The sequence below is a fragment of the Magnolia sinica genome, chromosome 19 (genome assembly GCF_029962835.1).
Source record: "Magnolia sinica isolate HGM2019 chromosome 19, MsV1, whole genome shotgun sequence".
NCBI classification, from domain to species: Eukaryota; Viridiplantae; Streptophyta; class Magnoliopsida; order Magnoliales; family Magnoliaceae; genus Magnolia; species Magnolia sinica.
The window spans coordinates 5,530-293,887 of NC_080591.1; the positions used below are offsets into that span (position 1 = coordinate 5,530).

The 288,358-nt window shown below is 39.7% G+C and overlaps 12 protein-coding genes, 3 long non-coding RNA genes and 1 pseudogene across 34 annotated transcripts in view; 11 read left to right on the plus strand and 5 right to left on the minus strand.

The window, feature by feature from the left end:
• The first annotated feature begins 44,260 nt into the window (after positions 1-44,260).
• On the plus strand, positions 44,261-97,000 carry LOC131235089 (ubiquitin-like modifier-activating enzyme 5). Of its 11 annotated transcripts, XM_058232198.1 has the most exons (16): positions 44,261-44,292; positions 45,307-46,835; positions 47,786-47,849; positions 59,787-59,849; positions 59,931-60,044; positions 61,457-61,585; positions 61,810-61,878; positions 63,192-63,344; positions 63,593-63,629; positions 68,576-68,658; positions 87,725-87,799; positions 88,947-89,021; positions 89,700-89,786; positions 90,293-90,408; positions 91,991-92,040; positions 96,431-97,000. In XM_058232198.1, the coding sequence occupies exons 4-16, from the start codon at positions 59,814-59,816 to the stop codon at positions 96,571-96,573; spliced, it is 1,167 nt and encodes a 388-aa protein (XP_058088181.1). In that variant the 5' UTR covers positions 44,261-44,292; positions 45,307-46,835; positions 47,786-47,849; positions 59,787-59,813; the 3' UTR covers positions 96,574-97,000. The 11 variants fall into 11 exon arrangements, with proteins under 11 accessions (XP_058088181.1, XP_058088183.1, XP_058088178.1 ...); XM_058232202.1 differs by lacking the exon at positions 44,261-44,292 and having other exon boundaries at positions 44,382-46,835; positions 59,787-59,843; XM_058232201.1 differs by lacking the exon at positions 44,261-44,292 and having other exon boundaries at positions 44,382-46,835; positions 59,797-59,849.
• Positions 49,685-58,608, plus strand: LOC131235091 (uncharacterized). Its single transcript, XR_009165930.1, has 2 exons — positions 49,685-56,554; positions 58,446-58,608. It is a non-coding gene; the product is annotated as an uncharacterized LOC131235091 (long non-coding RNA).
• A 6,028-nt stretch (positions 97,001-103,028) lies between the features above and the next one.
• Positions 103,029-133,031, minus strand: LOC131234462 (polypyrimidine tract-binding protein homolog 3-like). Of its 2 annotated transcripts, XM_058231361.1 has the most exons (15): positions 132,820-133,024; positions 131,594-131,664; positions 131,427-131,498; positions 131,239-131,315; positions 126,779-126,866; positions 107,715-107,847; positions 107,360-107,424; positions 107,196-107,245; positions 107,069-107,110; positions 106,899-106,950; positions 106,574-106,631; positions 106,477-106,490; positions 106,192-106,299; positions 105,531-105,674; positions 103,029-103,561 (listed from the first exon to the last, which is right to left on the minus strand). In XM_058231361.1, exons 3-15 carry the CDS (start codon positions 131,445-131,447, stop codon positions 103,172-103,174), a joined length of 1,242 nt encoding a protein of 413 aa, XP_058087344.1. In that variant the 5' UTR covers positions 131,448-131,498; positions 131,594-131,664; positions 132,820-133,024; the 3' UTR covers positions 103,029-103,171. The 2 variants fall into 2 exon arrangements, with proteins under 2 accessions (XP_058087344.1, XP_058087345.1); XM_058231362.1 differs by lacking the exon at positions 105,531-105,674 and having other exon boundaries at positions 132,820-133,031.
• A 368-nt stretch (positions 133,032-133,399) lies between these two features.
• LOC131234461 (DNA-3-methyladenine glycosylase 1-like) lies at positions 133,400-145,902 on the plus strand. Of its 2 annotated transcripts, none has more exons than XM_058231359.1 (2): positions 133,400-134,572; positions 145,482-145,902. In XM_058231359.1, exons 1-2 carry the CDS (start codon positions 133,518-133,520, stop codon positions 145,717-145,719), a joined length of 1,293 nt encoding a protein of 430 aa, XP_058087342.1. In that variant the 5' UTR covers positions 133,400-133,517; the 3' UTR covers positions 145,720-145,902. The 2 variants fall into 2 exon arrangements, with proteins under 2 accessions (XP_058087342.1, XP_058087343.1); XM_058231360.1 differs by lacking the exon at positions 145,482-145,902 and adding an exon at positions 134,904-134,934 and having other exon boundaries at positions 133,406-134,572.
• An 8,263-nt stretch (positions 145,903-154,165) lies between these two features.
• On the plus strand, positions 154,166-163,493 carry LOC131235240 (uncharacterized). The gene is made up of 2 exons (XR_009166017.1): positions 154,166-154,492; positions 162,895-163,493. It is a non-coding gene; the product is annotated as an uncharacterized LOC131235240 (long non-coding RNA).
• LOC131235239 (protein RADIALIS-like 4) lies at positions 154,578-155,878 on the minus strand. The gene is made up of 2 exons (XM_058232380.1): positions 155,491-155,878; positions 154,578-154,808 (listed from the first exon to the last, which is right to left on the minus strand). The coding sequence occupies exons 1-2, from the start codon at positions 155,763-155,765 to the stop codon at positions 154,781-154,783; spliced, it is 303 nt and encodes a 100-aa protein (XP_058088363.1). The 5' UTR covers positions 155,766-155,878; the 3' UTR covers positions 154,578-154,780.
• A 24,348-nt stretch (positions 163,494-187,841) lies between the features above and the next one.
• On the plus strand, positions 187,842-203,990 carry LOC131234321 (U-box domain-containing protein 6-like). 5 transcript variants are annotated; one of them, XM_058231110.1, is made up of 9 exons: positions 187,843-188,466; positions 188,939-189,082; positions 189,188-189,335; positions 193,052-193,126; positions 195,184-195,369; positions 197,688-197,795; positions 200,082-201,322; positions 202,389-203,204; positions 203,454-203,990. In XM_058231110.1, the coding sequence occupies exons 4-9, from the start codon at positions 193,073-193,075 to the stop codon at positions 203,455-203,457; spliced, it is 2,409 nt and encodes an 802-aa protein (XP_058087093.1). In that variant the 5' UTR covers positions 187,843-188,466; positions 188,939-189,082; positions 189,188-189,335; positions 193,052-193,072; the 3' UTR covers positions 203,458-203,990. The 5 variants fall into 5 exon arrangements, with proteins under 5 accessions (XP_058087097.1, XP_058087093.1, XP_058087095.1 ...); XM_058231112.1 differs by having other exon boundaries at positions 189,010-189,082; XM_058231114.1 differs by lacking the exons at positions 188,939-189,082; positions 189,188-189,335 and having other exon boundaries at positions 187,842-188,466.
• Positions 203,991-210,235: 6,245 nt separating this feature from the next.
• On the plus strand, positions 210,236-221,914 carry LOC131235566 (pentatricopeptide repeat-containing protein At1g71060, mitochondrial). The gene is made up of 2 exons (XM_058232771.1): positions 210,236-211,349; positions 220,484-221,914. The coding sequence occupies exons 1-2, from the start codon at positions 210,285-210,287 to the stop codon at positions 221,531-221,533; spliced, it is 2,115 nt and encodes a 704-aa protein (XP_058088754.1). The 5' UTR covers positions 210,236-210,284; the 3' UTR covers positions 221,534-221,914.
• Positions 221,915-223,223: 1,309 nt separating this feature from the next.
• Positions 223,224-225,296, minus strand: LOC131235567 (universal stress protein PHOS32). Of its 2 annotated transcripts, XM_058232774.1 has the most exons (6): positions 224,941-225,296; positions 224,741-224,820; positions 223,963-224,081; positions 223,616-223,692; positions 223,454-223,517; positions 223,224-223,409 (listed from the first exon to the last, which is right to left on the minus strand). In XM_058232774.1, the coding sequence occupies exons 1-5, from the start codon at positions 225,173-225,175 to the stop codon at positions 223,492-223,494; spliced, it is 537 nt and encodes a 178-aa protein (XP_058088757.1). In that variant the 5' UTR covers positions 225,176-225,296; the 3' UTR covers positions 223,224-223,409; positions 223,454-223,491. The 2 variants fall into 2 exon arrangements, with proteins under 2 accessions (XP_058088757.1, XP_058088756.1); XM_058232773.1 differs by having other exon boundaries at positions 223,224-223,517.
• On the plus strand, positions 224,485-225,313 carry LOC131235568 (uncharacterized). Its single transcript, XR_009166217.1, has 2 exons — positions 224,485-224,872; positions 224,909-225,313. It is a non-coding gene; the product is annotated as an uncharacterized LOC131235568 (long non-coding RNA).
• A 5,606-nt stretch (positions 225,314-230,919) lies between these two features.
• On the plus strand, positions 230,920-233,302 carry LOC131235278 (putative pectinesterase 11; annotated as a pseudogene).
• Positions 233,303-238,004: 4,702 nt separating this feature from the next.
• Positions 238,005-240,766, plus strand: LOC131235359 (laccase-11-like). The gene is made up of 6 exons (XM_058232519.1): positions 238,005-238,335; positions 238,439-238,590; positions 238,787-239,031; positions 239,123-239,251; positions 239,337-240,260; positions 240,395-240,766. Exons 1-6 carry the CDS (start codon positions 238,237-238,239, stop codon positions 240,523-240,525), a joined length of 1,680 nt encoding a protein of 559 aa, XP_058088502.1. The 5' UTR covers positions 238,005-238,236; the 3' UTR covers positions 240,526-240,766.
• Positions 240,767-243,318: 2,552 nt separating this feature from the next.
• LOC131235717 (putative glucose-6-phosphate 1-epimerase) lies at positions 243,319-248,093 on the plus strand. 3 transcript variants are annotated; one of them, XM_058233035.1, is made up of 10 exons: positions 243,319-243,469; positions 243,785-243,898; positions 244,727-244,840; positions 245,138-245,189; positions 246,165-246,302; positions 246,760-246,924; positions 247,023-247,174; positions 247,369-247,476; positions 247,594-247,675; positions 247,741-248,093. In XM_058233035.1, exons 1-10 carry the CDS (start codon positions 243,414-243,416, stop codon positions 247,804-247,806), a joined length of 1,047 nt encoding a protein of 348 aa, XP_058089018.1. In that variant the 5' UTR covers positions 243,319-243,413; the 3' UTR covers positions 247,807-248,093. The 3 variants fall into 3 exon arrangements, with proteins under 3 accessions (XP_058089018.1, XP_058089019.1, XP_058089020.1); XM_058233036.1 differs by having other exon boundaries at positions 246,760-246,858; positions 247,077-247,174; XM_058233037.1 differs by lacking the exon at positions 246,165-246,302 and having other exon boundaries at positions 246,760-246,858; positions 247,077-247,174.
• Positions 248,094-248,554: 461 nt separating this feature from the next.
• On the minus strand, positions 248,555-250,721 carry LOC131235715 (pentatricopeptide repeat-containing protein At5g66520). Its single transcript, XM_058233033.1, has one exon. It carries the CDS (start codon positions 250,447-250,449, stop codon positions 248,581-248,583), a length of 1,869 nt encoding a protein of 622 aa, XP_058089016.1. The 5' UTR covers positions 250,450-250,721; the 3' UTR covers positions 248,555-248,580.
• A 473-nt stretch (positions 250,722-251,194) lies between these two features.
• LOC131235716 (aureusidin synthase-like) lies at positions 251,195-258,609 on the minus strand. The gene is made up of 2 exons (XM_058233034.1): positions 258,452-258,609; positions 251,195-253,113 (listed from the first exon to the last, which is right to left on the minus strand). The coding sequence occupies exons 1-2, from the start codon at positions 258,550-258,552 to the stop codon at positions 251,412-251,414; spliced, it is 1,803 nt and encodes a 600-aa protein (XP_058089017.1). The 5' UTR covers positions 258,553-258,609; the 3' UTR covers positions 251,195-251,411.
• Positions 258,610-285,130: 26,521 nt separating this feature from the next.
• The window catches only part of LOC131235619 (uncharacterized), a 3,488-nt gene continuing 260 nt past the window's right edge, over positions 285,131-288,358 (plus strand). Inside the window, exon 1 of the mRNA XM_058232878.1 lies at positions 285,131-285,514. Within this exon, the coding sequence (XP_058088861.1) occupies positions 285,131-285,514 (384 nt within the window). The remainder of the gene's footprint in view (positions 285,515-288,358) is intronic.

Below are 288,358 nucleotides of genomic sequence, written 5' to 3' on the forward strand. Positions count from 1 at the left end.
ATATATATCATCCATACCATCCATCCGATTTCCCTTCTCATTTCAGGCGTTGAGCTCAAAAATGAAGCTAATCCAAATCCCGGGTGGGCAATACCACAAATGCTAAAGGGTTGGGTTACCCACGTCATTTCTTACTTTGCATGGATGTTAATTTGGAGTAAGTTTTTACTCATGGGACCCATATTGATGTATTTCTTAGATCCACACCATCCATCCATCTGCTGGCTCATTTTACCCATGGAGCCCAAAAATCTACCTGATCCAACCATCAGGTGGACCACACCACAAACGATGGTGGTAGCAGGAGCACCCCCTCACGTCAACCATGCGGATGTGGGGTGGGGGCGTCCCAACCATAGACCCCCCACCTTGATGTATTTGTTTAATCCATGAAGTCCACCACCTTCCCCATGTCGTTTTAGGCTATTGAGTCAAAAAATGAGACAAATCTGAGTTCCTAGTAGAACGCACCGAGGGAAACAAAGTCCCACTGTTGGAACTTTCTAAAGCCTACTGTTGTGTGTATAAGTGGTGGACCTACTCATCATTGGACTCCTTTGGTCCATAGAGAGCTGGCCGATATGATGGACGGAATGGATTATCCACTAGTGGACCCCATATAGTAAAATAAAATAAAAATAAAGGAGGAAAGAGAAAAATAAGAAAAAAGTATGTCACTGGACGTTTTTGTCAGTGACAATGAGGGTGGAAGCCTCATGGGCTGCACCCATACGTGGTATAATAGACGGAATGTATTATACACTAGTGGACCCCACATAGTAAAATAAAATAGAAATAAAGGAAGAAAGAGAAATAAGAAAAAAGCATGTCACTAGGGGTGGAAGCCTCATTGGGCTGCCCCCATATGTGGACCCCACCATGGTGGATTTGTTTAATCCACACTATCCGCCATCTTCTCCATATAATTTTAGGCCATGTGCTAAATTTTGAGGCAAATCTGAGTCTCAAGTGGGTTGTACTAAGGGTATTGATGTCCATCTGTTGAAACACTCTAGGGCCCACTTTGGGGTTCCTGATCATCCAAATCAGTCCTAGTCAGAGTCTATTTGACCTCATTCGAGGTGGCCAAGACGGTAAACGGATTAGATCATCCACTTAGGACCCACATTAATAGTTTATGCATATCATACTAATAACATGAAAAATACATGAATGCCATGCACGTGGGAGTTAACCAATTCCTGGCCAATTTTAGGTCTCACAAGTGGGACCCTGTTCTGATGTTTATATTAAATCTACACCATCCACCGTCTTTTCAAGATCATTTTAGGCATTGGGCCAAAAGATGAGACAGATTCGGGTCTCAAGTGGGCCTCAAGTGGGCCGTAATGAGGGAAACAAACCATTGTTGTTGAAATCTTCCAAGGCCCACTATAGAATCCATGTTCGTCCAAATCAACCCAAATCAGAGCCCATTAGACCCGCTCGAGATGGACTACGCGGTAAATGGAGTAGAAGATCCACGTAGGGCCTGCACTAATGGTGCATAGATAAAAAAAAGAGAAACAAAGGAAAATGGAAGGTATCACTGGGCGTTATTGCCCAGTGACGTGAGGGAGGAAGCCTCCTTCGGCTGCCCCCACACATGGGACCCTACATGATGCATGTATCATATCCACTCCGTTCATCCATCATATCATATCATGTTAGGCCATGGGCCCAAAATTCAGGTTGATCCAGATCTCAGGTGGGCCGTACCATAGGGTAATGTGGGGCTAGAAACCTTTTAAACTTTGGGATTTCTTAGTTTTGGGATCCCTTGGACTTGGGAAACCCTGGAATCAAGATCCCTTAGGTCTTTGGTTATATTTGGCATCTTTAATTCAAATCCTTAAATTAGTTGACATGTGAATGTTGCAACTATGTTTTTATTAAAATCCATTTAGGCATACACTTTCCCCGAACTGATGAAGTCCCAAGACTCAGATGGGCCATGAGCATATGATCACATCATAGTGACTAACCAATGCTCTGTAACCATCAATTTACATTAGTAATGATTAGACGGTGCAGATCATTCTACTAAAGTAATTATAGTGATGTCATTGATAATCTTATTATTTTGGGACCTCATTAGTGGGCCATGTGCCCAAATGGATTGGTAGCCTAGTGACACACATGTTGTACATGTGGGTGCCACCCGGATCACTCCTAGTAGACCCTGCCTTGTTATATATATTCTATTCATGCCTTGCAGGTTACATGAGAAGCTGATGTTAGTCTAACATGGGCCATACCACATAGACTTCTATATTTTTAGTAGGGCATGTCATTCAGTTCACACTATCTGTATATGATGTGCTGATGTTAGTCTAACATGTGCCCAAATGGATTGGTAGCCTAGTGACACACATGTTGTACATGTGGGTGCCATCCGGATCACTCCCAGTAGACCCTGCCTTGTTATATATATTCTATTCATGCCTTGCAGGTTACATGAGAAGCTGATGTTAGTCTAACATGGGCCATACCACATAGACTTCTATATTTTTAGTGGGGCATGTCGTTTAGTTCCCACTATCTGTATATGATGTGCCGATTAAGGCCGATTATTGTCTGATATGTCTAATAACATGCTAGTGTACTTGGCCCGGTAGGACACACTAAGAACATGCTTATTATAATGACATCATGTCTAGACATATGCCCATACGCATCATTTGTATGCATGTTGTGGGTGGTGATTGATCATAGCATGTCATTAGGCTGAGATACTTAAGGGACTCCATATGAGATAAGGTTACCCCTCATGATCGCTCTATACGCACAGATTTGATGCATGACTTGGACAGTATGACTCATGCATTTTGCATCTTATATGTCATGATCACTTTACGCCCTAGCGACATCAGAGCTATGGCCTCCACAGGCATATTGTGGATGGCCAGATTGGACACCGAAAATATCTGTCCTAGCATTAGGGCGCTATAGATGTCCTTGGGTGAAAGTCCCTAAACCCTTGTGGTACCAGTAGGATGCTTCAACGTCGAGGCCGAGTGGATAATATAAGCGCCCGAATGTCAAATACCAGTAGGCCGTGTCTCCCACTGTGTCGTGGTCGGTTGAAAAGGGGTATGACCTTATCCGCCAGAGGGTAGAGGGCTATAAGCTAGGTTGAGTTTGACCAGCTCGTAAATGGGTCCGCTATTGACTAGCCGGGTGGGCATTGGCATACCACTGGCAAGGTAGATAATGAAGTCTCTTCCACTCAGTCATGCACTGATGGGACGGTAGCCAATGTTGGAGTGTACTAGCCAGCGACGAATCGTACTGATACGTGGACTAATTGAGGATTGGCATGCTTGCATTGCGTCTCTAGCATATGACATTCAGCCATGTAGGCTTTGCATTTCATAGCCTTGGTATGGCTAACATCATTTATTGACTTGCCAGTTTAGCCTTCCATCATTTCCGCTTATTCTGACATTTGTATACTTGGCACATGCATTGTGCACACGCGCACACACTCTCTAAGCTTCGTAATAAGTTTATGCACGTTCCTTACATGCAGGTTATGCTAGACCGCAGCAGCATTGAGGCAAGAGCATGTGCCCAATCTTTTGGAATTTTGTTATATGATGTATTTCCCTTTCAGCATTGTACTCAAATATTATATTAGTGGATATGTGATGATGTTTTGGTGACCTGGGTATACTTATGATTATGCTCCTTTACCAAAAATTCAAAAAAAACAAAAAAAAAAACCCTGAAAATCCTCCTTGTAGGATCCCAGGATCGAACCTGGCGCATGAGAGCTGGGAGCCGAGAATAGGGTACTAGGAGGCTGTCGGCACCGGATTCGGTGGTCGAAAATTTTATGAGCCCAATTCTCAAGTTTGGGGCGTGACACATCATATGATTAAAGCTGTTTTACAAGATCTAAACTCATCATATGATTAAAGCTGCTTTTCATGATCCATGTTAATGGATATGTTAAGTTGATCCATGTCCTAAATTATGTAAGACCCTCTTCAGCTATACAAATGATCCAAACCTTTGACGTGCTTGGGCCATTTCAACGGATTTGAACTTCGTATATGATTCGGCCCATTCAGCGAACCAAATGTGTCATATGATTCGTGTTGATGGTAGTGATGTAAACTCATCATATGATTGAAACCTCTTTCCGTGACCCATCCCAATGGATATGTTAAGTTGATCCATCTATTCATAATATTTGAGGTTGGTTATCAGTGATCCACATCGTTAATTTTGGAGGACCATCTTCTGTTCTATAAACAATTCAAACAATCAGGTTTCTTTTCACAACAATCCAAATTCATATGATTTGGCACATTTCTAGTGAACCAAACCTTGACATGGGACATTTCGATGGATTAAAAACATTGACATGGTTGGGCCATTCATGAATTCAAATTATTCATTTGATTCGTCTCATTTGACAATCCAAACTCATCATACAATTATAGCTGTTTTTCATAAACCAAACTCATCATATAATTGAAGCCACTTTTCATGAGCTAAATTCATCATATGGTTGAAGCTACTTTTCGTGATCCATGTCAATGGATATATATATTAAGTTCATCCATGCCATAAATTTTGTAGGACCCTCTTCACTTTACAAATGATCCAAACTGTTCATATGATTTGGCCCATTTCTAGTGATCCAAACCTTCGACATGTTGGGGACATTTCAGCGAATTTGAACTTCGTATATGATTATGTCCATTCAGAGATCCAAATGCATCATATGATTCGCGTTGTTGTTGGTGATCTAAATTCATCAAATGATTTAAGCCTCTTTACATGACCAATCCCAATGGATATGTTAAGTTGATTCATCTATTCATAATATTTTAGGTTTGGTCTAAGTGATACACATCATTAATTTTGTAGGACCCTCTTTAGTTTTATACCCAATTCAAACAATCAGGTTTCTTTTAACGACAATCCAAATTCATACAATTTGGCATATTTCTAGTGATCTAAACCTTTAACATGTGCCATTTTGATGGATAAAATCCATTGACATGCTTGGGCCATTCGATGGATCCAAATTGTTCGTATGATTCTGCTCATTCGGCGATCCAAACTCATCATACGATTGAAGCTTCTTTTCATGATCCAAACTCATGATATGATTGAAGTTGCTTTTCATGATCCATGGCAATGGATATGCTAAGTTGATCCATGCCCTAAATTTTGTAGTACCCTCTTCAGCTTTACAAATGATCCAAACTGTTAATATGATTTGGCCCATTTCTAGTGATCCAAACCTTTGACATGCTTGGGCCATTTCAATGGATCAAAACCTTTAACGTGCTTGGGCCATTTCAGCGGATTTGAACTTCTTATATGATTCGGCCCATTCAGAGATTCAAATGCATCATATGATCCATGCTACTTTTAGTGATCTAAACTAATCATATGATTGAAGCCTCTATCCCAGACCCATCCCAATGGATATGTTAAATTGATCCATCTATTCGTAATATTTAGTGGTTGGTTATAAGTGATCCACATCGTTAATTTTGTAGGACCCTCTTCTATTCTATACGTAATTCAAACAATCAGGTTTCTTTTCACAACGATCCAAATTCATATGATTTGGCCCATTTTTAGTGATCTAAACCATTGACATGATTAGGCCATTCAGTGGATCCAAATTGTTCATATAATTCGGCTCATTCAGCAATCCAAACTCATCTTACGATTAAAGTTATTTTTCATGATCCAAACTCGTTATACGATTGAAGTTGTTTTCATGATCCGTGTCAATGGATATGTTAAGTTGATCCATGCCCTAAATTTTGTAAGTTCCTCATCAACTGTACAAATGATCCAAACTGTTCATATGATTTGGCCCATTTCTAATGATCCAAACCTTTAACACGCTTGGGCCATTTCAGCGAATTTGAACTTCGTATATGATTCGGCCCCATTCAACGATCTAAATGCATCATATGATTCGTGCTGATGGTAGTGATCTAAACTCATCATATGATTAAAGCCTCTTTCCATGACCCATCCAAATGGATATGTTAAGTTGATCCTTCTATTCATAATATTTGAGGTTGGTTATCAGTGATCCACATCGTTAATTTTGTAGGACCGTCTTCAATTCTATACACAATTCTAACAATCAGGTTTATTTTTACAACAATCCAAATTCATATGATTTGGCCCATTTATAGAGATCCAAACCTTTGACATGGACCATTTCGATGGATAAAAATCATTGACATGCTTTTGCCATTCAGTGGATCCAAATTATTCATATGATTCGGCTCATTCAGCAATCCATAGTCATCATACGATTGAAGCTGCTTTTCATAATCCAAACTCATCATATGATTAAAGCTACTTTTCATTATCCATGGCAATGGATATGCTAAGTTAATTCATGCCCTAAACTTTGTAGGACCCTCTTCAACTTTACAAGTGATCCAAACTATTGTGAAGATTTGGCCCATTTCTAGTGATCCAAACATTTGACATGCTTGGGCCATTTCAATGGATCAAAACCTTCAACATGCTTGGGCAATTTCAGCAAATTCGAACTTGTCATATGATTCGGCCCACTCACTGATACAAATGTATCATATGATTTGTGATGTTGTTAGTGATCTTAACTCATCATATGATTGCAGCCTCTTTCCATGACTCATACCAATGGATATGTTAAGTTGATCAATCTATTCATAATACACAGTCAAACAATCAGGTTTTTATTTACAACGATCAAAATTCATATTATTTGGCCCATTTCTAGTGATCCAAACCTTTGAAATGTGCCAATTCGATGGATAAAAAACATTGACATGCTTGGGCCATTCAGTGGATCCAAATTGTTCATATGATTCAAATCATTCAGCGATTCAAAACTCATCATACGATTGAAGCTACTTTTCATTATCCAAACTCTTCATATGATTGAAGTTGCTTTTCATCATCCAAACTTATCATATGATTGAAGCTACTTTTCATAATCCATGGCAATGGATATGCTAAGTTGATCCATGCCCTAAATTTTATAGGACCATCTTCAGTTTTACAAATGATCCAAACTGTTCATATGATTTGGATTTTCTAGTGATCCAAACCTTTAACATGCTTCGGCCATTTCAATGGATCAAAACCTTTGATTTCAGCTAATTTGAACTTCTGATATGATTCGGCCCATTCTGCGATCCAAATGCATCATATGATTCATGCTGCTGTTAGTGATCTAAACTGATCATATGATTGAATCCTCTTTCCATTACACATCCAAATTGATATGATAAGTTGATCCATATATTCGTGATGTTTGAGGTTGGTTCTCAGTGATCCACATTGTTAATTTTATAGGACCCTCTTTTAGTTCTTTAGACAATTCAAACAATCAGGTTTCTTTTTACAACGATCCAAATTTATATTATTTGGCCTATTTCTAGTGATCCAAACCTTTGACATGGACCATTTCGATGGATAAAAAACATTAACATGCTTGGAACATTCAGTGGATCCAAATTGTTCATATGATTCGGCTCATTTGGTGATCTAAACTCATCATATGATTAAAGCTGCTTTTGAATGATCCAAACTCATCATATGATTGAAGTTGTTTTTCATGATCCATGTCAATGGATATGTTAAGTTGATCCATTCCCTAAATTTTGTAAGATCCTCTTTCAGCTGTACAAATAATCCAAATTGTTCATGTGATTTGGCCCATTTCTAGTGATCCAAACCTTTGACATGCTGGGGCCATTTCAACGGATTTTAACTTCATATATGATTCGGCCCATTCAGTGATCGAAATGCATCATATCATTTATGTTGATGGTAGTGATATAAACTCATCATATGATTGAAGCCTCTTTCCATGACCCATCCCAATGGATATGTTAAGTTGATCCTTGCTCTTGCTCGGGTGGTAGACTCTCGGGAGTTTCAACACCCGGTCAAGGGTTCGAGTGTCCATAGGTGGTGAAAGCCCACTACGGCGTGAGTGTGTGGGGGTGTGTGTGCGTGTGTAAAAAAAAAAAAAAGTGTTAAGTTGATCCATCTATTCATAATATTTGAGGTTGGTTATCAGTGATCCACATTGTTAATTTTGTAGGACTATCTATAGTTCTATACACAATTCAAACAATCGGGTTTATTTTTGCGACGATTCAAATTCATATGATTTGGCCCATTTCTAGTGATCCAAACCTTTGACATGGGCCATTTCGATGTATAAAAATCATTGACATGCTCGAGCCATTCAATGGATCCAAATTATTCATACGATTCGGCTCATTTGGCGATCCATACTCATCATATGATTGAAGCTGCTTTTCAATATCCATGGCAATGGATAAGCTAAGTTAATTCATGCCCTAATTTTAGTAGGACCCTCTTCAGCTTTCCAAGTGATCCAAACTGTTGAGAAGATTTGGCCCATTGCTGGTGATCCAAACACTTGACATGCTTGGGCCATTTCAATGGATCAAAACCTTTGATGTGCTTGGGCCATTTCAGCAGATTCGAACTTGTTATATGATTCGGCCCACTCAGCGATCCAAATGCATGATATGATTCGTGCTGTTGTTAGTGATCTTAACTCATCATATGATTGCAGCCTCTTTCCATGACCCATACCAATGTATATGTTAAGTTGATCCATCCATTCATAATACACAATCAAACAATCAGGTTTCTTTTTACAACGATCCAGACTCATATGATTTGGCCCATTTCTAGTGATCCTAACCTTTGAAATGTGCCATTTCGATGGATAAAAAACATTGACATGCTTAGGCCATTCAGTGGATCCAAATTGTTCATATGTTTCGGATCATTCAGCGATTCAAACTCATCATACGATTGAAGCTGCTTTTCATTATCCAAACTCATCATATGATTAAAGTTGCTTTTCATCATCCAAACTTATCATATGATTGAAGCTCTGCTTTTCATGATCCATGGCAATGGATATGCTAAGTTGATCCATGCCCTAAATTTTGTAGGACCATCTTCAGTTTTACAAATGATCCAAACTGTTCATATGATTTGGCCCATTTCTAGTGATCCAAACCTTTGACATGCTTGGGCCATTTCAATGGATCAAAACCTTTGATTTCAACTGATTTTCTTATATGATTCAGCCCATTTTGGGATCCAAATGCATTATATGATTTGTCCTTAACTTTGAAGAGAGCTTAAAAACAATCTTACTTTTGAAACTATGGAACTCCAATGATATTTTGGTTACTCCGCATTGTAATGATTTTTTTTAGCCAATTAACCTGAAGGATGTCTAGTTTCAAAAGTAAAGTGGTTTTTAAGCTTTCTTGAAAGTTAAGCTCTATGTAAAGGTAACATTTGAAAACACTCTAGAAGTAAGGGTACTTTTCTAAACCTGTTTGGAAGTTGTTCTCTCTGAGAAGTCCTTAAGCGAAGGGCACTCCTTTCATTTCTTTCGTTCCTATCTTTATCCCATCAAGCATTAAGGAGCAGGTAATTCACGATAGAATTGGAGTATGTGAAGACAACACTAACGAATGCTCCATTTGTGCACGATAACAAATCATCAAGCTAAGGGCATTTTGCCATTTGAAGATGTCTTGATCTTCAAAATATTTGTATGTTTGCTTAAACAGCTACGTGTTAGATTATTTGGTTGAATCAAATAGACTATTAAAAAAACCAAGATCCAAAAAATAAATTTTATTTTTTTAATAGTCATTTAACTCAACTCTACAAGTTGAGGCGTGACGTGAGTCACTTGGCTTGAAATCGAATTTTCTTCCCTTGGACAACGTCCCAAGTGCAACAAGTTTTCAAAGCAATCGACCTCCAGGATATAACAACTATGACCCGGTCCCAGCGGTGCACTCACTATACCCGGGCTCGAACCACTTGTAGTTTAACCCGAAAGTGCTGAGTTGCCTCAGTGACGAACTCAGCAACCAAAACTCGTAAACCAGAAGACATAGAGAGTTTTCATAATAGAAGAAAAGATTTTTTGTAGTTTTGAAACTAGAACGGAAGTCCTTATACAGACTCTGAAGTGGTGCATCAAGCACCCGCACACGTGCCCGTGGCCCGGCCCGTCTCGTCCCATCGCGCACACGGACTCGGCGCGCGCGCATGTCATTAATGGCCTAGATTAGAGCTATTGGCCCCCCGAATGGGGCTTAAGTCCTAAGGCAAAAAGCCTATCTTATATACAAGAAGATTTTCTTTGGTAAATCCGATGTAGGACAAAACACACAACTCAAAAGCACCGGAAATTTCAAATGCGGAGGGAAACCAAAATATTTGAAATTCCAATTTTAATATAAATTTTGAAACAAAATACAACAATGCACCACATGTTTCAAAATAAAAAGTCTTTCGGGTTAAAGCATAATAGTTGTGCAATGATGTCGATGTCACCATAGACTTGAACTGACATTAGATTAAGCAAGACAGATTTACAGGAATCAGGTGACACTATAGTCTTGAACCTGAATCCTTTTAGTGTAAATTATAAGTACATGCCACTCACACAAATATTCCTCTGCAAGTGGTTCTGCAGTTCAGCGCTTTTTGGCCATAGCAATTACCTGGATCTCATGAGTGCTTCAGAGAATTCGCCTAGATTCTCATAGGAAACGGCCTCCACCTCCACACCCACATCAGTGAATTCCATCAAGTGTATGCAGCAACTTTATACACCACCAAATATATAGCTACGGATCCATTAAGAGTTCTAAAAACTCATCCTTCTGCTTTGTTGCTCGCACTACTACACTATAAAAGAGGCTCATTTATCTCAGTGCAATCGTCTTCCTCGTATCTTATTGTTTACCCATTGAACCTATCTCATGGGATTTCCACCTGTATAAGTTGGGTGGTCGACACTGGCAGCTCATATATTAGGCTTAGCCCCACTCCCTTTGATATATCATTGACTAATCTTTTAGATAGTCCTTTGGTCAGAAGATCTGCCAGATTCTTTTCTAACCTCACAAAGTCAATAGATATGACTCCATCACGCAACATGTGTTTCAATATGTTGTGTCTGAGTCTAATATGCCTGCTCTTTCCATTATATATTTTACTCTTTGCTTTTGCTATAGCTGTTTGACAATCACAATGAATAAACACGGCCGATACAGGCTTTGGCTACAATGGTACATCAGCTAAGAGATTTCTAAGCCACTCGACTTCTGATCCAACCTTTTCTAAGGCAATAAACTCAGATTCCATAGTTGACCGAGCGATACACGTCTGCTTGGTAGACTTCCAAGAGATTGCTCCTCCACCCAAAATGAAGACATATCTGCTAGTAGATTTTGTCTCATCTGAATCAGTAATCCAGTTAGCGTCACTGTATCCTTCTAATACAAGAGGATAACCATTATAATGTAAACCATAGGCCATACTGCCTTTTAAGTATCTCAAAATCCTAAACAAGGCATTCCAATGCTCTTTTCCAGGGTTATGTGTATATCTACTTAGTCTTCCTAATGCAAAAGTTGTCTAGCCTAATGCAGTTTGTTAGATACATGAGGCAACCAATTATTGTGGAATATTCCAATTGAGACATACTACTACTACTTGTATTCTTTATGAGAGTTACACTATAATCATAAGGTGTACTGACAGGTAAACAGTCAAAATGGTCAAACTTTCTCAATAGCTTTTCAATGTAATGAGATTGTGATAATACAAAACCACCATCTTTCCTGGTTACTTTAATACCCAAGATTACACTAGCCTCTCCTAAGTCTTTCATGTCAAATTTAGATGACAAAAATTTCTTAATTGCATTAACTAATTTAATATTAGTTTCAAAAATAAGCATGTCGTCAACATAAAGGCAAATAATAACATAATCATTTTCAGAAAATTAACTATATACACACCTATCTACATCAACCATTTGATTTCAAAACACCATCAAATTTTTCATGCCATTTTTTAGGAGCCTGGTTTAGACCATATAGTGATTTAATTAGTTTACATACTTGATATGTTATAAACCTCAGGTTGCTCCATATATATTTCTTTTTCTAAATCTCCATTTAGGAAAGCCGTCTTAACATCCATCTGGTGTACCACCAGTTTATATATGGAAGCTATCACTATTACCCTTACAGTTGTAATCCTAGTTACAAGGGAATAGGTATCAAAATAATCTATTCCTTCTTTTTGTTTGAAGCCTTTTGATACCAACTTAGGATTAAACTTATCAATAATCCCATCTGGTTTTAGTTTATTTTTAAACACCCATTTACAGCCTATTGGTTATAATTATTATAATTATTATAATTATTATTATTATTTATTTATTTTACTAATTCATATTTAAGTTAAATTTTATCCTACAAAATTTCCTTCTATTTCAAGCTTCATAAAAATTATAAAAATTCTAGAAGTACTAGTCATCCAATACCAATGATATTTTCTATTTGCTTCTGAAATACCTCTACTGCATGTAACGTTTTTCATTCTTAAAGTAACTAAATTATTTTCTAAATTTTTATAGTGAGTTATCAGTAAGTTTACTCTCATATTATAAAATTTCATCTCATTTTAAGTTGTAGAAAAATTATTAAAATTCTAGAAGTGACAGTTGTCTGAAACTAACGATTTTTATGTGATTGCGAAATGTCTCTATTTCTTGTAACGTATCTTATGCTTTAGTACTTGAATTATTTTTAAAATTTTTATGATGATTTATCATTAAGTTTAAATCCATTACATAAAATTTCATCTCAGTTGGAGCTGTAGATAAATTACTAAAATTTTAGAAGTAACAACTGTCTAAAACTAACAATTTTTGGATAATTGTTAAATCATCCTTAATTTAATTATATTATAATTATTTATTTATTTTTATATGAAACTAGACTTATCAAGCTTCAATTTGGCTTTTGAATCACCCCAATCAGAGTTATATTGAAAGAGATATGACTTTTTGAAGTTAGTCTAAAAAGACAGAAAATCGCAGAAAATTTCAGCGATGGCCCGCCAATCTGGCGGTGGCTCCGCCACCCCCTGGGGTAGTCGGTGGTGGCCCCGCCACCCACTATGGTGTCTGGCAGTGGCTCTGCCACTCTTTGTTGGAAAATGGCATATCTCGCAAACTAGAATGAGTTATTCGACGTGCCATATATGATTTTGGGGTAGGAGGAGCCACTTTATCCCAAAAAAACTAGATTGTTTTGTGAGATTTCATCAGGTTAATGGTCTAAAATCCAATTTTTTTACATTTTTACTATTTATAGTAAATTTTAGTTTAATTATAGCCCTTCATCCCTTGAGCTTTAAGAGTTGTGTCTAATATGAAAAGTACTTATAAAAATTAGAAGAATAAAGTGGTAGAAGGTGAGATTTTTGAAGGAGATGGGTTGAAAGGAGAGATCCTAAAGGTTAATGGGTTTGGGAGGGAATGAGATTTGAAAAACTAGCTTGGAGAGGGTGCTTCTTATGGAAAAAAAAAAAAAAGTATATTTGGAAGAGAGGGTTTGTGGGTTTTGAGAAAGAGGGGCTTAGGAAAATTCGTTTTCGAGGGTTTGCAGTTAGAATGGGGTGAGTGTAGAGAGAGAATATGGTTAGAATGAGCTTAGAAGGGAGCCCCTAGGGCTCTTAATGGTTATGAGGTCAAGAGAGGGGGTCCCCATGTGTGGGAAGGCCCACCCGAGTTCAGAGTCGGCGGTGGCCTGCCGGCCTGGTGGTGGCCCCACCACTCCCTGTGGTATGGTCGGCGGTGGCCCGCCGATCTGGTGCCGGCCCCGCTACTTCCTTGAGTATTTCTTGGTTTATGGAGCAGGGGGTGATTCCTATGTCGCAATGGTTCGGCCCGCTGATGATCGTGAGCACAAGACGTGTCCTAAACGCGTCAGGAGGGTTGATTGAGTTGTAGGCTTTTATTAGGGCGAGGTGAAGGGTCAATACACAGACGAAGAAATTAAGGAATGACTGGATGACCTATAATTTAAGTGTAAATACAAGTTGGAGAATTTGAAGGGGCAAGGGAAAACACAAAAGTACGGTGGTGGAGTTAGTAGAAAATGACTTAAGGGTGCATAATTTAACTGAGAATATGGTCCATGATGGAGTGGAGTGGGATAATAAGAACAGTGTAGCTGACCCCAATCAGTTGAGATAAAACTTTTATGATGAGGATGGAGATGGGGATGTATGTATGTACATTGTCATCATCATAAGCATTATCACAACTTTTATGAGATTTACAGTTTTGTTCCATCATTATAGTCCATCATAAACTGTATCCTCAGTTAAGACATATATGTGCTTAAATCTTTTGTTATAACCTCCACCCGTGTCCCATTAGGCCTTTTATTTGCCCTTTTATAATCTTCAACTTGAACCAACTAATACCTTCAAAGCTTAAATCTTTTGTTACTACCTCCACCTATGTCCCTTTAGGCGCTTTATTTGCCCTTCTGCCCTTTATTTTCTTTACACTTGGTAAACCATCCGTGTCGACTGTAACTCATATTATTACTCATTGGATTTACTCGTGACTTTATCCTCAACACATCCATCTCCAAAATTTTAACCCATGTATCATGTCTGTTCTTATATGTAGTAATTAAACATAGTTTTAAAAAACTTTTAACTTTTTTTTTTTTTACTTTTTTTCCTTTATTTACCATTTTTTAAATTTTTAATTTTTTTTAAAAAATAATCAACTTGAGAGATCGCATAAGCATTCATGCGATGGCATAAGCAATCAACCTAGGATGATAGCTTTTGTGGTTTTATGTGATTAACAACCATGCTCATCATATGAATATGTTATTTTTTTACTATCCAACATTTTTTCCCTTGTGTTATGACCGGTCTTATACCCATCATATAGACTTGCTTCTTCAAATTTATTAGTATAAGTCATTTTTACAAAATTTCATAGGTGCACATCTCTACTTCAGCCTGATGATATATGTATGTAAATTATGATCATCATCTAAACGTTATACTAACTAATTTAAGATTTACAATCCTTTTCCGTTTTTCCACTCTATTGCAGACTGTATCTTCAATTAAACTATTGATGCTTAAATCTTTTTACCCCATTGTCATTTACCTTATATTTTAAAGACTTCAACTTAAGCCAACTAACTCTTTCAGAGCATATAGTTCCTAATCTTTGTAGCCCTTGGCCAAAGTATCCAATACGACTTTTCATTGTCTTTATTACATTTTTATATTATTTTAGACTTTCCTAAAATACATTTATTACTAATTTTACCTTTCCTTATCCTCCCACACATGCTTGTTAACATAATCATTTCACTGTATTCATTCTATTAATTTGTTATTCCTTAATTGTCCAACATTTTTCCCCATGCCTCATGGCCAGTCTTATTTCCATCATTCATAATTTCTCCTTTATTTTCTTTACTTGAAGGCAATTCACAAAATTATAAAGGCACACATCTCCACGTTAAGCACCTAGCTCTAATTCTATAAGCAGCATACTTCTCAAATGCTTATTCTTCAGGGGTATCCAGTGAGTGGCTTGGAACATTCAATATGGATGACCGAATAAAACTTCCAACATGATTTTATTTTTTTTAGCATGGGGAGTGGAGGGAGGGCTGACCGGAGGGCTGACCGTCCAATTTGTTCTCTGTGGTGTGGCCCACTTGAGTTTCCATTCGAATTAATATTTACCTCAGTGAGTCCTAAAATGCTCGTATCGTCTAAGCATATATAGATCCGTCAACACCGACAAGTTCTAGGTTTGTTTGAGTTGTAGGCTTTTATTACGGCGAGGTGAAGGGTCAATACACGGACGGAGGAATTAAGAAATGACTAGATGACCGATAATTTAAGGGTAAATACAAGTTGGAGAATTTAAAGGGGCAAGGGAAAGCACAAAAGCATGGTGGTGGAGGTAGTAGAAAATGACTTAAGGGTCCACAATTAAACTGAGAATATGGTCCAGGATGGAGTTGAGTGGGATAACCGGAACCGTGTAGCTGATCCCAATCAGTTGAGACAATACTTTGATGATGAGGATGAGGATATACATGGGGACGTATGTATGTACATTGTCATCATCATAAGCATTATCCCAACTTTTATGAGCTTTACAGTTCTATTCCGTCATTCTAGTCCATCATAAACTGTATACTTAGTTAAGACATATATGTGCTTAAATCTTTTGTTACAACCTTCACCCATATCCCATTAGGCCTTTTATTTGCCCTTCTATAACCTTCAACTTGAACCAACTAACACCTTCAAAGCTTAAATCTTTTGTTACTACCTTCACCCATGTCCCTTTAGGTGTTTTATTTTCCCTTCTACCCTTTATTTTCTTTACACTTGGTAAACCATCCGTGTCGACTTTTCCTCATATTATTACTCATTGGCATTACTACTAACTTTTGTTGAATGCATTTGTTTTTAGTTTTGTCATTCATTCTTTTCTTGCACATTAGTATAAGGAAATTTCACAAAACTCTAGAGGTATACATCTCTACTACATTCACCTACCTCTAAATTTAGACAAAATAACTTCTTGATCGATTCAATTTGGTGGACTCGATTAAACCTACGAGACAGTTTTTGGTTATGCTACCCCTCTCAATTGGTCTCTATGGTTTAGTCCATTTGATTTTCCATTTGGATTAATTGTTAATTCTATGGGTCTTAAAAAAAATATTACTATGTGAGCAAGGAAGTAGCAAGAAATGACTTGAGCGCATATAGTTTAACTGCAAACATGGTCCTTGGCAGAGTGGAGTGGCATAATAGGATTCAGGTAGTTGACCTAATTAGGTAGGTCAAAATGCTTTGATGATGATAATGAGGATGAGGATAAAGATGGTGTATATATGTATCTCATCATCGTTATCTAAGCACTTTCACAACTAATCTAAGTTTTACAATTCTGTTTTGTTGCTCCAATCCATCCGGGTTTTATCATCAACTAAACTATTAGGGCTCAAATCTTCTATTAATACATCCACCTTTTTTTAGCATTCAACTTAAACCAATCAACTCCTTCTAACCCGTTTATTTCCTTATGTTTATTGCACGTACCCAAATCATCTCAATCTTAATAGCTTTGGTGTTACTCATAACTTTTTTTAAAGCATTATTTCCTAATTTTGTCATTCCTTATCTTTCCACACATCCATTTCCAAAATTTTAACCCATATATCATGACTGTTCTTATATGTAGTAATTAAAAAATTAAATTTTTGTTTTCTAATAAACAAAATTTACATGATATCAATACATTAGCGATATTATTAAACTATCATTAATACACTTATGATACAAGCATTACCTAGAATTTACATAGTCAAAAATATTGCCGATACATTGGCGATATTGATGCATTGCCAATACAAGCGACACCTAGAATTTACATAGTTGAAAATATTGACGATTACATTAGCGATATTGATACATTGGCAATACTTAGCGATACATTGCTAATACCTAGAATTTCTAATACTACCAACGTTGTCGGTATCGCTACCAGTGTTATCCGTATTGCTAAGCTAGAGATAAAGATAATATCAGAGATAATTCGAACACTGGTTTAGATTAGGGGCAGGTCCTAGCCTCACCTAAGATGGTGAGGCCCTTAGCATGAGGGCACTTTAATATATGTATTCTATATCCATTTTTCTATATCATTTTAGGGCCTAAGACCAAAAATGACGATCCAAATCTTAGGTGAACCATAGTATAGGAAACAATAGTAATTGAATGCCTTACTACTAAACACTTTCTCCTAAGGACCATTGCAATGTTTCTCTAATGTTTATTTGCCATCCAACTTGCTGATCTGATAAGGTCGCACAAACCTGGATGCAGGTAAAATACAAATATTAGCTTGATCCGAAACTTTCATGTCCATTAACGATCAATGATCACCACTGTTTCCTATGGTATGTTCCACTAGAGAGTTGGATCTGCTTCATTCTTGGGTTCGTGCTCTAAAATGATTTGGCAAAACAGATGGATGACCTGGATATAGAATACATATATGGCTCCATGCTAAGTGCACACTGTCTTGGGTGATGCCTAATCCGCTCCTCATCACACAAGCCATTCACCAAGGGATTATCAAGTGGACTGTGGTAGGCTAGCAGTAGGCCCCAACATATTTCCTTTTTGAAATCTTCACTGTTCACCAGGTGCGTCACCCGAGTTAAAAAATCAGCTCCTTCTATGATTCAGGTGGACCATAAAATTGAAATCAGTGGACACAAGGTGATGCCGGCACTTAAAACTTTTTCCCTTAGTGTGGCCTATCTAGATCAGGGATGGGCCTTATTTTTTCACCTCAAGCCTAAAATCTTGGGTGCCACCTAATGGTTTTCATGGATTTCACATGCTCACGTATGGCCCTACATTTTGGGCCTCAGGCCTAACTTTTGGTGTGCAATCTAATGGTTGATAACGATTTCACATGCTCTCTCTCAACTGTTTCCATTGGTATGCCCACTTAAATCACAAGTCAGCCTGATTTTATTTTTATTTTTATTTTTTTTACACTGGACCAAATATAGGATATATTCCACATCTAATGGTTGGAGTGGATTTTACATATACATCATGGTGGGCTTCATAAAAATTAAAGGACGGGCTTCCTTTTCGTTCCTGTTTGGTGCCGACTGTAGAGAGCCTGTCCGTGCCCACAAAGTCTCGCCTAGAACGGAGCCCCGTGTTAACGTGGCAAAGTTGTCTAGGCCCACCATGATGTGAGTGTCTCTCCACCCTTGTCAGGTAGTAGGTACAATGCATGCATGATACATGCATAAGAATGGGAGTGACAAAAAAAAAAAAAAACTAAACAAACCTGTAGGTGCTTCACATGCATGACAGACATTTATGTGCATAAAGGTAATGCATGTGTCTAGCATTCATGTGCATGTTGAGTAATTGAACACCTGTGTATCATAAAGGTAAAGCTTAAGCACAGCAGCCAGTTCTGGAAAATATGCCATTAATAATAACCATGCACAAAGAAACAGATTGTTGAGACATGAAAGAGTACATATGCACTTAGCATAGGGAAACTGATAGGATAGATGCAGCCTAAGGAATAAAAATATATAAATAAGTAATCTTAATGAAAAGAGGACCTTAAAGATGCCTGTTGCCCAATCTCTCCTAGGTAAGCAAGACTCTCTTCATCAATGATCAGTTCCTCAACCTGGGTGCGGATTGCCAATATCTGGCCACAACCCACAGAAATGATAAAAAGAAGAGAATTTATAGTACAATGAAATTGCCAGAATTGAATTTTTACAGAAACAGAGAAGTAATTGAGCATGAACCTGTATCATGTCAGCTGGACCGTAAGTTTCTGTCTGTATAATCACAAGACGGTCTAGCAGGCCAACAGGTATGCCATGTGGACTGCTCATATCAGTTCCCCTACATCATATGCATTGAAGAAAGAAATAACATAAGCTTGCAGGAAGATATTGCAGATTAATGCTAAAAAAGGCATGTAAAGATTTCTAGGAAGAATAAAATTCAGATAAGAGAACAAAAGGTAGGATCTTCCAAGAAGCAGTGTTATATGTAAAAGCAGCTGATATATGTGAAAGCAATGTTCAAGAATGAACTAGCTAGTGGACCAAAAATGCAAATAAATTGACTTGCTTTGAAGTTTGAACAAGCTCTGAGTCCCTAGTCTCAAACACTTGATTATTCAAAATATGCCCACTTTCCTAATGATGCACTCATCCATCTCATTTCACATAACATTTACTTTTTCCTTGACATTCTACTTTTTTCCTCCCATCAATTTATTTATAAATGACATTGTTTACTTTTCTCCTTTTAAATTCCTTCACATTTTGGACACCTATTAATTTCATTCCCTTTCTTCCATCTCTTAATATAAACATTCATGACTAATACCTATGTTACACAGTCAATCTCCCTCCAGGCATCACCTTGCAATTATATATTGATCATTTTGTCTTCCTAAGTAGAAAGAAAACTATTTAGCTCATATATGGTCCACTTTTAAAAGTTATTAAATGTTCATCTCTCTTTTTAAAGTATATGTCTTCTAGAGCTACATAGTATGCATAGCGAAATCAAGGATAGCTTCCAAAACCATATCCTCCATGCACCCTCTCATATCCTCTACTTTCTTTTCCTACATGACCATTTAAGTCTCCTCCGATAAATATCCTCTTTCCGTTGTGAATTTCTTGCATTAGTCCATCTATAGCCTTTTAGAATTGTCTCTTAATGATATCCTCTTATAACCCTACCCGCAATGTATATGCACTAACAGTAATGATTATCTCCTCTCCGAAGACAAGTTTTATTAATAAAATCACATCACTAACTCTATTAGCATCCACAAATTTATCCTTTAAATCTCTATCTACCACTAACCCTATCCCATTTCTATTATTGTCCTTCACCACATACCAAAGCTTGTATCCATTAATTTCTCCAATTTTGGCCCCTTTTCACTTGGTCTCATGAGCACAAGCTATGTTAACTCTCATTCGTTTCATCATATCTACTAACTACATAATCTTACCTATCAATGTTCTGGCATTCCATGTGGCAAGACAAATCCTATTCTCCTAGACTAGCTTTTTTGCCCACATCGGTTAAGAATGACATGGAAGAACCTTTGCTTACTTCTCACAACAACTAGGCATTGTTATGGCAAATTACTTCTAGGGGACACCCTAGCCAACCCTTGCCCATTTCTCACTGCAATTGGGCATCAACGCAGCACATAGCTTACACGGAACATCCTAGCACAAGTTAGAATGTCATATTGTTCATATTCATGTTAGAAGTTTTGGCAAAAGTTCGATGCCAGCTGCTGATCTGATGCAATCACCCCACATCCCACACATTCACACTCTACACGTGTGTACAAGAAAACGACCACCTTCCCTTTTTAGCTCATCACTACTTTCCTTTTCTTTCGAATCTCTAGATTAGGAAATTTTCTCTTTCTTTCATATCTTTATATTAGGCATGTAATTATTTTAGATTTTTCTTATCTAAGTATCTTCTTATTTAAGCACTTTCTTAATTACCATGCTTTGTTATTTAGGTGTTTTCCTATTTTCTCAGATTTTAAGATTTCATAGCCTTTATTACAGATTGTAAGGTTTGATTATAAATAGGGCATATAGCCTATGGAATAAGACAAGTTGATTGATATTCTCTTTATTGAAATTCTCTTATTTTCTCTACAGTAGTTGGAGTGAACTCTAGAATGGTTGATAAAGGCATGGGAATTGATGTATTTGTGTGCATCTTCCATGCCTCCAAGTAAGGATATTGTTTATCTGAGCATGTTCATTGTGTAGCCCATGGGGTGAATGTTGTTCCTGAAATCCAAACCCTTGCATTGAATACATGGGATGCTTTGAAGCCTTCTACGAAGATTGGACCTAGCCAAACAATTCATGCCCATGAGGAGTTTGAAGCTCTGTTGACGGGTAGAAAGCTTACAACCATAGTGTTTTTCTTGGATGAGATGTTTAAAGAAATTACATACAACATGGCAACAACTGTTGCTGATGCTATCAAGGTACTTCTAAATATTTTTCCCCTTTTTTCTTTAGAGGTTTTCTAACATTCACTGTAAATGTGTTCCGGTTCTATTTTGGGTTGCTTCACAAATACTATTTTATGCCATGTTTGGTTAAATCCTTTCGGCTTTAATCACTTTGCAGTTTTGAATAATATATAGTGGAGCATAGTCACTGACAATCATATTATTCTACAGATGTGTGGATGTTTTAACGATGTATGCATTCAAGTAATTCCTTTCATGTGAAATTTATTGTTTGTCATTGCATTCTTATATTTTAATGGATGTTGCAATTTTTTTTTTTGTAAAAAATGTTGCATCTATTTCTTAACAATGGAAACTACAACTTCTTCAGGAACTTTCAGGGATCATCAAGCTTTCAGCACCATCTAGTTTCAGTAATTTTATCACTCTCTTGAGTCTATTTGTTTGCCAAAAAGAATCTTTTGTAGACCCAATGTTTCTACAATTATCTTATGTGCAGGTGAGTGTAAGGTAGTGACCAGTTGATTGAAGCAATATCTTGCATTCCCTTTGATTTCGGTGGTAAGTTCATCTTCTCTGTTTCAAATTCAGTACTTGGTGGTAATTTGTGTTTTTCCCATGCCAGTTGCAACATAATTATATTTTGAGGAATTATCCTCTTGGGAGGGATGGTGCTGTGCAGTTGTTAGCATTGCAAATTTTGGCTGAGATTGGATTTGTTGGGAGTCCAAAAATATGCATATCAGTAATTTTATGTTTTTTGAGCATAGGTTTATCTTTTAACCATGGGTAAATTTTAGGTCAGGGTGTGGGCTATTTACTAGTTAGATCTTAGACTCAATCCATTCCGTGAACCTGTAATAATCCTAAATAGGCCTGGATTTGGTGGTGGCCACTGCTCAAGCATGGTCCATTTGCCACCCTCCTTAGAGGGGTGGCAGTGGGTCGGGTTTGACCATGTTCGGTGTCAGCCCATGCCCAACCCATTTACTAAATGGCCCAAGAATTGGAGCCCAATCCTAACTCATGACCCATGACCATGCGGCCCGACCAAACTTAAAATTCACGAAGCACAATCCCAACCTGACCTGACCCACTGAACTATAAATAGGTCGCGCTCAAATGACGTGACCAGCCACGCCAAAGACCTTTGTATATCCATTGATTCTTTCACTTTGTAGAGAAGACAAACGATCCTTTCTATTTCATTTTATTATATATATGAAATTCAAAAGACTCTTTTGATTGCTTGCTTGATTGATGCAGAGAAAGTTGGCTAGAATGTGCTTTATTTACAAATGATTCCTATTCACATGTCAATATTTCATTGGATAGATAGCTGGAATGCATCACTGGAAACATGGTAGGAAAGGGGCTGGAGTTTTCTGGCTCAAGCAAGCTCAGGATAAAGTTCGGCTCAATAGAATCGCTAAACAGCTGTTCAAGTTTGTCAAAAAGTCAGTTTCTAATGATAGTTTCAAAGTCTGTTTTATCTGGAATTGGGTTGGTCTATAAATTAAACAGAATATGGCAGCTTAGGAAGGTTTATATGCAATGATGCTCCAATATATGAAACGATTCTCCTTTTTTATATATATATAATCAACATGAGAAATTCATTAAGTAGAAAATGGCAACATGCATTACTTATACAGGATTTTTCTATTTTCGTGGACCCTTCTCCATATTTCTTCTTATACATGCTGGAGGATCATTGGTCTTCTGCTGTTGTTTGGGTCATTTAAAATTGTTTTTATGAGTGTTCTACTCATGACTTAGTAATGGTCTACCTTTGTGACAAAAATATCCTTGCCTTGAGTAAAAATACAATGTTACCATACACACTAGTTGTATGATAGAAAAGGGGCCCTCCACCACCCCCATGAGGATGGTCTACTTTCCAGGACTACTACCACTACCATATGATGCTCACCTAGCCAAAAGTCAACATATAACCAATGTTTTAAATATTGCTAACGCATAATTTATCGCACCCTTGGGATACGGATACATATCGGTTATTGCATGGGATATATCGGTTGTATCGCATAATGTATCGTTGTTGTTGGGAAACATGGGAACGTTGGGAAATTGGTTGAATTTTTCATGGGAACTTCAAGGATTGTTGAAAAAGACATTAATACACACTTAGAAATCAAAACATTTTTTGAAAAAAAAAGTGCACATAATAGGGGTTTCCTTTGTATGGGGTCCTAATACATGCATTGTCCAATCGAACTGATGCAAGTATATTTAAAGTCTATTCATATGATTTATAAATGTAAGAAGACGCGTATGGAAACACAATTAATACATTCAAAAGCAAAAGAAGAATCACTAGATCAAATTACATTCATGTTTGATTTTTTGTTTGGATACAAAGAGTGCAAGCAACTGATTTGCGAGAAATTGAGAAATTTTGATTTTTCTCAATTTTCCGCTACTTGCCCCCATCTCGCCCAAATCTCGAAATCGAAGCTCCAAATCCACGATTTTTCATAGAAAACATGAAGAGTCATAGATTTGTAACCATTTGACACCGATTTAACGTGATTTATAGCAAAAAGAAAAATAGACCAAAAATCGAAAATGCTCATTGGATCGAATAGGTGGGATATATCTGCACTACTTGTGCATTTCGTATCGCACAAATGAGATACAAGATATATCGTGGGATATATCAGCCAGTATCGTCGATATTTAAAACACTGCATATAACAAGAGTTTGTAATAATCTTGAAAATCGACACCATTAGACTATTAAACCCAGCAAGCAGTTTTTTCTTTTCGTTTTTTTTTCTAATGCTTTTGGTGTTGTCCCAACCTGAATAATGACCATCTACCTCAGACAACAAATTGTTTTTATCTTCAACTTTGCAATAAATGTCCTCTAATCAGTCAATCGAGACTGATGATTTTTGTAGTGTTATTAAACTTCTGCTCTAGAGCAGGAGACAATAGACTCCGGAGTTTATATAGCCTTTGATGCCTCAGAGCATCAGGTGTCTCTTCAAACTTGCTTGTGCCTTCCAAATTGCTGAATGTTTATGCAGTTTGTGTTAATCGTTTGGATGGGAGTAAATGGAGGTAAAAGATCTATGTGCCACTCTTTGTTTGTAAGAATTTGTTGTGTTGAGTAGTCATTTTAGGCAACAGTGGTTAATAATCCTTATCATGAATATGTTATTATTTTCTTTAAAAAATTAGGGAAAAAAAGAAAGAAACTAGTTATACTGATTATCAATGGATTGTTCTAAAGTCAGTTGAAAGTTGGGCCAATAGGGCAAATGTAAAAAATTCTACTTGATTCATGCGAAGAACACTAGCAACTGCTAGGGATCAATCTAGGAAAACATTGAATCTCGGAATCAATCTAGGAAAACACTAGAATCTCACAACACTTCACCTACCTTATAACAGCTTCCCAATAGAATATAATTGAATTTTTGTTGCCTTTTCTCTCTTTATATGAAAACCAAACAGGGGAAAAAAAAAACAGAGAATTCAGAGAAAGATAATCCTCTCATTTTTTCTCTTTAGAAATTAAATTTTTGCTGAAACAGGTGTGTGATCGGGTGATTGTGATGTGGTTTTCCTCGTCTTTGAATGATATGTTGTGCAGTTAGCTATCAGCTGAGTTTTTGTTGCTTTTTCATTGGGAGAGTTTGGAGAGCGAGAAGAGGACCCCATCATCATCTAGCATTGGGCTTTTTGGATTGACCTAAGGTGGCAACCATCAGAAGCCATCTTCCTAGCAGATTGGTGGTTCATTCTATATCAGATTGAATGCTTCTTCTTGAAAGGTATGTAGAGAGTTCTCTTGCATAAAATTTCAAATTTTGGTTTCTCTATATTTTCAGTGATGATTTTGAACTCTTTTCTACTATATAATCTATTAATATGCTTTCTGAATTCCTTGATTTAGTACTATATGTGTATTGTAATAAGACCTTAGTTCACTAGCTAAAGTCATGCCTTCCTTGTCTCCATATTCTTCCTTTAATTTAAAGGACATTTTGTCAAAATGTCCTTTACAAGGGCAATGAGGAGACGAGCATTGTGCCGTACTCCAATGCCCAAGTTTCTTAACCTTGGGTTTGATTTGGGCTCAAATGCTCTCTCTGTTGACAGATCCTGTCAACATTATCATATCAGACTCATCATTGGGCTCTTTAAAAAAAAAAAAAAAAATCATGGGTGGGCTGACATTAACCAGTTATTTGATTTCTCATTTACAGTGATGAATCATGCCTTTGTTTCTAGCAGATTCCCCAGTTCTCTGCTTGGCATTTGTGACATGTGCAACATTCGAAGTACTGCATTATATGGCCTTCCATTGCAGGTTCTAGTTCGTGGTTCGACAGAGGCTACAGACCATTTGAAAGAGTACTGCTAAAAAAAGTTTGCCCCCATGTATATGCTTCCCAGATCGAAGAGACAATCAACGTCAAATCAGATGTGTATGCCTATAAGGTATCAACAAGGATGTCCTTAAGTTTTTTGTGGACAAGCAATGGTTGAATATGCCAACTCGAATTCTTATAATGCAGCTTTCTTTTGATCTTCTAGATAAGATGCTCTCAAACTCTTAAGTTCTACTGGACAAATCTCACTTCTTTTGGTGCTGGCTGTTTGTTTCAGTTTTTTTTTTTTTTTTTTTTTTTTAAATCTTGGATTCTTTTTTGTCTGTTCATTTTATCTAAGAACTATTGTTTCTCTTTGCTTCGGGTTCTCATGTTGTCGAGTTTCCATGGTTATTTCCTTTCTCTTCTTTAAGGGCCCTGCTGCTAGAACAACAAGCTCTGGGATGCCCCCTACAGTTTCTAGTGCTGATAGGCGGCCAGGTGGCTTTTCAGCTTTCTTGTTTTCTTCTTCCTGGTTCTTATCTTTTTGAAAAATCTTGTGTTTCTTTCTTTCCCTTCGTTTCCTATGTGATTCTTCTTCTTTTTCCCCGTTTGTGGTGATGCATTAATGTAAATTTTCATATGTTGTCGTAAAATAAAATAAAATAAAATTGTTGGGTCCTTTCTCTATCTAATTCCTAAATATTATATATTTTTATTGTAAAGTAATACAATTTTTGTTTAATATTCATTTTTAATCGTGTTGTGCAACATTCTTTAGATTTTAAATATTAAAAAACACAGGTTCCAATCAAAAATATAAATTAAAAAAAATATATTTCCAGCAAACAAATTCTCTAAGAAACTGATTCTGCCAGCAGTTGGTAATGTAATTCTGTGCAAACCAGAAGCTATGTCTGGGTACTTGGAATCCATTCCCTTGCATGGTCTAATTTATAAAACATATTTAAACAATATGACCATTGAGTGGGAATTCCCTAACCTCTTGCCACAAATTCGGGAATTTGCTGGAATTGGGTTCTAAATAGAATTTGTTTCTTACATTTTCCAGGTTCCAAACACAAGAATTCACCCTACTTAAGGATTCCATTTCCAGCAGGGTACTTTTCCAGGTCGCTAGATGACCAAGAATCACAACTCTCATTGGAGTTTGTTTGTAATTTCATCACTTTCAGGCAACTGAGTTTGGGAGTTGCAGATGCGTCTGTCTTTTCCGCACAAAATTGGTCTCCGGATCTTTTTGAGCCTGGCTTTAGACATTTTTTCAGTTTGAATTTGGGCTGAAAAGCATCCATGCTTGAGAAGATTAGGAGATTCAAACATACCATTATGTTGTACAGTTTTTCGTACCCAAGAAGATCTACAACAGAAAAAATAAAACAAGTTTGAAGGCGAAATGGGTCTTTGCTCTTGCTCCGGTGGTAGACTCTCAAGAGTCTCAACACCTGGTCAGGGGTTGAGTACCCATAGGTGGTGAAATCCCACTACGGCGTGAGTGTGTGGGGATGTGTGTGCGTGTGTAAAAAATAAAAATAAAAATAAAAATAAAATAAAAAAATAAAAATTTGTTAATTGGGCTTGATTTCTAGACAAGGGATGATTTATATATATATATATATATATATATATATATATATATATATATATATATATATATATAAAATCAAACACAGGACGTTAATCCAGATTCCAGCCAGCATCGGCCAGATCTAACACAAGGAAAAAAATGTGTGCAGGAGGAGCCCACGCTCCCAAACCATTTCCCTTGGTGTGGCCGACATAAATCATAGATAGGCCTAATTTTTGGGCCCGAGCATAAATTTTCATGAGGTAGCTAATGGTTGGAGTGCATTTCACATAATCATCAGGGTGGGCCCTATAAAAAATCAAGGGTGGACGTCCCTCTCCCAACCTTTTCCTTTGGTGTCACCCACATGAATCACAAGTCAGCTTGAGTTTTGGGCCTTGGGCCTAACAATTAATGACACAACTGATGGATGAAGTGGATTGTTCATACTTTATGGTGGGGCCTGTAAAAAATTATGGGTGGGTGTCCCCTCCCAATTATTTCCCTACGTGTTGCCCACCAGAATCACAAATATGCCTGGTTTTTAAGCCTGGAGCTAAATTTCCATCACGCGCCTGATAGCCGAAGTGAATTTTGAAAACTAATTACCATGGGCCCACGGCCCACCTATGCCAACTCCCTGTTTGCTCGCATGTAACTCTCTTATGGTATATACATCCACATCACAGACAACAGTTGAGTTTTTAACGCCCACCTATTGAACCTTACTAACTTTTCAAGCCCACTAAGATGTAATTTAATATTGATGATTCTAGCAAGAAATGAGGTTTTCTAGTATGTAACTTACCCATTTACACACACCAAACATCCGAAAAGTAAGGCAGATCCAAAACTCATGTGGGCGCCCACAATCGAAACGTTACTGGGCTCACCATGATGTACTTCACGCCATCTGAACCGTTCGTAAGGTGATTCCTAGTTTCCCACCATGTTGAAGGGAAGGCACCAATATCAACCTGATCCAAAACTTTTGCTACAATCCCCATGATTTCCTGATCTGCCTCATTTTTGGGATTACATCCTTAACATGAGATGGAGAAACTGTGATGAGTGCAAGTCACATAATCATCACGGAAGGCCACTGCTTTTGTTGTTATAACTCTCCATAGTAAGTCAATCTAATTGTCCAAGTGGCAGGCAGCATCATCCTTGCATCAATCCCAATATATATACACACACACGCACACACACACACACTATTCTAACCATAATGTCAGTCAACTTGTGGGTCACCAATAACTGAACCATCCTGATATGGATGCCAAACACGTATGCTTAGTGTCCGGGCTTTACATATGGAATTTGCACAATCTTCTCTCAACAAATGTGATTAAACACTCTCAAGTGACATTTTAACATCTATAGTATCATTTAGTATGATTGGACTAAGCAATCTTATCTTTTGATTTACTTCCAAAAAAAATAATCTTTAATTGAAATCTTCAAAAAGTTCCTAATAGATCTCTAATAAATACAAGTAGATACCCAACAGGCCTGACCTGATTCTAATGGGTCTAGTTCCCATCTTTTGGACCACTAAGAAATCAGGCCGGGTTCTGGTCTCACCATTTGAACCCAATTAAAAACTGAGTCTACTTAAGTTTGGGTTAGGTCCATGTCATGGACACAGTTAAAGTCTGGTAAGGTCGGGTTTAGGTTGGGTCTACTTCGTTTTATTAGTATAATTTATTAAATAATTATTTTAGCAGCAGACAGGGTCCTTAAGCCAGCATGTGTATGCTGTCTAATCCATCCATTGGGTCGTTGAACCATGTGCTCTTATTTTCCCTAAACCCAACTCAAAACTAGATCCAAAGACCTGATGAGTACCTAATGGATACCCAAACTCAGTTAGTCTTGGTATGGGTCTTCAAAAACTATACCCAAAAGACCAACAATGGGTACCGGAAGACGATGGTACCCAATGCACCTGACCCAAATTAAGGTTCAATAAATTAGATCCTCTAAAAAATCAGGCTGGGTTCAGCCTAGACAATGGATTTATCCGTACTTTTTCTTCATTTGTTTCCGGCTTTGGGTTGGTCAAGCCAGGTCATCTGGCCGAACCCATTAACCTATGTGGGTGGGTAGTGTTCAAGCCAAGTCCAACCCATTTTCTTAAATGGCCATGTGTCTAGCCTGAACCCGACCTGCCACTCAATTAGCTTGGTACAAACCCAACTCAAAAGTAGGTTGGGTTAGTTGACCCACTGGCCACACCGACCTAGGGTAATTCTAACCGAGGATCGTCAGTGGGTCTATGTTACAAGCCCAAGCCCAACCTGTTCAAGTTGGAGCTCAAAACCCACAGGTCAATTCGACCTCTTCATTGCCTAATGCAAGGTAATTCCCACTAAGGTAATTCGACTTCTTCATGGACCTGATTCTAATGGGCCGAACAGATACCCGACACACTCACACCTTAGTGGGATTTCACCACCTATGGATACTCTAACCCTTGACCAGGTGTTGAAACTCCCGAGAGTCCACACCAGAGCAAGGGTAAGGGGCATGTTTGTTAACACTGAATTTTTGCACTTAATGTGGAATTGGAAAAATGTTCCGTGTTTAGTGGTGTTGGTTACTGCGTCGTTAACGCGGAATAAGGAAAGCACTAAGTGGTTTTTCACTGAATTCTTTCAGTGAATTTTTTATTAAACAAAAATTTTTGCTTTCAAAATTAATTCACCAAACAAAAATTTTTGCTTTCAAAATTTTCCCTTTTCAAGTTACCACGGCTATTTTTTCTCTTTAAATTGTTACTTTTAATGAAACTTCTTTATGCCCTACCATGATTTATGTGTTTCATCCATTCCATTCATCCATTTTTAAAGATCATTTTAGGGCTTGATACCAAAAATGAGAGGAATATAAATCTTAGGTGGACCATACCATAGGAAAACAATAGTGATTGGATATCCACCATTAAAATTCTCCTAAGGCTTAATGTATTGTTTATTTGACATCAAATCTGTTGATTAAGTCATATAGACCCAGATGAATGGAAAAAACAAAAATCAGCTTGATCCAAAACTTTTATGGCCCCCGAAAAGTTTTTAATGGTCGACGTTCATTCGACACTGTTTTCCTGTAATGTGGTCCACTTGAGATCAGGATATACCTCATTTTTAGTCTCATGCCATAAAATGATCTAGAAACATAGATGGACGGCATGGATAAAACACATACATCATGGCAGGGACCACATAGCACCAACCATCAGCCATTAGCTGGTCGGAGGGGAGTAGCCAAACTGTTTCCGCGAACGCGAATTGGATACTGACAGGTTGAGTAGCGAGTCTCTCAACAAGTTATGTAAGCCCCATAATGATGTATGTTTTGTATCTATGCCGTTCATCCATTTGGAAATATAATTTTAGATAAAAATCTAAAGAATGAGTCAAATCCAAAGCTCCAGTGGACCTCACCAAAGAAAACAGTGAGGAGAGTGACGCTCATCATTAAAAACCTAATAGGCCACAAAAGTTTTCGATCAAGCTGATGTTTGTTTTTTCCCTTCTTTCATGTATGTGTTAACTTGTGAATAGGTTAGATTTCAAATAAAAATCACGGTGAGCCTTAGGAAGGTTTCAACGGTAGGCATCAATCTTCCCACTATTCTTTGTGGTGGGGTCAACTATATATTTGGATCTACCTCATTCTTTAACTCATGCTCTAAATTTAAATCTCCAAATAGGTGGGTGGTGTAGATAAAGTACATACATCAATAGTGAGCCTATGGAACTTGATGACGTAACTTCAATAGCGAATCTCGCTATTCAAGTAGCTAATCCGGAATTCGGATTGCGTACCGAGTCACGCAGTATGCTTTTATCGTACTGTGTAAACTCAGTTGCTTATGCCATGAATGTATGTGGGTTATGCACGCTGTCTATCTATTTTTCTAGTTCATTTCAGTGGTTGAGTAGAAAATTGAAGAATGCCCAAAGCTCAACTGTGCCACACCACAGTAAACGGTGGGAATAATGACTTCCACTGTTGAAATCTTGGTAGAGCCCACGGTAGTATTTATTTGTCATCCAAGTTGTTCATGAGATCACATAAACATGGATGAAGGGAAAAAACAAATAAAAGATTGATTCAAAACTTCTGTGGCCCCTAAGAAATATTCGACGGTAGAATTTCAATTCACACTGTTTCCCGTGGTGAGGTTCACTTGAGAGTTGGATATACTTCTTTTTTGGGCTAGAGCCCTCAAATTATCTTTTAAAATGGATGGACGGAGTGGATAACATATGTAAATCATGGTGGACCCCACAAAGTTTACTCAATACGTAATCCACATCCGCTAATCGGCGTCAAGTAGGATGCGAATTGATTGGTGTACCTCACACCAGTTATATAGTTATTGTATTGACGTCAGCAAGTTCTATAAGTCTCATTATGAGGTATGTGTTATATCTAAACCATCCATCCATTTGGCAAGCTCATATTAAAGTTTGGGACAAAAAGAAAAAAAAAAAGAAAAAAAACTGTAAAAAGTAGCAGGGGATTGAAAGTCTACCATTGAAACCTTTTTGGGGTCACAAAAGTTTTGGATCAATATGATTTTTTTTTTTCCTCTTCATATAAGTATTTGTGACCTTATGAACATATTGGATGGAAAATAAACTTAAATAGGTCATGAAAGTTTTGTATATGTTTTCACTTCATCTAATTGGGAACGACCTTATAATCGGTCTAGATAGCATGTAAATATAAGATGGGCCTTATTTGAAGGTTTTGTTGCCACTGGTGTTCAATCCTATACAACATATAGTGACAATCTTCCCGCTAAGAGGAATTGAGGGCATTATGATGATATTTTAGTTTTTTATTAAGTATTTTAATTTATTTGAATTAAATATAATGATTTTATTTTCATTTAATAAAAAATAATTTCTTTATAATGTAAAACATTTCCAACGAGAGATAGGGGCAAATGTGTCAAATTAACATATTTTAGAAGTTTGTTTGAAATTCATTACTTAATTTTTAGACTTCAGCCATAATTATCAAACAAGTTTTTTAACTTCAGATTTCATATTCAGGTTTTAGATTTTAGATTCAAGCTTCAGATTTCATATTCAGGTTTTAGATTTTAGATTCAAGCTTCAAGTTTCAGATCCGGTCTTTAGACTTCAAATTTAACAAACGGGGCCTAAAGGACTGTTTAGTGGTGTTTGTTAATGCGTCATTAATGCCGAAGACAGAAAGCGCTAAGTAATTTTTCACTTAATTCTTTTTATAATAGGAGTCTAGCTTAATGATGATGAATGCACTTAGTGAATTTTTCACTAAACAAAAATTTTTGCTTTTTGCTTCCAAAATTATCCATTTTCAGGTTACTAGGGCAATTTTTTACCTTTAAATTGTTTTCGCAACACAAAATCAACTTTTAACTTGTGAAACTTCTTTATGCTCCACCATGATGTATATGTTTCATCCATTCCATTCATCCATTTCTAAAGATCATTTTAGGGCTTGATACCAAAAATGAGAGGAATATAAATCTCAGGTGGACCATACCACAGGAAATTAATAGTGATTGGATATCCACCATTAAAATTCTCTTAAGGCCCAATGTACTATTTATTTGACATCCAATATGTTGATTAGGTCATATAGACCTAGATGAATGGAAAAAACAAAGATCAGCTTGATCCAAAACTTTTATGGCCCCCAAAAAGTTTTTAATGGTCGACGTTCATTCAAAATGTGGTCCACTTGAGATTGCAATATACCTCATTTTTGGTCTCATACCATAAAATGATCTAGAAACATAGATGGACGGCCTGGATGAAAAACATACATCATGGTAGGGCCCACATAGCACTGACCATTAGCCATTGGCTGGTGGCAGGGAGTAGCCAATCTGTTTCCGCGAAAGCCGATTGGATATGACAGGTTGAGTGGCGAGACTCGCGAAGTTACGTCACCAAGTTATGTGGGCCTATCATGATGTATGTTTTATATCCACACCGTCCATCCATTTGGAAATATAATTTTACAGAAAGATCCAACGATTGAGTCAAATCCAAAGCTCCAGTGGACCTCACTAAAGAAAACAGCGGGGAGAATGATGCCCCCCATTAAAAACTTAAATAGGCCACAAAAGTTTTTGATCAAGGTGATATTTGTTTTTTCCCTTCTTTCATGTGTGTGTTAACTTGTGAACAAGTTGGATCTCAAACAAAAATCACGGTAAGCCTTGGGAAGATTTCAACGGTAGGCATCAATCTCGTCACTATTGTTTGTGGTGGGGTCAACTACATATTTGGATTTGCCTCATTCTTTAACTCATATTCTAAAATTAAATCTCCAAATAGATAGATCATGTAGAAAAAACACATACATCATAGTGGGCCCAAGACGTCACTTCAGTAGCGAATATTGCTATTCATCCTTGTTGTAGCTAATTGCGTAAGTAAGACGCGGATTGGTTGGTTCGTCTCAAGCCTTAATACAAGCTCGCAAAATGGATGGATGGTTTGGACATATCTCATGATGGGACCCACAGAACTTGTTGACGTCAATACAACAGCTATATAGCTAGTGTGAGGTTCACCAGCCAATCCGCATCCGGTTGAGTAGCGAGACTCGCTAACAAAGTGACATCACCAAGTTATGTGGGCCCCATCATGATGTATGTTTTGTATTCACGCCGTCCATCCATTTGGAAATATAATTTTAGATAAAGATCTAAAGAATGAGTCAAATCCAAAGCTCCAGTGAACCTCACCACAGAAAAGAGTGGCGAGAGTGACACCCACCGTTAAAAACTTAAATAGGTCTAAAAGTTTTTAATCAAGGTGATATTTGTTTTTCCCTTCTTTCATGTCTCTATTAACTTGTGAACAGGTTGTATTTCAAAAAAAAATCACGGTGAGCCTTAAGAAGGTTTCAACCATAGGCATCAATCTCCCCACTGTTTGTTGTGGTGGGGTCAACTGCGTATTTGGATTTGGCTCATCATTTAACTCATGCCCTAAAATTAAATCTTCAGATGGATGGTGTAGATAAAGGACATACATCATAGTGGGCCCACATACATCATAGGGGGCCACAAAACTTGGTGATGTGCCCCTGGTGGTCAGTGCTATGTGGGCCCCACCATGATGTATGTGTTTCATTCATGCCGTCCATCTATGTTTGTAGGTCATTTTATGGCATGAGACCAAAAATGAGGTACATCCCAATCTCAAGTGGACCACATTACAGGAAAACAGTGTTGAATGAACGTCAACCATTAAAAACTTTTTGGGGGCCATAAAAGTTTTGGATCAAGCTGATCTTTGTTTTTTCCATTCATCTGGGTCTACATGACCTAATCAACAGATTGGATGTCAAATAAACAGTACATTGGGCCTTAGGAGAATTTTAATGGTGGATATCCAATCACTATTGTTTTCTTGTGGTGTGGTCCACCTGAGATTTATATTTCTCTCATTTTTGGTATCAAGACCTAAAATGATCTTTAAAAATGGATGAATGGAACGGATGAAACAGATACATCATGGTGGGCTCCCCATGTTAAAATTCAGGATGTGTATAACGTAAATCTCCATTAAGCTAGACTCCCATCATGGACATAAAATCATGGAGCGCTTTCCTTCCCATGCATTAACAAACACCACTAAACATGGAATATTTTCCAAATTCCGCATTAAGTACAAAAAATTAGCATTAACAAACAGGTCCTAAGGATCCACATGCATATGCTGGTTACTTGGTATCAAGTGCCTATGTGGTGTGTGGTGTGGGTGTAAAAAAAAATGTACTAAAGAACTACATCAACAAAAAAACAAATGCCCGCATCATTGTGTTTTAACTCAGCAACTCCAACTAACACATTTGGTTTAGATTTAGTTGAGACTAATGAATTGCATGTGACTTGGGTGTGTCATCAATCCTTTGTCCCCATCCATCATCAATCAAAAGTAAAAAATCACATTTAGTAATAAAAATGGACCTATGTTACCATTATTCCCTTGGATGAAAGTGCTGCCATGTTTATGTTTCAGCTGACTATTGACATACTCTTCGGTTTGGTCATATATCCATCTAAACAAGCTTAGAACATCTACATAATGATAAAGCCATGCCGAAAGCCCAACTCTTATCGTTAATGATTAGTACTTAATTTTTTTAAAGAAAGGAAGAGGAAATGAAATATGTCCTGACCTATTCAAATATATCTATGGGACCTAGACCCGTTAAAATTGCGCCAGGTCCAACAGGTACCCGGACCCATGGGTCCATGTACCCATTGGCATCTCTAATGCGGGATGACCCAAAAATCTCTTTGATTGAATATATCAATCATGTGTGAAGATTTTATTTGTCATCCATCTACCATACAAGTTGAGAAACATTAAATAAATCATTTGAATTCTTTGAAGACAGCCCAAATTCAAAGCCTAAACTCTCAAACATGATTAAAAACTAGGCAATTGGGATTTTTGATCAGCCACATCACCTCATCTCAACCATCTCTACAAAACAGAACCTCAATACCATATTCATGTGTAACAAGTTTAAGTGCAATTCTACATTGTTCCCAGTGGGGTGGCCTATCTTAGTGTTTTTTTGGGTGATCTTTTGAATTTATTGACCCAAGGGCCTACTCATATTGTTCTGTGCTTGCTTAGAGTGAATAACGGTAACAACAACCTGCTTCATCCAAGCAATATTACTTGCTCTCGATCTTTTAAAGATAACATAATTCAACTCCTAAAAAGTTTAATGCCCAATTGTAACACATTATCATGAGTCAGTAAGTTACAAAATGCTCTAGACTTGTGCTTTTCACATAACCATGCAAATCATATGGTTAAAAAGTAACAAGCAGACATTGGAAACCAATTCAAGAGTCCAAAACATACAATTGTGGAAAACGCAAAAATAAAATAAATTAGAAATCAATCAGTTAAGACTTGTGGGGCCCACAGTCGAACTGCTTTGTCGACCAGAGCCATTTGATTGGATTTGTGGGCCCAAGTGTATGTGTCCTGCAGTCCAATTGGATCCTTGATATTGTCTAAAACATTTAGCAAGAGAGCAAGGTCTTGATCTTCCATTAGCTCAATCTGGCCCAATTGGAACCTTGGCTGCATAATAAGCTAAAATTGATCAAAGGCTTTATTTGGGCATTGCATCTTTCTTTGTTGATATATATATATATATATATATATATATATATATATATATATATATATATATATATATATATATATATATATATATATATGTGTGTGTGTGTGTGTGTGTGTGTGTGTGTGTGTGTGGGTGGGAAAAGGTATTATGGGGTCGAGCTCATGGGAACTTCCCATGAGGTTGAGCTCTGTGGGCCCCACCGTGATGTTTGTTGAACATCTACCCCAACAGTCAGATGCACCATTCCATGGTAGGCCTAGGTCTCAAAAATCAAGTCAATCCGTGACTTGTGTGGGTCACACCACATACAGAAGTTGAGAGGGGCTACCCTCCATTAAAACATTCATAATCATTTGTTGGGCCCACCGAGATGTGGTTCACAAATCCAGCCCATCCATTATGTGTGTCCCACTTGGATGAGGGTTCAGACCAAGTTTCAGACGCATCCAAATTTCAGGTGGGCCCCGCCAAGTGCTTTTATATGTTTTAGGCATGTCTTCACATGATTTTAGATGGTATGGCCCACCTGAGTTCCTTATATGGCTGATTTTTGGGATATCCCATAATTTAAAGGGGACCCATCAAATGCACGGTGTTGATGGTCGACACGTATCACGGTGGGGCCCACACAACTCGACCTCATGGGAAGTTCCCATGAGCTCGACCGCATAGTACCTTTTCACTATATATATAGGGAAAAGGTTCTATGCAGTCGAGCTCATGGGAACTTACTATGAGATCAAGCTGTGTGGGCCCCACCGTGATGCATGTCAAACATCAACACCATCTGTCAGATGCACCATTCCATGGTGGGCCTCGGGCTTAAAAATCAAGTCAATCCATAACTTTTTTGAGCCACACCACATACAAAAGTTAAGAGGGTTATCCTCCCATTAAAACATTCATAATCATTTGTTGGGCCCATCGAGCTGTGTGGGCCCCACAGTGATGCATGTCGGACATCGACACTATGCATTTGATGGGTCCCCTTTAAATTATGGGATATCCCAAAAATAGCCGTATGCGGAACTCAGGTGGGCCATATCATCTAAAACATATAAAAGCACTTAGTGGGGCCCTCCTAAATTTTGGATGCATCTGAAACTTCGTCTAACCCCTCATCCAAGTGGGACACACATAATTGATGGGCTGGATTTGTGAACCACATCTCAATGGGCCCAACAAATGATTATGAATGTTTTAATGGGAGGGTAACCCTTGTCAATTTTTTTATGTGGTGTGGCCCACACAAGTCATGGATTCACTTGATTTTTAAGCCTGAGGCCCACCATGGAATGGTGAATCTGACTGATGGTGTAGATGTTCGACACGCATCACGGTGGGGCCCACACAGCTCGACATCATGGGAAGTTCCCATGAGGTCAACCGCATAAAACCATTTCCCATCTATGTGTGTGTGTGTGTGTGCGTGCTCGTACGGGTTGGAAGTACTCTCTTCCATTACCCATCAACTTGATGGAAATTACGTGGCTCTATTAGTGCAAGCAAAAGTATTGTGACCACGGCATTTCATATGTCAAACATTGTTGATGCTTCATACTCCATGCTAACAAAAGTTTCACCTCCATAAAAACTGCAATTGCATACATTAGTTAGTAAACAACAATTATAGAACAACATTTTTTCATGCTAACCATTGAAGTTCATTAGTTCAACTAGCCCAGTAAAGTTAGCAAAACTAAATTAAAGCATCCAATTCCCACACCAACGGTGGACGTACCTATGAAACTATTCAGAAAAATCCTACTCATTGCATCTCATTCAACACCGGACTTAACTAATCTTTTCTTCAGCTGTCCAATTCCCACACCAACGGTGGACATACATACATATGTATGTATATGTATATGTGTGTGTATATGTTTGTATATATATGCATGCGCGCACACACACACATATACATATACATACAAACACACATATATATAGATATTCATACATATGTACATATACATACACATACACATACAAATACATATAATATATACATGTATACATATACATATATACATTCATATATATATATATATATATATATATATAAACATGTATGTTAGTTCATCTTATAGGAGTCGTGGCCCCTAAGAAGATGCGTAGTCTTCGTGATTTAATACCATTTGTAAGTACACATTTTTCAGATAATCCTTTATCAAATCTTCCTATTCCCGAAGAATCTAGAATGCGTAATATTCCCATCATTTCCGATTGGACCAAATACTGGCCACCGATAGAGATGAAAGAAGATGGGTAAGAAATAGGAGCAGACACTTTTTCGATATAGGAATCAGTATCTAATGAATTCAAGGGTTCCAACATAAGAGGAGTTCACGTTCTCATCATCCTTGGTAAAATCAAGTCCACCACGGAGACATTCATAAACCGCCCTACCGCAGTTCTTGGCGGATAAAGAACCAAGTATCGGTGATATAGTTATTGGCTAATGTCGCTAGTCAAACTTGAGTGGATTCATTAAGGTGTGTGGGATCCCAAATTATGGAGCCCATTGTGATTGATTTTTCTCATATCTACATCATTCATCCATGTTGAAAGCTCATTTTAGAACATTATACAAAAAATAATAAGATTTGAATCTCATGTGGATCATAGTATAGGAAACAGTAGTAATTGACCATTAAAAACTTCTTGTGGGCACAAAAGTTTTTGGATCAATATAATATTTGTTTGGTATCTTCATCCAAGTCATTGTTACCTTATTAACGGAAGCAGATTACGTACTAAGTAAACTCTTTAAGGCTCACCATGATTTATGTATTGTATCCAATCCGTCCATCCATTTTACAATATAAAATTAAGTCTTGATCTCAAAAAAGAAGAATATCCAAAGATCAAATGAACCACACCACAAGAAACAATGTGAATTAAACTTCTACCACTAAACAATTAGATTATTAACTGCATCATTAAAATTGATTAATTTATTAGGCACATGGCCCAATAATGATATCCTAAAATAATTATATTATCAACTGCATCACTAAAATTTATTCAATTAAATGATTTGGGTAGTCCAGATATTATCCATGTAAATTAACTTAACGATTAAAAATCGTTTATTAGTTATTTGGTGGTGATCATATGCTTGTGGTCCATCCAAGGCTTAGAATTTATTTGTTTCGGCTAAAATCGGCATTTTAATGAGCTTATTACAATACAAGATTTAAGTGCATAGTTACTTTGAGATTAAGGGAATTCTGAATCCATGATGCAAAACACAATTATAGGATTCCGATTCCACAGTATTTGAAATCCAACGATATCTAATCCGAGTATTCGGAATCAATGGCATCAAATAAAGTGTTCTTTTCTTTTCTTTTCTTTTTTTTTTCATTTTTCCATTTCCCTTGCTCCCTTTCTCCTTCCATTCTCTTAGATGAAGTTCATATATCTCTTTCTTACCAATAACCCTGAATCCTATCACACACAATCTCTCTCTCACCCAACAAATTTTTATCCAAGTAATGTCCTTACCATGACCTCAAAATTACTACACGATGCGCCCCTCGAAACCAAAAGCTAAACATTACTTTCTCTCAGAGAATCCCACACTATCCTTCATCAAAGCCTCGAACCTCCATTCCCTTTAACAATCCATTCCCACTAGAGTACAATCATCTTATACACGCCCTAGCTTACGACATATTAACCGAACCCTTACTCTCCAAAATCCATTTCACCCACTTGACCACCATCGTCACCGACGGCCACAATCTCTCGTGACCACCATCATCAACACTGTAAACGAATCGTACCTAAAACTTCTCAAGCCATCGTGGACCCAACTGATTTGGGTCTGTTCGAAATTGGTTGATGGTTCCGCCGTTGGTATTGAAAATCTTTTAGTATCTTTATTGAGGTAGATTAGTGGTGGTGATTTCAGTGACGGGAATCTATGGTTGGCAATGGTGTTGATTCAGGTTTTCACTGAAAAATGTAATTGGGTGTTATCCGAACCATCAACTCTTACAAGTGCTCTATTCAAGTATCTACGGTTGTTGTTTGATCATTACAGGTTATCGGGGCCAGAATTAAATAAGCTTAAGCACTTGAAATTTAATTTTTGCATTTGTGTTATGAGAGAATGTTTTTGTTCGTGTTTGAAAATAGGAAGAGATCTTATTCGCTTGTTGTAAGATCTAGTGCATATTCCCAAGTTTTGAGATTAGAAGGACTTGTCTCTCTCTCACCCAACAAATTTTTGTCTCAGCAATGTCCTTACCATGACCTCAAAATTACTACACGATGCGCCCCTCAAAGCCGAAAGCCAAATATTACTTTCTCTCAGAGAATCCCACTCTCCTTCACCAAAGCCTCAAACACTCATTTCCTCTAACAATTCCTTCCCCATCATAGTACAACCGTCTTATTCACGCCCTAGCTTACGGCATATTAACCGAACCCTAACTCATCAAAATCCATTTCACCCACTTGGCCGCCATCGTCACCGATGGTTAAAATATCTTTATGACCACCCTCATCAACATTGTAAACAAATCGTACCTGAAACTTCTTAGGCTATCGCAAACCCAATTGATTTGGCTTTGTTCGAAATTGATTGATGTTTCTGCTATTAGTATTGAAAATCTTTTAGGTTGCGTTTAGATACTTGTAAGTTTTTTAAGTTGTAAGTTACATGTAACCTACTTACATGTGAAAGAAAATTACAGGTAATCCTGTTTGGGTGTAAGCTGTAACTAACTTAATTTTTGTGTTTGGATAACCTGTAAGTTAGTTACAGGTAATATGTTTTATATTCACACCAACCTAAGTTTTGAGTATAAAATTATTTAAAAATCAAATTGTTACATAAATTTTTTTATATAAAAGTATGTAATTTTATTGAGCACATTTAGATAATTAGTTAGACTGATTCTTAAGCTAAATTAATCATTAAGTGAGAAACATTATTTTTATTATAGAATATAAGTCTAAAGAAAAGTTTTCATACGCCATACCAATCAAAATATTGTAAAATTTATTATAAAAGTTATATGTTCACATGGTATGGCCTACCCAAGCTTTTTATTAGGCATTATTTTTTATGTATTCTATTCATCCTAGAGATTTGCACTTATTTAATATGTTTAATGAAATGTGCATACTATGGCCCAAACACACACTTATGGTTAAGATCATATCCCTACTATTGAATGTGGTGCGGTCCATCTAGTTTATAAATTTAATTATTTTTTAGCATTATAATTAACATTAACACGCATGATAAAGTCAAATAAACTGAGTTAATTCTACATATATAACATGCTGAGTCTTATATACTTAGGTTTTTTATGCTATACCTAGAGGATTTGAGCTTCCTCGCAAGTGGGTATATGTGTGTGTGTATATATGTATATGTATGTGTATGTATATGTGTGTGTATATATATGGACATGAATATGTGTATATGTATGTATATACATATGTATATGTATGTGTGTGTGTGTGTGTACATGTATATATGTATTTATAAATATATGTATAGGTATATATATATATATTTATATGCATAGGTGTATATGTATTTATATGTATATGTGTGTATATATATATATATGTATATTTATATATGTATACATGTATATATTATATGTATATGTGTATGTATACATGTATGTATATTTGTGTATATGTGTATGTATATATATGTATATACATATACATATATACACACACATAAACATATGCATATACATATACATGTAATATATACATATATACATTCACATATATATATATATATATATATAATTGCGTATGTTAGTTTATTTTATAAGAGTTATGGCTCGTAAGAAGACACATAGTATTATTAATTTAATATTCTCTGCGAGTGTACTTTTTTTAGATAATCATTTATCAAATCTTCCTATTTCCAAAGAATTTGAAACGCGTAGTATTCTTACAAAGCAACAACTAGTAGTGATATAGTTATTGGATAACGTTGCTAGTCAAACTTAAATGGATCCATCGAGGTGTGTGAAATCCCAAATTATGGAGCCCATTGTAATGTACTTTTCTTACATCCCCATTGTTCATCCGTGTTGAAAGCTTATTTTAGAACATGATGCAAAAAATAAGAATATTTGAATCTCATGTATATCATAGTATAAGAAATAGTAATAATTGACCATTAAAAACTTCTTGTGGGCACAAATGTTTTTGGATTGAGATGATATTTGTTTGGTATCTTCATCCAATCTTTGTTACCTTATCAACGGAAGTAGATTACGTACTAAGTAAACTCTTTAAGGCTCATCATGATTTATGTACTATATCCAATCTGTCTATCCATTTTACCATATAATTTAAAGTCTTGATCCCAAAAAAGAAGAATATCCAAAGATCAAATGAACCACACCACAAGAAACAATGTGAATTGAACTTTTATTGTTGAAAAATTCTCGGGTGTAACAAAAGTTTTGAATCAAGCTTATATTTGATTTTCCCCTTCAGCCATGTTTGTATGATCTTATGAACAGGCTGGATGACAAATAAACATCACTGTGGGGCCTAGCAAAGTTCAATGGTGGAAATCATTGTTCCTATTATTTCTTTTGGTATAATCCACTTGAGCTCTGTATTTGCTTCAATTTTGGTCTCAACCCATTAAATGAGTTAGGAAAAATGGATGGATGGCGTGGATAAATCATGTACATTCACCGTGGGGTCAATTGAGTTTACTCGGTACGATGAGAGATCCAATTTCCTTGTCAACCGGTCGGATGGGAAATCGGATTGCGTATTGAGTTACTCAGTAAGCTCTTATCATATTGAGTAAACTCAGGTAGACTCACCTTGAATGTATGTGGTCTATTCACGGCGTTCATCCATTTTTCCATCTAATTTAAGGGTTTAAGCCCAAAATTGAAGCATTTACAACGGAGAAGTGGATCGTACCACACGAAACAGTTGGAATAATGATTTCCACTGATGAAACCTTTCTAGTCCCTGTAATAATTTTTATTTGTCATCCTATTTGTTTATAAGACTATACATACACGGATGAATGGAAAACAAAAAATATAAGCTTGATCCAAAACTTCCGTGGCCCCGAGAAATTTTCATCTGTAGAAGTTCAAGCTAACTGTTTCCTTTGGTGTGGTCCATTTGAAAATTGTATATGCTTCATTTTTGGGCTTAAGCCCTAATATCATCTGGGAAAATGGATGGACGGAGCGGATAAAATACATGAATCACGGTGGACCTCACAGAGTTTACTCAGTAGGCTAAGCCTAGTGAGTTACTTGCAAACCGCTACCGTTGGATGGAAAATAAATATCTCAGTAGACCCGTGATGTTTTTATCGGTAGGAATTTAGTTAAGATTGTTTCCTGTGGTGTGGCCCACTTGAGATTGGATCAGCTTCATTTTTTGGATTATATCCTAAAATGAGCTTTCAATACGGATGGACGGTGCGGATGTAAGGAAAGTACATCACTGTTGGCCCCGCAGTTAGGCGTCCGAAACCGCCCCTGCCAAACAGCCCCGTTCCGCACTTGCGCAAAGTAAAAAATGAAGGAGAGGAAAAAATAAAAAAGAAAAACGAATAAGGGTTAGGGCTCACCTTGCCATAGCAGAGAGAGAGGGAAGGAGCCGCTGAGAGAGAGAGAGAGAGACACGTTGGGTCAGAGCAGGTAGGTGCACTTTCAATGCAGCTGCGTTTCCACCACCCTCTTTCAAATTCGAAATGGATAGCCGTTGCCTGTAACAAAGTAACCTGTGACTTGAAAAACACCCAATTCCTCTGTTACATTTCTTGCAATCTCACCTGATAGAAAGTTACAGGTTGAGACTTTGTTACGTGTAACATTTCTCCCCCAAACACAAACTGTAAGAAAGTCACCTGTAACTTTCTTACATTTTACACAAGTTACAGGCATCCAAACGGCCCCTTAGAGTTACATGGGGCCATGGCTTGGACCGTTTGATTTCATCTACATCATGAATCCGGCATGATATAATTTCTGTGTTTATTAATTATTACTTGTAGTAATAATACTCTGGAGAAACTACGAATTCAAAATTGGTGCCATGAATTTCACGTGCCCATTGAATGGGATTACCCAATCAATGGACCGCCTCTCTTTGGTGGGCTGAAACCAAAAAAGCAAACCGATCAATTATACCTACTATCCTGTCGGCAGTCCACAAGTAAACTGAACCAATAATTAGGATAACTAGACTGGTGCACTATTTGGTCAGGGGTCGCTTGAATGGTCCAGATGGATGGGTGCAAGGACTGAATTTCTGTAGAGATGATTTACACACCGTTTCTTATTAGTTAAATTGTCACTCTATTCTGAGTCCTTTTATACTCTGGCAAATTGTGATGGTTCATGCATGCAGTCAGCAATTACACATGCCCATTAGTAAGAGGTTAGGATTTCTGAACCAATCTGATTTTTGGGTTATGACTATCTACATTTGGGTCCCACGATTTCTCTAGTTTTAGCTCCTTTTAACTTGGTCTACTGAGTGCAAGCTATATTATTATTAACTCTCCTTTGTTACATCGTAGCTACTAACTCCATACTCTTCCTTCTTAATGTTTCCATATTCCATGTGGTAAGACAAATCATATTCTCTTGGACTAGCTTTTTACCCATGTGCATCCAGAATGACATGAAACTGATGCCTACTTCTCACAGGTGTTATTGCGGTTTGTTGCTTCCGAGAGACGCCCTATCCAGCCCTTGCTCATTTCTAATTGCACCTGGGTTTTGATGCAATGCCTCGCTTATAGGGAATGCCATAGCATGAGTTTGGAATGTCATATTGTTCAAATTCATGATGAAAGTTATGGCATGAACTTGACGCTGACTGTGAACTTGATGCAACCCCTTTATCTGGGCTGGGGACCGGCAATGATAGCACAAAACTCCTTTATGTGCAATGTAATAGACAATTACATAGGTTGGTTACAATCAAGGGCTATCAAATAATCTATTACACCGGTTGATTACAATCAACGAGTTTAATAACATCTAATATAATAAAAAATTTCTAGGAACCAACTTCATTCCATGGATTATAGCTAATAATTTCTAACATCTATTAACTAATAATATCTTTTTGAGTAATTCAGTCTTGTATTAAATATTATAAAGTATTAAAAAAATATTAAAATGTAAGTTTCTACAACTATGCCTACATAAAACCAAGACAACAATATAAATAAAAAAGAATAAGCAAACACATTTTATAAGTAGTAAATCGTTTATTACACCATGAATATTGCGATAGGAGAAATTATAGGTTCTTGCTGCATGCATCTTGATGGATCCAATCCCATGTAAATTGGGTCCATGATTTGGTTAACAATGCTATTGAACGATGCAACCTACTATGGACGAGGAAAGCCCAAAGTATTTTTCTGATGATCCTAGACATCCATCCCTTGGCCTTTTCTCCAAACCATGGTTGTAGCCTTTTCTGATAGTGGCTATTTGCAATTTATTGATAAAAGGGTTGCGACATTTTAGGCTATCATACCTTTGAGACATCCTTATGCACAGGGGAGCTCATTGGGTTAATGGTTTGGATCATCCAACAATGAGACCCACTTGCATGGACTGATGAATCAGGAAACGGTTCATTAGATTAATGGTTTGGATCGCCCAAGCCTATTCAAGGGGTGGGTGAAGACCGTCTCTCCATGATCAATTGCTTGGGATTAAAATCAAGAAGGTGATTGGTGATGGACCCTTACATCTACATGATACTTCAGCTGTTGTGGCAGATTTCAATATTGTTAGTTATCTGGGAAATTTCTATTCTAGTAATCCTGTGATGTCATTGCCCTTCACATGGTGTGGCTATGGGGGCATTCATGCCATAATTCCAAGGCCACCTGTAACGACTCTGATTTTTTTGACCCACTTGAGAGACCATGACTAAGAAAATTAGTAATTTGTTTTTTTTTTTTTTTTTCCTTTATTAATAGAACCAGGCAAATAGCCAAGTTAGTAGGAGCACTCTCGGTAGAGGGATAGGTTAGTGGATTAATTCTCCACACCACAAGTGTTATATTTTTTTTTTTTGGCAAAATCCTCAAAACCTTGGTGGAATCTTATAGATCCAGGGCTCTTCCTCTATTTAAAGGGAAGATCTGCGGGAAATTCTTGCAGAAAGCAGCCGTAGGAGGGAGAGAAGCTCTGCGAATGAGAAGCCTCTGCCGGTAAGTTTCTATCAGATTCCTTGTTTTACTTCTGGAATTTAAACTAACAACCCCATATCTGAATAATGAATGGAACAGACCAATCCTATGATCATTGTTCCGATCTGTCGGCAAGTTTGGATGATAGAGATTGGTTTTGAATGAGTTTCTGTAACAAGGATGATCCACTGTGAGAAATCCAATTGTCTCAGTCTAAGGAAAGCCGAATCTACGGATCACAAGGTCAAACCATGTTAGACCCTCAAATCTTAGATTGATTTGGTAATAGATTTCTCACAATGATCTACGAATCATATGGTTAATATTAGTTTTGTCGAAAACAGTTTTAAACTACTAGTTTTAGATTCCAGATATCTTGGTTTTGATCGATCATTTGGTTTTTCGAATTCGACTATGAGAAAAATCATTGGATGGATTGGACCTAACTCTATGATGAATGAGAATCATTAAAACCAAGGAACAAGAAGAAAAACCCTAAATTTTTTGAAAAACCAGATTGTGTAACAGAACCTGTCCGACTTCGATCAATCGATTGATGAGGTCGATTTTTGTCCAGAGACCAAAAACCATAATTTGTGATCCGTTTCGATTGATCAACATTGAGGTTCGATTGATTGTCAAGAACCTCGATCGATTGAACATATTGACCGAAGTTAACCGTTTTTGTCCAGTGAGCAACTTGATTTAATCCGACCTAGTTCGATCGATCGAGAATGACCAAAGGTGTCCAGAGACTTTGAGAATTAAATTTGAATTTTACTGATCCATGATCGGTCGATTGAGGACCCTCGAGATATCTCGATCGATCGACTGCATTGATCGACAATCCATGTTGTTTTCCAAAATTTAAATTTAAGAATTAATGTTGGGTCATCTTGCTTGAATCAAAGGTGGACCACACTTGTTGGAATAATATGATTGAATTATGGTATGCTAAATTATCTTCATAGGGATTTGAAGTATAGTTTTTGAACACGTCTGGTTATTTGAAGGATTCGACCCTACCACAAATAGGTGAGTGAATCCAAACGTGTCTCATATCTGTATGATTAAGAGAGATGAATTGATGGTTGTGATTGATATGGTTGCTATGTTATATTGCTTATGCTAGATGATTCTTGCCATATGATTTATGATTTGAACGTGCGAACATGCAAATCCTTGATATTCCGGAATTCGTTATTTCCTCTCAAAGAGAGATGTATCTATTGATCTACACATATTGATGCATAGAAATTGAGCATGCATTGCATGCATCCATTTTGACTGCATCCACACCTTGTGCTTGGGTTCCTGAGGGATCTCTCTGAATGGTTACGCCTGATAAATTCGTTACTAGATGCCCAAAATAGTGCAAGCTTACTCACGAAGTAGATGTATGATTAACCATGCCTACCTAGGTAGATGTCTGACAGGTACAGATTGCCCATGCCTGCCTATGGTGGATGTTTGAAGGGTACAATTTTTGGGTAGACGGATATCCAACCTAAGCAAGTGGGTGATTATCCCACTTGACATGCAAAAATGAAACCATTTTACCAAAGAAAATGCTTTTTTATGAGTATTATGTCTTGGCATGCACTGATCTAATAAGTTTGAAGGTCTTGAAGGCCTTTATCTCCTTTGATTATGGATTTCATGAATAAAGGATGCCATCCATAGCCTTAAGGTGACAAATGGGATTTGGAAATTTAGGGTAGCAAAGAGGTTGGATTTTATTTGATGAAATGGGGTGCTCAAAATCTTTGTAAAGCAGTCTTCCCATTCTAGGATGAAGAGATAAGGAGAAATAGGTCTCCTTGTCTAAGGCCATTAGGAACAAAAAAGAACCACATGGACTTGAATTAGTAAGGACCGAGGTTTGGTAGAAGAAATACATTCCTTTAATTTATTTCTAAAAAATATTGTTTTCTCCTTTCAAATTTCACTGCCTAGTTTTTGAACTCCTATTAATTTCACTACCTTTCTTCTATCTCTTAATGTAAACATCTGTAACCATTAACTTATGTTGCGTAGTCAAATTCTCTCTTGGTATAACTTTGCAATCCTTAAATATTCTGTCTTCCCAAGTGGAATGAAATCTATTTTGGCTGGTATACGATTCACTTTTGAAAATTATTAAATGTTCGTTTCTCTTTTTAAAGTATGCGTTTGCTAGAGCTAGATTGTATGCCATAGCAAAATCAAGGATAACATTACCCATCTCTTTTTTTCTTTCAAAATCGTATTCTCCATGTATCTTCTCATATCCTCTATTCCTTCCCCCCACCCAAATGACCATTTAAGTCTTATCCTCCCCTCTCTTCGAACTTCTTTATCCATGCATATGCTTAAAATTCTCCTAAGTCTATCCTCTAGCCCTACCTGCAGACTGCAGTGTATATGCACTAAAAACATTGATTCTCTCCTCCTAACATAAGTTTTAGTAATAAAATCTATCACTTACCGTCTTGGCATCTACGAACTTATCATTTAAATCTTTATCACTACCCCATTTTTATTACTGTTCTTTCTATATACCAAGTTTTATATCCGTTAATTTCTCTAGTTTTGGCCCCTTACACATTGTCTCTTGAGTGCAAGCTATGTTAATTTCTTCATTTCATTGTAGCTACCAACTCTTCCTTGTTAATGTTCCTATATTGCATGTGGCAAGACAAATCCAATTCTCCTAGATTAGCTTCTTTAACTGCATGCGTCTGGAATGCCGTGGGAGCTGTTGCCTACTTCTCGTAGTAGATGTTGTTGTGGTGTGTCACTTCCAGCAAACGCCTAGCCAACCCTTGCCCATTTCTCACTACACCCAAGTTCTGATGCGGCACTTTGTTTACAAGGAACACCCCGACATGAGTGGCAACTCTCCTTTATCCGGGCTGGGGTCTGGCAACAAGAGCACAAAATTCTCACAAGTGTAATGTAATAGACTATTACGTAGGTTGATTATAATCAAGCATTATCTAATAGCTATTACATAAAATTTCTAGGAGCCAACTTCATTCTATGGATTATAGTTAATAATTTCTAACATCTATTAACTAATAATATCTTTGTGACATGTTATTCTGTAATAGTAATGGTGGCCGTTACCACTGTTTTAACTATCGATGATACCGGCCAATATATCCCACGATATATCTTGTATCCCACTTGTGCGATACGAAACACACATGTATTGCCGATATATCTTACATGTTCGATCCAGTGAGCATTTTGAATTTTGGATCTTTAAAAAAAAAAAAAAAACATTATGTTCGATGTCAAATGGTTATAAATCCATTGGTTCTTCATGTTTTGCATGAAAAATCATGGAGTCAGAGCTTTGATTTCGATATCCATTGGTTCTTCATGTTCTCTATTTTTTTTTTTTTTTTTGAAAATTTCCTTCAACCAGTTATCAAATAAGACTAATTTCGAAGTATTTGATGAAATGATCAGCACATACACTCTAATTTCAACATTTGAGTGTAGGTGGTCTGATTTGCGAAAAATTCAAATTTTTTTTTTTCCAATTTCTCCCAAATTGCTTGCAATGTTGCACTACAAACATGAAATCAAACATGTATGAGGGTTGATCTATTGGTTTGTTAAGTCCTCGTCAATTTTCAGAAAATAAAAATAATTTTTAAAGTAAAAATTAATAGAATATTATTAAAATATTATTTTTTCTTCGAAATTCCCTTCAACTAGCTGTCAATTGAGACTAATTTCGAAGTATTTACGAGCGTTTGATGAAATGATCACACATACACTCTAAATGTCGTGTATTCAATATGAATATAGTTGCATTAGTGAAGTTAGATAGCGCATTGAAACCTATTACGTGCACTTCTTTTTTGTGATATTATTATTTAGAAGTGTGTATTAAGGTCTTTTTTAACAATCCCTGAAGTTTCATTGAAAAATTCAACTATTTTCCTAATGTTTCCCAAAAAGTTCGATAAATTACCTAATACAAACGATATATCCCGTGCGATAACCTATATGTATCTGTATCCCAAGGATACGATACATAACGCGATACCGATATTTCAAACACTGGCCGTAATGGCCACCACTGTTACTGTTACAATATGGATTGTAAAAGGCATTATGGTTCATTTTTTTTGTAACAGCGATTACGACCATTATGATCCTATAATGCGTAATGATTGCCACCGTTACCATTACGTAACAGCTGTTATGATGCACCTTTCTTTTGAGTAATTTAGTGCAGTATTACTTATTAGAAAGAAATCTATAAAAATATTAGGATGTAACTTTCTATAACTATGCCTACATAAAACTAAGGCAAAAAAAAAAAAAAAAAGAAAAAAAAGAAAGAAAGAAAGGAAAAGAATTTGGGTAAAAAAGTAGTAAAGTTGTAAATAGTTTGTTAAACCATGAATAGTCTTATGAGAAATTATAGGTTCATGATACATGTATCTTGGTTCATTGAATCCATGTCAATGGATCAATTCACCAAAGTAATTTTCTAATTAATAGATCCTATACGTCTAATCTTTGGCCCTTTTCTCTAGACCATGATTGTAGCTTTTCTATAAGTGGCTATTTGCAAGCCATTGATTAAAGGGATGGAATATTTTAGGCTATCATACCTTTGAGGTATTCCTATCCATTAGGGGGGAAGAATAGGACCACTTAAAATTTTGCTAATTAAAACACAATTACCTAACTTAAACTAATTTACTAATTGAACTAAGGCAATTTAATGCTAAGGCTTCCAAGCCAATAGTAGGTCCAATCACATAAACTACACAAGATATATCAATTAGGAACCTAGTTTATAAATGATAGTGTACATGTGTGTGGAATGTGTCAACTATTCCAATCCTAGCATTCGTCTAATCATGCATACATATAATTCAACTAAACAACCACATAAGTATAATTAGAAATGTGCTCCATTGACAATTCGAAACACAAGCATTTATAGTGGTTTGGTTTCCCTATTCCACTCCCGGCGGACGCACTCTCCTTGAGTGTACTGGTATTCACTATTGAAGGTTTTAGATTAGGTTCACCTTTAACCTTTACAACCCTACACAAGGACCTAACGTATACTCCCATTGGAGGCTTCCGCAAGAGACTTTAGTTGGTCTTTTATCGGCTAACTAACAACCTCTCTCCTAGTCCAAAAACCTACGTTTGCTCCCATCGGAGGCTCTCGCGGAGATTAACACGTACACACCCGTGTCCGGTGAATTCGACCCTACATAAGAACCTAGATTCTACACAAGAACCTATTGAGTTTGGGTAACAAACTCTTACCCTCAATCCCACACAAGGAAAGAGAGTATGGACTCATGCATGACACTTATCGAATCGAGCTCCATTGATGCGTCGTTCTTCAAAGCTCTCCCATGCTTGAATCCGCTCCTCAATTGCTCCCTTGATTGATGATGCCGATGCTTGCCTATGCTTCAGCTCAAAGATCAAACATCTTGCATGCGATGTTCCATTGAGGTAACTGAGGTGATGGGAGGTTGGTAGAATCTCTTACAACTAATAGGATAGTTGAAATCCTACGGGATTCGCCTAGTTTCTAGGAAGATGACTTGGAACTCATGGGATTAGAGGTCTAGTATGCGTGGTTTGAGTGAGAAAACATCTAGCCTTCTATTGCACTAAAAACTTCTTGAAATGCTCAAATACCGAATACCCTATATATAGGAACTAAGTTCCAACGGTAAAAAAAGGGGCAAAAACGGCTCTTGTTGATCGATCGACCGAGCTATCGATCGATCGAACATAATTCGAAATTGGCCAGATATGTTGCCCGACAGTTTTGACCCTGTTTGATCGCTCAAGGTTGATTGATCGATCGATCAACCGATCGATCGAAAATCACTCGATCGAAAATTGCTTGATGGCTTTTAATTTGGCCATATATGTCATCGGGCAATTTTGGCCTTGTTTGATCGCTCGAGCCCGATCAATCGAGGGTCGCTCGATCGATCGATTGATGATCGCTGGATGGCTGCTGTTTGGGCAGTTTGTTTCACATCAGCCCACACCTCTTTTTCCCTTACTTATCCTGTTCTAATTTTGGCTTCTAAGGGTATGGATGATCAAACAAGGTTTACCTATAAAGGTTGGAATCATCTAGAGGCTAAATGTTGTTTTGGGTCAAGGGTAAGGGTCACCAAGGCACTTCATATACCTGTTCTTTGCTTCTTGTTGCTCATGTCCTTTTGTGTCTTCAGTCTTCAGCTTCCAAGGGCTCAACTGACTCCCTGCCACATGGACTCACGTGATTGACAGACAAGGTGCACAAATAAGTGTACTAACAATATTTGTCTCATGCCTTAGTCTTTGCTCAATTACTCTCTGTCATAGTATGGCTCATAAGTTTAAGCCCATGATAGTAGCGTGTAGCTCCAGTCCAAACACTAAATATACATGATACAATTTTATATACGAATTGATATTCGTAAATTATATATGAAATAAGGAAATTTTTTGTCATTAAATAAGGCTTTATTTGAAAGGGAAGTCCAAAGGCGCATTACAATGCAAGTGCATTACAAAGGAGCACCAGCCAATGAGAAGCTACTACTTCAAGGCTGCTTGGGGTGAAAAGGCTTGAGATCTCCACTGCAAACAAGATGTTTTACTCGAAAGACAATGGCGGGGATTGTGGCAGCTTATGCCATTGAATCAAGGATTTTTCCTTTCCTCCCTTTATAACCCAAAGGATAGCTGCAAAATATAGCCTCCATAATACTCTTCCCTTTTGCCTAAAGGGACCAAGACTCCATGCTTCAAAAAGGAGATGAATAAAGCTTATGCCTCTTTAAATTGATGAACACACCAATTCCTAATGGCCCTGGTGAAAGAACAATGGATGAGCAGATGATCCAAGCTTTTTGCTTCATTCAATCACATGTAACATGCATTTACTATGATGAAATTTCTCTGCAGAAAGCAAAGCTAAGCAATATGCAGGCACATATCATCGGAAATGGATAGTTTTTGGTTCATGGATTAAATTGAGAATTGCTGCTTGCTAGCAATCCCATAACCAAATGAGCCTGTCCTCCCTGGAAGTAGCAATCCTCAGGATTAAAACGTCCCCGTGGGAATAGACGTCAAAGAGAAGAATCACTTTTGCCTTCAAACAAATGGGAATCAAGGTGAGAGCCATGGCCGAGTACGAACGATTGGGAGTCGAGTTCTAGAAGTATCATGTTTGGAACGTGGGAGAGCTTGACTTGGGGATGGGAAAGCCTAAGAGATGAATAGAAGCTGATTTTGGATTAATCAACACATAGCATTTGTTGGCAGGATGGATAACGTCTTATTATTATGAGCGGTGCTTGCCAATTCGAGATACTCATGGGTTGGCGGGCTTATGCACAATTTCCTTTGATTTTCCCATAGGACGGTGTCTCAAAACAAAGGGGAAATTGCGTTAGGGCATCTGATCATTAATGAATTGGGCCCTTTCATATTATTATTTCTAATTGAAAATTACACTCATAAAAAACTTACGTTGCTTTGCAGCTACCAAACGGGCCCTGAGTCTTTTCAATGTTTTCCATGATGAATGTTGCTAGTATGCTCCTTTGCATGTGCTCCATTGTCTTGAAATTGTAGCTAAAAAATTCATTCCATATTGAACGTGACTAAAATGGTTAAATGGGTTTATTTGGAGAAAAGCATGTCAGTCACTAAAGATTATACTTAAAATACATAAGAATGAAAAAATGCTTAAAAAACATAAAAATGAAAAAGGGCATTAACATTAAATCAAAGAGAAATTGACCACTAATGTATATTACCGACAAAAAACCATTTCTCATGACATTGGTGAGATAAAGAAAAGCCGAACATGGATCTAAAGTCCCCTAATGAAATTCATTGCTAGATAGAGGGTGGTAGGGATGAAGAAAGAGAGATTTGATTTGGGCTTGTTAGATTTTTAACATGTTTTAGGTTAGTTATAGAACTGTTTTGGATATGTTTGTGGGTAGTTATCAATCGGTTCATCTGTGTGTAGTGTGATTTAGTGAGAGTGGTGTGGGAGTTATGTGTGCATGAGCATGATATTTTATAATGGTAATGGCTAGTACTGTTACAAATTTTTTTTTTTTTTGGGTTGGGAAAAACCTTGTATCAGCCTTGTAACGGCTTGTTTTTCATGTAACAGCTGTTACAACCATTATGCCTCCGTAACGTGTAACGGTGGCCACCATTACCATTACGTCATTGCTTTTGTGTACCTCCTGTTACCATTACGTCATTGCTTTTGCGTGTCTCGCATGTGTGTGTGTGTGTGTGTGAGAGAGAGAGAGAGAGAGAGAGAGAGAGAGAGAGAGAGAGAGGAGTTTCTATTTGTGCTTTCCAAAAAACATTGTTTCTACAAAATAGTTCGATTGAAGAAAAAACCTTTCCCTTGGTTGGTTTTCAACAAGATTATCTTAAAAACTTTTCCTCCATTTCTAAATTTTGTTTGAAAAAAAGAGAGTTGTTCGTGAAAATTTACTTGAAAATTGAAGGCCACATGCGTGCGTTAAAGATGGATTATGGCACTTGTCGCATGTGACACTTTGGGACATGTGAGGCATTGGCACACGTTGGTTGCTTGAAGATGGATGGCGGCACATTCGAGTGCTTAAAGATGGATGGCGACACATTTGGCACATGTGGGGTGCTTGAAGACGAGGGTGACTCAGTGGGGCTTCTGGTAAACTGGCATGTGGGGCTCATGATTATGAAGTCGTGCGGTGGTACTTTTTGTGCACATGGCACATTGGCATATGTATGGTGCTTTAAGATGGATGGTGGCACATGGGCATATATATGGTGCTTTTAAGATGGATGGTGGCACATGGGGCACATTCGCACATGTGGGCCACTTGAAGTTGGATATTTGTGTGGGGCACTTGAAGGTGGTTAGGAGGCACATGTTGCAAATGTTGCTCATGTGAAACACTTAAGGATGGTCAAAGGCCACGTGGCACGTATGGGTTAATAGCATGTGGAAATTGGCACATGTGGGGTGCTAGAAGATGAGGGTGGAATATGTTGACACGGCACATTGGGATGTGTAGCACATTGACACGTGATGCATTAAAAGATGGACAGTGGCACATGTTTCACATTTGGCATATTGGCGTTGGTACGATTCTTCAAGATGGTTACACATGTTGTACATGTGGCATATTTTTTTGGGGCACTTGAAGATGGATGGTTGCACATGTAGGCAATGTTTTAAATAGTGAATTGCACGTAGCATAGCGCTCATCCCTCTGAAGTGTGAGGCGTAAGCTATGCTACATGCTACTAGATTTTTATTCAAGGTTGCACTTGGTTTCACCAAGTTCATGATATTTTGAACCAAATTATAGTGATTAATAATGAAATTTAACAAAACCGCATGACATTTGGTGCAACCAAATTCAACTTAAAGTGATAGGAAAGGACAATAACTAAGTATAAAGGTAAAGAAGAGCAATGAAACTGATTAAATATTGTTACTTATATTATTTTACTAAAAGCGTTGAAAAGATTATCTTTTTTTTTTTTTTTTTTTTAAATATTGAAAATAGAAAAATGTAACAAATTAATGAAAATTTAATTGTTTTTAATGTTGTAGTGAAAAATAACTTGTATTGAAGCTACATAGTGTGTAAGGTATAGTTTGTAGCATGTAGTGCAGGTTACATGTGACTTAAGCTATTTTAATGAGCTACGTAGCGTAGAGCGTTAAGGAGACAGTGTCCCGTATCGGTATCGGTTGGCGTAACGGTGCCCTCCGAAACCGATACGGATACGGGGGCGTAACGGCGATACGGAGGCGTAACGGCCCGTAACGGCGCAAATTTTTTTTTTTGCCAAAAAAATATGAAAAAATATTGATTAAATCCGGAATATTCTAAGCATTCCAAATATGCATTCATTTATAAATTGGAACATGTTTATGGTGGTGTAACGGTCCACTATTTGGTGAGAAGTTGTATCGGACTGTCTGATTAATTTTTTAACCAGGTAACTTGAATTTGACTACAAAATTCATATATTTAATTTTTTTTAAATATGTAATTTATATACTTAACAACTTGATATTATTTCTCCCTATAGTTCTTTAAAAAAAAATGAAATTAAATTTAGGTAGATGGCGTTACCAATTTGGGGCTGACTTGGAGGACCAATCTATTCTCCAAATCAGCCTCAAATTCATGTTATTTATTGTCATTATCCCACTTATAAATTGGTGGACATTTATTGGATAGTGAATCATAAAAAAATAAAATAAAATCAAAAGGTCCTATTTTAAAAAATAAAAACTCACAAATTAATAATTAAAACTATTTAAGTAATTTGATTTTGGCATTGTGAGTTAGCAATTGCAGTCCATAATTTAATTGTCAAATTTTAAGTTAATATATGTCTCGTGTACAATTATTTAAGGCTTGAATTAGGAGGGACGCAGATGTAAAGTGCAACACGTGTCAAAGTTTTTTGGGCCCCACCCGTGATGAATGTGTTATATCCATAACGTTCATTCATTTTGCCAAATAATTTTAGGGCATGAGCCCAAAAATGAGGCACATCCAAAGCTCAGGTGGATTGCACCATAAAAAACAACAATAATTAAATGTTCACCGTTAAAAATTTATTGAGGGCTAGAAAAGTTTTAGATCAAGCTGACATGTGTGTTTTCCCTTCATCCACGTCAATGTGACCCACTTAATAAGTTAGATTGAAAATAAACGTTACAGTGGACTTCAAGAAAATTTTAATAGTGAGCATTCTATAACCATTTTTTCCTATGGTGTGGTCCACCTAAGATTTGAATATTACTAATTTTTTGAATCCTAACATAAAATGACGTGGCAAAATGGATGGACGATATGGATAGAAAATATACATCATAGTGGGCCCCACTTGGGTCTGATCACATTGGATGGAAAATAAACGCTACCGTGCGCGTACGAATTATTTAACGTGAAAATCATTATCTTTGTTGCTATTTTTGGTGTGGTCCAGATGATATCCGGATATAAGTCATCTTTTGGGCGGTGCTTTAAAATGATCTTTGAAAATAGACGAACGGTGTAGATGTAATAAATACATCACTGTGGAGCCCATATAACTTTGATCTCCTTTTAACCGTTCGTACAACTCGGAGCTCGAGGAGTGTCAGCGCGCGTCTTTGCGTGACACGTACCTACATCAGTATTAAAAAAAAAAAAAGGGCAGAGAGGGAAACGAAAAGAAAAAAAGAGGGAAGGAAGAGAAAAGAAAAAAAGAGGGAAAGGGGGAGGAAGAGATTGAGAGAGAGAGAGCGAGAGAGTGAGAGAGAGAGAGGAAGAAGAAGAAGAAGAAGAGGAAGAAGCAGCTGCAGCCGTAGCAGGGCGCAGCCGCAGCCGCAGCCGGGCGCAGCCGCAGCTGCTCGAGAAGAAGAAGAAGAAGAAGAAGAAAGAGAAGAAGAAGAAGAAAAGAAAGGAAAAAAAGGTGAGTTTTTTTTTTTTGTTTTTTGTTTTTTTTTTTTTTTAGGGCCCACCATTATGATTAGTATCGCGTAACGGGTCCCACCGTTACCGTTACGTATCGGCCGTTACGGCCGATACGTAACCGATTTGGGATACCCTAGTTAAGGTTAAGCTACACTACATAGCGTAATCTACACGCTACATAGCGTAGCTATTTAAAGCATTGCATGTAGGATGCTTAGAAGATGGATGGTGCTACTGCTACATGTGACTATCATATAGAGCACTTTTTATTCCCTCAATTGCTTGGAAATGATGCTTCTTAAGCACGGGCATAAATGAAAAAGGTATTTTTCAGTAAATGAGAGGAAAATGAAAATGGCATTTCTAGAAAATTTACATAAACAGACAACGGAAAGGGTGTTTTCCTCAATTAGGATTCGTGGAAAGGAATGGAAACATAGTTTCCCTACTCACTTTCGGTTGTCTGTCAAACCGTTCTTTGTGGAATTTTTGGTAGCCTTCTTTTCCCACTTTCCATCTTTGTTGGAAAATAAACAAATTTATTTTCCTACACCACCTCTAAGAAAGACATTTTCCATTGGTGGATGGAAAATGCGTTTCCAACAGTTAAATCCAAATTTATCATCATCCATCTTCAATCACTTCACATGCGTCAATTGCCAAATGAGTCATTGTCCATCTTTCTTTATGATCCACACATGCCACTGTGCCACATGTGCGACCATCTATCTTCTCTTGCACCCCACTTGCTAATATGCCACATGTTCCACCATTCATCTTCTTGGCACCACACATGTGCGAAGCACCCCACATGCACCATGCTACATGTGCCATCATTCATCTTCAATTCTCCAAATATGCAACATGTGCCATCATCCATCTTCAATTGCTCCAAATATGCCACATGGTGCCAATGTGCACAAATCATGCTTCTAGTTCAAGTGCCCATGTGTCAAATGTGACAAGGCGTTCCTCGTGCCACGTGCCATCATATGTAGCTTCAAGCACCTCACATGTGTCACATGTGCCAAATTCAGCTTCAAGCACCCACATATGCAGTGTATGCCGCATGTTCATTGTCCATCTTCAAGCATCCCACATGTGGATGGGTCATATCCCTAAAAGGTTAGAAGATAGGACAATGTAATCTTTTGGTCAGCGGCCTGAAAAACTGGACAGGTAATTCAAAAAATGAGGAAAGGCCCACATTTAATGCCCAAAGCTGGAAAAGAAAGGATGGTCAGATGATAGTTTGAGTTGTCCAATCACTTTGACTTCCAGACATATCCTCATGACAGCCTACCAGATCAATGGTCCCAATCACCACACACATTTGGCACTTATATAGTGAGGGTGATGCTCCATAAAACTTATGTGAAGTGCATTTTAGTGGCGTTCTTTTTTACTTTCACTATCCAATTCAGGTTGCTATTTTCAGTGTCCTAATAGCATTTTATCTGTTCTACATTGTTCATAATCTGTTTTGTAGATACGTGTAGAACGTGTTGCAAGTCTCATGATATCTACATCGATGCAGCATTCCAAGGTCAAGGTATATATGCTCTGTAACATGGTTTCCTTTTGAAATTGTTTGATGAAGAGGTCACTGACACATGTTTGAAATGGGAAGCAGGATATGAGTGCTGAGGTGGTAGACAGCAACCCCTACAGTAGGCTTATGGCACTTCAGATGATGGGTATTGTGGAGAAGTATGAAAGGATACGGGAATTCTCGGTTGCCATAGTTGTGTGTATTTATCTTTCCCATTTCTTTATTCCTGGCATCTTTTTAGCATGCAAAATATATTAGCTCCTTGAGACATGTGCCATACAGGGGCGAGTGCAGATGCTCATTGGAAATGAATTGCAGTAACTAAAGAAAAGATGAAATGGCTATCATATGGGCTAGTCCCACTCCTTTTCATAATGAGCTACTGGTCCCCTAGCTACGACCATAATTGTTTCAGTTCCAATTGGAAACACATGTAATTCCAAGGGTTTGGTTCAATTTTACATAAATTGCCAACCTAACTTTCCACTTCTGAATTGTGCTATTTGGATTATGGGTCGTCTCCAACCCTGATTGCTATTTTTACCACAAAAGTCTAGGATGATGGTGTTGGGCAGTTAGAGGCAACATGACCGGAGCGTTGCTAAGGTAAGGATTTTGAGACGGACATGTGGGAAGACAAGGAGGGAAAGAATCAATAATGAGGCCATATGAAGCAGTCAAGGTGAAGTTCCAATGGGCATATTAAGATGGTTTGGTTATGTGTAATGGCGATCAAAGATGGCTTCGATAAAGAGGCGAGCATTGATTAGGGTTGAAAGGCTTGAAAGGAGGTTGAGAGAGGAAAACCTAAAAGGGCTTAGATTAAGGTGGTGAGAAGGGACCAGGGTAGGCCTTAGATAGGATTGATGAGAGAAACAGGGAGTGTGATGCTATTCCGAAATAACTAAGACAAGGCTTGTGTTGATAATATGATGATCCTTATTTTGTTGATCTGAAATTATAGTTTGGTGCTCATATAGTTGATTAGATGATCCTTATTTCGTTGATCTGAACTATAGCTCATATAGTTGATTAAGTTGTAATACAAATTTATTCTTAGTCTATGCATGTGTGTGCGTGTGTCAATTTATTCAGAAGGAAGAATGGATGTGTGTCAATTCATTCAGAAGGAAGAATGGATACTAATGGATGTCGAGCTGTCATCCCAAACAACAGGGGAAAAGCCATAGGACCACAAATCATTACCACAGCAAGATGAATCCAGATTGATGCAGTTCTTGGCAGGATTCAGATGATGATAAAGCAGGAGATTTATTTGAACCTTCAGAGATCCTGCAATTTCATGGACTCACTTCTAGTTCTGGGAATCTGCAGCTTTTGTTTTGTGACTAAGTACATAGGACCACAAATCATTACATTTTCATTTGAAATTTATTTCTAGAGGACTCTTTACCAATGTAAGTATCTTGGCCAGTTGGATATGTTGCTTTTGAGCAATCTAGCAGCCTTTGTTGTTGCAAAAGGTTTGCATCTTCTGTATTGAATGCTATGACCTAACTTTATCTGATATTTTCCAGTTTTAGAGAATTGAACTGTAATGCTGCAGCTTCTTCTTTTTTTTTTTACCAACACTTGTGTTGGCGCAGGGCATAGGTGGCGTAGGTAGTGTTGCTGCCGAGATGCTCACAAGGTGCGGTATAGGACGTCTTTTGTTGTATGATTATGACACAGTGGAGCTAGCTAACATGAATCGGCTCTTCTTTCGTCCAGAGCAGGCATGCATTCTTCCACATCTTGTCAATTTTCTCCATCTGGATGCATTGTGCTTGAGGGCACAGTAGTTTAACTACAACTTGCATAAGTAGTGAACCCTTGGAACAATCTGCGATTTATAATAATGGAAGATATATGAACACATCTAACACTGAAAATGATTTTGATGGAGAATCTACTTATATGACCCTTAACATCTATGCACCTTATCTCTTTTCCATCTCAGGTTGGCATGACCAAGACAGACGCTGCTGTTCAGACCCTTTCAGAAATTAATCCTGATGTTGTGCTTGAGGTAAGAATTCAACTAGGAATCTATTTCTGTGGAAATTATTTGTTTAAGGTCCTTGCCTTTTTCTTGACTTGATTGTTTCAGATCTTTGCGTATTGCTTGATGGTCATGTGTTGTTTATGCAGTCACAGGTCCCATGATCATGCTAGGATGTGTGCTTATGTTATTAATTGTGTTCCTATATAATGTGCATTCGTGTTTAGTTTCATGTGGATGCAGTGTAGCAATACCAAAGAATGTAGTGAAGTAGTACCCATGGAAGGATCTTGGGAAGCAATCTTTAAGTGCTTACATTTAACAAAATGCACATTTAGGTTATTGATTATTGTGCTTACTGAAACACTAAAGATTTAAACTGAAGATACAATGGTAGTTCAACACCATTTAGCTATCAAATTGGCATTTAACAAATAAAATGTTTAGAGGCCCAAATTCAATGAGCAATATCAGATTGTTAAGATCGCGGAATCAAGTGTGGATTTGGGCTACATTCAACAATGGGGCTTCACTTTGTTATTTTGTATGCTCTTTGTTTTTTAGGGTAATTGGTATTGTCTGGGTTGCCAACTTGCCATGCATTTATGCCATAAGGTGGATGAGAACCAGACATTAAGAATTGTGTACTATTTGAATTCTAGCTCATGTTTTAATGGTAGCTACGTTTTAGATAACAAATGCTACAAATGTCATGCATTTGCTGGCTAAATGGGACTCGACATATATATATATTATTATTATTATTATTTGTAAATTATTTGTTTATAAAAGGAAAGGGTGAACTAGTGAACACATGGTAGCGACGTAGCATTAGCTGGCAGCTAGAGCCAGGACAGATTTTGGCATGAGTGTGGGAATGCTGAGCGAGTGGCACAATTCGTGATATCTACCATATGCATATACTGTTTTCCCCAGAAAACTGAAGCAAAACCTGTTCAATCTTAGTTCTTTGCCAGGAATGAGCTATCTATACCAAGTTTCAAATTTTTTTTTTTTTGGGTTGCACTTCATATCTTTGTACAGACTGGATAAACCAGAAAACTTAGTTTGGTAGCATTATTTCTGATGAATCTTTTGCTTATTCCAGAGTAAATTCTTTTGGTGAGCTTATATGGGCAACAACTTTGATCTGTGCAAATTGCTTCATTGTAACAATTTTAAATATATAATGTTGATATATATTGATTCCTGCATCACTTAATACTATTTGTTGAATTTTACTTGCCTATTGTATTCTAGTTTGTTTTGATTCATATAATGTATCTTTTGTTGTTTTTTAGATAAACAAGTGATATGGTGATTGTTTTATTTGTGTTTAGAGCTATACTCTCAACATCACAACTGTCAAAGGTTTCGAGACTTTCATGGAGAGCCTAACATGTCGAAATTTTCGCTCAAGTAAGAAAGGCAGTGGAGTTGATCTTGTTTTGAGCTGTGTAGATAATTATGAAGCTCGTATGGTTGTAAACCAGGTAATTGCAATTGCTATAAACAGGATAGGAGTTCTCTTTACATTTTGTAGGCTTTTACTTTGTTAGACGTCAGGACTGACAATTGCTTGGTGCCTATCCGGTGATTGGACTGGTGTTGTTCTGGATTTTTAAATTAGTTTTCTTTTTCATATCTGGTGCAGAATTAGTATTTATGATAAGAATGCCTTACCGTTTAGTATAGTTTAAGTGTTTTGCATTTGGTATCTGATGCAGTTGTGGTTATTCAGGCTTGCAACGAGCTGAGCCAAACATGGATGGAGTCTGGTAAGAGAAATTGTTCTTTACCATTAGATTGAGCTCTCAACAATTGCTGCATTATATCTTCTGTTCATTTCTAGATGTGCAATATTTATACTGTTAAATCACATTATGATTCTGTGATTAGCTCTGATAAAAGCTGTACACGAGTTAATTTCATGGCTCCTGGAGAAACCTACTTGGAACTTATCATATGGAACATTTAAACTATAGTCACATGTCATGAAATTGCAAATGATTGAACATATCCCATCATTCTTACATGAGTATGCGATGGCTGTAATAAGTTGGTGCTTCAAGGAAAGATATCATTTTTTCCCCTGAATGGTAGCAAATATTCAATTTCCCTATTTAATTTCTTGTTTGTCACACATGGACATGTGTTAATCAAGTAATTAAGAGTTTCTCTAGCTAGGCACAACCCGTTTGTTAAAGATTCATATGAGTTAGTAAGAAAATTGTGTGGTCCTTTTATTTTTAGTGGAACCTGTCGGAATTTGAGGTTGCAATGGTGGTTGAGCTTTTTGGATCCTAGTGAGTGTCATTTCTTTTCTCCCACATGAAGAAGATGAGGGTTCAGGAGTTCCTCTCCCAAGAGCTTCCTCAAGGAGACATGCCCCCCTCCAATGCCCCTCTGAGCAAAATTCCCATTCCCCACCTCTAGCTGTGGCCTTTTGTTGGTGACTATGACTAACGAGTTCCTCACAGTGCCCAACTTCAAGAAAAGAAATTGGTTGCTTCCAGAAGTATGCCTCATGAATGGGAAAGATGAAAAATTGGTTGATCATCTTTCCCTCTGATGTGAAACAGCAATTCTTATTTGGTCCCTTTTTGGTTTATTTGGAATAGATTGTGTCCTCCCTGGTTTGATTAAAAATCTTATAGGGGGATGGTTTGCTGGTCCTTCAAGCCTAGGGGTAAGAATCTTTGGAGAATGCTCTCACTCACTATTAGGTGAAGCATACGAAAACAAAGAAACAATAGGACTTTTGAATGCTGGCTCTCAGACTTTGTGCAAGTTATCGGGAGAGTCAAGTAGTCTTAGGTCAATTTGGGTCTTTGAGGTTTAGGAGTAAAAGGGGTTTCTAGTCAATGCTAGAATAAAGAAGTTGAATTTCTTAACAACTTCCCATATGGGAATCTACAGGAAGTTCATTAGGGCGCCCTGATTTCTGCTCATCAGCTGTTGGTTGGGTGGTGCTCCTCTTATTCCGATGGAAAGGATGGATCCAGGGAAAATAGAAAAAAAGGGGAAGAATGAGTTCATATCCTAGGATGGGGGAAGGTATGGGCCATATTCAAGTTGGGCACGGAAGCAGGGATTCGCAGTGGAGGGCTGAATAATTAGTGTAGTTAGAAGTGGTTTTAATTAGTGTAGTTAGAAGTGGTTTAGGTTGAAACCAGCTGAAAAATGTATGAGCGCACTCTAAGTTAGATCTCTGTCGTGATTGAAGAAGCATTATTGATGATTTTTGAAGCTTGCCCCCAATAATCATGAATTAGTGCCCTCTTTCGGGCTTGTGGAAAATTAATATCTATGAGAGTTCCAGAGGTTTTCTGGGGCTGTGTGAGCGACTGGATCTGAAGTGTCATTAGGCTCTCCTTCAGGGAAGTGGGTTCTATTTTTCTGGAAACTCTAATTGGTTAGAGATGTAAGCGATCAAATTGGGATTAGGATTTATTATCATGAAAAAAGGAGAGGGATTGGGACTTTGTTATTAAGGTTGGAGGTTCAAAGATGGTAGAGGGCAATTTATTTAATGCAATTGCTTGGTCTTTGGGCTCTCAACCACTATTCGTTCTGCCTTCTTTGAGATCTCATGGACCACCGAATTGTAAAAAAGTGAACTTGAGGACACCATGCTCATCTCAAAGGATTCCTCCAATCCTGGAGATACTGGGATTTCCCATAGAACTACTGTCATAATATTAAGCTTCCATTTTCTGGAAGGGGAAAAACCAAACTGCCACTAGAAATCTCGGGTTCTGGAAATCGTCGATCATGATTGTCTAATCACAGTGAAACTTTCAATGTAGATATTCCTTTGAATTCTTGAGCTCCCCATCCCCAATTTATCATGGACAACTTGATTTTTTCCTGAGTTTTACTTAATTGTTTGGATTTAAATAGTCTGAGGTTTCTTTCTTTTAAAATGTTCACATAGGGCTGTCAATGGGCCGGGCTTGGGTTTGCTTTAGTCTGGATTTTGAGCTGTTCGGGCTGGGCAATATTTTGATCGTGTAGCCCGAGCTTGGCCCATTGACAGCCCTATGTGCACATGATGGGCAATGAAAACATTCTCCAAAGGATTTTTCCTCATCTTGAGCAGCCCATCTTTCAACCCCTTCATAAGTTTGTTGATTGAGTTGGGTATGATCCACTCTATTTGGAATAAAACTGAACAAGAGGGCCAAATTGAAGAAACTTCCTCACGGTGAAAAAAGAGATGATTGACCGTTTCTTCTTCTGTTCTACATATGAAGCACATATTTGGAATAATCCAATTCTCTCTCTCTCTCTAGAGATTGTCTATTGTGAGGATCTTGTTAGAGCTTGCTTAAAAAAAAGCCACTACCCAAGGTAGGGCTTGCCAACCCCTCACTTCTGCCCGCCCATGGGGGCCTCGGCAAAGCAATTGGGTGCAACTCCTTGACAGACTTTTTGGAGGATTGACTAGGACAAGGAGCCTATATATGTTCATCTTCTTTGAGGTGGGGCAAAGAAATCTCGTTAGTAGGTAAAGAAGCTCACCACAATCAAGGAAATAGATGGACTACTCTAATTTGTCTTCAAGTGCTCACAGGAATCTATGACAAGGGTGTTCCTCTTTGCAAGAGGAGTAAAGCTTTAGGAATTTGACCAAGAGTGAATTTTCTCCCACCACTATCTTCCCAGAAGCTAACCCTCCTGCCATGGCCCATCTTATGGCTAACATCATTTCGAAGGTATTCCTCATGTCTCTAGACGCAATACCAAAATGTGAAATAACCTTCTAGGTACATATTCGGTTACCCTTCACCACTGTTCTAGGGGTTGGGAACCAGCCTCCAACCTCTTTCAAATTTCCCATATTTGGAAGCCATGACCTTTCCACATACTCCTCTTTCTCATCTCTGAATCTCCACCACCATTTAGCCATTAACTCTCAATTCTTCTGCCTTATTTTGCCAATGCAAAGGGGCCCTTGCTGATGGAGTGCTTTTAGTTCCTCCTTTTGCATTTACATTGAATGTGTTGGATAGGAGGGCTACATGTTCAACACAGCGGCGTGACGCGAGATCCACTCATGATACGTCTATGTGCAAAGGGGTGGCACATGCATTCTCTACTCAACACAAGCTGACACCATAGGATGTACATGACACTTTGCATGTGGTCAAGACTCTGGTGTTTTGTCTGTGCGCATCTTCCCCTATTGAATCCATTAGGGCAGCGCTGTTTGCATGATGGCTGGTCTCCAAGTGTTGACTCTTGACACCAGTGTGCAGGGACGATGCATCGTCCTGGTCTTGACACACGAGCACCTACCCTAAGTTGCATGATACTTGGCCAACTTGCTTTTGGTGAAATTGACTTGAAGATTCGAGAATTTCAAAGCAACAAAGAATCGCTTTTACAATTTCCACCTGAGAACTTGAGGATTCTTAGAAAATAGTATCGAGGATTCTTAGAAAATAGTATCATCCATAAATTGGATGAGATATTGGTATGCTTGGTGGTCCAGTGGAGAAGCTTCTAAGAGTACACTCATTTGAGGCTCCCATCAAGAGTTTGGATAAGCCTTAAGCGACTACTGACAATAGTAATGGGGACAAAGATCCCCATTGCCAAATATCTCTTGAACCATGCCTTTAAGAGAGTCATTTATCAAAATGGAAAAGTGCCCAACCTCTATCCTCCCTCTCCATTGATCAGAAAAGCCCATTCTTGGAATAAGTTATGATAGGAAGGACCTTTCCACACTATCACATGCTTTATCCATGTCTGCTTTGTAGCAAGATCTGGATCATCAGTTCTTTTCCTTGAGTTGATATGTTCCTTTGTTAGAAGGATGCACCCCTGATTTGACACCTGCAACAAAAAAAGCCTTGGAATGGGGAGCTGATAAAGCTCATAACCTCCATGATTTGTAATGCCTAAACCCTATCGTCATGTCTAGCATTTTCATACACTTGCATGTGCTCAAACTTTATACTATTTTACTTGAGTCTGCAAAATAAAGCATCATTTTTGTTGGTAGATGAAGGCGAAATTCGTCAATTCCCAAAGTGGATAGGCAGGGACAAGAGCCTCAACAGTTCAAAGGTCTACAAAGTGAAGATTACTGGGGGAAAAAATAGACTGATTGTTTGAATGGTGGCTTAGAGAAACAATTGTGAGAGTGTGACTGATCCCTGTGCGAATTGCAAGCTTATGTTGCTTACATTTCTGCGTGCATGTGAACCTCTTATACTTGTGTTGCTACAAGCACTGTGTACCAGAGTTGGCATTATTCATTCTCTGCCAACATTACATGTCAAGCTTGGTCATGTACGAAGGCAGAGAACCCCTTTCCAGTAGAGAGGCTCTTGGAGGAAAATAAAGCTCTCTTGCAGTGTATGTTTTTTGACAAAGAAATGTGGGTTGAATGGAAACTACATGTAATTAGACAACAGGGTACATAATCCCAATGACAGGCAGTAGGTAACTTGAAGACTGGAGCCTTAAGTTCTTAATTAGGATATGCATTAACTGGTATGCTTTAAATGTTTGATATATAATTCTATTATCAGATTAGTTTTTGCACTGTAAATGGGATGCAATTTGTTCTTCTGTCTACCTTTATGATTAAAGGTATGTTAACTGTTGACAGTTGCATTGCATGGTGATGACTGATTCATGAAGCTGCCATTTTAAATATTGACGGAAAGATATGGATAATTTTCTTATTTTTGTTCTATAATTTGGGCAGGTGTATCTGAAGATGCTGTTTCAGGCCATATACAGTTGCTGATTCCTGGGGAAACTGCTTGTTTTGCTTGTGCTCCTCCTTTGGTAGGCTCATATTCACTTATCTGAATGATTCAGATGGTGCGAGTAAAGCTTTCTTTCTTTCGTTTGCAGATGGTTTTGGTCTGAGAATCCTTTAGGAAGCTCCACGTATACATCCTCTTGAAGGTCTTCAATAGAATTACATTCTTGACATCGATCTGAGGGCCACCCTTTGACCGCAACAATTGTAATAGATAGTGGTCGTAATTGTAGTCATCACCTCCTTGGCATATTTTGTAGCTATTAGTATATTTTGTAGCTACAAGCCGTGCTTTTATAATAGTAACCTTTTAGTAGGAATTTCATTTGACTGAGATTTGTTTTGAAAGGTAATTTGGTTGAGAATTGTGAAATGAAATAAAAAACTGCACCTTTCATTTAAAAAAAAGAAAGAAAAAAAAGTGTAAACCAGATTAGTCTTATGTGTTCATGAAGGTCACCCCATATGTTGTTATCGCTCTCATTCTGTGTTTCATGCGAATTTCTTCTTCACAAATGGTAATTTCATATTCAAATGGAGTGTTATAAAGCATCTCATTTGCTCTTCATTTCTTTGATGCTTACAACCTTGGCTTTGCCTTGTCCTTTGTCTCGTGATGTTGATTTCCTTGAGATGGATGACTTTGTGAGACGAGGGTCGATTGAAGATCTGAACCCCCATTAGATGTGGATTGGAGAGGATACGATTGGTGCCTCCTCAAATGTGTGAAACTGTCACTGGTAAATACGCACAATAACCATTGTCTGATTAACCCAAGAAATTTGATGGGTCTAAGAAGTGAAAGGAGAAGTTATACCACCTCTGTGGTTTATTACCTATTCCAATGTTCCTATCCTCCTTTATGTTGTGGGCTGTATTTCTTAACATCCATAGAGGATTTCCGTAACTGGTAGTTGGATATCCATAATGGATTGTACCAATCAAAGAAGTCAAGAATATAAAACAGATCTCCCATGATTCTTGGTGCTTCTTTTGGCTATTACTTTGTTATCTTTACTAATTTGTAAGACTTTAGGCCTATTAGTTTGCTTGGTAGCCCATATGATTCTAACAATTTTTTTTTGCTTCAAGGCTAGAGAGGTTCTTCCTAACATCATATATGAAAATCACGGGGGCTTTGTTTGAAGGAATGCAAATTTTGGATAGTGCACTAATGGCCCATGAATGCATCGACTCTAGGCACCGAGAATGGAAGAAAGGAGTTGTTTGTTAGCTCGATTTGGAAAAAGCTTATGACCATGTCAATTGGGATTTTTTGGACTACATATTAGGCAAAATGGTTTCTGGAAGGAAGGAGGAAGAAAAGTTGTGGAGATGGATATGGCAATTTACAAAGGAGGAAGGAAGGTTGTGGAGAGTTCTGCTTGCCAATAAATATTGCGTGCAAGGGGGTTGGTAGACTAGAGGCTCCTTGAGCTACTAGATGTCAGCTTGTTGGAGGGAAATCTCTTTGGGTTTGGCAAAGTTTAATGCGGGAGTTGCTTTCTCTTTGGGTGATAGGAACCGGATTTTGTTTTGGGAAGATTGGTGGCGTGGTGACTTTCTGCTTCAAAAATCTTTCCTAAGCTCTTCATGTTGACTCTGGAAAAAGGAATTACAATAGCTCGCTTGTCAGAGGGGAACCATGATTTGTTCTCCGCCTTGTCAAAGGGACCTTTGGGAGGAAGAAATGACTGATGATGCTATGCTCTTGTGTCACTTACATCTCTACCATCCTCTCGATGAGTTAGATTCAATGATGTGGAGTCATGGTAGCTAGGGGAAGTTCTTGGTGAAATCTCTCTATGATATGATTCGCAATTCAAGTCCTCATGGGGAAGTTTCTTCAACACCATTTTGTTGGTTTCATGGAATGCCTCCCAAGGTTGCGGCATTGGGCCGGTTAGTGGGTAGAAAAAGGGTGTCAACCATTGATAATCTTATGAAAAGGTCTATGATGCTCACCAATGTTACTCTATGTATGTATGATGTTGAGTCAATAGATCATCTCTTTATTCATTGCAAGTTTTCTAGGGAGGTTCGGTCTACCTTCTTAGGCCTGTTCGATACGGCATGGGTGATGCAAGTTTCCATTGAAGGTTTCCTTTGGGCTTGGCAGGATGATGTTGTTGGCAAAGAGGGATAGATTTTGTGGTGTCTTGTTCTTATACCGTTGCTTTGGGCCATTTGTGGGAAAGAAACAATTGGTGCTTGTGTAACCATCAAGGTTCGTTTTGTGAGGATGTTAGGAGAATTAAGATAGATGTGGTGGGGTGGGCGCTTGACTTAATTCTTGTGGACGCTTGTAATTTTTTTGGCCTTGTTGGCTTGTAATTCTTTGCGCCTCCTTTTTGGGGCAGTTCCTTAATAAAAAAAATTATACCTTTCCAAAAAAAAAAAAAATTTCTGTTAAAATTCTTACTTAACATTCCCAAGGAAAAGTGAAACTTTCATGTTGAGATATGGATGCATCAACATTTGTTTGTTTTTATCTTTATCTAATTTCGTTTTTGAGGAGCATGTTGAGAGTCTTGAGAACATTGTTCTCAATATTAGGTTTCAATTTGTTTACGTTGAAAAGTGACATGAGATTTTGATGCAGACATCACACCACCACTCCGTACATATCAGAGACGTAGGCGTTGACAGGATACATCAACACTTTTACTTTGGCTAGACGACTAATGGTGATCACCAGTGGTCATCGGCGAGCATTAGAAAAGCATGGATGACATGGATCATATTTGGAGATCATCTCACTGTTAATGATGGTCTACATGGTTGTCCATCTATTGGATTGTCTTGTGTCCCATCATGGGGCCATCCGATGGTTGGATTATGTTGGACCCTTTTGTTAGTTAGTTCTTTTATGTTATTTGATGATTTGGACATTTTAGTTTATGACTGGATAGTGGACATCTATTTGCTACATAAGATATTTTTGGGTGGGTAGATTAGACTTCTTACATTTTAGGAAATAATGAATATTTTTGCTTTTGTTATTAAGGGGTAAAATTGTCATTTCAACAAAATTTTGCTATAAAATAAAGCAAGAAGGGTGTGGACGTCCAACCCTATTGTGACTTTGGAGAAAAATCTGAGGAGGCCTTGTGAGAGTTCCTTTTTTCTTCATTCATCGTTGTGAAGGCTAGATCTTTGGATAGAAGCCTAGACGGTGTGAAGCCATTCTATCCTTCATCCCTAAGATCTTTCCTCATCCACTTCATGCTTAGTGGATCGTAGGTGGTATATCCATTTGAATCTTCAAATCTAAAGGTAAGATTTTATTTTTCATTGTTTTCACTTGGATCTTATTTCACTTGATACTAAGGGCCACCTCAACCATCTTCCATTATTATCAGACCCAACTCATGCGTGGATCTTAAACTTTCACCTATTGAACCTAGATTATTCCTATGCTAGTTGGAAGATCTTTATCTTCCTTGGGCCCTATTTTCCGAGCACTTTGTTTGGTTAAAGGGCTGATGACTGTGATTTGGCCTTGAATCATACCCATCATCTGTCGGGCTTCACGTTGTTTGCATGTGCATCACACTTTGGCTTGGTGATTTTTATACATTCCTTTTATTTTAAATTAAACCTTAGTCCTGTAGCTAGTTTTGCATCATTCTACGTCAAATTTTGGTATCAGAGCCACGTTTAGCATAGGAGTCATTTCACGCATAACACATGTTCGATTATATGCATCTAGGATAGTTTGTGTCACGTTTCATGCATAAACATAAAATTCAGCGTATGCATCATATCCAATCAAGTCTTGCATTATAAAATCTGAAGTTGCAGCACTTTATCAGAATTTACTGCATACGATTTGCAATTTTTGCACAAATCCGAATTTTATTGCAATCTGAAAATTTTGTGCAACTTTGAATTCCTGCGCAAATCTGAATTTCATTGCAATCTGAAAATTTTGTGCAAATTTGAATTCCTGTGCAAATCTGATTGTTTGTACATATCTGGAATTTCCCGCACAATCAAAAATTTGGGTGCGAACTGGAAATTTCTGCACGCTGCTGAGTATTTTTGTGTACAACAGAAAATTATGCAATTTGATGAATTTTCTGCGTATTGCAGAAGATTCTGCACATTGTTGAACTTTCTGCGTGTAGCTGAATTTCTACAGCTTGCAGAATTTTCTTCTGCCTACTTGTTGATTTTGCACCATTTATACCAGTCGTGTGATTGTGATTTTCAGATCTGTGTCCTTAATTGTTGTCTAGAAGTCGCAGGTGCATTCTAGTTCCCTAATCTTATATGCCCTTTAGATCTGGCCGTAGCATTGGACTAAACGTGATCATGAGTCTAGAGCAATTGAATGAAACCCTTAAATTGGTTATGGGGAGCCTTGACAAGATCGAAGCCCACAACAAGGCCACAATAGAGCAGATTATTGCATTGGCGGGTTGAGTCACCGCGCTAGAAGTGCCCCATTTGTTTGACCCCAACACTGGGGACCCCACCCATTCATAGGCGGGTGATCAAGTCAATGCACACATTGGTCATAATGTGGTTCGGCAATGTAACATCAGCGCACGTGGGAGGAATGTGGTTCATCAAGTTCCACTCCCACCCGTGGATTGATGTGACCATCATTAACCAGATGTGCAGATCATGAAGAGCGTGAAAATGGAGGCCTATAGCTTTGATGGTCGCCTTGACCCAAAAGCCTTCATCGACTAGATGGTGGGCATGGACCACTATTTTGAGTGGTATGATATGTCCGACGACCGGCGGGTGAGATCTGCAAAGATGAAGCTAGAGGTGCAAGCCAAAATGTTGTGGACAATCATGGAGAGGCGGATGGAAAGGGTAGGACAAGCTCCTGTGACTCATTGGGGAGAGATGAAGGAGATCTTGAAGGAGAAGTATGTACCGTATACATACCGTCATAGGCTGATGGACCAATGGGTTTCCCTACATCAAGGGACCATGTTTGTGGCTGATTACATCGCTAAATTTGAGGAGTTTATGATGCGGTGTGAAATTGAGGAGAACTCATTAAGCGTACTGTCTCGTTTTCGAATGGGTCTCTGGTTGGAAATAAGATAAGGTTTCTATCTCCGTCAGATTACTACCCTAGAGGAAGCGTATCAGGCAGCCCAGGAGATTGGGTTGTATTCCCGACCACAGTATGGAGGGAGGTTTGATTCCCGTACTTCTTCTGCTAGGACTAATACCCAGGCCAACAAGTCCAATTTTGGGAGCCAAACCAAAACCCAGGGGTCTCAGCCTAACCCTAGATATGTGAAAGGAAAGGGTATAGTTGGTACTAGCTCTAGAGGTAACAACTCCGTACAATGTTATATTTGTCAAGGATTCGGGCATTTTGCAAGTCAATGCCCAAAGGGTAAGACCCTTCTCCTTGATGAGTGTGAAGAGGCCGGGGATTAGGTTGATTAGGAAGAAGTGGTGTACCGGCCTGAGGTGGTCCCTAGTGATGAGGATTGTGATGAGGGAGAGGACACACTGTTGGTTGTCGTTTGTTGCGCCATAGCATGTCCTAAAGTAAATGATGATTGACGTCGAACTAGGATTTTTTTCACCTATGCAAAATGTGGGAATAAGGTTTGTAAAGTGATAGTAGACAGTGGTAGTTGTTCGAATGTTGTCTCCACTGGAGTCGTAGAGCGATTGGGGTTGAAGCTCAAATCCCACCCTCAACCTTTTAAGGTGTCTTGGGTTGATGCGACCTTGGTGGTAGTCACCCAGCGGTGTCTTGTGCCTATTCAATTTGACTTGTACACTGACTCATTGTGGTGTGATGTCATGCCTATGGATATTGGACACATCATTTTGGGTTGACCTTGGCTTTTTAACCATGATGTAATGATCCGAGGTCGCTTAAATGTATGTACCTTTGTGCACCAAGGTAAGAAGGTTGTATTGGTCCCCTTGCCCCCTAAAGGCCCAAGTGAGAAGAAGAGTGATGGATGATCGAATGGGTCAAAGGAGGGCACGAGTTCACAGTCTAAGTCTCTTCACGTTATCATCGCCAGAGAATGAGCGGGAGACTACGACTGATTCTGAGGTGTATGCCCTAGAGAGGCTATAAGATGCTAGTCCATTTTTAGATGAATTTGGGGATGTTTTCCCTGAGGATTTATCGGACGCACTCCCACCTATCCGAGACATTCAGCATGCCATTGATCTTGTACCAGGGGCCACTCTACCGAACCTTCCCCACTATCGGATGCACCCAGTAGAACACATGGAATTCAAGAAGCAGGTGGATGAACTTCTACGAAAGGGTTTCATCTAGTAGAGTATGAGTTCGTGTGCAGTGCCTCCGCTTCTCACACCAAAGAAAGATGGCACTTGGCGCCTATGCATGGATAGTCGTGTCATCAACAGGATTACCGTTAGGTGTCGGTTTCCCATACCGCGACTTGACATTATGCTTTTTATGATGGCTGACGCTAAAATATTCTCCAAGATTGACCTCAAGAGCGAGTATCATCAAATCCGCATTCGCCCGGGTGATGAGTGGAAGACAACCTTCAAGACGAAGGACGCGCTGTATGAGTGGCCAGTCATTCCTTTTAGCTTGACTAATGCCCTGAGTACATTTATGTGGGTGATGACCCAGGTGTTAAGACCTTTCATCGGAAAATCCCTAGTAGTATATTTCGACGATATTCTCATCTATAGTTCTACTAAGGAAATGCATCTCAACCACTTGAGGCAAATCTGTGGGATTTTAAGGGCTGGGAAGTTGTATGCAAACCTTAAGAAGTGCACGTTCATGTTCGATAGGGTTATCTTCTTAGGGTTTGTTGTGTCTAGAGATGGTATGTTTGCCGATTTTGAGAAAATCAGGGCGATAGTGGAATGGCCGAACCGCGGAATATTCGCAAAGTCCGTAGCTTTTATGGCTTAGCGACTTTTTATAGATGGAACTCATGTGAAGTGGGGCCCATGAGGGGGTTCGGTTGAGGTCCCCATGGGATGTGGGGCCTAGGCTATGAGATAAAGAGATTGATTCGCCATGCTCTATCACTTCGAGCTTTTAGAGCAAGTAGTTAATTGTCCTGCATCAAAGTGGTATCAGAGTGGGAGGTCTCGTGTTCGAAACTCCTTAGTGAGGGTGATTAATGCAGGGGCATTTTGACACCGGGCTCGAGTGGGGTGGCCTATGGGATGCAGACGCACACTTGGGGTGAGCCTCTCATGTGAGGCAGGCCCCACTCGTGTGAAGTAGGTGGCTCGTGTGAAGCGGAACCCATGTGAAGAGGGGCCCATGAGGGGGGTTCGGCCGAGTTCCCAACTCATGGGATGTAGGGCCTGGGCCTTAAGATAAAGGGATTGATTTGCCATACTCTAACAGATTAAGCTTTTAGAGCAAGTGGTTAATTGTCCTGCATCACTAATGCATCCATTTTAGATGTTAGGCATAGCTGCTGGATTCGGTGGCTCCTTGTTCAGTGCTATGCATGGTTCCTTGGTGGCGTTGTTGATCTTGTAGCAGTTGAAAATATCGGGAATTTCGCATAAATCCATGATTCCATTTCGAATCATAATTCAAATGAATCGTGATTCAATCTTTTATCATAGGCCACATAGGGGAAGAAGCAATACACTTAGGAATTGATCTCGAAGTAACTCTCGTCAACTAGCATTATTATGATGTAAACCATCAGGAGTAATTCATCGAATCGGTCAAATATAAAATAATAACATCCCCCTCATATGATCCCACTATGCATATCTACATACATATAGATACATGGGCTTTCTATTTCAGATATTCGTTGATCTATTTTAAATAGTTGCTTGTCTCATTGTCATGGGAGTTATTTCTCTCTTCCTTGGTGTTAGTCTTATTTTTCTTCTAAATGTAGTTTCCCCCCCAAAAGGATTGTTGTGCTTATCATAAATTTTGTTTATGATGCGGACATCAGAGTGTACCAGCGTTGCCATAGGAGAGCCCCAGGCCCTGGCCTAACCCAACCCACACTTTATTTGGGTGATCACTACTTGGGCCTGGCCCGTGGGCCACTTTGAAGACCCCATGTGCATAGGATGAGCATCATGAAGGCCCCAAATTGGGAGGATGCACATGGGCTGCATTATTTGGAGTGCCAGGGTAGTTTTTGAGAGTTTTGGTTGAGATCCGACCGTTGGACCGCGTCCGATCCCATGGTGGCCCATCATGTGATCAAGTCCTTTTTCAGTTTTTACTGTTCATTTATGTTTTGTTATTTTTCTGCACATTTTGGTTGGTTTGGATTTCTTAGTGGGCCCTTGCTTTGCTAGATTTTAAAAAGGGGCATGTTGGTCATTTTACTTTTAAATGTAAAAACTCTATTTAAGGAGGGAAAACGTCCAACCCTAGGGGTAATAAAGAGTACACGTTTGTTTTCTAAAGAGAAGCCTTTCTTTCTTCCATGCGACTTGAAAGAACCCTCCATGAGACTTGGAGCAAGGCGGTGAGATTTCATCTTTTTGTGGGAGTGCGATTCGCTCACGTGTTTATCTTCTGCAAGGTATGGTCTTTCTTTCTTCTTCTACTCCTTGAAAAACACTTCTTCGATCCTATCTAGCCTAAATTCTTTAATCCATTGCGCCCAAAACCTCGACACCCTATGTCCCCGCCTCCCACATAAAACCTACCCTAGACCCTCTCACAATATCCTCCCACAACCCTCAATTCCCAAATTATAGATTTATCCCACCCCATATCCCACGTGATCTTCATCTCCTCTAAACATAGTTTATGTGGTGAATGAGTATGGCAAATTCTATGTGTGTATGAGTCTGCCCATGAGTATTTTGTTGATATTCTGTGCTAAGGGGTTGTTCTAACAACCTTGACATCCTGCGATTTAATCTTTATATGAACGTGTGCATGTGGGGATGATTTCTAATGAAATGACATGCATTTTTGCTTGCCGAAATTACTGTTTGGTGAACTGTTCTGCTAAAATTATTGTTTAGCAGGCTTGGCCCATAACCTGTATGCTTTGAGTTGTCCTTTGAATAATCTCTTGTGAAACATGACATCCACAGATGTATCCTACATCATTTTTGGTATTAAAGAGAAGGTTTAACAAAGAGTATTTGTGAGTCCCATATAAAGTTAGGGTCTTTTGTGTGCATGCATATAGGTTGAGATTGCATCTCATATGGTGTTTAGGCCACACCATTAGGATAGTAAATCTGAACTAGAGTCTAGGGTTACATTGGGTACACCCCTTGCCGCATCGAATCAGTTTTCGTGTCAGTCCTAGAATTAGTTTCTTCCTTTTGAGTGAGTCCTTACATTAAAATTGTCTGAGGTGTGTCGCGGTATGGCAACCGCAAGTAATAGTCGTGATCCTGACCCGTTATCTGAACAGATCCTAGCACAACTACAAGCCATCACGTCTAGGCTAGATCATTTTGAAATAGCCGTTGAGGAGCAGCACATAGCGACGAAATCCAATAAGCGGCGCCTTGCTGACCTTGAGGATCCTGGTGACGAGAATGAGTCTCAGGCTGAGGTATTGGAGCGTGGTGCTAGGAGGGATCCCACAACCCCAGTAGAGCCAGCTAGGGCTCCCATAACACGTCCAACCCCTCAGAGAGAGCCTGTTAGGGATTATGCGAGGGGGCATGGCCCAGTAGTTAGCCTTGCAGGGGTGCATCCTTAACCACCCCGGTTCGAGTACCATTACCGACAATATGTTGAAGACCGTGTCATGAGAGGTGTGAAAGTCGATGCCCCGAGCTTTGATGGTCAGTTGGACCCCAAAGTCTTTGTCGACTGGTTGGCAGACATGGACCACTTTTTCGAGTGGCATGATATGCCCGACGACCGTCGAGTGCGGTTCGCCAAGATGAAGCTTGTTAGTCAGGTTAAGTCTTTTTGGCTGAACTATGAGCACCGACTTGAGAGGTCTAGGCAACCTCCCATCACACTATGGGCCGAGATGAAAGAGGCCCTGAGGGAGAATTATCTTCCCCTGTCATACCAACAGAAGCTCATGGATCAGTGGCAGCCCCTTCGCCAGGGGAACATGTCAGCCACAGATTATATTGCTAAATTTGATGAGCATATGTTGCGGTGTGACATCTAGGAGAACCCCATTGCAACACTCTCTAGATTTAGGATGGGGCTCCGACCTGATCTTCAGCACGAGCTGCTCACTCGCGATGTTGGCACCTTGGATCATGCCTAGTAGTTGGTGCCTGAGTTAGAGGGGTATGTAGCACTCCAGCGTTCTCGACGTAGCACTCCAGCGTTCTCGACGTATGGACTATCAAGATCCCAATACTCGGGCATCATCTCAGGGCATGAGACCTAATTATGGGACTTAGTCCAAACCATCCTCCTCTAGTCGACCCAATCCTAGAGATTTCAAGGGTAAGGCCATTGAGGGATCTAGCTCAAGAGGAGGTGAGCCTACAGAATGCTACCAGTGCGGCAAAACGGGTCATTTCGCACATGAGTGTCCCCAAAAGGTGCGAGGAAAAGCCCTCCTGATTGAAGATCAAGGGGAAGATCATAATGACCAGGGCGACTATGAAGAAGAAGAGTATCGCCCTGATGTGGGTGCTAGTGATGAAGACGATGAGGAGACTATCCCACTTGCTATAGTCAGACGTATCCTAACTCAGGCTAAGGACCAGGATGACTGGTGTCGTTCTACTATTTTTCATCCTTACGCCAAAAGTGCGGAAAAGAATTGCAAAGTCATTGTTGACAGTGGAAGTTGTGCAAATGTGGTCTCCGCTAGCACCTTGGATCATTTGGGCCTGAAGCCCACTCCCCACTCTCAACCCTCTAAAGTCTCTTGGGTTGACGACTCTTCCATGCCAGTGTCCCAGTGTTGTCTGGTGCCTTTGGAGTTTGGATCCTATAAAGACACTGTGTTGTGATGTTTTGCCCATGGATGTGGGACACATCATCTTGAGTCGGCCTTGGCTCTTTGATAAGGATGTCACGATATATGGTCGTTCAAATGCGTGTACATTCTTACCCGAAGGCAGAAAGATTATTCTGAAGCCTCTGCCTCCCAAGAACACACAGGTTAAAATGGGAGATGTCAAGAAGGGTGATGGAAAAGAAGTGAGGAAATCCCAAACTAAGTCTCTTCACATTATTAATGCGAAAGAATTTGAGAAAGAGGCTACAGAGAGTTTGGAGGTGTATGCCCTAGTGACAAGAGAGGTGACACTAGAGGTTAGGGCAGAGATCCCGTCTAGGGTGAGTCCAGTTTTAGAGGAGTTTAGTGATGTATTTCTTGAGGACTTACCAGATGAACTTCCACCCATAAGGGACATCCAGCATGTCATTGACTTAGTCCCTGGGTCTACTCTCTTAAACCTTTCTCACTACCGAATGAACCCGACCGAGCATGCTAAGTTGAAGAGGCAAGTCGATGAGTTGTTAAGAAAATGGTTCATTCGAGAGAGTTTGAGTCCATGTGCTGTGCTTGCACTCCTTACACCCAAGAAGGATGGCATGTGGCGCATGTGCGTGGATAGCCGAGCAATTAATAAGATCACAGTCAAGTATCGGTTTCTTATACCGAGGCTTGATGATATGCTCGACATGATGGCCGGTGTCACGATTTTCTCGAAGATTGACCTCCAGAGCAAGGTATCCCAAATCGGTTACATTTCGGCCGTAATGGTCGATACATAACGGTAACGACATCAACCGTTACGCGATTCGGCCCCAAAATGGGGCACCTCTGTTTTTTGGGTTCGTAACGGCCGTTACGGGACCGTAACGGCCATTACGGCCCATAACGGCCGTTACGGTACTGTAACAAACGTTACGATCCATAACCCTAAAGAAAAATGAAAAAAATAGTAAAAAAAAAGAAAGAAAAAAAACATACCTTTTTTTCTTTTCCTTTTCTTCTTCTTCTTCTTCTTCTTCTCGCCCTGCTGCGGCTGCGGCCCGAGCCTCCTCCTCCGCCGTAGCTGTGGCCCGGGCCTCCTCTCTCTCTCTCTCTCTCTCTCTCTCTCTTCTTTCCCTCCTTTTCTTTTCGATTTCCCTCCCGTTTTTTTCTTTTGAAATCGGAAGTGGTTTGACTGGTGTAGTATAGCTGCTTTAGGTACGTGTCATGTTAAGACGAGCGCTGACACTCGAGCTCCGAGTTGTACGAACGGTTCAAAGGAGATCAAAGTTACATGGGCTCCACAGCGATGTATTTATTATATCTACACCGTTCATCTATTTTTAAATTTCATTTAAGAGCATTAGCCAAAAAATGAATCGTATCCAAAGATCGTCTGGACCACACCAAAAATAGCAGCAAGATGATGATCTTCACCGTTAAAAAATTCGTAGGCCCACCATAACGTTTATTTTCCATCCAATCTGTTCAAAAGGTCAAAAAGACCTGAATGAAGAGGAAAAACAAATTTCATATTGATCCAAAAGTTTTGTGATCCCAAAAAGGGTTTCAATGGTAGACGTTCAATCCCCCACTGCTTTTTGCAGTGTGGTCCACTTGATAATTAGATCTGTATTATTTTTCGTGTCAAGCCTTAAGACGAGCTCGTCAAATGAATGGACGGTTTAGATATAACACATACCTCATGATCAGACCCACAGGACTTGCTTGCGTCAAATGAATGGATTGGTACGCGTTACGCAGCACGTTACACAATTTAATAAAATGTACACGTGCCACATGGGCCCCATCATGCTGTATGTATTTTATGCATGCCGTCCCTCCATTTTGCCACATCATTTTAGGTTATGATTCAAAAAATTAGTAAGATCCAAATCTCAGGTGGACCACAGCATAGGAAACAGTGGTTATAGAATTCTCACCATTAAAAATTTCTTAGGGTCCACTGTAACGTTTATTTTCCATCTAACCTGTTAATGGGGTCACACTAACGTGGATGAAGGGAAAACACATATGTCAGCTTGATTTAAAACTTTTGTAGCCCTGATAAATTTTTAATGATAGTCGTTTAATTATTATTGTTTCTTATGGTGCGGTCCACCTGAGCTTTGGATCTGCTCATGCTCTAAAATTATTTGGCAAAATGGATGGACGTTGTGGATATAACACATTCATCACGAGTAGGGTCCAAAAACTTTGACACTCGTGTGCTACACTTCACAATCTGAGTCCTAGCTAATTCGGGCCCTTAAAAAATTGTACATGAGACATGTATTAACTTAAAATTTACCATTTAAATTATGGACAGTAATTGCTAACTCAAAATGCCAAAATCAAATTGTTTGAATAGTTTTAATTGTTAATTTGTGGACGCTTATTTTTTAAAATAGGGCCTTTTGATTTTTTTTTCATGATTCACTATCCAATAAATGTCCACCAATTCACAAGTGGGATAATGCCAATAAATTGCATGAATTTGAGGTTGATTTGAGGCATGGATTGGTCCTCCAAGTCAGCCCCAAATTGGCAACGCGATCTACATGAATTTAATTTCATTTTTTAAAAGAACTATTGGGAGAAATGATATGAAATTGTTAAGTATATAAATTAGATATTTAAAAAATTAAATATATGAATTTTGTAGTCAAATTCAGGTTATCTGGTCCATAAATTCATCAGACAGTCCGATACAACTTCTCACCAAAGAGTGGACTGTTACACCACCATAAACATGTTCCAATTTATAAATGAATGCATATTTGGAATGCTTAGAATATTCCAGATTTAATCCATATTATTTCATATTTTTTTGGCAAAAAAAATTTGCGCCGTTACGCCCTCGTATTGCTGTTACGCCCTCGTATCTGTATCAGTTTTGGAGGGCACCGTTACGCCAACCGATACCGATACAGGACACCTTGCTCAAGAGTGGGTATCACCAAATTCGCATTTGCCTAGGTGATGAATGGAAGACAGCCTTCAAGAAGAAGGATGAGTTGTACGAATGGTTGGTCATGCCCTTTGGGTTGACTAATGCCCCAAGTACTTTTATGCGAGTGATGACCCAGGTGTTGAGGCCCTTCATGGGTAAGTTTCTGGTGGTTTATTTTGACGATATTCTCATTTATAGTACCACTAAGGAACAACATCTCCACCGTTTGAGGCAGGTCTGTGAGATCCTTAGGACGGAGCAATTATATGCGAACCTGAAGAAGTGCGCTTTTATGTCAGATCGAGTTATCTTCTTAGGGTTCATAGTGTCGTCCGAGGGTATGCGTGCGGATCCTGAAAAAGTCCAGGCTATAGTGAGTTGGCCAGAACCACGGAACATTCATGAGGTGCGTAGCTTCCACGACTTAGCTACCTTTTATCATCGGTTCATTAAAGGCTTTAGTTCCATTATGGCTCCCATTACCGATTTCATAAAAAAAGGGAGTTCCAGTGGACCAGTGCAGCCTCTAAGGCCTTTAAAGACATAAAAGGTAAGATGGTTGAGGCCCCTGTCATGCGACTTCCAGATTTTTCTAAAGTCTTTGAAGTGGCATGTGACACCTCAGGTGTGGGAATAGGGGGAGTACTGAGTAAGGAGGGACACCCAGTTGCCTATTTTAGTGAGAAACTGAATGAGGCAAAACAGAAATACTCCAACTATGATAAGGAATTTTATGCGGTGGTCTAGTCATTGAGGCATTGACGCCACTATTTACTCTCGCATGAGTTCGTCTTGTTCTCTGACCACGAGGCCTTGCGATATTTAGGCTCTCAGAAGAAGTTGAACCCTAGGCATGCCAAATGGGTTGAATTTCTTCAAGAGTACTTGTTTGTTCTCAAGCACAAGGTTGGAGTCGAGAACAAACCCGCGGATGCCCTTAGTCGTAGGGTTGTGATTCTCCATTCTCTGAGAGTAGAGGTTATGGGTTTTGAGCGGTTAAAAGACGAATATCCTGAGTGTCCGTACTTTGGAGAGATATATGTGTCACTTCTAGGGGATCCCACGAGGACAGACAGTGAGTTTGTCATTCATGATTATTACCTGTTTCGTGGAGATTGGCTCTGCATTCCTCGCACGTCCCTACGGGATTTCCTGATATGGGAGCTACATGTAGGTGGTATAGCTAGTCATTTTGGAAGGGATAAAATGATAACCCTTGTTGAGGACCGATTTTGCTGGCCAAGTCTCAAGCGAGATGTGGCTAGAATTGTAGGGCAATGTTGTACATGTCAGTTGGCAAAGCAAAAGAAACAGAACACAGGATTGTATACTCCTTTGCCTGTGCCATATGCCCCTTGGGACGATCTTAGTATGGATTTCGTGTTGGGGCTTCCTAAGACTATCAAGAAGCACAATTCCATATTTGTCGTGGTGGGCCGTTTTTCCAAAATGGCCCACTTCATTGCGTGCTACAAGACGTCGGACGCCTCACACATTGCTTGGATCTTCTTTGATGAGGTTGTTCGATTGCATGGTTTGCCAAAAACCATAGTGTCTGACTGGGATGTCAAGTTTGTGAGCTATTTTTGGAAGACACTGTGGCATATTATGGGAACTTGTCTGTAGTTTTCTTTCGCATACCATTCTCAGACTGATGGTCAAACTGAGGTGGTGAATAGGAGCCTAGGCGACTTGTTGAGATGTCTGGTTGGTGATCATATTAGGACTTGGGACGCAGTCTTGCCAACCGTAGAGTCGCATATAATAGTTCAGTAAAAAGGTCTACGGGTAAGTCCATTTGAGATTGTTCTTGGTTATAAGTCTAGGAGACCTATAGATTTGATTCCCATGTCTGTGTCACGTCATCCTTCTGAGTCTGCTGAGTCCTTTGCACATTACATGCTTGATTTACATAGGGAGATTAGACAAAGGATTAATTCAAGTAATATAAATTATAAACTTCAAGCAGACATGCACCGTCGATTCAGGGAATTTCAAGTGGGTGATGAGGTCATGGTCCATATTAGGCCAGAGTGGATACCACCCGGTGTCGCTAAGAAATTACATGCCCACAGCACAGGACTATATAAAATTTTAAACCCTATGGGTCCCAATGCGTATGTTCTCGAGCTTCTACCTACATTGAAAATCAGCTCTACATTCAAAGTGGTAGATTTCGTGCCATTTAGAGGCCCACCTCATGATCCACACCTTGAGCCTGATTAGTCCCCTGACCCATGGCCTATACCTGAGTCTTCCTCTCAGCTTGCACCCCCCATGCCATCTGTACACATGAGAGAGCAGATTGAGGATATTCTGGATGAGCAGATAGTGTCTACCCGCCACGATGAGTTCCAGAAGTTTCTCGTCAAGTGGAAGGATCGACCTACATCAGACTGCATGTGGATTACAGAAGTAGAGCTACATCGGCTTGACCTCGATCTACTAGAGCGTTACAGGAGTTTTGCCTCACTAGCGGCGAGACTTTCTCAGCCGGGGAGAGTTGATGCGGACATCAGAGTGTACCAGCGTCGCCATAGGAGAGCCCCAGGCCCTGGCCTAACCCAGCCCACACTATATTTGGGTGATCACTTCCTGGACCTGGCCCGTGGGCCACTTTGAAGACCCCATGTGCATAGGATGAGCATCATGAAGGCCCCAAACTGGGAGGATGCACATGAGCTGCATTATTTGGAGTGCCAGGATAGTTTTTGAGAGTTTTGGTTGAGATCCGACCGTTGGACCGCGTCCGATCACACACCATGTGATCGAGTCTTTTTTCAGTTTTTAGTGTCCATTTATGTTTTGTTATTTCTCTGCACATTTTGGTTGGTTTGGATTTCTTAGTGGGCCCCTACTTTGCTAGATTTTAAAAAGGGGCATATTGGTCATTTTACTTTTAAATGTAAAAACTCTATTTAAGGGGGGGAAACGTCCAACCCTAGGGGTAATAAAGAGTACACATTTGTTTTCTAAAGAGAACCCTTTCTTTCTTCCATGTGACTTGGAAGAACCCTCCATGAGACTTGGAGCAAGGTGGTGAGATTCCATCTTTTTGTGGGCATGCGACTTGCTCACGTGTTTATCTTCTGCAAGGTATGATCTTTCTTTCTCCTTCTACTCCTTTAAAAACACCTCTTTGATCCTATCTAGCCTAAATCCTTCAATCCATTGCGCCCAAAACCTCGACACCCTATGTCCCTGCCTCCCCACATAAAACCTACCATAGACCCTCTCCCAATTTCCTCCCACAACCCTCAATTCCCAAATTACAGATTTATCCTAACCCATATCCCACGTGATCTTCATCTCCTCTAAACATAGTTTATGTGGTGAATGAGTATGGCAAATTCTCTGTGTGTATGAATCTGCCCATGAGTATTTTGTTGATATTCTGTGCTAAGGGGTTGTTCTAACAACCTTGACATCCTGCAATTTAATCTTTATATGAACGCGTGCATGTGGGGATGATTTCTAATGAAATGACATACATTTTTGCTTGCTGAAATTACTGTTTGGTGAACTGTTCTGCTGAAATTATTGTTTAGTGGGCTTGGCCCATAAACTGTATGCTTTGAGTTGTCCTTTGAATAATCTCTTGTGAAACATGACATCTGCACATGTATCCTACATCAGTTTAACTACAACATAAATGTAACCAAGCATAAAACCTTTGAAATTCTTTCTAATTGGTTTCTCCAAAGTTGGGAAGCCGAAGCACATTACGATGGTTTCTAGGAAATTTTGAGAACTTTTTCTCTGCTTCTAGCAGAGAGCTTTTTGAATAATGAAATCACATTTACATTTAATCTGTCCTTCTGATAGTTCTAATTTTCGGTATCAAGAGCTGTATCAGCCTAGTTGAAAAAGATACGATATGGGTGTTGCATATAGGTATCGGATTGTATCTGTTGAATTTTTTAAGCCAAATAATTAAGAAAGAAATATCTGAAGAAGTAAAAAAGTGAGATATTCAAGAATCTGAGCTTTGCTAAGCACACGTGTACAAGTCAGCTAATTCACACACCACCACTATATATGCTAGTGTGGCAGACAGGTGAAATATCCAAGCCATCCATCAGGTGGCCATCTTCGTGTGAATGTTGCTTCCCAAAGACAATGGTGGTCCATTCAGTAGGTAAGCCATGATATAAGAAATAAGTTGACAGGTTAGACAACCTTGGCTGATTTTTTCATGACCGTACATTCACTCAGTTAATTGTGGTCCACCTGACCAGTGGATTGACTTGATTCTTAGGATGGGCAATCTACATGGTGGTACCATTTTGATGGATGGCTTGGATATTGCAACCATTCGCATGCTGGCATGTTAGGTGGCACATGTATTAACTGACTTGTTATGCATGTGGGCTTAGCAAAGCTCCAAGAATCGATCTTTTATTATGTATTTTGAACATGTATATACTAGTGTATCATAACATTCTTTTATAAGAATGTTGTCTATCAGCTTGATTTATTGAAGTCAGACAAATAGGCCCTAATTGAACACAAATCAATCATGATTTGGTTTAGGGCTAATCACATTACAACAAAAAGAAGATGAAAACATAAAAATGTCATGATTTACAATTTTTTACTGATGCCCAAAATGGTCCATTTCACTTTGATTTGTCATATCCCACTTGAATCTTTTGCTTTGATCTCCAAAATAGGCCTAGATCTGGTCTAAACTTTCTAAGATTCCTACATGGTTGAAATGGAAAAATGAGAGAAAATTGGAAAAGGTTTTCAAATTTAGGCCTTTATAGTTGTATTGGCCTGTATCACCATATCGGTGCATATCTGCCATGTATTGGCCGACACAGACCATAATTTTTGGGGTTCATTCATGTATCGCATATTGTATCCAGTCGATACAAATACAATTCAGCCATATTGGCTGATACGATACCGATATTCAAATACATGGTGCTTTCTAAGCACTGCCATACACTTGAGTTCATGTATTGTTTTCTTCTTGCACATTCTTGACTGATGTGTCTCTCAATTTGTTTGTAAAGTATGGATGTTTTGAAAATTTTAAATCATTGCCATGAAACCAATAAATCCTATGATGTGCATTCAAAACCACTGTGAGATTCTTCTGTGAAGTTTCAAGCAACTGTGAAACTAGTACCTGTACCAATATTTTTTAAAAAGTTTTTTTAGGAGCAATTTTTTATAGCACAGTTTGATGAAGGTCCAAGGAAACTTCTGGGTTCTCAAATTTCACTTCTTATATAATTAGGACTCTAGAAGTGAATATGTGAACTTTTGAATTTTGTTTAGGTGGTGGCATCTGGAGTAGATGAACGTACCCTCAAGCGTGAAGGTGTTTGTGCTGCATCATTACCAACTACCATGGTGAGGATCTTTTAAAAAAATCTTTTTATATATTTTATTTTTTGAATGCTTAAGTCTCTAAAACATTTGTTTTGATTAGCAATGCATTTCATTCAAGCAAGCAAAGAAATGATAGTCCATTAAGACAATGGATAAGTGCCTCTAACATGCACAGGAGCATGAGCAACACCTGCTTTTGCCTGGGGACAAGATTAAAAGAGACTGCATACCCATGCAACACCCCTTTAATTTCATTTAATAAATGTTGTGGGTATCATAATTATTTTTTGGCTCCCATTCTTATTTGCTCAAAGAGCTAACGATATATGCCTAGTTCTCTTCTATTACAATCCTGCACTGGAAATGTTTATGCGTGAAATATTTGATGTGTCTATTGCTCTGCACCTGGTGAAAACAATATGCCTAATGTCCATGAATCACGTGGAACATTTTCATGCTACTAATATTGGTGTCATAATAACTTGGTTTTGTAAGGTGTCTTTATAAGACTTTGCCTTTTTATTTATTTATTTATTTTTTTAAATTTAAATTTTGCTTCCAAAATGAGTCGCCTAGAAAGATTTATTTTCTTATTTTTAAGAACAAAAGATCCTTCCAACTACGTTTTCAATTGGCAAAATCATTGTTTCGTGGATGGGAAAATTGATATTTTTTACAGTCCGATTGGCATCCTTGCTCCCATTGATGGTAAGCATTTTTGTGCTTCTAGTTTCTGTTATTTGATTCAAACATTGGACTTTAGTGTTTTTAAAGCCTAGAGAGTAGCAATCATTGCACCTTGTCAACTGTCTTTGGATTGGAAATCTCTAGGTTGGGGAAACTAGGATTTTGGGATTCAATAATTTATGTGATGAAGATACAATGTGTTTGTTTTCAACGGGGAATCTCTATGAATAAGGAAGACATTTTTGCTTCCTAAATTTCAATACAGCCACCTTGATTTTAAGTGTCTACAGTATGACAGTAACCTTACCTGGTAAATGGGTGGTTGATTTAAGCATTTATAACATTCTCTCTTTTGTGGGCTAATATATCAGCAAGCAGACTTTCAACACATTGAGTTACTCTGTTCACCATGTATTCTGGTTGCTGCTGTTTTTTGTAACTAATGGTTCGGTTAATTGGTGGCATTAATTTGTTTTTGTAGGGGGTTGTTGCTGGTCTTCTAGTCCAAAACACACTCAAATTCTTACTAAAGTTTGGACAAGTATCCCCATACTTGGTAAAAAATTTCTCTTTCCTTTTCCTGTTTGTTCATTATCAGCATAGATTATGATCATCGCCATCGTCATTGTCATCATCATTGTCACCGTCATCTTTAGCAAAGTATTTTAAGGAACTTCCTAGAGACCCTCAATGGTTGCTTGCATGAGTAGGATTATGAGTCCTACCATTGCCACAAATGCCATCATGCACGTGCATGAGAGATCTAACCCACATAGGTGCATCCTCACCAGTCCCTGACTGTAGCCTGAAATTCAGGCCAGTCAGGTCATCAGATGGGCCACACATGGATGTTGAATGTGGACCATTAGTCAATTCTTTAGTATTGCATGCACATGTGTCTTGCTCCAGCCTAATGACCAGATGGCTAATTTCAGACCATTTGTTATATTTGGTCGGCACACCTGAGGAATAGCCCAGATGTTGCACGTGTTACATGGAAGCACATGGGAAGAATAGGATTTGAAATCGTACTCTCATCAAGTAGCTGTTTTGCATTTCCCAACTGGATGGCAATTAACAGGTCTTCAAGTTATCCACTACCAGTAAAAACCATAACTGAGAAATTATTTTCCCCATAATTTTTATGATTACTCACACGGGGATACGATTGACTTTATGCTGATACCCGCAACTGATTTTGAATGGATCTTTGACAGTATTCTCTATTTTACAGGGATATAATGCCCTTAAGGACTACTTTCCAACCATGGAAATGAAGCCAAACCCTCAATGTTCAAACTCGGTTTGCTTGGAACGGCAGGTGATGTATTTTCAACTTGAGATGTATATTCGGCTGTATAGCAGTTTATAGCTTGAAATTTACCTGTTTTCAAGCAGAGGAATTTTATGAATTCCAGCCCGTTATGCACAGGATACTCAAATTTTTAGTTTACACACTCGGCCTCATCGTTCAGTGATTGAAACCATTGGCTGATGTGACCTGCTATGGATGGACCATGCTAAAAAAAATCTCAGTTTGGAACATCCTAGCCACCTCTCTCAGGAAAATTTTCAGTTGAATGTGGACTGTGGCTGTATTTCTCCTCTTAACCAGTCTATTTCTATGCCAGAGATTGAAATGTCAGAATTGTCCTATAGACAGTGGGGTCCAATATACCAATTGTCCGGGTCAATGAGCAGTGGTCCAACTTGAAAATTGATAATATGAATAAATCGTGCATATCCTCTAGTCCAGGATCATATAATGCCTCTTTCAAGTATTTTGTATCTCCCGACTGATGGCAGAAGTTGGTATCTGTTGTGCAGAAGGAGTACATTAGCATGAAGCCAGCTAGAGATGCCGCTGCTAAAGCAAAGATGGAGGCTGAAGCATCATCCAGAAAAGAAGGCCCACTTCATACCGATAATGAATGGAACATAAGGTATTTTTCTTGGATGGGGATCAAAGATGGTATCTGTTTTCATCTTGGTGGATGATATGCCTAGCCTTTGAAGTTTAGCTTTATTTTTAGTGAGTTCCTTGATCATGTATGTAGGCTAAATGTTTCGTTTGCCCATGTTGGTACAGAGGCTAATAGTATTTCCAATGTGTTGGGATGTTGCCAGTCAATGCTATTTGTATTGGGGACATGTTTCCTATTTGATCTTTGATCATTCAATTTCATTCTCTCAAAGAAAAAACATGGGTGCATCATTTGATCATACTCCACTTCAGATCCTTTGGGAATTCGGTACTCTCTCATGCACTGGAATATTATAACTTTTTTGTTATAGTTGCATTTCAAATGGAAAGCATGTCGTACCTTTTCAAAATAGTTTCACCCTTGATAACTGTATCATAAGCATGGCAATTCCAAATTGAACATTTCCAAGATTCTGTTGTGAATTTTCAATAAAAATAACTTTTTGTGGATAATTAGAAAATTACATTGTAATTAAAGAAACGATTATAAAACCACAAGGAGCTGCACTGTTTTTTAGAGTAGAGGAAAAGTGTCATCATACCTATTTACAATGATAAAGGAGACATAGAGAGTTGCATTATCCATCATGGGATTAAACTTATGAGCCATACTATGAGACTAAGGGAGAATGATTGAGCAAAAGTTAAGGCATGAGATGAACTAGTCAGAAAATCAGTTTGGTTCAATGCCAGGAAGGTCAACCACCAAGGCTATTGTCCTCCTTAGACAAGTGATGGCGAAATATAGGGTGAGAATCTCCACATGGTCTTTATTGACTTAAAGAAAGCATACAATAGGGTCCTTGGAGAGTTATTCTTGGGGGTGTTAGGAAAGGAATTTCAAGAGGATATTTTGAAAAAAAAAATGCCTGAGGGAGTGGTGAGGACTACCAGTGGAGAAACAAGTAGTTTCCAATTAGGCTTGCACCAGGGGTTAGCATTGGGCCCCTAACCTTTTGCGTTGGAGAAGAGTTAACAGGGCATTTACAGGAAGAGATCGCGTGGTGTATATTAGCTCAGCTAATCTAACTTAGAAACTTTGACTGGACCAAACAATTAACCCAGCCGTGGTTAGCTTATCTCTCTAGGACCCACCATGGAACCTTTTCTAAGTCATGGACTGCGCATTTTTACCCTTGCAGGACCCCACATGATGACATCATAGCAAAGCCCTAATTTATGTCATAATTCTATTCCCTATGAAACTATCCCCTATTTGTTCATAACTTCTTAAATATGTGTCTTAACCCACACAAATCTTGATGATCTTTGAAAATAAAGAAAATCACATAATCTTGGACCTGTTGGAAAGATAATTTGATAGGATATATAATGATACCAGTTCTATGCCATACGGACAATGTTTCGCTTCCAAAAAAGTGTGGCCCACATGAAATAAGTGAGAAAAATGCTCATGCATCATGTACACATTTATTCATATAACCACTATGGTTTTAATGTTTACATCGCTACTTGATGGGTTTCTACAAGAATCGACCTTCAAAATCTTAGTAATATCTAATTGTGTTACTTTTATGCAGTGTTGTTGATGACAGTGAGACGGAGAGCTCCCACGTTTGCAAGAGTTCAGGTGATATTTCGTACTCAATTTTCGTTTTTTTTTTTTTTTTTTTGGAACAATGGAAAAATTCATTAAAAATCAAAAAAAAAAAAATAATAATAAAAAAATAAAAAAAATACAACAATAGCCATGAGGCAGGAGGTGACCCTCTTGTCTACTCCTCACCAGATAACAGGAAAAAGTAAATAAGATTGGACAGATTAGGCTGGATGATCGTAAACCAAAAACCCCATTCCAATTTCCCGAGAAGTTGAAAAAAGAGAGGTCACTGAAATATAGACTTGCGAACACCCAGCAAATGATCATAGACACGATCTTTCTTCTTAAAGCAGTGCCAAACCCCACTTTATCATCGACAATCCTGCCATTCATCTTCTCAAAATCCCCATAGAAGCCCGGAGAAAACTAGTATCCATATGGATTTGGTACAACCTTTAAAAGGTGTGTTGAGCCAACCTAGCAGCAATGATCCAATTAATGCGTTAAAGACCCGATGAACATCGAACTTCACAAGAAGGAAAGCCTGAATCTTTTTTTTTTGGGTTAGCATGTTAGTACACACCCATGTCAGTACACACACTCCATGTTAGCCACCCCCACTAAGGATCGATACCAAGACCTCAAGTGTTGAAATGAGGTATCTCCACTCAGTCTCCCGATGAATATCGAACTTCAGAAGAAGGAAAGCCTGAATCTTCTTATCCATTACACTGAATGAAACAGTGGTCCACTGTTTCTTCTTCTGACTTGCACATCATACATCTTTTCAGCAATATAAAATTATGCTTGTTAAGGTTGTCTACTGTTAGAATTTTGTTGGCCATCATAATCCAAACAAAAGCTTCGACTCCTTGAGGTGCATGGGTCTTCACTTTCACACAGGAAGAGACATTTTCCCTATCCAGAAGCCTAGAGAACATTGACCTTGCCGAGAATGACCCATTTGGAGACCATTTCCATATCATCCTATTTTCTACATAGATCCATTTTCAGCTTGGCCAGCTTTCTGAGTAAGGTGCCGTTTGGTAAACTGAAAAATAAGGTCTGAAAATTAATTTAGCTGCTGAAAGCTTAGACTGCTGAATTTATGTACTTATAAGTACTGAAAAATCCATTTGGTAATTTGTCTGAAAAAAGTCCGGATATATGAAATAAGTATTTTTTTTTTTCCACAAAAACCTGTTTGGTAAAAAACAAACCACAAATGTCTGAAAATTGACAATTTGTCATATTAGCCCCTATTGTCTTAATTTCTATCTTTTGGAGAATATGACACAAAGCATGCTATTTCTTAAAACAAAGCATGCTATTTCCTTGCCACCAAATTTGGCACACCCATGCCCCATCCACATACATCTCTCAAACATGACCCTCAATTAATGAACCATGCGCTATACTCTTCTTGATAGAACAATCATAACCCTTTGATGATATTAAGCATCGGGTACCATTGAATTAAATAAATATATGACATAAACAAAAATTATCCACCATCTTAAAAAAATCAAACACTTTTTTTTTTTTTTTTGCATTTCCTTGAATGTTCTTCAAAGTGACACATTTATGAGAATGGAAATGTTGAATGCAAAATTCTTAGGCATATCGGTGGATGCCCCATCAGACAAACACTTCTGATCATTAGATCATGGGTCCCACTTGTACAAATGGCACTATTATCTCGGCCCAACATTATATGGTACCTCTTAATACGTGTAGGCCACCACAGGAGACAAGGGTCATTGACTGTTAAAAACTTTTTGTAGGCCACAAAAGTTTTGGATCACGTTGATTGTTTAGTGGCATGAGCCTAAGGAGGCAGATTGAAGGCTCAAATGGACCACATCACAGGAAGTAGTGGGGATTGAATTCCTACGGTTGAAAACTTCCTAAGGCCTACTGTGATGTTTATTTGCCATCCAACTTGTTCATATAGTCACATAGACTTGTATGTAAGGAGAAAAATAAATATCAGCTTGATCCAAAACTTCCGAGCCCCCCAAGAAGTTTTCTATGGTAAGCTTTCAATCCCCACTACTTCCTGTGGTGTGGTCCAGTTGAGCCTTCAATCTGCCTCATTTTTTAGTTCATGCCTTATAATTATTTGTCAAAATGGATAGACGTTGTGGATAAAACATATACATCACGGTGGGCCCCATAGATCCCCTGACAAGACCGTCCGTCTCTAGCTACCCAATCTGCGGATTGCCTATTTGACCCCGGCACATAGATATTCTAGTGCCCGGGGCTGTGTGGGGCCCACAGAGATGTACGTGACAAATCCACTCTATCCATCTGATTTGCAAGTCCACAATGGGATAGTGGCCTAAAATTCAGGTAGATCCAAAACTCGTGTGAGCCATACCACACTAAACAGTGGACAGTGGGGATTGTATGCCTAGGGTGACAGAAGTTTGTATCAGTACAATATTGGTGCTTGCTGTTTATCTGAGTGATAACAACCCTATCACCAAACAGTGGGGATTGTACGCCTGGGGTGACAGAATGTTTTGTATCAATATGATAGTGGTAGTAACCCTATGAACGGTTTGGATGGCATATAAACATCATGGCCAGCTCTAGGAAGGTTTCAATGGTGGACGTTTCCCTTCCCACTGTTTCTTTTGGCATGGACAACTTGAGATCTGTCTCATTTTTGGGTTCATAGCCTAAAATGATCTTTCAAAATGGATGGACGGCATGGATAAACCCCATACATCATGGTGGGGCCCGCAGAGCTCTACCTGGACGGATTAGCGTCCAGGCGGGGGTAGGACGCAATATGCTTCTGATGCGGGAGCGGATTAGCTGTCACGTGGGTAACAACTTAGTAGGTGTTACCCTAATCATGTGGGGCTCCACCTTGATGTATTTTTTGTATATCCACATTGTCCATCTGTTTTTACATCTCGTTTTGGGACAGGATCCCAAAATTTAGGAAGATCCAAATCTCAGGTCGACCATACCACTAAAAACAGTGATGAATGAACGTTAAAAACTTTTTTGCGGGCCAAAGAAACATTACAAAAACCTTACGATGGGCCCTTTGGAATTTTTAATGGTGAGGCACTAAATCATCACTGTTTCCTGTGATGTGGTCCACCTAAGATTTGGATCTTCATAATTTTTGGAACCCTATCCTAAAATGGGCTGGAGAAACAAATGGACGACGTGGATATACAAAAAATCATGAAGGTGGACCCCACGGTAAGGATAACACCCACTAAGTTGTTACCCAAGTAACAACTAATCCACTCCCTTCAGATGCGGCTTCGGTGGATTCAAGTTTCACAACGGTGCTCTACGGGCCCCACCATAATGTATGTGTTTTATCCACAACGTCCATCAATTTGGTGAGATTATTTTAGGGCATGACCCCAAAAGTGAGGCAAATCCAAAGTTCAAGTGGTTCACACCACATACAGCAATGGAATTACTCATTGCCAAGGTTCTGTCCCAGCCTGATATCTCCATGGTTTTGAATATCTGTTATGTTACAGCCATATTGGTCATTACATAACGGTATTCATCATCTCCGTTTCACATTCTGGGAGTGAACTGCTTTTTAAAGAAAAAAATGGGCTGTATCAGCATCAATAGTCTGATACAAATGGCGGTGAACTGGTTTGTAAAGACAAAATGGGCTGTATCGGCTAGTGTATCAGCACCGATACAAGGCTATTATGGCCAATATGGACCAATGCAACCATAAAGGTCCCATTTGAAAATTTTATTTCGATTTTTTTTTTCCACTTCATTTCAACCACGAAGGAAGCTTAGAAACTAATTTTAGATTAGATGTAGGCCTGTTTTGAGGTTGAAAACCAAAGATTTGAATGGGATTTGATGAATCAAAGTGGAATTGAACATTTTGGGAAATATCTGAAGTACGGGTAAACCATTACCCTTTTTTTTGTCGTCTTCTTATTGTTGTATCTTATTAAAATAGATGGAACTAGGGTTAATATCTAGGATTAATCTGTGTTTTCTTCTGCTTTGAGAAAAAATCCATATTGATATGTAACGACTCTTTTGTGAATAATTGTATAACAATTTTGAAGTTTTCATGCATGTAGATAGATTCCCTGGGTTTGGAGAAGTGTTGAAATGTAAAAACTTTTATGAATAATTACATAAATTTTTTAAAGTTATTTATGCATAGAGAGATTCCCTTGCTTTGGGGAGTGATTCCTCAAAAATTGCTTATGTGATGCTTTCTATTTGAATGGTGCTATACTAATCATTAATGGACTCTCTAGTGCATTACAAGTTCTGTAAGAACTAAGTTTGCAAATTTAGTAAATTTTCTTCAAGATTATTCTGTTTATCTGTTCTCGAAGTATGAACATTGAGATTGCAGTGGGATAGTGACTTTCCATTTGTGTTGTTTTTTTTTTCCTAGGTGCTCTTTCGGAAGGCCTTATCCATGAGCTCCCCATTGCTGATGATTTCCAAAAGCCAACAATTCCAGGAGAATCTAATGCTGTGAGTGATGATCTTGAGGATCTCCGCAAGCAACTCGAAGCCTTAAATGCGGTGGTTTGACTCAACTAGAGAATTAAGTACTTCATCGTAGTAGGTCAACACACCTTTCAAAAAAAGCAAAAAAAAAAATCATAATGTTGATGCATTAAACATCAACTCCAAATACAAGTCTTAACCCACAATGTGGATCATATCTCAGTTTCGATCCTTCTCAACCTGTAAAATTTAGCACCCATGGTTTTATTTATCCTTAAACCAGCATCCCTTATTCAATCTTGGTAGCATCGATGAGCTGATGATGATATTTATAGACAAACCAATTGCAAGATGATTGCAAAGAAAAAAAATATTTCAGATTTCACACTGACAATGTAATGATTTTAAAAAAAAATTATTTCTATTTACTGGGATAATAAACATTTTAAGAGGTGCCTGAAACTTTTGAGTGTCTTAATAATCTTACACAATGATAGGGCATTTGATTCCAGGTTTCCTTGTTGCGGTCATTCTCATCTTAATTTGATGTATTGCTTAATGCTCGCTTGAACTAGTAGGTTTTGGCCTGGCGCATTCCGTACACATTTGGTGCACCTTATTGTCATCATAGATTGTTCAGATGTTGGGGATCCCCATTGATGGACGATGGATGAAAAAATCTCCTCCTAAGATTGGCTATTTCCTAAATCCTTTTTTACTATATCTCTGTAAAAGATATAACAATATCAACTTGTAGAGCTGTCATGGGTTGTGTTGGCCTTTTGGGCTCACGAGCTTGTCCCAAGGCTTAAGCAGGCAAGTAGGACGAGGGTTGGGCTTGGGCACCTATATTGAAACTTGTTTACGCTGAAATTGCATGGAATAGGATGCCACGACTATGTGCGGAAGCTTAACGAAACTAAGGAATGAAGACTGTCTTGGGGGGTGATTAGGACCAATAAAATTTTTGCCAATAAAATTCAATTGCTTAAAAACTAATATGCCAATTAAACTAATTAACCAATTAACTCTAAGGCTTCCAAGCCAATAAAGGGTCCAATCACATAGACTACAATAAATTTTTCAATCAAGCAACTAGTCTATAAATGTTAGTGTACATGTGTGAGCTAACTATCAACTCCTAACATTCATCTATCATGCATACATATAATTTTCTAATCAATCACATAAGCATAATTAGAAAAGTGCTTAAATAACAATCTCAAACACAAGTATTTATAGTGGTTTGGTTTTCCTGCTCTATTCCCGGTGGACGCACTCTCCTTGAGTGTACCAGATTTCATTATCAGAGGTTTTAAATTAGGTTTACTGCTAACCCTTACAACCTTACACTACACTCCTGCTAGAGGCTCCCAGAAGAGACTTTAGTTGATTTTTCATTGGCTAATTAACAATCTCGGTCCCAGTGCAAGGACCTACGTTTACTCCTGCCGGAGGCTCCAACAGAGATTAACACGTACACACCCATGTCCGGTGAATTTGGCCCTACACGAGTCCTACACAAGAACCTATCGAGTTAGGGTTACAAACTCTTACACTTAATCCCACACAATGATAGAGAGTGTGCACTTACTCATTGACTCTTGTCAAATTGAGCATCTTTGATGTGTCATGCTTGAGTCGCTTTTTCAAAGCTCTCCCATGCTTGAATCCACTCCGTAAGTGCTCCCCCGACCGTTGATGCAAATGCTTGCCAATGCTTCAACTCCAAGATCAAATACCTTGCGTGCAATGCTCTTTTGAGATGACCAATGTGATGAGAATTTCGTAGAATCTCCTACAACTAATGGAAAGAGTTCCAAAGATATGAATACAATATTTATAACAAAAGGCTCCAACGGATCTCCAACGGTTAGGCTCGAGCAATCGAGCTCGTGCCTCGAGCGTTCTAACTAAATCAATTTTAGGCCAGATGCTTACTGAACGTTTTTTTACCATGTTCAATTGATCAACTCGATCAATCGAGCTTCGCTTGAGCACACCCTAGGGTTTGCTGGTTTGGGCAGTTTGTTTTCTAGCAGCTCGGGACCTGTTATAACTTATCTTATCATGTTTCAATTAGGGTCTTAAGGCTAAGGGATGATCACACAAGGTTTTCCTATTAAGGAAATGATCATCTTGAGGTTCAAGGGTTGTTTTGGGTTAAGGTTAGGGTCACCAAGGCACCTTGTTTACCTGATCTTTGCTCCTTGATGCTCCAATCTTCATGTGTCTTCGGTCTTCAGCTTTCAAGGTTTCAACCGACTTCCTGACACAGACGCACGTGATTGAAAAACAAGGCGCACAAATAAGTGCACTAACATAGGCCCCTCTATACATTTGGCCATTATGTAAGGCTATCCAAGTCACTCGGATTATGGGGCAACTTTGGAGGATTTAATGTTCCTGTTATCAGCAATATTATTGTTAATATTGCCAATAATATCGGGCAATATCGAAACACCTAGTATTTGACATATTTTTGGGTGTTAGCAAGATACTCAGTGACATATCAGCAAAATATCACCAAGTATTGGTATCGTCGATATATCGCCATTCAAAGGGATAAAAATTGAGAAGGGGAAAAGCGTGTGTACATACTGTAGAAATCAAGAAAAAAAGAAAAAAAGAAAGGTAAATTCAATGTTTTTAGGTTTTTAGTTTTTTATGATCTGATTAGGGAGTAGATCTTGACCACTCCTCTCCAGTTTTTGAGAATTAAATCCCTACTTTTTGGGGAACTTTAAGAAGGGGGAAATGTGAGTAAATACAACGAAAATTTTAAAAAATAGGAGTGGATTTTGACCACTTTTTCATTTTAAAATTTTTGAAAAATATGAAAAAATTTGTTTTATTTAAAAAAGTAAATTGAACTTTTTTTACATTTCTATTTTCTTTCAAGTCATTCTTTTCTTCGGTTCAAATGGTTGCATTTATTGGTGGAAATCAGTTGGTTGGATTGATGGATCATCATGCAAAGCATGGATGATTGGATTGGTGGGTGGTTGGATGGTTGGATGGATTGTGTGTGCATGTGTGTATGTTTCTATGCATGCATGGATGGACGATTGGATGGACGGATGGATCATGTATGTTTATGTATGATGCATGGATGGATGATGCATGTTTGTTTGCATGGATGTATTAGTGTCTGTATGCAAGGATGGATGGATGTATTAATGTATGAATGGATGGATGTATGGATGGATGGATAGTCATATATGTATGTATGGATGTATGTGTGCATGCATGCATCGATTTAACAGATGGATATATTAGTGTATGCATGCATGGATGGATGGACTTAGTATGTGTGTATGGATGGATGTATTAACGTATGCATGTATACGGATGGATGGATGGATAAATATGTATGTATATTTGTATGCATGCATGGATATATGACTTTAAAAAAAAATAGAAACAACTTTTAAGTGACTATTGTGTTCCTAAGGATATTATTGGTATGAAATGAATTCATTTTGGTTATTGTTGCATTGATTCTTTAAGACATCATAGCCTTCCAGGTCCACATTAAATGGGAAGCCATTATGAATGCATGTTTTTTTGTAATTTTTTTTCGGTTCCGAAGTATGCAAATATGAGTATTTTAGTGTCTCTTGAAGTTTTTTTTCCCGTGTTTTCCCAATGTTTTTCTCCATCAGCGATTCATTGCGATAATATTGGCGATATCAAATATATGTTTCCATATCCCCACTCAGCAATACTTGTAATGATATTGATAATATGGACATTGGATGGATTATATTTCTAATTCACCATTCAATTCATAGCCAGGATGAAAATAAAATTGTCTCCTGAATTCCAAGGGTAAGTTCAAATGATTAATATTATTTTTTAAGTGTAAATTTTTAAGAGATTTTGAGGTATATGTTCCTGCAGACTCCTGGTTACTTCTTAAGTTTAATTCACCATCCAATTCATCAACAATTTTATTATTATTATTATTATTATTATTTGGACTCTTGCCTACTTTTAATTTACCCCATCCAAGGGATGTTAAGGTGGTGGGAGAATGGAGAAAAGAGGAGACTGAAATCAAAGTACAACTGATTCCGGTCAAAGGTAATGCAATACTTTTGTGGTCATGGCAAGGCATTGAATTCCATAGACTACATTCTCCCTTGGCTATGGCCGATGTGTCCAATCTCAAGGATGCCCAAGGAGAATGTGGTCTATGGATATCAATGCCTTGGCCATGACTGCAAAAGTATGCATTACCTTTGATTGATGAAAAATGATCCTCGTGTAGGATGGATGGCATCCACCATGTTATCAATTTATACTTGAAACTCTTTTTAGGTGTAGAGTACTCTTCAAACACCCATGTCAGTACACACACTCCATGTTAGCCACACACGCTAGGGATCGATACCAAGACCTCAAGTGTTGAAAGTACACTTCAAACTTCCAAACTACCCGTGAGCTCCCAAAACTGTGTTAACATCAGAAAACTTTCTTTAAGTGTGGCAGGTTAGCTACAGCACTTCCAAAAGTATTGCCATCTTTTTTCCATTCGACCTATCCAAAAGTATGTGCATTTTTACTAGTTTGTATAAGAAAGCTTATTATTTGTTAATAATTTATTAAACTAGTTTGTCATTCTTTCTCTGTCACCTAACGTCCTATTTATATGACTAAACTTTCTCATGTTCATTTCTAAAAATAAGTTTTAGTTAGCCAGTCTATGCTAGCCTTTCCATCCACAATTTCATGCTTTTTCCGAACCTGGTAACGAATCCTGGCTGGCTCGGTTGGAAATGACCCTGGTTGTTTATGGAAGTTAACCATAATGAAATATGTTGTTGAATCGTATACATGATCGCATTGCATTACAATACACATGAACACAGGTACTTTATATACCCCATTATTTGGCTAGGCCATGATAAGGTATAGGAATACACCTCACACACGAACTTTCTTAAGCTCATTCCTACTTGGGGGTGTACATCGAGCCGAACCGAGTCAAGTTGGCCTCAGCTCGACTCGGCTCGGTCCTTGAGCCTGACTGGCCAGCTCGGCTTGGCTCGGTCAGTAGCTCAGGCCAGTTTGAGCCGAGTTCGATTTGAGTTTTTCCATGCGGCATTTCCACAAACACCTGGACTACACCAGCAACATAAAAATCCAAAAAAAAAGGTATTTGTTTCATATACAGGCCTTGCCACCAGCCACACTTCGTTGAGTCATTTTATCAAACACTTGGTGAGCAACATCAATATCAAAGTAGCTGAGTCACCAAACTGGTTCGATCTGAGTTCGATTCGAGCTAGGTTCGATCCGAGTCGAGTCGTCGAGCTAGGTTCGATCTGAGTCGAGTCGAGCTGGGACCAACTCGAACTCGGCTCGAACTCATTTTCAAGCTTAAAAAATCAGCTCAGCTCGGCTCAAACTCAGCTTTGAACAGAGTCGAAACGAGCTTTTTCAAGTCAAGCGAGCTAACCGAGCTAGCTCGGTTCGTGTACACCCCTATTCCTACTATTGTTATATCTTTCAGATGAAAGTAAATAACAAAAGTAGCCTGGCATGAATTGTTTGCAGCCGCTACTTGGATTCTTTTGTTCTTTTGAATTTCTATTATGTATCATGTAATGAAACTCGTGCATTTGTTGTAACTATTAAGGATGTATGGTAAAGTGGAATTTGGGTTTTCCTTTGTATGTTACTCACAACCCGAGTTTGGAGCATGACGGACTTGGGACATGATGTGTTGGCCAAAGATTTAAGGAGGTTTGAAGATTTGAAAACTCTACAACCTCAACGTGGTCTGCATGATGAAAATGGCCTCGTACTTTTCAGGAATGAGGCCCATGGATGCCTAGCAAAAACTGCAATTTTCTGTGCTTTAAGAATCAAAGTGTGCAATATCAAATTTCAATCTGTTTGGATTTCTTAAAAGCAAATTCCTTGTTTTTTTTTTTTGTCTTCCTCAAAACATGAACCTACGCATTTTTTTAAACCAGATTTTGACACAACCCTTTCTCTCAACATCATTCTACCTCACAGTATTCCAAATCGGGCTAATCCGATTATCAGAATTTCACCAAAATTGGACGTCCCATGTAGTCAAAGTAATCTCAAATTATTTGAGACAACAATTCTCAAATACCCTGTGCAGCTTTGAGAAAGCACATATCCAAAGTGAACTAGTTCCAGTCAACAATGATATCTAAATGCAATAAAATAGGTAGCATATCTATATTATATCTATGCATGTTGAGAAAACCCTACTCAGGGTCATATTGTTTAGTTTTGATCCAATTTCTAGAGAAAAAAAAGGGGCATTTGCCAACTGCTGTTTTCTTCTATTAGAAGCAACGAGAGCAACACAATTTCAGCCTGTTAAGCATGGAAGGTCATATTCACCCAAACAAGGGTCTTTCAAAGCAGACATGAGAGGGCAGTGCCCATTTGAACACTTGTCCACACACAGCCTAAAAGAAAGGACCAAACGGCCATTATTTTATATGACCCATGTAATCGAAAAACACCAGAACAAAAAATAAAAATGACCTGTGTAAGGAAACTAATTAATCATTAAATATCCAAAATATAATTAGAAGCCAACGGTAATACATACATCCAAGGGGTCATTCCATATCCCAAGCAATGGAGATGCAAGCCAAACAATCTTTGAAAGGAATGGTCATTCTATTTTTTCTCAGATACTCTGCAATTGCGAGAAAGAGATCCGGATGACTGACCCATCAATGGAGCTAGCATGCTTGCAAACAAGGGCCTCTGTGGCCTGCTCCTCGTTCTCAAAAAGGACCAAGGCTTGCTTCTTTCCATTCGCCTCAAAAAGCTTAGTGCTAACAATGGCGCCATGCTCCTCCAGTTGGGCAACAATGTCTTCCTCATTTATGTCTTGAGGGAGGGTGGAGAGGTGGATCATCTTGGTTGGGGCACAACAGTAGCGGTAGTTCTTCACCAGATTCCGGTTGAAGCGGTTGAGGTTTGAACCCGAGTACTCACGGGTGTCTGGAGCAGATGTAATGTTGGGATGCTTTGAGAAATTCACCTCCACCCGCTTGCCAAAAAGTTGAGCCCCCTGAAAAAAAAAAGCAAGGTGATGTAGCCAAAATATAGTATAGAATCCTGAAAGAAGCGGCAGAAGAATTCATTAATTTTAATCTGAACAATTAAATGCCTCACCACTTATGCGAAAGGAAACATTACTTTTTCAAAATTGTGGTAGGTTGACACTTCATCTCTGCATTACAAGTCTTGGACATATCATGTGTACAAAACTAATTTTTTTTATGCACGCTTCTAGGTCTTTAGTTTTTGGAATATTTTTTTTACATGCCAACGATTTATTTCTAATGCGTTTTTCTTTTTTTTAAATTTTTTTTTTTTTTAATAATCAAGTCAAAGTGTTAGTTTAGAATCATATGCAATACAAAGTGGGATCTATCTAATTGATGTTTCAAGATGATTATCAGACCTATTTTATTTCTTCGGTCAATCTGGGCTGTCCATTTTCATGCTATTGATCAGAAGCTTAGGATCATCCTAATAGCATGATTTTTGCACCATGGCTTTCTCCTAGTGTTATCATATGAATGAATGAATGGTTTGGATAAAAAAATAGGTCACCCCTTGTGCCATTTAAAAGGTTTGGGGAAAGAGGGGATGTTAGCAAACCCTACTTTATTAATTAAAATATTTATATAAATGTGTCTGTGAGTATGACTTTTAAAGGTGACCATCTACAATGCCTCATATTTGCAACTGATACTAACATGCGTGACCAAGATACATATGTAGGGGGTGAGCGGTTTGGTTTTTCCACCTTTGTTACCTCCAGTGGCTAAACTCAGGTTTGCTGGAAACAGAGACTGTCTTCTGAAACTGCCCCCATCCTGAGGTTAGGCACTGGGAGATTAAGCTTCACTTACACCTAACAACTAAGTGGCTTGCCCAAGGTACAAGATACATATATGACTGTAACAAGCTGAAGAACTTTTATTTATTTACATAACAGTTTCTATTAGAGAGAAATATAAGGTGCAACTTAAGTTTGGGGGTACCTAAAACTAATACATGTGTCATCGCCCACGTACGTATATAAACCATAACAACAGCTGAGTTGAAGTATTTTTATTTATTATTCATTTGAACAAGTGATAACTACTTTTATGAGGAGCCAATAATGAAGGCTAGCAAATTCCCTCCCTCCCTCCCTCCCTCCCTCTTCCTGAAGGAAGTGGATTGTGTCCTGCCCCTGCCTGGTAGATAATCTTTCCAGGCAGGGTTCAGTGGGGCCCACAGTGATGTATGGGTTTTATCCATGCCGTCCATCCATTTTCCAGATCATTTTAGAATATGAAACTAAAAATGAGGCAGATCCAAGGCTCAAGTGGACCACACAGAGGGGATTGAACACCCACCATTAAAAACTTCTTGGGAGCCGCAGAGTTTTGGATCAAGCTGATATTTGTGTTTCCTCTTCATCCAGGTCTATATGAGCTTATGAACAGTTTTGATAGAGCATAAACATCATGGTGGACCCTAGGAAGGTTTCAGCGGTGGGTGCCATTATCACTGCTGCTTCCTGTTGTGTGGCCCACTCGAGCCTTGGATCTGCCTTAGTTTTGGGCTAATACCCTAAAATGATCTTTAAAACTGGATGGACAGCATGGATAAAAACTCATCTATCATGGTGAGCCCCACAGAGCCCCTGCCTGGATGGATTATTGTCCAGGCGGGGGCAGGACGCAATCCGCTTCACTTCCTGAAAGGTAATTGCTGTAGTAATGTAGACAGGACAAAAAAAAAAGGCCCTTTCAAGTCTCTTCTCACTCAGATGAAAGACCCAACATGAGAGATGCATAGAAAAGGTCAACAGATGTAAAAATAGAAATTATTGCCCAACTCTCTGCCATATTTTGAGAAACCTACACACCAAGGAAATTCTGTTGAAACTTCCCTCCATCAAAGAATATGCAACAGAACCTCTGAATAAAAACAATAATCACCAAGCAAAGGACGCATGAGAAAGGCCTGCAAAATCAAACCTTTAAGAAGTGCACGGCCAATTCTGCCTGAAACCCATCTGCCATCTGAATGAGTGCATGGTCTGGTTTGTTGCGGAGCAGTTTGATTCGGACAATGTTACCATAAACAGAGAACAGATTGAAAAGTTTATCCTCATCGATTTTCTGCAGAGAAGAGCCAAAGAGCTAGTAATGACAGATTGGCACACAAGCATATCTCAAAAAACCAGCTGGTCAACCTGTCGCCCAAGTTAACCACTCACTTACCAGGTCACTTTGTTCAGATTTTGAGCAACAGAAAACCTCATTTGCCAGGTGACCAGGTATGTGTTCACTTTGTCTCAGTCGGAAAGAGTCAAGAAAGTCTTGTTGCATATCGGTGTAGAGGTTTTTTTTTTTTTTTTTTTTCCTTTTATTATCTAAGCACATTCTAGGTACGACAGTAAAGGGAGGGAATTTTCCAAAACCCTATTTGCAACCTAGGCTTTATTCACATGAGAAATAAGAAAGACATCATTGTTATTACTGTAATAGGGGTTGATTAAAGAATGAAGCTTTATTCACTGGGTTAACCCAAGTTCTGTGCTGACCGAATAAATATCCAAGTCTGGCTCCAGGTTTTGAACTATGCAAATAAGTGACAGAATAAAAATAGGCAATGGAGATGGGGAAAATTACTTACATCAGGATCCAGATTGGAGACAAGGATGGTGCACCTGTCATTTGTACCACTTATTCCAGAAGGCAAGCCTCCACCAAATGCAGCTGCAATGGCTGCAGCATTTCCCATCTACAGATTAAGAAGAAAGAAAGTAAGAAAAAAAGAAAAAGAAAAAAAAGAAGATCATAAATGCATAAAAGTGAGAACGGACTTTCCCCAAAAAAAGGATGCAAACATGCTGGGTATTCAAAAGAAGACAAGCTGGAGATCATTCAGAGTTCAGACGAATTGCCTAAGCAACCCTACCTGAGGAAATGCCACTGAAACATAAAGTAAAATGTGGATCAGTGAGTGAGATGACAAAGAACCATACAAAAGTAAGAGGAAAGAACAATATAAGCACCTGCCCCGGAACCTGGAGGTTGAAGTGCATACAGACCCCCAGCATCACCATAGCCAGGCTGTTGCAAAAAACAGTAACAGAATGCACATCGGGCATTTCAGTATCAAATCTAATGATGGTATTTCTTATTTCTTTTTTGTCTTTTATGAAGGTTGAAATAATAATAATGCCATTTCTTTTAACAATGTTGTATATAATGATGGTACAACTAGCCTTGGATGTGCAAAACCACGAACCCATTATGCTAAAACCAAAGACTAAGTCACTGAAGAGACGAGTCACTAAACAGATACCTTGGAGTTGGAAGTAAAGGGTAGGCTCTTACCAGAGAGGATCTGCTTGTCTGTTCAGATGGCAACGACGGATTTGTGAAATCCCTGCAAACAAAAAGTGAGTCTCAACAGCAGCAGCATTAAGCTGACAATCGATAAGGCCCCTTAAGTATAAAATTTTCAAGCCACAGAAAGTTAAATGTATGAGAAGCTACCAGCGCACCTAGATCGCTCATTATTATAGTTCACCTGTAACTCACTGAGGCTGGATTGTGAACAGAAGAAAAAAAGAGCCATGTCAGGTGCAAAAACCGAAAGCAGTAAATAATGGCATTCCAAAAGGTACATACTTGGAGAACTGAATATCTAGCTGACAGCAACCATCGTAGATATTGCGTCCCTACAGAGAAGTAACCCAGACACAGCTTATCAAATCAACTTTCCAAACTCAATGAAAACTTCCGAATTTCACAAAACAAGTAAATAAAAGTTTGCATGGATATAGTCAACTCACTTGCAAAGCATTTCTTGCTTGAACAGCACTCTGACCTGACTGATACTGGATGAGGGCTTGAGAACCTACACAAACAAAGCTAGACTATTTAAAAGGGTACACAATGCATCGCTCGCGAGATTAGAAAAGGTGCACTTGCAACAACAAGAGTTCTCCTATTACGGTTACAAGTTTCCACAGCATAAAATCTTAATCAGATATCAGAAGAAACCATGTACACAATGGAATGAAAATAAAAAATACAGAACCTTCCGGACAATAATGAGCAAACTCCATCCAATCATATCTTCAAAGTTCAAAACAGGGTAAAAAATAAACATTAAGAGATAGAGAAAGAAGATTTGAAGAAGCTGACCAGCGGACTTCTGAAATGTGACGATCTTCTCCACGAATCCATGAGGAGAAAAAACTTGATGCAGCACTTCCACTGTTATAGGATAGAGTAGGTGATGAATTGTAACTAAGAGAACTCGATTGGGCTCTGCATCCTGAGAGTGCCCAACAGCAGAGCAGCATAGAGACAGGAGATAGAAGAATGAATAGAGAAGAATAGATCGAGAAAAGAAGGGAGTAAAGACAAATTAAGGGAGCACGTGAAAATACTCAGTTATGCCACAGCAAGCAAACAAGCATTTGAGGTTCCAGTAAAACAAAAGAAACAAGGAAAAGTAATTATGATCTTAACTAATTCCCATTATTCTCTTTATTATATTTCAGATTGACAATCATCCACCCTCAAAACAAGCAATAGTCCAAAATATTCCTCAGTTTAATGTTTATGCTGCAAAGCACGCTTCTCAGCTGTAAGCCTGTTACTTTCTGTTTGAAGCAATGAAATCAAACTCCCTGGGTCATCCAAAGTCTTTTTTATTACATTAAATGCTGTTATGACTGTTATGAATGATGTGATGTCATCCTTTTATTGTGAATATTCGTCTACTCCATGCAGTAAGCACAATCATCCAATTATATTGTTTCAGTCAGTGTAGTCATTTGTACCCAATTGTTATATTTGTATCAAAAGCCAGTAGGCATTTAATCAGTTGTGCTTGTTTCTTTCCATGTTGAGTATGCTTTTTCCCACATGTATTCTATTTGCATTATCTTCTTCTTTTTTGTACTGCATCTGAAATCACCACTATAGTCCTTTCACTGTGTTAATTGGGTCATGGCAAATTGGATACAGGAGGAACTTTTAGGGTGTGATGGATTCATCTTAACCTCCTCATACGTGCATATGTTGTCTCTTTTGAAATTTCATCATTTAATTTCAGATGTTGATGATGGATTTGTTCTTTATATTTGGGCATTTGTTTATGACTCAACCATATTAGCCATGTTTACTGCATTGTACAAAAACTTAACAGAAGTAACACGCCAATCAATCCCAAGTCCAGATGGAAGTTGATGGTAGATGGGTAGCCAGTTTCACTCTTTTATTTATTTGATTTTTAATTTAAGGGGTGCCAGTCTCAATCCTTTGACAATCAATCATGAAAAAGATGACCCCAAATAGCTCAGCAAGGCTATGATTATGGTGATGATGTGCATTCTACTGACTTCAAAATAAATGCTATGCTATACATCACAAACATTAGCAAAAAGCCGAACCTGCTTAAAAGAGATATCCTACAACATGAGGTGAGTGAACTGTGATCACTTGATGAAGAAATTACCAGATATGAGAAACAAACATGCACTCATGCACTTGCTCAACGGTAATGATGATCTAAGTCAAATGATCACTATCATGGATTAAATGCTTTCAGCTTTTTTCACTACTGGAACTCTAAAGCTAAGTCAGAAACATGACAAATCAAACCCTCACACATCCCATTCTAATGCACATCCTCATTTCAAGACCCAAGGGCATTTCGCTCTAATCGGCCCTGACAAAACTTTTGTGTACCAAAATAAGAAAATGGATATACATGACATATGGTCACATTGTTACAAAAAATGTCTTTTTTTGCAGGTGGCATCTATAACAAGGGCGTGCAAGTACCAATTAGCACATTGTAGAGTATTTGACATTCTTAAATACGCTTAAGGGAAAGTTGGGATTTGGGAACCACTCAACTAAGGGCCCGTTTATTTCGCTGATTACCCTAGTAATGTAAAGAAAATGTGTCATAATTACGGTTTATTTAGGAGATAGGTAAAGGATTTTGTAATCATTGAACTTTTTCATGGCATTACCGTGAAAATGCCATTGCTATGATTTTGCCACCGATAAACCAAACACGGGAATTAGCAGTCAAATGCAGAAGTTGTCAGGAGACGGGTAAAACAACTTGTAATAATTGCACATTTCCATCACATTACTGGGTCTCAACGGATCCCCGAAAGGTTTTTTCAAGAGTTCGAGAGGTTTGCGGCAAGGAGATCCTCTATCTCCGTTTCTTTTCCTCATCGTGGGGGAGGCTCTATCCAGAATGTTTCACAGAGGCCAAATAGAAGGTATTTTAAGTGGAATTAAAGTGAAAGGTATGCTTAACCCAATCTCGCATATTCAGTTTGCGGATGATACTTTGGTCTTTTCCGAAGCTAGTCCAGATAAGGTGAAAAATTTGTGCACAACGATTCGTTGTTTCAAGGCAGTTTCAGGGTTGAGAGTAAAAATAGTGAAATCTGTTGAGACTCAAATATTGCATAATTTTCCCCATTTATATCTTGGTTTATGAACATAAATCATCTTAATATTCTATTTTACTCATGTATGTGTTGCAAGGTGAATTTAAGAGCTTGGATTGAAAAATGGTGCTAAAAAGTAAGAATTTGATACTAAAAAATCACCAAGGCAAGGGATGGATCTTATGAGACCAAGATTGAAGAATTCACATATTAAAGATCCAAGAAAACCAAGTGAGGAATGAAGATAATCGAAAATTTGAAGTGAAGAATCCTGAAATCGTCCTGAAAAAGTGTATTCTGAAGCTGTGAAGTTTATTTTGGGAAACTATGTAACAGGACGTCTGTTTTAAACGAATTATGTAGCGAGAAGTCTATTTTGAAAAAATACGTATATTTTAGACGGTTTCTAGGGTTTTTCAACTTTATACGAAAATTGGAGTTCCCTACTTATAAATAAGGTTTCTATAACATCATTAGAAGCATTCAAGAGCAATATTTAGGGTTTTTAAAGAGTTTTTAGTTTTATTAAAGCTTTATAAGTTGTTTTTTTTATTTTAGATCTTTTCTATTTGCATTTTTTTCTTCTTTTTTTCTTGTTGCTTTTTATTTCTGCCAATTAATTATGTTTTTCTAAGTTCCTTCTAGCCCAAGCTAGAAGGGAAGCACATGGGTTTAATAATTTTTTAAGATTATGATGATTGATTGTTTTAATGATGAGAAGAATGGTGTATGCATGTTATCTATTATTTAGGTTTTGTTTTTTTATCCTCTTGTGAGATCCATATGTTTCCATCATAAAAGATCCACATTGATGGATAGGCTTACCCTAGATCAATCAGATTTCCTAGATAGGAGAGGTTCTCAACCTGTTATATTTCTTTGATATTCATTATCCTATAGATATTGAATACTTAAAATCACTGGCGCTTAAGAATATATGTCAATGGTGCAAATCCATTATTTTCTAATCTTTTATATCATTTATTAAAATATTTAAACTGTTTTATTTTCCGATTAGGCTGACCATAGTGCTCAGATCCTAGTTGTGTTATCCAAGTCATCATGATTTTGGAACATTAACCTATGTGTGGAACTTTGAAGCTTGGGTGTTATTTTATTCAGTTGAATTACATCCATTTAAAAATCCCAAAATCAAATCATCAGATTAATTTTTATTACTTAGTTTGTTTTGCATTTGATTATTTTTTTCTTCTCACAATTCATCTCCCTGTGAGATCGACCCTGTATTCACGGGATACTACTTACGAACCTCTGCACTTGGAGGCAAGCAATCAAAATCCAAGATGTTCGGGGTCAATATGGAGAAAGACGAGATAATTTCATATGCAGAAGCCTTTGATTGTTCTTCGGCCTCTCTCCCGACCTCCTTTGTTGGGCTTCCTTTGTGCATAGGTTCGCCTCCAAAGTGTCTATGGGAGAAGGTCATTTCCAGGTTTGAGAATTATCTTGCTAGATGGAAATGTCGTTATTTATCCCTGGGAGGTCGGCTCACTCTTATAAAGGCGGCCCTTTCTAATTTTCCGTTGTACTTCAGGTCTTTATTCAAATGCCCGGGTTCAGTTTTGGCTACCCTTGAAAAATTAAGACGCAACTTCCTGTGGCATGGTAAGGAGAACAAGAAGAAATTTCATCTTTTAGATTGGAAAGAGGTGTGCAAACAAATTCAAGAAGGTGGAGCAAGGGTAAAAGATCTAAATACTATGAATTAGGCTCTTCTTTGGAAGTGGATATGGAGATTAGGGTCGGAAGATGGGAATCTTTGGAATAATAATATTATTATTTTTTTAAAAAAAGTAACGAAGAAGATTTATTAAAAGAAGAAAAAGAAAAAAACAGAAAACAAAGAGGACTGCTGAGATAGCAGACTGAAGACAAGCTAAGAGCCTAAAAAAACCAGATTATAGCCCTTTAAACCCATTACATTCGTCACCCATTCAAAAACCAACTTTTTGGCGAAGGACCCCACAGATTTAACTGTAGCCTGAGAGTCGTTGAACACTCTCTCATTCCTTTCTGTCCAAACAGCCCACCAAATTGCAATTATGGCCATTCTCCAAATTCTAGTTTTCACTTTATCAAGCTTGTGGCTGTGCCAAACTGCGAGCAAGGACGCGGCCGATGAAGGGATGCAACCAACAAAATTGAAACAAGGCCAAAAGTCCCACCAAATGTGAGAGATAAAAGGACAGTGGACCAAAAGATGGTCTACTGTCTCTTCAGCAAGCATGCAGTAGCGGCAAATATTAACAAGTTGCATCCCACGCTTCCTGAGATTATCCATCGTAAGAATCCGATGCATCACTACAAGCAAGCCAAAGGAAATGAACTTGGGAGGAGCAACAGTTTTCCAACTGAAAGGGGAGATCTGCGATGAGGAGGAAGAGTTGGCGGCCATAAGCGCATATAATGATTTCACCGAAAAAATGCTGGACCTATGGCGATTCCAAATAAGTTTGTCATGAGAGGAAGTGTCCAAAGAAACGGAAGATAGACATTGATGTAGATCAACATATTCGATCACCTCCCAATCCCTCAGATTTGTGATACAGTTGACTTCCCAGACCCCGCTGTTTCCCGAATAGGAATAATTGTTGGCTATCATACTGTTTTTATTAGCAGCAATTCTAAAGATACCCAGAAATCTACTACTCAGGGTGTTATCGCCTATCCACTGATCTTCCCAGAATCTGATTCTCGTTCCATTGCCCATAAGGAAGCCTGTGTTTGAAAGCACAACAGTTTTATGACACAGGATGCCTTTCCAAATGAAAGAGGCTTTGTATGAAGAGGTGTCACTAGTCCACCACCCACCTGGAAAGAAGCCATATTTTCCTTTGACGATGATGTTCCACAGAGCTTCAGATTCATTTCCCAGACGCCAGATCCACTTACCCATTAGAGCTAAATTCATAATCTTGAGATTTTTATGTTAGCTCCCCCGTTCCTGTAGTGAGTACACACTTCTTTCCAGTCCATTAAATGGAATTTCTTATGGTTTTCCTTACCGCACCAAAGGAAATTTCTTCTGAGAGCATCAATGCGATTGAGAACAGGGGCTGGACATCTGTAAAGAGACATGCAGTAAAGAGGAAGGTTGGATAACGCAGCTTTAATTAGAGTGATTCTGCCACCAATCGACAAATAGCGACATTGCCACGTAGCAAGCTTTTTTTGCGCTTTAGCAATAATTTTATCCCACATCATCATTGGTGGGGGACCAATGGTTAAGGGGAGGCCAAAGAATGTTGTGGGGAAGGAAGCCGAAGAGCTACCCAGGATGTCAGCGTAATCTGAAAGTTCCTGAGTCGAACCGTTCACCCCATAGAGTTTTGATTTGGCCATATTGATTTTTAGACCTGAGACAGCCTCAAAACATCTTAGGGTAGTATGAAGATTATTAACTGAAGTTTCATCAGCCTCGATCATGATCAGGGTATCATCTGCAAATTGAATATGAGTGATAGGAATGACAGAATGAGCGACAAAAGAACCTCTGAATAGCCTAGCTGACTGCCCACTCAGAATCATTTGCGACAAAGCCTCTCCAATCAAAAGGAACAGAAGAGGGGAAAGAAGGTCACCTTGACGTAATCCTCTGGAAGTAGGGAAGAAGCCTTTAGGAGTTCCATTTAAGAGGATAGAGAAATGCACAGACGTCACACACGATCTGATCCAACCCCGCCATTTTTCACCAAAGCCCATACGCAACATCATGTATTGCATAAAGTTCCAATCTACATGGTCATAAGTCTTTTCGATATCCAGCTTGTAAAAAATTGTTTTTCTTCCAGAAGTATGGGTAGAATGCAAGCATTTGTTGGCGATCAGCACACCATCAATGATCTGCCTCCCTTTTATGAATGCATTTTGGTGTTTAGAAATAAGGGTCTCCATGACGGCATCGAGGCGAGAATACAGAATTCTAGCGAGAATTTTGTAAGGGCCACCAATAAGACTAATTGGCCTGTAATCTGAAAGGGCTGAAGCTCCAGGGACTTTGGGGATTAAAGTGATAAAGGAGGCTCCAAGACCTTTAGAGAGCTTCCCCCTGACATGGAACTCATGGAGAAAATCCACAATATTAGCTTGGACCGTGTCCCAGAACACCTGAAAGAAAACCATAATGAAACCATCCGGCCCGGGAGATTTATCTCCCGACAGAGCAAAAACGGCTTGTTTCACTTCTTCAGCAGTGAAGGGAGCCTCCAGCAAATCAGACGCCGAAGTTTGGATGGCAGGGAAAGCAATGCCATCGAGCAGAGGTCTAGACCATCCTTCGGAAGAAAGGATAGATCAAAAATGGTCGATAGCACATGCCGCAATCTCATCTTCATCTTCTATCTGTCTATCTTCCACAGTGATGTTACAAATGGCTTTACCGCGAGCTCTCAGATTGGCGATATTGTGGAAATATCTAGTACTTCTGTCACCTTCTTTAAGCCACTTCACTCGAGATTTTACCTTCCAATTAACTTCATCTTCCAAGGCTCGGGCAGATAAAGCCTGAATAATCTGAATCCGTCTAGATAAAAAATCATTCGGGATCTCCTCCCCGTCACTAGACACATTGATTTGCTGTAGTTCAACCAAAAGAGACTTCGCCTCCCTCGCTCTTTTGTTAAGTTCTTTGACCCTCCAGTCCTTGATTTTATCTCTTAGCTTGCACAACAGTCTATGGCTTGAGAAACCTTCCACTTGGAAAGAACTCCACCATTCCTCCACTTTCTCCTGAAAGCCTTCAACTTTGAGCCATGCTGGATTAAATTTGAAAGGCTTAGGGCCCCAATTAACTTCCTCCATTGAGAGCAAAATTGGGCAGTGATCGGAGGTTGTTCTGGGCAGGGCGACCTGATAAATTGAAGGAAAGGCCTCCAGGCAATTGGACCAGGTGAATGAAGCCCCAGACAAAGGAAGGTCAATCAGCTCCTGCGCTTGAATCCATTTGGAGAATTGAAGTATCGCCGAAGAAGTTCTCCTAGGATGAGAATGTTCGTCAGAGAAACGAGTAACATTGGAGTCACCGACAAAACAGGACGGACCAGGGAAATACTGTCTGGACGAAGTCAGTTCGTTCCAAAAAGACGACTTAAGAGAATCATCATTAGGACTGTAAACAGCAATAATATTACAACAGAAATTAGAAGACTTAGCCTGTAGAATGACGGAAACAGAGAAGTTCCCGATCTGAGAAGACTGCAAAGCCCAATTGGACGATTTCCAGGCAACCAGAATGCCACCTGACGAGCCAACAGCATCCAAAGTAATGCGGTTAACGTCGCTGGCTCTCCATATAGACAACATCAATCTACCAGAGAAACAAGGAACTTTGGTCACCTGAAGACAAACAATGTCCGGATTCTTCCTGCTTATGGATTCCCTGATCAGACCCCACTTTTGCTTAGAACCTAGCCCCCTAACCAGGGAATGCCAAATCGGTTACGTATCGGCCGATACGGCCGATACGTAACGGTAACGGTACGCACCGTTACCCGATTCGGGGCCGAAACGGCCGATTCCAGTTTTTGTACCCATATCGGCCGATACGGGCGTAACGGCCGATACGGGCGTAACGGTCACCCGTAACGGTCAAAAAACGGCCATTTTTTTTTTGCATTTTAAGGTCCGTTTTTGATGTTTTTTCGAAACTTCTTGCTTCCAAACTCCTTCTCACTCCTACTGCTAATTTCGACCAACCTTGGCTGGATATTTGAGGAAAAAACACATTATATTAGCGGATTTTGTTGAATCAAAGCTTGGTGGGCCATTTTTCATAAATTTGTCAAAAATAGGTATTTATACTTTTTTTAATATGTTTTGCTGTTTTAATTATCTCATATGATGTGTTAATCATAGTAGAACATGTTAATATGCATTTTACAGATTTGGGGTGCCATTTAATATTTTTTAAATATTTTTTTCTATTTACGCATGAATTTTGCCCCTTTTTTTTAAAATTCAAAAAATCAATTTTTAATGATTGTTTTGCTGTTTTAATCACTCCATATGATGTGTTAATCATAGTAGAACATGTTAATGTGCATTTTACAGATTTGGGGACCCATTTTATATTTTTTAAATATTTTTTTCTATTTACGCATGAATTTTGCCCCTTTTTTTAAAATTCAAAAAATCAATTTTTAATGATTGTTTTGCTGTTTTAATCACTCCATATGATGTGTTAATCATAGTAGAACATGTTAATGTGCATTTAACAGATTTGGGGTCCCATTTTATATTTTTAAATATTTTTTTCTATTTACGCATGAATTTTGCCCCTTTTTTTAAAATTCAAAAAATCAATTTTTAATGATTGTTTTGCTGTTTTAATCACTCCATATGATGTGTTAATCATAGTAGAACATGTTAATGTGAATTTTACAGATTTGGGGTCCCATTTTATATTTTTAAAATATTTTTTTCTATTTACGCATGAATTTTGCCCCTTTTTTTAAAATTCAAAAAATCAATTTTTAATGATTGTTTTGCTGTTTTAATCACTCCATATGATGTGTTAATCATAGTAGAACATGTTAATGTGCATTTTACAGATTTGGGGTCCCATTTTATATTTTTTAAATATTTTTTTCTATTTACGCATGAATTTTGCCCCTTTTTTTTTAAATTCGAAAAATCAATTTTTAATGATTGTTTTGCTGTTTTAATCACTCCATATGATGTGTTAATCATAGTAGAACATGTTAATGTGCATTTTACAGATTTGGGGTCCCATTTTATATTTTTTAAATATTTTTTTCTATTTACGCATGAATTTTGCCCCTTTTTTTTTAAATTCGAAAAATCAATTTTTAATGGTTGTATTACTGTTTTAATCATGCCATATGATGTGTTAATCATAGTAGAATATGTTAATGTGCATTTTACAGATTTGGGGTGCCATTTTATAATTTTTTAATATTTTTTTCTATTTACGCATTAATTATGGCCCTTCTTTTTTAAATTTAAAAAATAATTTTTTAATGATTGTTTTACTGTTTTAATCATGCCATGTGATATGTTAATCATAGTAGAACATGTTAATGTGTATTTTACAGATTTGGGGTGTCATTTTATAATTTTTTTCTATTTTCGAATTAGTGACTTTATGTTTTTATTTGCTTATATTGGACAGGTTTTGCCTTGGAGCTTCTTAGGGTTTTGTTAGAATATAAAATCATCTTTATTAACATAGGTCATACACTCATACTCAAATCTAATTATCTAGTGTCTACCTAAGCCTAAAGAAATGTCTGGATCTGGCCAACAACAAGTAAGTGATGATATTGGATGGCAACATTGTAAGAGGGTTGGTGGTACTAGGCACCAAATGAAGTGCAAGTATTGTGATAGACTAGTGACTGGTGGAATTACCCGTCTCAAACAACATTTGGCACATCGAAAGGGTCAAGTTGCGCCATGTAGTAGAGTACCGAAAGAGATAATGCTTTTAATGCAAGCTAGTCTGGATGAGTCGAAGGGTAAACGTGCTGCTGTACAAAAGAAGAAAGATGATATTTTGGATGCAGCTCGACAGGAAGTGTTTGGTCCTGAATATATGGGCATTCGTGATAAAGATATTATTGATTCTGACGAAGATTCAGATCGAGAATTTACTATAGTTAGGAGAGAGAGCTTGCGTCTAGCTCGTGAAGAGGAAGAACGTCGCCGCATGTTTGGCACGCATGGGTCAGTGCGTGATACAGGGGGGCAGTGGGAGTGGGAGTGGGAGTGCAACTGGAAGTGCAACTGCTTCTGCAGGTGGGGGTGGGGTGGGTAGGTTTGGTGGGTTACGACGTATGTTTGGGAGCCGACGACAGACATCTTCACATGATGCCCCTATACGTTTGGATGAAGAAGTAAATGAGCCTAGGAGACCCTCTATTGATCCAATCCTATTTAGGAAAGAATCAACTAAACAAAAGAAGATAAAACAAATATGGAGTAGAACTTCCGTTGAGAAATTAGGTAGAGCAGCAACAAAGTTATTTATACATGCCAACATACCTCCTAACGCAGCCAATTCTCTATATTGGCAGGTGGTAATTGATGCAGCAGCAGAAGCAGGTGAAGGAATAAAAGCTCCCACGGCTAAGGAGATTAGGGGAAATGGACAGATGCGAGTATGCGGATGTGAAAGCATACGTGGCTACCTTTAAACCCGTATGGCAAGCCGGAGGATGCACAATCATGTGTGATGGTTGGACTGCCCAACTAGATGCAGGATGATCAACTTCATAGTGTACCGCCACTTAGGAACTATATACCACAAGTCAATTGATGCCTCGAGGCAACAAAAATTCTACTTATATTAATGGACTAATGGATAAAGTTGTGGACGAGATTGGAGAGGAGAATATAGTGCAGATTGTGACAGATAATGAAACAACATATAAGCTTGCAGGACATATGTTGATGGATAAGAGAAAACATCTTTTTTGGTCACCATGTGCTGCCCATTGTATTGATCTTATATTGGAAGATATTGGGAAGAAGAAGAATGTTAAGGAAATGGTCGAAAGGGCAAGGGAAGTGACGACGTTTATTTACAACCATAATCAAGTAGTTGCAATAATGAGAAAGTTTACGAAAGGACGAGAGTTGTTGAGGCCTGCGGCGACTAGATTCGCAACAAACTTTATAGCATTAGAGAGTTTATTCCAGCATAGAGAAGAGTTGAGTGAGATGTTCGCTTCCCGAGAATGGCTCAACACAAAACATGGGAAGAAGACATCAGGAATACCTGTCGAAGTTGTGAACACCATACGGGACAACAAATATTGGAAGAAGGTCAAGGCGATCCTAAAGGTGATGGAGCCACTAATGAGGGTACTCCGTCTTGTTGAATCCGATGAAGCACCTACCATGGGCTTCATATATGATGCCATGGATAAGGTAAAGCTTGCAATTCAACGTGATTGTAGAAGTTGGCAGACTTATTGGAAGATGATCGACAAGAGATGGACAAACCAACTCCATCACGATCTTCATGCAGCAGGTTACTACCTAAATCCTAGGTATAGATATGCCCAATCATTTGTTGCGGATGATGAAGTTCGTGTCGGGCTAAAAAATGTGATAAAGAGATTAGAGCCTGACTTAGATCTGCAAATAAAGGCATTAAATGAATTAGATACATTTGGAAATCGCCTTGGTAGCTTTGGAGATGCTCTTGCACAGCATGCAGTATCTAGGTTGCAACCGGTTAATTTTGGAGAGAGTACGAAGGCTCTCCAAAAATTGCAGTAAGAGTTTTGAGCACATCTTCCTCTAGCAGCGAAAGGAATTGGAGTTGTTTTGCGCTCATTCATTCAAAGAATAGGAATAGATTGAAGACTAGAACATTAGATAGACTTGTCTTCATGCACTACAATATAAAACTAAGAATGCGACGACATCATAGGAGCATTACCGCTGCTAATGACGGAGACTACTGTCCAATATACTTGGACAATATTTATGATGAGGATGACCCACTTCTACCTTGGTTGGAAATAAGGAAAAAACAAATTGAAGAGGATAGTGAAGAATTGAAAATTGATGACCCGAAATACGCAGAGCGCAACAAGAGAGTCGTGTGTAAAAGGGGCAGCGTTTATGCCACGTACGAATACGGCTCAAGATCAACAAAAGAGTACGACCAGTGGTAGGACCGTGTCGGATGAAGACGATGACCCTCCCCCCGGGGCCACTTCGGTGTTGCTCGGCCCCATACCGCTACGATCACGATGTCGATGAATAGCGCGAGGTGGTACACGAGGCCGGACTTATGAGTGTCCGAGTCACGAAGGCCCGGAGGTGGGTACATCTAGTGGTGCAGCGGGTCCGAGTAACATCAGCAAGCTCATGGTCTTGGTTATTATGATGGATATTCTTATGGTGAATTGAATTATGATGGTTATAATGAGCTGTTCCATCACATTCATGTTGGAGTAGCCCTCCGATCAATATCCATATGATTATAGATATCCGATCCAAATCCAAGTTACTCATCACAAGACGCACTCTATTCGATGGGCATTGATGGATATCCTTACTCGGGGTTAGAGTCATTGCCTAGTCAGGATCAGTCATCCTCGGGTTTTGTTGATTTAGTATTTTCTTCTGGCACTGGATATTATGGATATACAGCACCTCCACCTATTGTACATCCTCAGCCTGATGATGATAATGACAATGATGTAGAGGTCGAGCAACCACAAAAAAGAAGATTTTCATTTTGGTGGTGACTTGCGAATTTTATTGCGGTAATTGTAAGTATATACTTGTATTAAGGTTAGTATTTGCAGCAGTGTTATTGGCACCGCGAGTACACACTTGACACTGCCGAACTTGTATTTAAAATAGCTCCCCCGACAACCAATCAAGTAATCCTTAATCAAGTTGCAGGGAGTATATCAGACACTACTAATTTTTTATTTTTTATTTTTTAATATTCTTGACTTGAGGATGACAAGTCATAGACAAGAATCCACAGTCACGTGCATGGTGCACCACACTGCACAGGACCACAGGTATGTTCGAGAAATTCCTCAAAAATAATTGCAAACACCTGATGTAAGAATTAAGATATTTTCATTTTACATTCATTCTAATATATCTATCATTGATAGTAGATAGTTAGAAAATTAAATATATGAATTTTGTAGTCAAATTCAGGTTATCTGGTTCATAAATTCATCAGACAGTCCGATACAACTTCTCACCAAAGAGTGGACCGTTACACCACCATAAACATGTTCCAATTTATAAATGAATGCATATTTGGAATGCTTAGAATATTCTGGATTTAATCCATATTTTTTCATATTTTTTTGGCAAAAAAAAATTTTTGCGCCGTTACGGGCCGTTACGCCCCCGTATCCGTATCGGTTTTGGAGGACACCGTTATGCCAACCAATACCGATACGGGATACCTTGCCCCTAACATTCCAAGAAATAATATTCATTGAGGAACTATGCTACCGTAGGCGCCCTTACGACCATGTCGACCCCCTCACGAAGCGCTGGATCTGGAGTCAGTTGAAGGCGAAGTAATTCTCTGTTGGACTGCCGCTGTACTGATTTGGAGGGAGTTTTGGAGGGAGGAAGAGGTCTGCCTCGGTTTTCAATGAACTGGAATAAACTAGCATAATCCTCAGGTTTGTTCCCAAAGGATAAACCGAGGGCTTCCCAACATGTCCGATCGCATCTCTAATCCATTTCTTATTTTGAATTTCATCGAAAATATCCTATCTACTCTTCCCTTCTGAACTGTTCGTCGAGGTATGATTGTGAGGAGGACCTGAAGAAGAGTTGCTGGAGTCTTGCTGATGAGGGTGGTAGTTGGAATACACCTGAAGAGGTTCGGCTTCTAAAACTTCAGTAGATAAATTCTCCTGAAACAGAGTAAGGGGGCCTATTACAGTCCAGTCAGAGGTCCGGGCAGGGGATTGAGACAGGGACGCAGGACTGGAGGGCTGAGTATCTGACAACAGACTATCGAAATCGGCCCCCTCGAAAGAGGCGTCGCCCCATTTCTCCGAAGGGATAAACCCAATGGAAGGACCTTGGTGAGAAGGGAGGGCGGGAAAGGGAACGTTACAAGGGGAGGGGTTAGAGGGCACTTGACTCCGTGATTTTAATCGGGCCACAAAGAGCTGATGAAAAATTGAAAGTCGAACCCGGACCCGATTCTGAAGACCCGGGATTGAACATCTGCGTTGGCCCTGATTGAATGGAGTGAACGGACACGTGGACGGCTGAGATGGGATCTGAAACAGTGTCAGAAGGCGCCTGGATAGAAGCTGCAAGCACGTCTTCATCATAAATGCGATGGGGCTAGCGCCGTATACGTGTCCTCTCCAGGGTCTTCATCAGCGGAGGAGAAACATCCTTCCGAGCGTTGGAAGCAGAGAGGAGGACACGTGGAGCGCTCTCCTTAGATCTAGATCCCGTGGCGGCGAAGCGAGATATATCTTCTGACGGATTAGGCGCTGGAGCTACAGGGAGGGAGGCACGTGTCTCCTTCGGACAGCTAGAGAAGAGAATAATTTTATTAAAAGTAAATATGGAAGATCAGCGGGTGATTGGTGGACTAAAGATTTGTCTTCTTACAGGGCTTCGACCATTTGGAGAGGTATTTTAAAGATGAAAAAGGAGGTTCTCAAAGGTGTTGGGTTTGAGCTTGGAAAGGGTGATAATATTCGATTCTGGGAAGATATTTGGGTGGGAGATGTGCCTTTAAAAGTTAGATTCCTGAGTATTTATCTTCTTGCCCCTAACAAAGCTATCTCCGTAGCTGGATGTTATTTTATTTCTGATGGTAAGTTAGAGTGGAACTTGGTTTGTAGAAGAAATCTCAAGATTGAGAGATAAGTGAGTATGTGGACCTCCTCGAATGCATTTATACAGCTAATCCTAATCAGTCAAGTGCAGATAGCTTGATTTGGAGATTGGATAAATCCAGTAGGTTCTCAGTTAAATCGTTATATAATTTGCTCCATAGCAACCTATTTGCTAAAGATACTCAGTAGCCTAATCAAATGTGGAAATATTCGGGCCCCCCCTAAGATTGTGGCCTTTGGCTGGCTGGCTGGCAAGAAGAAAATCCTCACAGTAGATAACTTGAGGAAAAGGGGGATGGTTTTAGCTAACATCTGTTATGTTGCATGCGGGATGAAGAAACAGTCGATCATCTCCTACTTCATTGCCCTTGCATCACTAGAATTTGGTCTGATTTTAATTCCCGGTTCACTACCAGTTGGTGCGTTCCTGGATCGGTGGATCATCTCCTAGAAGCTTGGCAGGGGGTCAATATAGGTAAGAAGAGGACAAGGTTATGAAGGATGGCCATTCTTGCAGTTTGGTGATCAGTTTGGGAAGAAAGAAATGAGAGATGTTTTAGGGATGTTTCGAATTCCGTAGAGGCTGTTACTTTAAAGGCAAAGCGGTTAATGATAGAATGGGCTATTCATGTAGAAATTTTGAAGGATTGTGACCTTCTTTTTATTGGAGTCTAGTTGAGTCTGCTTTCTCAGCGGACCCTCGCTCCTTTTTCTGTAATTTTTTTTGTTTCTTAATACAATATTGTTATCTTTCAAAAAAATAAAAATAAAAATAAAATAAAAAATCGTTGAAACAAACAGGCCCTAAGAATGAAAACCTCAGAGTAAACGAGAGCTTTATCTCATATTTGCGACAAATATAGGTACGCAAGTGATTTAAGGCACTGAAACCTAGGGTACAAAACTGTATATATATATATATATATATATATATATATATGTTGTTTAAACTACAGATGCGGGGGCTTATTCCCCCTGGGCATAAGATGTAAGTTGGAATATCCATCTAAAATTGTGCATTTTTGGTAATATGGATATGCAAAACTGCTACAGAAAATCCATAAAGGAAAAAAAATAATAATAATAATAAATCCTCCACAAGTCTGAAGAAAGAACAAAATGAACCAAAACACACGACTTCCTTATTTCTAAGGAGATTCAATACCTTGGTATTCTCCAGACGGCATTACCTATGTTGGCTTCCAATTCATTTTCCATGATTACAAGACAGTCTTGGGATTTGTCGACCTTCCAATTTGGTTGGAAGAAGTGTTCAAAATATTGATGATATCAGTTGATATATCTGTGGATCTCTCAATTTTCCAACATGTGTCATACAGAGGGAACTGAAATTTTATAGAGAGGCCACAAAAACAGGAAAGAATACAAAGGTCAAGAAAAAAAAAAAAACCATAAGGAAAGATTAACATTCAAAGCTGATTTAACAAAAAGCGCCCAATCCGAAACAACTAGTCTGACCATATGAATGATTTCCACAACAGAGAAGACCTTTTTTTTTGGAAACAATGGCTGTTTTGAGCCTTCCAAATATAACAAAAAATTCCCATTGCCACAATTCTCTGAATAGCTTTCTGGGATTTACCCACCACGCTCCCATGCTAGGCCCACAAAGGCTGATTAACCAACTTTGGCATCACCCAAGAAATATGGAAAATGCAAATGAAGTGCTCCCAAACCTTAGGAGCAAAGGGACAATGGATGAAAAGGTGGTCAATAGATTCTGCATCCCTCATGCACATCAAACAAATGTTTGGGAGGGTGAGAGACCTCTTTTGAAGATTGTCTATGGTTATGACTCCTTTCCTTCCTATGAGCCAAACAAAAGCCCGAATCCTCAGAGGAGCACCATAAGACCACTGAAGGTAGGGAAAGGAGTGCGCCAAAGATGGCTTAGAGATCAATCGGTAGAATGAGCACACGGAGAAAATACCAGAACTATGGGTGTTCCAAATCAACAAATCTGTCTTGAGGTGAAGGCAAATGAAGCTTCAGGTGGTCAAGTTAAGACATTCATCAAATTCCTTATCCAAAAGGTTCTGGCAACAAGGATGAGACCAAACAATGGATCCGCCAATAAACGAGTAGCATTGATCCACTATGATGAAATGGTTGAAGGCAAGACATGCCAACCCTGGAAAATGATCCTCTAAAGATCTAATCCACACCAAATGTTGATCTAGAAGTGAATACAATTTCCCTTTCCCAAAGAAGAGGAAATTCCCATATGGAAAAGATGTCCGGTGCCGACAATAACTTTCCAAGCATATGATGCGCAGTAAAGAGGAGAAGGCTTCATGCCCCAACCACCCATTTGAGTACCATATTTGGAGACAAGTTCCCTCCACAACTTCCCTGCCTCGGATCCAAATCTCCAGTGCCATTTTCCAAGAAGAGTGACGTTCATAATAGCCCTCGCAGTTCCAGAAGCATTCAAAGCAATCCAATTGAAATTCAAAATACCCCAGAAAGAAGATAACATGCAGTATCTTCCTGGATTAGAGTTCTTACAAGATATCCATGATATGCTGATATCGGCCTAAATATCAAGATATCTTCAATATTCCCAATATTTCCCACGACATCTGAGATATTTACTATGAACATATCACCATGACTATGTCCAATTCGTGATTCCAAAGTGAGTTCTATTCCTTTTGTTTTAATTCAACTAAATAGAAAACTATTAGAAATTAATTCAATGGTCCATAATTGGATATTTTCTGCTTTGTTTGTGGCAATTAAACAGGAGTGGTGAATCTAAAATTTTATGGATACCTCTTCCTCCTTATTTAACTTCAATCCCTTAATGAAAAAAGCTCAACCACGACAATACATTTGATTAAGAAAAAGAATTATAAAGTTAAACAATAATCCTATAACTTCTTTTGCATTTTGAATGCACAGAGAGAGAGAGAGAGAGAGAGAGAGAGAGAGAGAGAGAGAGAGGAAAAACGAGAGAGACTTTCTTATTTCCTTTTGATGCACTATCCACCACATAGGGCTGTGAGTATTGATGTCGACTCCACTGTCTGATAAAAGGGGTTCCCAAAGAAGCAGCAGTGTATTCTTCCCCATAGAGAGTGATGGATTGTTATATGGCACTGGGAACCAAGTGACTTGGAATGTGGCTCTTGTCAAAGCTTAAATAAGGAGAGCGGGTCATAGACCAGTCTCATGCAAAAGCTTTAATCATGTATATCATATTATACAAATGTGGATGATAAGAAAATTTCAAAGTGGAATAAAAATTAAAATTTCACCATTATTTTGAATCAGGTTGGATTCAAATCTCAGTTGGTCGTGGTGCCCTTGTTCCTCCTAGGGCTTGTGGTGCCCTCTCAGTATGTCTAGCTCATCATGGATATCATATTGTACAAATGTGGTGCCCTCTCAGTATGTCTAGCTCATCATGGATATCATATTGTACAAATGTGGTGCCCTCTCAGTATTTCTAGCTCATCATGGCAAACAAAATCCTCACCATAGATAATATCAAAAAGAGAAATTTTCCATTCTGAACATGTGCATAATGTGTAGGAAGGCATACATGTCATACGACCTATCGACACAAGACTTTGAGGAAGTTCTCGCTGAGTTCTATGATAAATCTTATGCCAAGAAGAATCTGAAAGCCATCTTTGTTGCCATATCCCAGAAGCATAGTGCCAACTGCAAAGGATCTCAAATATTTTAGGCCCATTAGCCTAGTGTAAGCATCCACAAAATTCTAAGGCCTTAATCTTGTCATTTGTGATGGGTAGGCAAGAAATCTTCCTTGCAAGGGGCTTTTGGGTAAAGAAGGCACATCCTTGATAGAATTGGTACGGGTAGTTCAACAGACATGGCAGGTACACAATGTCTAGTTTATGAATTGGAAAAAAAAAAAAAAGGCTTATGAATCTATTGATTGAAGATAATATGTGTGAAGGATGGGCTTTGGCTACAAATAGAGGTGGACCTTCCAATGTCAAAGATTTTAAGGCATCCCCACATCTAGTGGGGTTCATCAAATCAACATATAGATCACCAAACAACAGGCCCCCCAGGACAAATGGATGCAACGGAGCACAGTTCATGTGATGCACTGGACCCTTATAATTCTTCTTATGTTTGACGTTTATTCTAATTAAACAACAGATATGATGCTTTTTGCAGCTGTGGATCAAATGTTTTGTACTTTTGTGTAAGGAAGGAGAGCACCCAAAACACAATTTTCCATCAATTCTTATACAAATGCATTACTATTTGGTACTGGACTTGATATATGTACTACTGGCCCATAGGGCACACATTTTGGAAAGAAAAAGGTTGGTCCCCTTATAGGCAACACATTAGCAGTAGATTCACCCCTAATTGAGCCACCAAACTGCGAAATCCAAAACAAACCATAATACACCCATGAGTCAAACTAATATGTACCAACCTGATCTCCAACCTTGTGTGCTTGAGCATTCTGATCCATTGTTGTTAGTTCTTGATGTGAAGAGAATTGAATGTACACATTCCTACCCCTGAAATAGATACAGAACAATTTCAAACTATAAAATAAGAAGGAAAAAACAAATGATAACTCATCACAGCCTTGGCAGGTTTTCCAAATAATATGAATTAGCTGATCCCCTAAGTTTTTTTTTTTTTTTTTTTCCAATTAATATAAATTGATTGACTGAGAAGTGTGGTGGGAGTTTCTGAGGAATGAAGTGGGTGATGCTTGACTCAATCAGGGCTTTCACCAAGGGGTGGAATAGAGGCCATCAAAATAAAAAAAAGGGGTGGATTGTATTTACAGGGAAAAGGGGAAAAGGAAAAAGAAGAAGAACGGTCTCTTCTTCGGAGGGTTTCAAAGATCATCACCGATGGGTGTATCCCTACCCAATCCAATTTCCAATACAATATAGACCAATATGACCCCATATCGGGCTCCTGTATGCATATTGCATATCATATCAGAGATTTAAAAGTTAAAACAATACTTCTTAAGATTTATGTAGTGAAGTCTTCGGGGCGCTTGGTAAAGAGGGGTTCAATCATGATTGAAGGCTGGGTCCTCAGCCTCAAAGGAAAGATGAATCCCCCATCACCCTTTCTTTTTAATGTTGTATGCTTCACTTACCAACATAAAGAAAAATGAATATATGAGTAAAACATGGAGGAAGAAAGTGATGCAACTAGAATTCATAAGAAAGCCAATTGCTAAGTAATAGTCATGAATCGTAACTTGTATATACCATACTAAGGTTGAAAATCACTAATCCATTCACAAGAAAGACCACACAAGAATTGAGATTGAAGAAGAAAATGTCTCCAGATTGCAAAAGGTGACCTAGGGAACAGGATACTAGTTGATGTTGATAAGGCTTTTAAATTGAAACCATTATGGGGATTGCTTGATAAAGAGAGTATATGAGGTAACTACATCACAAGCAGATATTTCAAAAATGATTTTCTATGTGACGCAACGAAAACCTTGAACACCTCCAGGCTTTCGAATGGCATGATTCAGATCAAGGAATTTCTCAATGGTAATTACACATGGCTGATTGGAGAAGGGAAGATTTCATTCCAGAAAAGTTGTTGGTCCACACCCATTGCAAGAATCAGTGGCTTTGTATGATGTTCCAATTGATTATGGCATCCTCGGAAAATTGTTTCAACAGGAATGTGGAATCAGTCGAGTGACATGGTTTTGAAAAACCATATTGGTCCCATCCAACACACGATGCGGGGGTGAACCAGGTGCTGAAAAAAAAAACAAACTGGTGATTCGTAGCCATGTTGTTTCTGTTTCGTAGGGAGCGTACCCTTTAAGGAGATGGGTTTTGATTCTATCCCGTTTTTCAACTTTTCTCTTCCAAAAAACACGAGGATCTATGCCGGAAAAAAAAGAAGAAAAAGACTTTGAATGGGAATTGAAGCAAATACCATGGAAAACTAAAATTGGTAAACCCATCAACTGTTTAGTGTTTTTTCTTGTTCCTTTTGTTATATTTTAACATACTAGGGCCCGACGTACAAAATGATGCATGTTTTTTGTTTGATTAGAGCCTACTTTGTGGATTTTCACATATCAAGTATCTATTCCATTTGAGAAGATGAATAGTAAACGACTATTCATTAGTGAATTTATTTATTTATTATTATTTTTGGTTTACTTTGATATTATTGGGAATTTGTTTTCTTGAGTCACAAAGCCTTGTTGCATAGATCAATCCAACAAATTTTAATTTTTGGGGCTGAAATCAGGCCATTTTCAAGTTGTAACTTAGGGCTGACACTATTCATCCATTTTTATTTTTATTTTTCCTTTAGGGCCTGTTTGTTTTTTAAAAGCAATGGGAAATACACGGTAAATAGTAATTATTACGATTTCACCGTATTTGAAAATTCTTAGGAATTTGTGCCTTTGAAATTGGTTCAAAAGAGATAATCTTAATTTTTGAACTGCAAGTTAATGCATATGATATATCCATTCTGTCCATCTGTTTTATTACAATATTTTGGAGCATGAGACAAAAAATGAAGCAGATCCAACACTCAAGTGGCCCACGCCAAAAGAAACAGTGGCCCCACAAAGTTTTTAACGGTAAGTATTCGATTCCCTTTTTTGTATGACGTGGTCCACTTGAGTATTGGATATGCCTCAATTTTTTAATCATGCTATGAATTCAACTGGAATAATGGATGAACGGTGTGGATAAGAGAAATGCATCACAATGGGACCCACAAATATTTTGTAACATTCTTAGTTTTTGTGTGAAAAAGTAAGCTGTCAAATCAGGTATGTTGTAAATGTAAGGGGAAATAATTATTACTTTTTTACACGGTATTTACCAGTTCACCGGAAAATCAAACATGCCCTTAATATCGTTGAGGGAAATTGTTTTCATGAATCAGGAAACGTGCTACTTTAATCAATCCAATGGTCTTTGAATTTCAAGCCCAAATCAAGACGTTTTAGTGCTTTAAGTTAGGTTCACACCATTCTTCTGAATTTTCTATATTTTTGTTCCTCAATATCGTTGAGGGAAATTGTTTTCTTAAGTTAAAAGCCTCATTACATACTTTGGCCGATGTGGAACTGTATTGCATTTTTTGGCTGATGCTGTTTTTTAAAATCTTGGGAAACAGGAATTTTTATTTGAAAATGTCAGGGAGGATATATTTTTATTTTTTTAGAAAGATGTAAGGAAGGATGTTCCCTGGCAAATAGGATAAAAGATTAAAATAGTAAGCAATTAGGACCATCTGGTTTTGTCAGTTATGCCTTTAGGAGAATTACTGTTAAATCCGCGTGTGAAGTGCTGAAAAACCGTGGCCAGAATCAAAACGTCTGGAAATGGTTGTGGAATAAAGACATTTTATCCAACCTCTCTTTTCATCTTTGGTGATGTTTATCGGGGAAGGTTCCTGTGGATGGCTACAAATGTATGGGGCTTCTTCAGCTTTATTTTAAATGTGCCTTTCTCCGCTTATCAGTCCTTGTGTCAACGATGCCTAGAATGGTTTCACAGGGACTCCACATCAAATCAATTCAATTGGATAATATTTATGCCCCCAGACTTTTATTTTCTGGGATATTTAGAAGGAAAAGAACGGAAGAAGGTTTGAAAATAAAAGATGTGCCATGAAGACAGTGGTTGGTAAAGTCTTGTTCTGGATCAGTTCCATTCAGAAATCTGGAGGGGGATTTGCAATATGGGAGATAGCAGCAAAAGATGGGGATCGGTTCCTAAGTGGGGCACTAGAAAGGAGAGGTTTGGGAGGATGAATGGGTCGTAAATAAGCCTTTGGAGTGGCTTTCCGCGACCTCGACAGAGTTACAGTCCAGTGCCAAGTTCTGGTCAAAGACTGCGCAACCTTTTCAAATTGTAAAGTGGTTTGGCACATCAGGTTCAGAAGAAACATAAAGGATGTGAAATCATGCATTTTGCAGAAATGATGACCATCCTGGAACCGGTTAAGGTTATTTATGAATAAGATAACAAAGCCTGGAATCTGCAACGGGGAAGTTCCCAGCCAAATCCTTTTTCTGGACCATTTTTAAAGATGAAACTAGGTCCTTTCCTATTGTGTTCGGAATACAATCGTCCCTCCAAGAATCTCAGATTTCATGTGGACAACAGTGAAGGCAAAAATCCTCACTCAAGATCAGCTAAAGAAGAGAGGTTTCGGTATCCCAAACAGCTGTGTTCTCTGCTGTCATAGTGAGGAATCAGTCACTCATCTATTTCTACACTGCCCCTATGTGAGGTCAGTATGGTTGTTCATTCTCTCCCTCATCCAAGTCACTTGGGTGCTATCAGGAAATCTCCTTGTACAAACAGCCCTACAGTTGTGTATACAGCTCTGCAGTTGTACCCACAATAACAATAACAAAGGTCTGTAGTTGATAATTTCATCATGTTACATCAAATGCATGTTAATCTTAATACACCGACTGATTTTCATGAAATTCTCTGCAAGTGTAATCAGATGGGGCTCGCTTTGGGTTTGGCACACACATGTGGGCTAAAATTGGATTGCATAATAAAGGCTCAGAAGTTAAAAGAAGCGTGGATGGCCTTTATATCACCATCCCAAGTTTCAGGTAATAAATCCAAATTGAGTAAGACCCTGTTTGGAAAATCACTAAAATGGGCATTCCATCCAATATTCGAGGTGGCCATTTGCATTTCGAGGCACTGCTTGGAAATTGTGGAAAGACCATTTTGCATTGGCCAGATGGAAAAAGCCCATCAAACTCGCCAATCCAACGAACAAGAGTTTAGCAACAATGTCCAACTAGGTGAACGGCCAATCCAACGAACAGGAGTTTAGCAACATCCAAAGTAGCCTAAAGCCTCCATCCAACCAAGAATAACTAAGAGTTGAATATCTGCGTACCTAATGCTGGGCTGAACATTTGTATAGTATTGCAGTGCATTGACGGCAGAAGCCATGTCTTGCATCTGGAGAAGAGCCTGACAGATTAGCAGATATAGATCAAACAACTAAATGCAGGCAGTCTAGGAGCATAAGCATGCATGTAATAACTATAGAGTTCCAAACAACCAGGACCCCAGAAAGAAAACCTGATTTTTGGCACGTAACATCACAAGCTTAGTGACAACTCCAAAAGAATGCACCAGCTGAAGCAGATCACTCTGAAAAACAGAAACAGGTGCAAAGGCAACAACTGTGAAGACAAATTGCAATTAGAGTTTCAATGCTCAAAATAAAAAGAGATGGTTTGAAATACCTCAGATATTTCATGGCCAACGTTTCGGACATGAATAACCTTAGAAGGCGCTCTGTCATCTTAGCAGATCTCTGCAGCAAGCAAAATGGCAGAGAATCCAAGAATTTCACTATTTAGTATTTACATACAGGTAAAATATAGTTGAATTCAATGTAAAGAGAAACAATCACTACCAATTCATGTCATTTACTTCAACATATAAAGTTAGGGGGAAAAAACCAGCAATCTTTATAGATGAGGGCCATGAAAGCCCAACTTTCATGATCCAGACCATACATATGGTGGTAACCATAGTAGAAATCTCCCATTGCCCATTGGACAATCCTCAGTATCCAATACACAGCCTGCAAATGGATGGTAAAATGGAAAATACAAGTAATGGTCCATATCATCATCATTATCATCTCAGCTTCATCCCAATTAATTGGGGTTCGCCACATGAGTCGTATTCCACCATTCCACTCTATCAAGGGCCATACCCATAGGCCATCAAGTCTGTTCTCACTACCTCCACCCACATCCTTTTGTACCTTCAGCTTGCGAAACATTGTATGATACCTTATTGCATCCATCAATTTTGCATGCATTCTATGCAGTTGTATCATCCTTCTCTAAAGGGATGATCATGACCTACGATTGAAAGTCCCAATCCCACTGGTATGCTAACAAACAAAATAAATAAATAAATGAAATGTTTGGTTTTTTCATTAGAAAAAAAGAGTAGGGAAATATTACGGTAGACCAGAAATTGTGTCCCAAAGATCTCCAGCCACCAATCAACGTATTAAAACAAGGACCAGACGTATACATGGTCCAAATTGTTCCAAATGGATCAACCCATGAGGTCATAATTAAGTTAATTAAAAACAGTAGAGAGAGAGAGAGAGAGAAGAACAACCACTCATAATGGGGGGGCAAAAACCTGAACAGGTGGCCCAGCAAGTAGACAGTTAAGACAGCAATGGTTGAATTTAAACAGGAAAAAAAGTCGGAAAAATGAATATGCAAGGGATCTTCCAATATTGGGGATTTTTAGTGCATGGACCATCATGTGAATGCTTTGGGCATTGTATCATTGAACCATGACCCCACCCAACCTGGACAGACTGAAATCCCAAACAGTTGGAATCATTCAACCATTCATCCGACCATTGAATAATATCTCAAATACAATAAAAAGAAAGAGAGAAGAAGAAGAAGAAGAAGAAGAAGAATACTAGACATACCTATTCGTGTAGAAACGGAGCAAAAACAGGATAGACGTCGGGGGAAGATGGCGCAGTGGAGAAGACGAGAAGGAAACCCCGGTTTCGAAACCTAATTCATCCTCCCTCTTTTTTTCGTTTTTATTTTTTATTTTTTTAAAGTATAATAATCGGCAACAAGTCTGCGGTAATAGTCACTCCATTCTCCGAAGTATGGTGGCAAAGCCCCTGCTGTTACATATCATGTTACACATCTCTTTTATGGTGGATTTTCTTTTCTTTTGCTTTTTTCGTGGCTTAAGCTGCAATAACAAATGCATTAATTTAAAACACCTCGATCCAAAGATCCTTTCCAAGAATTGGGCAATAAAGAGAAAAATAAATGGGAGTAGAGACCTTAAGTGAAATCAACATTTCTACGAGCCAATTTCACATTAAGGATTTGATTCATCCACAGTATGGCCCACGAGTCGAACGGATGAGATTGCATTTTATGTGAGCCGCCCATGTGTGAAGTGTATAAGCCACCTTAATTTCTAAAATGGTGGTTAACTATCAGCGGAACGTAGACCTTGTTGCATTGTGGGCGTATGTACGCTGGTCAGGGGGGACATGAGGAGCAAATACAATCGAAGCCCCCTATTTCATCATCATCTCATCCATTGTTTGTGTGTGGGTCTCTCTCTCTCTCTCTCTCTCTCTCTCTCACATACATACACATGGGGGAGCAAGCCGCACAATCAACCATAACCACAACCTCAGCAGGAGCAGCACTACCGGCATCTTCCCATCATCATCATCATCATCATCATCATCAAGAGAACCCTCTTCCTTCTTCTCTTCCAAACCCTTCTTCCAAGATCCCCTTCCGCCCCAGGAAGATCCGGAAGCTCTCTTCCTCTTCTCCTCTTCAACGAGGAGGAGAAGAACAAGTAGAACAAGAAGATGAAGAGAATTTCAAGGAGAAGAAGAAGAATAATGAAAAGAAGAAGAAGAAATCTCTACAGACAACCTCCACCACTACTACCACCAGACTCCCTCTCTCTCTTCCTCCTCCTCCACCAAGAACCCTATCCAGCGAAGGCGAGATCAGTCTGGCCCTCCGCCACCTTCGTACCTCCGATCCCCACCTCGCTCGCCTTATCGACATCCACGATCCTCCTTCCTTCCACAACCTTCACCCTCCCTTCCATTCCCTCGCCCGCAGCATTCTCTACCAGCAGCTCGCCTTCAAGGCTGCTGCCTCCATCTACTCCCGCTTCCTCTCCCTCTGCGGTGGCGAGGCTGGTGTTGTCCCTGATTCTGTCCTTGCCCTCACCCCTCAGCAGCTCCGCCAGATCGGCGTCTCTGCCCGCAAGGCCACCTATTTGCACGACCTCGCCTCTAAATACCGAGGCGGGATCCTCTCCGACTCCTCTATTGTGGCCATGGACGACAAGTCCCTCTTCTCCATGCTCACCATGGTCAAAGGCATTGGTGCCTGGTCTGTCCACATGTTCATGATCTTCTCCCTCCATCGCCCGGACGTCCTCCCTGTCGGTGACCTTGGTGTCCGGAAGGGCGTCCAGCTTCTCTACAATCTCGACCAGCTCCCTCGCCCCTCTCAGATGGAGCAGCTCTGTGACAGATGGAGGCCATATCGCTCTGTTGGCTCCTGGTACATGTGGAGGCTTGTGGAAGCAAAGGGCTCTCCTGCAGCTGTGGCAGCAGCAGCATCTGGACAGCCGCAGCAGCAACTTCTCCATCCCGTGGTCAATGGCATTGCCAATCTAGAGTGAAGTGTCTTCCCTTCTGCTTCATTCGGATTTCCTGCAGCTGTTTCCATCGATTTTCAATTCTTTCTTGACCTTTTGTCTTTTCTTTTGTGCTGCTGCTTCGCACTGTCCCATGAACTCTTGTTGGTTTCCTTGTTTTGCCCTTAATTAATTATCATTGCATGTTGATGCTAAAGGATATTCTCCTACGATCAGAAACTCAGAATGAAAAAAAAAAAACTGCTTCTGGGACTTAGATCCATAAAACTGTATCATGTTAACTATATCCTGACTTGCACAGTTGGATGTTTTTACTGTATTCAAGTTAAAATGGGGGAATTTATGTTGCAGGTGCTGGAACATTTGATCTCTTGGGAAGAACCCATCATCACCCCAGTAAAACAGACTAGAATGGCTTCATAACTGGACTTACTACTACGCTTTTGTTATCAGAACGGTATCATTTTGTTTATTGTTCGTTCAACACATGAAGAGTTCTTACTTAACTGCACTAGAAAAGACTCCCAAGTTTTTAGCACTACATGACTTTATAAATAGTCAAACCACTTCAAATTGCATAATTTTTCTGAAGGCACAAGCCTAGAAGAGCACAATTCAAGGCGACGTGAGAACATGGATATGGTTTCCTCCCTTTGTCCTATGCAGATTCCAGAAATTATAACAGCCATTCCACATTTATGACTGACTCCAGCAGTGGAACTGCAGTTACCGCACGTCAGTTCCCTGCCTTATCTTTAATTTAAATTAGAGGAGAGCTTATAATAGCCACCAAAATATTACTATTTCCATATTCTATGCAAAGTTAAGATGGCAGTCCAAGCTGTTCAGTTTTGGGCAAAATTACTAATACCCTTCTACCACTCTCCCTGATTTCTGAAAGATAATTGGTGGGGCTTCAATGTTTTTCCCAAAAGATATTTACTTTCTATGTTAGGGAAGTGGGTTGTTTTAGTGTGGTAACTTGCTATAGGTTGTGAAGAGAATGGAGAGAAATCTTCCTCCATGGAAGAGTAATTGCTCTCTCTAAGCATGGATTTTCTTTAGCAAGGAGCCACGGCCAAAAAGATATTTCACCTCCTCAGTTGGTCCGAAGTGTGTAAGTCTGTGATTGAGGGAGGTGTGGGCTTTAAATGTTTGGATGTGGGTAAATTGGCCCTCCTTGGTAAGCCGATGTGGATATTTGGGGTGGAGGATTCCAGCCTCTAGAGGAGAGTTGTTGCAGCTAAGTACGGCATTTCCCTTTAGATTGGTGAAGTATACAAGCGAGATATTGCCTACATGTTTGCTTACCATTATAAAACAATGTTGTTAACTATGATACCTATGATATTACGTTCTTTTTTTTTTTTAAAAAAATTGTTATAAACTCTGATACCTATGATATTACAATTCGAAAAAATGTTTTAACTTTGATACCCAGTTACTACTATCTGCTTAATATATCGTGTTTTATAAAATATTGCTACTAGCACTGGATATTCTTCAGAGAACCTTTTTATTTTCTTTTGAGAAATAAGCAAACTTTAATGAAAGAGGGAGAACTCTAAGAGATTGTGAAGGACTGTTTCAACCAACTCCTATTGTATTAGGCGGTGTTTTAAATATCAACGATATCGGCCAATATATCCCACGATATATCTTGTATCCTACCTGTGCAATACGAAATGCACAGGTAGTGCGATATATCCCACATGTTCGATTTGGTGAGTATTTTTGAATTCCGATCCTTTTATTTTCTGTAAATCATGTTAAATTAGTGTCAAATCGATACAAATCCATGATTTTTCATGTTTTGCAAGAAAAGTCATGGATTGGGAGTTCGATTTCGAGATTTGGAAGAGATGGTGAGTTGTGAAAAATTGAAAAAATCAAAATTTCCCAATTTCTCGCAAATCATTTGCAATCTTTGTGTCCAAACATAAAATTAAGCATGTATGTAACCTAATCTAGTGATTCTTCTTTTGCTTGTGAATGTATTGCGTTTGTTTCCACACGTTTTCTTACATTTATAAATTATATGAATAGACATTGAATATACTTGCATCAATTCAGTTAGACAACGCATAGATTAGGACCCCATACAAAGAAAACCTATTATGTGTACTTGTTTTTTGTAAGATTTTGATTTATAAGTATGTACTGATGTCTTTTTTAACAATCATTGAAGTTTTATTGAAAAATTAAACTAATTTCCCAATGTTTTCCCATGTTTCTAACAACAACGATACATTACACGATACAACCGATATATCCCATGCGATAACCGATATGTATCTGTATCCCAAGAATGTGATACGTAAAGCGATAAAGATATTTTGAACACTGGTATTAGGTTCATTATTTATAAAAAACCGACCAATTTCTTGCATTCTTGTGGTAGTAAATGTTTGTTTGTATGGTGGAATGCTTGCAAAGGGATTTCTTGTTGCAAGCAGAGGAAGATAATTATAAGTGTCATGAGGTACAAGAACCAACAAGGTAGGAGGAATGGATAACAAACTGATGAAAGCCATCAATCAAGCTCTCCTAGGATTGGCAATGCAGGGGGTTGCATTATGGGAAGAGGTGGTGTTGTTGAAATATAGTATGCGGAACAATGGGTGGAGCACTCCTAGAACCTGCCGATACATAAGTTCTGGAATTTGGAAAACCATCTTAGGTGTGGAGAATTTATCCATGCAAGATCAGTTGTGCTATAGGTTCTGGGAGGATTGCTACTGCAGATATCATTCTTTGAGTTCAAAGAATGGGTTGGATCTCATTTAGTGTGGTTACCAAGTTTTAGATGGGATCTAAGGGAGGAGAAGCAAAATCTGATCAGATTATGGATGCTCTTGGAGCTGTCAATCGTCAAAGGTAGAACAAGAGAGTATGGAGGTGGGCCCACGGCAAAATATTTTCGGTCAAATCCTTCTACGAGAAAGCAAGGGAGTTTTTGACATGATTTGCATTGTTCCCTTTGGTGTGGCTCACCAGAGTTTCGGATTGACATGATTTTGGCACGAGAATGAACATGTGATCCCAACAATGAGAGAAGGCCGTTGCCTTTTATATTAGAAGGCATGTAGGACATTCTCCTAATTTCTAGGACTATCTCCTCATCCTCGTCTTTTTCTTCTGCTTTTGTGTGGCTAACAATTAAATCATCCACTAAAGATTCTTACAAAATAATTGTATTCTTTTATAGTAGAAGGCATGTGGTTTTTAGGACATTCTCCTACTTTCTAGGACTATCTCCTCGTCCTCGTCTTTTTCTTCTGCTTTCGTGTGGCTAACAATTAAATCATCCGCTAAAGATTCTTACAAAATGATCATATTCTCTTAATTATTTTACTACTTGGGTTTGTATCGTGGAGACCATTTAGGAATCACTATGTCATTAAAAAAAAAAAAAAAACTAATATGCCAAAAATCAGGGAATCATATTCAACTCGAAGATGCCAAGATACTTGTATATTCTCAATGTATCAAGATGCTTTGTATATTCTCAATGTATCAAGCCTTGCATTATATGTGACTGATACTGAGACTGGATACTGATACGATACACAGAGATATGTTGCGACCCTAGGCATTTCTTTTGTATTATTGTCATAGGGGAGTGTAAGGCATGAAACAGTGGGGAGAGGAAGGGAAGGAAAGATGGGACTTGGAAGCATGGAATTACAAAACAGCTATGTGCAGTTGTATCGGCTGTTGCATTAAGGAAAAAGTTACTCTTACGAGATATGGGGGTGAAGAGAGATGTAGAGGGAGGGTGGGAGTCAACTCAACGGGCTTTTTTGGGGAAATTCCTATCCATAGGTTCCCCAGAAACCACTAATTCAAATGTCTTCCCATATCCTTTAGATACTCAAAGTTTGGAGCTCTCCAAAAATTAATTGCATGGGTAGAAGTGTCCGCTACTACTAACGTTTTATATTGTGAAAAGGCTTACCCTAAATACGATACTTTCATTGAACTCACTATTTCTTTTTCTCTCTCCTTTTTTTTTTCTTTTTGGTTTTCGAAGAATATTCACAATTTTATTTATTTATTTATTTTAAAAAGCAAAGGGGAACAAGAAGAAAACAAAACAATACAAAAAAAAAGGGAAAAGAAGGGGAAGAAGTATGTACAAATGTTTCAAAAAACATTGATCCAAATGTTTTAAGTAAAGCCATGAAATTGTTTTAAATAGAAAGTACAAGTCATAAGACTTTTTTATCGAATGCAAATGCCATAAACATACCATGAATAATATGTTCAAATGGATATATGCATCATCCATGCCCTAGATTTAGAAATGGAAAGTGGTCTCCCCATTAATGTACTCGTATGTGTATCAGTACTATATCTGGGTACATAGATCGAAGTTATTCACCAATTCCTGAATCAACGTAAATGAGCAAAATGATCAAACTATCCAACTGAGTTACATGTTGAACTTTTAGAAACCAAGATTTGTGTCCCCATTAACATATTCATTTACATATCAATACCTAGGTTGATATTAGTGTTCCTTTCTTGCGGGCTTGCCCATGAGCCGTTGCCAGGCCAGTGTTTTGCTATAATTGTGTCAGATTGGCAAAGCTTGTGGGTATCTGATTGTTCCATCATCAATGGGCTGCTGCTTGGCTTGCCTAGGGGTTATTTCTTTTCTTGTTTTTGGCCCTTGGGCATCAGTGGCTGCAGAGCTATTCTCCATACTATGGTTTGGCTGGCATTGTCATGTTTTGAGGTACTTTTTAATATCCAGTGTGGTCATTGTGCCTCGTATTGTGCAGCCTTCTAGCTCTGCATTCTGTCTGAATTTGAGGCCCTCTGTTGTGTCTTCTTTTTTGTTTCTCTATTTTACTAGCAAAAAAGATTAGGTCTTTATTGATGTCAGGCAGAGTGTGCTGGAGGATTGAAACTGTCCTCGAGCTTTAGCTTTTCATGAAATCTCTTGGCATTTCTCTAATATGTAGTGGTAGGGACATACTTTTCCTAGTGCTATTGGGTTCAGCTAGAGGTTGTATTTTGTGTAGAACGGTGCATTTGGCATTAATGTGAGTACTATGGAAAGGAGTGGGACAATTCTTTCCCTGCAATGACCTCTTCTACCCTCCGAAAGCCAATATCGGATCACAGTCCAATCATCCTAGCCTCTTCAGGTATTCAGTTCTTGTTCTCCTCCTGCTTTGGAAATGTGGCTGCATATGCAGGGATTTCTGGACCTAACTAGGGGATGGTGGTCTGATATGTGAAACCTTGGGCTCGGCATGCTTCCCTTTCTATAAGTTGTCTCATCAAGGCAAGATAAGATTTTACATTAAGTTGGTCTTTGGTAAGCTTGAGCGGAAGAGAGATTTTGGGGGATCTTGGCAATCCTGATGTTGTGGAAGGATTGGAAGGTTCTCCAAACTTGGAAGAGAAGCAATCAGATCCTAAGAAAGAAAATGAAAACAATCCCCATTGAGAATGCATCTCCTAGCTTCAGAAATCTTGAGCCGATGAAATCTTAAGGTGTGAAGGAGTTGAGTGACTTTAGACCTATCAACCTCCCGGGAAGCCTTTATAAACTTTTTGCCAGTGTTGTTGCTAACAGGCTCCAAATAAGCCATTGCATTGATCATACTTTTCATACCAAGGTGCCTATATTTATAATTGCCATGTTATGGATGGGTTTCTCATTGCCAATGGATGTGTTAGCCTAGAAAGTAGAAGTGGCTACCCAGGTTTGTTCCACAAGATAGATATGGGAAAGCTTATGACCATTTGGATTGGTACTTCCCCATGTACATGATGTAAATAGCGGATTTGGAAAGTGGGTGAGGTGGATCAAGGATTGCATCTCATCAATCTCATTTTCACTTCTTCTGGGTGGCTCTCTTAAGAAGATTCTTTCAAAGTTCCAGAGGCCTTGGACAACAGGACCCTCTTTCCCCTTCCTTGTTCTCTATCATCGCAGAAGGCTCAATTTGGACTCTTTTAGAGCTGAATCTCCTATCTCATGTTCGTAAACAATACAGTTTCTTTTATGTGACATGGTGCCAAACCAAATTGCAGTTGTTTGTGGAATCTGTTGTTTCAAGGTTGTCTTTGGTTGAGATTTTGGCAAGAGCTCTATTACAGGAGTGGAGTTGGATTTGTCAATAGTGGATAGTATGATGCTTATTATAGGGTGCAAGGTGGAGTCTTTACCATAAAATATTTGGCCTTCCTCTTGGTGCAAATCCAATTGCTGAATCGACCTGGGATCCATTTGTGGAGAGAGACGAGAAAAGACTGGCTTCATGGAAATATGTCATGGAAAAGATCATATATTTCCCTTGGTGACTGTTTAATGCTACACTGTCAATCTGCCCACATACTAACTGCTATTTAAAATCTCCACTAAGGTAGCTATGAAACTCAAATAGCTACAAAAGGATTTCATGTGGGAAGGAGACTCGAGCACCAAATGGGAGGATATTTCAAAAGCCAAAACGCAAAGGGGGAATTGGTGCAGGCAGAACAGGGAGAAAAACTGGATGCTGCTGGCAAAGTGGTAGTGGTGGAGGTTTGGTTGTGTACATGATTCCCTTTTTTGGACGGTCATCTCCTGCTATTATGGGAGGAGGAGAGGGGCTGGAATCTGGTAGGAGTGATTGGTGGGAGGAGCTTATACATTTGAAAGGCAATTTCCAAGTTTGGAGATGATTCAAGGGAGTAGGCAAATTCTCTTGATGGGGACATCACGTGCACACGCGCATGCATACAAGGAGAGGGAGGGCCCCACCGTCGATCTGGCTCGATGACGATGTCGAAGGAGGGCCTCCTAGTGAGAAGACAGAGTTTTGGTTCAAGAGAGTGGGCGTGATAGCCAAGTAAAGCCTATCATGGGATCTCATGATCGTGGCCCACTAGTCGGATTGATTTCATATTTTAGGTTTTGATTATTTATGTTATTTAGAATATCATGAACACTTTAAATTTCTTTGATTAGTTTTTATTTTGGTTTACTTAATCGCCAAGTGATAGGTTGCGCACATGGCCCGAGTTTTGGAGTATAAGGTTTTCCTATAAATAGGCACCCCTTGTAGTTCTTTTGATTCATTGAAGTTTAATAAAAATTCCTACAAGTTTTTTTCTACTCTCTGAGTTTTTAAGTTATGGAAAAATTCAAGTGGGTGCAAAGCACTTCCTTTTCGAAGGGCTAACTGTCATGGTGCGAAGCCACATCTATCCCCATCCGCCCCTACCCTCCTCCATCCATATATCTCACTTTCTACAGCTATCCCCGCCTTGAATCCATCAGTTTTGCAGCAAATCTTCTCCCTACAGCCAGTTTCCAGAATCTGGCCCTACAAGAGGGTTGAAACTTCGGCGAAGCACCACGCACAGGCCGTAGCTCGGATCGACCCAAAACTTCGCAGTTTTGGAGCCCACCCCTGGCCGACCAGGGCCAAGGAGAGCTTTTCCGGGTTCGACGCCCCCTCGCACGTGTGGCTAGGCAGTGTTCGAAATATCGGTATCGCACAATGTATCACAACCTTGGGATACAGATACGTATCGGTTATCGCACGGGAAATATCGTTTGTATCGCGTAATTTATCGCACATTTTGGGAAACATGGGGAAACATTGGCAAAACAATTGATTTTTTTTTATTTTTTTTTATGAAACTTCAAGAATTATTTTAAAAGACCTTAATACACACTTTTAAATCATAAAATCTCAAGAAAGAAGTGCACATAATAAATTTCCCTTGTATAAGGTCCTAAGTTATGCGTTATCTGATTAAACTAAGGTAAATATATTCAAATATGATGCATAACATTTATAATTGTATAAAGATGTGTATGAAAACATAACCAATGCATTTAAAAGCAAAAGATACATTAGAAATTAGAAAACATACCTATCAATGATGTATATATTCAATATCCACCTTGTCCATCCGTTTTTCCATGTCATTTTAGGACATCATCCAAAAAATGAAGCAGATCCAATAATCAGGGGGACCATACCATAAGAAACGATGGTGATTGACCATTAGTGACCACAAAAGTTTTGGATCAAGCTGATAATTGTTTTTTCCCTTCATTCAAACTTATGTGGACCATGCAAGTGAAAATAGTTGGAATTGATGCTACTGTTGAAAACAATAAGACCCACCTTGATGCATGCACGACATATCTACATCGTCCATTGGTTTTGCAACCTGATTTTAAGGGTTGGCCTAAAAAATGAGACAGTTACAAATTTCAGGTAGATGTGTTCTACTCCACACAAAATAGTAGTTATTGACCATTAAAAATTGTGGGCCAAAAAATTTTCTCGATCAATCTGATATTTGTGTTTTCCTTTCATCCAAGTATGTGTGAACTTATCAATGGGTTGGATGGTCACAATGGACCTTAGGAAGTTTTCGATGGTGGGGCACACCTAAGTTTCCAGCACAGGAACTTCCTGCAGAGACTTTCGCAGGAAATCCGCGCCCGTGAAGGAAACAGATTGGCTACTCCCCTGGTGGTCGGTGCTTTGTGGGCCCCACCATAATGTATGTGTTTCATCCATTCCGTTCATCCATTTTTAAATATCATTCTAGGTCTTTACCCCAAAAATGAGAGGGATATAAATCTCAGGTGGACCACACCACACGAAAACAATAGTGATTGGATATCCATCATTTAAATCCTCCTAAGGCCTACTGTACTGTTTATTTGACATCCAATCTGTTGATTAGGTCATAAAGACCCAGATGAAGGGCAAAAACAAAGATCAACTTGATCCAATACTTTTATGGTCCCCAAAAAATTTTTAATAGTCGAAGTTCATTCAGAACTGTTTCCTGTAATGTGGTCCACTTGAGACTGGGATATACCTCATTTTTTGTGTAACAACATAAATTGATCTAGAAAAATAGGGGGAGTAGCCAATCCGTTTTCGTCCATAAAGATGGCGCTAAGGATCCTCGAGCTGAGTTGTACAAACAGTTCAAAGGAGATCAAAGTTACATTCTCCCCAAAATAATGTATTTATTATATCCACACCGTTAATCCATTTGGAGAGATCATTTTAGATCATGAGCCCGAAAATGAGTCATATCCAAATCTCAGGTGGACCACACCACAAATAGCAGTGAAGGCAATGATTCTCACCGTTATAACATTCGTAGGGCCCGCCATAACGTTTTTTTTCCATCCAATCTTTTCACGAGGTCACAAAGACCTTGATGAAGAGGAAAAAAAAATCCATATCGATCTAAAACTTCTGTGACCCTAAAAGGGTTTCAGTGGTAGACGTTTAATGTCCCACAACTATTTTCAGTGTGGTCCACATGATCTTTGGATTTGTCATATTTTTTGGGTAAAGACTTAATACGAGCTCGTAAAATGGACGAATGGTTTGGATATAACATATAACTTGCGATGGGACCCACAAAACTTGGTGACGTCAACACACCATTCAGGTCGGTGGTGTGCAGTACACTAGCCCATCCACTTCCTGTAAATAAGGGCTCGAGGCCCTTTTTTTCGAAGCAGAGAGGGTTCCGGAATGCCGGAACCCTAAAATCTCTCCCAAATGTCGGGATTTGGAGGATTTCTCTCGATTTCGCCCCCAAATCTCTCCAAATCAGAGACTTGGATTCGAATGGCCCATCAAACGCAGCTTCCGATCAGGACAATCTTCTTTACAGGTACCGAAATCTACTGTTGAAAGTTTTTCTTTTTTTTTTTTTTTCATTTTTTTCGGATAATGATGCTCTCCCAGGCGCGATATTAACGATAATATTGGCCGATATCTGAAATTTTGGATTTTCGGTATCTTCCAGGGGTTATCGGAGGAGTTTCGTCTCGCTAGGGCCCGATACCGATAATATCGGCCGATATATCAGCCGATAGTATCGATATTTCGAACATTGTGGCCAGGCACCTACGCACGTCCGAGTGCCCCGGCCCGCTGTCCGCACGCGGGAACAATCTTCTGGTTCAGGTTTTCGTCTTCTTTACCCTCTCATACCTGTTTTTCATAAACTCTAACCCTAGATTGCGTTTTCCCTAATTTGTTTGCCCTTTTTTCTTACCCTAAGGTTCCCGGAATTGGAATTGGTGAATCCCTTGGATTATGGACTGATTGTTGTGCATGTGTGGATGATTTCTATTTCCATTTGAGTATTGTTTGGTTCATAATTTTTATTGATCCAGCCCTAACGTGTGTAGGCCTAGACTCACATAGATTCTCCTTAATTGAATGTTTGGACTTTTGTGTGGGATATGGAATTTGTGTAATTGTTTCTGAACTAACGTGATCTTAAGCCTGAAATCTTGCACATTATATCTGAATTTCATGTCCTGCATCATCTCTCCAAGGGTGTGATGTTCGAAGTTGGGATGAGCAACCAAATTCATTTTTGTGAAGAGGTGGGGAGATGTATTGTTGGCCAACTGTTTCCCAAGTTTGTTCTATTTCTTGAAGGGAATCTTCTCATGAAGAGCGGTAGATTGGTTTGGAGTTCTTACTTCAGAAGGTATCTATGGGACTAAATTAGAAAAAGCATAGAATATCTTCTCAAAATGCTCGATGAGGTCCTTCTCACAGCAACAGGGAGGACAAATGTGTTTGGCCTTATGCATCTAGGTGGAAGATTCTCCGCTTAGGAATTTCAGATAGCTCTATATGCAGTAAGTAGACCTAAGCCTCTATGTGCTAAGGTTTGGGGATGATGTGCCCCTTCAAGGGTGGATAAGCTTTTTGTTGCACCTCTCCATAGAAAAAAGATATTCTGACACTGGATCAACTCTAAAGAAGAATTTTCTGCATTCCCAACATATGTTTTATGTTTGGAAGATGCAGAGATGGCTGGATCACAGTCTTCGTCATTGCAAGATGGCTTGTGAAACTTAGGTTTTCTTCTTCAATCTATTCAGTATTTTTTGATTGCTTCTTGGTTCTGTGTCAGGTCTAATGGAGGGCTGAGTGAGTGGTCCAGATCGGCCTTGAGGCAGAATGTTACGGAGGTCACTTCTTTTACCAATTTTTCCGAGGTAGATGAAAAGAATTCCGTGGGGCATATGGAAAGAAATAATGATAGCGCATTTGGGCCCTCTTTAAAGCTACTGAAGCATATTGAGTTTCTTCTTACAAGTTGGCTATATGGGCTAAAGAAAGAATTTAGAGCGAGATTTTCTGATTTTTAAAATTTTATATTTTCTATACAGGAAGCAGATGTCGCCTTAGGCACCTGCCTGCTGAATTCCTCCATAGGGTAGAAATTGAATGTCGATGAGAGTTCTTTGGGGAATCCTTGATCGTTTGGAATTGGTGTTGCGACCCATATCAACTATCAAACACAAAATCCAGCTATCATTTTAGCCCTTAAATCTTCCGCGCTCATGATGCAAAATGGATGGCAATTGAAGTAGGAGGCAATGTTTTAAATGTTGACGATATCGGTCGAGATATCTCACGATATATCTTGTATCCTATCTGTGCGATATGAAACACATAGGTAGTGCTGATATATCTCACATGTTCGATCTGGTGAGCATTTTCAATTTTCGATCCTTTTTTTATATTGAAATTATGTTAAATCAGTGTCAAATGGTTATAAATCCATTGGTTATTCATGTTTTCCATGAAAATCATGGAGTTAGAACTTTGATTTCGATATCCGTTGGTTCTTCATGTCCTCCATGTGTTTTTTTTTTTTTTTTTTGGAAATTTTCCTTCAACCAGCCATCGATTGAGACTAATTTTAAAGTATTTAAGAGTATTTAATTAAATGATTATCACATACACTCTAATTTCGAAATTTGAGTGTCGATGGTCCGATTTGAGTTTCTCGCAAATTGTTTGTAATGTTTTTGTTAAGTCCTTGTTGATTTTAAAAAATAGAAATATTTTTTAATTAAAAATTATTAAAAAATATATATATTTTTTCAAAATTTTCCTTCAACTAGCTATCAATTGAGACCAATTTGAAGTATTTAGGAGTGTTTGATGAAATGATCATCACGTACAATCTAAATGCTATGCATTCAATTTGAATATAGTTCCATTAGTTCAATCAGACAACACATAGCTTAGGACTTTATACAAAGGAAACCTATTATGTGCACTTTTTTTTTAGATGTTATGATTTAAAAGTATGTATTAAGGTCTCTTTTTTATTTTTTAACAATACATAAAGTTTCATTGAAAAATTCAACAAATTTCCCTATGTTTCCCAAAAAGTGCGATAAATTACCCGATACAAGCGATAACCGATTATGTGTATCCCAATTATATAATATGTAACACGATACCGATATTTTGAACATTGGTAGGAGGCACCATCTCTCCATCTTTATGGTTCCTCTCATTATTGAAGGAGACAGGGTTGAGCCCTTGGGAGAAAGGGTTTTATGTATAAATGATATTATAAAAAGATGTTCTGCTTTAAAGATGCCTTCTAGTCATGACATTCAAAGGGAAGCCAACTCCATTGACAGTGTTCTAACAAAGCAAGGCATCTCTCTGAATAGCCTCTTCATTGAATCTTTTCAACTATGGCCCCTGAATCCTGATCAAGTGAAGCGGTGAGATAGGATTTATGTAGCCGACCCAAACTAGTCAGGATAAGGCTTATGATGATGATGATTGGGTCATATTATCCTTTCCCTCGAATGGACTTCTCTCTTTTTTCCCCATTTAATACACAGAGAGATCCCAAGGAATCATCAACTCTAAATGTAACTCTTGATGTGACAATTTGCTAGTAGACAGGAGTGTTAGCAGCAAGCAGCTAGTTCTGTTAAACATTAGGGATTGTGCCTCATTCGGCCAATAATCTGTCTAGAGTCTAGACTCTAGACTCAGGTCACAGATAGATGGAGGGATACTCTTTCAAGCAAGATCTTCTCGTCATCTCTCCCTTATAGGTTTTCATTGTCTGAAGCCAAAGTGGATAAGCATATTAATGTAAAATTTTTGTTTTTCATTTAAATTGAATTAGTTGATGATCCTCTATCGGAGATTTTCTCCAACTTACTTTACAAACTTGCTGAAAGAATAACTTGTAAGCACTAATATACTTCTCCATGCACATTTCGCTATTGTTATGTACTTGCCACCCATATTTTGATCATTAAAGGTTCTTTTAAATCATCATCTAAGCCTTATCCCAACTACTCGGGATTTTGCCGGTTGGTCCAAGTCTCCACCATCTCCAAACATATTAAATGGTGCACGGGGTGACTTGTTCATACAAGCAGGAGCAAGCCATGGTGCAAGAATCCTAATCCTTTGAATGGGGCTAATTTGTACAATCATCTGCAAATCAGTGTTACTTTAAAATAATAGGAAATAGTAGGTGTGATATTTTTACTAGATGTTTCTAGATGATGATTGGACCTATTTTATTTCTCTGGTCAATCCTGACTGTCCATTGTCATGCTATTGATTGGAAGCTTAGGATCACCTAAGTGGCACGATTTTTGCACCATGGCTTGCTTCTACTTGTACGAATGAATGAACGGTTTGGGTCGACAATAGGTCACTCCTTGTGCTGTTTAAAAGGTTTGGGGATGGGGACATAGCAAACCCACGACCGGTGGTGCCCCTGCTCCCCAGCCAAAAAAATAAAAATAAAAATAAATAACTAACAAATAACCTCCATGTTCATCTGGGTCCAAACAAATGATTGGGTTGACCTGATTTTTGGGCATCCCATTTTCATTTGGTGGGGGTACTGTGATGGAAGGGTGGAATGGCATACAAACTCCAAGGTGGGTCCCACAGACCAACTAGTTGGACGTATAACTAAGTTGTGTGAGCATCTCAATGTGGAACCCACCATGGTCTTTGTATACATCTCACCCTGTACAATAAGACTGTCTTACCATGAAAACGGGTCACTCTGAAAGTAGGGTAGGGTAGATGGAACTATTGGGTGGGGACACACCACTGAAAATGATGAACAATCAATCAAAAATCTCCACATTCATGGGGAGCGGGGCCCATCTAATGGCTGAAGCCTACAAATTTGGTTGGTTCGTGATTCAGGTGAATGCCACACTTAGTTTTTGCAGGGTCAATTGCAATGTGTATGAACCTTCAAATATGCCATCACACGTTAGGCCTCAGGTTGGTCGGTGACACCAAGGATGGGCGTCCATCCCCCCCCCCCCCCCTGTAAACTGCTCCTGAATTGTGTTGCCCACCTGATCTAATTGCTAATGGATTATCAGTGGAAATGTTGAATATACATCATGATACGCCCAAGGCACAGCAAGGAGCCATTCATGTGTGTGTGTTCTGGTGATAAATCTCATTCTCCTGAATTTCTCAGGAGATTTTCAAATTTTGATATTGAGGTTTTCTTGTAATATTATCAGGAAAATCTTGCTAAAAAAGATAATCATATTTATTTAAATTTATAAATTTTTAAATTTTCAAATACATAATTGTTGATGAATTGGTTTAAAGCTCTAAATAATTTTGCTAGTAAATATCAAGATATTTCAAAATTGAAAACTGCTGACATTATGAAAATCTGTGATATTCTCACAATTATATGGTTTCATTTAGTTGGCAAGATTCCGAAAAGCTTGGCAATATTTGTCACACTGCTCTCCAGTTCATATATAACCTCAATTGGACATTTGCTATGGATAGTTCAGCTTTGCATTGTCAAACGACTAAGTGTCACCGTTCATCTTCAAGCATTCTACAGTATCAACATCAATCTTTAAGTGCTCCATAGGGCTACATTGGGATTACATTATTGAATTTTAATTTGAGCCTATAAGCTTTAATCCAAAATGTTTGATAAATACCAGACCTATTGACAAATCGATTTTCTTTGTATCGGATAAATCTTTACTAAAATCTAAAACTAGAAAATGCTTTTCCAAAGTTGTAATTGTATAATTATATAATGAATTTAGTTAAAAAGAGTAATGCTCCGGTGGTGTCAGGATACTATACTAGTTGCATTGGGACAGTTAACCCATGCAAACACCGCAGTGATTTATCTGATTGGACAAATATAACCATTGGAGCAATAACCTGGCCTTTAATATGGACGATTAAGATCATTCACACAAAAATAGGTCCATTAACAATTAGATCCCATCATGGAGAGAATTGAATTCTTGTTAGGAAATTGTAACCATTCCATCATTGGCATAGAAATAATGCCAAATGAAGGATATATTGGAATGTGTGCATACAAGCTAATTGATGCAGCAAATATAAGCATTTTCTCACCGCCCGTCGTTGATGACATATGACGCTTTATTTCCCTGTTGGGTAGTAGTGAGTGGGGGTTGAGGAAGAATCGCATGTATGTAGGAGGGATGCTTTTATAGCCCATCTTAGGGCATGATCCTAAAAATGAAGAAGATCCAATTCTCAAGTGGACCACACCTCAAGAAAAACTGGTGATTGACCATTAAAAACTTTTAGGTCACATAAGTTTTAGATCAAGCTTGTATCTTTTAGGTCACATAAGTTTTAGATCAAGCTTATATTTGCGTGGTCCCGTTATCCATGTCTTTATGACCTTATCAAGAGGTTAGATGGCAAATAAACATTCCGGTTGCCCCGAAAATGCTTTTAATGGTGGGTATTCAATCATCACCATTTCTTGTGGTACGGTCCTCCTAAGATTTGGATTGGCTCCATTTTTTTTGGATTCCGCCATAAAGTGAGCTGTCAAAATGGATGGAAGGTATGAATTTAAGGCATGCACATCAAGGTGGGCCCACAATCAGGGATCCACCCAATTTGGTGAATCCAAGGAGCTGCTGAAGCCATGCGCGCATTTCGTGTTTGGGATATTAATCAAAATAACCCTTAATTATGGCATAATAAAAGACACTAAAGCTAGATTTTTAATGCTTATCTTTTTTTATGCTAGACTTTTTGGCTTTTAGGAGAAAAATGCACCTTTGTCAGTCATCCCCTCGCATAACGTTAGCTTAACACGGAACTCGAAAGGGCCTTTTAATAATATGGTGTGAACCCTACTTAATCAATGATTGGGTCATCTTTCAACTAATATAATCCGTTCACTTTAATTGGATAGCTGTGAACTTATTAGGGTCATTTAAAAAATTTGGATTCGTCTGTGGCCCACAACTACATTAGCGCTGTAAGCTAATTCTGAATTGTTTCCTCTGATATAGTCCATCCGTTATGAGTTTTGTCCTCAAACTTAGGCAGATGGCATGAAATTAAAATCTATTTTATTTGGACGGCTTGAATCTGCAATAAGACGATTTAGTGGGCCCCACATAAATTGTGTGATGGGTTCAATAGGTGGGTCCCTTGTATGGGAAGACCATTTAGCATTTTCTTTCTCTTTCTTCTTCATTTTTTTTTTTTAATGAATGGGACCAATTTAACCGTTAGGACTGTTACCACGTCCGTGACACCTACTTCGACGAGCTTTCGTCGTGCATTTAGCATCATTCCCTATATTCTTACTAGTTTTTGAATGTTTTTTAAAAATATTTCTGACCACACTCTTCGATGTATAAGTTATGATTGCCAAAGATAGGTTAGGTTAAGATAATAGTGACTTTTGTGTGTTGTTGTTTTTAATGGGCATCAATGGTGGGAGTTTTTGAAAGGGAAAAGGGTGTGGTGGTTTCTTTATAATTGTTCTTTATTTTTTATTTATTAGGTATGATGGTGGGAGTTTGTTAAATGGATGAATGTCAAAATGGAAGAATGTTATAATAGATGAATTTTGAAACAAAAGAATATTGTAATGAATGAATGTCAAAATGAAAGAATGTTATAATAGATGAAGTTTGAAACGAAGGAATATTGCAATGGATGAATGTCAAAATGGAAGAATGTTGTAATGAATAAATTCTGAAACGAAAGAATATTGTAATGGATAAATGTCAAAATGGAATAATGTTATAATAGATGAATTTTGAAACAAAAAAATATTGTAATGGATGAATGTCAAAATGGAAGAATGCTGTAATAGATGAATGTTGGAGTAAATAAATTTTGTTATTGGTGAATGTTAAGATGAGAGAATGTTGTAATGGATAAATAATCATAACTGTCATAATAAGGGAGTTATGACCATTTTTGTCGGATCAACGACCTACATCGCGTATTGACGATCCACAGTCTTTGATGAACTTTGGGCCCACTTTTGGGTAATCAAATGGCGTCCAGATGAGATAATTCTAAATCCATTTGAAATTTAATTAAATTATCTTTCCAATGAGTACAAAATCACCTAAATTAGACATGTAATGAGGGAGTTATGACTATTTTCGTCAAATCAACGATTCACAGTGCATATTGATGATCCACGGTGAGTATCGATGATCTACATCTATTATCGGCGATCCAAAGTAAATATCGGTTATCCATTATTTATATTGGTGATCCTCACTAAAAATCAGTGATCCATAGTGAATATCGCCGATCCGTAATTAATATCGGTGATTCTCACTTAAAATCGACAATTCATAATGAATATCAGCGATCTACGGTTAATATCGACAATCCTCACTAAATATCGGTGATCCATAGTGATTATCAACAATCCACAGTGATTACTAATTATCAGCAATCCACGATGAATATCGGCAATCCACCATACAACATTCATTAATTACAACATTCTTTCATTTCAACATTCATTAATTACAACATTCATCTACTAAAACATTCATCCATTACAGCATTCTTTTATTTTGATATTCATCTCATCTATCCATTACAACCTTTCATAAACTCTCAAAAATCATACACAACCAAAATAAAAATAAAAAATAATTATAAAAGAAACTACCACACTCTCCTTTCTTTCATAAACTTTTATAATTGATACCTAAAAAAAAACAATAACACACAAAAGCCTTTATTATCCTAAAATAAACCTACTTTTGATAATCATAGCTTCTACGTTAGAAAGAGTGGCTATATATATATATATATATATATATATATATATATATATAAACACTAAAAAACTCGTCAGAATGAAGGGCATGACAATGGGTGAATGCCAGAGTGGGTGTCATGGACGTGGTAACGGTTCTGATAGCTAAAATGGTCCTCTCCCCTATAAAATGAAGAAAAAAGAGATACAAAATGCTAAATGACTTTTTGGTGGATGGGACTTAACTATTGAACCCATCTCATATTTTATGTGGGGCTCACTGGATCGTCTTGTAGAAGATTTAAAGCCGTCCACATAAAAGTAATTTTAATTTCATATCATCTACCTAAGTTTAAAGGCAAAACTCATCATGGATGGACCATATTGGAAGAAATAGTTCAAAATTAATTCATAACATTAATGCAACTGTGGACCACAAACAACTCTACTTTTATTTGAAATGATCATACTATAGGTTTACGGTTGTTCGATAAAGTGAATGGATTAGATTAATTAAATTGTGGCCCAAATACTTAATTTAGTGGGGCCTACACCCAATTCTCAAAATGCTCTCTCAAATCCGGTAACAAGTTAACATTGTACGAGTAGATAGCTGATAGAGGAGAGGACTGGTAGGATGATTTTCTATTTTTATTTTCCCATAGATGAAAAAGTACTCAGGACAGAAACAACATGGTATAAAGAACCTTTATTGTGTCATAATTAAAAGTTATTTTAATTAATATCCCTTTACGTCCTTGGAGGTAGAAGGGGATTAGTTGGTGAACCCAATAAGATCAACGAGCCAGTGAGGTGGTGTTGGGTGTTGTGCAATCCACAGCGGTGTATCTGTTTTATTCATCGGTTCATTTGTTTTGCGGGCTCATTTTAAGGTAGGAGCGAAAAAAGAAGCCGTTCAGGAGCAAACAGACAATTGAATGCCCACTGTTAAAAATTCCGTGTTTTCCGTTCGTACATGTCTTAGTGACCTACTAAGAGGTTGGATGGCAAATACATATTAACATTGTGGGCATTATTATACCGCTGTTTCATGTGCTACGGTGAGCTTATGGTATGTGATGCGTGGATATAAATTATAAAGCATGAACGTTACAGTGAGCGGATTAGGTGTTACCCTTGCCGTGGGGCCCACCTTGATTAAGTGTTTCATATCCATGCCATCCATCGGTTTTTCCGGACCGTTTTAACAAATGGTCCAAAAAATTATGCAGATCTAAAACTAAGGTCGACCACACCTCAGAAACAGTGGTGATTGAACGACCACTATTAAAAATTTGCAGGGCCCACCCTAAGAAGATCAGTAATGTATATTTTCCATCCAACCGGTTGATAAGGTCAAACAGACCTGGATGAAGAGAAAATACAAAGATAAGCTTCATCTGAAACTTTTGTGGCCTACCAAAAGTTTTAATGGTTATTCAATAAATTTTCCAGTGGTCTGGTCCACCTGTTATTTGGATGTACTTAAGTTTTGATATAACGTCTTAAAATGAGCTAAAAAAACGGATGGGCGGCGTGGATATACAACATATTCATCAAAGTGGGCCCCACAAGGTAAGGGTAACACCCATTAAGGTGTTACTGGGTGTTACCCACCCAAACCGCTTCCCTTGCACGTCTGTCCGAGCGTCCATTTACCAGTCAAATGTCTAATTACCAGTCAGTAATTGTACGGTCAGATTTTTCCCACCCGCGCCTGTAATATCAACGGTTTAGATCATATGAATTCGGAAACCCTCGTCTCGAGAATCGGATAATACATTACGCGTCAATACACCAGCCAATCCGCTTCCCTCGTCTCGCCATTTATTTTCGAACTAAAAAAAATAAAAATAAAATCCCGCCTCTTCAGCTTCCCGTGCCCCTTCATCCGCATTTGGGGGCGTTCAGATCTCTTATTACTCCACGGATTTCTTTCCTCTCTCACTCTCTGGATATTTGGAATAAGCGTATCTATGATTTTTGGCTTTCCATCTAATTGCAATGAAAGGTGTAACAGAGATGAGGTTTCCACCATCTTCGTGTTCATTGCTCTCATGGATGTTACCAGGTCAGTTGTCTTCTTCTAATACATATACATTTTTCTTTATCTACTTCATTTTTATTTGTTTGAGTAACGCAAGAACGAATACCAATCTCTTATATGAAAATTTCTTCACATAATGCATCTTTGAAATTACAAATTTCATTCATGAGGAAGAAGGAGAACTTGGAGTGTTTAACGGTTCATCTTTCATACATAAATAGGAGGAGAAATAGGGAGTTGGATCATGGCCCATTAATAGATACTCTGCTATTTTATACCTCTGCTGCTTCTCTTTTCTTCTTATAGGAAGCATCGGTCATTGGAGCTTTAAGTATTTGAGAAGCCTGCAAAAGAATATATTCATTTCAATTCTCAACTTATAAAAGTTTAGAAATTCCAGATCGGCGATACTAGTGTAAAAACACAAGGTAGAAATGAAAAACTTGTTGAAATATATTTTATTTATTTATCAGATAGGACGGAGGAGTGAATGAGAGAAAGTATGCGTGTGACAAACAGGGCAAATGCATGTGATATGAAGAAGGATTAGATCTCACGTGGCTTGCTTTTTGGTTAGGGACAAGATAAGGAGTTGATAGAATTTAGTCAAAGTAGAGGAACGATATATTATAATAAAATATATTTATTTATGCCGTGTTGGGAGTTGATTTACTCAACTGATGCTAGCTATTAAGTAATTCAATTACGGTGAGGGTGGGCCAAAAGGGATGTGGGCCCAAAAAAGCTCCCTCATAATACTGAATTTTACTGCAGAGATGGGAATTGGATGGAACAGGGAGTGGTGGAAATATTGTGTTAAGTTCCCAATAGTTTAAAGAGGCTAGTTGGGACGATTTCCATTTGAGTTATGGGACTTTTGAGGTATTGGTAAGGTTCTGAACAATTGGTATCAGAGACACATGTTGCCATCTGTGGAAGGGCTACCTTAACAACCAAAGTGCAGTTGCCAAGTGAAAATGGTCATCTGGATAACCAAAGAGATGAACAAAATAGAAATAGAATCACCTTTCCTCTTCATCAAAGGAAGAGCTTCCTTTGCTACCAGCAGAGGACCTGTAATTAGGGAAGGGCACTTGGCCCGACTCGATATACTTGAGATCCTCTATGAGGATGTCGTAATGCCTCTTCACCTCATCTGCGGATTTCCCGCCCACCGCCTTTGCTACATTCTGCCAGCGGTCGGGGGTGTCCTTATCATACAAGGCCAATGCCCTCTCAAACTGTTTGTTCTGTTTGGGAGTCCATGAAGAAGTCGAACTTCGCATTGAGCTGGATGCCATTTCTTTCTCCTTCTCGTGTCTAAGACACTCAGAAAAAAGAACCAAGTTAGAGAGAGAGAGAGAGAGAGAGAGAGAGAGAGAGAGAGAGAGTAGAAGGAGAAGGAGAAGGAGAAGGAGATGGTGTGAGCAAAGATTGGGATGAGGTGGTCTCCTTATAAACAGGAAGGTAATGAGGCAGGTGGGGGGTGGTGGAGCCAGTTGGCAAAAAAATATATTTTCATAAAGGGTGGAATAATAACCGATCATCCTCCCCTTATGACCACAAGATGTGTGTACCTCGCAAAAGTCGGGACAGCGAACAAACTGCAAGCTGCCATGAGAATCAGTATCTACGGACGATCTTTCTTCTTTTCTTTCTTTCTTTTCATTCCTTTTTATTTTATTTTATTTTTTCTTTCCTCATCTTTACGTTTTTGAACGCATATATCTGTCTCTCTCTCCTTTTTTTTTTTTTTTTTTTAAAATTATTTTTTTAAATAACTATCTAGTGGAATAAAGGGCAGTGACGAGTGAAAAATGTGCTCTGGGTCTATTTTTTTCAACGGGTTGGAGATAAAGCTTTGACTCCCAGCCATCCTTGATTTATGCAAGGACAGAAGCGGGATCGGATTGGCTACTCCCCCTGCCACCAGCCGCTGGTGGTCGGTGCTCTGTGGACCCTACCATGATGTATGTGTTCATCCATTCCGTTCATCCATTTTTAAAGATCATTTTATAGCTTGATACAAAAAATGATAGGAACATAAATCTCAGGTGGACCACACCACAGGAAAACAATAGTGATTGGATATCCACCATTAAAATCCTCCTAAGGCCCACTGTACTTTTTATTTGACATCCAATCTGTTGATTAGGTCATACAGACCCAGATGAAGGGAAAAAACAAAGATCAGATTGATCCAAAACTCTTATGGCCCCCAAAAAGTTTTTAATGGTCGAAGTCCATTCAACACTGTTTTCTGTAATGTGGTCCACTTGAGATTGGAATATAACTCAGTTTTGGTCTCATTTCATAAAATAATCTATAAAAATAGATGGACGGCATGGATGAAACGCATACATCATGGTGGTGCTCACAGTGCACCGACCACCAGGCATTGGCTGATGGCAGGGGGAGTAGCCAATCCGTTTCCGACAGAAGCGTGCCAACGTGGAACATCCATTGGTTTACCATAGCCTCGTTGGGGACTGCCCACCCATCATCATTGGCATGCCTTGGCCCAATGGCCAAAGTATACAGCTGGGCCATACCAATCACGTGGCATATGTGTGACTTACAAGATGAGTGGAACAGATTGATTTTCTTGCATTCATGTAGCCCCCACCAGATGAATGGTTTAGATCATTTTATGCGGGTGCAATAAATAATAAATAATATGAGATAGATATCTAAGTCCGAAGCGGTGTAACGCCGTACACAATACTCACGAGCGGGTCTGAGTCCTTTTTCCTGTTCCAGGGACTGACAAAAGCTCCTCAGGTGAGGTGTGGGTGAATCGACTTTTAGCCGTATGTTTTATAATTTATTTAGAAAGCCCAAGCCCTGAAATGTGAGAGTGCCGAGTTTTGGTTTGGTCTGTTAAGATTGGGGCTAGAGTCCAAAGGCAAGTAGCTGGCTCTCGGTAAAACCAAAACCCGTACACCGCTCCGAATCATCATTCTACTTTATTACGGAATCGAACCGGTGAGTAGATGTTCTCTTTTAGGCTCCTGTCAGTTCATGGGTCCGCTTCTATCTTTTTGGGACCCACTCACTGTTGCTGATGATGATGTAACATTGTTTGCGTTGTCCACCAAAAATAAAGAGAGGAAACAATAACAACAACCACAACAATAATAATAACAATAATCATCAGCCTAAGCAGCATTACCTTGCCCTGTTGATGTTGATCGTGACTAGCCCTGTATATTATCAGCTTTATTGAGCACACAAGGAAGGAATTCAAGGCATAAATATAGATATTGTAATAATTATCTAACTGTTATTTTCATTTTTAGTATAGAAATTGGGATGCCAAAATTAGGGATTATATGTAAATACAAGTGGAAATATTAATTTTATCAGAGGAAAAGTCACTTTGTCCTGTACTAAAATAGATATGTGTAATAATTATTTTGTGGAATCTTGAGTAGTATTGTTGTTAAAACAACCTCACATCCTTTCGAGGAAAAAAAATAAAATAAAATCTCCTTTCCTTGAAATCTTGGGTTCGGTTAATGGATTCATAACCTGGTTTAAACTAAGGATACTTACTCAGTTTGCTTTTGAAGTAGTTAAATCAATACATGTGATCTTGATAATTCATGTCAAAACAGAGTCATTCATCACGTAGAGTAATAAAGACACATAAGTCACTTATGAGATTAGGGACGAGAATAAAATCCATCCCCTTGTACACACACTACTCTATTAGTAGATCATGATTGATCAAGTGCTTTTGTTTACACAATCACATGCACGCTCACAATTTGAAGGTTGTTTTAGTATAATTCCTCAAACATTTGGAAAGCTTATTCTAAATTTTTATTTGTGGGCATAATGTGTTGTAAGGCCCCCCTTTAGGTTCACCCAATAACTAAAAATCAAGCTAATCCAAAATACAAGTGGGCCACACCATAGTGAGCCATTGGGATGGAGATGCCTACCATTAAAACCTTTCAAAATGTGGGTGAGGCCTACTGTATTTTTGCATTAGACATCCACTCCATTTACATTTATTAAATGCATCCCACTAGGATGAATAGGCAACCCAAAAAATCAGACCATTACCTAATTTAGGTGGCTCACACCATGTGATTTTAGAGGTTTTAGGCATGAATTTTCTTGGTGTGGCCCACCTGACTTTATATTGACTTAATGTTGATGGGTCTTCCTTGCATAACCCAGGCTTGTCAGGTAGGGGAGGGCTTTGTAGGAACGAGGAGGGGGATCTGATTTTTGCGTTCTCTCATGGCTACGGCCAAGGTACCAATAACAAGGCGGAGCTTCAGGCGGTGTTCGACGGCCTTACCTTCTGCGCTAACTGGGGCCTTATCAATGTTGTTGTCGAATCCGACTCAAAATTAGTTGTAGACATTCTCAATCGGGTTACGAGGTCTGGCTGGAGGTGGCATCATTGGATGACTCGGATCGCCTCTCTCATGTCCAGGGGATCTTTCCGTTTCTCGCACACCCTTAGAGAGGGGAATGGGCCGGCAGATGGCCTGGCCTGTCTTGGCAGCGGGTCCCAGCTCAATACGGTCTTCCATGCCCAGAGGGACCTCCCTCGTGAGATCCGGGGTTTAGTGATGTTAGATAAAGTTGGCCTGGGGGCCATTAGATCGGTTGTTCATGTATAGTTTCTTTACGATAGGTAGATCCACAGGCTGTTATTTTGTGCCATGGACCTGCCCGAAGTACAGGCCCTGTATATTTCCCCTCTTTTGAAATGAAGTTCAGTTTTGAGAAAAAAAAAAAGAAAAAGATTTTCTTTGGCTCAAAAGAGAACACGAGGGGGCTCACCCACAATTATAACAAGATTATGTTCTCTTCATGATTAGAGTTTCCCTAATAAAATCTTTAGTGCATAATATTTTAAAATTATTTAAATTTCAAAATGTTTTAAAATCTTGACACCTCTTAATAGGTGTAAATTTAAATATTGTGCACTATTTTAAATATTTAATTTTAAAATATTATGCACTATTTTAAATATTTTAAAAGAGATTAACTGTACGGGATTGTATTTTAAATATTTATTTATAAGTTTCACTATCAATAGACCAATGATTTTACTATTTTGTACTAATTTGGTTTTTGGCTAAATATTCTAATTCTAAAAATAAATAAATTAAATTAGCAAAATTTTAATGAATTTTCCTAATAAATATTTTAATATTATTTTAAAATATTTGCTTTTCTAAATAAATTTATGGAAGCTTCGTGTTCCACATGCATTTATGCAATTAGCTTCTTCAAGATACCATACATCTTGGACAATTTTATTTATCATAATCTCTTTGTTAAATGTTCGACTGTTAATTATTTATGTTCCTATCTTCCTTTGAATACCATCGATGGATGGATTTAATAATTCGATCTATGCATATTTTAAACCATTTTCTATCTCCGGAGCATGGACAACTAAATTTGAGGTCTAGGATTGCACCAATTCGGGCTGTAGCGGCCCCAATTAGGCAAAAAGCACCTAAAAACACACCATAGCTTGCGATGGCCATAAATTTTGAGACCAGTTATTCTTTTTGCACATAAACCATGTCGATGGAAAGCTATTGTCGGGCTCCACATGTTGGCCAATGCCAAAGGTCAAAATTAGCTCATTTTAGGAAGTACTTTTGAGTTTTAAATTAAAATTTATTAATTTTATTGAGCTCTAGCTTTTGCTATTTTAGGAGTTTTATTTATTTATTTATTTAAATTTTTTAACACATGCACACACACCCCCACACACTCACGCTGTAGTGGGATTTCACCACCTATGGATTCTCGAACCCTTGACCGGGTGTTGAAACTCTTGAGAGTCTACCACCAGAGCAAGAGTAAGGATCCGGGTGTTTTAGGAGTTGGAGAGTCGCGGAATAGCTTAAAGTCCTTATTTACATAATGATAAGTATAGGTTAGTTTAAAAATTGTTAGTATTGGTAAAAAGTTTACTGCTTTAGGAAAGTGAAAAGTTACAAATTTAGGGTTTGGAGCTTATGTCAGTCACAAACATTTCATCAATTTTATCAATTTTACTTCTTGTCTTTTAAAGGATTTTTCTTTCCTTGTGGATTCAAGAGTGATTCTTGAGAAGATGACAGTGATCTCGTCTTCATCCATGCACCTGCTTCATAACTGGTCCGAATATTAAGTGGGCCATGCTAGGCCTGGTTCATGTTGGATAGCACACGTGTAAGAGACCTGAGCCATGTGTTAAGCAGTTCACACAGTGCACTCATCCAGTGAGCCACACGTATACGCTAAATTTGGACTGTGGGACTTCTTTTCTAGCCATTCATTTTGTTCCTCCAAGTTTGACCTGCTTGATCAGTTCACCAACATTATTTTTGTCCAAAGGATGGTCAGCCTACTGTTTGTAATGAGTGGCCTAGATCTTTGACACGTATGCTATCTGACAGTGATAACTCCATATCAAATGGAGCCCTTTGGAGGGGCAACGTTCTATCAAATCCTGTTGGAGTGTTAGCGTGCCTGCCTCTGACGAGGACAACTCCGACCTGCTAATGATTCCACGATCTGGGTCTTCTTCTCTGAGATTCCATTGTTTTCATATTCCATGATCAGCTTTATGGATTTTCATTTGCTTTAGCCATTCCAAGTTACTTTTACACACACCGGGTTCCAACCCATGGCTCAATGATATAAAGAGCGCATTTCAACACAAAGGTCATGGGTTCAAGTGGCCATGTGGCTTGTGTAAAAAAAAGAAAAAGTTACTTTTACACACACCAAACCTTACTATTAATCATCTATTCAAGAAAGTGGTACAACGTAAATTTTCTTTTATTTCGAAAGGAAAAGAAAACGGATTTTGGGATGTTTTACCTTCACGACTTCTGTTACATTTAATGTTCAATATATTTATACTTTTTACAGTATCTTCTAATTTAATATGTTTATATTTGGATGGATAACTGTTATAATGTTACTCTTGCTCAGGTGGTAGACTCTTCGGAGTTTCAACACCCGGTCAAGGGTTTGAGTATCCATAGGGAGTGAAATCCCACTATTGCGTGAGTGTGTGAGGGTGTGTAAAAAAAAAAAAAATCACTCTGATATTATCTTGTAACATCTCTTTTTCTTTTTAGTACTTTATTTATGGAATAATAGTTTTGATATATTCAAAATTATGGGTGCTTGCGCATGTTCCTTTCCATGTCACATGAATGTTGTCGATTGAACTTTCGAGAGTTGAAGAAAAATCTAACATCTGATATGGCTCAGATGTCTGTAGAGACCCGCTTACTTGCGACTTATCAGGTGGTGCATTTGGTCATTGGCTGATATTGTTAACTGAGGAAGGGAGAGAGGCCTTAGGTCCTTGAAGAGAACTTGGTCCATTACTTTTCTATATCTGAATTGGTTGAGCTAAAATTATCATCTTCACATGGTGCCTTCCAGAACCGTTCCATGACATGACGCACATGCATACATACATATCATTTTGGAAAGCTGGTCAGGGACTATGCAACAGACTCTTTGAGGCTGAATCAGCTTAGCGTGCCCATTGAGTTGAGTGCAGCAAATTTATTTTATTTTTTTAACATGCCACCCCGACTCGCCTTCTGTTTCAGTTGTTTACTTGTTTTTACCCCAAAACTTGTAGTTATTTGTAACAATCTTCTCACAAGAAATGCAGAATCAACTGGCCCCCACAAGCCCAACATTGAACTGTCAGCTCGACCATGTCATTTTTTCAGTCCTTGGATTTTGGAGGATAAGTGGAAACCCTCGACAAAATCAATACACCATTTTCATCCCCTTAAAGCATTTCAGATTTGTTTCTGTTTGAGGATTGGACCCCACCCTTGTGCAAGTTGCTTGGGTCTTTGGCTTAGAGTCCGTCCACATGTGAAGGGGAGTGATCATTTGATGGAAATGACTCCTACAACTATGTTAGAGTCTGTATTGGAAAGTGGTCCTTGCGGTACACCGTCCTGCTGATATTTAGAATCCTTATCATCTCACATCCATCTCTAAGAAAGCAATGTCTGTGGATTCTTTCTCTTGCTCTCCCAAAGTCTGAGACTGTTTTTTGCTTGGTGGTCCTTCCACACAAATTGGAGGGACTGTTGCTGAGGCTGCTCCCAGCTCTGATATCTCTCTTTGCCTCTGAGGCTTTTAGTCATCTCAGATGTGGTTTGAATTCAATACGGTACATACGCTCGTGGTGAGACAGCAGCAGTGCAGTGTTGGATCCTGGAATATACTAAGTCGGTTCTACCAAGTTGTCCATTAAAACGACCTTTTATCATTAATTTATTTAAAGAAAAACAAGCCAAAGGGAAGGAGTCCACCACCCATACCTGGTCCACACTGACAAAGTATGAGAACCACCTTTAAAGGGAATCTTGGAACAAAGGTCTTGATGAAATTTCTTTGAATTGTTTTTTCTACTTGCAGAAGGGAGTTGAAGGATCCCTGATGTGATAATATGCATTGGGGGATATGGAGAGCAACGTATGAGGTTCATGTACCAATCAGTAGGAATCATTCAACCTCATCGCTGAGATATTTCTCTGTGCAAGTGTGGATGTATATTCAATCATATGTGATTTAAAAAAAAGTTGGGGAAGCATGTGGAGAAAAGCATGCCAAGTTGATAACAGATCTGTGGCTTCAATCGGTCGGATAAGATATGATGCAATTATTGGGTTTGAACAGGAGTTGGGAGAATGAGACGACAAATTTTTTTTAACTATTTGATTGAGTTTATATGGTTTCACTATGGTCTGATTCAGTGGCTCCTACCCTCCAAGGTTCTGAAAAGCCATCTCATGCCCACCACCCTAGGTTTCCAGGCTGGTATTAATTTTAGAGGATTTGTTTTGGGTGGTTTTGATTCAGTTTGGTAGGTCCCAACCATGATTGAGTGGGATGCAGATTCCAATATCTTCATGCTTTTCCAGTGTGTTCTTTTTTCCTCAAAAGTGCAAAGCTTTAAGACTTTCCGGGGCATTTTCCCTGCAATTACAATCCAATGTAGCAAAGAAGATTTTTCTCCAGTCTGTCATCTCTTCTAATCTTTGTATTTTTAATCCAATGTCCAACTCCCAAACTGACAAAATTGAACAATCTACTCCACTACAAGTTATCAAAGAAGGCCAACTGATACAGCACTCGTGATGCCCGAAACTAGGAAGGATCAGAACACAACTTTTTCCTGAACATTGAAACTTCCCATTGGCTACATAAGGCATCATCATAAACCTTGTCCTGTCTATTTGGTGTCGAATTTACTAATCGTTTCAAGCTAATCAATGACTCAAAACAAAGGTTGAATGACCCTCGTCAAGGTTTGAAGTAGGCCGAAACAGCTACTTATAGCCCAATTCATACTGGTTTTGGTCCCTAACTGAGCTGGTACACACCCATATAAAAAAAACCAGATTATGTGTATATGCCATACAACCTGCTGTAAGGTGCAGCCCAAAAATTAAGCTGATCCAAAACATAGGTGGGCCACATCACTTCATGTTTTGGGCACATTTGGTTTCATTTGGCACAGCCCCATGTAAGTTTTAGGTCAGTCTGATATCTGTCTTCCGATCTTCATAGTGGGGTGGACCTGAAGCATGGTTTGGGTGCCATGCAAGAAGAACTTGACCATGGCATAATTTACGTTACTGTAGAATCATTATTTTTTTGATTTTGTTCTGATTTGGGCTGTACATGTACGTATCGCCTCTTATTGGCTGCTGCTTCCAGTTGAATGATATGGTACACTGAAACCGATTTTATAAACTTTGACCCTCATCCTTTTATCGGGCCAGGGACCAGCTAATTTAGCGGACCAAGTGGAGTTATATAAAATGATTAAACCTATATAAATAACGATTAAAATGAACTTTAGATTTCTCTACATTCTGCCATTCTTGCTAGGTCCAACAGCCATCTCAGTCGTCTCACAGTCAGAGGGAGCTCAAACAGTGATAGCAATACAGGAGAAATTATATTGATTTCACTAACATGGGGTTGTCCTATAAGCCAAACAAATTTTGGCATGAGAATTTGATCACATGCAACTGTTGTAGGTTTGGCATGATAGTTGATCACATACAACTGTTGTAGGTTAACCTACAGCCATTTATTCTTCAGGAACCAGTGACTACTGAATCCATGCTGTAACTGTCTCTGTCTTGCTTTCAAGTTAGTGCATGGGAAACATAGGTTGGAACAGTTCTTCTAGTTTGCTAAACACAGATGACTAAATAAAGGTTGCAACCCTAGAATGAGTTTTACAGCACCAGCTTAGAATGGTTCTGAGTGCAACCATTTTACCACATCTTTCATGTGGTGAATTTCGTTTTTCTCTATATTACCCACAGTCATACTTCTTAAGGAGGGTAATTTGTTGCCTGAACTGCCTGGGGCCTTGTGAGCCTGAGCTGGTTTTGGATTGGACTTGAACCTATTAGCTTAGCTTGTGATCTTGGTCTTGGGCTTGGCACGCACGGCCTGATCAATTTTCGGGCTTGACTTGGCCTCGAGTCATTTTAGCCCAGCTGCCTGCCTGGCCTGACCTTACATCATATGTACATGTCTTCTATCTTATAAATACGCCATACACCATTTTAATACATGACTAGGTAACCCATGTGTCTTGAATGTAGACCATTGATTTCATTCCTTTTAAGCATCCTTTTTTTTTTGGTGTGCGTGTGTCGCTCACTTGATCAATAGATGGATTAGCAACATTCAAGTGGAAAATAGGGATGTCATCAACTTTCTGGCCATACTGGGTTGGGTCTGCTCCGGTAGGGCTGGTGCCCAACCAATTTTTCGGTCTTAGGCTCGGCCCTGGTGTGATAGGCTGGTCTGAGAACTTAACCAGCCTAGCTCGGCCCTGGTGTGATAGGCTGGTCTGAGAACTTAACCAGCCTAGCTCGGCCCTGGTGTGATAGGCTGGTCTGAGAACTTAACCAGCCTATCTCGGCCCATTTCCACTCCTAAGCAGCTGCCCTCTAGTTTTTGCTATTCTTAAATTCCTCAACATTTGTTGATGACCGCAAATGCCTCCCCAAACGATTGTGGCTTTTCTACCATTGTATATTCAAACAAATAGGTGTCCTATTTTAACATCTAATAGTCCTATTTTAACAAACAAGTGTCCATGAATCAAAGGTTAAAAATGCTCAACGAATCTGATTTTTGTACTGAGACTTAGCTGCGGTGGTTTCCAAGATCTATCCCGATTGATTTGATTAAATATGTGCCATGTATACGACTTTTGAGTGTGCCCGTATATTAAGCGTTTTAGTTAACCAGAGTATCAAATCTCCCTTGGGGCCTCCAAATCTCTCAATGCATGGAATGTAAGCCCCAAGCCTAAATTTTAATCAACAAACGTTAAATCAATGATTTACCGCATAATGCTTGAGAACATTCTTCATGGTCCTTTCAAATAAATATCCATCCAAAACAAGCCCCATGATTTCTATTGTCCAGATGCCCATGAACTTGCCATGTTACCACCATTTCAAAAATCATAGCAAACCATCACTATAGTCTACCTCTCAACAAGGGTTGTCCATGAGCAGCTAGCTATCCGTGGGTGTGAGTGAGGCTTGTAAGATATGGACAATTTTAGAATACTGGTCAGCAACAACACATACATAACCAGCTAAGTCCTGGCAGTGTGCCATGGAGATTCCCACCCTATATGTCGCTATCACTTGTCTAAGGAGGACAATAGCCTTAGTGGTTGACCTTCCTGGCATTGAACCAAACTGATTTTCTGACTAGTTCATCTCATGCCTTAACATTTGCTCAATCATTCTCCCAGAGTATCATAGTAGGGCTCATAAGTTTAATCCCATTATGGACAATGCAACTCTATATGTCTCCTTTATCATTGTAAGTAGATATGACGACACTTTTCCTCTATTCTAATAAATAGTGCAGCTCCTTGTGATTTTATAATCGTTTCTTTAATTACAATGTAATTTACTAATTATCCACAAAAAGTTATTTTTATTGAAAATTCACAATCACAACAGAATCTTGGAAATGTTCAATTTGGAATTGTCATGCTTATGATACAGTTATCAAGGGTGAAACTATTTTGAAAAGGTACGACATGCTTTCCATTCGAAATGCAACTGTAACAAAAAAGTTATAGTCTTCCAATGCATGAGAGAGATCTGAAGTGAGTATGATCAAATGATGCACCCATGTTTTTTTATTTGAGAGTGAAATTGAATGATCAAAGATCTGCCCGAATCCAAACAGGCTTTTAGATGAGGTTCCATCTGCAATGGGCCCTCTGTGGTTCGGATATGAGTACACGGCATGTGTACTGCTGCAAGGGAGGCTTTGTACCATCAGTTGTGGGGTAATGCCTGTTTTTATTGAGGCAGGAAAATAGAAAGTGAATCACTTAAAGATAGGCTTAAGGCGCGTCACGTTGTCGCTATCTTTAAGGTGATATTCGCACTCTACTAGTGATTAAACCAATTTGCAAGAGGGTTACAACAAATTCGCCTCTAGGATACAATAAGCCTCTCCTCCAAGACCGGAGAAATGTGGGTTTCGGCCTGCAAAACTGAAAAACCGTAGCCCTTTTCATGAAAAGACATCTTATTCCATGGTGGTGTTTTTCCAACAATGGTGGTGTTTTTCCAAGAATGGCATCCCTCCATTTCAAATTCAAAAGATGCTCCCTTTACCAAGAGGCATCACCATTCACACCAACAATCACCAAAGCCACAACCCTTCTTTTTCAATTTTCTTTTCTTCTTATTTTGAAAAAACCCAACAATGCCTATCACCATATCATTTTCATGATATGATAGAGACATCTCTGTCTTTCTCATGGATGGTAGCTACTGTCACTTTGTAGCGTCTTACATTCTTTGGACTTTAATGTGGATAGACCAAAACCTTAAAATAACAATATTTGAACCATGCTAATAATCTGATTTTGTTTTTTTTGAATTTCGACTCACCCACAACTATTTTTCTTATAAACACCTGACCCGGGGAGAGTAGAAGATGTGTCTTTCATTCCTCGCAATGGGTTGGGTTTGGGTTGGGTTGGGTTGGGTTGGGTTGGGTCGGGCTAGGCTAGGTCGGTCCTGACCCAACACCATAAACACAAAGCCTGAGCATAGGCCAAGCCCAGTATGGGCCTAGCAAAGCAGGCTGACCATTGATCTCAAAAGAATTTTTTTTTTTGGGCCCAGGCCTGACCTGGCTAGGACAAAAAATTGATAAAATCCATGTTTCATTCCTGAATGTTGTTAATCTATCCACACATGCACAAATAAATAGTCACGTTAAAAGAAAGGAACCAATGGTCTACATTCAAGTTGGAGGGTTTAATAATGCGATCTGGGACACAGGGAGGACGTGAGGTCGAGCATTGTCTTCCTTAGGGGGATAACTGTTCCGAATCCACAGAACTTCTCCGGACTCCTCACAAATACTCCTTGAATCCGTGAGGAAAAGAATAAGAAAATAGAAAATAAATTCTATAAAATTCGAAAATGATTGATGAATGAAATAAATGAGTTCACAACCCTTTAAATAGGGATACCAAGCAATGGGAGAGAAATCAGAAGCAAACTATAACTAAAACTCCTAGAATTTGCAACTTACTATAAATAGTAAAATTACTATTTATAGACGGTTGTGATGTTTACTAGTGCACAAGGTTTTCAACCAAAAATAGTAAGTGTCCTATTTGGCTTCACCAAGCTGTTCTCCTAATTATTCTAAGCACTTCTCATGTTGGGCGCAACTCCTAAAGCCCAACAGATGACGAGTTATAATCAAATTAAAACTTACTATTTATAGTAAAAACGGAATTAAAATAGGGAAACGACCGTCGATCTAGTTGTATTTTTCAAATCCGGCTTGTGTAACCCGACTTAGCGGGTTGGGTGGCTAAAGTAGCTCGTTCTACCCCAAAATCATATATTTTACGCTCGATAACTCATTTCGAATTGTGAGATATGCCCGATATAAGGTTTAACGGTTCGGATCACTTCTATCGTCGACTAGGCCTTTTCTGATCCATCTTGGCTACGAAACTGTTCGCGACCCGCTCTATATCAGTCCCCTCCACTTCAAAAGAACTCGTCCTACTTTAGTTCATGGTACACGATTAGGTCTGTGACGTTGAAAGTCCGTGAGATTGCCATGTCATCTAGAAGATTAATAACGTAAGTGTTGTTATTAATCTTTCGTATGATTGGTACTGGCTTAATCTTCTTATTCTTTAACTTGTTGTACGTCCTGGTCGAAAATCTTACTTTATGCAGATGGACCATGATGTGATCGCCCACCTCGAATACTTTTTGTCGTCGATGCTTGTCCGCTTGCTCCTTATACTTCCCGCTTGAGGCTTGTAGCTTGGTCTGCATCTCCGCATGAATGTCAATTATCCCGTCTACTATATGTTTTGCTGTAATGCTCATGCTTGGGAGCTTGGGCAGAGGGACCAAGTCAAGTGTGTGACCAGACACTCGCCTGTAAATAATTTGGAACGGGGATTCCCTGTCGACCGGTTCACCATGTTGTTGAATGCAAACTTTGTTTGAGACAAGGCCAAATCCCACTGCTTCGATTTTTCTCTTGAAATACATCGAAGGAGGTTTCCCAATGTGCGATTCACAATCTTAGTTTGTCCGTCAGTCTATAGGTGGTAGGCGATGCTGAATTAAAGTCGTGTATCGAACCGAGTTCACAAAGTCCATCAAAAGTGGCTAATGAACTTTGTGTTACAGTTAGAAGTAATAGTCTTGAGAACCTCGTGTAGCTGCATAACCTCTCTCAAAAATAGATTCACCATGTGTGTTGCATCGAGAGTCTTCTTGCATAGGATAAAGTACGCCATTTTGGAGAAACAATCTACTACCATGAACTTCGAATCCATGCCGCGTTGTGTTTGTGGGAGACCAAACACGAAATCCATAGATAAATCCTCTCAAGGGCCGTTAGACACATGTAACAGTATGTAGAAGCCCGTATTTTAAGATTGCCCTTTTGAGGTCTGACAAACATAACAACATTGAATTGCTTTTCCCACATCACAGACCAATTGTGACCACTAATACTGTTCTTCCACAAGAGGTCGTGTCTTGTCTTACCCAAGGTGTCCACTAATGCCACCTCCATATAGCTCTTGGATGATCTTTTCTCTTAGTGAACTCTTGGGGATACACCATTGATTCTTCTTGAAAAAGAACCCGTCTTGCATATGTAGGTCACCGGGGTGACCTTCTTGGCATCTAACTCACACATCCTTGAAATCGTCGTCATCAGCATATATGTCCTTGAGGTGCTCGAACCCTACAACCTCATTGTCATAGTGACTAACAAAGTTGCATGGCGACTTAGTGCATCAGCTACTTTGTTTTGTTGCCTAGACTTATGTTTCAGCACGAACGTGAATTCTCGCAAAAACGAAACCCACCTAGCATGCACACAGTTAACGTTAGCTTGACTAGTAATGAATTTGAGAGCTTGATGGTCTGTGTAAAGTATGAATTCCCTTTGAATCAAATAATGTCGCTAGTGTCGTAGTGCCTGAGCTACTGCGTACAATTCGATTTCATATGTAGACTACTTTTTTCATGCATCGCTAAGTTTCTCACTATAGAAGGCCACCGACCTACCTTCTTGAGACAAAACTCTCTTAATTTCGACATATGAGGCATTACATTTGACTTCAAACAGTTTGTCAAAGTTGGGAAGTATAAGAACTGGGGTTATGGACAACCTGCGCTTAATTTCATCAAAACTCTTGTCGGCTTCGTTAGTTCACTGAAGCTGCCCATTCTTCATGCAATCTGTGATTGGTGATACAATGGTACTAAAATTTTTCATGAACTGACGATAGAATATTGTCAGTACATAAAAACTTCGTACTTCGTAAATATTTGTGGGAATTAGCCATTTCCTGATTGCCTTTACCTTTTCCTCATCCACCCGAATGCCCATGGATGTCACGACAAAGACCAAAAACAATAGGATATCGGTCATGAAGCAGCACTTTTTAAAATTGAGATACAGTTTATTTTCAGTGAGTACTTGAAAGACCTTGAGGTGTTCCACATGGGTGGTTTCATCTTGACTGTATATCAAAATATCATCGAAATAGACCACAACGAATCGCCCAATGAAAGATTTCAGAACTTGGTTCATCAACCTCATGAATGTACTAGGCGCGTTCAAAAGACCGAAGGGCATGACCATCCATTCGTATAATCCTTCATTGGTCTTAAAGGCCATCTTCCACTCATCATCCAGTCGTATTCAAATCTGATGGTAGCCGCTCCTCATATCCAATTTAGAGAATAATTTCGCGCCCTTAAGCATGTTCAACATATCGTCCAGTTGTGGTATGGAAAACCTGTATTTTATGGTGATTTTGTTGATGGCCTGACTGTCGACACACATGCGCCAACTCCCATATTTTTTAGGAGTTAATAGAGTATGTACGGCGCATGGGCTTATGTTTTCTCGAATGAGACCCTTACGGATTAGTTCCTCTACTTGCCCTTACAGAATTTTGCACTCTTTCGGACTCAGCCGATAGTTAAGAGAAAACGACCATCCACTTTAAAAGTTTCACGTGATTCCTCTCGATCCATAGGGTCTAATATGTTTTTTTGGCCGTCCTTGACGAAGATATATACATTATTTTGCCCCTTATGAGTGGTGTCACGGTCGGATTGCTAGGGTCGATCGAGTAGTATTTGACATGCTTCCATGTCAACCACTTCGCACAATACTTCATCTTTATAATGTTTGCCAATTAAAAAGGATATAGTGCACTGTTTAGTTACCTTTATTTCACTGACCTTCTTGATCCAACCGATCATATATAGGGAGGGATGACGCTCTGTTTTTAATTGCAATTTTTTTACCATTACCCTGAAGATGATGTTCTCGTTGCTCCCACTGTCGATGATCACATTACAGGCTGTTCGATTCACCGTACACCTAGTTAAGAAGATGTTATGTCATTATGGGTGTACTTCTTTCCTTGGCCCATACAATAGTCGCCTCACTACGAGTGATTCGCCATAATCTTGCTGAACCCAACCTGACTCGCCCGTTTAATCTTCTATGGCGTGCTCTGGTTCCTCAATACCTGAATTCTCGTCGGTGTATTTAGTACTACCATCATTGATGGCGAGGTTCGCCACTTTTCGTTGGGGTCAAGTATTTTACAGGTGATCCGGCTGGCTACAACAAAAGCAATGGTCCCCCTTGGCCGAGCATAGGGGTTCGGGATCCTACTTGGGCTAGTAGCAGTCGATACGCCTCTTTGGGGTCTAGTTTGTCTGTTTCCTTGATCTCGGTTCACAGGTTTAGGAGGTTGAGTGCGTGCTCCTACGAGCTCCTTCTCCTTGGACTGAGGAGCTCCTTGGGACGGGCCTATCACAGCAACCCTAGCGGTAGGATAAATCTATGTGTTCAAACATTCAAGTTGTACTTCCGCTTGGATAGTCAACTTGATTGCATCGTTCATCGTCCAAACGAACTGCATCTGGACTCGATCTTGGATCGTCATATGCAACCACTATTGAATCAGACGACTTATTGCGATTCAGTTTTGGCCAAATTGTTACGCGTTGCTAAGTGGTAAAATTCTTCTGTGTTATCTCTCACTGTCCGACTATCTTGTCGATAATTTTGGTATTGTTGGAATAGTACCTGATGGTAGTCGTCAGGGAGGAATCGTGTTGCTTCATCCACTGCCATGTGCGGATTGGTGCTTTTCTCTGTCTCACCCGTGTGAGTTGTAGTTGCTCCCACCAAGCTGAAGCTCCACCTTTCAACTTGTACGCTAGAAGCTTGACCTTTTTTCGTTTTAGGGATGTTCGTATAGTTGAAGAATCGCTAAACATCAGAAAACCAATCGAGAAAATCATCGACGTGTAGTTAGCCATTGAAGCTAGGAATATCGACCCTCATCTTAAACTCCCGATCTGCCCGATCGCCACCTTGTCTGTGATATTGGAAGACTATGTTGTCGACCTCCTCGTCGTTGGATCCTCCTTCCTTAGGAGTGATTCTTTGATTCGTTGTTGGCACTATTCCGTGATCAGGGTAATCACGAGTTTCAGCAATAGCTGGTGGTGGATTACCACCATGAACACGGAGCTGCCCTAGGGCCTCCGCTATACGATCAATGGAAGCCTGCAACCCTTGCATGCCTTGTCGATTCTCTCGCTATGTTGCCTTCGAAGTTGTCGTCGTTAAAGATAAATTCCATGGAACACCGTCCATGGGATTGTTGCTTGTCTTGTCGTTAGAAGGCATAGATTCGAAGAAAAACTTGGCTCTTATACCAAACTGATGCAAGGAAGGATGTGAGGTCGAGCATCGTCTTCCTCAGGGGGAGGATAACTATTCCGAATCCATGGAACTTCTCTGGATTCCTCATAGAGATTCCTCGAATCCACAAGGAAAAGAACAAGAAAATAAAAAATAAATTCTATAAAATTTGAAATTGATTGATGAATGAAATAAACGAGTTCACAACCCTTTAAATAGGGATAGAAATTAGAAGCAAACTATAATTAAAACTCCTATAATTCGCAAGACGGTCGTGATGTCTACTAGTGTGCAAGGTTTTCAGCCAAAAATAGTGTCTTATTTGGCTTCACCAAGTTGTTCTCTTAATTATTCTAAGCACTTCTCGCGTTGGGCGCAACTCCTAAAGCCCAACGGATGAAGAATTATAATCAAACTAAAACTGATTATTTATAGTAAAAACAAAATTAAAATAGGGAAACAACCGTCGATCTAGTGGTATTTCGCAAATCTAGATTGTGCAACTTGGCATAGGGTGGCTAAAGTAGCTCGATCTACCCCAAAATCATATATTTTACGCCCGATAACTCATTCTGGATTGCAAGATATGCCCGATTTAAAGTTTGACGGTTGGATCACTTCTGTCATCGACTAGGCCTTTTCTGATCCATCTTGGCCATTAAATTGCCCGTGACCCGTTCTACATCAATCGAGGAGTAGGATGATTTATTTGTAGGATGTAATACATGTGATTATAGAGCTGGATCAAGTCAGGCTAAGCCAGGTCATGTCAAGCTAAAATGGCTTGAGCTAAGCCCAATCTGAAAATTGATTGGGCCATGCATGCAAGGCCCAAGCCAAGCCTAGAGGGTTCATTGCCACCCTTGGAACATTCTATTGGAAGATTTGACCTCTTAATAGATCAAGATGGTATACTCATATGTTGGGCTGCATCATAGCTCTAAAATTTGATGATTCAACTCAACCATGACAAATTGAGGTGATGAGCTTGACTTGTTTCCAACTAGACAAGATTCTTTGGGTTGAAGAAGCTCTTTTGCTAAAATTGGACGGTCACATTCAAACTTACAACAGAATCTACCAAGAGGTCATGCCCTATGTTTGTATTTTAGTAAGTTAATTTTATGCTCATACTTATATTATTAGTCAAATATCTTTCTTAGTTTTAATTATTAAATATTAAGGTGAGTTGACCTGGCCCAGCTGGACATTCGGTCAAGTTGAGATTTTGGGTTTTTAAAACATGGGCATAAGGCCTAATGGGTCATGCAAATATGACCAAATTAATGAAGTGGCCTGATTTTCAGGATAGGCCATTTACACATGTTGGGTGGGGCACATATATTCGGAACAGTGTAGACTGACTAGTGAGCGAGCTAGGCCAGGTGATCTTCATGGTGTTGCTCATATTTCGCATGGCTTTGATGTGCAAAACACATGAGCCCTTTGGGTGAAAGGCGGGGCGCGCATGAGGGTCATGGTTGGCTGGTTCCTGAACCACTCGCTCACCATTTGTTACAGACAATGACTGACTTGACCAGGTCCTTGGGTACTTGTCATTATATTTGTATTTGTATATTTATTTATTTTTAGGCCGGCTCCTCTCAAGTCCTTACAGAAATAAGTTTATTCTACGAGTTCTCTGCCAGTGGGCCCCACCAGGGTTTTTTTTTTTTTTTTTTTGTAATCTAACATGTTCATTGGGTTGCTCCTATCATGAGAGTTGTTGGATTTCTAAAAAATAAGGCCTATTCAGCCATATAATTATATGTGCCATCACATGAATTTGAAGCATTTTGGATGGTTCTCCATTGTTTTTTATTTTATTTTATTTTATTTTATTTATGGTAGAGCCACCGTGCTGTGTATATGCCATCCAAACCATGCATTATATAATCCACACCATAATGATGGGATGCTAAAAAAAAGAAAATTCGGCTAATGCAAGTATTAGGTGTCCCACACTGTAGAAAACATTGGAGCCATTCAAAACTCTCCAAATCCACTAGTAGCCCACATCATGTTTGGATTGGATTGATTTTTGGGGCATCCAACTTCAACGGTGAGGTGATCATGCTGGACATGTTGGATGCACTACACAACTTAGTAAACCATATGCAACACTTGAAGTTTATTCTTGTGGGACTAGTGGATTAAGTATCCAAATCAAGTTGCCTCCTGCCTATTTAGCTAAGCAGCTAATAAAGAAATGAACTGAACACAAGTTACGGGGCTCTAAGCTTCAGCCGAGCCTATCTGAATTTTAATGGGTCTTCAAGGCAAGGGCATATACGAAAAGTAAAAAATAATGATGAGATGACCAAGTGATATTTGATTGGTGGGGCCGTAGCCTGTCAAAGATGGCTGCTTGCCCAAAAAACCTTTAAAAAGGCTTTTGTCCATGTTGATAGGATACAGCTCCACTAATCAAATCTCACCACTCATCTCACCACCACCACTCAATCTAGTTTCATCATGAGGTGGTGTGTTTGGCCATTTTCATATATATGGACTGCTTCTTCTCACTAGTTTCCTTTGTTAAACATGGAAGAATAGAAGTCCAAGCCACCCACCCACTTTTTGAACAAAAGCAAATGCATGCAGGCTTATTTAGTGGGGTTTAGTCAGCATCCCCTCTCCAAAAATCCACAGTGACCCACTAGTTTGTTGGGTCACATCTCTAAGTTGAATTGGGTAGGCACCACTAACAAGTCATCAAGTAAATGGGGATTTCTATATAAATCATTAATAAAATATTAGAAAAAACGTTAAACATTGGCTGTTGGTTATTTCATTTCGGTCTATTTTCTTCTTGTCGATTAATAATTGAATTGGCCTGAAAATCTTCAAACAAGTGCCATGTTGTTGTGGCATGATTCACCTCAATCTTTCCTTCACGAATTGTCGTACCATCATCTCCCGATATTTTAGTCGGAAGATAGGTCTCAATTGATATGCTCTAAGGAGTGATTGATGAGAATTTGCTGTTAACTTGTCATCATTCTATGTGTGCAACAAATTAGTAATATTTGTTAAAATTGTGACAATAAAATCAGTATGAGTGTATTCACTTTTATGATCCCACATGACCTATGTTTCACATGCTAATACAACCCAAGTATTAGTGAATCCTTGGAAGGCTATTTTTGACATTTCTCTCTTGAAATGGTGGCTTTTAGGGTTAGTTATGTTAGGGTTGAGAGAGAGTTATGATTTTGGGTTGAATTTTATTTATTTATTTTGAGAGCCTCCAGAGAGAGAAAGAGAGAGTGCTCGAGTTTTTTATTGTAAGTTTTCTTCATTCCCATCATCTTTTCTGAATAGTAGATTGATCGTTACTTTGTGTCATGGTTTCTTCCTGCAAGGGTTTTACACATAAAAAATCGTGCGTTTAAATTCAGATTAAGGTATCGGAGCGAATACGGGTTGTTAGTTTGGATTTGACATATGGTGTCAAGGGGATTGGATGTAAAGTTCGAGACAGAAAAATTCACATGTAGAAACAACTTTAAAATTTGAAGATTGAAGCTGAAAGCTCTCCTAATTCAGCAAGAGTTGTAGTATGCACTTCTTTGGAAAGCGTATTGTTCGGAATCTATGAAGTAAGAAGATTTGAATGAACTATATTAAAGGAAAATTAGTATAATTCAATTGTGGTTAGCCGATGGAGTTCTGTTACAATGTCATAGGTGAGATGACTACTATGGGTTTATGCGCGAAGTTGGAGAGTATTTACATAACGAAACTCTCACCAATCGTCTATTTCTAAAGAGACAGTTTTATACTCTGAAGATGGTGGAAGTGTCGGATCTATTTAAACATATTGACACATTCAACACATTGATTTGCAAGTTGATGAGTGATGTTTAATTTAAACCAACCTGATTTAAATGATTTTAAACTCGCAAGTATACGAATCAGATTTAGATATGGTACGTATTACGAGATCGTTCCCACAAGGACTGGTTGTCACAATTCAAAATTAAAGACTCTTCTTAACTAATCCAACAAATATTTGAGATAGAAATTGAGTAAACTAAATAAAAATCAATGGAAAAATAACCGAGAATAATGACGAAAGTTCAATCAAAGAGAAGACTAGGACTTTCGAATCCACCCCTAATTATCATAAACCTTGTTCTGCCTGTTGATTCACCCTAATTCAGATTGATATCAAAAATAAATAAAGCGCACTCTATGTCCTTGGTCGGGCACACAGAATGTATAATTCCTTAAAGCATATGGATTACATCTTTCCATCCATGGTCAGGCATGAAGAGATGTAGATTCCTGTTTCTTCCTCTATAGGAACCTGTTCATGGTCAGACACAAGCACCTAGAATAGTAATCCAAACAACGTCCATAACTAGACTTTGGTTGAGCTCTTAGAATGGAGGAGTACGGATATTTCAGTTAAGCACAGTAGAGAAAGAAACAAACCAATCAAATTCAGATGAAATCAACACTTACAAGAGTCATTCAAATTAGGGGCTTCATCTCAGCCCTAGCTAGAAGATTAGCAATCCATGAATTCAAATAAAAAGAAAGAAAAATAAAATTGATATAAAGAAAACATCTCTCTCTCTTCTTCTCTTTTCTTCTCTTTTCTCTTCTCTGGATCTCTTCCTCTCCCTTCTCTTCCTCTCCCTTCTCCCTTAAACGAGCCTTCTTTCCTCTTTCTTATAGCAGTGTTGGCGGTGGAGAGACGTGCTAGAACGTGTACAAAGAGTCGGTGGAACGTTTTTTACGCACCAGCGTGCGTAACTTCTTTACGCAGCCCAGTTTCAGACACAAAAACCACCCATCTTCCCTTGCTCAGTTACCAAATAAATATCGTCCCTTAGGACGTTTTCGAGTTATCTTCATGATGGACGGATCAGATCTTTCATCTGATCAAGTATGGTGGGCCAAAACCGCTGCAGAATTCGGACAGCGTCCGGCGCGCGTAAGCAGGGTATGCGGATTCCGTCCGCTGTGGTGCTGGTGGGACCCACTTCGATGTTATTTTGATAAATCCAATCCGTCCATTGGATGCAGGACGGAATTTCGACCGAGAATGAACTGTTTTCACTGTCTGCTGATGCGGCCCACGTGATTTTAAACCTACCGTTCATTCTTCTTTTGAACGGTTGAAAAATCAATCCTCGTTCTCTTTTTCAACTCTGTCAACTAGGCTTGGATGAGAGGGGCCCAGGGATTCTGATGGACAGTTCGGATTGTCCGTTAGAACAATGTGTGGAGCCCACAACAAGGGACTGCAAGTCCTTGTTTCACGACAGAAGCAAAACGAAACTTTCCGTTTGAAGTCGGTGGTGTCAGATGACCCATGATCGAGTTCTGATTATAAATCCATGCCGTCCATTGTAATCTACTCGAAATTTCAGTTGGGAATGACTACTTTTGGATAGCTTTTGATGCGGTCCACCTGATTTCCTGCTCTACCGTCCGTTCTGCCTTTGATGGTGAAGATCATGTGATCGCACGAAATGAGGCCGAAATTCCACCTAGGCGATGGTCTTCCCTACTTAAGAGGCACAATGGACGGTTCAGATCTTGTTACATGATTATTATTGGGCCCCACTATTGAAACCGACGCCGGACGGCGTTTAACGCTGTCGCGTTTTCCTTTTTTTAAAATATCGTCGGTCAGCGCCTGCTGACCGACCTTGAATGTATGGGTGCACTGCTGGTGTGCGTCAGCACTGTGTGCATGCAGTGCACATGTGAGGTCCATCATGATGTATGCACCAAATCTCCTCCATCCATATGGTTCCCCATATGGTTTAAAGTGTTGATACCAAAGATGGGGCATATGTAGCTTGCAGGTGGACCCCAAGCTGGAAATTAATGGGCTGATCTGGCCGTTGGGCCACTTCTCGAGATATCCAATGGTTGAAATTTAATATGTACGGTTTATTTATGGCCTCCAGGCCATGTATGAAGTTTCGAGTCAATCGGATGATGGAAACCATGTGATCTTGCATTCTGGACCATTTTTGGGCCTTTTTAACTTGAACGGCTTGATTTCCTCGGATCCCTGGCATGTGAATTCTTCAGTATTGGTTTCCTTGAGTGCGTCCCTTGCTCTGGTGACTTCGGAGTGTCAAATTCATGCTTGTAGTACTCTTTTTCCATCAACGCTCCTGATTTCATCCTGCAACAAAAATATAATTAAAATACTCCATTAAACATTATCATGTACGTAAAATTAGGTAATAATTGGGGTCTGATATGTAATATTCGACCCTCATCAATGAGTGTTGAGGTGAAGTTCGAGAAGGAAAACAAAGCCCTAATTTTGTTGACATCTTTCCTTATATTGTTTGAGCAACTAGTTGATACTTTTTGTTATGGTAGCGATACTTTGGACATCGAGATCATTATCGTAGCTGTCACGCCCCGAACTCAGAAACCGGGCTCACAAAATTTCCGATTGCTGTATCCGGCGCCGACAGCCTCCGTGGAACCCCATTCTCGGCTCCCGGCACCCATTTACCAGGTTCCGATCATGGGATACTACAAGGAGGATTTATAATCATCAGTTTAATTCATAATGAGCATAACTAAAAGTATAACCCACGAACAATAACCACAAGAACACCATCACAAGATCCACTATGATAAAAAACTTTTGAGTACAAGGCGTATGTAAGGGAAATACAATATACTGAAAGTAACAAAAACTCTAGAAGCTCGACAGCATACTCCAACGGCGGCGAAGCTACGGCTGCGTCCTGGCGTCACCTGCATGCATCAATCGTGCATAAGCTTATAGAAAGCTTAGAGGGTGGTGTAAGTGTGTGCGCAATATGAGCGTGCTCAGGATGTAAGGTCAGAGAAATGCGGAATCATGCTGATGAACACGTATATGCAATCAGCCGTACCAAGGCCATACGGTGCAAAACATGAATGCGATCGGTCACATTAAGGCCATGCGATGCAGAATGCAAGTCAAGCATGTCAATGCTCATCCACATATCAATGCAGCTCCTCACTAGAGTATCAAATCAGTGCGGTTCTCAGTCTAGATAATCACCGGGGTCAAGTACACTCTACACCAGCTTGTCACCCCTATCCGGACGCACAACTGGGAGGGTGAAAGAGACCTCACTATCCGCCTGCCAATATCGAGCCCGGCTCGTCGATAGAGGACCGATTCCTCAAGCTGGTCAAACTCAACCTAGAAATTGCCCCCTCACTCAGGCGGGTAAGGTCACACCTCTTTCCAACCGACAACAACACAGTGGGAGACGCGACCTATTGGTATACGGCCCTCGCGCGCTCGTGTATCCACTCGGTCTTGACGTTGGAGTTATCCTCTGGTACCATCGAGTTTAGAAATTTTCACCCAGGGACATCTGTGGCGCCCGTATGCTAGAACCAAATATTTTCGGTATCCAATCCTGCCATCCACGATGTGTCTGTGGAGGCTATGACCCTGATGTCACTAGGGTATATAGTAACTACAATCACACAAATGCAAGTGCATAAGTCACACTATCAGTCATGCAACAATCCTGCGTGTACCATGCACTTATATAGGGCAAATCCGCCTATTAGGGAGCCCATAAATAGTCTGCCCGAAGGCATATGCAATGATTGGTCACTCCTCATATCAGGCATATATATGATGCGTATGATCATGGATCTATACTAAATATGTATAAAGAGATGGGCTCTGTGTATAACGGAGATGGGCCTAAATGGCCTACTAACTACAAATATGGGCCTATCAGTGGGCCTTCGGGAGAGTGATGATGCAGACATCTAACCAACATCATCCTTACAATGTGGACGTCAAACCAACATTGTTCCCAAGGCATAGCCCACTACAATAGTCAACACACGAACCATGGTAGAATTACGTTGTAATAGGCCTCATTTACATCCCATTGGGCCTCGACCCATGGGCCTTCAATACATCAAATGGGCCTCAAACCATGGTCTCATATATATCAAAATGGGCCTTAGTGGGCGACCATGAATACATTAAGATGGGCCTCAACTAATGGCTTTATACAAATCAAAGTGGGCCTTAATGGATGACCCATAAATACATCAAAATAGGCCCAGTCACATGGGCCTCATATGGCAGCCCATGATTGGCAAAATTAGAAGGACAGAGGGTCCGATACACTCATCACGGTGGCCTTGTCTAGGGCGGCCCATATTTGGGGCACATAAATAGGGTGGACCCCACAAAATAAATGAACAGTGTGGATATAAAACATACATTAGTGGGTCCCGTGTGGGTCCACCATAAACGTTTATTTTTTTCCATCTAATATGTGGATAAGGTCATACAGACCCTGGGGCCACTGTAATGTTTATTCCCATTCAACCAGTTGATAAGGTCACATGGACCAGGGCCCACTGGAACGTTTATTGCCATCCACATGGTTCATAAGGTCACACAGTCAGGGAGGGGCCCACCGTAACATTTATTTTTCACCCAATCTGTTGACTGGGTCACATGGGCAGGGAGCCCATCGTGATATTTATCTGCCGTCCAACCTGTTTATAAGGTCACTTGGACCTGGGGGTGGGTGTGGGGCCCACCGAAATGTGGTTCACAAATCCAGCCCACCCATTATGTGTGTCCCACCTGGCTGACGGTCTAGACCAAGTTTTAGCAACATCCAAAACTCAGGTAGGCCCCACCAAATGATTTTATATGTTTAGGCATGTCTTCACATGATTTCAGATGGTATGGTCCACCTGAGTTACATTTACGGCTGATTTTTGGGGACGTCCCGTGGACAAAGGGGACCCATCAAATGCAAGGTGTTGATGTTCGAAAAGCATCACATGGGGCCCATAGCTGGAGCCGTGAGGCCCAGCCTGTCCGTCCGTCAGGCAGCCAGCGCAGGCGCTACCTGCACCTTCTGTCAGTGGCAGTAGTTGCTGCTGCTGTTTTTTTTTTTTTTGAAAAAAAGAAATTCTGTGGTTTTTCCTCTGCAGGGCCCACATCAGATGAATCCACTCCAGCCATTAGATTTCACGGTCCAAGACCGACCAAATGAGTCCAATATGCGGCTTGTTTTTGGCGAATAGAAGGATCAAGGTGCATTTCAATGGTAACACCGCTATTTCCCATGGTATGGCCCGCCAAAAAATGTGATCAGCTTCATTTTTCGGCTCAATGCCTAAAATGAGCTGAAGAATGGAATGGACGGCGTGGATCGACCCCATACATCAAGTTGGAGCCTACATAGGTACCATATCCCAAAAGCAACTCTTTTTTTTTAAGCTTTATTAGTACCCACCCATGTCAGTACATACACTCCATGTTAGCCAGCCCATGTCCAGTGTCCAGGGACGCTGGACGGTACAAACACAGGCGTCATGGTGGGGCTCCACATGCATGTGGCCCGCCTACACCTATATACATATATAATATTTATATATCTTATATTATATATTATAATATATTATATTATATATCATATATATATATTATATAAAATATAACATATAACAAGAAGGGCATTGGATCCATTTCAACAGTAGATGGTGTGGATCTTCACCTATAATATGGTGGGCCACACCGTCTGATGTTGATGGATGAAGTAGATATAACACATTTTGGTGGGATCCACACCATCACAATGGAAAGAGAGAGAGAAGGAGAGAGGAAGAGACAAGAGAGACGGTGATGAAGAGGAGGGACCCCGCCACTATGGGCCCTCTATTGATACAACTCATACATCAAGTAGGTCCCACAACAAGTGGACCCTAAAATTTAAAATTAACGGTGGATCACCCACCTCTAGGCCTCCTCCTTGCTCCCTTAGCCTCCTAAGCTCCTTGCCTTCGCCTTGGACAGTGGATGATGGGGTTTGGATGGTGGAGACGAGAGATGAGAGTGGTGGGGAAAGTGGGCCACACTTGGCTTGGGAGAGAGAAGCTTAGACGTATGGAATTGTTGCTTGGGAGAGTGTTTGAGTAAATGAGGGAAAGAGAATATTAAGACTGATGGATGGAGTGGTGGGTGTAATTAATGAGGTATGGGTTGGTTTGAAAAATGGTTAAAAGAGGGATGGTGAGGGAGAGAGAGGTTTGACTTGTGGGAAAAGGAGGAGTGGGGTAGTTGTACTTGGATAAGGGATGCATTTATGGTTGATTAATGAGACTTATTGCAGAGATTCCCTCGAGATTCGCAACGCGCGGCGTTTCTTCGGAATAAACACAGACCGACATCTTCTAACCTGGGAATCGGGTCGGTGCGTGAGTCGCGGCGTTGGAACCGCAGCGACGACGCGGGCGCTGAGATACAGGTTTCGGTTCGAACTGACTTCACTATGCGGGACCTGGTTTAGAATCGCGTGCAAATGTCGAATATGGTACGAAGGTTGTCGAAATTTGACCGAAAGGATCGCGGAAGCTAACGGAACGGTACGGACTAGGATACAGGTCTTACAGTAGCCCTTTAGTTGAAGCAGTTGTGATAGTAGAGTGACAGTGAAGGTATCTCTACAGACATAGTGTTTGCTCAGGGAAGACTGTCCGAGCGAGAGAAGGAAAAACCGCGATCTATATCAAGTTAAAAGGCAAAACAAAGTTGAAGTGTTGGAATTATTAAAGGATGAGACATTTAGAAAAAGACTATCAATTTTTCAAAACTTGGAAGGATGAGAAGGCAGATGATTCATCGAAAAAAGCTAATTTAGTTAAATCCGGTGATGGCTTAGATGGTTGTGATGTATTGTCAGTGACCAAGATTAATTTTTTTTATTAGGAATGGATCTTGGATATGAGGGCATCGTACCATATGTGTCCCCATCGAAGTTGGTTTACTACATATAGCGAGTGTAATGGTGGGTTAGTTCTTATGGGCAATGATTATGCTTGAAAAATTATTGGAATTATTTTATTTAACATCAGGATGTTTGATGAGGTAGAGCGTACTTTGATAAATATGAGGAACATTCCAAAAATGAAAAAGAATATGATATGTCTGGGAGCTCTATATGCAATTGATTGCAAGTTCACTGATTATAATGGTGCATTGAAGGTTTTAAAAGGGGATCTTATAGTAATGAAGGCACAATGGAGTGGTAATCTTTACCGGTTGTTCAGAAATACTATATCTGGTGAAACTATAACGTCTGTAGTAGATTCCATGTCGGCACGTTTGTGGCATGTGTGACTAGGCAACATGAGCGAGTGACGTATGAATGTACTTTTCAATCGTAAGTTAATTCCTAGTTTTAAAAGCTTTGATTTGGATGTATATGAGCATTGCATATATGGGAAATGGTCGAAGCTACATTTTAAAATTAGGAAACATGTCAGTAAATAACAATTTGATTACGTGCATTTTAATGTGTGGGGGCTATTGCCTGTTATTTCTAGAGGATGACCGTCTTACTTTATCACATTCATGGATGACTTATCTAGGAAGGTTTAGGTTTATAGTTTGAAACATAAATCCGATATGTTTGTCACTTTCAAGACATAAAAATTGATGATTGAAAAACAAACATGACAAAAAGTGACAGTTCTGAGGACAGATAACAACGATAAATTTATTTTAAGAGAATTTATCAGTATTTTAAGAATGAGGGAATATTTAAGCACAACACAATGAAGCATACAATAGAGCAGAATGATGTGGTAGAACGTATGAACTAGATTCTTTTAGAAATGACTCAGAGTATATTTAGCAATTCTGGATCAGATAAAGAGTTTTGGGTTAAAGCTGTTTCTACCTTGTTATATGGTGAATAAACCTCCCTATCCAACTATTGATTGTAAAATTCCTAAGAAAGTATGAAGTGATCAGACAGTTGATTATTTGAGAGTGATAAGACCAAAGAGTAAAAAGGTGCACTTTTGTTGGCTATGGTGATGGGGTGAGAGTTTACAGGTTGTTAGAGTGTGTTTCACGAAAGATCATTATTAGCCAAGATATCAAATTTGATGAGGGTTCATTATTTCAGAAAGATGAACAAAAGGAAATGAAAAAGTCAATTGTTGATGTGGAGTTAGATAAAGGTGAGACACTTGAGGAACCTGAGCTGCTGGTTGAGGTACATGAAGAGGTGGAGCCACCAATTGTCTGGAGAAATCCACTAAGCGATTGTAGGTTATCATCAAGATACATATATGACTCTAATGTTGCATTTGCTCTCATTACAGATGATGTTGATTCATTTACTTTTCAGGAAGCTTTAAAAGATAAATATATAGAAAAGTAGATGAAAGCTATGCATGAAGAGATGATTTCTCTGTGTAAAAATCAAATGTGGGAATTAGTTAAGCTGCCTATTGGGAAGAAGGCGATTGGGTGTAAATGATTATTTCAAAATAAACTGGTTAGGTAAAAAGCCAGATTGATAGCGAATGGATATGCTTAGAAGGAATGTGTCAACTTCAATGAGATTTTCGTGCCAGTGGTAAAACAAGTATTATCATATTTGTATTGGCTATGACTGTCCAATATAATTTGGAATTAGAATAACTGGATGTTAAAATTTTATTTTTAAATGGGGAATTAGAAGAACAAATTTACATGAAGCAACTGGAAGGGTTTGAAGTGAAGAGAAATAATAGTTTTTTTTTTTTTTTTTTTGTAAGTTAATGAGGTCATTGTATGGCTTGAAATGATAGCATTGCCAATTGTGTAAGAAGTTTGATTCTTTCATATTGAGCCAAAGTTTTAATAGAAATTAATAAATTTGATCATTGTGTTTATTTTAGAGCAGTGAGTGGTAAAGAATTCATCATTCCAGTGTTATATATTGATGATATACTTCTTGTCATCCATAGCATGTTTGAAATCAACATGTTGAAGGCTTAATTATTCATGATATTTGAAATGAAAGATCTGGGGACTGTAAAGATGATTCTTGGTATTGATATACCCAAGAACATAAAGAGGAGTAGGCTATGGTTGTCTTAGAAAGAGCATCTTGAGAAAGTTCTAATCAAGTTTAGATTAAAAAAGACAAAACCAGTTAACATTTTCTACATTGCTCACTTTTGGATTTCTTTATAACTACGTCCTTCATTGGATGAAGAAAATCAATATTTGTCTCATGTGCCTTATTCAAGTATAGTTGGTAGTCTTATATATGTCAAGTTCTACGTCAGGATTTGCTATTTTTCTTTATCAGAATATGATTTTTTGTGGCACTAAGAAACAATGTACTATTTCTCGCTTGAGAACTGAATTACAATACCGTTCCTGACACTCACCACAACCGAATCTTTCTAGATTCGCATGGTTTTCAATGGTCTTCATATATATATATTTAAGAATCTCTTGCTTTATAATGTGACAATATCAATGCTATTTCATTCGCCTTAAATCCGATTTATCAAGTTCACACTAAGCATGCGGAAGTCGATTATTACTATGTCGGTGTAAAAGTCACTAAAGAAGATATCCAAATTGGATTTGTTGGGACGATTAATTAAGCACTATGTTTTCATTAAACTATTAAATACAGCTTGGTTGGGTCTTTTGCATGAGAAATTTCACATTGTCATCCAACTGTCGTGCTTGAGAGGGTATGTTGACCGCACATTGTCATCCAACTGTCGTGCTTGAGAAGGTATGTTGACCGCACGTTCAAATGTAAAGAATATTTAAATTTATATTTATTCAAATATTTATTGTAATTTAATTTCTATATTTATAGTTGGATCCATGAGATACAAATCATAGGATATTCATATAATGTGTTATGACTTTGGAGAGATAAGGTTGCTGATATATCTGGGCACCGGTATTTTCTCCTTGAACGAGGAATAGGTCACGCACGAAGGTGTAAACAGAATCCATTGAAAATTCTCGTCTTGACACGTGTTAATCAGCCTCCTATGAGTGACACTGCCAACTGACATACTTTCTTGATTTATGACTCTTAAAACGTTTGATGAAGACGCGGGGGGCCTTCATCGATCCATTTTACCCCCTCGTGATGTGTGTGGTTTATATCCACGCCTTCCATTCGTTTTAACCCCCTCATTTTAGGGCATTAACCAAAATGAAGTATATCCAAAGCTCAAGTAAGGATGAAAATGTGGCCCCTGAGAAGTTTTTAACGGTGGGCGTTCAATCACCACTATTTCTTATGGTGCGGTCCACTTGAGCCTTTGACTGCTTTATTTTTTAGCTCAAGCCCTAAAATGAGCTGATAAAACGGATAGACGGTATGGATAAAACACATGTGGGTGGTGTTGGTGTCAACACCTAATCCGCTTGGGGTAAGGAACAAAGAGCCACGGACCCTTATCCGGATGGGGAGCGTGCATGATCAGAGGCACATGAGGACAGGCATGGGTGACGGTGCGTGCGAGGAGCAGTGCGGTTGGTTTGCCTCTCTCAAGGGGAGGAGTGGAGGACACGGATTAGCTACTGTCCATTTGAGTAGCGAGAGTCCTCTGAAGTGACGTCACTAAGTTTCGTGGCTCCACCGTGGCTCCACCATCATATATGTGTTGTATCCACACCGTCCATCCATTTGGAGAGATAATTTTAGGACATGATCCAAAGAATTAGCCAGATACAAAGATAGAATGGACCCCACCACAGAAAACATGGGGAGAGTGACGCCTACCGTTAGAACCTTCTTAGGATCCACCAATATGTTTATTTGTGATCCAACCTGTTTATAAGTTGACACAGACATGAACGAAGGTAAAAAAAAAAAAAAAAACTAAATATCAGCTTGATCTAAAACTTGTGTGGCCCTTTGGAAATTTTTTAATGGTAGGCATTCAATCCCCACAATTTTCCGTGTGGGTCCACTCGAACATTGGATCTTACTCTTTCTTTAGCTCGTGCTCTAAAATAATATCTCCAAATGGATGGACGGTGTGGATACAATACATATGTCATAGTGGGCCCACAAAACTTGGCGACGTCACTTCGGTCGCGAGTTTCGTTCCCAAACCTATCAGTAGCTAATCAGCGTACAGGAGTGGACCCGTCGTGTCAGTGGAGTGACTCGTGTCCGAAAGCGGCAGAGACTGCAAAGAAAGATGCGGTGGCCCCCTTTCACGAGAAGGAAAGCGGAAGGACTGCTTCTTCTTCTAGACCCGATTGCGTCCGACTCTTACTCGGTCAGTAATCCGTCCAACCAGGGGCTCTTGTGCGACCCACTGTGATTTATCTGTTTATCTACACCGTTCGTATATTTTCTCATATTATTTTAAGAAAAAAATAGTCTTAGATAAGGTAGATACAACGCTCAAATGTGCCACAACACAAATGACTATCGCATTTAATGCCCTTTGCATTCATGTTTCGTGCATTTAATGCAACCCAAGCTCACTGTTTGATGTGTTACACTTGAGCATTGGATCTGCCTCATTTTTGTTTTTATGTATTAAAATGATCTTAGAAAATGGATGAACGACGTGGATAAACAGATACACCATGGTGGGCCCCACAGGACCCTGGTCGGACGGATAATTGTTTGGTCGGAGGTCGGACGCAATCCGCGTACCTCAACGACTAGCCTTTAAAGTCATTTAATAATTAATAATTGAAAAAGAAAAAAAAAAGAAGAAAAAGAAAAAGAAAAAAGAAAAGAAAAAGAGAGATGGATATGAGCTTCTTCCTCTTCTTCTTTTTTTCCTCATCCGTCTCTCCTATTATTTATGTGAGAAGATAAACAAGTTGGAAGCTGCAGCGCGGAGAAGAGCACAAGGAGTCAGTTGTTCGTAATTTGGTTGGTAAGTACGAGTTTAAAAAAAGAAAAAGAAAAATAAGTTCCATTGCCGTGTGAGAGGGAATCTATTGTTATCGTTTCTGGGTTGTGTTTGGTTGCACCAGATTACAAGTGATTTTATAATATTTCATGATATCTGGTGCCACCAAACGCACCCTAAAGTAATTAATAACTCATAAATAATAACCTGTCCATGTGTCTTCTTCTTCTCATCAGTTTATGCTTGTCTACTTGTCTTGTAGTCTGGTTATTTAATTTTTAAAAAATAAAAAAAAATCAAGAAACACCAACCCTATAGTCTACTCATCTTTTAATCTAGCTTAGTTGTGGGTGGGGGGGAATTCGTTTTCTTCTTTTGGTGGTTCTCTCTTTTGTTTCCTCCCATCCATATAAGAGCTTGCTTTTTAAGAAAAGAGCAGGAATTTGTCCAATATTCTTATATGGTTTTCCACTTGTTTTGCATTTTGATTGCGTAGGAGGGTGTTTCTGTTTTTTCATAGCTCACTTGAAAAGGAGAGAGACTTGGTTGTTATTGTTGTTGAAGCAGCTGCTTTGGGAGGTTGGTAGAGAAAGAGAGGCGTGATGGGCAGCACCCAAATACTTAATACTTAAAATAACAGGTGAAACATTTAATATCGGGGTTTTTCAGGTTTGATTGGCTTTCACTTACAAGTTAGTTACTTACACTTCAACGGTCTTTTTCTTTTTCTTTTGTAAATTTGTAGCATAAGGCGACACATATCTCTCGCCCAAGTTCTATATAGAGGTTGAATTGCAGCACCTCTCTCTCTCTCCGGCCGGCGAGCTTCACTATCTCTTTCCCTTTTGGCAAGCTCCATTATCTCTATCACTTCCGGTGTGCTCCTGCTTCAGGTAAATCTGTTTTTTTTTTTTTTTTTTCTTTTAAGAGTACGAGAGAGGGTTTCCAAGAAGACGAAGAAAGGCAGTATTAGTTGTGTGTAACCCTTAACGGATTGAGCCCGTGTACCCCAAAGTGGTGTGGGGCCCACTGAGATGTCCATCTGACATCCACTCCATCTATCAGTTCTTCCATATAATTTTAGATGTGAGCCCAAAAATAAGGCCAATCCAAAACTCAAATGGGCCACGCTTGAATGCCTACTATTGAAACCCTATTGGGGCCCACAAAAGTTTTGGAGTAGGTTGATATTTGTGTATTCCCTTCATCCTTGTGAGAATCACCTTACGGTGAGTTTGAATTAGAAAAAAAGAAAAAAAAGAAAAAGAAAAAAAAAAAGCCATGGCCCCAGGAAGGTTTCAATGGTGGGCGTTTACCTCTCCATTATTTAGAATGGTGTGGCCCACTTGGGTCTTGGTTCTGCCTCACTTTTGGTCATTTGTGCTAATATGACTGGCGAAATTGATGGATGGAGTGGATTTCATGCAAACATCACGGTGGACCCCATGGAGCTTTGAATCATAAGGTCTCACCCATATGGCATCTATGATGGGTACAGGGCTATATGATGGTCGGGCAATCAGAAATTACACGTGGCATTTATTAACACAGAACTGACAAGATTGTGCAGCCCACTATTGCTAATTCACGTGGCCAAGATCAAACAATCCTAACCTTTGTTTTGTGTGTACCTGTTTCTGGAAATAGGACCGTTGGATTTATTCACTTCTAACTGTCCGATGTCCACCATTTTTTTCCCTGAAGAGTCAATGTCCACCAATATGATAGTGAGATAATCCAATAAGCTTAATTTTCGTTTCATGATACATCTACACTGGTTAGTGGTTATCATAATTTGGACGGTTTAATTTGGCTAATTGTATGCCACGTGTGCAATATCTGATTAATTTATCAGTGCCTGTGTATCATCATCACACTCTGCTGAAGTATCAATGTTTTTCTCATTTTTTTTTTATTTTTTTTTGATACTCAAGCAGCGTGCAAGGTTGATGCACAGGCACAGAGTTTTAGGGGTCATGATGATGTGCACTGGAGATCTAATCGTTCCATTTTGTGTCATATGATGCCCTCTTAGGGCCCTAAACAAATCTACGGATTGATTGATTAAGTTGAACCTGTTTCTTAAGTAGGACGATTGGATATTATTAATCTCTTATGCACGGGTCTGATTGATCCATTGTATGTTCTGGTGGTATGGCCCAACTGATATTAAGATTGGCCTAAATTTTTGGGGGCCAAAAAGAAGATGAGGGGATGAACATGATAGACAGATTGGATGTACTTGACACTAGATGGGCCATTGCCACTTGTTTGTGCAAATAGGTTAATCTCAATATTAATCTATTATGGATGTACTTTATGGTTTGTTTTGGACTTATTATTATTATTATTAATTTGCTTGTTGCTTATATTCAGTAACTGTTCCACATTACAGGTATTTTGAATATATGGGCCCACTTTTGTGGCCCACCTAATGATTGGTTTATTTTAAGAATCGGCCAAAATATTTATTTATATGGGCTCAACCCAAAGGCATACTTATGCCAAGTTTTTAATGTGATTTGAAATTATTAGAGCGATTCCAAGCTCCAAGCTTTGTTTGGTATGAGTATACAGTTTCTTACCTGTGAACACTTTACAGTTACCCAAACATAAAAAAAAATGTTTACCTACATGTTGTTTACAACATTCAAGTCACTTACATCTGAAACTCAGTCACAACTTAAGAAGTTACAAGAATCCAAAGGTTTGGGAAGAAATTCAGAGTTTGGTTGCATGTTTTGGGTGTGAGTCTCACAAATCCTTGTACTTTGTGACCTTCATCATAGTATCTCCTAGATCATCTAGGACCACATGCAAAGTCACTCTCATGGTGAACCATGCACATTCTTTTGTGCTGTTCATTGCTTTAATTTTCTTGCACTCATGTTTTCATTTTAACAATAGTTGTAATCTTGCACAACTCAGGTATTCCTGAAATTAGGGCCATCATATTTCTTGAAGAGAACTGATCCCCCACTACCCTTTTTACAAGCATTTTTGGTGAAAAAATATATGATATTTCAACGGCAAATTTGGAAATGAAATTTTCTTGAGGTATAGAAAAAGGGTTCTACTCACAACTGGTTGTAGGTGACAAGTCCTCTTTCTTCTAATTGAAAATGGGTCTGTGGTATTTGAATGTTCTGTTGATGAAAGAATATTAACACTCTTATGGAATATTCTTCATGTAGAACATGCAAATAGAGGTAGAGACATGGATGACACATTGGCTGTTCTGTTTTCTGTTATCTATGTATTTCTCTGGCCTTACTTGACTATTTGCTCTTTATTTGCGTGTTTCTTGTCCTTCAATGCTATTAGTATCTTTTCTAGCTGATTAGGTGTGCTCTTTTGTACTGTATTTTATCTTTTCATTCTATTTCCTTCTTTGAGCATGTCAGACGCATGCTGCCTGTGTCACTGGGGTAATGTTTAGATGCTATGGGATTTGAACAGAATTATGATGCTACCTACCTATGATTTCTGACCCCATTTCTCTACAAATTTCCTGTTTATATGTGGAAATGTCTCTGCGTTATTGGTTCTTCGTCTTGCTAGTGGAATGTCATTCCTCCGTTGTGGGGGAATGAGCGAATTAAAATCAGGAGAACACGAGGAGAGAGAAAGCTACATTGTTTGTCAGAAGACCAACATATCTGTCCTTTTGTTCGGAAGCTGATGTGCTGTTAGTACAGAATTCAGGGCATGCCATGATGCATGATTGCTCAGACACAAACAACTCTCAACTTCTACATCCAAGGCACTTGGTGGAAATTGAAGCCATGCATAGTGACCTTTTTTTTTTTAAAGGCTGCATCATCCTACCAACTTTAGCACCTTCTTTAGGCTACATCCCACGTTCCTGCTCTAGCATTTTATTGTCATTCAAGCCTTTCACCATTTATTACTCATTTCATTTGGTGTAGTTCCTTTGTCAGCAATTTCCCATTTGAATGCTGTAATGTGGAGTTTCGGCATATCTATAGAGAAGGAAATGGTCTGGTGGATGGCATGGCCAAATTAGGTTGCAGGTCCCAAGAATCCGCCCTTCTCCCCTCCTTGGCGGCTCTCCCTCAGGAGGTGAGAGGCCTCCTGGTTCTTGACAAGATGGGCTTAGGGGCGATCAGGAAGTGTGTCAAAATGTATTGGCTGTAGATGTTGCTGCACATACGGTTTTACTGTGGAGTCTAGTTGTTTCTCCTTTTCTTTGTTGCTTCTCCGTCAGTTTTCAGGGGGAGTTTTTTTTTAAGCTTAGAAGTGCAATGTGGATAGGATAGGTGGCCAGTATAGGATCTTGTGGCCGCCCGAATGCGGATCATTTTGGGGTGAGGCCTGAGTCTTTTGTGGAGCCCCCCTGTTTTTTTGTACAGTCCTTTTTCGTTGAATGATAGCAGAGGCTCATTTAAAAAAAAAATAAAAAAATTTCCCATTTGAATGCAGTTTGCTTTCAATGAAAATGATTTTCTTATATATGAAGCAGCATGATTTTGCCTTTTCAATTGCTTGAACTACTGACTTTGATTTAATAAGTTACTATGCAATTGATCTTTTCTGTTCTGTTATGTATACAGATAGATACTCATCATAGTTTCACTTCGATGTGCAGATCAGATTACCTTCTAGCTGAATGGGGAGTATTACTGACGTCGAGCAAGCGCTGCCATGTTCTTTTGTTGCAAAGGTAAAATCAGTATTACATAAGATCATATCGGTACCCGTTTTCTTTTAGTTTGAGGATTGAACTAAATGTTTGCTTTCCTTGAATTGGTTTTTCATCATCTCTCTAATACTTCTGCAGGCACTAATTACCTTTTTTTTTTCCGCACACACCCTCATACCCACACACACCACAATGGGTACTCGAACCCATGATCTTAGTGTTGAAACTCTTGTGAGTCTACCACTAAGCCATGAGTAGGAACCCTGATTAATTACAGGTTTAGCAACATGCTTGGTCCATGGAAATGAGATAAATATACTTACTGAAGTTTTCTTCTTTCTAATGTTTGGTTAGGTTTGAAACCTGTATAAATACTACATGAAAATTGAATGGATAAAATGTTGGCTCTACATCAATAAATGGATCACAAGTTGACGCAGACATGATGAGGTCGATCACCGTCTTCCTCAAAGGGATAATTACTCTGAATCCACAGAGCTTCTCTGGACTCCTCACAAAGATTCTTTGAGTCCACGAGGAGAGATAGAAAATAGAAATAAATTATAATAAATTCGAAAATAGATTGATTGATGATAAAAACGAATTTACAACCCTTTAAATAGTGATACCAAACCTAGGAAGAAGTTTCAGAATCAAACTCCAACTCAAATTCCCTAAAATTCATGACTTACTATAAATAGTAAACTTACTATTTATAGATGGTCATGATTTCTACTAGACTTCATGGTTTTCGGCCAAAAATAGTAAGTGTCCAATTTGGCCTAACCATGTTATTCTCCTAAAATTTCTAAGCCCTTTTCATGTTGGGCATGACTCCTAAAGCTCAAAGGATCAAGAGTTATGATCGAACTAAAACTTACTATAAATAGTAAAAACGAAATTAAAAAGGATTTTCAATCGTCGATCTGATGGAATCTCGCAAATTCGGCATGGCCAACCCGGCATAGTGGGGTTGGGTGGCTAAAGTAGCTTCTCCTACCCCAAAATCATATATGGTATGTTGAATAACTCATTCCGGTTTGCGAGATATGCCGGTTTTAGGGTTCTGACGGTCCTGATCACTTCTGCCTCCGATCGGGCCTTCTCTGGTCCATCTTGGACATGAAAGTGTCCATGGCCCGCTCTACATCTCAAGCATATTAAGAATCCCATCAATAAATGAATTGCTCAGGCTAAATTTCTTCATGCATTGCAAGCATGTGATTCTTCTATAGAAGTGCGATATGCATTGGGCATCTTCTATGACCCCATTGAACTCACAACTGAATAATGAAAAATTATGTGGACAGAAAGAAGCATGGGGAACTCTCTCCTTCTCTCCCTTTGTATAAGAAGCAGAGATGCATACTAAAAGTTCACATGGCTTCTTTGGAATTCATTATGGTTTATTTCCTTCTATGATGAAATGAAGAGACATGGCTGAGGAATATTGTTTCCGTTGTGGTTCCTATGGTTTTTATGTTTATTAAAGTGTATCTTCAATATTACAATCAAGGATTCTCCAATCAATCAAGGACTGCCAATCAATACAGCCATTGTTTCTATCTTTGGGGGATAGCCCTTTCATGTGTAATCTTTTATATACGTGTATACATAGGGATGAAAATAATAACAATCAGAAAACTTTCTCCCAACTCTCTCTCTCTCTCTCTCTCTCTCTCTCTCTCTCTCTCTCTCTCTCTCTCTCTTCCTTAGTTTTATCCATGTTCAAACCTAATCAGTGTATGCGGAGTTAAGATTATAAGGTTTGACAGCTCTCTGTGATGGTAATCTGTTAACTGTTTTAGTGAATCTTTGGTCGTGAAGAGTTGTTGGTTTGTTAAGGTAAAATGAATATGGAAATTCGTAATCAAGTCATGTCTAATATCCAATTGTAGCATAAACTTGCTTACTAAACGTAAACTATTCTCTCTCTCTTTTTATACCGTGTTTGTTTGTTTGTTTGATTTTTCCACAACACTGCAGAATATCCTGGCTTTCTAGATTTGATTCTAAAGCCCTGAGGTTTTTTCTTTTGGCCTTATTACATTTCATATGAGCACATTTCTTGATGGCAGGTACATAGTGTAATGTGCAAGGAGCTGACAAAGGTTGTCGATAGGGTCACACAGATAATTCCATCAATAGAATCAGCTCGCCCAGGATGCAATTCTGGAATACAGGCATTGTGCGCTTTATACAATGCAGTTGAGAAAGCCAAGTTCCTTCTTCAGACATGTGCAGAGTCTAGCAAGCTCTACTTGGTGTGTTATCTGCTTCCTATTATAGATATATTTCGTGTTTGGCATCATCACTGTGTTAGTTTCTCTTACCATTAGCTTAATGGATTTTGCACATAAACAAAAAAAAAAAAGGAAAAAAGAAAAAAGACAAAAAAGAAGAATAAGTATCTACTTTATTGATCAGAAAGTATTTAGAGTAGTTTCTGAAAAACCAGTCCCAATGTGGAAGATACCAAAGCATCGATTCCACTTCCTGAAACCTCATGCGAACCTTGAATACTGTAATGCACAGATTTGAAATAATTATAACAAAATCAAGTGAAAGTTTTTTTTTTTTCCTTCTTTTGGGCAGAGATGTGGTGTTCATACAATCTGGGAGATTTTTGATAAATCCCTAGTGGCATCGATCAGATTAATGATTTGGATCATGAACTTGTAGTCCCAGTTGTATGAACGCACTACAACTTTCGTGTAAGTTTTCAAGCTGGGCCCTAGAAACTACCAAGCTCAGGCTCGAGCCTCTAATTATCAGCATGGCCCGGTCTTGGGTCTGTCTATTTTGGCCTGGGCCAAGCCTGACCCTAGTTTTTCTTTTATGGGCTGGACTTTGACAGACCCTGGTCCAGCCCATACCCGATCTATAGACAGCCCTAATCATTGTGATGATGTTTGTCATTGCAATGTTGACCAAAATTGATGAGGGATAAATAGGCTTCAGAAATCCCTCAAGCATCCCAATGATGGATTTGATGAAAACCCATATCAGACTTGAAAGCCTAGATAGTGATTCAAGCAACATGCTAGATAAGCCCACAGAAATGATGGGTACAGGTTACTCAAGTGAGACCAACCATCTCATTAAGCGTGCATGTTGGAAGAGTAAGTGAGGAACACCTCAAGCTTTAAAAAAAAAAAAAAACAATCTAGGGTGCATGTTGGAAGAGTAAGTGAGGAACACCTCAAGCTTAAAAAAACCAATCTAGAGTGTGTTTAGATACGTGAAATCCATGGGTTTTCTATGGAAAATGTAATGATTATTGAATGATAATTTCCCTGCTTACTGTCGATAATTGGGATTCAAAATTGGGGTCCTGTTTTGTTTTGATAGCAAGTGGAATCTGCAAAATTCCTTAGACAATGGTCAAATTGTTTTTTGTGCTAGAGAATTCCTATTGTGGATGAGCATAATGATTATTGTATGGAATCCTCATATCCAAACAGCCCAACTGTCTCTTCAGTGGAAAACAATTTCCATTTCCACAGATTCTGTGTATCCAAACACGCCTGTAAATCAGTTTATCAATGAAGAGAGCCCATTACAACTTATTTATAGAAAGGCTTGCTTCAACCTTAAGCTTACTTAACCACTAAGCAAAGCCTATTAATTCTAGTCAATTCATGTTTATCAAAACACAAATAGTAACTAAATAAAACAATAACAAATAGTACCATCTATGGCCCACTGATGGGTCCAATTTTCATGTGGAACCAATCTGGCTGAGGAATCAACTATTTACACGATCTCAGTCCTTGATCACTGCATCAGAAGCAAATCATTAATGTATTCTGGAGGCATATTTGCTGCTTCCGGGATTTGAACACAAGACCTTCCACTCTGATACCATGTCAAACAACCACTGTCTCTAAAAGCTTGAGCTGTTAGAGGATGGTGTATCAATGTATATCAAGGGACTTTAACACTCCAACACATGTAAGTTACCAGCATACACAACCTACACTGTAAAGATGGAAGTGCCAGGGCCATGCATTGTAGGACATGAATTGTCATGTCAGACCAAAAACACACTGAACAAACGATGAGTCTACCAAACTGACTGGTACTTGTCGCAACTGGGTGTAATTGTTATCCTTTGTTTCCTTCGAAAGAAAACTGGGTTTGTTTACTTTGTTGCCTCTGATATACGGGAATGCGTCAGTAAGAAACGAATTGTTCTTTGAAAATGACCAACACCGAAGTGTTAGGTTCATATCATCAGTGTTTATTTATTTATTTTATTTTTGTGCATCATGGCCTGCCTGTAGTGTTATGAAATAAATGGACTGTTTTGATCGATGATTTAGTTTCTCAAGTCATTTAAAACTTTTGGGGGCATTGCTAACATCCCTATGAAGGTGGAGGAAGTTTGCATTTCCCTTTTATTTTATTTTGCAAATACTAAGCGTATATGACTTTTTGACCAATTTCTTATGCCATCTGTGTGTGAAGCTCTTAGTTATGATCTTCAATCCCCTTCAATCTGTATATTTTGTGTTTTTTTCAACTGAACATTTTATTTTGGCAAGTTTTCCTTATCATTATGTGTTCCTTAATTTTGCAGGCAATCAGAGGGCAATCGATTCAGTTAAGATTTGAAATGACTAGTAAGGAACTGGATATAAGTTTAAGCAAAATTGAAGATATGGTTCCACAACCATTAGCTGCTGAGGTTTGTTATGAATTGTCCCTCTGAACATAGATTCTGGTCTTGGGAAGGGAAGCTGATAATGTTAATCATTAAATAAGTAGTTTTGATTTCTTCCATGGCGTTGGGGTTGATAGGAGTGTATCTTTATCCTCTGACCTTTATTGTCGCTCTTTTTTTTTTTCTTTTTGTTTTTTCATTTTTACCTTAGCTTATCATTTCTGTGATTTGATAGATATACAAAATCATACTTCTACCTTTTACTCATCAGACTAGTATTCATGGCCTGATTAGAATTGAAATACGCTAATTATTTTTTTTTTCTCACATCTGTTCAGCAAGGTTCTCCTTGGCTTTAAAAACTGTTAGGTCGTAAGTTCCTTTAGTTGTTACCTTGGTACTAATGGCTCTTGTTGCACATTTTTTTTTTCTGAAAGATAATGATTTTTTTTTTTTTTTAGAGAAGCTCTAAGAAAAAGAAATTACTATCTTGATACACATGTTAGCTTTTCTTATTTCGTACATGCAGAACTTATGAGTCACAGTGAATCTGCCAATCTATGAATGATAGCTGATTGCAGTACCTATCTAATACTGACAATATAGTCACAACGTTTGTAAAAAGCAGGTAGGGTTGATGCACTTTTTAATGCAGGATTCTGTTAGGCATTGTTTGGATGTCTGGAACTCTCCATTACAAACTTGAATTTCACGAGGGTTCCTCTGGATTCTCCAGAGAGTTCCATGGAACTCTTCACTTAGAACTCCCACTGAAGGGCCTGAAATATAGACAAAATGAGTTTGAACTCCCACAAAAGGGCCTAATATATAAAAAATGAGTTCTTTCATAAAAGCAAAGTCATCTCTATCCATGGAACTCTCTTTCTTAGCACACGGTCCATGGAACTTAAGTGGAGAGTTCTACACATCCAAATGACTGCTTATTGATTTTAAATTGTCAATAAAGTAGACTTCTGCCTTTTCCTATTTTTAAATTTTAGCATTTCTCATATTTTTGTTTTTATTTGCATATCCTATTAGTATTAATAATTTATAGAAACTTTGAATCTATTTGCACTACTCGCTGTGGCTTCCCCCTTGCCTCAACAACCATGCCCCATACATTGCATTGTTTTGTTGATAAAAATAAATAAATACCTTTTGTTATTTTTCAGTTTTTAAATAATGTGGAAAATTGATTAACAACATGTGATTATACACAGTTACTGCAAAACCATCTATATCTGCTTTAGAACCTTAGGGGGCGTTTGGCACATGGGATTAGGTGGGATGGAATTGCATTTGGTCTCATGGAATTGCATTTGGTCCCATGTGGGATTTCCGTGGATTTTAAAATCCACTACACATGTGGGCTCCACATTGATGCATGTGTTTATCCATGCCATCCATCCATATACACCCTTTAGACGTGACATTCTGGTTATATATGTGTACAAGTGACCGACATCCGTTATGAATTTGGTTCATTGATTACAATTCTATGGTCCACCAAACAGGATTTTGCTTAATCCATTGTTTTCCACGTAGCAAGAATTTTATCCCGAACATGGGATTGGATGGCCAAAATACCATGGTATTTCTGGACATGAAATCATTGTGCAATAATAATGTTAATCGCATCTAATACAATTCAATACCATTTAATCCCACTGACCAAACATGCCCTTAAGGTTGTAGGATTGATCTCAGCAACCTGCCAAAAAGGGGGGAAAAGCAAAAGTACAAAAAGAAAAAGAAAAAGAAAAAGAAGAAGAATTCTTGCATACGTCAGTTTCTGGAAAATTGCAAAACAATATATACATTCATATTTCTATTAAGAGCTGTTTTGATAATATTTTTAGTATGTCTACTCAAATTACATGTGGTTCCCCCCCTAATATACCCATACCCACAATACATACGTACAGTTGCACACACAGATGCATGAGAATAGCATAAATTCATAAATGCATATACTAATATAAATATTCAAATTATTTCTGTGGAAGATTGTCACTGTATCTACTCTAAAATATATTTCCCATGTGACATTAAATGGGGAAAAACCGTGGCTTCTATTGATTATTGGACCTCCTAACTGAAGGCATGTCCCAAAGTGTGCAACCAAGGAGAGTCCTTGCACTACTAACTGGACTCTTATTAGGTATATGTTGTGCATCATTTATTCTCTGGATAAAGGTGTATAGATATCTAGTGCAAGGGGGCTTGCTTGCTATGTTATAAGTCAATATTTGCTAATTTGGAGCTGTATTTCTTTACAGTAATGGCTAATATTTAAAATGTCTCCAGATATCTGATATTGTCAATGATCTTCGAGATGCAAAGTTTGTGATGGAATCTTTTGAAGAAGAGGCTGGCAGGGTGCTAATTGCATTGCTCGAGCAAGATAAATCTACAACTAATTCAACAGAAATTTCAGAATTTGAGGCATTCCAATTTGCAGCTCTGAGGTTAAAACTTACGTCTCCTAAGGCCCTTTTGATTGAGAAAAGATCTATTAGGAAGCTACTTGATAGAGTCAGTGACACGGACCAGGAAAGGAGGAGTATCCTGAAGAACCTCCTCCATCTTTTGTTCAAGTATGGAGAACTGCTTGGATGTGAACCTGCAGAAAATATTGCTGCTCGATGGAAAATTTTAATTTCAAGCACCAATTCCTCATGCAATAGTGGTCCTTGTGAAAACCTGTGTGAGCCTATTGGGCTAAAACTACATGTGGATTCTGGTTGCAGCGAAGATCATACTGATGTGGGTAATCCAGATGAACCTCCTGAGGAACTCAGGTGTCCTATTTCATCAGAATTGATGTTTGATCCCGTGGTTATAGCTTCTGGTGAAACATATGAAAGGATGTGTATAGAGAAATGGTTCAGCGAGGGTCATGATACATGCCCAAAGACACAGAAAAAGCTGTCACATCTTTCTTTGACTCCGAACTCTTGCGTGAAGGACCTCATTGCCAACTGGTGCAGAAAGCACAATTTTTCCGTTCCAGATCCGTGTTCACAACCGATTCCTGCAGCATTTGCTCTGTGGAACAGTTCCTGTAGTACATCCATCCATTGTTTTGGCAGCTCTATTAACAACACGGAAAATACACTAATAGATGGCAAAAGTTCAGATTATGAAAATCAAAATGATATTGGAAATGCATCGATTAGCTCCTCTGATGCTAGTAATCTTTTGGAGTCATTGGATACTAAGAGCACCAAAAGCTTTAATGATGGCCACCATCAAATCTTCTCCTGGTATGATGGTTCTGACAGATGCCAGTCTTTTGCGGACTTTAGTCACGAAATGTACTCGAACTTGCTTTCTAAACTTGCAACACTCCCATCAGAAGCTCATCACAAAGCAGTGGAAGATGTCAAGATCTTTTTGAAAGACAATGAGGAAGTCTGTTATTCTATGAACTGTAATGGTTTTGTGGAAGCATTGATGGCGTTTTTGATAAATGCACGTGAACAGTCAGACATAAAAGCACAGAAAGTAGGTGCTCAGATTCTTTTGGCATTTCTAAGTAGCAGCAGGTAATTAGTTTCTTCTTTCATTGATTTGATTGATCAGTCTTAATTTGCTAGCTGCTTATCAAAAGAAAACATAGAAGTCTTCAACTAGTAGCTGCTGTCCTTTGAGGTAGTGGACAAAATTTAAAAGAGCCCAGGTTGCAATTTCCTGCAGCCTAAGGGGGAACTGTTTGGTATTTTATTTTGCCAAAATTCTTTGATGTTTCCGAAGATCTAAATCAAAAAATTTAGCAACTCAGGGCTCTTTGCATGCCCAGTACATGCTTACTCTCATTTGGAGTTGCACTGCGAGTAAGCAAGAACCTTCTGCTGATGATGCTGCAACCACTTTAGAATGTTGTGATTCCCATACTCTTGTTTCCTGCCATATCTAGTAACTTAAAAGAGTCTTAATCATTAGAAATGATCCAGTGCCCTTAGAGAACTATAAGTTATAGTGCTGTTTGTTGCATTATGACACTTTTTTTTTTTTTCTTTTTTTTAAAGGTAACACTAACAGGGATTGAACCCCGGATCACTCACACACACTACACTGTGGCACTTGGTCAAGCCAAGCGATTGATCCCAGCTGTCCAGTAGTTCCAGCACACATTTCATGCCCTATGATGCAAAATTCACTCTAACGGGATGATTCTAACCATCCAAAAAAATTCCCAGAAAAGGATGGTCAAAATCATTTATATAAATATATATATCCAATTGACATTTGACACATTTATTTATTGGTGCATGTTGTGCATGGTTATGGTTAGAGAGCATCAGTTTTATGAGTTCATCCTAACCATATCCTCCATGGCTTCGGAAGTGGAGAGCTATAAAGAAGAAGACCCAGATGTAGCTAATCAACCAGCTAGAGGATTTTTCATCGAAGCCCATGAAATGCACGATTGACCTAATGGCCAGTCCCGATTAATCATTTGGACTATCCAAGTGTACCAATGCAACTAGGTGATAAATAGTGCTCTGAGAGCACCTGATCATGTCTCCCTAGTGCTCTGTTCATTGTCCCATAGCTGATGGTTTCTTTTTCTGTTCACACAAATAATCTTCTTGGTGGGATTTCATGTAGGAATGAGATGCCACCCTTAAATGAAGATGGATTTCTCCTGTTGGCATCTTTCCTTGATTCTGAAATGTTTGAAGAAGCTTTGGCAATCATCCAATTGTTATTAAGCCATGGGTACTGCAAACCAGAAATCGTGGCGTCTGGTATTCTTCCTTCTATCACGAAAGTTCTCGACTCCCAAGTCAAAGAATTCCTGCTCCAGGCTGTTAAAATCTTCTGTGACTTGTCTTCTTATAGCGACATTCAATCTCACATTTTATCCTCAGGATGCATCTCAAAACTGATTCAGCTTTTGGGAGATGATCAACTCGCTGGAAATTGCATAAGGATTTTGCAAAATCTATGTGATACAGAAGAAGCCAGAGTTGCGATTGCCGAAACTAATGGATGTATTGCTTCCATTGTTGAACTGATTGATGCTGGAACTTATGAAGAACAGGAACATGCAGTTTCTGTTCTACTTTCACTATGTTCTTACAGTTCTGACTATTGCCAATTGGTCATGAAAGAAGTTGTTATCCCGCCTCTTGTCAGTTTATCCATCAACGGGAATGTCAGGGGGAAGGAAAGCGCCATGAAGTTACTACTACTTTTGAGAGATCTCAGACATAATGATCATCTGGACAGTTCATTCTTGCAGATTGGATCCGTTCCTGAATTATCACATGATATTGGAAGCTTAGGTAAAGAAAAACAACCAAATTTCAAGACTTCCAGTTCTTGCAGAAGAAAATTGCACATATTCTTAAAACATATCTTTGGCCCTGTTTCGGCAGGCAGTGATATGACCAAAGCATTTAGAAGAGAAAAAAATGCCAGGTATGGTGCAATGCTCTAATTTCTCCCCCAACTTATATACTTATCCGAGTACTTAATACCTGTTAAGTTGGAAATGCTAGTGGCGGGTTACTACAGTAGCTTTCATTCTAGCTCTTCATGTGTTTCCAGTTATTTTGGTTACTCATACTTTTCTTCAGTTATTTTTTGGTTGGATCTCTGCTGAATAAGAATCGTCAGTCTTGCTGCTGTTCATGGTGGATGACAGATTGTCTTTTTTTTTTTTGGAAGGTGAAAAATGTTACTACCAACCAGAGGTGGCACATAGCCTAAATACAAACAACAATAGCATCAAAAGGGAGTTACAAAGCTAAGACAAGCAAAGAGAAAAGAAACCCACACCCTGGGCCAAGAAAACAATTAAGCAATCCCACATCCTCAGCCAAACAATAGGAGAGCAGAGCTGGGACCCATGAAAAGATGACAAACATGGTTAAAGTAACCACAAAAAAATGAGGAAAGGAGGACGGTGACTCCCTACCTTGGAGTCGGATCTGTTGCTGTAGGAGGGCAAAATAACCAACAGTTGATGCTGATACACTGACGGAGATTGTAAGAGGTCAATCCCTGCACTTGCAAAGTGGCCTCAGCCATGTCTAGCTGGCATCCTAAACCATAGTTCAAAAACCCGAAAACTTGATTAAACTTGATTGTTCAGCTAGCTCGATGTGTATTTATTGTAAATTGAAATTTTTGGAATGCAAAGTGATATTTAAAATAGTTAGATATTAATGTTAAGTAAATAGAACATAACTCATACCAACAACAGCATAGATGCCTCACTTGTTACTGTTGTTTCCTTGGTTTACTTTTTAATGATCCCTCCTCAGGAAATGAGTGATTGTTGTTCAGATGTCTTCAATTTGTACATGGAACAGGGGTCTTGAGCAATCAAGTGAATCCCGGATTATACAAATTGGTTCCTGGACAGTTACGGACAGGTTTGGTTGATCGACAGAATTCGGAAAGCACTTGTACACTCTCTTGACACTTTGGAGTATGTTCGAGCGATCAAACATTTGGCTGTCAATCGATGTTGATCGATTGATGCTTAGATCGACGGCGTGCAAGATTTTGCGTGATTGTGCGGATTATTTCTTACTCCGGGTGCTATGTTATAAATATGGGTGTAATGCGGGATTAAGGTATGATTAAGAGGATTTAGATGTTTCTAGGAAGGTTTTGAAGGAGACTAGGGTTTTCTCAAGGGTGTTGCATATGTAAGTAGATATATCTCTTCTAATATTGTTTCATAGTAGATTTTGTTGTTGCTTTGTACCATAAATTTTTTTTTTTTTGCTTCTAAGAGTTTTCCATGTAAAATTCATGTGTTCCTATGCATTCTTTGTTGCATTTATCTTTCGCTTGTTTGATTTGAATTTGGGATTTGCTTCTATGGTCTCCCAACAGTGACTTGGTTTGAGTCATGCCAAGTTGTGTTGAGTTGACTGAGCCATCTAGTCGATTCAATGAGTCTCTGTGTCTAGGCAGAGTCGGGCTCTGTACCAAGTTTCCCAATGACTTTGCTTGAAGTCTTACGGAGTCGAGTTGACAAGGATGAGTTTTGATTTGAGTCAACGAGTTCTGGAACTATGATCTGAACATGCGTTATCTGAAATCTAGGCTTCCGCGCCTCGGATTGACCACATGTATGCGTTGAATATCTGTTGTTGGTTATTTTTATATTGTCTCTGTGTGGCCCATCTGATGAGTGGATGGCTAGAGCAGGCTCGGACCAACTTAGACAATTGTTGAACCTTATACTTGTGTGATTCTTTTGCCTCTGTGTCACAATTCACCCCTTGAATCTTCATTCAGTGATTTGAGCATTTAGAGATAAGCAAACTGGGCCTCAAAAGATGACTAATTAGATTGTATGATATCATTGATTAGATTTGTTAGTTGTAGAATATTATATACGTGGCATGTAATTAGCTGGAAATTCGCCAGAGATCTTGTATCTTCATGTATATAAACTTATGTCTGGGCCTGTAAATGACATGACAAAATTTCCAGCTTTATAATATCCATTGTAATCTTGATAGAGCATTCCTATTGGCCTATAAGAATAGGAAAGGCTGAGTTTGGATGATATTCCAGAAATTAGTTTCTAAAAAACTCAATTATTTGGAAATGCAGTTTTATGAATGCAACTTCACTCATTTTACATGGAAATGTTGTTGCCTGAGAATCTCTAATTTGGATGTCAAGTACAAGTTAGTTGTCATAATCAGTATATCTTTCAATTCATATAACTAATGCAATATGCCCTGAAAATCTGTTTATCACGACTAAACTTTCACCTTTGGGAAGAAATAAGATAAGTGAAATATCATTTAGGGGGAGTTTGGATGGTAAGTTTCTTTGGATAAGCTACTTATGCCCTTATTCAGTTGTAAGTGTATTTTATAACCAACATACTTATCAACCAGAAAGTAGAAAAACATGTTTAGTTTACGTGTGTTGTCCATCATACAGGGCCCATCTTAAATGTGGGCCATCCATCATACGGGGCCCTTCTTAGATGTGGGCTATTTATCATTGTGGCTTGACCTTTAATGTGCACCATTCGTTATGTAGGGCCCACCTTTTATGTTGGTCATTCATCAAGTGGAGCCCACCATCAATGTTATTGTCTACCATGTGGGGCCCACCTTCAATTTCCACTGGCCATCATGTGGAGCCCACCTTTGATATGGACTATCCATCATGTTGGCCCCACCTCTGATGTTGGTCGTCCATTATGTAAGGCCTGCCTTGGATATGGGGCACTTATTGTTAGGGCGAGATCTACCTTGATGTGGATTGTTCCATCATGTGGGGCCCACCATTATTAATTTCCCATCATATGGAGCCCACTTTTGATGTGGATTGTCCATCATGTGGGCCCTGCCTTCAATGTGGGTTGCCTATCATGTAGGGCTTGCCTTGGATGTGGGTCATTTATCATTAGGGGCTAACCTTTGATGTGGACCATCCGTCGTGTGGGGCCACTTCAATATAGGCCATCCATCATGTGAGACCTTGGATATGGGGCACTCATCATTAGGGCTAACCTTTGATGTGAATTGTCCATCATGTGGGGCCCACCATTATTAATTTCCCATCATATGGAGCCCACTTTTGATGAGGACTGTCCATCATGTGGGCCCCACCTTCAATGTGGGTTGCCCATCATGTAGGGCTTGCCTTGGATGTGGGTCATTCATCATTAGGGGCTAACCTTTGATGTGGACCATCCGTCATGTGGGGCCACTTCAATATACGTCATCCATCATATGAGGCCTGGCTTCAATGTTCACTACCCATCATGTGGAGCCCACCTTTGATGTGTCCATCATCTAGGCCTCATCATTGTAGTGGGTCATTCATTATACCAGCTCACTTTGGATGTGGGCTTTTTATCATTATGGGCCGACCTTTGATGTGGACCATCTATATGTGGAGCCTACCTCTTGTGTGGACCGTCCACTGTGTGAGCCCTACCTTCAATGTGGATAGGTGACCACCAGGGGCCTCTTTTGATATGAACCGTTAGAGAGAGCCTCCTTTGACATGGGTTGTGAGAAAGAGAAGTAGAAAAGTCATAAGTTAAAAAGCTTTTTTAAAAAATTACTTTTTAAGATTAGTAACTTTTGGTATTTAAGTTTTTCTTTTACCATAATACTTACCAAAGGGCTTTAGTGAAAAAAGCTAACTTAATTACTTAACATAAGTTAAAAAATAACTTATTTGGTTGTATCGAAATGGGCCCTTAACATTCAACTAAATGCCGGTTGGCCAGAGGAACTCTCTCCTACATGCACTTTGCAAGCAAGACGTGCCAATTTGGCATGCATGTTTAGGTCATGAGGTGCTTTAACATACAATTGGCCAATTCCAGGTTGATCCATTGCATTTATTACGAGTCTTTGATGAATTCTTTAAAGGTTTGTATGAGAGTATACACGTGATATGTATTAGCAAATATCACGAAGTCCATGTGAATTGGAATTATCATATGTTTGTTTCCCGCAATCAAAATCTGACAATCTAGTAATGTGTTTGGCATCTTATATTTAATGAGTGAGAGAGATTGACTTTCGAGTTGCCAATCCATATGAAATGAAATGACATGGTTTTATTGCGATCTTGAAAAGATGAATTTTGGTAATATTTAATGTGAATTCCAATTGACATCAAATACACTCTTCTTAAACATCATGATTATCACCAATTCATGCTCCCAACTGGCTTCTAAAATGGTTCCGGTGGTCCTTTCTGGCCTAATGGGTGGAGCATAATCTACAAATTACACTTAAGGAGATGGCACTTATTGGCATTCACAGAAGTACATAGAGTGAAATTAAACAAGGTAATCACAATCACACAAGTAAATCTAATAGAGAACACTTTGATTTTATGTGAAAAACTCTCGTGGGAAAAAACTACAACACCACCATAATGCACTACGAATATGAAGCTCCAAGAGAAAAGCCCTAGCGTTTTCTCTCTCCAAAATCCTTTCAAACCCCTGAGCACTTTTAATAATCACCCTAATCCCTAATCCTGTTTACGCTTATATGCTTAAGAAAAAACAAAAATAGAAATAAAACATGCAAAACTGCCCAACCGGTCGATCTGTTGAGTTGATCAATCAAAACACTTTGATTGGTAGGGTCAACTTGTTGACTTGAGTTTTCGACGGTCAAAAACTCCAAAATCTGTTTAGAGAGTTTTGTTAAAAAAATAAAAAATAAAAAAGCGAAATTATTACGATAACCTTCGACCTCTCGACTGGACTAGTCGACACTCTATGCCCCTGTTTCAACATAAATTTGAAGCATCTGATTTTCCACGACAATGACTTAAAACTTCGAACAATTTCATTATTTTGCATTTGAACATCCATTTGATAACTGCAAATGGATGGTAGATTATTGTGGTTCATCCAAAACACGCCCCACAATTTGCTTTGGATGGTTTGAACATATGCACGTGAGATCCAACCCTGCCATTAGATTTGTAATCTTACGTTAGGGCCATGGCTAAAGAACCAGTCTGATACATGATTCAGGTGGGCTGCATCAAGGAAAATAGTTGGAAATGAGACCTCCATCATTGACATTTACAGAGCCCCACTATGATAATTATATAAAATCCACTCTAACTATTAGATACTATACGCAAACAGCTCCATCCATTAGGTGGGGCATATGAAGGGATTAGGTGAGACAAGTAAGTCCACGTTGTCCATATATTTTTCTAGATCATTTTAGCTCATGATTCCAAAAAATGAGGTTCATCCAAATCTCAGGTAGACCGGGCTTGAATTTCCGCTATTAAAATCTTCTTTAAGGACCACAAAAGTTTTGTATCAAGCTGTTATTTGTGTTTTCCCTTTGTCTAGGTCTGTGTGACTTTATTAATAGGTCGGATTGCTAATAAACATTACAGTGGGCCATAGAGAGATTTTAACGGTGGGTGTTCAATCACCACTTTGTTCCCCTAGTGTGGTCCACCTAAGATTTATATCTGCCTCATTTTTTGAAACATGCCCTAAAATGAGCTGGTGAAATGAATGGACACCATTGATATATACCACATACAAGTGCTCTCACGGTGAGAGCCTCATCTACCAATGGGCCTGAGCCTACCGGCTTTTAGAGCCTACCGGCTTTTAAACTTTTTAGTCCAAGCATAGCCCATTTTATAATTAAGCTTGAAACTTAAGCCTGAGCCCAGCCTGTTTATAATCGGGCCTGATACTTCAGTCCAAGCCTAGCCTGAGGTGAGCCAATCTCGAAAGCTAATGGGCCAACCCTGTCAATTGACACCCCTACCTCTAATGGAAGGTATTGGACGCTGTGGAAGCCACTGTGTGTTTTATATTCGGCTGTCAATCCATTAGCTAGCTTATTCTAGTTTTATATTCGGCTGTCCATTCATTTGCTAGCTTATTTAAGGCATGAGTCCAAAAGTGAAGCAGATTCAAATCTCAAGTAGATCACAGGAACTATAGTCCTCCAAAGAATTTACATTGGTGGGCATTTAATTGAATGAGGGGGATCATGTGAGCTGTAGCAACGGAAACAATAGGGATTGAACACCTGGGGTTATAGAGGATGATATTTGTGCCTACAATTTATCTAAATGATAATAACCCTCTGAACAGTTTAAATTACATATAAATATCATGGTAAGCTCTAAAAAGGTTTCAACGGTGGACATTTCTGTTCCCACTCTTTCATTTGGTGGTGACCTACCTGAGTTTTGTATTTGTCTGAATTATAAATTCCTGTCCTATTGTGGCCTTAAGAAATATATAGATGGAATGGATTTGTCACTGACATGTCTGTGGGCTTCACACAGCCGCGTGGGCACGGGCACAGCCACAGCCAATCCACTCTCCTAAAAATTCAGGACATATCGCTAGTTTGTTGGGCTAAACTACATAAGGATTTTCTGAAAAGCTCTCATCACGCACACCTGTGCCATATATGCACGTGTGCGAGCCCGCTGGCTTGCTCTGCCACGATGTTTATGAGAAATCTACCCTGTCTATCCGTTTTTTCAGCTCATTTTAAAGTATGATACAAAAATGAGGTGGATCAAAAACTCAAGTGGGCCACACGAGAGGAACGGTGGGGATTGAGCGAATACCAATGAAACATTCTTATGGCCATAGAAGTTTTGTATCATGCTAACGGTTTTTGGGTTTCAATTCATCCGAGTGAGAATGACCTTATAAACGGTTTGGATGGCCTGTAAACATCAAGGTAGAACCCAGGAAGATTTCAACGGCATGCATTTCTTTCCCCCACTTTTCCTCTCGTGTGGCCTACTTGAGATTTGGATACTCTTCATTTTTTGTTTCAACTCGTTAAATGAGCTGAAAAAACGGATGGATGGGGTGGATTTCTCATAAACATATCGGTGGGCCCCAAATAGCGTCCCAGGAACTTCCGGCGAAAAAGGCTGGCAGGCAATCCGCGTCCCTGGTTCAACGAACTTCTAAAGAGAACCCTAGCTCGAGTCACTCCGAGGGTTGGTCGAGGACGAGGTGAAGGCCATCACGGCAGAATGAAGGCCTTCCTTCCCAGACAGGCCATCTCCTTTCTCAGAAAATGGCGCTTCTCTTCTCATCCCTCTATTTACAGAAATGCTCCTTCCATTCAAACCCCCTTCTTCTCTTCCTCATCTTCCCATCTCATTCTTCCTATCCCCAATCTTCCAACATCTATCTCCTTCTGCAGCTCTCTTCACTCTCTTCAACCTAACAACCTCATCGAAGCCGATGATAATGACGAAGACGACACCCCAATGAATGAATTCCTATCTCGTTTCGTTTGGATTATCCGTGGAAAGCTTTCTGAAACTTACCCCGACTGCAATAAGGAAACCATCGACAGTATGCTCCTTATCATCATCCAGAAGGTCGTTTCTGAGATGGAGAGAGGTGGCCTTGATGAAATGCTTGATTCCGCCACGAGGACTCAATCACTTGATTTCAGCCAGGATCTCTGGAAGACCGTCTGGGAGGTCTGCAATTCCGTCCTCGATGACATGAGAAAGGCGCACAAGAAGGAGGAAATGAAGAAATTCCTCCAAGCTGAAGACGTCAAGGACATGTGCCACTTTGCCGGCGATGTTGGCATTCGAGGAGACATGCTGAGAGAGCTCAGATTCAAATGGGCTCGAGAGAAAATGGAGGAGAGCGAGTTTTATCAGAGCCTGGAGCGCCTGCGTAAGGAAGCCCACCAAGGAGAGAATGCAGAAAGTGAGGATGCAGCCCAAGTCATCAATGACGACAGTTCAGTTACCACTGAAGAGAATTCTAAGGCTGTTGCTCTCCCGCAGAGGCGGGGGAAGATAAAGTACAAGATCTACGGTCTTGATTTATCCAGCCCAAAGTGGGCTGAAGTGGCTGACAGAATCCATGAGGCTGAGAAGCTCATCACTCCAGAAGAACCCAAGTTGATTTCTGGGAAATGCAAGATGGTTACTGAGAGAATTCTCACTTTGACAGAGGAAGATGACCTGTTTCCACTTTTAGCAGAGTGGGTTGAACTTCTACAGCCGAGCAGGATCGATTGGCTTGCGTTGCTTGACAAAATGAAAGAACACAATATATTTTTATACTTCAAGGTCAGTGGTTGCTTTCTTTTTAAAGTTAATAGCTTTCACCATGTTCCATTGCTAAATATTCACAAATCAACATGATATGAGTCTCCAAAAGATGAGCTTCTGGGCTTTTGTGAACCACGTCACGAACAGCAAGTTTCTAAACATAAAACAAATTTTAACCAATATGTTTAGCTACCTCATGATGTCCTTGAACAAACTAACTAGATGTGAAGATGGCGATTTATCTCTGGGCAGGACACATATGATGGATGTTAAGGGTGGGTTTATATTGTATGAGAACATTTTTCTTTCCAGTGGGAAATTCTAACATTATTTGTTGGAGACGGAAAGCATAGAAGTGGAGTTTTTATCCCCTAAGATCTCAATTTTAGAGTACCGAGAATGATTTTGTATGAGAGATATAGTTAAACTAAATTAATTCCGGCTTAGTTCTTCTCATAGCGGTTGTGTTAAGTAAAGTTTGATTTACCATTAAAGACAGCTTGCTTTCTTCTGTATCTATCCAAAACGTGGAACATTTGGAATATGGAAGTCGTTAGAGGTTTTATTTATTTATTGTATAGCAATGGTTAAGATGAATTTCTTTATTGGCAGTTGGGTGATAAGTTGAGTGGAAGCCACCCCACTAATGATCATGGAAACAAGATTTCAGTTCCTAGAAACAGGAGCAGGAGATGGACTACAACAAAAAGTTAGCTAATATGCTATACTATCTTATGACATAAAGCATCTAGGAATCGCAATATTCTGAAGCAGGAGTCGCACCCTTGGTTGAGAATTTATTCAATTATAGTTCAAAGTCATTAATTTCTTTGGATTCAACAGAATATTCCACCAGATTCTTCAAAAAGCTATGTATCTTCATTAATTTCTTTAAAGTATTGTCTGAAATCAGCATGTATCGCCTGATACATAGTGGGACCCATGAATGATACAGCTGTATCAGCCCGATACAGGATCATATTGGTGGTGATTGGTGAATGATACAATTACCCAATAGACCGATTTAAAACCTTGGCTGGGAGTCACACCAAAAGATCAGAATTGGCAGCATCCTCTTCTCTATGCAAGAAGGGGGCAGGTGATTGTAGTCTAACTCTAATGCTTTGGGATGGTCTTCCAATATTTCAAGCATCATATTGTGGTACATTTGTGGCAGAAGGTGCCTCAAAAAATATTCCATTTTGGTTGACTCATGATCGGGTTAGGCGGAACCTTGGATGCTCACTTTCATATTTTCTGAAATCAGTGTCAAACAACCATTTACTCTAAAAGCTTAAGCTGTCAGATTGTGGTGTATCAATGTATATCAAGAGACTTTATCACTTCAACACCCCCTCACACGTGCGGGGTGAGAACTCTGCACAGGAACATATTGACATGGGTGGAGGGACACTCACACCATAAATAGGCCAGGCTTGATTTCCCGGTCCTTGGGCCGGACCTGATTTTCCTGACCCCCTCTGGGAGAATTATATATTAGCGAGGCATATTTTCTGCTCTCGACATTCAAACATTGGCCCTTCCGCTTTGATACCATGTCAAGCAACCATTTACTCTAAAAGCTTAAGCTGTTAGAGTGTGGTGTATCAATGTATATCAAGGGGCTTTATCACTTCAACAATCAGAGACTTGATTTTGATGTTAAACACTCATCCTCTGTTACTAGGGATGCAAGGCAGATGCTTTTGGTAAAAGAGGGAGCTAGGAGGACATATTTTGTATTAGGACTTCGTCCCTTTTGATGTGGTTCAAAGTGGATCTTGGTGTTCATAGGTAATGCAAATAGAATAAAAGAAATTGAAACTAATTGCAGATTCCGAATTATTGCATGCCAGTTTTGAAGTGAATAGATGATAAATATGTGGAGTCACTCCACGCAAAGACAAAGGAGTTTTTTTTTTTTTTTTTGGTGGGGGGGGGGGGGAAGCTAATTTTTTTGGGAAAGCAAAAGGAGTTGTACTGATGGTTTCTATGGCATCACAACTCTATTATAAAAATCCCATTGCAGGAAATTCAGAGAATATTTTCTTATTTCATGAAATCATAGAATCCTGTTCATATGCATGACCTAATAGCCTATTTATAAACTAAGTACATATGTTTCCAAGTGAAACTTAAACTATTCCTAATTGGTGCAAGCACACGCCTAATCATATTGTCATCATTATCATCTAACTCCTAATTATATGCAGTCACTACTAACAAAATGTTTCCAAAAAGCATAATAAAAAATCAACTCATATATACTAAAGTTCCAAATTATCCCATGGCTCCAAATAAACCTTGCTAGATTGACAGTGAACTGCAATGCCACTGTATCACACTACTGTGGTGGTACTATAGCTGCACTGTAGCACGTGCTGGGAACCTTTCTCTATTTGGTTCTGATTGCCTCAATATGTGCTGAAATGATGCACCATTGGTTCACAATCCTTTTGTGTCCTTCCTTGAGTGCGCTCCTTACCTATAAATGCTTGATTATGCAAATGGATGAGATATTTCTTTCTTTTTCTTCTTTTTTCAACTCAAAGGTTTTTTGTTTATTTATTTATTATTATTTTAAATTTAGGGAAGGCTCCTAGCAAAGAGGGGCACATGGTGTGCTCTTAGGGGCCTTTTGAATTTAAGGAAAGTTGTGTCAGGCCAAGCTGTTCAGGGTAGACAGCTTGCCCATGGCCATGTGTTTACAAGCGATGTAAAATGGGCCCACAATTTGAATAATTAGAGTATATTATATCTATTCCACATGTGCAATTTCATAGTGCTGATGACAGATTATGCAGAATCAGCCAATATGGGTACATATCGGTTTTGGTGGGTGACCACATCACCAAAACCAATTTTTTATCCTTGAGATTACTACTACATTTTGCTGAAGATTGTTCTTGACAGGAAGAATTGTCTATAATTCCTTCAGAAGAAAGAGATATCTGAATTGCCTCCCTTTAATGTGGTTGAAGGACTTAAAATCTTTTGTGCAAAATTGTGTTTCAACTTTCAACGGTACCTAATATTAAAAAAAAAACTTTCAACTGTACCAGAAAAAGAAACAAATACAGCGAATAATTCAGAATGAAAGACTAGTATGTTTAGATTCGTAGAACAGCCAAAAGTGTCTGAAGCGGCCTAAAAATAGTAGTAGGGGCAGAAAAACAGTCCACAAAATCATCAGAGCTGCAGCAAAATCAGCAACTAGTATATTCCACACATAGCAATTGTAATCCCATAAATTCAGGCCCCAAAATCAGCAGCTAACGGTATGAATTCAACACATTGTGGGCACCTGCTTCAGGGTGAGATGTATAGCACGAGACTACCAGTTCAACTCAAGCAAGGATAACACATCTAATCAGGGTAGATGATCCTCAGGAATTGGAGAGTGATTGTTGATGTTAAATGTCTGTGCAATATTTAATGCAGGGGCATTTTCACACCGGGCTCGAATGGGGTGGCCTGTGTGAAGCGGGGGCACACTCGGGGTGGGCAGCCCTTGTGAGGCAAGTGGCTCATGTGAGGACCCATGTGAGGCAAGTGGCTCATGGTATGGTTTGGTGGGTTTGGCTGAGGGCTTATCTTGGGCTATGAGATAAAGGGATTGATTCGCCACGCTCTATCAGTTCAAGCTTTTAGAGCAAGCAGTTAGTTGTCTTACATCAATATTACATAAAAGGGTGAGAGTAGGAAGCATTCTCTTTCTGTCTGTCATATTGGGAATAAGAATGCTATAGTTTTACGGCCGATCCCATTTAATTGGGGTAAGGCTAGATGATGATGATGAAGAAGAAGAATGCTATAGTTTTCTGTCATCATGATCATCATCACATCAACGCACTACCGTTACCACCACTAACAACAACTTTCAGATTCTTGGAAATAATAGGGACAGTTTTGTGAATCCTGTTTAAACAAGAACTGTTATAGTGGAGCAGGTATTTTTCATGTGTTTTTTGCTCTCGCGGAGATATATGTTGGAACAAGTATGTTTTTCAAAAAAAAAATGTTGGAACGGGTATCCTACATATTTATTAACATGCATTGTGTTCTTGCTTAAATGTATTTTTCTCTCATGTTTTGAGGAAGGATAGAATTAGAAGTGAATGCATTTTAGGGAACTTAGTAGTACTGCCAATAGGTAATAAGATGAGGGAAATTAGACTTAGACAGTTTGGTCATGTGCAATGGAGACCAAGAATTGTGGTGATTAGGAGTCGGTGGTGCAAGTTGGAGGCTCTAAAAGGGCAAATGAAGGCCCAAGAGGACATGAGTGGAGTTATTAAGGAAAGACTTGATAACCTTTGGTCCAACTGAAGTTGTGGCCCTTGATAGTGTGGAATGGCAGAACATGATTCATTTAACTAACCCCAATTACTTGGAACTGGTATCCCCTTCATATTTAGCTAACATCTGTATAAAATGTATTCTTGCTTAAATGTATTTTACCTCATGTACTGAAAGAGGTGAATTAGGTCGTTGATTCCTTTGCTAGGGATTTACATGATGAGAGGCTCACATGTTTTTTTTTTTTTTTCCAAAAGGTGAATAATATTATAAAGCAAGGCCAAAAAAACAAAAACAACAACAACAAAAAGAAAACTCAGGGAAAAGAGAGAAAACGACGGAAAAAGAAAAAGAAAAAGAAAAAAAGAAAGATAAAAAAGAAGGAAAGGAAAAGAAGAGTACAATAATCAGTCCCATGATAAAAAAGAAGGAAAGGAAAAGAAGAGTACAATAATTAGTCCCATGACTGAAGGAAACCCACACCCGAAACCCAAAGGCTAGAAACAGAAGCCTAAAGACCCCAAAACCCAAAGGAGGCTAAGGAGCCCAATCTCTGAATAGAATCAACACCCTACAAAACACCCCCGCTGAAGAGACCTTCCCATTGTTGAAGCGGCGATTGTTTCTTTCTAACTAGACAATCCACATGACAACCATGAGCAGGGACCTTAACTTTTTCCTCCCGATAATTCCCCATCATGGTATTCCAAATCGGTTACGTAATGGCCGTAATGGCCGTTACGTAATGGTAACGGTCATAACCATTATGCGTTACGGGGTTGAAATGGCCGTAACGGCCATTACAGAAAAACGTGCCATAACGGCCCCGTAATGGTCAAGGAATAACATTTTTCAAGAAATAAAAAATGGCCATAATGGCCGATACGGGGGCTGTAACGGCCATTACGGCCCGTATCATATCATAACGGTAACGGTTACCGTTACAAAACACCTTGTTCCCCATTCCCCCAGGGTCAGCATGCCACTAGCAGAGAAGGGCATCAATAGACTTCGGTATGATCCAAGAAACACTAGCAAGGGTGAGGGCTTTCCACTAGATATCTGAGGAGAAAGGATAATGGAGGAAGAGATGATCCACAGACTCTGTATCTTGGAGGCAAAACAGGCAGACATTGGAATCATGCCTCTTTTGTGCAAATTGTCAACTGTGAGCCACCTGATTCCTTCCCACTAGCCAGACAAAGGCGGCGACTTTGGGGGGAACTTCGCAAAATCAAATTGCACCTGTATGGCAACATCTCTTAGGGGACAGAAGAGATGCTAACGACTCGTAGAAGCATCGCACATGGCAAGATCTCTTAGGGGACGGAAGAGATGCTAAGGACGTAGAAGCATTGCATCGAGAAAAGACTCGAATTGGAGAGAGACCAAACTTGCGAATCATTTGAGCCCATTTTTGTCATGTGCGATCGCATACTCCATATGCGATGACATACTTTGCCAGTTGTGCTTTTTTTGGTAAATTATAAATTGTATTTGTAAATTAAGTTGTAACTTGTAACTTATAAGTTGTTCAAGTTATCAAGTTATCATTTATCAATAAAATTTCTATGTTCGAAGTTTTTAGTAATTAATTCTTTCTTAATGTAACATGTTATTTGTTTTGTTAAATTTTATGTAGATATAATATAAGTAATTAAATATATAACTTAGATGGACTGATAGTCTCAAACATTCAAACTACAATGAAATAGGTTAAAAAATCCAATCCAATCACTCGTAGTAATTAGTTATAGTTTTTCCTAATTTTTTAATTATTTTCAATTTTTTTCTTCAAAATTTTCCTTTTAAAACATTTTTTTAATTAAAAAAAATCCAAAGCAATATGCGATCGCATATGCGAGTGTGCGATGGCATATGCAAATAGCATATACCAGTTGCATGCAATGGCATATGCGATTCGACAACATTGTCTGAGCCCGAAGAAGGGAAAAGCCCCTGCAAAAGAGGAAGGAGTGCCATAAGGTCCTGAATCTTTGAATCTAAAAGGTGTCTTCTACACGAGGGAAGCCAAATTCCCCCATGACCCTCTCCAGAAATGCAGTGAGCGACAAAAATGTTCAGATTAGGGCAAAGAGCAGCAAGGGTTGGGAAGTTTTCTTCTAGGGAGGTAGAACCACACCATGGGTCAGACCATAATTTGATCATAAACCTATTACCTAAGACAAAAACTACTCTATCAAAGCCCTTAGGAGCCACCCTGGCAATTCCTTTCCATAAGGAAGTTTGATACAGGGAAGATGATTTAATCTGCCAACCATGTGGGGAGACCCCATAGTTAGCAGAGATAACCACCCTCTAGAGGCTTTCATTCTCATGACCGAACCTCCAAACCCATTTGCCCAGTAGAGCCTCATTAATCGGGTCCAATCTCTTGATTCCCGCTCCTTCCTCTAAGTAGGGAGAATAGACCGCATTCCAATTGAGAAGCGGGAATTTTCTCAAGGTAGATTCTCATTGCCAAAGGAACTCCCTTCATAGTTTGTCAGTTTTAAGAAGGAAAGGTTTGAGGCAATGAAAGAGAGACATAAAATAAACTGGTAAGTTAGAAAGGCAGTCCTTAATCAAAGTAGCAAAAGAAATTGTCTCTTCCATGGGGACAATTTTCGTTCCATCCACCCAATAACTTTGTCCCATATGTAGAGAGGAGGTTTGCCAATAGACAGCGGAAGACCCAGGTAGCAGGTGGGTAGAAGACCAGCTTTGCACCCAAAAGAGTCAACTAGGCAAGAGATTATCTCTTGGGATAGAGTTATCCCAAAAAACTTGCTTTTAGATAAGTTCACCTTAAGCCCAGAGACCACCTCAAACCAATAGGCAGACATACTGAGAGTTGTCGCCAATCGCCATGGATTCATCAACTTCACAAAACAATAAAGCATCGTTTGCATTATTGTATTGCAGCCCACAATTTTTGCAACAACAGAAGTGGGAATGAGGAATTAGTAAAAAATGCTGACCAATAAGTTTTCCAAAATGACCGCTTTCAATATCTTGGGTTGATAATTCCTGAGTGGAGAGATTGAGAAGGATGTTGCCCATATATAATTCAAGCAGGGTGGAAGAAATGGGGATGTGGCTTTAGAATTTTATGTGATCATCGTGTACTCCTCAAAATGAAAGGGAAATTTTATAGGATGGCTATGAGACTAACCATGCTTTATGGGACAGGATGTTGGGCAGTTAAGGAACAACATGTCCATAAGATGAGTGTAGCTGAAATGAGGATGTTGAGATGGATGAGTAGCAAGACAAGGATAGAATTAGAAATGAATCCATTCAAGGGAATTTAGGAGCAGCACTAACAGGTAACAAGATGAGGAAAAGTAGACTTAGATGGTTCGGTCATGTGCAATGGAGACCAAGAGCTTCCTTGGTTAGTGGAGTGAGTAGGTACAAGTTGAAGGTGATAAAGGGGCAAGGGGAAGGCCCAAAAGGATCTAGGTGGAGGTAGGAAGAAGAGACTTGATAACCAATGGTCTAATTGAAGTTGTGGGCCTCGATAGAGCAGAAAGGTAGGAAAGGATTCATGCAGTGGACCCCAATTAGTTGGGATAAGGCTTAAATTATGATGATGATTACTGTATTGTCTCCACCACGGATGGGCCATTCCCCAAGGGAAAAGGAAGACGATCCCTTTTCATTTCAATGTTTGTTTAGCAATGTGAATTTCTAATGGAAATGTATTTTTTTTCTTCATTTCCATTGTTTGTTTGCCATTTTGAATGGGAAAATCTATCTAAAATCAGGAAAAAGTGCAATAACAACTACTTTAAATGCCACATGATAGGGTCATAGTGTTGAGTGGATAGCTGGGAGAGTGTGGGGCTTTGTTCAGGAATGGGATTGATGCAACTTTCTGATTTATGGCGTCCGGCGTGGCTCTAATTATTATTATTATTTTTTAAAATGCGTTTTGCTCTTTGTATTCTTTGTTGCCTTTTGGTGCATTTTGAATAAAATTCCCATAAGAAAATCATAGGGTTATAGCACTTTCCCTCCAACTGAGGAATTCAGTGTAATAGGTTTTTGCATGGAAATGGTTTGTCCTTTTTTGAGGACTACTTTGGAAAAGGAAATCAGTTGCCTCTGCTTTTTTGGTTTCCCAAACAGAGGAAACTGTCACATCAAAGGAATTCATTTTCTTTTCCATGGTTGTCCATGGTTCTCTCTCATAAACAGGCCCTGAAAGGAGCAGAACAAATTCACAATAAAAAGGTCTTGATGTTTCCTGATGTTACTGTTCTATGTCATTCACAATTCCTTAGCTATCATGCTTACTTATTTCAAATTATGTTATTTAAGTGGTATATGCATTATTATGAATTGAATTGAATATACATTATTATGAATTGAATATGCATTATTATCTCTCTCAAAAAAAAAAGAAAAAAGAAAAAAGAAAAAAACATTATTATGAATTGAATGAAAATCAAAGCTCCCCAACCCAAATGAGGATTTAGCTTTTAGGGAGGCTTCAGGTTCAAATAGAACTGCACACTGACATTCTTTTTTTTTGTTTTTCAGCTTCACATATTCCTCAGTTCCTTTTTAAAATTTTTTTTTTAAATTTTAATTATAAAAAAAAATCAGTTTTTGTCCAGTTTGGTATTGTTTTAAAATCAGTTTTAATTGTATTTTTCACTCATGTGATAGCAAGGTGAATGAAGTTCTCACCTTCTTTTGCTAGAGATTATTATTGAACGGGTCACATGTTATTGGGACCTTGTCTCCCCTTCTTTTGAGATTTCTAATTTTCCTTTTGTTCATTGTTGATTAAAGATTTCTGAGATTTATTACATGCTAATTTGCTGTTTTGATTTCTTCTATAGGTGGCTGAGTTTGTGTTGAATGAGAAATCTTTTATGACTAACATTCGAGACTACTCAAAACTGATTGATGCGCATGCTAAGGAAAACCGTAGAGAAGATGCTGAGAGAATCCTTCATAAAATGACAGAAAAGGGTATCGACACTGACATCCTAACATCCACCATCTTAGTTCATATGTATAGTAAGGCAGGCAATCTTGACCGAGTGAAGGATGCATTCGAAAAGCTAAGGAGCCAAGGGTTTCAACCAGATATGAGAGCATATAATTCGATGATAATGGCTTATGTGAATGCTGGCCTACCAAAGTCTGGTGAATCACTGATGAGAGAAATGGAAGCAAGGGATATCAAACCCTCCAAGGAAATTTACATGGAATTGCTGAGAGCATTTGCTCAACGTGGCCATGTTGATGGGGCACAGAGGATAGTCAATACAATGCAGTTTGCTGGTTTTCAACCAACTCTGGAGTCATGCACATTGCTTGTTGAAGCTTATGGACAAGCAGGTGATCCAGATCAAGCCAGAAACAATTTTGACTACATGATAAAAGCTGGTCACAAGCCAGATGATAGGTCCACTGCCAGCATGATAGCAGCTTATGAGAAGAAGAACCTTCTGGACAAAGCATTGAATCTGCTCTTGGACCTTGAGAAGGATGGGTTTGAACCAGGAGTTGCTACATACACTGTCTTGGTGGATTGGTTGGGTAAGCTACAACTAGTTGATGAAGCTGAACAGTTGCTGCAAAAGATTGTTGAGAAGGGAGAGACTCCCTTCAAGATTCATGTAAGCCTTTGTGATATGTACTCGAGGGCTGGCACTGAAAAGAAAGCTCGTGAAGCACTTGGTATACTGGAGTCCAAGAAAGAATTATTGAGAGCAGATGAGTTTGAGCGGATCATAAATGGTCTTCTAGCTGGTGGTCTTGTGCAGGATGCGAGGAGGGTTCATGAACTGATGCAGGGGCAGGGTTTTGTTTCGTCTGAGCCCCTTAAAGTGGCACTCATGGCCGCTCAAGCAATCCCTCGGCAAAGGCCAAGAGCCAGGTAGGAATTTAGGAACCCTGCCTTTGAGAGGAGCTACATAATTACTGAAACAGATTGTAAGATGGATAACATGCCTGCATTAAGGAAGCTCTTGCCCTCATCTTGCATCTCATGCTTTGTAAGTTTACCCATAGTTCTATTTCACATGAGACTCACTGCTCTCCTTTTGTGTTAACTCCTTGCATGGAATACAAGGCGTATGTTCTAGTGAGTTAAAAACTGTAAGTAAAGCTGGTTGTTTGCAGTTTAAATCTCAAAGGGCACTCAAATCACCCTTGTCATCCTACATTTATGTGCCTGTGGGGTTCGACAATAATTCTTCTTCATCACACATGGCCATTCTTTGTCCTTTTTATGTGCATGTAATGCATGATGTTAGAGAGTATATGGGTCCTTTTGTTTTTGCAGAAGTATTGTTTTCTGTTTCCTTTTGGCCATTTCTAAAATGCTCTATACCTTACAGGTGTGCCAACTTGTGGTTGACAAACCGTTTCATAATCTCCTCATTCTGAAATTAATGGCCCGTTGGCATTGACAATCAATTTGGATTTGTCCACTTTTCTAGCTGACAATTCCAAGGGTACCACTTCAGTGGCACGCTGGTCCCTTTGCAGAAAGGAGTAGAGAGTTTCTGATGGGCTTCGTTTTATTTCCCTTTGGAAGCAAGACCCATTGCATTGTTGATATTCCACTATGTGAAACAAAAAGGATACTGCTGATGTCTCACCCTTGTTGGAGATTTTTGGCCATGGAGAAGGATTGATGTCTTCTATGCAAACATGCCAACATGCCTTAATCTACCTTTGGAAAGTGGTACCATTTCGTCCACTTTTGATCTTAGAACTAGCTTTGGAAACTTTATCAATCACAAAAGCATGTTCCATTTTATCTGTGACCTAATTGTTTTCCATGCGATCCAAATCAAATCATACAATTCAGATATTGACCTAAAATTTTAACATCAGGCAGTATACATTCATACGTTTTTAATGCATGCGCAAGGATCTTTCAAGTCTTAAACTCACTTCCCATTGTCATCTACCATATTTAGAACAGAGGCCAATGCACATTTCCAAGTTGAACACTTTGTCTGTGATAACAATTTGATGTCCGTATTACATGCTGTTGTAGTTCTTCCAGGTAACTGAATTGGAAAGAATGACCCCTTCATTACTAATTGATTCTAGAAGTATCAATTTTCTGTGGGCCATAGGAGGGACATGATGCGCATGCCTCAATCATCATCATCATCTAAGCTTTATTCCCAACTAAATGTGCTGATGAAATCGAACATATCCGTCAACACATACATATCCACAAGTCATCAATGTGCTATATTGTGTTGCTGATAGATAATATTTTAATATCTATCAGTAACACATTATATCACTCAGTATGGCTCATTGATGACTTGCTAAATATGCATATATTGACTGATATGCGTCATTTCTTCAGTACTGCTGGCTGAGACATGGATTTCTTGCATTCTATGTGGAGCCACATGTAGAACAAGTGATAGTGGACAACCGACCAGACGACACCAAGATGCCTCCGCATCATCAAGGCATCACTTAGGCATGGCACATCATTAAGAGATGATGTAAAGAATAATAAAGAAAGGACAGAAGGTACCAAAACATGCACTGTCAACCTGCACAACTAGTATTGATCATGCCATTTACTAATATTGGTCATGAAAATAAGGTGCCATATATTTTCTTGCACTTTTAGTTAGCTAATAGATGTGAACAGGTCTTTGAAGGAAGTAGTTGTAGGCACAATCCACCCTGTGATAAATGGGAAACTGTATTACAAAACCATAGAAGATTCTGAGCTTTATACACCCAATAAACAAGAAAATGCTAGATGTCACAATAACACGCCACACAACACCAATGCAAAGCTTGAGAGATTTCTTTTAGATCGCCACACAACACCAATGCAAAGCTTGAGAGATTTCTTTTAGATCACCGATTCCTCTCCTGCTTCTGCCAAGCAAAACATTTGTTAAGAAAATTTATGAGGGGATAAGAAGAAGATTATTGATAGATTTGCTGGCAGGGATTAGACAGAGATTGTGATGTACCTTTCCCTGGAACGATTATCACTGGAGCAGATTTACAGTTGTGGAAGCAGTATTCACTTACGCTCCCCTGCAAGACGCTGAAACCAGAATCCTATCGTTGGTAACATTTATATAGATGCTGAAATCAAAATCCCTATTGTTGGTAACATAGATATCAAATGAAGTTGAGGTGAAAATGACAATAATATTACTAGGGCCTAGGCCATTAGGATTTTGGTGATTCTTTGTTTTGCTGTGTAACAATGGGGTAGGCTTGTCCATGAGATAGTTTTGACACCAGTATTTACTTGTCCTTCATCTATTTATGTTATTATCAAATCAAAAGAAGAAGAAGAGCAGCAACAGACCTTTTAATCAGACTTCTACCTCTGGTTCCCATGACAACAGCCACTGGCTTTAATCTCTCAGCTTCCTTGCATATTGCCTTCCCAGCATCCCCTTCCACTATCCGAGCCACCGTCTTCACCTGAAACCATCCCAAACCAAGTCAATTTCAGCATAATTTGATTAAGAATTCTCTACATCCATAAATGATTGCTTGAACAAATGGATCTCTAACACGTCCATTGAGCCTATACAGCTGATGGATGTGTCACTTGCGTTTGACCTCTGAGCTGCTGAAATATCATGTTGCATGTTGAAGATTACTGGACACAGAAATCAGGCAGATCCATTCATCATGTGGGCCACACATGTGCACTGAGTAATAAAAATTTCCAATGTAGCCATTGGGTGTCCAGTGCTTACCAGAGTAATGCAAACCTGATGAATGGATGCCCAACTTATCTTCAAGTTCCTGGTTATCCTCTCTCTCTCTCTCTCTCTCACGCGTGCGCGCACACACACACACAATTTCTCTCATGTGCTAATAATAGCTCTCTCTCTCTCTCACACACACACCCACACACAATTTCTTTCATGTGCTAATAATAGCATGCAAGGCTCAGATGGGTTTGGTTAAGATTGTCACATCACATGGGACTTTGCTTGCTCTGCGCCAACTGATCAACAGATCCACTGGATAGAAGATTGATGATGAGGTACTATTGTAATCTAATAATAAGTTGGGAGGATATATTCATATTCTTATGGCAAAAAGGAAGGATATATTCATATTATCAGTACCATGGAGACCTGAAACGCTTCAATTGCTAGCTTCTCTATCAGCTCCCGACTCGTCTCATATACGATTTGGTTTTGCAGACCTATGCATTTAGAAAAATAAAAAATAAAATAAAATCAGACAACAAAGGAAGAGTAAGCAAGCAGGGCTATTTTATTTTTGAGAGAGAGAGAGAGAGAGAGAGAGAGAGAGAGAGACGGACTGGAGACAACGTGGACGAGGTGGATGGTGTCAGCGAGGCGGCAGAAGTGAAGGATGGCCCAGTGGAAGGCGTGCTTGCTGTTGGGGCCGTGATCTATGGCGATGAGTATGTCTCTTCCTCTCCTTCTCTCTCCTGTCTCCCTCTCCAACTCTGGCTCTTGTACTATTGGTATCAGCGCCGGCAGCTTCACCTCCCTCCAGCTGTACTCCTCTTCATCCTCCATCAACGTCTCCATCTCTCTCACAGGCGCTCTCCTCTGTTTCTTTTCCGAATGAAGAGGTGCCTGCCCTTTTCCTTGTTTCTGCTTTTGCTTATGTTACTTTTTCTTAATTGACCTTGTTTCCCAACAATAAGAAAAAAGAAAAGAAAAGAAGATATATGATGATGATTCTTTCTTTCTTTCTTTCATTTTATTAATTAATATCTATAATGGGAAGGAAGGCGGCTGGCTTGTCTTCTCTGTTTGACCCGACTGCAAAGGAAAAGAAAATCAGGACGGAAGCGGATTCCTGGCTCAGCAGCTAGGTGGGATCGTGATGTTTGTGAGAAATCCACCCCGTTCATCTGTATTGCCAGCTTATGTTTCGATATTAGCCCAAGAACAAGGCAGATCCAAAGCTCAAGTGGGCTGCATGACAGGAAACAGTGTGGATTGAACGTCCACCTCTCGATTAGGTTAAATATTTTTTGTGTTTTCAGTTCTATCTCAATAGGAATGACTTTATTAACGATAAGGATGACATATAAATATCACAGTGGACCTCAGGTGGGTTCCAACCATAGGCATTTTTCTACCCACTTTTTCCCTCCCTTCATCCCACTGCCTAATTTTTGGATGAAATGGCAAAAAGGATGGACTGAGTGAACTTCTCACAAACATAACGGTGTTGGAACCTAGCTTTTGAGTGCCGGAACTTCCGGAACTTCTAACCAAACGGGTTTGGCAGGCAATCCGTGTCGTATCCATACACCTCATTTTTACACGTGCATTTCATGGGATTGGAACCGCTCTAATCGTCCTTTGAATCTTCCATTCTTTTATCTTTGACCATTGGCTACTTCTCATTTTGGCCATCTGTCCATTTTATGATTTAAAGAAAAATCATTTATAGGCAAGTGTCTGAAATATTTGTATCAAAGTAAATGCACAAAAAACTAAAAAAAAAAGAAGAAAAGAATAAAAACAAGTTCAATAGTTTTTCTTTTCACACACACACACACACACACACACACACACACATATATATATATATATATATATATATATAATATTCTTGTCAATTTGGAGGCCACCAACCAATAACTAAGGATCATCAGATCCACGTGCAATTTGAACCATTCTCCATCCAGAGGATGGATGGTCCCGATTGGTGGAGAGATTTGAGGGGAAAATGTTAAGTTCCTTAAAGAGTAACAGGCAATGTAAATTAATAATAATAAAGAAAGAAAATTGGTGTATCTTGTCATTCTTTGGGTGTTGCGATTAACCAGGTTTATATAAATAAGATTTATTTGAGCAAGTGGAAATCCATGTTTATACGCACCAAAATGGAATGATGGTGTTTTCATTTTATAATCAATGGTAGAGCTGGCACGGGCCCCAAACCCTAGACAACTCGACTTGCCTGACTTGTTCAGACCCGACTTGATCCGACTTGAATGGGTGAGTTGGTCCGAATTGAGTAGGCTTTGCCCAATCCGAACTCAAACCGAGTTGAGTCCAAGTTACCCAGTAACTTGATACGACTCGACCCGAAACTTGATTTGGTCATACTCGACTCAATTCGAAACTCGATTCAACTCGGATTTGAGTATATATATAATAAAATAAATTCTAATTTCTAAGTATCTCTAACCCTACCTGCCGCACCCAACCCTAACTTTGATCCCAAACTCTCTCTCCCCCTCTCTCTCCCTCTTCCAAGCCCGACAGCCACCAACCACCATCACCACCCTCCTCTCTCTCTCTTCTCTCCACTCCCTCCATCCCTCATCTCTCGATCCGATTCGATGCCAACTCGACTCGGTACTTTTGATTAGGTCAGACTCGGTCCGGATTAGTCTAAAGCCAAATTCGGACTCGAATTGGGTCAGACATGTTGGACTCGGTACAATTGACCAGGTCAGACTTGGTCCGGATTAGTCTAAGTCAGACTCGGACTTGAATCGGGTCAGACATGTTGGACTCGGTACAGAGTCAGGTTGAGTTCGGGCCAGGCATATTTCAAAACTAGATCAAGGCGTGTTGAGTTTGGGTTAGGCCAATTTCAAAACTGGATCAAGTTGGGTCAACCCTAACTCGGTACTACTCAACTCCATGCGCAACTCTAATCATAGGGTCTCTATGCCCCCTTCTAGTGAACCACACCATAGGAAGCAATGATGACAAAGATCAAATCATTGAAATTTGCCTACGCCCCCCTGATGTTTATTTGACATCCAACCTTTTCAAAAGGTCACATAAACCTGGATGAAAAGAAACGTTAAATATCAGCTAGACCCATAACTCCCGTGGCTTCCGAGAGATTTTGAGTGGTAAGCATTCAATCCTCACCGTGAGGTTTTCAGTGGTAAGCATTCAATCCGCACCGTTCCTGTGGTGTTGTCCACTAGATCATTCACTCTGCTTAATTTTTGAGATCAAGTCTTAAAATAATGTTTCCGGACAGTGTGGATAAAGCACATCATCACGGTTGCCCCACAGAGCCGCTTACAGGACCGTTCTTGTCTAGCTAGGTCGCACAGTGGTAGTACCCAATCCCGATTGCGTGGTGTGCCACACCACTTGGTGGTGTGTTGACGTTGTCAGGTTCTATGAGCCCACCATGATGTGTGTAATCCGTATATCCATTTGGCAAGATCATTGTGGGATATGAGTCTAAAAATTTGGCAGATCCAAAGCTCAAGTAGACCCTACCGCATAAAGTTGGGGAATAATGAACAGTACTGTTGAAACTTTCCTAAGACCCACCACGTCGTTTATTTGCAATCTAAGCTGTTCAAAATGTCACACAGACTTTAATTAAAGGAAAAAAAAAATAAAAAAACAAATATCAGTTTCATACTTCAGTGCCCCTAAGAAAGTTTTAATGGTAGGCTTTCAATCCACACTGCCTTATGTGGTGGTCCACTCGAGCGTTGGACTAGCTCTCTCTCTCTTTATTTATTATTTTTTTTAAAGCTGTGGGCTGCCATTTATTTTTCGGGAATTAATACCTACAGGCGCACACACGCGGACTACTATAGTGTGAAAATAGAGTAACATTAATTTCTTCGGGGACAGCCCGTCTGATCTATGGGCCTATCCAGGAACACTAGAAATTGGGGATGTCCTTGGCGTGGGGGCGCGGATTAGATACTGACAAGGTCAGTAGCCAAATCGCTACTTAAGTGACGTCACCAAGCTATGTGGACCCCACCATGATGCATGTGTTGTATCAATGCCGTCCATCCATTTGGAGAGATCGTTTTATGGCATGAGAAAAATAATGAGATAGATCTAAAGTTTAAGTGGACCCCACCACAGAAAACAGTGGGGACAGTAACATCCACCGCTTCAAAACTTCTTAGGGACCACAAAAGTTTCCGATCAAGCTTATATTTTTGTTTTCACTTCATCTATCTCTATGTTAACTTATGAATAGGTTGGATCTAAAAAATACATCATGGTGGGCCCTATAAATGTTTCAACGGTGGGTGTGACTGATCCCATGGTTTTCTGTGGTGGGTCCACTTGAACTTTAGATCTATCTCATTCTTTTTCTCATGCCATAAAACGATCTCTACAAATGGTTGGACGGTGTGGATACAACACAGCGTGGTGGGGTCTTCGGAGCTTGGTGACGTCACTTCAGTAGTGATTTGGCTACTGACCTTGTCAGTATCTAATCCGCGCCCTTGGTGTGGGGCCTGTTATCAGTAGAAATTGTTAGATTTACAATGGGGATTTGGAATAGCTAGGTACAGGGCTACAATAACAGGGACGATTATAATGGTAGGGATGATCTAGGGAGGGTATCATCCCAAGCACAGCAAGTAATACACATGACCCAAGCTCAACATCATCGCCCAGTGGTAGATATAGGGTGTTTCAATCCTGAGGTTATGTGTTTTAGTACGTATGCGGTGTGCGTGAGAGTGTGTGCAATTAAAAAATAAAATAAAATAAATAAAAGTCCAAACATTGGAAGAAACCTATAAATAAGAAAAAGAGGGAACTCTCCTTCCCTTCTAGAAAAAAATAAAATAAAAATAATAATAAATGTTTCTCTTGTTCAAGAGAAATGCTACAATGTATTTTAAGAAAAAGAAAGAATGGATGAATAAATGTTCTAGTCCCCCTAGTTGGATTAGTTCACGAGGATAGCTCGATCCATGGATCTGAACTGTCCATTAAGTCTGGAACACATTTGATGGGGGCTACCATTCAAGAATCTCACTGATTAGATGATCCAATCCATCCTTGATTTTGCCTTGTTTTCTATAGTAATCATTTTTCCAAGTCATAAATGGGATAATTATGATTGATTAACACAAGTGATTCTTTAGAATCATATGCAATCCATGATGTTCCTTACAAAAAAAATAGATGGATCAAATTGTTGATTGGACCTATTTTCTGTAAACGATAGTGTGTTGGACCTGATGAAAAGTACAGATCAATTTATAGGAGTTTCCAAGTTTCGTGCGAGCATATCTCCTTATTCAATGCTTTCATTTGACCAAACTCCAAAGATCTCGTTGTCAAGATATAATAATAATAAGAGAGAGAGAGATCAACCTACAATTCCCTTGGTAGCAACGAAAACAAAAGAAACTCAAAAAAGTATAAGTCACAAATTTCAAACACGTCTATCTTCTCTTCTCGAATGTCCCAACTTGCAAGGGGTGAGACTCCCATGTTACTTTTGCTTGCACCGTTAAAAGAACGGCAGTGACTCTTCCAACACGCACATGGCACAGCTGTAGATAGATTCAGATCATTCCAACCGTGGAGGGAGCATGATGAAAGACATTGCACTGGTAAGATAATATAAAAACCATGGATTTTTTTTTTTTTTTCTTCTCTATTTTTCCCACATCTGATCCTAACCTTTAATCCTTGTACTCATTTGTTGAACTAAGATTGTTGGGTAACTCTCATTTTTTAACTGTCCAATAAATGCCCACCAATCCAATAGCTACGCGAATAAATAAGGTAATTTTTATTTATGATATATCTAAAATGGGAACTATATTTGGACAGTTTAATTTAACTTAACCTGCAAGCCAGGTATGCCATTTTTAATTAATTCTGAGTGCCTGTGTATCATCCATCACACTCTACCACAGTATTAGGAGAATTTCTCAAAATAGAGAAAACGAAGTAACCATAGCTCTGTGGGCCGGGGCCTTGTGATGTCCACATGACGTCAACTCTGTTAGTACATGATCCCAAAACGAGGAGGATAAAAAACTCAAGCAGACCACACCACAGGAAACAGTGCAGAGGGAAAGGTCTATGATTGAAACCTTCCTAGGACTCACCTTGATGTTTATATGCCAAAACTTCTGTGGGCCCCAATATGGTTTCAATGGTGAGCATTCAATCTCACTTTTTCTAGTGGCATTGCTCACTTGATCGAGCCTTTAATCTGCCTGATTTTGATCTGGCTTCCTAATATCAGCAGGGTGCAATGGATGAATGAAGTGGATATAACACAAACATCCCGAGGGGCCCAACTTGTTAAAATCAGACCTGACTCATTTTTTGGTGGAGTTGCATATTTTGGTAAAAATATGAAAGTGGTGCATGGCACAGGCCACACCTGCAGGTTGGGCCATGTTTTGGTGATCAGGGCCACCTCAAGAACACTCAGAACAAGAAAAGCCATGCGAAAAGGAAGCCTGTTTAGTTAATCTAGGAAGGTTGCTTTAGTAAGAGAAAGGAACGATTCCACCCTCGAATCCACCTCTTCAATCTCTAAGAGTGTTTTTTTCCCTCCCTCTTTCTTTCCAAATACCTGTTTTATCCTATCCTATCCTATCCAAGGGTGGGTACAAGAGCAAAGAAGCATGGCAAGACCTCATTTTGTGATGTGGGTTGCCTTTGTTACAGCTTCTTTAACAGCTACTAGGGCATCCTCTCCCTCACACTCTTCTTCCCCCATCTTCATAACCGTAGATCAATCAGGAAAAGATGGACAGTATAAGAGGATTCAGGATGCCATCGACGCCGTTCCCTCTAACACCAATCATCCTGTCTTCATCTGGGTAAAACCAGGCACCTACAGGTCTCTCTCTCTCTCTCTCTCTCATTCATGCATGCAATGAAATGCAGCTAGAATTGATGAATGTATCAGTTACTTGTATGTATTCCTTCTTCTTTATTTTTTTAAATGAAAATTAAAATAATAATTCCACAGGGAAAAGATTATAGTTCCAGCGGACAAGCACTTCATCACACTTAATGGGACAGAAGGTAACTCCAGTACCAAAATAACTTGGAATGCAAGTGGCAGCATTTTTGAGTCCGCAACCCTCTCTATCTTGGCTTCTAATTTTGTTGCAAGATTTCTCACTATTCAGGAATCTTTTTTTTTTTTTTTGGATTTATTTACAAATGTCTGGTTATCTCTCTGAGCCTTACAATCTGATCAATCAAAATGGATGGTCAAGATTGTTTGCATCAAGTCATCAATATCAACCATCCCATTTGGTACGGATCCAACACTCATTACTATCCAAATTCACTAATCATGTTTTGCAGAATACGTATGGGTCAGGTGATAAAGCAGTTGCATTGAGAGTATCGGGAGACAAAGCTGCTTTTTATGGATGCGTAATCCTTTCGTATCAGGATACTCTCCTCGACGATGCCGGTAGACACTATTACAGCAATTGCTATATTCAAGGAGCTACTGACTTCATCTGTGGAAATGCTCTTTCCTTGTTCTATGTATGTTTTACACACATGCAACCACTATCTTAAATTCATCATCAACCATATGATCAAACAAGCATTTGGCCAATCTTAATAAAAAAGAGAAAGAAAAAAAGAAATGCTCAAATCGGCGGTTAAGACCACTCAAATGATCTGCATTAGGCTTAGCAGATGTTGGTTCGGTCTGGATCTCTATATTGTATTTGCATGCATGGATATTAAAATGCTTGAAAACTGGTTCTATATAAGATATATAAATGGTTTATGATAGCATAATAACCATGGAATTCCTTTTAGAAGTGCCATCTACATTCACTCTCCAAAGGAGAGGGAGCCATCACGGCACAACGGCGATCATTACCAGCGGAGAGAATGGGCTTCAGCTTTGTGAATTGTAAGGTGACAGGAGAGGGGAGTGCCTTGTTAGGAAGAGCATGGGGAGCTTACTCAAGGGTGGTCTTTGCTCACACTTACATGGCCAACATCGTATTGCCTCAAGGATGGGATGATTGGAACGACCCTAGGAAGCAAAGGTAGATGGCCCACTTTCCATCTTTCTTCGTTACTAACAAGATTTTTAGATTGCCTACTGCCCAATCTTTCTTTGGTATAAGTCCATCACATGGCCTAGCGTAAAACATGTATGTGCCATGTAGCCGATTGAACCTAGCCCAGCCTGATCTCCACATGGTCTTGGAGATTAGACTTGGGGGCGTTTGGTTACTGAAAAAGTTTCATTTGGAAAACCTTGTCTGGACGGAGAACGATGCTTATTCAATAAAAAAACAAAGGCATGGCTATCAAAAACACTAATTGTTATTGTGAGTAGGGAAATCTAAACTTGCTATCACCCAATTTCCTCTAAAATAGGTGAAATAGATAGCCTTCCCACATTTGCCGTACGTATTCGACTTCCAGCAATATCCCATATATATATATGCTACATGTGCCGATACCCACGTGTGTACACATGTTCTACATGTGCCATTGCCATCCCTCATGTAAAAGAGGGATATGGAAGACTTGCTCGGAGTTCCGTTGAAACAGGCCTAAGCAGCTGTCATCAGTTTTGATGTTATTATCTTTGTGGTGTCTGTCTTTCGCAGGACTGTCTTTTACTGGCAATACAGGTGTAGTGGTACTGGGTCCAATGTCTCTGGAAGAGTTGGATGATCTCACCAGCTATCGAGTGTGGAGGCTGCACCATTCTTGACCACATCCATGATTGACGGACCTAATTGGCTGAGGTCTACCCCACTCCATTTCACAACCACTATCGCTGCAGTGGAGGTAGAAATAGGAAATAAATAATAAATAATTAATGTGTAGGAGGAGCAATATTAATCGATTTGGGGATTAGATGGAAGGGGAGTGTCCTCTCTTTCTTTCTTTGAATATTTTGGAGTTGTACAGAACACCTATTACTTGGGTCATTTATTAATAAGAGGTTGATACTTTCATTTTCATAATAATTCACCCATTGGGAGTTGTAACCCTAGGCTCCTCTGTTGCAGACGCCCACAGCAGCCACCCATTCTCTCTCTCTTGCACATACATAACAGGGCACTCGAAGCTATTACTATAGGGTTGAATATTTCTGCTCTGTCTATCACGGAGCCATGGGTTAGATTCCAAGAGCTACCCTGATGAATGGGTTGGATGGCTTATCCACACCACACCACAAGTAGACGCCTTGCATTCCCTCTAGAAATTTCTATTATTGTACGCGTCACCTCCCACTGTCCCCCAATTTTACTTTTGGTGTGGCCCACCTCAATTATGGATAAGGTTTGGATTCTAATATATCTAGTCCTTACATTGAGGGGGTTGGATTCTAATATCTAGCCCTTACACTGAAACAGTGGGGATAAATAATGTCCACCATTGAAACCTTCCATCCAACTTGTTTATAAGGTCATGTAGACTTAGATTAAGCCAAAACAAAAATATCAACTTGATCATAAACTTCTGGCCTAGGGAGGGACGTGATGAGGTCGATCACCGTCTTCTTCAAGGGATATCTACTCCGAAACCACGGAGCTCTCTGGACTCCTCAAATAGCTTCCTCAAATCCACAAGGGATAAAGATAGAAATAATTTCTAATAAATTTGAAGTAATTTGATTGACTCTTTAAATAAGGAATTCAAACCTAGGATGAAGTTTTAGACTCTAACTCCAACTCAAACACCCTAAAAACGTGATTTACTATAAATAGTAAACTTATTATTTATAGACAACCTCTATTCCTACTAGATTTCATGGTTTTCAGCCAAAAATAGTGTCCAATTTGGCCCAACCACGTTATTCTCTTAACTAATTTTCTAAGTCATTTTCATGTTGGGCATAACTCCTACAACTCAAAGGATCAAAAGTTATACTCGTACTAAAATTTATTAGTTATAGTAAAATCAAAATTAATGGGACTTCTGGCCATTGATATAATGGAATCTCACAAATCCGACATGGGCAACATGATGTAGTAGGGTTGGTTGGCTTAAGTAACTTCTCCTACCTCAAAATCATATAAAATATGTCAAAAAACTCATTCCAATTTGCGAGATACGACTAATTTAAGGTCCTAACGGTCTGAATTGTTTTTGCCTCCGATCGAGCCTTCTCTGTCATCTTTGCCATGAAAGTGTCTGTAATCCACTCTACATCAACTTCTATGGCCCTAAGTAGTTTTCAACCGTAGGTGTTCAATTCCCATTGTTTCACCATGGAATGGCTCACTTAAACTTTGGACATGCTTTAACTTTATGTTGATGTCCTAAAATGAGCTAGCAAAATAGATGGACAACATGAAAAATGCATACATCATGGTGGGCCCCAACGTGTTGTTAGGAGCCTTGTACAAAACCTTAGGATCTAGCCTCCCAAATCAAACTAGAAATATGGGATAATAAAACAATGAAATAAATCAAAGCATAAACCACACCACAAAAGAGATTTTTACGTGGAAAGCCCTTAAAGAGGTAAAAACCACGAGATCTCGTCCAGATCAACAATTTACTATGAAGTAGAACGTTACAACCTTCTTCACTCACGCAGGAGTAGATAATCAATAAGAGAATAAAAGAAAAATAAAGAGATCTCACCGATCACGAGGACATAGAAGCGCTGATATGTCGAGTGCATAGTAGATCACTTCTACGAGCATAACCTCCTTTCCACAAGCTTCCTCTCTCTCTTTCTCTTTCTCTCTCTCTCTCACCTTTAATAGCCGTAACCCTTTAACAAACCCTTGCAAAGCTTTAGAAAACCCTCTTGCATTACCTAGAAAGACACTAGACACCCCTATTGATAGTTAAGGAAACTCTCTTTCGCACCCCTTGCGAAAGGGCCTCAGATTTCTGCAGTCCGCACAAGATCTGAACTCAAATCTGCGTAACCTCCACTGGTCGAGCAGAGTCCTCGACAGTTCACTCGACCGGTCAACCGGGCCCTCGATTGGTCGAACAGTGTTCACTCGACCGGTCGAGCAGTGCTCTCGACTGGTCGAGCAGCGCGGTGATTCCACTGTTTCTGGCATTCAAACCGCACTATATCTCCTCTGACCTGAGGAGGAAAACCCCATCACATGTTTGGTCATCACACAATCCAAATGTGGATGGCATAGTGGCATAGTGACGTTACCAACAATGATGTCTTTATTGGATAGTGCTACGTAGGCCCCACCATAATGTATGTTTTTCATCCACGCTCTTCATTCATTTTGGATCATTATTTTAGGGCATGAGCTCAAAATTAAAGCAAATCCGTATCTTAAGTCAACCACGCCACACGAAAACCGTGGTGATTGAATGCCCATCATTAAAAAATTTCTAGGGTTCATTGTATTGTTTATTTGCCATCCAACAGGTTAACACAGTCCTAGATGAGGGGAAAACACAAATATTTACTTAAACCAAAACTTTTGTCCCTCCCAACAAGTCTTTAACGGTGGGTGTTCAATCACCACGGCTTTGTATGGTGTGGACCATTTGAAATTTTGATCACTTCATATTAAGGCTTATGCCCTAAAATTACCTGAAAAATGGATGGACCGGGTGAATAAGATACATGTCATGGTTTTGGCTTCTTCGCTCTCCGGTTAAGGTTTGGGCTGCTGGTTTTTGAGGTGGTTTAGAGTCTTATCTCTCTGCTGGTAGGAGAGGCTATTTTGAAGATCAGTCATCTTTGAGGTGCAGTTTTGTTATTTGGTGAGACTCTGTTTATCTTTTTGTGGAGCTCTTCTTCTCCGGTTGTACGTCTATGTCCATGATAAAAAATAGGTGGTGTGCTCCTACCTTTCATTAAAAAAGAAAAAGAAAAAGAAAAAGGGACATGTCATGGTGGAGCCAATAAAGCACTGGCTAGAAGGAGTTGATTGCTGGCGTGCCAGACATGGTGTGTTGATGTCACCAAGGTCTGTGTGCCCCACATCATCATTTTAAGGTATGTGCCGAAAAATAAAAATAAAAAGACAGATTCAAAGCTCAAGTTGACCACACCACAGAAGAAGTAGGGTGTACACCGTTAAATCCTCCCTGGGGCTGACCATGATGTTTATTTGTCATCCAAAACTTCAGTAACCACCAAGAAGTTTTCAATGGTAGGTGTTCAACCTCGTTGATTTATCAATTGAGCCGTTCTCTCTCATTCCACTCGTCCAACCCTTTTAGTATTAAATGTACAATCTCTACCACAGTGATAGACAACTTTATTATCAACCGGGTTGATTTCTGTAATGTGGTCGACTTAAGGTTTGCATCTGCCTCGTTTTGGGGCTCAAGCCCTAAAATTAACTCACAAAATGGATGTACAGTGTGGATATAACAAATGCATTAACATGCTGGCCTCATATAATTTGGTGACGTAAACACACCACTCAGGTCGGTGGTGTGTGGCCGACCACGCAATCCGCTACCGAGCAGTAGCAAGTCACTACTGGCAGTGTTAATGTGCACTCCGTGTCCAGTTTGAAAAGTCACACGTCAGAAGTTCCAAAGTCTCTAGCTGATCAGGATCCTAGGATCCTGATCAGATGGTTTACGTGTACTTTGAGATTTGAACCAGTTGTAACTGGATAGTTGATCTCGAATGATATGTCATCCTTCCACGTGTATTGTGGTGATTGATCTAGCGTAATCTCTATCCTCCCTCTTCGTTCTTACAAATCGAGCACTAAAGTCAGAACGGTTTTATAGAATGCCAACCGCATCTTAGCTACCATGCGTTCCCACCGTTAGATGGTATGCGTACTGAAGATCTGGGCCATTCATCAAGTAGTGCGCACCAAGGGCATGCCCTATCACAAAAAATTCATGGTAGTATACCTCTAAAGTGAGCCACACCTGTATCCTGATTGTGGACACCTTTTCCCTAACGGCTCATTTTTTCATACAAATGTGATTTGCTTGATCAGATGGTCAATATTAATATATTCCAGTGGACCAGACCATGTTAAGATCGTGTTCACTACTGAATGAATGGCGTGCCATTGAATAGTATCGACCCATCAATGGTCCATCTACTAGTACATATGAAATCTTAGCAAACAAAACAAGCACAAAACACACACAAGCCATCAAAATCTTACACGTAACTCCTTGTGTCCATCCGCAAAGATGAAAACTTTGATACTCTGACAGAGTGTGATGGATAAGAGACAGGCACTTAGAAGCCACTTAAAGATCGTATACCTAACATATTAAACCATTCAAATTATATGTAACAACTTACATGTATTATGAACCAAAAAATAATGTTTACTCAATCATTTAATGGACAGTTAAAAATGAAAAATATCCAACGGTCTTATATCAAGAAACAAGTGTGTCCATGAAATCAGAGGTTTGGATTGTTCAAGCAAACTGATTTTTGGACTCTTTAACTTAGAGACTGTAGGTACCACAATTGAAACGGTTTACTTGACTTAATACAAACCACGTGTATCATTTCCAAGCGACTGCGTATCAAGCATCGTAGACGGGCAAGAGTATCAAATAACTACACACACGTATTCCCCACTACACCTTTTCCCAAATAAAAACAAGTGAAAGCTATTCCTTTTCCTTAACGGTAACTGAAGCTTGGTCATACGTTGGTTTGGCCTCACGTACCTCTCATGCTCAACTCACAAGCCCCTCTCCATCTCTTCAGATACGCATTTTCTCTGCTTCAATGTCTCCATCAGTACTTGCTTCCAAGCTTTCAAATGCTCTTCTCTTTCACATCCCTACCTAATCTCTTCTCCACCACCTTCCTCTCTGTTCTAACCAACTGATAGCATACCTCAACACCCTCATTTTCCATATATAAAATCTACACCTATCATCCTATCTCCTCATCATCACCTTCACCAGCGGAAGATTTCATCCCACGTTGGAAAATGGCTTGTCTCCACTTGGGATCTCTCTTTCTCTTGTTGGGGCTAGTAGGGTTCGCCTCTTTTCCAGCTGAAGCTGCCATTAAGAAGTATCAGTTCGATGTAAGCCTTTTCCATATTCAAGCATGATTTTCTTTCAATTCCTCCATGTTTCTATTTTTACTCTTACTGATCAATGATGATTGTCTATTTGGATTGGTTTCAGATTCAAGTGAAGAACGTGAGCCGGTTATGCCATGCCAAGCCCATCGTCACTGTAAATGGGAGGTTTCCAGGACCTACTATCTATGTCCATGAAGGCGACAGAGTCCTTGTCAATGTTACCAACCATGCACAATATAACATGTCCATTCATTGGTAGGATGACATTAGTTCAAGAACAAGATTCATTCTTGGATTATCATTATCAATCCACATCCTCAAACTTCATTAAAAGATATAATTGGATGCATGTATACATCAATGTATGTGCATGAACACACAAAGAAAATATTGATTGCAACAAACTGCAAATTTACAGTTATGTGGCATGACAGTCCGTTGGTTCTTGCAGGCATGGGTTGAAGCAATTCCGGAATGGGTGGGCGGATGGACCGGCTTATATTACCCAGTGCCCGATCAAGAGCGGAAACAGCTACACTTACGATTTCAATGTTACGGGTCAGAGAGGAACCTTGTGGTGGCATGCTCATATCTTGTGGCTGAGGGCAACAGTCTATGGTGCAATTGTCATAATGCCTGAAGAAGGAACTCCATACCCATTCCCACAACCTTACATGGAAGCTAATCTTCTCTTAGGTGAGTATTACAAATGATAAACGTTCAAATCAGCTTCCAAACTTTCTATATACATACGATAACTACACTGAAATTCTTCTCCATGACGCAGGAGAGTGGTGGAATACGGATGTTGAAGAGGTAGTAAAGAAAGGTAGCAAGTTGGGCTTGCCGCCTGCAATGTCGGATGCGCATACGATCAATGGGAAGCCAGGGCCACTCTTCCCGTGCTCAGAGAAACGTAAGAATATCTAATGGCTACTGTGATTAGCTTTTATATTTATGCGATGTCTTCTAATCTCTATGTATCTTGTTTCATCTTTCAGACACTTTTGCAATGGAAGTAGAATGGGGTAAGACCTACCTCTTGAGAATCATCAACTCTGCTCTCAATGATGAGCTCTTCTTTGCCATCGCGGGTCATACCATGACTGTGGTGGAGATCGACGCAGTTTACACAAAGCCCTTCACCACTCAAACTTTGTTAATTGCACCTGGCCAGACCACAAACGTTCTTGTTAAAGCCAACAAGGCACCGGGTAGATACTTCATGGCGGCTAGGCCTTTCAATGATGTTCCAATCCCTGTGGACAACAAAACAGCGACGGCAATATTCGAATACAAAGGCGTCCCCAAAACAATAATTCCAATCCTACCTCAACTACCTACACCCAACGACACTGAGTTTGTGATGAGCTACAATGACAAATTAAGGAGTCTAAACAGCCCAAAATTTCCAGCCAAGGTTCCACTCAAAGTCGATCGGCATCTTTTCTATACGATCGGTCTTGGACGCAACCCATGTGCAACTTGCGTGAATGGAACCCAACTAACTGCTTCTTTGAACAACATTACTTTCATGATGCCTCAGGTTGGGCTTCTCCAAGCTCACTATTTCAAGGTCAAGGGAGTATTCAGAACAGATTTCCCAGACCGACCACTCACCACTTTCAATTACACCGGTGCGCCACTTACAGCCAACCTTGGGACTTCATCGGGGACTAGGCTAAGTAAGGTGGCTTTCAATTCCACAGTTGAATTGATACTGCAGGACACCAATCTTCTCACTGTTGAGTCCCACCCATTTCATCTGCATGGCTATAATTTCTTTGTGGTTGGAAGAGGAATTGGGAACTTCAATCCTGCAAAAGACCCTGCCAAGTTCAACCTAGTGGATCCTCCTGAGAGAAATACAGTTGGAGTTCCAACTGGAGGTTGGACTGCTATCAGGTTCAGGGCTGATAATCCAGGTAATCTCTCTCTCTCTCTCTCTCTCTCTCTCTCTCTCTCTCTCTCTCTCTCTCTCTCTCTCTCTCTCTCAACATGTGAAGGAAAGACACATGATTGTAACGTAATTTTATATTCCATGTAATTGGATGTGCAGGTGTTTGGTTCATGCACTGCCATCTGGAGCTCCATACCTCGTGGGGATTGAAGATGGCATTTGTGGTAGAGGATGGAAAAGGCAAGGATGATTCTGTGCTTCCTCCTCCAAAGGATCTTCCCCTTTGCTAACCATCTCAAAGAAGTCCACAAAAGGCATTGTGTGTGGACGAGGTGTATCTTGCTGGAGTTGCACTTACATGAATTCGATTCCTTCAAAAGAAGGGGATTCATATTTATGGAGAGGATGAGAGATTCATAGAAATGGAATTTGTTTGTGTTGGAGATTGTTTTGAGGGTCTATACGTTACAGACCTTAAATTGTAAATAAGAAACTACAGCAAGGAATGAATGGTTGTTGTCTTTTAATTCATCCATTGTTGAATTTCTTTCGTATGACATTGACATGCATGGTCTATATTCACGTTCCAAATGCATTCTTCAATGACCCCAACACCAGGAAGGTAGGTGGTCTCGGGCGCTGTGGGGCCACCTCGATGTATGTGTTGTATATCCACACTGTCCATCCGTCTTTCCAGCTCATTTAGAGCTTGATCTAAAGATCCAAATCTCTGGTGGACCACATCACAGGAAAACAGTGGTGATTGAACGCCAACCATTAAAAACTTCGTAGGGCCCACTGTAATGTTTATTTGCTTTCCACCCTGTTGATCAGGTCAACACAAATATCAGCTTGATCCAAAACTTTTGTAGTCTTCAAGTTTATTTTTGCATTCAATCACCACTGTTTAGTGTAGTGCAGCACCGTAGTCTACATGAGATTTGTATCTGGCTCATTTTTTGGGCTCATGCCCTAAAATGAGGGGTATGGATAAAACACATATATCGTGGTGAGGCCAAAGCACTGAATGGGTCAGCATAGATTTAAAAAAAAAACAAAACAAACATGTAGCGTGGTGAGGCCCACTGAGCACTGAATGGATCAGTACTATGCAATCGGCCTTGGACGAGGCTTCGATGGATCCCTGACTGTGGGCCTACCATGATGTATGTTTCTTACATCCATGCCGTCCATCCGTTTTGACAGCTCATTTTAGGGCTGATCCCAAAAATGAAGTAGATCTAAATCTTAGGTGGATCATATCACAGAAAACAGTGGTGATTGAACATTAAAAACTTCTTGTGAGCCACAAAAGTTTTGGATCAAGCTGATATTTGTGTGGTCCCTTCATCCCGGGTTTTGTGACCATATCAACAGGTTGGATGGCAAATAAATATTAGTGTGGTCCTAAAAAGTTTTTAATGATTGGTTTTTAATCACCACTGTTTCCTTGGGTGTGATCTAGCAAATTGGATATGCTTATTTATTTATTTATTATTTTCCTTCTTTATTAGAGAGAGATCAGATTTAGATGTGCTTCATTTCGGAGGCTATCCCGTGAAATGAATTGGCAAAATGGATGGACGACATGGATACACGACTCATACATCAAGGTGGGCCTACGTTCACGGCCTGAGTCACGGGGATGCAGGCAGCTCACGCCCATTTCTTGACCAGGGTATGACTAGCTACGTCAGTCGTCGGGTGACCCATGCGATTTTGGCCTACTTTCAAAAAAAAAAAGGCTGATGCAAAGCTCAGGTGGGCAACACCACAAAGGACGGAGTAAAATCATGTCCAAGATCTAGAATTCATATGGTGTGGCCCACAAAATCATGGAATAACGTGAATTGGCTCCTACGAATGGATAATATATATTATCGTCGCCATGCTCCCAAAAAGCAATTAATGGCTGTGTCACATGGTCTCGCATGCCTTTGTTTTGTTTGGGCACGAGGAATATAAGCTTATGGACAGGGCAGATCTCATACACATTCCCCACGTGGTGCTCGGTTAAGAGAGTTGTAGGGCTGTGATCAATGGGCTTGGCATGAGCCTGCCAAAATCAAAATTTTGAAAAGGCCTACCCCAAAAGAGTTCAAAATCCGGGCCACGGCCAAACCCAGGCCCGCCCGTTGACAGACTCGCACATGTATATTTGTCCGCGTGTTACCGCAATCCTGTTACCAGCTAGCTGTGGAACAAGCTTCTGCCACCATTCATCCCAGGTATTGATATTTTTACGTGGTTACTGTAGTTGTTGGATTCCAGATCTGGAATTGTGTTTCGACTATCCAAACCGTTTGTTTGATGGGCCATTGATTGGATTGAAGATGGGTGTCATCCAGACACTGTAAGGCCCATCATGTAAAGTTTTGGATCATTGTAGAATTACAGAGATCCAACGGATACAGTTAAAGAGATAATAATACGTGGGGCTGTATTGTAGCAAACCTCCATAGGAATAATACCCAAGAATATCCATTACACAATTGAATTCCAGCGCGTTGGATAAAATTTGACGGTGCATGTGTTAATCGTCACCGTTCATCTAGTAGTACCTCACGTGGATAACTTACGTACGTCCGAAAAATAATGGACCTTATGGTCTAAACCATCCAATGTGGGACTGCAAAAGAAAGAGTGAGAGCAGCCGTCTATATTGAAAAACAAAAATGTTATACAACTGAATGATCAAAATTGTCCAATAACAGCGGTTTCAGCTTATAGTTCGTCCATATGTTAGGCCACCAGATGTACAGTCACGATCACCTTGAGGAGTGAATTGTATATAACTTTATGCAGCACGATGTATGCCAGGATTGCCAGCAAGCATTCCTCCATCTCTAAAAATCCACCCTCTGCAGACAAAGACAAAAATCGCACACGTGCAGACGCATGTGCAAGATATTGGATATTTCTCATGGTGGGCCACCTAATTCTTCACTGACTAAAAATAGGTAATATGATTGTATTATGTAGAACATAAATGAAAGTCGAATCCAGATCGTTGGATGTACTGTTAATAGCCGTCCATTTTTTTTTTCCCAACACAAAAGAGGTCCAGCGGATGAGTGGATCGGATGGATTTTTGGGCTGAAGCTGGCAAGGGCCGACACCTATAAAAGGGAATCATTTGAAAGATAAGAGAATCGTCGTAAAAAGGGCGTTTGTGTCCATGGCGTCCGCCTTTCCAACCCTCACATCGTCCTCCGTAAACCCTTTACGAAATCGGTGGGTCTTTCTCTCTCTCAGATGGTGAATGCAATTTCTCTATCTTGTTGTAGATTGAAATCTTCTGAGCATTGTCCGTTCTAGAGTATTTGATTTCTTTTCATGCGATGATTCCTTTTTTTTTTTTTGAGCAAATGGCATTTTCATTTTCATTCCATTCTTAGGAATTTAATGCTGTTGCTACTAAAAAAACGTTTCTTTTCTTTTATTTTCATGGCATTGATGGGGAGCTGCCACACACAATTGAAATAAGAAAATAAAAGTAACAAGAGAAAATCAGAGTATTAACAAGCAAAAATTGACTGCCTTCAACAGATGCATTAATACAAGTTTTGCGAGCTTGAATAGAGAAATCTCTACTTCTGGGGTTCAAATTACGGAAGGAGTAGGCAAACTCCCAAAGCTTGTGCTTCTCTTCATGGTAGGTATGTTCTCCTTACCCGCACTCTTCTATGTAAAAGATCTGATGGAATAGACAGAAAATTTGGGAATTGAGTTGGCCGATTCGCTGAAGCTTGTCTAATACTATGTGCGTGTGCTTTGCTAATGTCCCCGAAGCTTTTGAATGCACATGGGTAACCCATCGTTAATCTGAACTGTTCATTCATTGTTTAGGCCAATCTCAATCTTCCGACTTCTGGCCTACAGATAGATAATTGAGAAGAGAAATACAACAAGGTCGACATTCAACTGAAAAGGTCCTAGTATTGGTCGACAGGATTTCCCAATGTGGGATCTTTCATGAGCATGCTCCATCATTGGTGGGACTCAACAAAGAAAGTCTAGATTACTGAATCATGGGACCCACTTATCAGAATTGAAAACCTATTTAAACTGTGCAAAGATGCACCACGTATCATATAATTCCTTGAAAATTAGACTCTAGAGTAATCTCTTTGAACTGAAGAGAATCTGGTTGAGTACTTTGTGTTTCTTATTTTCTTGGGGGGTGTTCAGCTCCAAGTCGGTCCTTGTCCATCATCTTGCAAATCTCCATTTGGTTTTCAATGTTTCATGACTATTTGATCGCCTCATGACTACCTTTTTGGCTTTGCATCTCAATGTTTACAATGGATGATCTTTTCTTTCGATACATATCATTTCTATCTGACCAAATGCTTTCTAATTTTGGTGTTTTTTTTTTCTTCTTGGAAGAGTTACCCTTTCCAGTCACATAACCTAATGTACAGTTAGTACTGAATGTTCATCAGAATCTGGAGTTGTAGGATTACCATTGACTGAATCTTTCATTTGCAGTGAAGCTGAGATTTATTTATTTGGAGGTTGTATTACATCGTGGAAAGTTGCAAATGGCAAGGACCTCCTTTTTGTTCGACCAGATGCTGTATTCAATGGGCAGAAGCCAATCAGGTTATTCGTGCTTTACATTCTGAAACTTCAATTTGTCTGATTTATTGCTCTTACACTCTGCTGAAGTCTCACATCATATACAATGAGCAACTTGTATTTTGAATTTTGGTTATAGCTATTACATATTGCATAGGAAACATTTCCTCTGTTTATTTAGGAGGGTGGATCTTTTGTACTAACTCTGGGAAGTATACAAACTACATAGCCAGCTTATGTACTTACATTACATATCGAGCATTTATCAAATTCTTGTAATTATTAAACTGTAATTCTAATGAATTTTGTGCATGGAATTAGTGGAGGCATCCCCCATTGTTTCCCTCAGTTTGGTCCTGGTCCCATGCAACAGGTATGGTCCCTTTTCTCATTCTATTTTCTGTTAAGATTAATCATCATTAGTAAGATGATCTTTCAATTATCATCCATGCTGGGAAATACTGGTGATAGCTTGGTTTTTCATTGCTTCAACTAATGTAAGCATTTGGTTTTGCAATATGCATACACATGTGCACGTATTCATAGTTAGCTCCCTGTTTTTAAGCTTTTACAATTTAGGGATTCATCATGTGCATGCATGTTTGGCACTTTAAATCTGTTTCAATGTCCTAGTAATCGATGTGAATAACTCCTTCACAAACTGTTGGCAATATGGCTTACAAGATAATGTGCAATTGGCCATGATGAAGTAATTAAAATTGATGATTGATTAGAATACTATAGTAAAGGATGGCAAAAAGATGTGTTTTTGTGTGTGTGTGTGTGCGCGCTCTCATGTGCGTGCATGTGCATGTGGCCTCTATACTCCTAGTAGCATGGTTTAAGAAGTCTTTAGTCAAGCTAAGAAATCTGTGAATTTCTATTCATTTTTTTACGGGATTCAAGTACTGATTTGGAAAAAGAGACCGTGCTGTATTATGTGCCATCTTACATGGGCCCATTCAGGGGCCCATTCTTGTAAATTGATGGGATTTTGTTTTATTGACCACAGTAATCTGTAAATATATTTACCTCAGAGAATTAAATAATTTTCTTGTTAAATGCAATCTTCTTTCCTTCATTCAAGCATGTGGTCATTGGTGCACCTTCCTCTAGCCTAGTAATCTTGTATTAACCAACCACCTGCTAGACAACAGCATCTTGGCAGACAAATTACTAGCTCAGAATAGTCATTCCTGATTAGTCGATGTTGGTACTGAGAACCTTTTTTCAGAGAACTGTTCGTAATCATTTCATAATTGTATTCCATTTTCAGCAAGTATTTGATCCTTTAAAATTCGTATTTCTTTTACAGCTTTTTATTTTTTATTTATTTTTATGAATACAGCATGGATTTGCAAGGAACATGAATTGGTCCATTTCTGATACTGAAAACGTGGAAGGAAATCCAATTATAACTTTAGAGCTTAAGGATAGTCCTTACAGTCGTTCTATGTGGGATTTTGGCTTTCAAGCTATGTACAAGGTAAAGTTCTTTGCTGTCCAATAATTTCTGCTTCGAACCGCTTTTTATTATTCTCTGCTCGATTTTAATCTTTTTTCACCAGTTTATGGGTTATTTTTGACTGTTCATTTAATATACAATTGTAATACTAGCTTGTTCTTCTAGTCTTCATACCCGAAGGTCACATTTCAGCTCAAAATCAGAAGTTTTTGTTATTGAATATTGGTCCAAGTCCAGATTTTAGATGGAAAAGTTATTGGCTTCACAATGTTTCAAGGCTTTGTTATTTCATCTTTACCACATCACTTGGCAGGCCCTTGAGCACTAAAACTTGTACTGAAAAGAATTAGACATGCTTGCCATGGACTTTTGATTTTAGCTGTTTCCTTTTCTGTCTTTTTTTCTATCTATTTTCAATTTTCTTTTCCTTTTTGATATCATCAACGTCTTGTTATTGACCTGGTGTGAACTCTTGCAGGTCACGCTAAATTCTAAGAGCCTTTCAACGAAATTTATAATCACAAATACAGACAAAAAGCCCTTCTCTTTTAGCAGTGCATTGCACACTTATTTTCGAGTAAGAATCATAAGTTCTTCTCCCACAAACAAGATTATCTTCTGTTATTCTTGTTATTGTTTTAAGGTAAGCTGGATCGAGCCCGTGACCTCAAGGTCGTGACACTAAGCACCATTCAGTTGAAAGTCAACTCCTTGTCTGTTAATTACCTCATCTTGTAACAGTTTGAGATGCAGTATTTGCTGGCAGATTTAAATGGTGCCTTGATAATTCTGCAGGCTTCAGTTACAGGGGCTTCAGTGAAAGGTCTGAAAGGGTGCAAGACATTGAACAAGGATCCTGACCCTTCTAATCCGTTGGAGGGGAAGGAAAAGAGGTCTGTTTATCATCTCATTTGGATCTTATCTTAGGTTTAAATCATCCAAATGTAGTAAAAATATAGATGCTTGCCAGCGCATGGTTTCACCGGGAAATTTTCAAAGTTTCCACCCTAAACATTTTATGCCACATCTTACAGAATGTATTTAGTGGAACTGTTTCTAGGTTCTGACCAGTTTAATTGCAATTCAGGGAGGTGATCGCTTTTCCTGGATTTGTGGACTGCGTTTACCTTGATACACCTAATGAGCTACACCTTGACAATGGACTTGGTGATAAAATTTCCATCAAGAACACTAAGTGCGTGATCTGTGACTGTCCTTTGATGCTTTGGCTTGGTTTTGGCCCCATTGCTTGTAGATATTCCTGCTGCTATTATTCTATATTATTTTTTAAAGGTGTATCTTACCTTTGCAGCTGGACAGATGCTGTTTTGTGGAACCTGCACTTGCAGATGGAGTCCTGCTATCAGGACTTTGTCTGTGTTGAAAATGCAAAGGTACTGAACTTCCCTTTTACTTATAATGCATGGAAAATTTCCCTGATTTTTTTACTTTATATCAGATCGGAAAAGTCCATCTAGAGCCTGAGCAATCATGGGTTGCAGAGCAGCAGCTGAGCTTTGGCTGAAGTAATGTTGTGATGCCGCATTCTGAACTCGTAATTTTTTTTTTTTTTTTTGGATCTTGAACAATAACCTGGAGAACTGGCCTATGGTGTATTCAGGACAGAAGTGAGAATTGTCCATTTACCTTCTCCACTACGTTTGGCAGCTGATATGCAGTCCAGCCATTGTAATTCTGATATCACAAGTTAACTGGTTGTAATGTAAACATGAAATTGCTTGTAAGCTTTTAATTCGTGATAATTTAGTTGCATGATTATTGCCTTAATCTTACATGTGGGTGAGTTTCAAAGTGTTTTGGTATTTGCATGCTATTGGTGCCCAATCAGTTTGATAGATCAGTTTTCTTTTTTATCTATTGTAAATTAATTAAGAAAGGTGATAGACTCTGTGCTGCAGGTATTATGTCTGTCATTCCTCCCAATTTCACTGAGATTTTTCTTCATTATCATTCAGATGACTATGTTTTGTCTTCTTTTTCTTCCTTTTTTTTTTTTTTTACTGGGAATGTTAGGCGATACCCCTCCCTTCTCGTGTTGCCCGGGGCTCGTCTACTGTTAATGTCATGATTGGCCATTGCTACTACCTTTATCAGATTGCTTATACACTTTTAAGGCCCTCATTTTTCCTTTCCAAAAATTCCTCCTTGCCAAGTTTTTAGTATGACTTCGAGCCTCTACCTTGAGAGAGAGTGTTGATCTGCAAGGTTTGATACTCTATTTCTTGACTCTATTACGACTAATCTTCAGTCCATTGAAGGCAATATGAATCTCTCTATTTCACCAATAATCTCTGCAAGAACAATTCCCATCTTTGAAAAGGTGGAAGCGAGTCCTATCACGCACAACAATTTCACAAGCGTAAACCTTGGAGATGAGCTTTGTTGCAGTGTGGCAATCCTTGCACACTCGAAGATTCTTAATGACCCGAATCGTTGTACCTGGATTGGTGTTGATAAGTCCAAATGCTATTGCCAGCTTCTCACTGTGATGATGGATTGCAGCTTCCTTTTCCTCCTCCTCCAGATCGAGTAGCAAATTTTCAGTAGTAGGAACGTATCCTTCCTGTCTCAATCTTTCCAAAATCCTATCCCATGTGTAATAGATCTCTTCTGTATTTGGGTGTGACTGGTCTCCAGCAAAAAACTCATGGACAGTGCCGTTCAGATCAATCAAACTACATCCTGGTAGCTTCGAAACTCCTCTGTCTTTCATCAGCTTTCTCACCATCACAGCTTCATTCCACTTCCCAGCTGCTGCAAAAACACTTGCCAAATGCACGTATCGACCACCATGGCCAGGGTCCAATTTGATCAGGATGTTGCCCACACGCATACCCAAGTCATAGTTTCCATGTATATGGCATGCCCTGAGCAATGCCCCCCAAACTGCAGCATTTGGCTTCATCGGCATTGTTTCGATCAACTCTTCTGCTTCCTTTAAAAGGCCAGCTCTGCCTAGAAGGTCGACCATGCACCCATAATGCTCGATCAATGGGCTCGCATCACAAGTTCTTTTCATGCTCTTGAAAATCAGCTTCCCTTCTTCCACCAGGCCTGCATAACTGCAAGCAGTCAAGACACCCGTGAATGTGATCTCATTGGGCTTGATTCCTGCCTTCTTCATTTCCATGAACAGTTCAAGAGCCTCTCTTCCGCGTCCATGAGTTGCAAAACCAGTAATCATGGCTGTCCATGCAGCAACACTTTTATCTTCTATCTTTGTGAATACACTGAAGGCTTCTTCTACATCGCCACACTTGGCATACATGTCCACAAGAATGCAACTGAGAATTGGATCAATTGAGATTTGGTTTTTGTCGATGTATGCATGAATCCATCTTCCTTGATCCAGGGCCCCAAGCTGAGCACACGCCGAAAGTGCACTCACCAGTGCTATATTGTCTGGTTCTATACCTGCAACCTGCATTTCCTGAAAGAGGTTCAAGGCCTCCTTGAAAAGACCGCACTCGACGCATCCAGCAATCATTGAAGTCCAAGAAATAACATTCCTTGCTGGCATCTGACAAAACAATTCTCGTGCATTCTTGATCTCTCCATTCTTTGCATACCCATTGATCATCGAGTTCCAAGAAACAGTGTCTCGATGTGGGATCCTGTCAAAGAGCTGACGAGCGGAGGAGATGCAGCCAGATTTGACATAAACATGGAGAAGAGAATTGGCTGCAAAAACCTCCAAACCGAAACCGTTTTTTATGATCTGACAGTGAATTTGTTGGGTTTCCTCCAAGGCTGATAGGTTGGCACAGCTCTTGAGCAAGAAAGGGAAGGTGTAAGCATTGAGAGGAGCTGAGTTATGGAGCATTTGACAGTAGAGAATCAGAGCTTCCTTGGGGTCTTTGCTGTTTGAGTAGCCTCTGATCATGGTATTCCACATGAAGGTGTTTGGTTGGCAGATTCCATTGAAAACCATCCGAGCATAGGCTAGGCTGCAGGAATTTGATGTTGCTATGCAGAAAGATAGCAGTCTGCTCGCTGGAATGATGTCTCGAACAAAGCCTGTTTTGATCATTTGGGCATGGACCTGCTTTACTTTTTCCATGTCTGAACATCTTTCTAATAGAGAAAGGGTATGGGCCTTTGATTGCGAGAGAATCTGGTTTGCAGGAGGAAGCAGTGAGGCTGCCATTGAATCTGCCAAGCACAGAGGGACTAACCTTTGGATGTGAAGACAATAATCTGGTATAGATTTTTTTTTTCCCCCCTTCAAGATGGCTGGCTGGCTGGTGGCTTGGTTTTCTTGCCTTTTGGATAAGGTTCACCTTCTGTCTCTTTCACAGAAATATCCCTCATTTATCTCAATTTGTCCCCGTTCTTTGGTTTCACTGCTTCTTGATATTTTGGCTGAAATTTATTTCATTAGCATTCCAAGAGACATTTGAAATCTTTTGGGATGCCATTCCAGTGAAGAAAGGATAAACCAAGTCGCAGACCTAAGAAAATGTCGCCTGTGTGTGCTTTGAGCAATCATCGCATGCCTATGTATATATTAACCAAAGCTATGGGGATTGGATTAACATACATTTTTCTTTTTCTTTTCATTTTTTTTTTTTTTTTCACGTGAGTGCATGTATATTAATTTAACAACTTGTCAAATTGAATTTCTGAATTTTACTCTCCCTCCCTCCTGAGTACAGGCCAAGTCAGGTCCAGTACTGAGTTTCCCAGTGACTCAGCTTGAAATCTCCCCGAGTCAAGTTGACTCAGCTGAGTTTTGATTCCAATCTGCAAGTTTTGGAACTATGTTCAGGAAACTAGTTCATTGGTTGATTAGCCTAGATTTCCATAGGGTATGCGCCAAATTGGCTGTTGTTGGCCGTTGCTATTGATTCAACCGCTTACGCTAATGTTTTAACCCAAAAAGAAAAAAGAAAAAAGAAAAGAAGTATTAATTTCTCAAATACAAGACGCTCAGCTCACTCTGTGATAAAAAGAATAGGCTATTACTCATTTAAATACAAGCTCAAAGAAAACTTAAGACAGTATTAAATTTCCCTAGACTGTATCAGGGCTTCATGGAAGAGGCCCTAGCTGTTTATTTACTCCAGTGAATCACCTTGCCTTAGTGGTCTAGACTCCTAACCTCAGCAATCACCGCATATATTCAATCCGGATCCCTTCAATGGTTGTATTTACTCCAGTCCCTCCTCTCGGCACCAAAGTCACCCAGATGTTCTCATCTTCATCTGCCTCCAAATCTTCCAATAATTCTGAAATTCCTAACTTAAGATTGCTCTTTGTCTTCATTGTCGAATCTCCCTTATTCATCACTAACCTTACACCACGGCGCATGTTAACATAGGTCCCTGCAAACTCTCGAGATTCAGGACCTGTCGTAGTTTCATCAACTACATTGACGTAGACATCGAACTTCATGTACACATCCTTCTTAACATCAATCCCATACACAACCAAGATCTCTTCTTCTTCCTCTCTCTCTTTCTTGCTTCTCTGCCTCTTAGGCCTTTGAACCTTGGCCCTTATGGTAGTGTCTAGGGTACGACCCTCCTGACCAAAGTCTGGAGACCAGCTATAGCTTGATAGTTGCATCGTGTTCTGGCTCTCTCTCATCTTCAATATGTTGCGTGCGATTTTAGGAGGAATGGATGGCTTAGGGCGTGCATTGAGCCAGGGAAGGTCCACCTCCTCATAACTGTACCTGAGCTTAGTTATGTCCAAGCAATCCCGTATCTTGATCCGGACAAGTTGGGCATTCTCATCATGGAAATAGAAGTAAGAATCGAGCCACTCAGGGTCGACAAACTCAGGGCGGTTCCTTCTTAGCCTCTTCCAGATTGTCCACATGCGATCAATGTTTGCATGGTGAGCATAGAAGACAGGGTCACGTGCAGCTGAGTAGAATGCGCCCATGTTCTCCCTCTCAGGATGCAGATTGCTCCCAACCCATGTGTGTAACGCATTATGGGGAGCTAACTCAATTGTTCCTGGCCCATCGCAGGAGCCCTCCTCACCAGCTTTGTACTTGCAGCCCATAAAGAGCTCAGGCTTCTTTGCTCCAGAAACCATTTGATGGTACATGAAGGCAACGTTGGTGGCTATTTGGTCCTCAGAACCAAGCCCACTCTCGACGTAGTCGAAGTTGATGTCGGTAACTTGGGGTGGGAGGTGGGAGTTATCGCGGTCCTTATCAAGGAAAGATCCATTCAAGTACATACTAGGTATCACCATGCCTGGAGGGGCATCCCAATTCCAGTAAGGCAATGCAAAGGTGTCATCTCCTATGAGCTTTCCAAGGATCCGCTCATGGAAGTAGATCATGATGCGATGCCAAGGGAAGAAAAGCCATGAACGATGGATCTTGAGAAGGGATGTCGAATTTTCTTGATTATAGGCCCCGGTGCAATAGATGCAGTGCATGTTTGCTTGGCGTAAATAGCTACGTGGGTCTTCATAGCTGAGTTGCTTCATGATTGAGAGGGCTTTCTGGTACTTGGCAATATATTCTTCATCGACGAGGTGAGCTGGCCGACGGATACGCATTGGTGAGGAAGGGCTAGGGAACTGGAAATCTATGACAGATTCCTCCGATTCTCTTTTAGGAGGGCAACAGTAGACTGGCTTATCAGCATCTGAAAGTGACCTGTGACAAGTGGTTAGGTTAGGAGCCAGGAGAATGACTCCAGTTTTCTTAGGCTCACTGCCGGTGGCAGCGTTGATGCTGGAAAACCATCCTCCACTCACACCTAACACGATGTTCTTGAGCTGTTTAAATGCTGCGGATATGGATATGTAGATTGCAGGGATCTTCTGTTCATCCAATTCTCTTAATTCCCTACACAGAAAATGGAAAGATAAATGTTAGGTAGGAAGCAAGAGACGGTGCCAAGAAAGGAGGTTTGATGAGAAGTCATTAGAATTTGAATGAAGGCTTTGATGATAATGATGATAGATGCAAATTAGTTTTGCAACTGACAAGTAGTGATCACCTACATAAGCCCGCACTGCTAATAGTAATACATGGATTTGCATAACTAATAGCAGTAGATATGGAATTTTTAGCCATTGGATGCATTAAAAGCAAGTCTAGTTATTTTAAATTATGATTTAACTCACATACGATAGAATTGATTTATATTTATAAAAGGCTATTATTACTGTCATGATGTGGTATAATTTGCAATAATTACAACTGATGAGTGTTTATTTTTCACAATTTTCTAAATGTGTCAGCTATCCCACAGCTCAATAGTACCGTCTACATCAACCCAAACATCAAATTCATCCCATGGCATCCCATCCCTTGTGTGGATAAAGCATAGGCTCAAAAGAAGCACTGAATCCTCTACTACCGAACCGTGTGCAGATGTAGAGCGAGTCATAGACAGTTTCATGGCCAAGATGGATCAGGAAAGGCCCGATCGGAAGCGGGAAGTGATCTGGACCATCAGGACTTAAAGTGGATGTATCTCACAAACTGGAATGAGCTATCAGACGTACCATATATGTTTTAGGGTAGCACGAGCTACTTTAGCCACACAACTTATGCCAGGTTGCCCACGCTGAATTTGCGAAATACCGTCAGATCAACAGTTGAAATTCCATTTATTTTCGTTTTTACTATTTGTAGTAAGTTTTAGTTTGAATATAACCCTTCATATGTTGGGCTTTAGGAGTTGCACGGAACATGAAAAGTGCTAGAATAATTAGGGGAACATCATGGTTCAGCCTAATAGGACACTATTTTTGGCCGAAAACCATGGGCAGACATCACGACCGTCTATAAATATAAGTTTAATATTTATAGTAAGTCGCACTTTCTAAGAGTTTTATTTGTAGTTTGACTCCGAAACTTCTCCCATGGTTTAATATCCCTTAAGGGTTGTGAACTCATTTATTTCATCTATCAATCAAATTACAAAATTTCTAGAATTTATTTTTATTTTTTTTGTTCTTTTGGATTCGAAAAGTCTCCAGACGAGTTGGGAGAAGTTTGGTAGATTCGAAGTAGTTATCCTTGAGGAAGACAGTGATCGATTTCATCAAGTTCATCCCTGCGTCATGTGCCCATGTCATCTTCTATAAGATGAGTTTAGGCCCCAGAGCTATTAAAAAAAATAATAATAAATAAAAATCACCGCACCATAGGTAACAATTGAGAGGAATCAACAGAAGTTCATGTGTGGATCTTACAATTGCTGGTGTATTCCATCCATCCGACCCGTTCATTAGATGTGCCTCACCAAAATGAACATACCATCCAAAAATCAGACTAACCCAAAGGTAGGTCCAGTGACACCTTATCAACCTTAGAGATCCATGGAGTCATTTTACGTTGGTCATCCCCGCGGGTTTGGCTCACCTGAGGGATGTGGGTATCACACACACAATATGGTAGGCCCCACAAAGCTCATGTGTTTCACCACTGCGTGCGTACAATAATTGATGTAGATAATTCTGGTCTAAAAATGATAATGACCAGAGAATCCGGCTGGTGCAACCAAATGGACGGTGAACAAGAAGAAGCTAATTAGTTCGGCTATACAAATTCAAAGGTAGTTAAGATCATCCAATCAGCATTATATTCTGGCTTTGCTACATCCAAAGGGGGGACCATGATTTAGCCAGGTTGAATTGACATATATATATATATATATATATATATATATATATATATATATATATATATATATATATATACACACGGAAACGCTCACCTGCGAACCAGTTCGTACGTACTATGTACAAACTTTTTTGAGAACCCATCATACGTGATGTGGATCCAAAATCTGAACCGTTCATGTGAAGCAGCACCTCCTAAAACCCCCCGGGCCCAAGTTTTACTTTGATCTAAAACTTTGATGGGCCATGAAAAATGAAAACAGTTTCCTCCCTTGATTTGCATTTCTCTTTTCTATGGCCCACCAGAATATTAGATCGGGGTGACAAATTGTCATTTAGGGTTTTATGTGATTCCTCATCACATGGACCGTTCAGATTAGACACCCATGGCACGTGTGTAAAGGTGCGCACCTGTGTAGGTGCGCAGGGGAGCATGACTATATATATATATATAGTCATGCTCCCCTGCGCACCTACGCACGTGCACACCTTTGCACACGTGCCATGGGTGTCTAATCTGAACGGTCCATGTGATGCGGAATCCCATGAAACCCCATATGACAAATTTTCACCCTGATCTAAAATTCTGGTGGGCCTTAGCAAAGAGAAATGCAAATCAAGGGAGGAAGCTGTTTTCATTTTTCATGGCCCATAAAAGCTTTATTTGAAAGTAAAACTTGGTCCCAGGGGTTTCACGAGGTGCTGCTTCACATGAACGGTTCAGATTTTGGATCCACATCACGTGTGATGGGTTCTCAAAAAAGTTCGTATGTACAGGTGAGCGTTTCGGTGTGTGTATATATATATATATATATATGTGTGTGTATATGTGTGTGTGTGCCAAATTTTCGTAGCAAACCCACACGGGAGTTTAGCCCAATAGGTTTTGCAAAAATCTCCCTCACTCCTTTAACCTGTTTAATGTGCCATCTTTCTCGAAAGCTTTTCCCAAAATGACCATAATACCCTTGATTGAATTTATTTGTTGAGAAGATAAAAAAGGACTTAAGAGGCTGATCTGATCAAGAAAAATCTTGTAGACCGTCGAAAAGGCCTTGAGAGGAAGTGAGTTTGTGCAAGGGTCAAACACGTGCCTCCCTCTCTCTCTCTCAATCAAATCCAATCCTACACACAACTCCCTCTCTTCTTATCCTCCCACATGCACATTTTAGACTCTTTCTCTTTAGACTCGCGGCATTGACTGTAGGGCTGAAAGTCCGGCGGCTTAGGGTGCTCTACCATAACGAGACCCACGGCATTGACTGTAGGGCCGAAAGTCCGGCGGCTTAGGTCGGTTGGTGCTCAACCATAACCCAACCTAACCCAATCATAGGTTGGGAATTCTCAAACGGAAGCCCAACCCAAGCAGCCTGGGTTGAGTTGGTAGGTAGATACCTGTTAATGTTTTTATTATTATTTAGTTTATTATATTTCAATACGCGTCTTATTTTTATTCTTATAATTTTATTAATTACATATGTAGTTATTTATTGTAAAAAAATTATTATTTTTTAACAAACAAGCTAAAATATAGGACTGCGTTTTAAACATCATGTTGTATGCGCCCAATCTATTTAAGGGAGAAATCTTGCGTATCTTGTTACTTTAGAGTCATCAGAAATTATGTGGACCAATAAGACTTGACAACATTGGAATTTCCCATGCTTTCAACATAAAGGGTAGGCATGGTGGAATTGGGTTGGTCAACCCGAGCTCAACCAAAGTTTTATTGAGTAGGTATTTGTATAACCTAGGCTCGAGGCCAAACCCGATACATTCTACCCAGTCCCAACACAATGTTGGGTCAGTCACCGGTCGAACAGGTTGAACTCACCTGACTTTCATCCTAATTGATTGTGTGAAATCTACTCCGTCCATTAGGTGCAAATCTAGATTTAGGCCCCTTGGCTGATCAACAGCTCAGGTGACCCACGGGGGAGTCGGATAATTGGGATGGAACGTCAACCATAGCTTTGTATATGGAGCTCACCATGGCATCCATCTTCCATCTTCCACCCAACTTATTCATCAGGTGCGTCTCCTGAGAATGAAGGGATGGGAGCATATTTCGTGCGGCCCCTAACATGGGGCCACTTTGATGTATTTATTTTCTATCCATGCCGTTTATCCATTTTTCTAGATCATTTTAAAGAATGAGCCCAAAAATGTATGATGAAACATATCCAAATTTCAGGTGAACCATACCATAAGAAACAGTGGTGATTGATCATTAAAACCTTCTTGTCAGCACAAAAAAGTTTGGACAAAGTGATGATTGATCATTAAAACCTTCCCGTGGTTCACATAAAGGTTTGTATCGAACTTATATTTGTTATTTTCCTTGCATCCAGGTACGTATGAGCTTACCAACAGATTGGATGGCAGATAAACATTAAAGAAACATTACAGTGGGCCCGACAAAGTTTTTAATGGTGAGGCGTTCAATAACTGCTGTTTCCTATAGCGTGGTCCCCCTAAGATTTGTATCTGCTTCAGTTTTGGGCTCATTCCTTAAAATGATCTAGTGAAATGGATGGATGGCGTGGATATAGAATACATACATCAAGGTGGCCCCACAGTAATGGCCGCACCTAATCCGGCCTCTCAAGGGACATTCCAAAATTAAGGTTGATCGAAAACCTAGGTGGCTTGAACCACGTGAATTTAAAGGTTTTGAGTCATTATTTTACATTGTTCTCAGTGGTGTGGCCCACCTGAGTTTAGGATCGATGGAGCTGATTTTTACTGGATAATGTGAACATAACGTGATCAGGTGATGGACGGAGTGGATTTTACACAAACAAAGTGAGTACACCTGAAAGGCTCGGGTATCAGGCCACTGAGTTAGAGCAGAAGATCCAACAAAACAGCACGCCTGATGTTCGGAAAGAGGATGTTATTGCCTCGTTTCATAAAGTTCTGAACACACCGGCCCATAAAAATAAATGAGGCACATCCATAATGGTACAGTGCTTAATTATATGGGACCTACGTCAACTGTGCAGTCGATCCACTCTGCTCATCGTATTCTAACTCTCATTCTCACTGTAGAAACCAAAAAATAAGGCATATCCATAACTTAGGTTGGCCACAACTCACAGAAAAATGTAAATAATCATGCCCAAGATCTCTAAAATTCACATGTTATGGCCCAAATGAGTTTTGGAATGGCCTAAATTTTTTTGAGTCCTTTTGATCCCAGTAGGAAAAAACCATGAATAAATTAGATGGCATGTACACAACACAGTGTGCCCTGCAAACAGTTCGGAAGGTTTTATTGGTCATGCGTCCCCTTCCAACGTTTCCTTGTGGTGTGGGCCACCAGAGCTTTTTCTCGGGTTGATTTTGTGATTTTATAATTATTATCGATGGGTGTATTGAATGGATGGGGTGGATCAGATGCAAAGCTGGCGTGGACCCCACAAAATCCCTGGTGCATATGAGCTCACCTCAAAATTAAATATGAAAATATTTCTCTGCCCTGCTATGCTTAAGCTGAACTAAAACAAGAGAAAAAAAGAAAAAAAAAAGAAAGGTAATTAAAAACGTACCCATCTATATGGGAGCCGGGACGTAGGAGAGTTGCAGAGAAGCCAAGGCCCAGCAAAATGAAAGCAAGCAGGACCGTTGAGAACCATAGCTTTGATCCCATGACGAAAGGTGCACTCTCACTTGATTAGGATGAGGATGTGTTGAGAGGAAAATGAGAGACCTTGTTATGCCCTTATATAGGCCATGGGACATCAAACCTACTACTTTATTCTTCTCTTTCTCACCCATATTTGTCGTTTATTGAGGCTTTTAATTTCATTTGAAAACCACCACATGAATATAACAAGCCACTCGGCCTCCCTCGTACATACGTACCAACCCACCACACATTCAGGATATCCATGGGCCCACCATGTACATCAACGGCCCCAAATTTAAAAAAAGGTTAGAACCAGTATAAAAAATAAAAAAATAAAAAAAAAATAAAAAAATAAAAAGAAGAAGAAAAGAGGCTAGGTAAGTGAATTACGTTTGGACTGCTTATTGTTTTTTTTCAGTGTTTCAAACAGTGTAAATCTCTTGTACCTTATGCTATAGATTCGTGGCGTATGTAATAGCTATGTAGCATACACTATAATATATATATTTTTATTTTTTATTTTTATGTTGTCTTTATATCTCATATTGAGGAATTTGACACTTTTATGGTATTTAATATTTTTAACCCGTGAAATTTTTATTTCTTTTTATACTTTTGACTTGTGGTTTCAATTAAATATTAATTTTAATTATTAGTTAAAATAATTTGCATAGAAAGTTGTTGATGTGATAATTATTTAATTTGGTTTATATATATAACTTGGCTTTTGATAAATGGTAATTAATAACTTTTTTTAAAAAATTATTTAAAGAAGTGAATTTTACTGACAAGTGAAGAGAGGCTATACAGCAAAGGAAGGAACGTTTGGGAGACCTCAAGCTCAAAAAGACAAAACATAGGTGGGTCTCCTATCATAAAACTACTGCCTATAAAAGAAATCTGTCACATTACTTAGGCCAACATAATCCACGAAAAGCGCACAACGAGCACGGCTTGCAGCTCCACAGCCTCCCAGAAGTACTTCCTATAAAGAGGCACTTCCTATTCTTGCTAGCGCGTTAGCCACGCTATTGGCTTTCCCTAAAAACATTGTAAATTTTCACTTCAGCGACACTTCTCAGGGAGCTGACCCCGTCCCCACTAGTACCAAAGAGACCAATTAGAGGGTCTCTCCTTGTTTACCATGTCAATAGCAGATTTTGAATCACTTTCAAGTTTCAACCTTAATTTTGATAAATGATAATTAATAACTTATTTAAACAAACTTATATTTAATTTTATTTTTTTTAAGACATATATATATACCATTCAAATAGTGACCCAAATGGTTAATGGAAAATGGTCCAAAACATCATAGTGATCAAGCCATTCTTAGCATGATTTTATCTGTTGAATCTAGACCAGTGCTACTTTTCTTTTGAATGTGTTCATATGATGAAAACCGATTGCATGGTAAGGACAGTTTGGTCAGTGTGAGATTTTGGCCATATTAGTCCCATGATTCGGATGAACGACATCATCGAACATAAATAGCTTATGATACCATTTCTCCTTTCATTGTTATTATTATTAATTTTGGGTATTTTTAATTAAAATCTACCTCGTTGCTCATATGTGAACCTGCGGTAGTCTCTCCATGTGAATCTTGCATTTGAACAGGAGTCATTAAATATATTCATCTTCGCGAACAATAACAAGTTCAACTTATATTTCTTACAATGTTTTGGAGGATACAGTTTTTCCTTTCTTTTCTCTCTCCACATAATCTTTTTAAGAAAGAAAAAGAATTTATTTTCTAAAAGTTAAATTAAAAAAAAAAAAAATTCAATTTTTTTCCTAACAAAGTTTTTTATCACAAGAGATAAAAAGAAGAAGAGCCCAATTTTTAAAGGTGGGAGGTTGGCCAAAAAGAGTAGTCCTAAATCATGCAAAATGATAGGAAAGTTGTGTGTACCACGGAAAATCAGCTTTTTTCTTTCTTTCCTTTTCTGCGACGGCCGTACGATAGGCTGTCCTTGGAATATTTTTTCCCTAAGTGGAACCCTGAATATAATCATCCTTTCTCTGTATGAATAAAAGTTTAATTTAAAAAAGTAAAAAGAAAAAAAAAACCACGGAAAATCAATAAAAAAAAAAAACAAAACTTATATATATATATATATATATATATATATATATATATATATATATATATATATATATATATATATATATGATGTTATTTTGGGTTCCCACTGTAACCTGTGTTTACTTGGTTAAAAAATAAAATACTAATTTTAATATTATTTTCATCTTCACTGTAATTACATGGGTGCCAAATTAAATTTATAAATAGAAAGGCTTTTATTTTCTCATTTTGATGAACTAAAGAGGTTTGTTAAAGTCTACATCTGTGAATAAGGTAATTCTCAACACGAAATATGCAAGTGCGGGGCATTAAATCTGAGCCGCCATCATGTGGGTCTCACCGTGTAGATGCCTCAGCTCATAGATGTGACAAGTGACAAGTCAGATCATCAGGTAGGCCATGATGTTCCAAAAAGACAAAAGGGTTTGGAAAATCTGTGGACAAAAGCAATCCAAATTGGGGCCCATGAAATAGGTGTTTTAAGTGGACGATCTGAGCCATCCATTTTTTGCATGGTTCTGATTGAAACAGTAAAGATACGGTGATTGGTAGGACGGTTGGACATAGTGGTGTGGAATGGATTGGACGGTCCAGGCCATTGATGGGACTGTCCCACGTCTACAAAACAATGGATGCCATTTTAGCTGATTGCCAATGGAAATATGGTGGTGGGGCCCCCTCACATCCACGAGCCATTCCTCACTTCTATGAAATCCCATGAGCCATCAGGAAAGACTGCGCGTGGTCAGTATGAAGGAAAAGTGGGATAGTCACGAGTCGCACGTGGGCACCAAGCAAATCAATGACAGGCGTTCACATCCCACGTGCAGTAGTATCCCATTTCTCTATGGCAGCGATTCGGTGGTCCAGAACGTCAGGTTAGCTTGCATGGGGGCCCCACTTCAAAATATAGATTCAACGTATCATGTGAACTGTCAACGTATGTGACGAAAGTTCCCCATTAGATACGTCTGGAACTGTTATTAATTGGAGTAGAAAATAAATTACTCTTTGACGATTCACAGTTTATTCTTCTATATATCATCGTAATTACTATTCTAACGTGCGAAAAAGGTCTCATTTTCAGTTTAAAATCACAAGTTCTTTGTATTTGAATATGAGGAAGAAGTTATTGGCTTCACTAAGTCTCTATTTTATTTATTTATTTAGGGCGTGTTTGGACGCGCGGATTAGGTGGGAGTAGAGTGGAGTACGTGGGATAGGGTTTTGAAATCCCACCCAGTCCTCCTGCAGTTCTGTTTGGGCGGCGCGGTATTGACGATGGATGGGAGTGGGATTTTGGCTTCGGGAGAGGATTCGGTGGATTGCGAATCCCATCGAGTAGAGGAGGTCGGTTTGGAGCCGGATGTACATGATATTAGAGTTGTCTAATCTAGGTCATTAATCAGATGGAGTTAGTGTAAATTTAGTATAAATTTAGATTACATACTCTAAATTTGCACTAAGGTGCCGATGCCTCAACTAACAATTGACAAAAGCCGGAGGTTACCGGACAAACTTTTTGAAGAAATAAAAACCCATTAATTTGGTATGTTGAAAATTATCATAGAATCCTAATTTAATTAGGCTACTTAGTTATTAATCATGCCTTGTTTAAGTCAAATTAGGAAAGTGGACAAAAATTATCTTTTTAAAGTTGTGGCTTTAATAGGTTTAGGAAATAGAAAGCCCCCTTCTATTTAAACGTGTACTGTAATATGTGCATAACAAAAACTCTCTTTCCTCAATATAGCCTTTGTCGTTTAGTTGGAGATTATGGACGGTTTGGATTGCTGATCCGATCACAACCAAGATCGCATAATGGCCCACCGAAGTCGATTTTCACGGACGTAGCGACTTGCGCAATTTCTTGCGCTGTGCTGATGGTGGGGCCCATGATTGATGTCTTCAGGGAAATCCACTCCGTCCACTGAATGCACGTCAAAGAACTAGTCGGAAATGTTTGGTTTCAGATTGAATTTAGTATAGCCCAAAGAATCTTTTACTCCACCGTCCGTCTTGCGTTTGACGGTGGAAATCATGTCTGCCTGTGCGTGAGAGGATAAGGTCTCCATGGGTATGGTCGGCCCCACCTACTGGACGCATTGGACGGTTCCGATCATCGAACTGTGCATGATGGTGGCCCATTACACGTCTCAACAGGACCCAGTGCGAACGCTGACGCTTTTGAAATCCCATCCCGTCCGCTCGTCCAAACACGACAGTAGATGGGCGATGGATATAGCAATCCAGTGGGATTGCATGTAATCCACTGACAAACCCATTTATGATATGGGAAGCCGTGCAATCCATCCTAATACAACTCACTCCCACCTAATCCGCGAGTCCAAACAGGCCCTTATTTGTGGTAAGCTGGATTAAGGCCGTGACAGTTGAGCTCGACCCCTTGTCTTATTAATTGTTTTTAGGTAAGCTGCAATGTATGCCGTGTCAGTTGAAGTATGTGGTCTACGTTAGAATTCAACTCAAAGGGTCTAGATGGCTTGGCTTCTAAATGTGTATGTGGCCGTGACCCTCAACTGAATCACATGGAAACCATTGGCCATGGTTTCTACTTAGGTGATAACACAGGGAAGGATGTGATATCGAGCACTGTCTTCCTTAAGGGGATAAATCTTCTGAATCCACGTAACTTCTCTGGACTCCTCACGAAGACTTCTTACATCCACGAGAAAAAAAACAAGCAAAATATAAATAAATTCTATAAAATTTATAATTTAATTGATGAATGAAATAAACAAGTTCACAACCCTTTAAATAAGGATACCAAGCAATGGTGGAGCAATCAGAATCAAACTACAAATAAAACTCTTAGAATTCACAAATTACTATAAATAGTAAACTTACTATTTATAGAGGGTAGTGATGTCTACTACTGTGCAAAGTTTTCGGCCAAAAATAGAAAGTGTCCTATTTGGCTTCGCTAGGCTATTCTCCTAATTATTCTAACCACTTTTCATGTTGGGCGCAACTCCTAAAGCCTAACGGATGAAGAGTTATAATCAAACTAAAACGTACTATTTATAGTAAAAACGGAATTAAAATAGGAAAATGACCATTAATCTGGTGGTATTTCGCAAATCCGGCTTGCACAACCTAGTGTAGTGGGGTTGGGTGGCTAAAGTAGCTCGTTCTACCCCAAAATCATATATATATTTTTAATGTCCAATAACTCATTCTTGATTGCGAGATATGCCCAATTTAAGGTCTGACGGTTCAGATCACTTCTATCATTGACCGAGCCTTTTCTGATCCATCCTGGCCATGAAACTGTCCGCGACCCTCTCTACATTAGGTGAGCTGGTGTCTTTAATGTTTCAAGTCTACTCATTGGCCCATGACTCAGCTTTCATCAGAGTATCCAAATGGTAGGTGTTAGCCGCCCAATTTGACCGTTTACATACCTTAAGGGGCCTCGTTCTCACACTAATATTTTGAAAATTATGGATATCCAAGAACGCAACTCGCTTCAAAGATACCCCACCTTGTGTTACAAAGTGATCGTTCGTGTTCATCATTGGATCTACTGGCTCGACACAACTCTCCCACTCCCCAAAAGTGTCAAGCCTGCCTTAACTGAGCTAGGCATTGATAGTGCAGTGACTTCTAGGAGGTTGGTCCAGGTGATTAGATGGACTAAACCCACGTTGGGCTGGGTCAAAATAAACATAGATGGATCGACTCTAGGGAACACGAGCCCTTCAAGGGGTGGTGGCGTCGTTAGAAATTGTGCGGGCGATTTTCATTTATGTTCATTTTCGGTTATGGTTTTGGTTCTAACTCTCGGGCAGAAATCAGGGCAATTTGGGAGGGTCTGTCCCATTGCGAGGAACTGAGCTTCTCTAAGGTGGAGGTGGAGAGTGATTCCAAGGCAGTCGTAGAAATCCTTAAGAGGAACTCCTCACCCTTGTGTACTGGTGGGTAAGGATAAAAAAAAACTCATGGATGATTTGGAGGTTTCCATTACTCATTCGCCTGGGAAAGCAAACAGAGTGGCTGGCGACCTAGCTAAAAGGGGTAGCAACGACTAATCTCATTTATTTTTCCACTCCACGGTGGACCTCCCCCATATGACCAGAGGGCTTTTATTTCTATATAGGGTGGGGTTGGGAAATCTGAGGGAGGTTTGAATTGTATCTTGGTTTAGCTTCTTTGGTTTTCTCACGATAGGCGGAACTTTTCCCCCTTTTGATGTTGGGTCTACCCGAAGATCCTTTTTTGTAAAGTTTTATCACATTGAATGAAAATTACGAGTTCAAAAAAATAAATTAATAATAAAAAATAAAAAATAATAATAATAACTCATCTTGTGACAATTTGATATGTCTCGATGTATATAATACTACAGGCTTTAGGGAAAGGTTTGAAAGAGTAGTGCAATACATTGAACAAGGATCCCTACCCTTCTAATCCATTGGAAGGGAAGGAGGAAAGGTCCTTCTTTCATCTCTAGATTATTTTCTAAAGCCCTATCTTACCTTTGCAGCTGGTCAGATGCTATTTTGTGGAAACCGTGCACACTTGCAGATGGATTCCTACTATCAGGATTGTCTGTGTTGAAAATGCAAAGGTACTCAAACTTCTCTTTTATTTGCATGAAACTTTTCCCTGAATAATTCATGATAACTGGCATTGTTTTTTTTTTACTTTATATCACATTAGGAAAGTCCATCTAGAGCCTCAACAATCATGGATGGTAGAGCAGCAGTTGAACCTTGGCTCAAGTAATATTATGATACACCATAAGTTAGGCTGCACGACTTGTGGGTTAGCATTCCTTTTTTCCTTTTCTTCCTTTTTTTTTTTTTTTTTTTTTTTTTACATAGAGTGCATGTATATTAATTAATTCCTTGTTGATTTGAATTTGTGAATTCTACTCTTTTATTATTAGAATATCAAACTCTTCATCTTTTCATCAAATTCATCTGAACCCAATTTAGAGCTCAAACCGATCACAAGTGTGCTTTAAAAAAAAAAAAGAAGAAGAAAGTCTCTGGTTTGTTTGGAACTTTTTTTTTTTAAAAAATAAATTTATTTCTAAAAATTTACCCACATACTTTGGGTGGGAGCCACAAAAATGGAACAGCTATCATAACAGTGAGTAAAAGGAACCAACTACCAGCAGAAAGAGACCGGCTAAACTCTCCTCAGAATCCCAGGCATTCTAGGGGGTCTCAAATTCACATTGCTCAATGCACTATTGAGAGTCAAATATTACATATTAGACCCTAATTATTACTCGATTTTGCGATTATGATATTGTTTAGCGTCCTAATTTAATCGTGTTTGTAATGCAGGATGTGTTTAGGGGACTGGACTGAAACATGGTACTAAAAGCATGGATTTGATCCTCATAAATCACCTAGGTAAGGGACGGACTACAGGGGACCGAGATAGAAGAGTTTACATGCTCGGGATTCAAGAAAATCAGGCCACTCATGAAAAACGAGCCCGAAAATAGTCCAGAATACAAGATCACAGGGTTCCCACCATCTGTTCAGCTCAAAACTTCATACATGGCTTAAAGTCCATAAATTAACAATACACGTTAAATTTAAGCTCTTGGATCTCTGTGGAAGTGGCTCAACATACAGAGCAGCCCATAAACCATTAATTCTGGGCCCACCTGAGATCTGAATATGTTTCAAATTTGGTCTCAACCCATTATATGATGAGAGAAAACGGATGGATGGAGCTAATTTCCCAGAACTATCATCATGGACCCCACCTGAGTTGGGTGTGCATAGTGCACAAGTGCACTAGCCGTGCACGGCAACGCTGAGACGGTCAAACCGCCTCTTGACCGAGCATTCCCTCTCCAGTTCAAATTCCTCCTTGCGAAAAGAAACAGGGACTTGCGGTTTTCCTTTGTGGGCTACCATCGTCATTCAACGGTCCGATCCGGACAGTCCGTTGGACTCCCACAGCCTCGGTGACCAAGGTTTAGGTGGCGGAATTTCAAAAGACAGCATATATCGGATCTCAACCATCCAAATGCAGGATGAACGGTGAAATAATAAATACAGTGGACCACACCTAATCTAATCCAAAACCAGAAATTTTCAATTTTTTTTTCGAGGAGAGTTCAATGGATGGTGTGGATTTCTCAAAAGACACTGATCATGGCCCCCACCAACGTCACAGCGTAAGCCGTTTACGCAGGCCCTGTTTCAGCGTCCGAAACCGACCGGTTTTGGGGTTATTGTACGCCCATAGTGATGATCGGACGGAAGATCTGGACCTTCCCTCGTGTAGGCCTGTCCAAAACGACCCCAGAGACCTTGTTCTTTTGGACAGAATCAAAGGAAGAGGGGAGTTGGGAGGATCCGATCTTGCGTGCGCAGCCTGTCTGCGAACGGATCTGTTGCTGCGTAAGCTCTCCTTCCTGCGCACGTGGCTGCGAAAGACCCACCGACTCCAGCCTCTACACCCAGCCGACCAACCTTCCAGTTCTATAAAAGGGAGAGGCAGCTGTGGGATTCATTAATCAACTGCTGGGACGTCAGAGAGAGAGAGAGAGAGTTTGTTTTAGAGTCTTTTTTATTGGTTAATTTACTTTTTTTTTATAAAAAAATTATTTACTTTTTAAATTATATTATACGGTATACATATATGTATGTGAATATATGTATGTGGTGGGCGCCATGTGGGACCCACCTGCTGGACCCACCTAAGGGGCGCACGTGATGGATGGATTTAATCCACACCGTCCAGATTATCTGGACGGTGCTGGACTGTTTAGGACAGTACTATAGTGGGCCACACCGTGTTGTATATGTGAAATCCAAACCGTCCACTCGTGTGGGCCCCTCCATGATGCATCGTATTTCCAAGTCGTCCATCCATCTGGACGGAACCATGGGACCCACCTTGATGTATTATCCACCGTCCATTCATCTGGACGGTGGGCCCCTTAATGTATGTGTATTATCCACCGTCCATTCACCTGGACGGTGGGGCCCCTTTTATATATGTGTTCAGCTCCGTCCATCTGTTGGGCTGCTGGGCAGCAGCCCAGCAGCATTTTAGCTGCTGTGTAGGCCCCACCTGATCATCCAGATCGTCCACCTGGTGGTCCTCCACCTTAATGTAAGTGTTTCATAACACCGTCCAATGGCAGTACGTGGGACCCATGTACATGTTGGATCCGTACGGTCCAAGTAGGACGGTGGGATCCACCGTCATGTATGTGTTTTAGCCGCACCTGGGACGGTGCTAACCCACCTGAGGTTGGGTTTCATCCACGCTGTCCAGATTACAGACGTGGGGCCACCATGATGTTTTATCCACACCGTCCAATGGGAGGACAGTGGGTTCCACTAGACGTGTGTTACATCCACACCGTACACCGTTCATATAGAGAGATCATTTTGAGTATGGGCCCAGGGTTGGGGCAGGCCTAGTGGCTGACGTCAATCTGTTGATGTATTATCCACAGGCCCACCTGCTGAGGTGGACGTATGGGGTTGGCCCACCTTCTGGACGACCCACATCTAAGTGGGACCTACCAGATGTGTTGCATCTACACCATCCACCCAATTCTGAAGGCCGTGGGCCTGGAGTGAGGTAGATCCAAATCTCAACTATTCCTAGCGTGATGGGTGATTTTACAGCTTGGATTCATGTTTATGAGCTGATGTTGATTATATTTTGGTTTATAGGAATGCTTTTAGTTTTTAATGGTTTGTTGTGACTGAAATTACAATAGATATGCAATGACCTTATGTATTCCTGTTCTATTATTTTGATTGTTTACTTTGTCTCATGGGCATGGTTTTGTGATGGAATCATCTCTAATTCTTATACCTTTCATCTCTTTGAAAACTAGATCAAAAGAAGTTCAAATTGTACTTTAGTGATATATCTTCCAACTGGATGAAGATGGGACTCGAAGTCCAGTTGAGTTCGTGAATTAAGCGTAGATTTTTCTGATCTTCTACAAATAGATCCTCTGAATTCCTAGTTTCTTACTTTTGAATTTCACAAGTTTTAGATTACTATCTCACCATTAGTCACTCATATACACTTGATTTACATTACATCTTATTCTAGTTCTAGTTCAAGTTGCTTTCAGATTACGTACAAGGTTCAGTTCTCGTGGATTCGACCTCGGTCTCACCAAGATTATTACTACATAACAACCCTATACTTGGGGTGTGAACATACACTCATACCTATATTATGAAGGGTGATGAGACCTTTGATGGGGATGGGAGGCTCAATCGACTAAGATTGTCACGCTCCAGACTCGGTGGCCGGATTCACAAGGAACCCGATAGCCAGTTTCGGCCGCAACAACCTCCGTGGTGCCTCATTCTCGGTTCCTAACACCCATTCACCAGGTTCCGATCCTGGGATCTCATAAGGAGGATTTATAGCATGAGTCTGAATCCAATAAGAGCATCCCCAATATCATAACATAGTAATCATAGATAGCAACAATAAGAACACATCATAATCCACTAGGAATTAAAACTTATACAGGTACATGACTTAAAGAGGGTACATGACTCAAAGAGGAAATACATAAGCAGAATAAGGGAAGCTCCAACAGGTCCTCGGCACGCTAGGAAAGCTCCTCAGTTATTGCGGCTGCCTAGAATCACCTGCACGAATCAATTGTGCATAAGCTTATAGAAAGCTTAGAGGACGGTGTAAGTGTGTGTAATACCAGTGCCGGAAAGAAATGTCAGAGAATGCAGAAGCTCGGCATGAACCATGAACACTATCAATGCCACTAGCTATGCCAAGGCTAAGTTATGACAATCATGAATGCAATAAGCCATATCAAAGCTATGCAAAGAAATACATGAGTACTGGGCACCATACTAAGGCGATGCATAAAAGGCTTATAAAGCTAATGCCAATGTAATGCAATACATGTCAATCCTCATATCAAGTCCACAAATCATATATAGGGAAACCACTGGGGCTAAGTACACTACTAGATGACTATCGCTCTCCAAGACCCGCACAGTCAAGCGAGCGTATGAGACCTCACTACCTGCTTGTGGACAATCAATTACCAAGAGGCTTGACGGTAGTAGACCCACTCACGAGCTGGTCAGACTCAGCCTAACTATGCCCACTCACTCAGGCGGATAAAGCCACAGTGGGAGACGCGGCCTAACAGTATAAGGCACTCGGGCGCTCATATTATCCACTCGGTTTCGGCGTTGAGGCGTCTTCTTGGTACCATGAAGGTTTAGGGGCTTTCACCCAAGGACATCCTAAGTGCCCTATATGCTTAAGAGATATTTTCGGTGTCCAATACGGCCATCCACGATACTCCTGTGGAGGCTATGACCCTAATGAAGCAAGGGCGAATATAAACCATGTAATGAAATGCCAGATGCATGAATCACCCATACCAGTCATGCATCAGCTTCAAGCCTCCTATGTGCTCAAGAGGGGAACTCCATCCCTCTGGAAAGCCATAATATCTTGTCCAATGGCACAACCATGACCACACACACACAATGCCAACCAAGCACACAATGATGTATATGGGTCATGAAGATGAACAAGATGTGTCATGCGGCAATGTACGATATCGTACTCTCCACCTATCCAAGAGGGGATTAGGTGTAGGTACTTAAACGAATTTCTATATGGAATCAACCTCTAGTGAGGGCACAATAGTCTGGGGTAGCCCATAAGGCTAAGGAATGACAATGACATGGGCCCAAGTAAATGAAACGGGCCTAGCTAGGGTCTATGGTGGACCTTTAACCACTCATAGAAGCGAGTTTATCTTGGGGCCACCAATGTGGACATTCAACCACTATTATCCTAAGATGGTAGCCCATCACTAATCGATCACGGATCAAGGCCTAAGGCCCAAACATCACTATGAATAAGAAATGGACAACCATAACATTCCACATACATTCATATTGGGCCTCAAATAAATGGCCCAAGGCCTATTCAATACATAGGTCCAAAGGGTAACATACATAACCCAACGCATATGTAATACTACGGGCCCATAAGGGAGGTTAGGGCCCAGTAAAAAGGGTCACCAAATCCATATATTGTGGTGAGCCTAGTGGGTAGCTCATTACCCCAACCACATGGGCAATAATCATGTTCTAGCCAAGCAAGTTGGGCCTACATTCTAGCCCAAGGATATAGTTGATTTGGTGGGCAACCAAGGGCCCAACCACTTGTGTAATCTAGCCCACTAACCCAACACAATATCATGGGGAATATAGCCCAAGAGTCCATTGGGCCTATCTAGAAAGTTCCAGCCCATTTGGGCCTAAAGAGTCTAAAAATCTTATTACATACATGGACCCAAATAACTCAACTATGGTGGGCCTCAAGAGTGCATTAATTAAGCCTAAAATTTGGGGATTAAAGGTATGAATTTATCCCTCCAAAGTCCTCACAATATGGTGGGTTCCACTCTTTAAAACTTCAGCCCAAAAGCCATGTACATTTATAACATCTTGTTGGATTTTTATTCCACTAGCTTTATGGGCCTGCTGGAACCCAAAAAATGTTCATCTGATTAGGACACGAGTCTAGGTGGTCCATTAGTAAGGTAAAAGGGTCCCACCATATAGGAGTAAACCTAACAACACAAAGAAGTGGGTGGGCCACACTGTTGGAACAAAGTCCAACAATAACCCACCATGGGCGTCCCACAGTTGGGCCTGGGCGGTCCAATGGACTGGATGCCCAGCCCTATACCAATGCACACGGTGGGCCCCACCTTGGACATTCCACACCAAGGTGGATCACGTCTAAGTAGGTTACAAAGTGGATGGACATGTGAATAAAATACAACAACATGGTGGGCCACAATCAAGGTGGACGGCCAACCTTGCTGGACATCACCACCATGGACGTCTAGTCAGGTGGGCCGGTCCAGCCCCCTACACACTGAAATCCAGTGGCCTAATTGGCCCCAAATCTAGTTAGGTGAGTCCCAGCAAGGGTGGGCCACCTTAGGAATTAATTTCACAATTTTATAGATATGATAAATATTTTTAAAAATTAGGACAGTAATACATATCCAAAACTCTGGTTAGTGCAGAAATCCTATTGACCCCATGTTTGGCACTACGTGCGGTAGGCCTAAGATCATCCAAACGCCTAGAAAATTTGTGGGAAGGGTAGTCCCACATGTGGACAGCAAGTGGGGTCCATTGGGGTGGCCCACTTACTCCAGAAAATAAGGTAAATATACTCATTTCTATCATACAGTATTGCTGAATTATCTAGAAATTTCTGGACTGTACAGTTAGCCCTCTTTGGCCCATCCCATGGGCCTCAGACATGGGGGAAATGGTGTGAGCCCCATTCTACATCAAAGTGGGGTCCGTACACTATGAAATCTCTAAAGAAATTTGGAAGAAAAGGACATGCAAACAGATCTAAATATCAGCTCAAAAGTCATGTTCCAACTGGGCTTGAAATCTGGACAACAACATGTGTTCTCCATGTTTTGGCCCATATAATTAAATTAAAGGGTTTATTACCTTGATCCATCATGTGGGGTCCACCTTGATGGGTTAGCGAAATTTCAGACCCATTAGTTCACCATATCCTCCATGCAAAAACTATTTTGGAGGCCATCCAACCCATGTATGCATGGTGGGCTTGGACATCCAACAATGGTGGGCTTGGACGTCCCATCTTGCTATGGGTCTGAGATGTTGCTGACCACCTTGATGGCCCACACATCATCAAAAATACACAATAGAAAATAAAGAGAAAGAGAGAGAGAAGGTGTAACGCCCCGAAAATCAGGGGTCGAGCCGAAGCTCAACTCTCGAGTTCCAATGTATCACTTATGCAATATAGATAATGATGATTAAATGTTGTCCATGTTAGTACATTAAACATGAGTATGATTACACTAAATTAGCATATCATACTATAAAGATGATTGAATCAAGCAAGCAGAAGACTGCGGTAGATATATAAAGTATATGAGTGGTTATAAATTCCCAGAGTATGATCATGTCACCAGGCTGAATATATACATGTTTGTTCCAAAATATACCAAATGACAAGTGTGATGTTCAACTAATTCGTAACCCTGTAGTCTCGGCGATGCAACTCCAGGTCTACATAGACCCGCCAGAGAGTTGCATGTAGGAAAACTCATCGTCGTCATAAAAGTCAGGCTCCATCTCATAAGCCTTGCAATCACCTGCAGCTACAACAGAGTCTAGTTAGTGTTTTAAAACAGTCCCAGAGTGGGAGTGAGTGATCAACTCAATGGAGTTATAAGGCAAAGGTTAACATGTTATCAATTCAGTCAAGTAGTAATGATAAAGCAATACAACAATAATATCTCAAGTACTTTTGTTAATACAAGAATGGTATGCGATAATGATGTATGCCCTCGCTTGCACTCCCTCAGTGACATCATCTCACGATCGCGCATGCACCACTTCGGACACGTGCACTTCCTCGCTAAAGCACATGCAATGCGGTGCATGGTCATATTAGCCATTATTTAATTAAACTTATTCATACAACAGGTTTGGGAAGTTAAGGTACCTCCCTTTATATCATTTACCCAAACAATGATCCATCTAAGGTCATCAATCTTAGTTAATCACATACAATAGGCAAGTTATAAGGCAACATCACCCCTGATTTAAAAGTAGTGGATAAGCAAGTTCAGGTCGCTAAGGGAGGCTTGTCACCTCAGCGTAGGGCTAGTTTATACTCGAGGTCACTATGGGAAGGCTCATCACCTTAACATAGGCGTACAGTTCGAATACAGTGTCCTATACCACCGTATTCGGCTCACGAGATTGGTTTGCTCACTGGACACTATAGGGAGGCTCGTTACCCTAGCGTAGGCCGACAGCTCGACCACGGTATTCCATACCACCATGCCCAGCTCATGAGTCTTAGCGGATCGTGGTACAAAGGTTAAACGGACTTTTCACTGGTAAGTGGTACCTTAAATTTAAGCAGTAGTGTCCATACATGGTGAACATACATTAGGCCATTGGGTTACTCGACAAGCTCCACTGGTATGAGCGCACGTTAAATTAATCGACATGGAGCGCATACACACTCCTCGTGGCCTAACCACTGTCGATAATCACCGTACAACTCGGATTCATCGAACGTATCCGTTGTGGCGAAACTAGTTCGGCCACTGACCGTAAACGTTACCGATTGGCTGGACTACATATTAGTCTCAATCATACTCAAATACAATAGGCATTCATATGTGATAGTCAAACAGCATGTGACAACTAATTCAAATATAAATCTCATTTGAGCATTTTAACAAACACATAGTGCACATGTTGTCATACATAGGCATTTCATCCATAAAGCACGTAGTAGCGAGATAGGTTACATGAAGGAAACTGTAACTATAGATAAGGTAATTGAGAATTCTATCTCAACACCCTCATTAAATGCATTTCAACATGCATTTTCTCATTCTGACATTTTATCAAACACTTAGACTAAACATATCAACATACATGTAATAAATTAGTTATAACATATATTATAACAAACCCTTTCACAAAGGAGTTGTCACACATACAACAATCATGTATTCTCAATCAATAGTCATGGAAAGCACAAATCATAATTTCATATTCATTAAAACATTTCAACAAACACATGGAATGCATTATATTCAACATAGTTCATATATATATGTAATAAATGAAAAATATCGCATCTAAGTACATGTGACAACAATCAAGTCAGTCATAAATCATTAACTGACATTGAAAGTCTTGAAAATCATAACCTAAACGTTTATAGTCTGTACCTTTCACCGATACGCCGATTACGAACTTGGTTCGTACACTATGCCTTTGTCTACAGCACAATGGCTACCAAATCATGAAATAGGTTAGCTATTTTACCGTTTCTTTTATTCGGATTCTTAAAACAAATTAGGGTTATGATTTCTTACCCAAAAACGGATTCGGATTCGATGGTTTAGTGACACGGGAGAGATGATTCGACATGTAGAGTGGTGGGAATGAATCCCAGCAACTATCTCTCACACTCTCTCTCTTCTCCTCACTCTTTCCTCCTCTTTTCTCTCTTCTCTCCCCTAAGGTTTTAGAAAATTCGTATGGAATGAGAGAGGGGCAGGTTTAGAACTTTAAATAGGCCTAGAAGTGATGTCAATGGCCCCCGGGCCATGGTATACTTAGGATATAGCCAAAAGGCATCTGTTTCGGGCCAACGGAGCTCATCTGGAGGTCCATTATCTGCATATGGTCCGGAGAAAGTTCCCTGACAATGGATTTATCTCAAGTTAAGATTTCGGTCCGATCGGATTTGTGGATCGACCGTGGAGGACCAGTTTCAGTTCAACGTTTATCGTCACTCGATCAGGGCCACAAGTACACTAAATATGTAGGAAAATTTTCCTGATCGAAGGGTATAGTTGACTTAGAATCTGATGGTCAGAAACCTTAAATTTGGCCTGCAAGCGAATGGCCTAAATCACTTAAGTTTGAGTTCATTTTCTAAAAATATTCACGTTTCTCACATACTTCACTCTGGGCTCAAGTTGTGTGTTTCTGGATACTATTTGGACTTGATTCCCACGATGGTTGTCAAGCCCAGTAAGGCGGTCATAACTGTATAGTTTCGCGGTAGTCGGACTTTCGACGCGCGGTCCAGGTCCGATACGAAGTTTCAATGTGCTTCCGAGAGAAACTGGGGTTTGAGATTTCTCCTAGGTTTTTAGGTAATGTAGAGTTAATGATTCTACTAGTTTTAGGTCTTGCAGTTCATATAGAAAGTAGTTCAAGCTAATCTACTAATTAATTAGTTTAACACTTAATTAATTTTTCATCTAATTTCTAAAGGATTCGGTCCTTAGTGATTTCTGCCTGAGGTGATACTCGGGTCTTTGTACAGATTTTTCTGAGACGTTACAGAAAGAGAGAGATCGGCCATTAGTGGAAGGTCTCGCCACTAATGGACCTTCCACACCACAATTCACACCTTCCACTATGTTGTATAATACATGCATGCTATGATATATTAAGAAAACTTACTAAATTGTAGGGACACCTTCCCTACATGTATGTAAAGACCTAAATGACATATGAGATGCAAAAAGTAAAATGAAAGCATCATGGTGGGTCCATAGAGAATGGTCCACCATAGAATGGATTGTGTAGGATCTAGGCCCTTGGCCTTTATCCTAGGAGCTATGTAGGACCTCCACCATGGATTGGAGGGTCCTCCATGCTTCCATGCATGCTAGGAAAAGAAAGGAAGAAGAAGGAGAAGAGATGATCTTCTAGGCCACCTCCAAAGATGTCTTCAAAACTTCAAGGATGGTGTTTTAGGCTCCAAGGGAAGAAGATTCAAGGGTGTAGATGGGATTCTAGGGGCTAGATTGTAACAACTCGTACCTTTGGTACACAAGTGTTACCTGTTAAACCCACCTTAACCTAAATGGATTAAAATAATCATTCGACTCAAACATGACTCATGCAGGGTGGGGATTCCGGTCGAAATTAAGGCCATCCATCCAGGCCTCCGGGAGCCAGAATGCGCCCTACAACATTTGGGAGGGTAAGGTTATCTAAACACTGTAAATTAAAATCCCTAAAGTTAATGGATACTGTCACCACACACTTGTCACCAACACCTGAAAGTTAGTGACAAATGAAGCCTTCATCATAACCAGTACCTTATATTAACCGTTGAAAATAAGTATCAGGCTCACCCGATCGACAGATCGCATTATTTGGGCCAATAATGGCCTAAAGAAGAGTGTAACGGCCCACTTGGGCCTCACCATTGGCCCAAAGTGGGCTAGGATCCCCCTGGAGTGTCCCCAAATGCGAATGGTCAGAATGGATTTGACACAACCATCATGATGGGCCCCTCACGGAGTGCGCGTGCATTCCATGTACGTACACACGACATACACAGGGACATGGGACCCGATCAAAGGAGCTTTGACCGAGCCTTATTTGAAACCGAGAGAAACAGGTCCTCTCCCGCCAAAATAGAGGTCCGAGCAACCGATCTTTGAGCCCCTAAGTGACCCACCATGATCACTTTCCGGGCCATCCGGTCCGTTCAAACTCTCTGTGGGGTCCATACAATCAAAACTGTATAGGCTTTTGGGTCCTCGTAAATGGATGAAAGAGACGTGTTGCAACCGTCCAGTGTATTACATGTGGCGGATATCCGCTGTATGGGACCCATCTGAGATCATTTGGATGGTTCACGATCGGCCCGGACGTGCCATCCCGGCTGTCCGACCTCCAAGGGAAGGCAATGCTTCTTTCTCTCTGGAACTGGCCAGATAAAGGTCTGTTAGAAGAAAGCAGAGAGAGAACTTACCTCTTTGGGAAAGACAACGACTAGAGTAAATCTCAGTCGTCCGCCATAGGAGCCATCTCAGTCGTCCCTCGTCTCTCTCTCCCTCTATATAAAGGCCCTGTAGCCTTAGGGATTCGCGCAGAGAGAAAGAGAAAGAGAGGAGGAAAGAAAGTGTAGAGAGGAGAAAGAGTGTGGACTGAGAGGGCTGACTGCCCTGTTGCTGCTTGACACAGCTGAGAAAGAAGAGGGGTGGGCCATGCCTTCTCCCAGAGCTAATACTAGGTGACCACCTATCAGCTATACCCATCTGTAATCTAAAGGAAGGTCCGGTTCAGCCCTTACCATGGCTGTAAACTGGGCCGAACCTCTGTTAAAATCCATGGAGGGAAAATAGCCTCGAATCAGGCCCTGTCGGAAGCTTAAAAGTAGCTCTCAGGCAGGGTTTAGATGAGGGTCGAATATAGCCCAAAAATGAGCATGATTTGGACTAAGACGATGCCAGGTAATGGCTACGTTTTGGGTCGAAACAATGCTAAAGCAGCAGCTCCGTTTCAATCCACAAATCAGGCCAAGCAATAATGGCCATGATTGCAGGGCCATTTGAAGCTTTGTTTGAGCTCTCTGTAGAGCTTTGAAACCGGCTCAGGTTCGGGTTAGGTTCGAGTTAGAGACCAGCCAATCATTGGTTGTGAGTAGGTATGAGGAAATAGTAAGCTTGGACCCTGTTTTGGACTGAAGGCAGGCTATGCAAACGGCAGTGCCTTGGGGCTGAAATCAGACCCAACGGTGGCCATCTATTAGGCAGAAGACAGGTCTTTTACGAGCTATGTTTTGAGCTAGGATGACTAGCCGGACGGTGGCCATGGTTCGTGTCAAAGTTGAGCCAATCAATGGCTATAGTTCGGTAGTTCCTTGACGGCAAGAATGGCAGCCACCATGCCGCTGGTTGAATGGTGGCATGGGTTGGAAAACAACGGCCAGGGAAGGGCCGTGGTTGAGCCAAAAACCAGGCCAGAAGTGACCTCTAACGGCGTGGCAAGGAGGCCGTTTTTCTTTTTATTGTTTCACGTTGCAGTTGATGGGCTGCGCTAAATGTGGGCCTCACCAAATGTAGGTGAGCTGCACTGGCGATGGGCCTCACCACGACACTGGTAGGCTAGTCATGGGCCCTGCACGAATGCAGGTGGGCCACACTTGAGATTCCAATCTCAGTGGGCCACACCGTCAATCTCAGCGGGCTGCACCTGAGATTCCAATCTTAGTGGACCACACCATCAATCTCAATGGGCCGCACCTAGCTTGGTGTTTTCTCCTATCCACGTCCGTTCCTAGCATTGGCTCCTATAGCCTATGTTGGGACGTGTCGGTCCAAAATTAGCCTCCTCTAAAATCCCAGTGGGCTACAACATAATAACCGTAGGCATGAACCCCACCATCCGAGCCATTGAAACTAACCACCAAAAATAATCCAAAACTTCATAGGCTCCACAAACATAGGATACATACAATCCAACGGTCCAAATTAATCAGGGGCTCACTGTGGATGGCGGCTGTAATCCAAAAAGGAAAACCATCTTGGTTTGACATTCCTAACCGTTGGATGTTCCGTTTGCTCCATCTGAACCACTGATCGTTCTTCATTCTAACGGTCCACTCGATAGTTAGAAAGCAAACAAAACATCCAAACCGTCTCTTCAGACGTAAGACTTTGGTTGCATCCCATCTACAATCGGGCCCACAATGTAGACCGTTTTCACTAACACAAATGCATTACGTGCCCACCTGAGATTCCAATCTCAGTGGGCCACGTCAGACGCTGAAATCATTTCAGACCGTCCATTAAGGGACAATGCGTTCAAACCATCCATCAGTGGACGTCCAGTGCTGGACAACGGTTGGGCAGTGCTGATTTATGTAGACCATGTTTGGATGGTGCTGATGTGCTGGAAAAGGTTTGGGACAGTGCTGAACCATAATCAAACGACATTGAATTTCCTGAACTACATTGGAAGGGTATCATGTAAGGCCCACCTGGTGAATCTAGGGTCCACATGTAGGGCCGGTACAACCCAAACAACCTTAGTTATGGCCTTCCAACCCTCCACCTATCCTCATATACCAAACATTGGGACTCATTGTCTAATATAAATGTATTTGTAAAGGAAGTTGCGTGAGTGGTGTGAATTCACTATCTTCTCAAGCAAACTTACATCCAGAAGCACTCTACGTTTTGTTTGGTGATGATTTCTTTCCCCTTAAGCTTTTCATCCCTAACTAGGCCAGAAATAGTAGTTTTGTAGGTTTTAAATGGCTAGTTAGACTGATAACAAATTGCGAATGCAAATAGACCGTATTCAAGAAAATGATTTTTGTGCTTACTATTGACTAGACTCTTTATTATATACTCTGAACTGCTTAAGTGGATAATTCAACCATTCATGATATGTATTTTACGTTAACTCAGTAATGTGCTTTGACAGGAGTGTATATCTTATTTTCTATTCCCTATTTATGATAAAATTCTTGTCTGCTATTATGATAATATGACACACGTACTATTAAAATCTCCCCATGGGATGTTCTAAGCAACGGAGAGTCCGTGCTTAGGTGTAGTCAGACTAGTTGTGATATGAGTAGACCCCTAACATGGAGGTTTTGGTTGTTAATATTTGACCATGGGGCTTACTATCCATGTGTGATTTCACCTAACTGATTTGGGGTGAATTTCACGACTTTTTCGACACCGCCGTTTACCCGTCCTTGAACCATCCATACTGTCCTGCTTTAATCGTCATACTTTGTGATTTCAACCTTTCATCCCTAGTCAGCATTGGTGGGCCCCCTCACATTGAATTAATTGACCACATGTTGGTGGGTACTACATACACCCTAAGACTGTAGCCACATAGGTCGGGGACGGTAGTCATGGGATATTATGCCCAAGCCGTTGGTCTACATTGGGCCATGCGCTCCCCGTAGTGACTGTGAGCTTATTTAAAATGCCTGAGTGTAATCGAATTAACAATGGACTGGCTAATTATGCATACATGACACAGACCTGCATCTATTGTTATCGTTCGTAATGTACGTATTGTTCCGACTGGATGATGTGTCCCAAGTTCGATGATTGCATGGGTGACGAGCCCACTGTCCGCACGGATGAGCATCCCCGGGGCGATGATTGCATTTCATACATCCATGCACTTAATAATATTGCATCCACTGTGTTTTGGATTACCTGTATGTTTTTGCTATTTCTTGCTTAGGGCAGCAATGTGTAATCTTGAAGGGAGATCACATTGAGTTGGTCACTCATTCATCAATGTTCAACCGTACAGAGAACATAGGTTCAGGAGCTGATGAGTATGCGGCAGACCCAGAGGATGTGGTAGTCAAGGAGGAATTCTATGACGAGGAGCTGCAACAGGAGGTGGCCGTCTATTTTGGGCTGAATCAGTAGATTAGCCATTTATCTTTATTTCAGTACTTTAAGATTCGAGAAACCTGAGATTTTGTAATTGGCCTCCAGCTGAGTGGGCCAGAATATTGTTCGTATGTTGGTTTAAATATATATTATGTCATATTTCCCACTATCTGCACTTTGATTTACACATTGATGACCATTATCCTTAACTAACTCCTGGGTTCTTGGAATTTGAGTCGTGTACTCGGGTTCTAAAAACTGGGGCATTACAAGTTGGTATCAAAGCTGAGTATGAGACAGCCTGCCTGTGGGACCAACATACAAACCTTAAGAGGTTAACTTATGCAAAACTTAGAAAATCTCCCTTAGAAGGATAGCTAGGATGAATAAACATAGAAACAGAATACTTAGGCCCCTTGTTAACTCAATGAACAACTTAGAATTCCTTGAGAAATGACAAATTAGTCATCGGAACTTAGAAACGAAAACCTTAGCCCCCTTGAAATTTCAGAAGGAAGTATTAGTTAAGCTTAGGGGTTTGACTCGTATGCCATATGACAGGCAAGTAACAAGGCCTCTAGCCTTGTATTATTTCACGACTAACTAAAATTATTCCCCGATACCTGAAACGTGTAATTTTTGGCCCCATAGGAAACCATGCCACCCGTATTACAATCCCAACAAACTAATACACCAGGCCTCCCGTCCAGAGTGGTGAACGGGAACGCAGGATCGGAAGCGGTAGGAGACTCTCCCTCTCCTCAGATCTTCGCATCGAGGCTACCCTCACCGCACTTCGGGTGACGGACGCTGTCGACCGAGCCCTCAGCCAACATATATGAAGATACGCTTATAGGAACTGCCACCTTCACAGCCTTCGCACAGATGGCAGCAACTATGCAGCAGCAACAGGCTGCCTTCATGCAACAGCAACAAGACTCGCACGCTCTAATGATGGAAACTCTATGAAGTCGTGGGGAGCGTCACGTGATACAGAGGCACGAGAAGCCGACATATTCGACCGTTTCTTAAGGCTCCGCCCACCAACTTTCGGGGGAGCGCCTGACCCGGTTCTGGCTGAAATTGGTTAGCAAGGATTGCTAAAATGATGGGGCCGATGGAGTGCTCTGATGCTCAAAAGGTCAGCTAGGCCACGTACCTGCTTGAGGGAGAGGTTAAAAATTGGTGGAAATGTGTACAAAGAAGCATGCCACTGGGTACGCCTGGACCTGGGCTGGCTTCAAAACAAAGTTCTTAGAGAAGTATTTTCCACGGTCACATCAAAGCGAGAAGATCGCATAATTCCTGAAGCTGGAATAAGGAAGCCTGACAGTTGCCCAATACGAGGCGAGGTTTGACGAGCTATCCCAATATGTACCCAAAGCCCTCGAGGATGAGGAGTATAAGTTAAAAAAGTTTAAGGAGGGGTTGAAGCCCGGGATACAATCTCGGCTATGCACCTGGGATTTTGGGGACTTCCCGGAATTGGTGTACAAGGCAATGCGGGTGGAAAAAGACTTTGAGCCCACCATCAATAGGGAGGTTCAGGCAACTACTCGCGCGAGCTCCGCCCCTGCCTTTAGGGGAAAGCTGTGGCTACTTCGGTAAGTTAAACAACATTTCCCGGAACTACTTCCAGCGGATGAGGGATCAGGGTATTCCACTCCTGGCAAACCAACTTTAGCGAAACCAGATGGCAACGCCCAAGCCTCAGCAGCCCAGACAGGGGCCCCCAGCTCAGCATAGGGCTCCCCTAGCATGAGTGTATACTGTTGCTGCCACAGAGGCCGAACAGGACCCCCTTCAGACCATTCATGGTACCGCCCACATTAACGGTACCCCTGTACTCATTTTATTTGATTCTGGTGCAAATCTTTCTTTCATTGATTCTGCTATTACATCTAAATTAGAACTGAACACAACTCGGATGCATGCCCCCTTAGTTGTAGCATCCCCTATGGGTAAATTTATAAAAACAGATAAGATGTGTAGAGCATGTCCCATCACGCTCGCAAATCATGAGGTTGCTGTGGACCTAATTGTCATGCCTGTCAGGTAATTTGACGTCATCCTTTGGATGGACTGGCTCACGTTGGTGTGTGCGGTCATGGATTGTCGCGACAAAATAGTGACTATCTCCATCTTAGGGCATGCCTCTTTCACTTTGAGAGGGAGGGGCAGATGCCGAGAATTTGTGAGCTTATAATCTCTAGAGGAAGCTAAGTCAGTAGAAGATATCATTAGGCAGATACCAGTAGTCTGAGATTTTCCCGAAGTATTTTAAGAAATACCAGGATTACCCCCGAGGAGGGTGATAAATTTCTGCATTGACCTTAAGTCAGGGACTGCTCCTATATCACTCCCTCCATTTCACATGCCTCCTTGCGAGATGGAGGAGTTGAGGAGTCAGATTGACAAGCTGATAGCTTAGGACTTTATCTGTCCCAGCGTTTCTCCTTAGGGAACACCGGTCCTCTTTGTCAAGAAGGACGGGTCGATGTGTCTCTGTATAGACTACAGGAGACTGAACAATGTGACGATTGAGAACAGATATCCCCTACAACGTATCGATGATCTATTTGATCAGTTGAAAGACGCCAAGTACTTCTCTAAGATCGACTTGCGTTCGGGATATTACCAGTTGAAGATTAGAGATCATGACATCCCGAAGACGGCCTTCAAAACTCATTATAGGCACTACGAATTCCTGGTAATGTCTTTCGGTCTCACCAATGCTCCGGCAGTTTTTATGGACCTTATGAACCGAGTTTTCATGCCTTACCTAGACCGGTACGTAATTGTGTTCATCGATGACATCTTGGTCTACTCCAAGAGCCAAGAGGAGCATAAACAACATCTACATATTGTCCTAAGTACGCTAAAGGATAACCAATTGTACGCTAAGTTATCCAAATGCGAGTTTTGGGGTAGGAAGTAAAATTCTTAGGGCACGTAGTAAAGGCAGGAGGAATAGTGGTCGACTTGGCTAAGGTGGAAACAGTATCTAAGTGGGAGCAGCCCATTATAGTGACTGAGGTTCAGAGTTTCCTGGGCATGGCCGGGTACTACCGATGCTTTATTAAGGATTTCTTCAGGATCGCGCGACCGCTCATGCAATTGACAAAGAAAAATGCTTAATTCACATGGGACGAGAATGAGGAGGTAGCATTCTAGGAGTTAAAGATGGGATTAACTTCTACGCCAGTACTCACTCTCCCATAAGAAGGGGAGACGTTCGTGGTATACAAGGATGCCTCGAAGTTGGGACTCGGTTGCGTTCTGATGAAGAACAACAAAGTGATTGCCTACGCCTCTCACCAATTGAAGAAGCACGAGGAAAACTACCTGACTCACGACCTGGAATTAGCAGCTGTGGTATTTGCCTTGAAGATATGGAGGCATTACTTATATGGAGAAGATTTTTAGTTATTTTGTGATCACAAGAGCCTGAAGTACATATTCACGCAGAAGGGCTTGAACGTGCACCAACATTGGTGGATGGAGACTCTTAAAGATTTTCACTTCAAAATCTCATACCACCCTGGCAAGGCAAACTCCGTGGCCGATGCTCTAAGTCGGAAGAAGAAGCACGAGCTGTTAGCCACCCTGATGATCAAGGAGTAGGAAATGTAGAATTTGTGTAGGACTTTGATATCCAGCTCACCCTCGACGAACCTGATGCCTACGTAGCTCTGTTAACTGCAGAGCCAACCTTGGTCCGACACATGATCTCCATACAAGACCAGGATGAATGATTCGTCAAGATGAAAGAAAGGTGTAAGAATGAAGAGATGCCTGACTGGAGGGTTGGTGATGATGGGGGTCTTCGGTATTAGGGATGAATATGTGTCCCAAACAACGCCGAATTGAGGAAGGAAGTAATGGTAGAAGCCCCCCATTCCAAGTTAGCTATCCACCCATGAAGTACCAAGATGTACAACAATGTTAAAAGATAGTACTGGTGGAGCAATATGAAGAGAGATATCGCCGACTTTGTGGTGAAGTGCATGGTGTGCCAAAAGATCAAGGCCGAGCATCGCAAGCCTGCTAGCCTCCTTCAGCCACTACCTTTAGCCGAATGGAAATAGGACAACATTTTTATGGACTTTATATCTAGTCTTCCTAGGACGTAGAGGAAACATGACTCGATCTGGGTCATTATTGATCAATTGACAAAAGCTGCTAGATTCCTCCCAATTCACACGACAAATTCCACCGATAGTTTGACAAGGTTATATATCCGGGAAGTCGTGCAATCCTATGGAGTTCCGCAGGAAATTATATCAAATCGAGACTCCAGATTTACTTCTGCCTTCTAGAAGAGGCTGCAAGAAGAATTGGGCATGGAACTCAAGTTCAGTACGATGTTTCACCCTCAGACAGACGGACAGACTGAAAGGGTGAACCAGATCTTAGAAGATATGCTGAGAGCAAGCGTCCTAGACTTTCAGGGCAACTGGGATGATCACCTTGCGCTAGCAGAGTTCGCGTATAATAACAGTTTCCAGTCCAACATAGGCATGCCACCGTATGAGGCTCTCTATGGTCGCCCTTGCCAAGCCCCTCAATGTTGGGCAGAAATAGGAGAAAGAAGCTTGTTGGGTCCCGAGCTGGTTCAGGCTACTACTTAGGTCATTGACGTGGTCAGAAAACGTCTACGTACCGCCCAAAGCAGACAGAAAAGCTATGCGGATAACCGACGTCGCGATCTGGAGTTTGCAGTTGGTAACCACGTATTCCTGAAAGTGTAGCCTATGAAGGGTCTAATGAGGTTCAAAAAGAAAGGGAAGTTAGCACCGTGTTTCATCAGGCCTTTCGAGATTTTAGATCATGTGGGAGCCGTAGCATACCGCCTTGCGCTACCTACTGCACTGGCCGGTATCCACAACGTCTTTCACATATCTATGTTGAAGAAATATACACCAGACGAGTCGCACATCGTTAGTTGGGAGCAGATCGAGCTTACAGATAATGCCTCCTACACCGATGAACCTATCCGTATCTTGGACCACAAGGAGCATGTCCTACGGACAAAGACAATACCACTAGTCAAGGTTCTTTGGACATACCACGGGAAAGAAGAAGTGACATGGGAACGAGAAGCAGAAGTTAGGAAAATGTGCCCTCACCTGTTCAGTGACACACCACAGGTAATTTCGAGGGTGAAATTTTTTTTAGGGGGGTAAACTGTAACACCCCGTACCTTTGGTACACGAGTGTTACCTGTTAAACCCACCTCAACCTAAATCAGATTAAAATAATCAATCGACTCAAACATGACTCATGCAGGGTGGGGATTCCGGTCAAAACTAAGGCCATCCATCCAAGACTCTGAGAGCCAGAATGCACCCTACGACATTCGAGAGGGTAAGGTTATCTGAACACTCTAAATTAAAAGCCCTAAAGTCAATGGATACTATCACCACACACTTGTTACCAACACATGAAAGTTAGTTAGTGACAAATGAAGCCTTCATCATAACCAGTACCTTATATTAACCGTTGAAAACAAGTATCAGGCCCACCCAATCTACAGATCGCGTCATTTGGGCTGATAATGGCCCAAAGAAGAGTGTAACGGCCCACCAAGGCCTCACTATTGGCCCAAAGTGGGCTAGGATCCCCCTGGAGTGTCCCCAAATGCGAATGGTCAGAATGGATTTGACACAACCATCATGATGGGCCCCTCACGAAGCGCGCGTGCACTCCATGTACGTACACACGACATACACATGGACATGGGGCTCGGTCAAAGGAGCTTTAACCGAGCCTTATTTGAAACCGAGAGAATCAGGTCCTCTCCTGCCAAAACAGAGGTCCAAGCAATCGATCTTTGAGCCCCTAAGTGACCCACCATGATCACTTTCCGGGCCATCTGGTCCGTTCAAACTCTTTGTAGGGCCCATACGATCAAAACCGTATAGGCTTTTGGGCCCTCATAAACGGACAAAAGAGACGTGTTGCAACCATCTAGTGTATTACACGTGGCAGATATCCGCTGTATGAGACCTATCTGGGATCGTTTGGACGGTTCATGATTGGCCCGATCGTGCCATCCCAACCGTCCGACCTCCAAGGGAAGGCGATGCTCCTTTCTCTCTGGAACTGGCTAGACAAAGGTCTGCTAGAAGAAAGCAGAGAGAGAACTTACCTCTTTGGGAAACACAACGGCTGGAGAAAATCTCGGCCGTCAGCCGTAGGAGCCATCTCACCTGTCCCTCGTCTCTCTCTCCCTCTATATAAAGGGCCCTGTAGCCTTAGGGATTTGCACTGAGAGAAAGAGAAAGAGAGGATGAAAGAAAGTGTAGAGAGGAGAAAGAAAGTATGGACTGAGAGGGCCGACTGCCCTGTTGTTGCTTGACGCAGTTGAGAAAGAAGCGGGGTGGGCCGTGACTTCTCTAAGAGCTAATACTAGGTGACCACCTATCAGCTATACCCATCTGTAATCGAAAGGAAGGTCCGGTTCAGCCCTTACCATGGCTGTAAACTGGGCCGAACCTCTGTTAAAATCCATGGAGGGAAAACAGCCTCGAATCAGGCCCTGTCGGAAGCTTAAAAGTAGCTCTCAGGCAGGGTTTAGATGAGGGTCGAATATAGCCCAAAAATGAGCATGATTTGGACCAAGACGATGCCAGGTAATGGCTACGTTTTGGGTCGAAACAATGCTAAAGCAGCAGCTCCGTTTCAATCCACAAATCAGGCCAAGCAATGGCCATGATTGCAGGGCCATTTGAAGCTTTGTTTGAGCTCTCTGTAGAGCTTCGAAACCGGCTCAAATTCAGGTTGGAGACCAGCCAATCAATGGCTGTGAGTAGGTATGAGGAAACAGTAAGCTTGGTCCCTGTTTTGGACTGAAGGCAGGCCATGCGACAGTACCTTGGCGCTGAAATCAGACCCAACGGTGGCCATCTATTAGGCAGAAGACAGGCCTTTTACGAGCTCTGTTTTGAGCTAGGATGACTGGTCGGACGGTGGCCATGGTTCATGTCAAAGCTGAGCCAATCAATGGCTTTAGTTCGGCAGTTCCTTGATGGCAAGAATGGCAGCCACCATGCCGCTGGTTGAATGTTGGAATGGGTGGGAAAACAACGGCTAGGGAAGGACCGTGGTTGAGCCAAAAACCAGGCCGGAAGTGACCTCTAACGGTGTGGCAAGGAGGCCGTTTTTCTTTTCATTGTTTCACGTTGCAGCTGATGGGCTGCGCCAAATGTGGGCCTCACCAAATGCAGGTGGGCTGCACTGGCGATGGGCCTCACCATGACACTGGTAGGCTGGTATGGGCCCTGCACGAATGCAGGTGGGCCGCACCTGAGATTCCAATCTCAGTGGGCCACACCATCAATCTCAGCGGGCCGCACCTGAGATTCCAATCTCAGTGGACCACACCATCAATCTCAGTGGGCCGCACCTAGCTTGGTGTTTTCTCCTATCATTGGCTCCTATAGCCTACGTTGGGCCGTGACTATCCAAAATCAGCCTCCTCTAAAATCCCAATGGGCCACAACACAATAACCATAGGCATGGATCCCACCATCCAAGCCATTGAAACCAACCAGTAAAAATAATCCAAAACTTCATAGGCTCCACAAACATGGAATACATACAATCCAACGGTCCAAATCAGGGGCTCACTGTGGATGGCGGCTGTAATCCAAAAAAGGAAAACCATCTTGGTTCGACATTCCTAACCGTTGGATGTTCCGTTTGCTCTATCTGAACCACTGATCATTCTTCATTCTAACGGTCCACTCGATAGTTAGAAAGCAAACAAAACATCCAAACCGTCTCTTCAGACGTAAGACTTTGGTTGCATCCCATCTACAATCGGGCCCATAATGTAGACCGTTTTCACTAACACAAGTGCAGTATGTGCCCACCTGAGATTCCAATCTCAGTGGGCCACATCAGACGCTGAAATCATATTCAGACTGTCCATTAAGGGACAATGCGTTCAAACCATCCATCAGTGGATGTCTAGTGCTGGACAACGGTTG

Excerpts from the sequence above, each read along its gene's own strand:
- LOC131235089 (XM_058232195.1), top strand. The coding sequence starts at position 44,308 with ATGCAGCTGCGTTTCCACCACCCTCTTTCAAATTCGAAATGGATAGCC. Across the intron at positions 61,879-63,191 it reads ATCCTGATGTTGTGCTTGAG|AGCTATACTCTCAACATCAC; the intron begins GTAAGAATTCAA and ends ATTTGTGTTTAG. Across the intron at positions 63,345-63,592 it reads CTCGTATGGTTGTAAACCAG|GCTTGCAACGAGCTGAGCCA; the intron begins GTAATTGCAATT and ends GTGGTTATTCAG.
- LOC131234462 (XM_058231361.1), bottom strand. The coding sequence starts at position 131,447 with ATGTTACGTGCCAAAAATCAG. Across the intron at positions 126,867-131,238 it reads AATGTTCAGCCCAGCATTAG|GGGTAGGAATGTGTACATTC; the intron begins GTACGCAGATAT and ends TATCTATTTCAG. Across the intron at positions 107,111-107,195 it reads CTAGATATTCAGTTCTCCAA|CCTCAGTGAGTTACAGGTGA; the intron begins GTATGTACCTTT and ends TTCACAATCCAG.
- LOC131234461 (XM_058231359.1), top strand. The coding sequence starts at position 133,518 with ATGGGGGAGCAAGCCGCACAATCAACCATAACCACAACCTCAGCAGGA. Across the intron at positions 134,573-145,481 it reads AATGGCATTGCCAATCTAGA|GTCTAATGGAGGGCTGAGTG; the intron begins GTGAAGTGTCTT and ends GTTCTGTGTCAG.
- LOC131235239 (XM_058232380.1), bottom strand. The coding sequence starts at position 155,765 with ATGGCATCCAGCTCAATGCGAAGTTCGACTTCTTCATGGACTCCCAAA. Across the intron at positions 154,809-155,490 it reads TCCTTTGATGAAGAGGAAAG|GCTTCTCAAATACTTAAAGC; the intron begins GTGATTCTATTT and ends ATTCTTTTGCAG.
- LOC131234321 (XM_058231114.1), top strand. The coding sequence starts at position 193,073 with ATGGGGAGTATTACTGACGTCGAGCAAGCGCTGCCATGTTCTTTTGTT. Across the intron at positions 193,127-195,183 it reads CATGTTCTTTTGTTGCAAAG|GTACATAGTGTAATGTGCAA; the intron begins GTAAAATCAGTA and ends TCTTGATGGCAG. Across the intron at positions 197,796-200,081 it reads CACAACCATTAGCTGCTGAG|ATATCTGATATTGTCAATGA; the intron begins GTTTGTTATGAA and ends AAATGTCTCCAG.
- LOC131235566 (XM_058232771.1), top strand. The coding sequence starts at position 210,285 with ATGAAGGCCTTCCTTCCCAGACAGGCCATCTCCTTTCTCAGAAAATGG. Across the intron at positions 211,350-220,483 it reads ATATATTTTTATACTTCAAG|GTGGCTGAGTTTGTGTTGAA; the intron begins GTCAGTGGTTGC and ends TTTCTTCTATAG.
- LOC131235567 (XM_058232774.1), bottom strand. The coding sequence starts at position 225,175 with ATGGAGACGTTGATGGAGGATGAAGAGGAGTACAGCTGGAGGGAGGTG. Across the intron at positions 223,693-223,962 it reads GGTAGAAGTCTGATTAAAAG|CGTCTTGCAGGGGAGCGTAA; the intron begins GTCTGTTGCTGC and ends TTCTGGTTTCAG. Across the intron at positions 223,518-223,615 it reads GATAATCGTTCCAGGGAAAG|AAGCAGGAGAGGAATCGGTG; the intron begins GTACATCACAAT and ends TTTGCTTGGCAG.
- LOC131235359 (XM_058232519.1), top strand. The coding sequence starts at position 238,237 with ATGGCTTGTCTCCACTTGGGATCTCTCTTTCTCTTGTTGGGGCTAGTA. Across the intron at positions 238,336-238,438 it reads TTAAGAAGTATCAGTTCGAT|ATTCAAGTGAAGAACGTGAG; the intron begins GTAAGCCTTTTC and ends GATTGGTTTCAG. Across the intron at positions 240,261-240,394 it reads GTTCAGGGCTGATAATCCAG|GTGTTTGGTTCATGCACTGC; the intron begins GTAATCTCTCTC and ends TTGGATGTGCAG.
- LOC131235717 (XM_058233035.1), top strand. The coding sequence starts at position 243,414 with ATGGCGTCCGCCTTTCCAACCCTCACATCGTCCTCCGTAAACCCTTTA. Across the intron at positions 247,175-247,368 it reads TTGGAGGGGAAGGAAAAGAG|GGAGGTGATCGCTTTTCCTG; the intron begins GTCTGTTTATCA and ends ATTGCAATTCAG. Across the intron at positions 247,676-247,740 it reads TCTGTGTTGAAAATGCAAAG|ATCGGAAAAGTCCATCTAGA; the intron begins GTACTGAACTTC and ends ACTTTATATCAG.
- LOC131235715 (XM_058233033.1), bottom strand. The coding sequence starts at position 250,449 with ATGGCAGCCTCACTGCTTCCTCCTGCAAACCAGATTCTCTCGCAATCA.
- LOC131235716 (XM_058233034.1), bottom strand. The coding sequence starts at position 258,552 with ATGGGATCAAAGCTATGGTTCTCAACGGTCCTGCTTGCTTTCATTTTG. Across the intron at positions 253,114-258,451 it reads CCCGGCTCCCATATAGATGG|GGAATTAAGAGAATTGGATG; the intron begins GTACGTTTTTAA and ends TTTTCTGTGTAG.